This window comes from Diprion similis, chromosome 13 (genome assembly GCF_021155765.1).
Source record: "Diprion similis isolate iyDipSimi1 chromosome 13, iyDipSimi1.1, whole genome shotgun sequence".
NCBI lineage: Eukaryota > Metazoa > Arthropoda > Insecta > Hymenoptera > Diprionidae > Diprion > Diprion similis.
In genome coordinates, this window is record NC_060117.1 from 10,021,700 (window position 1) to 10,310,057 (window position 288,358).

Consider the following 288,358-nt stretch of genomic DNA (forward strand, 5'->3'; position numbering starts at 1 on the left):
CCCACCCAAGAATTTCAGGATCGGTTCATAAATAGCCGAGATTCGTTGAAAAATGTCGAATTTCTGGCTATCTTGTCTCTAAATCAAGATTCCTCAATTTTTCTGCTCGTCTGACCCGAATGTCTGCGATTCCGAAGGACGCGCATTGCAATTTGAGGTCTCATCCGCAACTTGGTCAGAACGGTCAGAACCGACAAGAATCGAGGGTATCTCGGCCAAATACTAACTTTTTTCTGAATTTTCGGTGCGGGGCAGCTGAGTGTCTGGAGCCCTGACGAACCCGCCCAAGAATTTCAGGATCGGTTCATAAATAGCCGAGATTCGTTGAAAAATGTCGAATTTCTGGCTATCTCGTCTCGAAATCAAGATTCCTCGATTTTTCTGCTCGTCTGACCCGAATGTCTGCGATTCCGAAGAACGCGCATTGCAATTCGACGTCTCATCCGTAACTTGGTCAGAACGGTCAGAACCGACAAGAATCGAGGGTATCTCGGCCAAATACTAACTTTTTTCTGAATTTTCGGTGCGGGGCAGCTGAGTGTCTGGAGCCCTGACGAACCCACCCAAGAATTTCAGGATCGGTTCATAAATAGCCGAGATTCGTTGAAAAATGTCGAATTTCTGGCTATCTTGTCTCTAAATCAAGATTCCTCGATTTTTCTGCTCGTCTGACCCGAATGTCTGCGATTCCGAAGAACGCGCATTGCAATTCGACGTCTCATCCGTAACTTGGTCAAAACGGTCAGAACCGACAAGAATCGAGGGTATCTCGGCCAAATACTAACTTTTTTCTGAATTTTCGGTGCGGGGCAGCTGAGTGTCTGGAGCCCTGACGAACCCACCCAAGAATTTCAGGATCGGTTCATAAATAGCCGAGATTCGTTGAAAAATGTCGAATTTCTGGCTATCTTGTCTCTAAATCAAGATTCCTCGATTTTTCTGCTTGTCTGACCCGAATGTCTGCGATTCCGAAGAACGCGCATTGCAATTCGACGTCTCATCCGTAACTTGGTCAGAACGGTCAGAACCGACAAGAATCGAGGGTATCTCGGCCAAATACTAACTTTTTTCTGAATTTTCGGTGCGGGGCGGCTGAGTGTCTGGAGCCCTGACGAACCCACCCAAGAATTTCAGGATCGGTTCATAAATGGCCGAGATTCGTTGAAAAATGTCGAATTTCTGGCTATCTTGTCTCTAAATCAAGATTCCTCAATTTTTCTGCTCGTCTGACCCGCATGTCTGCGATTCCGACGAACGCGCATTGCAATTTGAGGTCTCATCCGCAACTTGGTCAGAACGGTCAGAACCGACAAGAATCGAGGGTATCTCGGCCAAATACTAACTTTTTTCTGAATTTTCGGTGCGGGGCAGCTGAGTGTCTGGAGCCCTGACGAACCCACCCAAGAATTTCAGGATCGGTTTATAAATAGCCGAGATTCGTTGAAAAATGTCGAATTTCTGGCTATCTTGTCTCTAAATCAAGATTCCTCAATTTTTCTGCTCGTCTGACCCGCATGTCTGCGATTCCGACGAACGCGCATTGCAATTTGAGGTCTCATCCGCAACTTGGTCAGAACGGTCAGAACCGACAAGAATCGAGGGTATCTCGGCCAAATACTAACTTTTTTTCTGAATTTTCGGTGCGGGGCAGCTGAGTGTCTGGAGCCCTGACGAACCCACCCAAGAATTTCAGGATCGGTTCATAAATAGCCGAGATTCGTTGAAAAATGTCGAATTTCTGGCTATCTTGTCTCTAAATCAAGATTCCTCGATTTTTCTGCTCGTCTGACCCGAATGTCTGCGATTCCGAAGAACGCGCATTGCAATTCGACGTCTCATCCGTAACTTGGTCAGAACGGTCAGAACCGACAAGAATCGAGGGTATCTCGGCCAAATACTAACTTTTTTCTGAATTTTCGGTGCGGGGCAGCTGAGTGTCTGGAGCCCTGACGAACCCACCCAAGAATTTCAGGATCGGTTCATAAATAGCCGAGATTCGTTGAAAAATGTCGAATTTCTGGCTATCTTGTCTCTAAATCAAGATTCCTCAATTTTTCTGCTCGTCTGACCCGAATGTCCGCGATTCCGAAGAACGCGCATCGCAATTCGACGTCTCATCCGTAACTTGGTCAGAACGGTCAGAACCGACAAGAATCGAGGGTATCTCGGCCAAATACTAACTTTTTTCTGAATTTTCGGTGCGGGGCGGCTGAGTGTCTGGTGCCCTGACGAACCCACCCAAGAATTTCAGGATCGGTTCATAAATAGCCGAGATTCGTTGAAAAATGTCGAATTTCTGGCTATCTTGTCTCTAAATCAAGATTCCTCAATTTTTCTGCTCGTCTGACCCGAATGTCTGCGATTCCGAAGAACGCGCATTGCAATTTGAGGTCTCATCCGCAACTTGGTCAGAACGGTCAGAACCGACAAGAATCGAGGGTATCTCGGCCAAATACTAACTTTTTTCTGAATTTTCGGTGCGGGGCAGCTGAGTGTCTGGAGCCCTGACGAACCCACCCAAGAATTTCAGGATCGGTTCGTAAATAGCCGAGATTCGTTGAAAAATGTCGAATTTCTGGCTATCTTGTCTCTAAATCAAGATTCCTCAATTTTTCTGCTCGTCTGACCCGCATGTCTGCGATTCCGACGAACGCGCATTGCAATTTGAGGTCTCATCCGCAACTTGGTCAGAACGGTCAGAACCGACAAGAATCGAGGGTATCTCGGCCGAATACTAACTTTTTTCTGAATTTTCGGTGCAGGGCAGCTGAGTGTCTGGAGCCCTGACGAACCCGCCCAAGAATTTCAGGATCGGTTCATAAATAGCCGAGATTCGTTGAAAAATGTCGAATTTCTGGCTATCCTGTCTCTAAATCAAGATTCCTCGATTTTTCTGCTCGTCTGACCCGAATGTCTGCGATTCCGAAGAACGCGCATTGCAATTCGACGTCTCATCCGTAACTTGGTCAGAACGGTCAGAACCGACAAGAATCAAGGGTATCTCGGCCAAATACTAACTTTTTTCTGAATTTTCGGTGCGGGGCAGCTGAGTGTCTGGAGCCCTGACGAACCCACCCAAGAATTTCAGGATCGGTTTATAAATAGCCGAGATTCGTTGAAAAATGTCGAATTTCTGGCTATCTTGTCTCTAAATCAAGATTCCTCAATTTTTCTGCTCGTCTGACCCGCATGTCTGCGATTCCGACGAACGCGCATTGCAATTTGAGGTCTCATCCGCAACTTGGTCAGAACGGTCAGAACCGACAAGAATCGAGGGTATCTCGGCCAAATACTAACTTTTTTCTGAATTTTCGGTGCGGGGCGGCTGAGTGTCTGGAGCCCTGACGAACCCACCCAAGAATTTCAGGATCGGTTCATAAATAGCCAAGATTCGTTGAAAAATGTCGAATTTCTGGCTATCTTGTCTCTAAATCAAGATTCCTCGATTTTTCTGCTCGTCTGACCCGAATGTCTGCGATTCCGAAGAACGCGCATTGCAATTCGACGTCTCATCCGTAACTTGGTCAGAACGGTCAGAACCGACAAGAATCGAGGGTATCTCGGCCAAATACTAACTTTTTTCTGAATTTTCGGTGCGGGGCGGCTGAGTGTCTGGAGCCCTGACGAACCCACCCAAGAATTTCAGGATCGGTTCATAAATGGCCGAGATTCGTTGAAAAATGTCGAATTTCTGGCTATCTTGTCTCTAAATCAAGATTCCTCAATTTTTCTGCTCGTCTGACCCGCATGTCTGCGATTCCGACGAACGCGCATTGCAATTTGAGGTCTCATCCGCAACTTGGTCAGAACGGTCAGAACCGACAAGAATCGAGGGTATCTCGGCCAAATACTAACTTTTTTCTGAATTTCCGGTGCGGGGCAGCTGAGTGTCTGGAGCCCTGACGAACCCACCCAAGAATTTCAGGATCGGTTTATAAATAGCCGAGATTCGTTGAAAAATGTCGAATTTCTGGCTATCTTGTCTCTAAATCAAGATTCCTCAATTTTTCTGCTCGTCTGACCCGCATGTCTGCGATTCCGACGAACGCGCATTGCAATTTGAGGTCTCATCCGCAACTTGGTCAGAACGGTCAGAACCGACAAGAATCGAGGGTATCTCGGCCAAATACTAACTTTTTTTCTGAATTTTCGGTGCGGGGCAGCTGAGTGTCTGGAGCCCTGACGAACCCACCCAAGAATTTCAGGATCGGTTCATAAATAGCCGAGATTCGTTGAAAAATGTCGAATTTCTGGCTATCTTGTCTCTAAATCAAGATTCCTCAATTTTTCTGCTCGTCTGACCCGCATGTCTGCGATTCCGACGAACGCGCATTGCAATTTGAGGTCTCATCCGCAACTTGGTCAGAACGGTCAGAACCGACAAGAATCGAGGGTATCTCGGCCAAATACTAACTTTTTTTCTGAATTTTCGGTGCGGGGCAGCTGAGTGTCTGGAGCCCTGACGAACCCACCCAAGAATTTCAGGATCGGTTCATAAATAGCCGAGATTCGTTGAAAAATGTCGAATTTCTGGCTATCTTGTCTCTAAATCAAGATTCCTCGATTTTTCTGCTCGTCTGACCCGAATGTCTGCGATTCCGAAGAACGCGCATTGCAATTTTAGGTCTCATCCGCAACTTGGTCAGAACGGTCAGAACCGACAAGAATCGAGGGTATCTCGGCCAAATACTAACTTTTTTCTGAATTTTCGGTGCGGGGCAGCTGAGTGTCTGGAGCCCTGACGAACCCACCCAAGAATTTCAGGATCGGTTTATAAATAGCCGAGATTCGTTGAAAAATGTCGAATTTCTGGCTATCTTGTCTCTAAATCAAGATTCCTCAATTTTTCTGCTCGTCTGACCCGCATGTCTGCGATTCCGACGAACGCGCATTGCAATTTGAGGTCTCATCCGCAACTTGGTCAGAACGGTCAGAACCGACAAGAATCGAGGGTATCTCGGCCAAATACTAACTTTTTTCTGAATTTTCGGTGCGGGGCAGCTGAGTGTCTGGAGCCCTGACAAACCCACCCAAGAATTTCAGGATCGGTCCATAAATAGCCGAGATTCGTTGAAAAATGTCGAATTTCTGGCCATCTTGTCTCTAAATCAAGATTCCTCGATTTTTCTGCTCGTCTGACCCGAATGTCTGCGATTCCGAAGAACGCGCATTGCAATTCGACGTCTCATCCGTAACTTGGTCAGAACGGTCAGATCCGACAAGAATCGAGGGTATCTCGGCCAAATACTAACTTTTTTCTGAATTTTCGGTTCGGGGCAGCTGAGTGTCTGGAGCCCTGACGAACCCACCCAAGAATTTCAGGATCGGTTCATAAATAGCCAAGATTCGTTGAAAAATGTCGAATTTCTGGCTATCTTGTCTCTAAATCAAGATTCCTCGATTTTTCTGCTCGTCTGACCCGAATGTCTGCGATTCCGAAGAACGCGCATTGCAATTCGACGTCTCATCCGTAACTTGGTCAGAACGGTCAGAACCGACAAGAATCGAGGGTATCTCGGCCAAATACTAACTTTTTTCTGAATTTTCGGTGCGGGGCGGCTGAGTGTCTGGAGCCCTGACGAACCCACCCAAGAATTTCAGGATCGGTTCATAAATAGCCAAGATTCGTTGAAAAATGTCGAATTTCTGGCTATCTTGTCTCTAAATCAAGATTCCTCGATTTTTCTGCTCGTCTGACCCGAATGTCTGCGATTCCGAATAACGCGCATTGCAATTCGACGTCTCATCCGTAACTTGGTCAGAACGGTCAGAACCGACAAGAATCGAGGGTATCTCGGCCAAATACTAACTTTTTTCTGAATTTTCGGTGCGGGGCAGCTGAGTGTCTGGAGCCCTGACGAACCCACCCAAGAATTTCAGGATCGGTTCATAAATAGCCGAGATTCGTTGAAAAATGTCGGATTTCTGGCTATCTTGTCTCTAAATCAAGATTCCTCAATTTTTCTGCTCGTCCGACCCGCATGTCTGCGATTCCGACGAACGCGCATTGCAATTTGAGGTCTCATCCGCAACTTGGTCAGAACGGTCAGAACCGACAAGAATCGAGGGTATCTCGGCCAAATACTAACTTTTTTCTGAATTTTCGGTGCGGGGCAGCTGAGTGTCTGGAGCCCTGACGAACCCACCCAAGAATTTCAGGATCGGTTCGTAAATAGCCGAGATTCGTTGAAAAATGTCGAATTTCTGGCTATCTTGTCTCTAAATCAAGATTTCTCAATTTTTCTGCTCGTCTGACCCGCATGTCTGCGATTCCGACGAACGCGCATTGCAATTTGAGGTCTCATCCGCAACTTGGTCAGAACGGTCAGAACCGACAAGAATCGAGGGTATTTCGGCCAAATACTAACTTTTTTCTGAATTTTCGGTGCGGGGCAGCTGAGTGTCTGGAGCCCTGACGAACCCACCCAAGAATTTCAGGATCGGTTCATAAATAGCCGAGACTCGTTGAAAAATGTCGAATTTCTGGCTATCTTGTCTCTAAATCAAGATTCCTCAATTTTTCTGCTCGTCTGACCCGAATGTCTGCGATTCCGAAGAACGCGCATTGCAATTCGACGTCTCATCCGTAACTTGGTCAGAACGGTCAGAATCGACAAGAATCGAGGGTATCTCGGCCAAATACTAACTTTTTTCTGAATTTTCGGTGCGGGGCGGCTGAGCGTCTGGAGCCCTGACGAACCCACCCAAGAATTTCAGGATCGGTTCATAAATAGCCGAGATTCGTTGAAAAATGTCGAATTTCTGGCTATCTTGTCTCTATATCAAGATTCCTCAATTTTTCTGCTCGTCTGACCCGAATGTCCGCGATTCCGAAGAACGCGCATCGCAATTCGACGTCTCATCCGTAACTTGGTCAGAACGGTCAGAACCGACAAGAATCGAGGGTATCTCGGCCAAATACTAACTTTTTTCTGAATTTTCGGTGCGGGGCGGCTGAGTGTCTGGTGCCCTGACGAACCCACCCAAGAATTTCAGGATCGGTTCATAAATAGCCGAGATTCGTTGAAAAATGTCGAATTTCTGGCTATCTTGTCTCTAAATCAAGATTCCTCAATTTTTCTGCTCGTCTGACCCGAATGTCTGCGATTCCGAAGAACGCGCATTGCAATTTGAGGTCTCATCCGCAACTTGGTCAGAACGGTCAGAACCGACAAGAATCGAGGGTATCTCGGCCAAATACTAACTTTTTTCTGAATTTTCGGTGCGGGGCAGCTGAGTGTCTGGAGCCCTGACGAACCCGCCCAAGAATTTCAGGATCGGTTCATAAATAGCCGAGATTCGTTGAAAAATGTCGAATTTCTGGCTATCTCGTCTCGAAATCAAGATTCCTCGATTTTTCTGCTTGTCTGACCCGAATGTCTGCGATTCCGAAGAACGCGCATTGCAATTCGACGTCTCATCCGTAACTTGGTCAGAACGGTCAGAACCGACAAGAATCGAGGGTATCTCGGCCAAATACTAACTTTTTTCTGAATTTTCGGTGCGGGGCAGCTGAGTGTCTGGAGCCCTGACGAACCCACCCAAGAATTTCAGGATCGGTTCATAAATAGCCGAGATTCGTTGAAAAATGTCGAATTTCTGGCTATCTTGTCTCTAAATCAAGATTCCTCGATTTTTCTGCTCGTCTGACCCGAATGTCTGCGATTCCGAAGAACGCGCATTGCAATTCGACGTCTCATCCGTAACTTGGTCAAAACGGTCAGAACCGACAAGAATCGAGGGTATCTCGGCCAAATACTAACTTTTTTCTGAATTTTCGGTGCGGGGCAGCTGAGTGTCTGGAGCCCTGACGAACCCACCCAAGAATTTCAGGATCGGTTCATAAATAGCCGAGATTCGTTGAAAAATGTCGAATTTCTGGCTATCTTGTCTCTAAATCAAGATTCCTCGATTTTTCTGCTCGTCTGACCCGAATGTCTGCGATTCCGAAGAACGCGCATTGCAATTCGACGTCTCATCCGTAACTTGGTCAGAACGGTCAGAACCGACAAGAATCGAGGGTATCTCGGCCAAATACTAACTTTTTTCTGAATTTTCGGTGCGGGGCAGCTGAGTGTCTGGAGCCCTGACGAACCCACCCAAGAATTTCAGGATCGGTTCATAAATAGCCGAGATTCGTTGAAAAATGTCGAATTTCTGGCTATCTTGTCTCTAAATCAAGATTCCTCAATTTTTCTGCTCGTCTGACCCGAATGTCCGCGATTCCGAAGAACGCGCATCGCAATTCGACGTCTCATCCGTAACTTGGTCAGAACGGTCAGAACCGACAAGAATCGAGGGTATCTCGGCCAAATACTAACTTTTTTCTGAATTTTCGGTGCGGGGCGGCTGAGTGTCTGGTGCCCTGACGAACCCACCCAAGAATTTCAGGATCGGTTCATAAATAGCCGAGATTCGTTGAAAAATGTCGAATTTCTGGCTATCTTGTCTCTAAATCAAGATTCCTCAATTTTTCTGCTCGTCTGACCCGCATGTCTGCGATTCCGACGAACGCGCATTGCAATTTGAGGTCTCATCCGCAACTTGGTCAGAACGGTCAGAACCGACAAGAATCGAGGGTATCTCGGCCGAATACTAACTTTTTTCTGAATTTTCGGTGCAGGGCAGCTGAGTGTCTGGAGCCCTGACGAACCCGCCCAAGAATTTCAGGATCGGTTCATAAATAGCCGAGATTCGTTGAAAAATGTCGAATTTCTGGCTATCCTGTCTCTAAATCAAGATTCCTCGATTTTTCTGCTCGTCTGACCCGAATGTCTGCGATTCCGAAGAACGCGCATTGCAATTCGACGTCTCATCCGTAACTTGGTCAGAACGGTCAGAACCGACAAGAATCAAGGGTATCTCGGCCAAATACTAACTTTTTTCTGAATTTTCGGTGCGGGGCAGCTGAGTGTCTGGAGCCCTGACGAACCCACCCAAGAATTTCAGGATCGGTTTATAAATAGCCGAGATTCGTTGAAAAATGTCGAATTTCTGGCTATCTTGTCTCTAAATCAAGATTCCTCAATTTTTCTGCTCGTCTGACCCGCATGTCTGCGATTCCGACGAACGCGCATTGCAATTTGAGGTCTCATCCGCAACTTGGTCAGAACGGTCAGAACCGACAAGAATCGAGGGTATCTCGGCCAAATACTAACTTTTTTCTGAATTTTCGGTGCGGGGCGGCTGAGTGTCTGGAGCCCTGACGAACCCACCCAAGAATTTCAGGATCGGTTCATAAATAGCCAAGATTCGTTGAAAAATGTCGAATTTCTGGCTATCTTGTCTCTAAATCAAGATTCCTCGATTTTTCTGCTCGTCTGACCCGAATGTCTGCGATTCCGAAGAACGCGCATTGCAATTCGACGTCTCATCCGTAACTTGGTCAGAACGGTCAGAACCGACAAGAATCGAGGGTATCTCGGCCAAATACTAACTTTTTTCTGAATTTTCGGTGCGGGGCGGCTGAGTGTCTGGAGCCCTGACGAACCCACCCAAGAATTTCAGGATCGGTTCATAAATGGCCGAGATTCGTTGAAAAATGTCGAATTTCTGGCTATCTTGTCTCTAAATCAAGATTCCTCAATTTTTCTGCTCGTCTGACCCGCATGTCTGCGATTCCGACGAACGCGCATTGCAATTTGAGGTCTCATCCGCAACTTGGTCAGAACGGTCAGAACCGACAAGAATCGAGGGTATCTCGGCCAAATACTAACTTTTTTCTGAATTTCCGGTGCGGGGCAGCTGAGTGTCTGGAGCCCTGACGAACCCACCCAAGAATTTCAGGATCGGTTTATAAATAGCCGAGATTCGTTGAAAAATGTCGAATTTCTGGCTATCTTGTCTCTAAATCAAGATTCCTCAATTTTTCTGCTCGTCTGACCCGCATGTCTGCGATTCCGACGAACGCGCATTGCAATTTGAGGTCTCATCCGCAACTTGGTCAGAACGGTCAGAACCGACAAGAATCGAGGGTATCTCGGCCAAATACTAACTTTTTTTCTGAATTTTCGGTGCGGGGCAGCTGAGTGTCTGGAGCCCTGACGAACCCACCCAAGAATTTCAGGATCGGTTCATAAATAGCCGAGATTCGTTGAAAAATGTCGAATTTCTGGCTATCTTGTCTCTAAATCAAGATTCCTCAATTTTTCTGCTCGTCTGACCCGCATGTCTGCGATTCCGACGAACGCGCATTGCAATTTGAGGTCTCATCCGCAACTTGGTCAGAACGGTCAGAACCGACAAGAATCGAGGGTATCTCGGCCAAATACTAACTTTTTTTCTGAATTTTCGGTGCGGGGCAGCTGAGTGTCTGGAGCCCTGACGAACCCACCCAAGAATTTCAGGATCGGTTCATAAATAGCCGAGATTCGTTGAAAAATGTCGAATTTCTGGCTATCTTGTCTCTAAATCAAGATTCCTCGATTTTTCTGCTCGTCTGACCCGAATGTCTGCGATTCCGAAGAACGCGCATTGCAATTTTAGGTCTCATCCGCAACTTGGTCAGAACGGTCAGAACCGACAAGAATCGAGGGTATCTCGGCCAAATACTAACTTTTTTCTGAATTTTCGGTGCGGGGCAGCTGAGTGTCTGGAGCCCTGACGAACCCACCCAAGAATTTCAGGATCGGTTTATAAATAGCCGAGATTCGTTGAAAAATGTCGAATTTCTGGCTATCTTGTCTCTAAATCAAGATTCCTCAATTTTTCTGCTCGTCTGACCCGCATGTCTGCGATTCCGACGAACGCGCATTGCAATTTGAGGTCTCATCCGCAACTTGGTCAGAACGGTCAGAACCGACAAGAATCGAGGGTATCTCGGCCAAATACTAACTTTTTTCTGAATTTTCGGTGCGGGGCAGCTGAGTGTCTGGAGCCCTGACAAACCCACCCAAGAATTTCAGGATCGGTCCATAAATAGCCGAGATTCGTTGAAAAATGTCGAATTTCTGGCCATCTTGTCTCTAAATCAAGATTCCTCGATTTTTCTGCTCGTCTGACCCGAATGTCTGCGATTCCGAAGAACGCGCATTGCAATTCGACGTCTCATCCGTAACTTGGTCAGAACGGTCAGATCCGACAAGAATCGAGGGTATCTCGGCCAAATACTAACTTTTTTCTGAATTTTCGGTTCGGGGCAGCTGAGTGTCTGGAGCCCTGACGAACCCACCCAAGAATTTCAGGATCGGTTCATAAATAGCCAAGATTCGTTGAAAAATGTCGAATTTCTGGCTATCTTGTCTCTAAATCAAGATTCCTCGATTTTTCTGCTCGTCTGACCCGAATGTCTGCGATTCCGAAGAACGCGCATTGCAATTCGACGTCTCATCCGTAACTTGGTCAGAACGGTCAGAACCGACAAGAATCGAGGGTATCTCGGCCAAATACTAACTTTTTTCTGAATTTTCGGTGCGGGGCGGCTGAGTGTCTGGAGCCCTGACGAACCCACCCAAGAATTTCAGGATCGGTTCATAAATAGCCAAGATTCGTTGAAAAATGTCGAATTTCTGGCTATCTTGTCTCTAAATCAAGATTCCTCGATTTTTCTGCTCGTCTGACCCGAATGTCTGCGATTCCGAATAACGCGCATTGCAATTCGACGTCTCATCCGTAACTTGGTCAGAACGGTCAGAACCGACAAGAATCGAGGGTATCTCGGCCAAATACTAACTTTTTTCTGAATTTTCGGTGCGGGGCAGCTGAGTGTCTGGAGCCCTGACGAACCCACCCAAGAATTTCAGGATCGGTTCATAAATAGCCGAGATTCGTTGAAAAATGTCGGATTTCTGGCTATCTTGTCTCTAAATCAAGATTCCTCAATTTTTCTGCTCGTCCGACCCGCATGTCTGCGATTCCGACGAACGCGCATTGCAATTTGAGGTCTCATCCGCAACTTGGTCAGAACGGTCAGAACCGACAAGAATCGAGGGTATCTCGGCCAAATACTAACTTTTTTCTGAATTTTCGGTGCGGGGCAGCTGAGTGTCTGGAGCCCTGACAAACCCACCCAAGAATTTCAGGATCGGTCCATAAATAGCCGAGATTCGTTGAAAAATGTCGAATTTCTGGCCATCTTGTCTCTAAATCAAGATTCCTCGATTTTTCTGCTCGTCTGACCCGAATGTCTGCGATTCCGAAGAACGCGCATTGCAATTCGACGTCTCATCCGTAACTTGGTCAGAACGGTCAGATCCGACAAGAATCGAGGGTATCTCGGCCAAATACTAACTTTTTTCTGAATTTTCGGTTCGGGGCAGCTGAGTGTCTGGAGCCCTGACGAACCCACCCAAGAATTTCAGGATCGGTTCATAAATAGCCAAGATTCGTTGAAAAATGTCGAATTTCTGGCTATCTTGTCTCTAAATCAAGATTCCTCGATTTTTCTGCTCGTCTGACCCGAATGTCTGCGATTCCGAAGAACGCGCATTGCAATTCGACGTCTCATCCGTAACTTGGTCAGAACGGTCAGAACCGACAAGAATCGAGGGTATCTCGGCCAAATACTAACTTTTTTCTGAATTTTCGGTGCGGGGCGGCTGAGTGTCTGGAGCCCTGACGAACCCACCCAAGAATTTCAGGATCGGTTCATAAATAGCCAAGATTCGTTGAAAAATGTCGAATTTCTGGCTATCTTGTCTCTAAATCAAGATTCCTCGATTTTTCTGCTCGTCTGACCCGAATGTCTGCGATTCCGAATAACGCGCATTGCAATTCGACGTCTCATCCGTAACTTGGTCAGAACGGTCAGAACCGACAAGAATCGAGGGTATCTCGGCCAAATACTAACTTTTTTCTGAATTTTCGGTGCGGGGCAGCTGAGTGTCTGGAGCCCTGACGAACCCACCCAAGAATTTCAGGATCGGTTCATAAATAGCCGAGATTCGTTGAAAAATGTCGGATTTCTGGCTATCTTGTCTCTAAATCAAGATTCCTCAATTTTTCTGCTCGTCCGACCCGCATGTCTGCGATTCCGACGAACGCGCATTGCAATTTGAGGTCTCATCCGCAACTTGGTCAGAACGGTCAGAACCGACAAGAATCGAGGGTATCTCGGCCAAATACTAACTTTTTTCTGAATTTTCGGTGCGGGGCAGCTGAGTGTCTGGAGCCCTGACGAACCCACCCAAGAATTTCAGGATCGGTTCGTAAATAGCCGAGATTCGTTGAAAAATGTCGAATTTCTGGCTATCTTGTCTCTAAATCAAGATTTCTCAATTTTTCTGCTCGTCTGACCCGCATGTCTGCGATTCCGACGAACGCGCATTGCAATTTGAGGTCTCATCCGCAACTTGGTCAGAACGGTCAGAACCGACAAGAATCGAGGGTATTTCGGCCAAATACTAACTTTTTTCTGAATTTTCGGTGCGGGGCAGCTGAGTGTCTGGAGCCCTGACGAACCCACCCAAGAATTTCAGGATCGGTTCATAAATAGCCGAGACTCGTTGAAAAATGTCGAATTTCTGGCTATCTTGTCTCTAAATCAAGATTCCTCAATTTTTCTGCTCGTCTGACCCGAATGTCTGCGATTCCGAAGAACGCGCATTGCAATTCGACGTCTCATCCGTAACTTGGTCAGAACGGTCAGAATCGACAAGAATCGAGGGTATCTCGGCCAAATACTAACTTTTTTCTGAATTTTCGGTGCGGGGCGGCTGAGCGTCTGGAGCCCTGACGAACCCACCCAAGAATTTCAGGATCGGTTCATAAATAGCCGAGATTCGTTGAAAAATGTCGAATTTCTGGCTATCTTGTCTCTATATCAAGATTCCTCAATTTTTCTGCTCGTCTGACCCGAATGTCCGCGATTCCGAAGAACGCGCATCGCAATTCGACGTCTCATCCGTAACTTGGTCAGAACGGTCAGAACCGACAAGAATCGAGGGTATCTCGGCCAAATACTAACTTTTTTCTGAATTTTCGGTGCGGGGCGGCTGAGTGTCTGGTGCCCTGACGAACCCACCCAAGAATTTCAGGATCGGTTCATAAATAGCCGAGATTCGTTGAAAAATGTCGAATTTCTGGCTATCTTGTCTCTAAATCAAGATTCCTCAATTTTTCTGCTCGTCTGACCCGAATGTCTGCGATTCCGAAGAACGCGCATTGCAATTTGAGGTCTCATCCGCAACTTGGTCAGAACGGTCAGAACCGACAAGAATCGAGGGTATCTCGGCCAAATAGTAACTTTTTTCTGAATTTTCGGTGCGGGGCAGCTGAGTGTCTGGAGCCCTGACGAACCCGCCCAAGAATTTCAGGATCGGTTCATAAATAGCCGAGATTCGTTGAAAAATGTCGAATTTCTGGCTATCTCGTCTCGAAATCAAGATTCCTCGATTTTTCTGCTTGTCTGACCCGAATGTCTGCGATTCCGAAGAACGCGCATTGCAATTCGACGTCTCATCCGTAACTTGGTCAGAACGGTCAGAACCGACAAGAATCGAGGGTATCTCGGCCAAATACTAACTTTTTTCTGAATTTTCGGTGCGGGGCAGCTGAGTGTCTGGAGCCCTGACGAACCCACCCAAGAATTTCAGGATCGGTTCATAAATAGCCGAGATTCGTTGAAAAATGTCGAATTTCTGGCTATCTTGTCTCTAAATCAAGATTCCTCGATTTTTCTGCTCGTCTGACCCGAATGTCTGCGATTCCGAAGAACGCGCATTGCAATTCGACGTCTCATCCGTAACTTGGTCAAAACGGTCAGAACCGACAAGAATCGAGGGTATCTCGGCCAAATACTAACTTTTTTCTGAATTTTCGGTGCGGGGCAGCTGAGTGTCTGGAGCCCTGACGAACCCACCCAAGAATTTCAGGATCGGTTCATAAATAGCCGAGATTCGTTGAAAAATGTCGAATTTCTGGCTATCTTGTCTCTAAATCAAGATTCCTCGATTTTTCTGCTTGTCTGACCCGAATGTCTGCGATTCCGAAGAACGCGCATTGCAATTCGACGTCTCATCCGTAACTTGGTCAGAACGGTCAGAACCGACAAGAATCGAGGGTATCTCGGCCAAATACTAACTTTTTTCTGAATTTTCGGTGCGGGGCGGCTGAGTGTCTGGAGCCCTGACGAACCCACCCAAGAATTTCAGGATCGGTTCATAAATGGCCGAGATTCGTTGAAAAATGTCGAATTTCTGGCTATCTTGTCTCTAAATCAAGATTCCTCAATTTTTCTGCTCGTCTGACCCGCATGTCTGCGATTCCGAAGAACGCGCATTGCAATTTGAGGTCTCATCCGCAACTTGGTCAGAACGGTCAGAACCGACAAGAATCGAGGGTATCTCGGCCAAATACTAACTTTTTCCTGAATTTTCGGTGCGGGGCAGCTGAGTGTCTGGAGCCCTGACGAACCCACCCAAGAATTTCAGGATCGGTTTATAAATAGCCGAGATTCGTTGGAAAATGTCGAATTTCTGGCTATCTTGTCTCTAAATCAAGATTCCTCAATTTTTCTGCTCGTCTGACCCGCATGTCTGCGATTCCGACGAAAGCGCATTGCAATTTGAGGTCTCATCCGCAACTTGGTCAGAACGGTCAGAACCGACAAGAATCGAGGGTATCTCGGCCAAATACTAACTTTTTTTCTGAATTTTCGGTGCGGGGCAGCTGAGTGTCTGTAGCCCTGACGAACCCACCCAAGAATTTCAGGATCGGTTCATAAATAGCCGAGATTCGTTGAAAAATGTCGAATTTCTGGCTATCTTGTCTCTAAATCAAGATTCCTCGATTTTTCTGCTCGTCTGACCCGAATGTCTGCGATTCCGAAGAACGCGCATTGCAATTTGAGGTCTCATCCGCAACTTGGTCAGAACGGTCAGAACCGACAAGAATCGAGGGTATCTCGGCCAGATACTAACTTTTTTCTGAATTTTCGGTGCGGGGCAGCTGAGTGTCTGGAGCCCTGACGAACCCACCCAAGAATTTCAGGATCGGTTTATAAATAGCCGAGATTCGTTGAAAAATGTCGAATTTCTGGCTATCTTGTCTCTAAATCAAGATTCCTCAATTTTTCTGCTCGTCTGACCCGCATGTCTGCGATTCCGACGAACGCGCATTGCAATTTGAGGTCTCATCCGCAACTTGGTCAGAACGGTCAGAACCGACAAGAATCGAGGGTATCTCGGCCAAATACTAACTTTTTTCTGAATTTTCGGTGCGGGGCAGCTGAGTGTCTGGAGCCCTGACAAACCCACCCAAGAATTTCAGGATCGGTTCATAAATAGCCGAGATTCGTTGAAAAATGTCGAATTTCTGGCCATCTTGTCTCTAAATCAAGATTCCTCGATTTTTCTGCTCGTCTGACCCGAATGTCTGCGATTCCGAAGAACGCGCATTGCAATTCGACGTCTCATCCGTAACTTGGTCAGAACGGTCAGAACCGACAAGAATCGAGGGTATCTCGGCCAAATACTAACTTTTTTCTAAATTTTCGGTTCGGGGCAGCTGAGTGTCTGGAGCCCTGACGAACCCACCCAAGAATTTCAGGATCGGTTCATAAATAGCCAAGATTCGTTGAAAAATGTCGAATTTCTGGCTATCTTGTCTCGAAATCAAGATTCCTCGATTTTTCTGCTCGTCTGACCCGAATGTCTGCGATTCCGAAGAACGAGCATTGCAATTCGACGTCTCATCCGTAACTTGGTCAGAACGGTCAGAACCGACAAGAATCGAGGGTATCTCGGCCAAATACTAACTTTTTTCTGAATTTTCGGTGCGGGGCGGCTGAGTGTCTGGAGCCCTGACGAACCCACCCAAGAATTTCAGGATCGGTTCATAAATAGCCAAGATTCGTTGAAAAATGTCGAATTTCTGGCTATCTTGTCTCTAAATCAAGATTCCTCGATTTTTCTGCTCGTCTGACCCGAATGTCTGCGATTCCGAAGAACGCGCATTGCAATTCGACGTCTCATCCGTAACTTGGTCAGAACGGTCAGAACCGACAAGAATCGAGGGTATCTCGGCCAAATACTAACTTTTTTCTGAATTTTCGGTGCGGGGCGGCTGAGTGTCTGGAGCCCTGACGAACCCACGCAAGAATTTCAGGATCGGTTCATAAATGGCCGAGATTCGTTGAAAAATGTCGAATTTCTGGCTATCTTGTCTCTAAATCAAGATTCCTCAATTTTTCTGCTCGTCTGACCCGCATGTCTGCGATTCCGACGAACGCGCATTGCAATTTGAGGTCTCATCCGCAACTTGGTCAGAACGGTCAGAACCGACAAGAATCGAGGGTATCTCGGCCAAATACTAACTTTTTTCTGAATTTTCGGTGCGGGGCAGCTGAGTGTCTGGAGCCCTGACGAACCCACCCAAGAATTTCAGGATCGGTTTATAAATAGCCGAGATTCGTTGAAAAATGTCGAATTTCTGGCTATCTTGTCTCTAAATCAAGATTCCTCAATTTTTCTGCTCGTCTGACCCGCATGTCTGCGATTCCGACGAACGCGCATTGCAATTTGAGGTCTCATCCGCAACTTGGTCAGAACGGTCAGAACCGACAAGAATCGAGGGTATCTCGGCCAAATACTAACTTTTTTCTGAATTTTCGGTGCGGGGCGGCTGAGTGTCTGGAGCCCTGACGAACCCACCCAAGAATTTCAGGATCGGTTCATAAATAGCCAAGATTCGTTGAAAAATGTCGAATTTCTGGCTATCTTGTCTCTAAATCAAGATTCCTCGATTTTTCTGCTCGTCTGACCCGAATGTCTGCGATTCCGAAGAACGCGCATTGCAATTCGACGTCTCATCCGTAACTTGGTCAGAACGGTCAGAACCGACAAGAATCGAGGGTATCTCGGCCAAATACTAACTTTTTTCTGAATTTTCGGTGCGGGGCGGCTGAGTGTCTGGAGCCCTGACGAACCCACCCAAGAATTTCAGGATCGGTTCATAAATGGCCGAGATTCGTTGAAAAATGTCGAATTTCTGGCTATCTTGTCTCTAAATCAAGATTCCTCAATTTTTCTGCTCGTCTGACCCGCATGTCTGCGATTCCGACGAACGCGCATTGCAATTTGAGGTCTCATCCGCAACTTGGTCAGAACGGTCAGAACCGACAAGAATCGAGGGTATCTCGGCCAAATACTAACTTTTTTCTGAATTTTCGGTGCGGGGCAGCTGAGTGTCTGGAGCCCTGACGAACCCACCCAAGAATTTCAGGATCGGTTTCCAAATAGCCGAGATTCGTTGAAAAATGTCGAATTTCTGGCTATCTTGTCTCTAAATCAAGATTCCTCAATTTTTCTGCTCGTCTGACCCGCATGTCTGCGATTCCGACGAACGCGCATTGCAATTTGAGGTCTCATCCGCAACTTGGTCAGAACGGTCAGAACCGACAAGAATCGAGGGTATCTCGGCCAAATACTAACTTTTTTTCTGAATTTTCGGTGCGGGGCAGCTGAGTGTCTGGAGCCCTGACGAACCCACCCAAGAATTTCAGGATCGGTTCATAAATAGCCGAGATTCGTTGAAAAATGTCGAATTTCTGGCTATCTTGTCTCTAAATCAAGATTCCTCGATTTTTCTGCTCGTCTGACCCGAATGTCTGCGATTCCGAAGAACGCGCATTGCAATTTGAGGTATCATCCGCAACTTGGTCAGAACGGTCAGAACCGACAAGAATCGAGGGTATCTCGGCCAAATACTAACTTTTTTCTGAATTTTCGGTGCGGGGCAGCTGAGTGTCTGGAGCCCTGACGAACCCACCCAAGAATTTCAGGATCGGTTTATGAATAGCCGAGATTCCTTGAAAAATGTAGAATTTCTGGCTATCTTGTCTCTAAATCAAGATTCCTCAATTTTTCTGCTCGTCTGACCCGCATGTCTGCGATTCCGACGAACGCGCATTGCAATTTGAGGTCTCATCCGCAACTTGGTCAGAACGGTCAGAACCGACAAGAATCGAGGGTATCTCGGCCAAATACTAACTTTTTTCTGAATTTTCGGTGCGGGGCGGCTGAGTGTCTGGAGCCCTGACGAACCCACCCAAGAATTTCAGGATCGGTTCATAAATAGCCAAGATTCGTTGAAAAATGTCGAATTTCTGGCTATCTTGTCTCTAAATCAAGATTCCTCGATTTTTCTGCTCGTCTGACCCGAATGTCTGCGATTCCGAAGAACGCGCATTGCAATTCGACGTCTCATCCGTAACTTGGTCAGAACGGTCAGAACCGACAAGAATCGAGGGTATCTCGGCCAAATACTAACTTTTTTCTGAATTTTCGGTGCGGGGCGGCTGAGTGTCTGGAGCCCTGACGAACCCACGCAAGAATTTCAGGATCGGTTCATAAATGGCCGAGATTCGTTGAAAAATGTCGAATTTCTGGCTATCTTGTCTCTAAATCAAGATTCCTCAATTTTTCTGCTCGTCTGACCCGCATGTCTGCGATTCCGACGAACGCGCATTGCAATTTGAGGTCTCATCCGCAACTTGGTCAGAACGGTCAGAACCGACAAGAATCGAGGGTATCTCGGCCAAATACTAACTTTTTTCTGAATTTTCGGTGCGGGGCAGCTGAGTGTCTGGAGCCCTGACGAACCCACCCAAGAATTTCAGGATCGGTTTATAAATAGCCGAGATTCGTTGAAAAATGTCGAATTTCTGGCTATCTTGTCTCTAAATCAAGATTCCTCAATTTTTCTGCTCGTCTGACCCGCATGTCTGCGATTCCGACGAACGCGCATTGCAATTTGAGGTCTCATCCGCAACTTGGTCAGAACGGTCAGAACCGACAAGAATCGAGGGTATCTCGGCCAAATACTAACTTTTTTCTGAATTTTCGGTGCGGGGCGGCTGAGTGTCTGGAGCCCTGACGAACCCACCCAAGAATTTCAGGATCGGTTCATAAATAGCCAAGATTCGTTGAAAAATGTCGAATTTCTGGCTATCTTGTCTCTAAATCAAGATTCCTCGATTTTTCTGCTCGTCTGACCCGAATGTCTGCGATTCCGAAGAACGCGCATTGCAATTCGACGTCTCATCCGTAACTTGGTCAGAACGGTCAGAACCGACAAGAATCGAGGGTATCTCGGCCAAATACTAACTTTTTTCTGAATTTTCGGTGCGGGGCGGCTGAGTGTCTGGAGCCCTGACGAACCCACCCAAGAATTTCAGGATCGGTTCATAAATGGCCGAGATTCGTTGAAAAATGTCGAATTTCTGGCTATCTTGTCTCTAAATCAAGATTCCTCAATTTTTCTGCTCGTCTGACCCGCATGTCTGCGATTCCGACGAACGCGCATTGCAATTTGAGGTCTCATCCGCAACTTGGTCAGAACGGTCAGAACCGACAAGAATCGAGGGTATCTCGGCCAAATACTAACTTTTTTCTGAATTTTCGGTGCGGGGCAGCTGAGTGTCTGGAGCCCTGACGAACCCACCCAAGAATTTCAGGATCGGTTTCCAAATAGCCGAGATTCGTTGAAAAATGTCGAATTTCTGGCTATCTTGTCTCTAAATCAAGATTCCTCAATTTTTCTGCTCGTCTGACCCGCATGTCTGCGATTCCGACGAACGCGCATTGCAATTTGAGGTCTCATCCGCAACTTGGTCAGAACGGTCAGAACCGACAAGAATCGAGGGTATCTCGGCCAAATACTAACTTTTTTTCTGAATTTTCGGTGCGGGGCAGCTGAGTGTCTGGAGCCCTGACGAACCCACCCAAGAATTTCAGGATCGGTTCATAAATAGCCGAGATTCGTTGAAAAATGTCGAATTTCTGGCCATCTTGTCTCTAAATCAAGATTCCTCGATTTTTCTGCTCGTCTGACCCGAATGTCTGCGATTCCGAAGAACGCGCATTGCAATTTGAGGTATCATCCGCAACTTGGTCAGAACGGTCAGAACCGACAAGAATCGAGGGTATCTCGGCCAAATACTAACTTTTTTCTGAATTTTCGGTGCGGGGCAGCTGAGTGTCTGGAGCCCTGACGAACCCACCCAAGAATTTCAGGATCGGTTTATGAATAGCCGAGATTCCTTGAAAAATGTAGAATTTCTGGCTATCTTGTCTCTAAATCAAGATTCCTCAATTTTTCTGCTCGTCTGACCCGCATGTCTGCGATTCCGACGAACGCGCATTGCAATTTGAGGTCTCATCCGCAACTTGGTCAGAACGGTCAGAACCGACAAGAATCGAGGGTATCTCGGCCAAATACTAACTTTTTTCTGAATTTTCGGTGCGGGGCAGCTGAGTGTCTGGAGCCCTGACAAACCCACCCAAGAATTTCAGGATCGGTTCATAAATAGCCGAGATTCGTTGAAAAATGTCGAATTTCTGGCCATCTTGTCTCTAAATCAAGATTCCTCGATTTTTCTGCTCGTCTGACCCGAATGTCTGCGATTCCGAAGAACGCGCATTGCAATTCGACGTCTCATCCGTAACTTGGTCAGAACGGTCAGAACCGACAAGAATCGAGGGTATCTCGGCCAAATACTAACTTTTTTCTGAATTTTCGGTTCGGGGCAGCTGAGTGTCTGGAGCCCTGACGAACCCACCCAAGAATTTCAGGATCGGTTCATAAATAGCCAAGATTCGTTGAAAAATGTCGAATTTCTGGCTATCTTGTCTCTGAATCAAGATTCCTCGATTTTTCTGCTCGTCTGACCCGAATGTCTGCGATTCCGAAGAACGCGCATTGCAATTCGACGTCTCATCCGTAACTTGGTCAGAACGGTCAGAACCGACAAGAATCGAGGGTATCTCGGCCAAATACTAACTTTTTTCTGAATTTTCGGTGCGGGGCGGCTGAGTGTCTGGAGCCCTGACGAACCCACCCAAGAATTTCAGGATCGGTTCATAAATGGCCGAGATTCGTTGAAAAATGTCGAATTTCTGGCTATCTTGTCTCTAAATCAAGATTCCTCAATTTTTCTGCTCGTCTGACCCGCATGTCTGCGATTCCGACGAACGCGCATTGCAATTTGAGGTCTCATCCGCAACTTGGTCAGAACGGTCAGAACCGACAAGAATCGAGGGTATCTCGGCCAAATACTAACTTTTTTCTGAATTTTCGGTGCGGGGCAGCTGAGTGTCTGGAGCCCTGACAAACCCACCCAAGAATTTCAGGATCGGTTCATAAATAGCCGAGATTCGTTGAAAAATGTCGAATTTCTGGCTATCTTGTCTCTAAATCAAGATTCCTCGATTTTTCTGCTCGTCTGACCCGAATGTCTGCGATTCCGAAGAACGCGCATTGCAATTCGACGTCTCATCCGTAACTTGGTCAAAACGGTCAGAACCGACAAGAATCGAGGGTATCTCGGCCAAATACTAACTTTTTTCTGAATTTTCGGTGCGGGGCAGCTGAGTGTCTGGAGCCCTGACGAACCCACCCAAGAATTTCAGGATCGGTTTATAAATAGCCGAGATTCGTTGAAAAATGTCGAATTTCTGGCTATCTTGTCTCTAAATCAAGATTCCTCAATTTTTCTGCTCGTCTGACCCGCATGTCTGCGATTCCGACGAACGCGCATTGCAATTTGAGGTCTCATCCGCAACTTGGTCAGAACGGTCAGAACCGACAAGAATCGAGGGTATCTCGGCCAAATACTAACTTTTTTTCTGAATTTTCGGTGCGGGGCAGCTGAGTGTCTGGAGCCCTGACGAACCCACCCAAGAATTTCAGGATCGGTTCATAAATAGCCGAGATTCGTTGAAAAATGTCGAATTTCTGGCTATCTTGTCTCTAAATCAAGATTCCTCGATTTTTCTGCTCGTCTGACCCGAATGTCTGCGATTCCGAAGAACGCGCATTGCAATTTGAGGTATCATCCGCAACTTGGTCAGAACGGTCAGAACCGACAAGAATCGAGGGTATCTCGGCCAAATACTAACTTTTTTCTGAATTTTCGGTGCGGGGCAGCTGAGTGTCTGGAGCCCTGACGAACCCACCCAAGAATTTCAGGATCGGTTTATAAATAGCCGAGATTCGTTGAAAAATGTCGAATTTCTGGCTATCTTGTCTCTAAATCAAGATTCCTCAATTTTTCTGCTCGTCTGACCCGCATGTCTGCGATTCCAACGAACGCGCATTGCAATTTGAGGTCTCATCCGCAACTTGGTCAGAACGGTCAGAACCGACAAGAATCGAGGGTATCTCGGCCAAATACTAACTTTTTTCTGAATTTTCGGTGCGGGGCAGCTGAGTGTTTGGAGCCCTGACAAACCCACCCAAGAATTTCAGGATCGGTTCATAAATAGCCGAGATTCGTTGAAAAATGTCGAATTTCTGGCCATCTTGTCTCTAAATCAAGATTCCTTGATTTTTCTGCTCGTCTGACCCGAATGTCTGCGATTCCGAAGAACGCGCATTGCAATTCGACGTCTCATCCGTAACTTGGTCAGAACGGTCAGAACCGACAAGAATCGAGGGTATCTCGGCCAAATACTAACTTTTTTCTGAATTTTCGGTTCGGGGCAGCTGAGTGTCTGGAGCCCTGACGAACCCACCCAAGAATTTCAGGATCGGTTCATAAATAGCCAAGATTCGTTGAAAAATGTCGAATTCCTGGCTATCTTGTCTCTGAATCAAGATTCCTCGATTTTTCTGCTCGTCTGACCCGAATGTCTGCGATTCCGAAGAACGCGCATTGCAATTCGACGTCTCATCCGTAACTTGGTCAGAACGGTCAGAACCGACAAGAATCGAGGGTATCTCGGCCAAATACTAACTTTTTTCTGAATTTTCGGTGCGGGGCGGCTGAGTGTCTGGAGCCCTGACGAACCCACCCAAGAATTTCAGGATCGGTTCATAAATGGCCGAGATTCGTTGAAAAATGTCGAATTTCTGGCTATCTTGTCTCTAAATCAAGATTCCTCAATTTTTCTGCTCGTCTGACCCGCATGTCTGCGATTCCGACGAACGCGCATTGCAATTTGAGGTCTCATCCGCAACTTGGTCAGAACGGTCAGAACCGACAAGAATCGAGGGTATCTCGGCCAAATACTAACTTTTTTCTGAATTTTCGGTGCGGGGCGGCTGAGTGTCTGGAGCCCTGACGAACCCACCCAAGAATTTCAGGATCGGTTCATAAATGGCCGAGATTCGTTGAAAAATGTCGAATTTCTGGCTATCTTGTCTCTAAATCAAGATTCCTCAATTTTTCTGCTCGTCTGACCCGCATGTCTGCGATTCCGACGAACGCGCATTGCAATTTGAGGTCTCATCCGCAACTTGGTCAGAACGGTCAGAACCGACAAGAATCGAGGGTATCTCGGCCAAATACTAACTTTTTTCTGAATTTTCGGTGCGGGGCAGCTGAGTGTCTGGAGCCCTGACGAACCCACCCAAGAATTTCAGGATCGGTTTCCAAATAGCCGAGATTCGTTGAAAAATGTCGAATTTCTGGCTATCTTGTCTCTAAATCAAGATTCCTCAATTTTTCTGCTCGTCTGACCCGCATGTCTGCGATTCCGACGAACGCGCATTGCAATTTGAGGTCTCATCCGCAACTTGGTCAGAACGGTCAGAACCGACAAGAATCGAGGGTATCTCGGCCAAATACTAACTTTTTTTCTGAATTTTCGGTGCGGGGCAGCTGAGTGTCTGGAGCCCTGACGAACCCACCCAAGAATTTCAGGATCGGTTCATAAATAGCCGAGATTCGTTGAAAAATGTCGAATTTCTGGCTATCTTGTCTCTAAATCAAGATTCCTCGATTTTTCTGCTCGTCTGACCCGAATGTCTGCGATTCCGAAGAACGCGCATTGCAATTTGAGGTATCATCCGCAACTTGGTCAGAACGGTCAGAACCGACAAGAATCGAGGGTATCTCGGCCAAATACTAACTTTTTTCTGAATTTTCGGTGCGGGGCAGCTGAGTGTCTGGAGCCCTGACGAACCCACCCAAGAATTTCAGGATCGGTTTATGAATAGCCGAGATTCCTTGAAAAATGTAGAATTTCTGGCTATCTTGTCTCTAAATCAAGATTCCTCAATTTTTCTGCTCGTCTGACCCGCATGTCTGCGATTCCGACGAACGCGCATTGCAATTTGAGGTCTCATCCGCAACTTGGTCAGAACGGTCAGAACCGACAAGAATCGAGGGTATCTCGGCCAAATACTAACTTTTTTCTGAATTTTCGGTGCGGGGCAGCTGAGTGTCTGGAGCCCTGACAAACCCACCCAAGAATTTCAGGATCGGTTCATAAATAGCCGAGATTCGTTGAAAAATGTCGAATTTCTGGCCATCTTGTCTCTAAATCAAGATTCCTCGATTTTTCTGCTCGTCTGACCCGAATGTCTGCGATTCCGAAGAACGCGCATTGCAATTCGACGTCTCATCCGTAACTTGGTCAGAACGGTCAGAACCGACAAGAATCGAGGGTATCTCGGCCAAATACTAACTTTTTTCTGAATTTTCGGTTCGGGGCAGCTGAGTGTCTGGAGCCCTGACGAACCCACCCAAGAATTTCAGGATCGGTTCATAAATAGCCAAGATTCGTTGAAAAATGTCGAATTTCTGGCTATCTTGTCTCTGAATCAAGATTCCTCGATTTTTCTGCTCGTCTGACCCGAATGTCTGCGATTCCGAAGAACGCGCATTGCAATTCGACGTCTCATCCGTAACTTGGTCAGAACGGTCAGAACCGACAAGAATCGAGGGTATCTCGGCCAAATACTAACTTTTTTCTGAATTTTCGGTGCGGGGCGGCTGAGTGTCTGGAGCCCTGACGAACCCACCCAAGAATTTCAGGATCGGTTCATAAATGGCCGAGATTCGTTGAAAAATGTCGAATTTCTGGCTATCTTGTCTCTAAATCAAGATTCCTCAATTTTTCTGCTCGTCTGACCCGCATGTCTGCGATTCCAACGAACGCGCATTGCAATTTGAGGTCTCATCCGTAACTTGGTCAGAACGGTCAGAACCGACAAGAATCGAGGGTATCTCGGCCAAATACTAACTTTTTTCTGAATTTTCGGTGCGGGGCGGCTGAGTGTCTGGAGCCCTGACGAACCCACCCAAGAATTTCAGGATCGGTTCATAAATGGCCGAGATTCGTTGAAAAATGTCGAATTTCTGGCTATCTTGTCTCTAAATCAAGATTCCTCAATTTTTCTGCTCGTCTGACCCGCATGTCTGCGATTCCGACGAACGCGCATTGCAATTTGAGGTCTCATCCGCAACTTGGTCAGAACGGTCAGAACCGACAAGAATCGAGGGTATCTCGGCCAAATACTAACTTTTTTCTGAATTTTCGGTGCGGGGCAGCTGAGTGTCTGGAGCCCTGACAAACCCACCCAAGAATTTCAGGATCGGTTCATAAATAGCCGAGATTCGTTGAAAAATGTCGAATTTCTGGCTATCTTGTCTCTAAATCAAGATTCCTCGATTTTTCTGCTCGTCTGACCCGAATGTCTGCGATTCCGAAGAACGCGCATTGCAATTCGACGTCTCATCCGTAACTTGGTCAAAACGGTCAGAACCGACAAGAATCGAGGGTATCTCGGCCAAATACTAACTTTTTTCTGAATTTTCGGTGCGGGGCAGCTGAGTGTCTGGAGCCCTGACGAACCCACCCAAGAATTTCAGGATCGGTTTATAAATAGCCGAGATTCGTTGAAAAATGTCGAATTTCTGGCTATCTTGTCTCTAAATCAAGATTCCTCAATTTTTCTGCTCGTCTGACCCGCATGTCTGCGATTCCGACGAACGCGCATTGCAATTTGAGGTCTCATCCGCAACTTGGTCAGAACGGTCAGAACCGACAAGAATCGAGGGTATCTCGGCCAAATACTAACTTTTTTTCTGAATTTTCGGTGCGGGGCAGCTGAGTGTCTGGAGCCCTGACGAACCCACCCAAGAATTTCAGGATCGGTTCATAAATAGCCGAGATTCGTTGAAAAATGTCGAATTTCTGGCTATCTTGTCTCTAAATCAAGATTCCTTGATTTTTCTGCTCGTCTGACCCGAATGTCTGCGATTCCGAAGAACGCGCATTGCAATTTGAGGTATCATCCGCAACTTGGTCAGAACGGTCAGAACCGACAAGAATCGAGGGTATCTCGGCCAAATACTAACTTTTTTCTGAATTTTCGGTGCGGGGCAGCTGAGTGTCTGGAGCCCTGACGAACCCACCCAAGAATTTCAGGATCGGTTTATAAATAGCCGAGATTCGTTGAAAAATGTCGAATTTCTGGCTATCTTGTCTCTAAATCAAGATTCCTCAATTTTTCTGCTCGTCTGACCCGCATGTCTGCGATTCCAACGAACGCGCATTGCAATTTGAGGTCTCATCCGCAACTTGGTCAGAACGGTCAGAACCGACAAGAATCGAGGGTATCTCGGCCAAATACTAACTTTTTTCTGAATTTTCGGTGCGGGGCAGCTGAGTGTCTGGAGCCCTGACAAACCCACCCAAGAATTTCAGGATCGGTTCATAAATAGCCGAGATTCGTTGAAAAATGTCGAATTTCTGGCCATCTTGTCTCTAAATCAAGATTCCTTGATTTTTCTGCTCGTCTGACCCGAATGTCTGCGATTCCGAAGAACGCGCATTGCAATTCGACGTCTCATCCGTAACTTGGTCAGAACGGTCAGAACCGACAAGAATCGAGGGTATCTCGGCCAAATACTAACTTTTTTCTGAATTTTCGGTTCGGGGCAGCTGAGTGTCTGGAGCCCTGACGAACCCACCCAAGAATTTCAGGATCGGTTCATAAATAGCCAAGATTCGTTGAAAAATGTCGAATTCCTGGCTATCTTGTCTCTAAATCAAGATTCCTCGATTTTTCTGCTCGTCTGACCCGAATGTCTGCGATTCCGAAGAACGCGCATTGCAATTCGACGTCTCATCCGTAACTTGGTCAGAACGGTCAGAACCGACAAGAATCGAGGGTATCTCGGCCAAATACTAACTTTTTTCTGAATTTTCGGTGCGGGGCGGCTGAGTGTCTGGAGCCCTGACGAACCCACCCAAGAATTTCAGGATCGGTTCATAAATGGCCGAGATTCGTTGAAAAATGTCGAATTTCTGGCTATCTTGTCTCTAAATCAAGATTCCTCAATTTTTCTGCTCGTCTGACCCGCATGTCTGCGATTCCGACGAACGCGCATTGCAATTTGAGGTCTCATCCGCAACTTGGTCAGAACGGTCAGAACCGACAAGAATCGAGGGTATCTCGGCCAAATACTAACTTTTTTCTGAATTTTCGGTGCGGGGCAGCTGAGTGTCTGGAGCCCTGACAAACCCACCCAAGAATTTCAGGATCGGTTCATAAATAGCCGAGATTCGTTGAAAAATGTCGAATTTCTGGCCATCTTGTCTCTAAATCAAGATTCCTCGATTTTTCTGCTCGTCTGACCCGAATGTCTGCGATTCCGAAGAACGCGCATTGCAATTCGACGTCTCATCCGTAACTTGGTCAGAACGGTCAGATCGAACAAGAATCGAGGGTATCTCGGCCAAATACTAACTTTTTTCTGAATTTTCGGTGCGGGGCGGCTGAGTGTCTGGAGCCCTGACGAACCCACCCAAGAATTTCAGGATCAGTTCATAAATAGCCGAGATTCGTTGAAAAATGTCGAATTTCTGGCTATCTTGTCTCTAAATCAAGATTCCTCAATTTTTCTGCTCATCTGACCCGCATGTCTGCGATTCCGACGAACGCGCACTGCAATTTGAGGTCTCATCCGCAACTTGGTCAGAACGGTCAGAACTGACAAGAATCGAGGGTATCTCGGCCAAATACTAACTTTTTTCTGAATTTTCGGTGCGGGGCAGCTGAGTGTCTGGAGCCCTGACGAACCCACCCAAGAATTTCAGGATCGGTTCATAAATAGCCGAGATTCGTTGAAAAATGTCGAATTTCTGGCTATCTTGTCTCTAAATCAAGATTCCTCGATTTTTCTGCTCGTCTGACCCGAATGTCTGCGATTCCGAAGAACGCGCATTGCAATTCGACGTCTCATCCGTAACTTGGTCAAAACGGTCAGAACCGACAAGAATCGAGGGTATCTCGGCCAAATACTAACTTTTTTCTGAATTTTCGGTGCGGGGCAGCTGAGTGTCTGGAGCCCTGACGAACCCACCCAAGAATTTCAGGATCGGTTCATAAATAGCCGAGATTCGTTGAAAAATGTCGAATTTCTGGCTATCTTGTCTCTAAATCAAGATTCCTCGATTTTTCTGCTTGTCTGACCCGAATGTCTGCGATTCCGAAGAACGCGCATTGCAATTCGACGTCTCATCCGTAACTTGGTCAGAACGGTCAGAACCGACAAGAATCGAGGGTATCTCGGCCAAATACTAACTTTTTTCTGAATTTTCGGTGCGGGGCGGCTGAGTGTCTGGAGCCCTGACGAACCCACCCAAGAATTTCAGGATCGGTTCATAAATGGCCGAGATTCGTTGAAAAATGTCGAATTTCTGGCTATCTTGTCTCTAAATCAAGATTCCTCAATTTTTCTGCTCGTCTGACCCGCATGTCTGCGATTCCGACGAACGCGCATTGCAATTTGAGGTCTCATCCGCAACTTGGTCAGAACGGTCAGAACCGACAAGAATCGAGGGTATCTCGGCCAAATACTAACTTTTTCCTGAATTTTCGGTGCGGGGCAGCTGAGTGTCTGGAGCCCTGACGAACCCACCCAAGAATTTCAGGATCGGTTTATAAATAGCCGAGATTCGTTGAAAAATGTCGAATTTCTGGCTATCTTGTCTCTAAATCAAGATTCCTCAATTTTTCTGCTCGTCTGACCCGCATGTCTGCGATTCCGACGAACGCGCATTGCAATTTGAGGTCTCATCCGCAACTTGGTCAGAACGGTCAGAACCGACAAGAATCGAGGGTATCTCGGCCAAATACTAACTTTTTTTCTGAATTTTCGGTGCGGGGCAGCTGAGTGTCTGGAGCCCTGACGAACCCACCCAAGAATTTCAGGATCGGTTCATAAATAGCCGAGATTCGTTGAAAAATGTCGAATTTCTGGCTATCTTGTCTCTAAATCAAGATTCCTCGATTTTTCTGCTCGTCTGACCCGAATGTCTGCGATTCCGAAGAACGCGCATTGCAATTCGACGTCTCATCCGTAACTTGGTCAAAACGGTCAGAACCGACAAGAATCGAGGGTATCTCGGCCAAATACTAACTTTTTTCTGAATTTTCGGTGCGGGGCAGCTGAGTGTCTGGAGCCCTGACGAACCCACCCAAGAATTTCAGGATCGGTTCATAAATAGCCGAGATTCGTTGAAAAATGTCGAATTTCTGGCTATCTTGTCTCTAAATCAAGATTCCTCGATTTTTCTGCTTGTCTGACCCGAATGTCTGCGATTCCGAAGAACGCGCATTGCAATTCGACGTCTCATCCGTAACTTGGTCAGAACGGTCAGAACCGACAAGAATCGAGGGTATCTCGGCCAAATACTAACTTTTTTCTGAATTTTCGGTGCGGGGCGGCTGAGTGTCTGGAGCCCTGACGAACCCACCCAAGAATTTCAGGATCGGTTCATAAATGGCCGAGATTCGTTGAAAAATGTCGAATTTCTGGCTATCTTGTCTCTAAATCAAGATTCCTCAATTTTTCTGCTCGTCTGACCCGCATGTCTGCGATTCCGACGAACGCGCATTGCAATTTGAGGTCTCATCCGCAACTTGGTCAGAACGGTCAGAACCGACAAGAATCGAGGGTATCTCGGCCAAATACTAACTTTTTTTCTGAATTTTCGGTGCGGGGCAGCTGAGTGTCTGGAGCCCTGACGAACCCACCCAAGAATTTCAGGATCGGTTCATAAATAGCCGAGATTCGTTGAAAAATGTCGAATTTCTGGCTATCTTGTCTCTAAATCAAGATTCCTCGATTTTTCTGCTCGTCTGACCCGAATGTCTGCGATTCCGAAGAACGCGCATTGCAATTCGACGTCTCATCCGTAACTTGGTCAAAACGGTCAGAACCGACAAGAATCGAGGGTATCTCGGCCAAATACTAACTTTTTTCTGAATTTTCGGTGCGGGGCAGCTGAGTGTCTGGAGCCCTGACGAACCCACCCAAGAATTTCAGGATCGGTTCATAAATAGCCGAGATTCGTTGAAAAATGTCGAATTTCTGGCTATCTTGTCTCTAAATCAAGATTCCTCGATTTTTCTGCTTGTCTGACCCGAATGTCTGCGATTCCGAAGAACGCGCATTGCAATTCGACGTCTCATCCGTAACTTGGTCAGAACGGTCAGAACCGACAAGAATCGAGGGTATCTCGGCCAAATACTAACTTTTTTCTGAATTTTCGGTGCGGGGCGGCTGAGTGTCTGGAGCCCTGACGAACCCACCCAAGAATTTCAGGATCGGTTCATAAATGGCCGAGATTCGTTGAAAAATGTCGAATTTCTGGCTATCTTGTCTCTAAATCAAGATTCCTCAATTTTTCTGCTCGTCTGACCCGCATGTCTGCGATTCCGACGAACGCGCATTGCAATTTGAGGTCTCATCCGCAACTTGGTCAGAACGGTCAGAACCGACAAGAATCGAGGGTATCTCGGCCAAATACTAACTTTTTCCTGAATTTTCGGTGCGGGGCAGCTGAGTGTCTGGAGCCCTGACGAACCCACCCAAGAATTTCAGGATCGGTTTATAAATAGCCGAGATTCGTTGAAAAATGTCGAATTTCTGGCTATCTTGTCTCTAAATCAAGATTCCTCAATTTTTCTGCTCGTCTGACCCGCATGTCTGCGATTCCGACGAACGCGCATTGCAATTTGAGGTCTCATCCGCAACTTGGTCAGAACGGTCAGAACCGACAAGAATCGAGGGTATCTCGGCCAAATACTAACTTTTTTTCTGAATTTTCGGTGCGGGGCAGCTGAGTGTCTGGAGCCCTGACGAACCCACCCAAGAATTTCAGGATCGGTTCATAAATAGCCGAGATTCGTTGAAAAATGTCGAATTTCTGGCTATCTTGTCTCTAAATCAAGATTCCTCGATTTTTCTGCTCGTCTGACCCGAATGTCTGCGATTCCGAAGAACGCGCATTGCAATTTGAGGTCTCATCCGCAACTTGGTCAGAACGGTCAGAACCGACAAGAATCGAGGGTATCTCGGCCAAATACTAACTTTTTTCTGAATTTTCGGTGCGGGGCAGCTGAGTGTCTGGAGCCCTGACGAACCCACCCAAGAATTTCAGGATCGGTTTATAAATAGCCGAGATTCGTTGAAAAATGTCAAATTTCTGGCTATCTTGTCTCTAAATCAAGATTCCTCAATTTTTCTGCTCGTCTGACCCGCATGTCTGCGATTCCCACGAACGCGCATTGCAATTTGAGGTCTCATCCGCAACTTGGTCAGAACGGTCAGAACCGACAAGAATCGAGGGTATCTCGGCCAAATACTAACTTTTTTCTGAATTTTCGGTGCGGGGCAGCTGAGTGTCTGGAGCCCTGACAAACCCACCAAAGAATTTCAGGATCGGTTCATAAATAGCCGAGATTCGTTGAAAAATGTCGAATTTCTGGCCATCTTGTCTCTAAATCAAGATTCCTCGATTTTTCTGCTCGTCTGACCCGAATGTCTGCGATTCCGAAGAACGCGCATTGCAATTCGACGTCTCATCCGTAACTTGGTCAGAACGGTCAGAACCGACAAGAATCGAGGGTATCTCGGCCAAATACTAACTTTTTTCTGAATTTTCGGTTCGGGGCAGCTGAGTGTCTGGAGCCCTGACGAACCCACCCAAGAATTTCAGGATCGGTTCATAAATAGCCAAGATTCGTTGAAAAATGTCGAATTTCTGGCTATCTTGTCTCTAAATCAAGATTCCTCGATTTTTCTGCTCGTCTGACCCGAATGTCTGCGATTCCGAAGAACGCGCATTGCAATTCGACGTCTCATCCGTAACTTGGTCAGAACGGTCAGAACCGACAAGAATCGAGGGTATCTCGGCCAAATACTAACTTTTTTCTGAATTTTCGGTGCGGGGCGGCTGAGTGTCTGGAGCCCTGACGAACCCGCCCAAGAATTTCAGGATCGGTTCATAAATAGCCAAGATTCGTTGAAAAATGTCGAATTTCTGGCTATCTTGTCTCTAAATCAAGATTCCTCGATTTTTCTGCTCGTCTGACCCGAATGTCTGCGATTCCGAAGAACGCGCATTGCAATTCGACGTCTCATCCGTAACTTGGTCAGAACGGTCAGAACCGACAAGAATCGAGGGTATCTCGGCCAAATACTAACTTTTTTCTGAATTTTCGGTGCGGGGCGGCCGAGTGTCTGGAGCCCTGACGAACCCACCCAAGAATTTCAAGATCGGTTCATAAATGGCCGAGATTTGTTGAAAAATGTCGAATTTCTGGCTATCTTGTCTCTAAATCAAGATTCCTCAATTTTTCTGCTCGTCTGACCCGCATGTCTGCGATTCCGACGAACGCGCATTGCAATTTGAGGTCTCATCCGCAACTTGGTCAGAACGGTCAGAACCGACAAGAATCGAGGGTATCTCGGCCAAATACTAACTTTTTTCTGAATTTTCGGTGCGGGGCAGCTGAGTGTCTGGAGCCCTGACGAACCCACCCAAGAATTTCAGGATCGGTTTATAAATAGCCGAGATTCGTTGAAAAATGTCGAATTTCTGGCTATCTTGTCTCTAAATCAAGATTCCTCAATTTTTCTGCTCGTCTGACCCGCATGTCTGCGATTCCGACGAACGCGCATTGCAATTTGAGGTCTCATCCGCAACTTGGTCAGAACGGTCAGAACCGACAAGAATCGAGGGTATCTCGGCCAAATACTAACTTTTTTTCTGAATTTTCGGTGCGGGGCAGCTGAGTGTCTGGAGCCCTGACGAACCCACCCAAGAATTTCAGGATCGGTTCATAAATAGCCGAGATTCGTTGAAAAATGTCGAATTTCTGGCTATCTTGTCTCTAAATCAAGATTCCTCGATTTTTCTGCTCGTCTGACCCGAATGTCTGCGATTCCGAAGAACGCGCATTGCAATTTGAGGTCTCATCCGCAACTTGGTCAGAACGGTCAGAACCGACAAGAATCGAGGGTATCTCGGCCAAATACTAACTTTTTTCTGAATTTTCGGTGCGGGGCAGCTGAGTGTCTGGAGCCCTGACGAACCCACCCAAGAATTTCAGGATCGGTTTATAAATAGCCGAGATTCGTTGAAAAATGTCGAATTTCTGGCTATCTTGTCTCTAAATCAAGATTCCTCAATTTTTCTGCTCGTCTGACCCGCATGTCTGCGATTCCGACGAACGCGCATTGCAATTTGAGGTCTCATCCGCAACTTGGTCAGAACGGTCAGAACCGACAAGAATCGAGGGTATCTCGGCCAAATACTAACTTTTTTCTGAATTTTCGGTGCGGGGCAGCTGAGTGTCTGGAGCCCTGACAAACCCACCCAAGAATTTCAGGATCGGTTCATGAATAGCCGAGATTCGTTGAAAAATGTCGAATTTCTGGCCATCTTGTCTCTAAATCAAGATTCCTCGATTTTTCTGCTCGTCTGACCCGAATGTCTGCGATTCCGAAGAACGCGCATTGCAATTCGACGTCTCATCCGTAACTTGGTCAGAACGGTCAGAACCGACAAGAATCGAGGGTATCTCGGCCAAATACTAACTTTTTTCTGAATTTTCGGTTCGGGGCAGCTGAGTGTCTGGAGCCCTGACGAACCCACCCAAGAATTTCAGGATCGGTTCATAAATAGCCAAGATTCGTTGAAAAATGTCGAATTTCTGGCTATCTTGTCTCTAAATCAAGATTCCTCGATTTTTCTGCTCGTCTGACCCGAATGTCTGCGATTCCGAAGAACGCGCATTGCAATTCGACGTCTCATCCGTAACTTGGTCAGAACGGTCAGAACCGACAAGAATCGAGGGTATCTCGGCCAAATACTAACTTTTTTCTGAATTTTCGGTGCGGGGCGGCTGAGTGTCTGGAGCCCTGACGAACCCACCCAAGAATTTCAGGATCGGTTCATAAATGGCCGAGATTCGTTGAAAAATGTCGAATTTCTGGCTATCTTGTCTCTAAATCAAGATTCCTCAATTTTTCTGCTCGTCTGACCCGCATGTCTGCGATTCCGACGAACGCGCATTGCAATTTGAGGTCTCATCCGCAACTTGTTCAGAACGGTCAGAACCGACAAGAATCGAGGGTATCTCGGCCAAATACTAACTTTTTTCTGAATTTTCGGTGCGGGGCAGCTGAGTGTCTGGAGCCCTGACGAACCCACCCAAGAATTTCAGGATCGGTTCATAAATAGCCGAGATTCGTTGAAAAATGTCGAATTTCTGGCTATCTTGTCTCTAAATCAAGATTCCTCAATTTTTCTGCTCGTCTGACCCGCATGTCTGCGATTCCGACGAACGCGCATTGCAATTTGAGGTCTCATCCGCAACTTGGTCAGAACGGTCAGAACCGACAAGAATCGAGGGTATCTCGGCCAAATACTAACTTTTTTCTGAATTTTTGGTGCGGGGCAGCTGAGTGTCTGGAGCCCTGACAAACCCACCCAAGAATTTCAGGATCGGTTCATAAATAGCCGAGATTCGTTGAAAAATGTCGAATTTCTGGCCATCTTGTCTCTAAATCAAGATTCCTCGATTTTTCTGCTCGTCTGACCCGAATGTCTGCGATTCCGAAGAACGCGCATTGCAATTCGACGTCTCATCCGTAACTTGGTCAGAACGGTCAGATCCGACAAGAATCGAGGGTATCTCGGCCAAATACTAACTTTTTTCTGAATTTTCGGTGCGGGGCGGCTGAGTGTCTGGAGCCCTGACGAACCCACCCAAGAATTTCAGGATCAGTTCATAAATAGCCGAGATTCGTTGAAAAATGTCGAATTTCTGGCTATCTTGTCTCTAAATCAAGATTCCTCAATTTTTCTGCTCATCTGACCCGCATGTCTGCGATTCCGACGAACGCGCATTGCAATTTGACGTCTCATCCGCAACTTGGTCAGAACGGTCAGAACCGACAAGAATCGAGGGTATCTCGGCCGAATACTAACTTTTTTCTGAATTTTCGGTGCGGGGCAGCTGAGTGTCTGGAGCCCTGACGAACCCACCCAAGAATTTCAGGATCGGTTCATAAATAGCCGAGATTCGTTGAAAAATGTCGAATTTCTGGCTATCTTGTCTCTAAATCAAGATTCCTCGATTTTTCTGCTCGTCTGACCCGAATGTCTGCGATTCCGAAGAACGCGCATTGCAATTCGACGTCTCATCCGTAACTTGGTCAGAACGGTCAGAACCGACAAGAATCGAGGGTATCTCGGCCAAATACTAACTTTTTTCTGAATTTTCGGTGCGGGGCAGCTGAGTGTCTGGAGCCCTGACGAACCCACCCAAGAATTTCAGGATCGGTTTATAAATAGCCGAGATTCGTTGAAAAATGTCGAATTTCTGGCTATCTTGTCTCTAAATCAAGATTCCTCAATTTTTCTGCTCGTCTGACCCGCATGTCTGCGATTCCGACGAACGCGCATTGCAATTTGAGGTCTCATCCGCAACTTGGTCAGAACGGTCAGAACCGACAAGAATAGAGGGTATCTCGGCCAAATACTAACTTTTTTCTGAATTTTCGGTGCGGGGCAGCTGAGTGTCTGGAGCCCTGACAAACCCACCCAAGAATTTCAGGATCGGTTCATAAATAGCCGAGATTCGTTGAGAAATGTCGAATTTCTGGCCATCTTGTCTCTAAATCAAGATTCCTCGATTTTTCTGCTCGTCTGACCCGAATGTCTGCGATTCCGAAGAACGCGCATTGCAATTCGACGTCTCATCCGTAACTTGGTCAGAACGGTCAGATCCGACAAGAATCGAGGGTATCTCGGCCAAATACTAACTTTTTTCTGAATTTTCGGTGCGGGGCGGCTGAGTGTCTGGAGCCCTGACGAACCCACCCAAGAATTTCAGGATCGGTTCATAAATGGCCGAGATTCGTTGAAAAATGTCGAATTTCTGGCTATCTTGTCTCTGAATCAAGATTCCTCAATTTTTCTGCTCGTCTGACCCGCATGTCTGCGATTCCGACGAACGCGCATTGCAATTTGGAGTCTCATCCGCAACTTGGTCAGAACGGACAGAACCGACAAGAATCGAGGGTATCTCGGCCAAATACTAACTTTTTTTCTGAATTTTCGGTGCGGGGCAGCTGAGTGTCTGGAGCCCTGACGAACCCACCCAAGAATTTCAGGATCGGTTCATAAATAGCCGAGATTCGTTGAAAAATGTCGAATTTCTGGCTATCTTGTCTCTAAATCAAGATTTCTCGATTTTTCTGCTCGTCTGACCCGAATGTCTGCGATTCCGAAGAACGCGGATTGCAATTCGACGTCTCATCCGTAACTTGGTCAGAACGGTCAGAACCGACAAGAATCGAGGGTATCTCGGCCAAATACTAACTTTTTTCTGAATTTTCGGTGCGGGCGGCTGAGTGTCTGGAGCCCTGACGAACCCACCCAAGAATTTCAGGATCGGTTCATAAATAGCCGAGATTCGTTGAAAAATGTCGAATTTCTGGCTATCTTGTCTCTAAATCAAGATTCCTCAATTTTTCTGCTCGTCTGACCCGCATGTCTGCGATTCCGACGAACGCGCATTGCAATTTGAGGTCTCATCCGCAACTTGGTCAGAACGGTCAGAACCGACAAGAATCGAGGGTATCTCGGCCAAATACTAACTTTTTTCTGAATTTTCGGTGCGGGGCAGCTGAGTGTCTGGAGCCCTGACAAACCCACCCAAGAATTTCAGGATCGGTTCATAAATAGCCGAGATTCGTTGAAAAATGTCAAATTTCTGGCCATCTTGTCTCTAAATCAAGATTCCTCGATTTTCTGCTCGTCTGACCCGAATGTCTGCGATTCCGAAGAACGCGCATTGCAATTCGACGTCTCATCCGTAACTTGGTCAGAACGGTCAGATCCGACAAGAATCGAGGGTATCTCGGCCAAATACTAACTTTTTTCTGAATTTTCGGTGCGGGGCGGCTGAGTGTCTGTAGCCCTGACGAACCCACCCAAGAATTTCAGGATCAGTTCATAAATAGCCGAGATTCGTTGAAAAATGTCGAATTTCTGGCTATCTTGTCTCTAAATCAAGATTCCTCAATTTTTCTGCTCATCTGACCCGCATGTCTGCGATTCCGACGAACGCGCATTGCAGTTTGAGGTCTCATCCGCAACTTGGTCAGAACGGTCAGAACCGACAAGAATCGAGGGTATCTCGGCCAAATACTAACTTTTTTCTGAATTTTCGGTGCGGGACAGCTGAGTGTCTGAAGCCCTGACGAACCCACCCAAGAATTTCAGGATCGGTTCATAAATAGCCGAGATTCGTTGGAAAATGTCGAATTTCTGGCTATCTTGTCTCTAAATCAAGATTCCTCGATTTTTCTGCTCGTCTGACCCGAATGTCTGCGATTCCGAAGAACGCGCATTGCAATTCGACGTCTCATCCGTAACTTGGTCAGAACGGTCAGAACCGACAAGAATCGAGGGTATCTCGGCCAAATACTAACTTTTTTCTGAATTTTCGGTGCGGGGCAGCTGAGTGTCTGGAGCCCTGACGAACCCACCCAAGAATTTCAGGATCGGTTCATGAATAGCCGAGATTCGTTGAAAAATGTCGAATTTCTGGCTATCTTGTCTCTAAATCAAGATTCCTCGATTTTTCTGCTCGTCTGACCCGAATGTCTGCGATTCCGAAGAACGCGCATTGCAATTCGACGTCTCATCCGTAACTTGGTCAGAACGGTCAGAACCGACAAGAATCGAGGGTATCTCGGCCAAATACTAACGTTTTTCTGAATTTTCGGTGCGGGGCAGCTGAGTGTCTGGAGCCCTGACGAACCCACCCAAGAATTCCAGGATCGGTTCATAAATAGCCGAGATTCGTTGAAAAATGTCGAATTTCTGGCTATCTTGTCTCTAAATCAAGATTTCTCAATTTTTCTGCTCGTGTGACTCGCATGTCTGCGATTCCGACGAACGCGCATTGCAATTTGAGGTCTCATCCGCAACTTGGTCAGAACGGTCAGAACCGACAAGAATCAAGGGTATCTCGGCCAAATACTAACTTTTTTCTGAATTTTCGGTGCGGGGCAGCTGAGTGTCTGGAGCCCTGACGAACCCACCCAAGAATTTCAGGATCGGTTCATAAATAGCCGAGATTCGTTGAAAAATGTCGAATTTCTGGCTATCTTGTCTCTAAATCAAGATTCCTCGATTTTTCTGCTCGTCTGACCCGAATGTCTGCGATTCCGAAGAACGCGCATTGCAATTCGACGTCTCATCCGTAACTTGGTCAGAACGGTCAGATCCGACAAGAATCGAGGGTATCTCGGCCAAATACTAACTTTTTTCTGAATTTTCGGTGCAGGGCGGCTGAGTGTCTGTAGCCCTGACGAACCCACCCAAGAATTTCAGGATCAGTTCATAAATGGCCGAGATTCGTTGAAAAATGTCGAATTTCTGGCTATCTTGTCTCTAAATCAAGATTCCTCAATTTTTCTGCTCATCTGACCCGCATGTCTGCGATTCCGACGAACGCGCATTGCAGTTTGAGGTCTCATCCGCAACTTGGTCAGAACGGTCAGAACCGACAAGAATCAAGGGTATCTCGGCCAAATACTAACTTTTTTCTGAATTTTCGGTGCGGGGCAGCTGAGTGTCTGGAGCCCTGACGAACCCACCCAAGAATTTCAGGATCGGTTCATAAATAGCCGAGATTCGTTGAAAAATGTCGAATTTCTGGCTATCTTGTCTCTAAATCAAGATTCCTCGATTTTTCTGCTCGTCTGACCCGAATGTCTGCGATTCCGAAGAACGCGCATTGCAATTCGACGTCTCATCCGTAACTTGGTCAGAACGGTCAGAACCGACAAGAATCGAGGGTATCTCGGCCAAATACTAACTTTTTTCTGAATTTTCGGTGCGGGGCAGCTGAGTGTCTGGAGCCCTGACGAACCCACCCAAGAATTTCAGGATCGGTTCATAAATAGCCGAGATTCGTTAAAAAATGTCGAATTTCTGGCTATCTTGTCTCTAAATCAAGATTCCTCGATTTTTCTGCTCGTCTGACCCGAATGTCTGCGATTCCGAAGAACGCGCATTGCAATTCGACGTCTCATCCGTAACTTGGTCAGAACGGTCAGAACCGACAAGAATCGAGGGTATCTCGGCCAAATACTAACTTTTTTCTGAATTTTCGGTGCGGGGCGGCTGAGTGTCTGGAGCCCTGACGAACCCACCCAAGAATTTCAGGATCGGTTCATAAATAGCCGAGATTCGTTGAAAAATGTCGAATTTCTGGCTATCTTGTCTCTAAATCAAGATTCCTCGATTTTTCTGCTCGTCTGACCCGAATGTCCGCGATTCCGAAGAACGCGCATTGCAATTCGACGTCTCATCCGTAACTTGGTCAGAACGGTCAGAACCGACAAGAATCGAGGGTATCTCGGCCAAATACTAACTTTTTTCTGAATTTTCGGTGCGGGGCAGCTGAGTGTCTGGAGCCCTGACAAACCCACCCAAGAATTTCAGGATCGGTTCATAAATAGCCGAGATTCGTTGAAAAATGTCGAATTTCTGGCCATCTTGTCTCTAAATCAAGATTCCTCGATTTTTCTGCTCGTCTGACCCGAATGTCTGCGATTCCGAAGAACGCGCATTGCAATTCGACGTCTCATCCGTAACTTGGTCAGAACGGTCAGATCCGACAAGAATCGAGGGTATCTCGGCCAAATACTAACTTTTTTCTGAATTTTCGGTGCGGGGCGGCTGAGTGTCTGGAGCCCTGACGAACCCACCCAAGAATTTCAGGATCGGTTCATAAATGGCCGAGATTCGTTGAAAAATGTCGAATTTCTGGCTATCTTGTCTCTAAATCAAGATTCCTCAATTTTTCTGCTCGTCTGACCCGCATGTCTGCGATTCCGACAAACGCGCATTGCAATTTGAGGTCTCATCCGCAACTTGGTCAGAACGGTCAGAACCGACAAGAATCGAGGGTATCTCGGCCAAATACTAACTTTTTTCTGAATTTTCGGTGCGGGGCAGCTGAGTGTCTGGAGCCCTGACGAACCCACCCAAGAATTTCAGGATCGGTTCATAAATAGCCGAGATTCGTTGAAAAATGTCGAATTTCTGGCTATCTTGTCTCTAAATCAAGATTCCCCGATTTTTCTGCTCGTCTGACCCGAATGTCTGCGATTCCGAAGAACGCGCATTGCAATTCGACGTCTCATCCGTAACTTGGTCAGAACGGTCAGAACCGACAAGAATCGAGGGTATCTCGGCCAAATACTAACTTTTTTCTGAATTTTCGGTGCGGGGCGGCTGAGTGTCTGGTGCCCTGACGAACCCACCCAAGAATTTCAGGATCGGTTCATAAATAGCCGAGATTCGTTGAAAAATGTCGAATTTCTGGCTATCTTGTCTCTAAATCAAGATTCCTCGATTTTCCTGCTCGTCTGACCCGAATGTCCGCGATTCCGAAGAACGCGCATTGCAATTCGACGTCTCATCCGTAACTTGGTCAGAACGGTCAGAACCGACAAGAATCGAGGGTATCTCGGCCAAATACGAACTTTTTTCTGAATTTTCGGTGCGGGGCGGCTGAGTGTCTGGAGCCCTGACGAACCCACCCAAGAATTTCAGGATCGGTTCATAAATGGCCGAGATTCGTTGAAAAATGTCGAATTTCTGGCTATCTTGTCTCTAAATCAAGATTCCTCGATTTTTCTGCTCGTCTGACCCGAATGTCTGCGATTCCGAAGAACGCGCATTGCAATTCGACGTCTCATCCGTAACTTGGTCAGAACGGTCAGATCCGACAAGAATCGAGGGTATCTCGGCCAAATACTAACTTTTTTCTGAATTTTCGGTGCAGGGCGGCTGAGTGTCTGTAGCCCTGACGAACCCACCCAAGAATTTCGGGATCGGTTCATAAATAGCCGAGATTCGTTGAAAAATGTCGAATTTCTGACTATCTTGTCTCTAAATCAAGATTCCTCGATTTTTCTGCTCGTCTGACCCGAATGTCTGCGATTCCGAAGAACGCGCATTGCAATTCGACGTCTCATCCGTAACTTGGTCAGAACGGTCAGAACCGACAAGAATCGAGGGTATCTCGGCCAAATACTAACTTTTTTCTGAATTTTCGGTGCGGGGCGGCTGAGTGTCTGGAGCCCTGACGAACCCACCCAAGAATTTCAGGATCGGTTCATAAATGGCCGAGATTCGTTGAAAAATGTCGAATTTCTGGCTATCTTGTCTCTAAATCAAGATTCCTCAATTTTTCTGCTCGTCTGACCCGCATGTCTGCGATTCCGACGAACGCGCATTGCAATTTGAGGTCTCATCCGCAACTTGGTCAGAACGGTCAGAACCGACAAGAATCGAGGGTATCTCGGCCAAATACTAACTTTTTTCTGAATTTTCGGTGCGGGCGGCTGAGTGTCTGGAGCCCTGACGAACCCACCCAAGAATTTCAGGATCGGTTCATAAATAGCCGAGATTCGTTGAAAAATGTCGAATTTCTGGCTATCTTGTCTCTAAATCAAGATTCCTCAATTTTTCTGCTCATCTGACCCGCATGTCTGCGATTCCGACGAACGCGCATTGCAATTTGACGTCTCATCCGCAACTTGGTCAGAACGGTCAGAACCGACAAGAATCGAGGGTATCTCGGCCGAATACTAACTTTTTTCTGAATTTTCGGTGCGGGGCAGCTGAGTGTCTGGAGCCCTGACGAACCCACCCAAGAATTTCAGGATCGGTTCATAAATAGCCGAGATTCGTTGAAAAATGTCGAATTTCTGGCTATCTTGTCTCTAAATCAAGATTCCTCGATTTTTCTGCTCGTCTGACCCGAATGTCTGCGATTCCGAAGAACGCGCATTGCAATTCGACGTCTCATCCGTAACTTGGTCAGAACGGTCAGAACCGACAAGAATCGAGGGTATCTCGGCCAAATACTAACTTTTTTCTGAATTTTCGGTGCGGGGCAGCTGAGTGTCTGGAGCCCTGACGAACCCACCCAAGAATTTCAGGATCGGTTTATAAATAGCCGAGATTCGTTGAAAAATGTCGAATTTCTGGCTATCTTGTCTCTAAATCAAGATTCCTCGATTTTTCTGCTCGTCTGACCCGAATGTCTGCGATTCCGAAGAACGCGCATTGCAATTCGACGTCTCATCCGTAACTTGGTCAGAACGGTCAGAACCGACAAGAATCGAGGGTATCTCGGCCAAATACTAACTTTTTTCTGAATTTTCGGTGCGGGGCGGCTGAGTGTCTGGAGCCCTGACGAACCCACCCAAGAATTTCAGGATCGGTTCATAAATGGCCGAGATTCGTTGAAAAATGTCGAATTTCTGGCTATCTTGTCTCTAAATCAAGATTTCTCAATTTTTCTGCTCGTCTGACCCGCATGTCTGCGATTCCGACGAACGCGCATTGCAATTTGAGGTCTCATCCGCAACTTGGTCAGAACGGTCAGAACCGACAAGAATCGAGGGTATCTCGGCCAAATACTAACTTTTTTCTGAATTTTCGGTGCGGGGCAGCTGAGTGTCTGGAGCCCTGACGAACCCACCCAAGAATTTCAGGATCGGTTCATAAATAGCCGAGATTCGTTGAAAAATGTCGAATTTCTGGCCATCTTGTCTCTAAATCAAGATTCCTCGATTTTTCTGCTCGTCTGACCCGAATGTCTGCGATTCCGAAGAACGCGCATTGCAATTCGACGTCTCATCCGTAACTTGGTCAGAACGGTCAGATCCGACAAGAATCGAGGGTATCTCGGCCAAATACTAACTTTTTTCTGAATTTTCGGTGCGGGGCGGCTGAGTGTCTGGAGCCCTGACGAACCCACCCAAGAATTTCAGGATCGGTTTATAAATGGCCGAGATTCGTTGAAAAATGTCGAATTTCTGGCTATCTTGTCTCTAAATCAAGATTCCTCAATTTTTCTGCTCGTCTGACCCGCATGTCTGCGATTCCGACGAACGCGCATTGCAATTTGGAGTCTCATCCGCAACTTGGTCAGAACGGACAGAACCGACAAGAATCGAGGGTATCTCGGCCAAATACTAACTTTTTTTCTGAATTTTCGGTGCGGGGCAGCTGAGTGTCTGGAGCCCTGACGAACCCACCCAAGAATTTCAGGATCGGTTTATAAATAGCCGAGATTCGTTGAAAAATGTCGAATTTCTGGCTATCTTGTCTCTAAATCAAGATTCCTCGATTTTTCTGCTCGTCTGACCCGAATGTCTGCGATTCCGAAGAACGCGCATTGCAATTCGACGTCTCATCCGTAACTTGGTCAGAACGGTCAGAACCGACAAGAATCGAGGGTATCTCGGCCAAATACTAACTTTTTTCTGAATTTTCGGTGCGGGGCGGCTGAGTGTCTGGAGCCCTGACGAACCCACCCAAGAATTTCAGGATCGGTTCATAAATGGCCGAGATTCGTTGAAAAATGTCGAATTTCTGGCTATCTTGTCTCTAAATCAAGATTTCTCAATTTTTCTGCTCGTCTGACCCGCATGTCTGCGATTCCGACGAACGCGCATTGCAATTTGAGGTCTCATCCGCAACTTGGTCAGAACGGTCAGAACCGACAAGAATCGAGGGTATCTCGGCCAAATACTAACTTTTTTCTGAATTTTCGGTGCGGGGCAGCTGAGTGTCTGGAGCCCTGACGAACCCACCCAAGAATTTCAGGATCGGTTTATAAATAGCCGAGATTCGTTGAAAAATGTCGAATTTCTGGCTATCTTGTCTCTAAATCAAGATTCCTCAATTTTTCTGCTCGTCTGACCCGCATGTCTGCGATTCCGACGAACGCGCATTGCAATTTGAGGTCTCATCCGCAACTTGGTCAGAACGGTCAGAACCGACAAGAATAGAGGGTATCTCGGCCAAATACTAACTTTTTTCTGAATTTTCGGTGCGGGGCAGCTGAGTGTCTGGAGCCCTGACAAACCCACCCAAGAATTTCAGGATCGGTTCATAAATAGCCGAGATTCGTTGAAAAATGTCGAATTTCTGGCCATCTTGTCTCTAAATCAAGATTCCTCGATTTTTCTGCTCGTCTGACCCGAATGTCTGCGATTCCGAAGAACGCGCATTGCAATTCGACGTCTCATCCGTAACTTGGTCAGAACGGTCAGATCCGACAAGAATCGAGGGTATCTCGGCCAAATACTAACTTTTTTCTGAATTTTCGGTGCGGGGCGGCTGAGTGTCTGGAGCCCTGACGAACCCACCCAAGAATTTCAGGATCGGTTCATAAATGGCCGAGATTCGTTGAAAAATGTCGAATTTCTGGCTATCTTGTCTCTGAATCAAGATTCCTCAATTTTTCTGCTCGTCTGACCCGCATGTCTGCGATTCCGACGAACGCGCATTGCAATTTGGAGTCTCATCCGCAACTTGGTCAGAACGGACAGAACCGACAAGAATCGAGGGTATCTCGGCCAAATACTAACTTTTTTTCTGAATTTTCGGTGCGGGGCAGCTGAGTGTCTGGAGCCCTGACGAACCCACCCAAGAATTTCAGGATCGGTTCATAAATAGCCGAGATTCGTTGAAAAATGTCGAATTTCTGGCTATCTTGTCTCTAAATCAAGATTTCTCGATTTTTCTGCTCGTCTGACCCGAATGTCTGCGATTCCGAAGAACGCGGATTGCAATTCGACGTCTCATCCGTAACTTGGTCAGAACGGTCAGAACCGACAAGAATCGAGGGTATCTCGGCCAAATACTAACTTTTTTCTGAATTTTCGGTGCGGGCGGCTGAGTGTCTGGAGCCCTGACGAACCCACCCAAGAATTTCAGGATCGGTTCATAAATAGCCGAGATTCGTTGAAAAATGTCGAATTTCTGGCTATCTTGTCTCTAAATCAAGATTCCTCAATTTTTCTGCTCGTCTGACCCGCATGTCTGCGATTCCGACGAACGCGCATTGCAATTTGAGGTCTCATCCGCAACTTGGTCAGAACGGTCAGAACCGACAAGAATCGAGGGTATCTCGGCCAAATACTAACTTTTTTCTGAATTTTCGGTGCGGGGCAGCTGAGTGTCTGGAGCCCTGACAAACCCACCCAAGAATTTCAGGATCGGTTCATAAATAGCCGAGATTCGTTGAAAAATGTCAAATTTCTGGCCATCTTGTCTCTAAATCAAGATTCCTCGATTTTCTGCTCGTCTGACCCGAATGTCTGCGATTCCGAAGAACGCGCATTGCAATTCGACGTCTCATCCGTAACTTGGTCAGAACGGTCAGATCCGACAAGAATCGAGGGTATCTCGGCCAAATACTAACTTTTTTCTGAATTTTCGGTGCGGGGCGGCTGAGTGTCTGTAGCCCTGACGAACCCACCCAAGAATTTCAGGATCAGTTCATAAATAGCCGAGATTCGTTGAAAAATGTCGAATTTCTGGCTATCTTGTCTCTAAATCAAGATTCCTCAATTTTTCTGCTCATCTGACCCGCATGTCTGCGATTCCGACGAACGCGCATTGCAGTTTGAGGTCTCATCCGCAACTTGGTCAGAACGGTCAGAACCGACAAGAATCGAGGGTATCTCGGCCAAATACTAACTTTTTTCTGAATTTTCGGTGCGGGACAGCTGAGTGTCTGAAGCCCTGACGAACCCACCCAAGAATTTCAGGATCGGTTCATAAATAGCCGAGATTCGTTGGAAAATGTCGAATTTCTGGCTATCTTGTCTCTAAATCAAGATTCCTCGATTTTTCTGCTCGTCTGACCCGAATGTCTGCGATTCCGAAGAACGCGCATTGCAATTCGACGTCTCATCCGTAACTTGGTCAGAACGGTCAGAACCGACAAGAATCGAGGGTATCTCGGCCAAATACTAACTTTTTTCTGAATTTTCGGTGCGGGGCAGCTGAGTGTCTGGAGCCCTGACGAACCCACCCAAGAATTTCAGGATCGGTTCATGAATAGCCGAGATTCGTTGAAAAATGTCGAATTTCTGGCTATCTTGTCTCTAAATCAAGATTCCTCGATTTTTCTGCTCGTCTGACCCGAATGTCTGCGATTCCGAAGAACGCGCATTGCAATTCGACGTCTCATCCGTAACTTGGTCAGAACGGTCAGAACCGACAAGAATCGAGGGTATCTCGGCCAAATACTAACGTTTTTCTGAATTTTCGGTGCGGGGCAGCTGAGTGTCTGGAGCCCTGACGAACCCACCCAAGAATTCCAGGATCGGTTCATAAATAGCCGAGATTCGTTGAAAAATGTCGAATTTCTGGCTATCTTGTCTCTAAATCAAGATTTCTCAATTTTTCTGCTCGTGTGACTCGCATGTCTGCGATTCCGACGAACGCGCATTGCAATTTGAGGTCTCATCCGCAACTTGGTCAGAACGGTCAGAACCGACAAGAATCAAGGGTATCTCGGCCAAATACTAACTTTTTTCTGAATTTTCGGTGCGGGGCAGCTGAGTGTCTGGAGCCCTGACGAACCCACCCAAGAATTTCAGGATCGGTTCATAAATAGCCGAGATTCGTTGAAAAATGTCGAATTTCTGGCTATCTTGTCTCTAAATCAAGATTCCTCGATTTTTCTGCTCGTCTGACCCGAATGTCTGCGATTCCGAAGAACGCGCATTGCAATTCGACGTCTCATCCGTAACTTGGTCAGAACGGTCAGATCCGACAAGAATCGAGGGTATCTCGGCCAAATACTAACTTTTTTCTGAATTTTCGGTGCAGGGCGGCTGAGTGTCTGTAGCCCTGACGAACCCACCCAAGAATTTCAGGATCAGTTCATAAATGGCCGAGATTCGTTGAAAAATGTCGAATTTCTGGCTATCTTGTCTCTAAATCAAGATTCCTCAATTTTTCTGCTCATCTGACCCGCATGTCTGCGATTCCGACGAACGCGCATTGCAGTTTGAGGTCTCATCCGCAACTTGGTCAGAACGGTCAGAACCGACAAGAATCAAGGGTATCTCGGCCAAATACTAACTTTTTTCTGAATTTTCGGTGCGGGGCAGCTGAGTGTCTGGAGCCCTGACGAACCCACCCAAGAATTTCAGGATCGGTTCATAAATAGCCGAGATTCGTTGAAAAATGTCGAATTTCTGGCTATCTTGTCTCTAAATCAAGATTCCTCGATTTTTCTGCTCGTCTGACCCGAATGTCTGCGATTCCGAAGAACGCGCATTGCAATTCGACGTCTCATCCGTAACTTGGTCAGAACGGTCAGAACCGACAAGAATCGAGGGTATCTCGGCCAAATACTAACTTTTTTCTGAATTTTCGGTGCGGGGCAGCTGAGTGTCTGGAGCCCTGACGAACCCACCCAAGAATTTCAGGATCGGTTCATAAATAGCCGAGATTCGTTAAAAAATGTCGAATTTCTGGCTATCTTGTCTCTAAATCAAGATTCCTCGATTTTTCTGCTCGTCTGACCCGAATGTCTGCGATTCCGAAGAACGCGCATTGCAATTCGACGTCTCATCCGTAACTTGGTCAGAACGGTCAGAACCGACAAGAATCGAGGGTATCTCGGCCAAATACTAACTTTTTTCTGAATTTTCGGTGCGGGGCGGCTGAGTGTCTGGAGCCCTGACGAACCCACCCAAGAATTTCAGGATCGGTTCATAAATAGCCGAGATTCGTTGAAAAATGTCGAATTTCTGGCTATCTTGTCTCTAAATCAAGATTCCTCGATTTTTCTGCTCGTCTGACCCGAATGTCCGCGATTCCGAAGAACGCGCATTGCAATTCGACGTCTCATCCGTAACTTGGTCAGAACGGTCAGAACCGACAAGAATCGAGGGTATCTCGGCCAAATACTAACTTTTTTCTGAATTTTCGGTGCGGGGCAGCTGAGTGTCTGGAGCCCTGACAAACCCACCCAAGAATTTCAGGATCGGTTCATAAATAGCCGAGATTCGTTGAAAAATGTCGAATTTCTGGCCATCTTGTCTCTAAATCAAGATTCCTCGATTTTTCTGCTCGTCTGACCCGAATGTCTGCGATTCCGAAGAACGCGCATTGCAATTCGACGTCTCATCCGTAACTTGGTCAGAACGGTCAGATCCGACAAGAATCGAGGGTATCTCGGCCAAATACTAACTTTTTTCTGAATTTTCGGTGCGGGGCGGCTGAGTGTCTGGAGCCCTGACGAACCCACCCAAGAATTTCAGGATCGGTTCATAAATGGCCGAGATTCGTTGAAAAATGTCGAATTTCTGGCTATCTTGTCTCTAAATCAAGATTCCTCAATTTTTCTGCTCGTCTGACCCGCATGTCTGCGATTCCGACAAACGCGCATTGCAATTTGAGGTCTCATCCGCAACTTGGTCAGAACGGTCAGAACCGACAAGAATCGAGGGTATCTCGGCCAAATACTAACTTTTTTCTGAATTTTCGGTGCGGGGCAGCTGAGTGTCTGGAGCCCTGACGAACCCACCCAAGAATTTCAGGATCGGTTCATAAATAGCCGAGATTCGTTGAAAAATGTCGAATTTCTGGCTATCTTGTCTCTAAATCAAGATTCCCCGATTTTTCTGCTCGTCTGACCCGAATGTCTGCGATTCCGAAGAACGCGCATTGCAATTCGACGTCTCATCCGTAACTTGGTCAGAACGGTCAGAACCGACAAGAATCGAGGGTATCTCGGCCAAATACTAACTTTTTTCTGAATTTTCGGTGCGGGGCGGCTGAGTGTCTGGTGCCCTGACGAACCCACCCAAGAATTTCAGGATCGGTTCATAAATAGCCGAGATTCGTTGAAAAATGTCGAATTTCTGGCTATCTTGTCTCTAAATCAAGATTCCTCGATTTTCCTGCTCGTCTGACCCGAATGTCCGCGATTCCGAAGAACGCGCATTGCAATTCGACGTCTCATCCGTAACTTGGTCAGAACGGTCAGAACCGACAAGAATCGAGGGTATCTCGGCCAAATACGAACTTTTTTCTGAATTTTCGGTGCGGGGCGGCTGAGTGTCTGGAGCCCTGACGAACCCACCCAAGAATTTCAGGATCGGTTCATAAATGGCCGAGATTCGTTGAAAAATGTCGAATTTCTGGCTATCTTGTCTCTAAATCAAGATTCCTCGATTTTTCTGCTCGTCTGACCCGAATGTCTGCGATTCCGAAGAACGCGCATTGCAATTCGACGTCTCATCCGTAACTTGGTCAGAACGGTCAGATCCGACAAGAATCGAGGGTATCTCGGCCAAATACTAACTTTTTTCTGAATTTTCGGTGCAGGGCGGCTGAGTGTCTGTAGCCCTGACGAACCCACCCAAGAATTTCGGGATCGGTTCATAAATAGCCGAGATTCGTTGAAAAATGTCGAATTTCTGACTATCTTGTCTCTAAATCAAGATTCCTCGATTTTTCTGCTCGTCTGACCCGAATGTCTGCGATTCCGAAGAACGCGCATTGCAATTCGACGTCTCATCCGTAACTTGGTCAGAACGGTCAGAACCGACAAGAATCGAGGGTATCTCGGCCAAATACTAACTTTTTTCTGAATTTTCGGTGCGGGGCGGCTGAGTGTCTGGAGCCCTGACGAACCCACCCAAGAATTTCAGGATCGGTTCATAAATGGCCGAGATTCGTTGAAAAATGTCGAATTTCTGGCTATCTTGTCTCTAAATCAAGATTCCTCAATTTTTCTGCTCGTCTGACCCGCATGTCTGCGATTCCGACGAACGCGCATTGCAATTTGAGGTCTCATCCGCAACTTGGTCAGAACGGTCAGAACCGACAAGAATCGAGGGTATCTCGGCCAAATACTAACTTTTTTCTGAATTTTCGGTGCGGGGCAGCTGAGTGTCTGGAGCCCTGACGAACCCACCCAAGAATTTCAGGATCGGTTCATAAATAGCCAAGATTCGTTAAAAAATGTCGAATTTCTGGCTATCTTGTCTCTAAATCAAGATTCCTCGATTTTTCTGCTCGTCTGACCCGAATGTCTGCGATTCCGAAGAACGCGCATTGCAATTCGACGTCTCATCCGTAACTTGGTCAGAACGGTCAGAACCGACAAGAATCGAGGGTATCTCGGCCAAATACTAACTTTTTTCTGAATTTTCGGTGCGGGGCGGCTGAGTGTCTGGAGCCCTGACGAACCCACCCAAGAATTTCAGGATCGGTTCATAAATAGCCGAGATTCGTTGAAAAATGTCGAATTTCTGGCTATCTTGTCTCTAAATCAAGATTCCTTGATTTTTCTGCTCGTCTGACCCGAATGTCCGCGATTCCGAAGAACGCGCAATGCAATTCGACGTCTCATCCGTAACTTGGTCAGAACGGTCAGAACCGACAAGAATCGAGGGTATCTCGGCCAAATACTAACTTTTTTCTGAATTTTTGGTGCGGGGCAGCTGAGTGTCTGGAGCCCTGACAAACCCACCCAAGAATTTCAGGATCGGTTCATAAATAGCCGAGATTCGTTGAAAAATGTCGAATTTCTGGCCATCTTGTCTCTAAATCAAGATTCCTCGATTTTTCTGCTCGTCTGACCCGAATGTCTGCGATTCCGAAGAACGCGCATTGCAATTCGACGTCTCATCCGTAACTTGGTCAGAACGGTCAGATCCGACAAGAATCGAGGGTATCTCGGCCAAATACTAACTTTTTTCTGAATTTTCGGTGCGGGGCAGCTGAGTGTCTGGAGCCCTGACAAACCCACCCAAGAATTTCAGGATCGGTTCATAAATAGCCGAGATTCGTTGAAAAATGTCGAATTTCTGGCCATCTTGTCTCTAAATCAAGATTCCTCGATTTTTCTGCTCGTCTGACCCGAATGTCTGCGATTCCGAAGAACGCGCATTGCAATTCGACGTCTCATCCGTAACTTGGTCAGAACGGTCAGAACCGACAAGAATCGAGGGTATCTTGGCCAAATACTAACTTTTTTCTGAATTTTTGGTGCGGGGCAGCTGAGTGTCTGGAGCCCTGACGAACCCACCCAAGAATTTCGGGATCGGTTCATAAATAGCCGAGATTCGTTGAAAAATGTCGAATTTCTGACTATCTTGTCTCTAAATCAAGATTCCTCGATTTTTCTGCTCGTCTGACCCGAATGTCTGCGATTCCGAAGAACGCGCATTGCAATTCGACGTCTCATCCGTAACTTGGTCAGAACGGTCAGAACCGACAAGAATCGAGGGTATCTCGGCCAAATACTAACTTTTTTCTGAATTTTCGGTGCGGGGCGGCTGAGTGTCTGGAGCCCTGACGAACCCACCCAAGAATTTCAGGATCGGTTCATAAATGGCCGAGATTCGTTGAAAAATGTCGAATTTCTGGCTATCTTGTCTCTAAATCAAGATTCCTCAATTTTTCTGCTCGTCTGACCCGCATGTCTGCGATTCCGACGAACGCGCATTGCAATTTGAGGTCTCATCCGCAACTTGGTCAGAACGGTCAGAACCGACAAGAATCGAGGGTATCTCGGCCAAATACTAACTTTTTTCTGAATTTTCGGTGCGGGGCAGCTGAGTGTCTGGAGCCCTGACGAACCCACCCAAGAATTTCAGGATCGGTTCATAAATAGCCGAGATTCGTTGAAAAATGTCGAATTTCTGGCTATCTTGTCTCTAAATCAAGATTCCTCAATTTTTCTGCTCGTCTGACCCGCATGTCTGCGATTCCGACGAACGCGCATTGCAATTTGAGGTCTCATCCGCAACTTGGTCAGAACGGTCAGAACCGACAAGAATCGAGGGTATCTCGGCCAAATACTAACTTTTTTCTGAATTTTCGGTGCGGGGCAGCTGAGTGTCTGGAGCCCTGACAAACCCACCCAAGAATTTCAGGATCGGTTCATAAATAGCCGAGATTCGTTGAAAAATGTCGAATTTCTGGCCATCTTGTCTCTAAATCAAGATTCCTCGATTTTTCTGCTCGTCTGACCCGAATGTCTGCGATTCCGACAAACGCGCATTGCAATTTGAGGTCTCATCCGCAACTTGGTCAGAACGGTCAGAACCGACAAGAATCGAGGGTATCTCGGCCAAATACTAACTTTTTTTTGAATTTTCGGTGCGGGGCAGCTGAGTGTCTGGAGCCCTGACGAACCCACCCAAGAATTTCAGGATCGGTTCATAAATAGCCGAGATTCGTTGAAAAATGTCGAATTTCTGGCTATCTTGTCTCTAAATCAAGATTCCTCGATTTTTCTGCTCGTCTGACCCGAATGTCTGCGATTCCGAAGAACGCGCATTGCAATTCGACGTCTCATCCGTAACTTGGTCAGAACGGTCAGAACCGACAAGAATCGAGGGTATCTCGGCCAAATACTAACTTTTTTCTGAATTTTCGGTGCGGGGCGGCTGAGTGTCTGGTGCCCTGACGAACCCACCCAAGAATTTCAGGATCGGTTCATAAATAGCCGAGATTCGTTGAAAAATGTCGAATTTCTGGCTATCTTGTCTCTAAATCAAGATTCCTCGATTTTCCTGCTCGTCTGACCCGAATGTCCGCGATTCCGAAGAACGCGCATTGCAATTCGACGTCTCATCCGTAACTTGGTCAGAACGGTCAGAACCGACAAGAATCGAGGGTATCTCGGCCAAATACGAACTTTTTTCTGAATTTTCGGTGCGGGGCGGCTGAGTGTCTGGAGCCCTGACGAACCCACCCAAGAATTTCAGGATCGGTTCATAAATGGCCGAGATTCGTTGAAAAATGTCGAATTTCTGGCTATCTTGTCTCTAAATCAAGATTCCTCGATTTTTCTGCTCGTCTGACCCGAATGTCTGCGATTCCGAAGAACGCGCATTGCAATTCGACGTCTCATCCGTAACTTGGTCAGAACGGTCAGATCCGACAAGAATCGAGGGTATCTCGGCCAAATACTAACTTTTTTCTGAATTTTCGGTGCAGGGCGGCTGAGTGTCTGTAGCCCTGACGAACCCACCCAAGAATTTCAGGATCAGTTCATAAATAGCCGAGATTCGTTGAAAAATGTCGAATTTCTGGCTATCTTGTCTCTAAATCAAGATTCCTCAATTTTTCTGCTCGTCTGACCCGAATGTCTGCGATTCCGAAGAACGCGCATTGCAATTCGACGTCTCATCCGTAACTTGGTCAGAACGGTCAGAACCGACAAGAATCGAGGGTATCTCGGCCAAATACTAACTTTTTTCTGAATTTCCGGTGCGGGGCAGCTGAGTGTCTGGAGCCCTGACGAACCCACCCAAGAATTTCAGGATCGGTTCATAAATAGCCGAGATTCGTTGAAAAATGTCGAATTTCTGGCTATCTTGTCTCTAAATCAAGATTCCTCGATTTTTCTGCTCGTCTGACCCGAATGTCTGCGATTCCGAAGAACGCGCATTGCAATTCGACGTCTCATCCGTAACTTGGTCAGAACGGTCAGAACCGACAAGAATCGAGGGTATCTCGGCCAAATACTAACTTTTTTCTGAATTTTCGGTGCGGGGCAGCTGAGTGTCTGGAGCCCTGACGAACCCACCCAAGAATTTCAGGATCGGTTCATAAATAGCCGAGATTCGTTGAAAAATGTCGAATTTCTGGCTATCTTGTCTCTAAATCAAGATTCCTCAATTTTTCTGCTCGTGTGACTCGCATGTCTGCGATTCCGACGAACGCGCATTGCAATTTGAGGTCTCATCCGCAACTTGGTCAGAACGGTCAGAACCGACAAGAATCGAGGGTATCTCGGCCAAATACTAACTTTTTTCTGAATTTTCGGTGCGGGGCAGCTGAGTGTCTGGAGCCCTGACGAACCCACCCAAGAATTTCAGGATCGGTTCATAAATAGCCGAGATTCGTTGAAAAATGTCGAATTTCTGGCTATCTTGTCTCTAAATCAAGATTCCTCGATTTTTCTGCTCGTCTGACCCGAATGTCTGCGATTCCGAAGAACGCGCATTGCAATTCGACGTCTCATCCGTAACTTGGTCAGAACGGTCAGAACCGACAAGAATCGAGGGTATCTTGGCCAAATACTAACTTTTTGCTGAATTTTCGGTGCGGGGCAGCTGAGTGTCTAGAGCCCTGACGAACCCACCCAAGAATTTCGGGATCGGTTCATAAATAGCCGAGATTCGTTGAAAAATGTCGAATTTCTGGCCATCTTGTCTCTAAATCAAGATTCCTCGATTTTTCTGCTCGTCTGACCCGAATGTCTGCGATTCCGAAGAACGCGCATTGCAATTCGACGTCTCATCCGTAACTTGGTCAGAACGGTCAGATCCGACAAGAATCGAGGGTATCTCGGCCAAATACTAACTTTTTTCTGAATTTTCGGTGCGGGGCGGCTGAGTGTCTGGAGCCCTGACGAACCCACCCAAGAATTTCAGGATCGGTTCATAAATGGCCGAGATTCGTTGAAAAATGTCGAATTTCTGGCTATCTTGTCTCTAAATCAAGATTCCTCAATTTTTCTGCTCGTCTGACCCGCATGTCTGCGATTCCGACGAACGCGCATTGCAATTTGAGGTCTCATCCGCAACTTGGTCAGAACGGTCAGAACCGACAAGAATCGAGGGTATCTCGGCCAAATACTAACTTTTTTCTGAATTTTCGGTGCGGGGCAGCTGAGTGTCTGGATCCCTGACGAACCCACCCAAGAATTTCAGGATCGGTTCATAAATAGCCGAGATTCGTTGAAAAATGTCGAATTTCTGGCTATCTTGTCTCTAAATCAAGATTCCTCAATTTTTCTGCTCGTCTGACCCGCATGTCTGCGATTCCGACGAACGCGCATTGCGATTTGAGGTCTCATCCGCAACTTGGTCAGAACGGTCAGAACCGACAAGAATCGAGGGTATCTCGGCCAAATACTAACTTTTTTCTGAATTTTCGGTGCGGGGCAGCTGAGTGTCTGGAGCCCTGACAAACCCACCCAAGAATTTCAGGATCGGTTCATAAATAGCCGAGATTCGTTGAAAAATGTCGAATTTCTGGCTATCTCGTCTCTAAATCAAGATTCCTCGATTTTTCTGCTCGTCTGACCCGAATGTCTGCGATTCCGAAGAACGCGCATTGCAATTCGACGTCTCATCCGTAACTTGGTCAGAACGGTCAGAACCGACAAGAATCGAGGGTATCTCGGCCAAATACTAACTTTTTTCTGAATTTTCGGTGCGGGGCGGCTGAGTGTCTGGAGCCCTGACGAACCCACCCAAGAATTTCAGGATCGGTTCATAAATAGCCAAAATTCGTTGAAAAATGTCGAATTTCTGGCTATCTTGTCTTTAAATCAAGATTCCTCAATTTTTCTGCTTGTCTGACCCGAATGTCTGCGATTCCGAAGAACGCGCATTGCAATTCGACGTCTCATCCGTAACTTGGTCAGAACGGTCAGAACCGACAAGAATCGAGGGTATCTCGGCCAAATACTAACGTTTTTCTGAATTTTCGGTGCGGGGCAGCTGAGTGTCTGGAGCCCTGACGAACCCACCCAAGAATTCCAGGATCGGTTCATAAATAGCCGAGATTCGTTGAAAAATGTCGAATTTCTGGCTATCTTGTCTCTAAATCAAGATTTCTCAATTTTTCTGCTCGTGTGACTCGCATGTCTGCGATTCCGACGAACGCGCATTGCAATTTGAGGTCTCATCCGCAACTTGGTCAGAACGGTCAGAACCGACAAGAATCAAGGGTATCTCGGCCAAATACTAACTTTTTTCTGAATTTTCGGTGCGGGGCAGCTGAGTGTCTGGAGCCCTGACGAACCCACCCAAGAATTTCAGGATCGGTTCATAAATAGCCGAGATTCGTTGAAAAATGTCGAATTTCTGGCTATCTTGTCTCTAAATCAAGATTCCTCGATTTTTCTGCTCGTCTGACCCGAATGTCTGCGATTCCGAAGAACGCGCATTGCAATTCGACGTCTCATCCGTAACTTGGTCAGAACGGTCAGAACCGACAAGAATCGAGGGTATCTTGGCCAAATACTAACTTTTTTCTGAATTTTTGGTGCGGGGCAGCTGAGTGTCTGGAGCCCTGACGAACCCACCCAAGAATTTCGGGATCGGTTCATAAATAGCCGAGATTCGTTGAAAAATGTCGAATTTCTGACTATCTTGTCTCTAAATCAAGATTCCTCGATTTTTCTGCTCGTCTGACCCGAATGTCTGCGATTCCGAAGAACGCGCATTGCAATTCGACGTCTCATCCGTAACTTGGTCAGAACGGTCAGAACCGACAAGAATCGAGGGTATCTCGGCCAAATACTAACTTTTTTCTGAATTTTCGGTGCGGGGCGGCTGAGTGTCTGGAGCCCTGACGAACCCACCCAAGAATTTCAGGATCGGTTCATAAATGGCCGAGATTCGTTGAAAAATGTCGAATTTCTGGCTATCTTGTCTCTAAATCAAGATTCCTCAATTTTTCTGCTCGTCTGACCCGCATGTCTGCGATTCCGACGAACGCGCATTGCAATTTGAGGTCTCATCCGCAACTTGGTCAGAACGGTCAGAACCGACAAGAATCGAGGGTATCTCGGCCAAATACTAACTTTTTTCTGAATTTTCGGTGCGGGGCAGCTGAGTGTCTGGAGCCCTGACGAACCCACCCAAGAATTTCAGGATCGGTTCATAAATAGCCGAGATTCGTTGAAAAATGTCGAATTTCTGGCTATCATGTCTCTAAATCAAGATTCCTCAATTTTTCTGCTCGTCTGACCCGCATGTCTGCGATTCCGACGAACGCGCATTGCAATTTGAGGTCTCATCCGCAACTTGGTCAGAACGGTCAGAACCGACAAGAATCGAGGGTATCTCGGCCAAATACTAACTTTTTTCTGAATTTTCGGTGCGGGGCAGCTGAGTGTCTGGAGCCCTGACAAACCCACCCAAGAATTTCAGGATCGGTTCATAAATAGCCGAGATTCGTTGAAAAATGTCGAATTTCTGGCCATCTTGTCTCTAAATCAAGATTCCTCGATTTTTCTGCTCGTCTGACCCGAATGTCTGCGATTCCGAAGAACGCGCATTGCAATTCGACGTCTCATCCGTAACTTGGTCAGAACGGTCAGATCCGACAAGAATCGAGGGTATCTCGGCCAAATACTAACTTTTTTCTGAATTTTCGGTGCGGGGCGGCTGAGTGTCTGGAGCCCTGACGAACCCACCCAAGAATTTCAGGATCGGTTCATAAATGGCCGAGATTCGTTGAAAAATGTCGAATTTCTGGCTATCTTGTCTCTAAATCAAGATTCCTCAATTTTTCTGCTCGTCTGACCCGCATGTCTGCGATTCCGACGAACGCGCATTGCAATTTGAGGTCTCATCCGCAACTTGGTCAGAACGGTCAGAACCGACAAGAATCGAGGGTATCTCGGCCAAATACTAACTTTTTTCTGAATTTTCGGTGCGGGGCAGCTGAGTGTCTGGAGCCCTGACGAACCCACCCAAGAATTTCAGGATCGGTTCATAAATAGCCGAGATTCGTTAAAAAATGTCGAATTTCTGGCTATCTTGTCTCTAAATCAAGATTCCTCGATTTTTCTGCTCGTCTGACCCGAATGTCTGCGATTCCGAAGAACGCGCATTGCAATTCGACGTCTCATCCGTAACTTGGTCAGAACGGTCAGAACCGACAAGAATCGAGGGTATCTCGGCCAAATACTAACTTTTTTCTGAATTTTCGGTGCGGGGCGGCTGAGTGTCTGGAGCCCTGACGAACCCACCCAAGAATTTCAGGATCGGTTCATAAATAGCCGAGATTCGTTGAAAAATGTCGAATTTCTGGCTATCTTGTCTCTAAATCAAGATTCCTCGATTTTTCTGCTCGTCTGACCCGAATGTCCGCGATTCCGAAGAACGCGCATTGCAATTCGACGTCTCATCCGTAACTTGGTCAGAACGGTCAGAACCGACAAGAATCGAGGGTATCTCGGCCAAATACTAACTTTTTTCTGAATTTTCGGTGCGGGGCAGCTGAGTGTATGGAGCCCTGACAAACCCACCCAAGAATTTCAGGATCGGTTCATAAATAGCCGAGATTCGTTGAAAAATGTCGAATTTCTGGCCATCTTGTCTCTAAATCAAGATTCCTCGATTTTTCTGCTCGTCTGACCCGAATGTCTGCGATTCCGAAGAACGCGCATTGCAATTCGACGTCTCATCCGTAACTTGGTCAGAACGGTCAGATCCGACAAGAATCGAGGGTATCTCGGCCAAATACTAACTTTTTTCTGAATTTTCGGTGCGGGGCGGCTGAGTGTCTGGAGCCCTGACGAACCCACCCAAGAATTTCAGGATCGGTTCATAAATGGCCGAGATTCGTTGAAAAATGTCGAATTTCTGGCTATCTTGTCTCTAAATCAAGATTCCTCAATTTTTCTGCTCGTCTGACCCGCATGTCTGCGATTCCGACAAACGCGCATTGCAATTTGAGGTCTCATCCGCAACTTGGTCAGAACGGTCAGAACCGACAAGAATCGAGGGTATCTCGGCCAAATACTAACTTTTTTCTGAATTTTCGGTGCGGGGCAGCTGAGTGTCTGGAGCCCTGACGAACCCACCCAAGAATTTCAGGATCGGTTCATAAATAGCCGAGATTCGTTGAAAAATGTCGAATTTCTGGCTATCTTGTCTCTAAATCAAGATTCCTCGATTTTTCTGCTCGTCTGACCCGAATGTCTGCGATTCCGAAGAACGCGCATTGCAATTCGACGTCTCATCCGTAACTTGGTCAGAACGGTCAGAACCGACAAGAATCGAGGGTATCTCGGCCAAATACTAACTTTTTTCTGAATTCTCGGTGCGGGGCGGCTGAGTGTCTGGTGCCCTGACGAACCCACCCAAGAATTTCAGGATCGGTTCATAAATAGCCGAGATTCGTTGAAAAATGTCGAATTTCTGGCTATCTTGTCTCTAAATCAAGATTCCTCGATTTTCCTGCTCGTCTGACCCGAATGTCTGCGATTCCGAAGAACGCGCATTGCAATTCGACGTCTCATCCGTAACTTGGTCAGAACGGTCAGAACCGACAAGAATCGAGGGTATCTCGGCCAAATACGAACTTTTTTCTGAATTTTCGGTGCGGGGCGGCTGAGTGTCTGGAGCCCTGACGAACCCACCCAAGAATTTCAGGATCGGTTCATAAATGGCCGAGATTCGTTGAAAAATGTCGAATTTCTGGCTATCTTGTCTCTAAATCAAGATTCCTCGATTTTTCTGCTCGTCTGACCCGAATGTCTGCGATTCCGAAGAACGCGCATTGCAATTCGACGTCTCATCCGTAACTTGGTCAGAACGGTCAGATCCGACAAGAATCGAGGGTATCTCGGCCAAATACTAACTTTTTTCTGAATTTTCGGTGCAGGGCGGCTGAGTGTCTGTAGCCCTGACGAACCCACCCAAGAATTTCAGGATCAGTTCATAAATGGCCGAGATTCGTTGAAAAATGTCGAATTTCTGGCTATCTTGTCTCTAAATCAAGATTCCTCAATTTTTCTGCTCATCTGACCCGCATGTCTGCGATTCCGACGAACGCGCATTGCAGTTTGAGGTCTCATCCGCAACTTGGTCAGAACGGTCAGAACCGACAAGAATCAAGGTTATCTCGGCCAAATACTAACTTTTTTCTGAATTTTCGGTGCGGGGCAGCTGAGTGTCTGGAGCCCTGACGAACCCACCCAAGAATTTCAGGATCGGTTCATAAATAGCCGAGATTCGTTGAAAAATGTCGAATTTCTGGCTATCTTGTCTCTAAATCAAGATTCCTCGATTTTTCTGCTCGTCTGACCCGAATGTCTGCGATTCCGAAGAACGCGCATTGCAATTCGACGTCTCATCCGTAACTTGGTCAGAACGGTCAGAACCGACAAGAATCGAGGGTATCTCGGCCAAATACTAACTTTTTTCTGAATTTTCGGTGCGGGGCAGCTGAGTGTCTGGAGCCCTGACGAACCCACCCAAGAATTTCAGGATCGGTTCATAAATAGCCGAGATTCGTTAAAAAATGTCGAATTTCTGGCTATCTTGTCTCTAAATCAAGATTCCTCGATTTTTCTGCTCGTCTGACCCGAATGTCTGCGATTCCGAAGAACGCGCATTGCAATTCGACGTCTCATCCGTAACTTGGTCAGAACGGTCAGAACCGACAAGAATCGAGGGTATCTCGGCCAAATACTAACTTTTTTCTGAATTTTCGGTGCGGGGCGGCTGAGTGTCTGGAGCCCTGACGAACCCACCCAAGAATTTCAGGATCGGTTCATAAATAGCCGAGATTCGTTGAAAAATGTCGAATTTCTGGCTATCTTGTCTCTAAATCAAGATTCCTCGATTTTTCTGCTCGTCTGACCCGAATGTCCGCGATTCCGAAGAACGCGCATTGCAATTCGACGTCTCATCCGTAACTTGGTCAGAACGGTCAGAACCGACAAGAATCGAGGGTATCTCGGCCAAATACTAACTTTTTTCTGAATTTTCGGTGCGGGGCAGCTGAGTGTCTGGAGCCCTGACAAACCCACCCAAGAATTTCAGGATCGGTTCATAAATAGCCGAGATTCGTTGAAAAATGTCGAATTTCTGGCCATCTTGTCTCTAAATCAAGATTCCTCGATTTTTCTGCTCGTCTGACCCGAATGTCTGCGATTCCGAAGAACGCGCATTGCAATTCGACGTCTCATCCGTAACTTGGTCAGAACGGTCAGATCCGACAAGAATCGAGGGTATCTCGGCCAAATACTAACTTTTTTCTGAATTTTCGGTGCGGGGCGGCTGAGTGTCTGGAGCCCTGACGAACCCACCCAAGAATTTCAGGATCGGTTCATAAATGGCCGAGATTCGTTGAAAAATGTCGAATTTCTGGCTATCTTGTCTCTAAATCAAGATTCCTCAATTTTTCTGCTCGTCTGACCCGCATGTCTGCGATTCCGACAAACGCGCATTGCAATTTGAGGTCTCATCCGCAACTTGGTCAGAACGGTCAGAACCGACAAGAATCGAGGGTATCTCGGCCAAATACTAACTTTTTTCTGAATTTTCGGTGCGGGGCAGCTGAGTGTCTGGAGCCCTGACGAACCCACCCAAGAATTTCAGGATCGGTTCATAAATAGCCGAGATTCGTTGAAAAATGTCGAATTTCTGGCTATCTTGTCTCTAAATCAAAATTCCCCGATTTTTCTGCTCGTCTGACCCGAATGTCTGCGATTCCGAAGAACGCGCATTGCAATTCGACGTCTCATCCGTAACTTGGTCAGAACGGTCAGAACCGACAAGAATCGAGGGTATCTCGGCCAAATACTAACTTTTTTCTGAATTTTCGGTGCGGGGCGGCTGAGTGTCTGGTGCCCTGACGAACCCACCCAAGAATTTCAGGATCGGTTCATAAATAGCCGAGATTCGTTGAAAAATGTCGAATTTCTGGCTATCTTGTCTCTAAATCAAGATTCCTCGATTTTCCTGCTCGTCTGACCCGAATGTCCGCGATTCCGAAGAACGCGCATTGCAATTCGACGTCTCATCCGTAACTTGGTCAGAACGGTCAGAACCGACAAGAATCGAGGGTATCTCGGCCAAATACGAACTTTTTTCTGAATTTTCGGTGCGGGGCGGCTGAGTGTCTGGAGCCCTGACGAACCCACCCAAGAATTTCAGGATCGGTTCATAAATGGCCGAGATTCGTTGAAAAATGTCGAATTTCTGGCTATCTTGTCTCTAAATCAAGATTCCTCGATTTTTCTGCTCGTCTGACCCGAATGTCTGCGATTCCGAAGAACGCGCATTGCAATTCGACGTCTCATCCGTAACTTGGTCAGAACGGTCAGATCCGACAAGAATCGAGGGTATCTCGGCCAAATACTAACTTTTTTCTGAATTTTCGGTGCAGGGCGGCTGAGTGTCTGTAGCCCTGACGAACCCACCCAAGAATTTCGGGATCGGTTCATAAATAGCCGAGATTCGTTGAAAAATGTCGAATTTCTGACTATCTTGTCTCTAAATCAAGATTCCTCGATTTTTCTGCTCGTCTGACCCGAATGTCTGCGATTCCGAAGAACGCGCATTGCAATTCGACGTCTCATCCGTAACTTGGTCAGAACGGTCAGAACCGACAAGAATCGAGGGTATCTTGGCCAAATACTAACTTTTTTCTGAATTTTCGGTGCGGGGCGGCTGAGTGTCTGGAGCCCTGACGAACCCACCCAAGAATTTCAGGATCGGTTCATAAATGGCCGAGATTCGTTGAAAAATGTCGAATTTCTGGCTATCTTGTCTCTAAATCAAGATTCCTCAATTTTTCTGCTCGTCTGACCCGCATGTCTGCGATTCCGACGAACGCGCATTGCAATTTGAGGTCTCATCCGCAACTTGGTCAGAACGGTCAGAACCGACAAGAATCGAGGGTATCTCGGCCAAATACTAACTTTTTTCTGAATTTTCGGTGCGGGGCAGCTGAGTGTCTGGAGCCCTGACGAACCCACCCAAGAATTTCAGGATCGGTTCATAAATAGCCGAGATTCGTTAAAAAATGTCGAATTTCTGGCTATCTTGTCTCTAAATCAAGATTCCTCGATTTTTCTGCTCGTCTGACCCGAATGTCTGCGATTCCGAAGAACGCGCATTGCAATTCGACGTCTCATCCGTAACTTGGTCAGAACGGTCAGAACCGACAAGAATCGAGGGTATCTCGGCCAAATACTAACTTTTTTCTGAATTTTCGGTGCGGGGCGGCTGAGTGTCTGGAGCCCTGACGAACCCACCCAAGAATTTCAGGATCGGTTCATAAATAGCCGAGATTCGTTGAAAAATGTCGAATTTCTGGCTATCTTGTCTCTAAATCAAGATTCCTTGATTTTTCTGCTCGTCTGACCCGAATGTCCGCGATTCCGAAGAACGCGCAATGCAATTCGACGTCTCATCCGTAACTTGGTCAGAACGGTCAGAACCGACAAGAATCGAGGGTATCTCGGCCAAATACTAACTTTTTTCTGGATTTTTGGTGCGGGGCAGCTGAGTGTCTGGAGCCCTGACAAACCCACCCAAGAATTTCAGGATCGGTTCATAAATAGCCGAGATTCGTTGAAAAATGTCGAATTTCTGGCCATCTTGTCTCTAAATCAAGATTCCTCGATTTTTCTGCTCGTCTGACCCGAATGTCTGCGATTCCGAAGAACGCGCATTGCAATTCGACGTCTCATCCGTAACTTGGTCAGAACGGTCAGATCCGACAAGAATCGAGGGTATCTCGGCCAAATACTAACTTTTTTCTGAATTTTCGGTGCGGGGCAGCTGAGTGTCTGGAGCCCTGACAAACCCACCCAAGAATTTCAGGATCGGTTCATAAATAGCCGAGATTCGTTGAAAAATGTCGAATTTCTGGCCATCTTGTCTCTAAATCAAGATTCCTCGATTTTTCTGCTCGTCTGACCCGAATGTCTGCGATTCCGAAGAACGCGCATTGCAATTCGACGTCTCATCCGTAACTTGGTCAGAACGGTCAGAACCGACAAGAATCGAGGGTATCTTGGCCAAATACTAACTTTTTTCTGAATTTTTGGTGCGGGGCAGCTGAGTGTCTGGAGCCCTGACGAACCCACCCAAGAATTTCGGGATCGGTTCATAAATAGCCGAGATTCGTTGAAAAATGTCGAATTTCTGACTATCTTGTCTCTAAATCAAGATTCCTCGATTTTTCTGCTCGTCTGACCCGAATGTCTGCGATTCCGAAGAACGCGCATTGCAATTCGACGTCTCATCCGTAACTTGGTCAGAACGGTCAGAACCGACAAGAATCGAGGGTATCTCGGCCAAATACTAACTTTTTTCTGAATTTTCGGTGCGGGGCGGCTGAGTGTCTGGAGCCCTGACGAACCCACCCAAGAATTTCAGGATCGGTTCATAAATGGCCGAGATTCGTTGAAAAATGTCGAATTTCTGGCTATCTTGTCTCTAAATCAAGATTCCTCAATTTTTCTGCTCGTCTGACCCGCATGTCTGCGATTCCGACGAACGCGCATTGCAATTTAAGGTCTCATCCGCAACTTGGTCAGAACGGTCAGAACCGACAAGAATCGAGGGTATCTCGGCCAAATACTAACTTTTTTCTGAATTTTCGGTGCGGGGCAGCTGAGTGTCTGGAGCCCTGACGAACCCACCCAAGAATTTCAGGATCGGTTCATAAATAGCCGAGATTCGTTGAAAAATGTCGAATTTCTGGCTATCTTGTCTCTAAATCAAGATTCCTCAATTTTTCTGCTCGTCTGACCCGCATGTCTGCGATTCCGACGAACGCGCATTGCAATTTGAGGTCTCATCCGCAACTTGGTCAGAACGGTCAGAACCGACAAGAATCGAGGGTATCTCGGCCAAATACTAACTTTTTTCTGAATTTTCGGTGCGGGGCAGCTGAGTGTCTGGAGCCCTGACAAACCCACCCAAGAATTTCAGGATCGGTTCATAAATAGCCGAGATTCGTTGAAAAATGTCGAATTTCTGGCCATCTTGTCTCTAAATCAAGATTCCTCGATTTTTCTGCTCGTCTGACCCGAATGTCTGCGATTCCGACAAACGCGCATTGCAATTTGAGGTCTCATCCGCAACTTGGTCAGAACGGTCAGAACCGACAAGAATCGAGGGTATCTCGGCCAAATACTAACTTTTTTTTGAATTTTCGGTGCGGGGCAGCTGAGTGTCTGGAGCCCTGACGAACCCACCCAAGAATTTCAGGATCGGTTCATAAATAGCCGAGATTCGTTGAAAAATGTCGAATTTCTGGCTATCTTGTCTCTAAATCAAGATTCCTCGATTTTTCTGCTCGTCTGACCCGAATGTCTGCGATTCCGAAGAACGCGCATTGCAATTCGACGTCTCATCCGTAACTTGGTCAGAACGGTCAGAACCGACAAGAATCGAGGGTATCTCGGCCAAATACTAACTTTTTTCTGAATTTTCGGTGCGGGGCGGCTGAGTGTCTGGTGCCCTGACGAACCCACCCAAGAATTTCAGGATCGGTTCATAAATAGCCGAGATTCGTTGAAAAATGTCGAATTTCTGGCTATCTTGTCTCTAAATCAAGATTCCTCGATTTTCCTGCTTGTCTGACCCGAATGTCCGCGATTCCGAAGAACGCGCATTGCAATTCGACATCTCATCCGTAACTTGGTCAGAACGGTCAGAACCGACAAGAATCGAGGGTATCTCGGCCAAATACGAACTTTTTTCTGAATTTTCGGTGCGGGGCGGCTGAGTGTCTGGAGCCCTGACGAACCCACCCAAGAATTTCAGGATCGGTTCATAAATGGCCGAGATTCGTTGAAAAATGTCGAATTTCTGGCTATCTTGTCTCTAAATCAAGATTCCTCGATTTTTCTGCTCGTCTGACCCGAATGTCTGCGATTCCGAAGAACGCGCATTGCAATTCGACGTCTCATCCGTAACTTGGTCAGAACGGTCAGATCCGACAAGAATCGAGGGTATCTCGGCCAAATACTAACTTTTTTCTGAATTTTCGGTGCAGGGCGGCTGAGTGTCTGTAGCCCTGACGAACCCACCCAAGAATTTCAGGATCAGTTCATAAATAGCCGAGATTCGTTGAAAAATGTCGAATTTCTGGCTATCTTGTCTCTAAATCAAGATTCCTCAATTTTTCTGCTCGTCTGACCCGAATGTCTGCGATTCCGAAGAACGCGCATTGCAATTCGACGTCTCATCCGTAACTTGGTCAGAACGGTCAGAACCGACAAGAATCGAGGGTATCTCGGCCAAATACTAACTTTTTTCTGAATTTCCGGTGCGGGGCAGCTGAGTGTCTGGAGCCCTGACGAACCCACCCAAGAATTTCAGGATCGGTTCATAAATAGCCGAGATTCGTTGAAAAATGTCGAATTTCTGGCTATCTTGTCTCTAAATCAAGATTCCTCGATTTTTCTGCTCGTCTGACCCGAATGTCTGCGATTCCGAAGAACGCGCATTGCAATTCGACGTCTCATCCGTAACTTGGTCAGAACGGTCAGAACCGACAAGAATCGAGGGTATCTCGGCCAAATACTAACTTTTTTCTGAATTTTCGGTGCGGGGCAGCTGAGTGTCTGGAGCCCTGACGAACCCACCCAAGAATTTCAGGATCGGTTCATAAATAGCCGAGATTCGTTGAAAAATGTCGAATTTCTGGCTATCTTGTCTCTAAATCAAGATTCCTCAATTTTTCTGCTCGTGTGACTCGCATGTCTGCGATTCCGACGAACGCGCATTGCAATTTGAGGTCTCATCCGCAACTTGGTCAGAACGGTCAGAACCGACAAGAATCGAGGGTATCTCGGCCAAATACTAACTTTTTTCTGAATTTTCGGTGCGGGGCAGCTGAGTGTCTGGAGCCCTGACGAACCCACCCAAGAATTTCAGGATCGGTTCATAAATAGCCGAGATTCGTTGAAAAATGTCGAATTTCTGGCTATCTTGTCTCTAAATCAAGATTCCTCGATTTTTCTGCTCGTCTGACCCGAATGTCTGCGATTCCGAAGAACGCGCATTGCAATTCGACGTCTCATCCGTAACTTGGTCAGAACGGTCAGAACCGACAAGAATCGAGGGTATCTTGGCCAAATACTAACTTTTTGCTGAATTTTCGGTGCGGGGCAGCTGAGTGTCTAGAGCCCTGACGAACCCACCCAAGAATTTCGGGATCGGTTCATAAATAGCCGAGATTCGTTGAAAAATGTCGAATTTCTGGCCATCTTGTCTCTAAATCAAGATTCCTCGATTTTTCTGCTCGTCTGACCCGAATGTCTGCGATTCCGAAGAACGCGCATTGCAATTCGACGTCTCATCCGTAACTTGGTCAGAACGGTCAGATCCGACAAGAATCGAGGGTATCTCGGCCAAATACTAACTTTTTTCTGAATTTTCGGTGCGGGGCGGCTGAGTGTCTGGAGCCCTGACGAACCCACCCAAGAATTTCAGGATCGGTTCATAAATGGCCGAGATTCGTTGAAAAATGTCGAATTTCTGGCTATCTTGTCTCTAAATCAAGATTCCTCAATTTTTCTGCTCGTCTGACCCGCATGTCTGCGATTCCGACGAACGCGCATTGCAATTTGAGGTCTCATCCGCAACTTGGTCAGAACGGTCAGAACCGACAAGAATCGAGGGTATCTCGGCCAAATACTAACTTTTTTCTGAATTTTCGGTGCGGGGCAGCTGAGTGTCTGGATCCCTGACGAACCCACCCAAGAATTTCAGGATCGGTTCATAAATAGCCGAGATTCGTTGAAAAATGTCGAATTTCTGGCTATCTTGTCTCTAAATCAAGATTCCTCAATTTTTCTGCTCGTCTGACCCGCATGTCTGCGATTCCGACGAACGCGCATTGCGATTTGAGGTCTCATCCGCAACTTGGTCAGAACGGTCAGAACCGACAAGAATCGAGGGTATCTCGGCCAAATACTAACTTTTTTCTGAATTTTCGGTGCGGGGCAGCTGAGTGTCTGGAGCCCTGACAAACCCACCCAAGAATTTCAGGATCGGTTCATAAATAGCCGAGATTCGTTGAAAAATGTCGAATTTCTGGCTATCTCGTCTCTAAATCAAGATTCCTCGATTTTTCTGCTCGTCTGACCCGAATGTCTGCGATTCCGAAGAACGCGCATTGCAATTCGACGTCTCATCCGTAACTTGGTCAGAACGGTCAGAACCGACAAGAATCGAGGGTATCTCGGCCAAATACTAACTTTTTTCTGAATTTTCGGTGCGGGGCGGCTGAGTGTCTGGAGCCCTGACGAACCCACCCAAGAATTTCAGGATCGGTTCATAAATAGCCAAAATTCGTTGAAAAATGTCGAATTTCTGGCTATCTTGTCTTTAAATCAAGATTCCTCAATTTTTCTGCTTGTCTGACCCGAATGTCTGCGATTCCGAAGAACGCGCAATGCAATTCGACGTCTCATCCGTAACTTGGTCAGAACGGTCAGAACCGACAAGAATCGAGGGTATCTCGGCCAAATACTAACTTTTTTCTGAATTTTCGGTGCGGGGCGGCTGAGTGTCTGGTGCCCTGACGAACCCACCCAAGAATTTCAGGATCGGTTTATAAATAGCCGAGATTCGTTGAAAAATGTCCAATTTCTGGCTATCTTGTCTCTAAATCAAGATTCCTCAATTTTTCTGCTCGTCTGACCCGAATGTCTGCGATTCCGAAGAACGCGCATTGCAATTCGACGTCTCATCCGTAACTTGGTCAGAACGGTCAGAACCGACGAGAATCGAGGGTTTCTCAGCTAAATACGAACTTTTTTCTGAATTTTCGGAGCGGGGCAGCCGAGTGTCCGGAGCCCTGTCGAACCCACCCAAAAATTTCAGGATCGGTTCATTAACAGCCGAGATTTGTTGAAAAATGTCGAATTTCTGGCTATCTTGTCTTCAAATCAAGATTCCTCAATTTTTCTGCTGGTCGTACCTGAATGTCTGCGATTCCGACAAACGCGCATTGCAATTTGAGGTTTCATCCGTAACTTGGTCAGAACGGTCAGAACCGACGAGAATCGAGGGTTTCTCAGCTAAATACGAAATTTTTTCTGAATTTTCGGAGCGGGGCAGCCGAGTGTCTGGAGCCCTGTCGAACCCACCCAAAAATTTCAGGATCGGTTCATAAACAGCCGAGATTTGTTGAAAAATGTCGAATTTCTGGCTATCTTGTCTCTGAATCAAGATTCCTCAATTTTTCTTCTGGTCTTACCTGAATGTCTGCGATTCCGACAAACGCGCATTGCAATTTGAGGTCTCATCCGTAACTTGGTCAGAACGGTCAGAACCGACGAGAATCGAGGGTTTCTCAGCCAAATACGAACTTTTTTTTGAATATTCGGAGCGGGGCAGCCGAGTGTCTGGAGCTTCGTCGAACCCACCCAAAAATTTCAGGATCGGTTCATAAACAGTCGAGATTTGTTGAAAAATGTCGTATTTCTGGCTATCTTGTCTCTAAATCAAGATTCCTCAATTTTTCTGCTGGTCTTACCTGAATGTCTGCGATTCCGACAAACGCGCATTGCAATCTGAGGTTTCATCCGTAACTTGGTCAGAACGGTCAGAACCGACGAGAATCGAGGGTTTCTCAGCCAAATACCAACTTTTTTCTGAATTTCCAGAGCGGGGCAGCCGAGTGTCTGGAGCCCTGTCGAACCCACCCAAAAATTTCGTGATCGGTTCATAAACAGCCGAGATTTGTTGAAAAATGTCGAATTTCTGGCTATCTTGTCTCTAAATCAAGATTCCTCAATTTTTCTGCTGGTCGTACCTGAATGTCTGCGATTCCGACAAACGCGCATTGCAATTTGAGGTTTCATCCGTAACTTGGTCAGAACGGTCAGAACCGACGAGAATCGAGGGTTTCTCAGCTAAATACGAACTTTTTTCTGAATTTTCGGAGCGGGGCAGCCGAGTGTCCGGAGCCCTGTCAAACCCACCCAAAAATTTCAGGATCGGTTCATAAACAGCCGAGATTTGTTGAAAAATGTCGAATTTCTGGCTATCTTGTCTCTAAATCAAGATTCCTCAATTTTTCTTCTGGTCTTACCTGAATGTCTGCGATTCCGACAAACGCGCATTGCAATTTGAGGTCTCATCCGTAACTTGGTCAGAACGGTCAGAACCGACGAGAATCGAGGGTTTCTCAGCCAAATACGAACTTTTTTCTGAATATTCGGAGCGGGGCAGCCGAGTGTCTGGAGCCCTGTCGAACCCACCCAAAAATTTCAGGATCGGTTGATAAACAGCCGAGATTTGTTGAAAAATGTCGAATTTCCGGCTATCTTGTCTCTAAATCAAGATTCCTTAATTTTTCTGCTGGTCTTACCTGAATGTCTGCGATTCCGACAAACGCGCATTGCAATTTGAGGTTTCATCCGTAACTTGGTCAGAACGGTCAGAACCGACGAGAATCGAGGGTTTCTCAGCTAAATACGAACTTTTTTCTGAATTTTCGGAGCGGGGCAGCCGAGTGTCCGGAGCCCTGTCGAACCCACCCAAAAATTTCAGGATCGGTTCATAAACAGCCGAGATTTGTTGAAAAATGTCGTATTTCTGGCTATCTTGTCTCTAAATCAAGATTCCTCAATTTTTCTGCTGGTCGTACCTGAATGTCTGCGATTCCGACAAACGCGCATTGCAATTTGAGGTTTCATCCGTAACTTGGTCAGAACGGTCAGAACCGACGAGAATCGAGGGTTTCTCAGCTAAATACGAACTTTTTTCTGAATTTTCGGAGCGGGGCAGCCGAGTGTCCGGAGCCCTGTCAAACCCACCCAAAAATTTCAGGATCGGTTCATAAACAGCCGAGATTTGTTGAAAAATGTCGAATTTCTGGCTATCTTGTCTCTAAATCAAGATTCCTCAATTTTTCTTCTGGTCTTACCTGAATGTCTGCGATTCCGACAAACGCGCATTGCAATTTGAGGTCTCATCCGTAACTTGGTCAGAACGGTCAGAACCGACGAGAATCGAGGGTTTCTCAGCCAAATACGAACTTTTTTCTGAATATTCGGAGCGGGGCAGCCGAGTGTCTGGAGCCCTGTCGAACCCACCCAAAAATTTCAGGATCGGTTGATAAACAGCCGAGATTTGTTGAAAAATGTCGAATTTCCGGCTATCTTGTCTCTAAATCAAGATTCCTTAATTTTTCTGCTGGTCTTACCTGAATGTCTGCGATTCCGACAAACGCGCATTGCAATTTGAGGTTTCATCCGTAACTTGGTCAGAACGGTCAGAACCGACGAGAATCGAGGGTTTCTCAGCTAAATACGAACTTTTTTCTGAATTTTCGGAGCGGGGCAGCCGAGTGTCCGGAGCCCTGTCGAACCCACCCAAAAATTTCAGGATCGGTTCATAAACAGCCGAGATTTGTTGAAAAATGTCGAATTTCTGGCTATCTTGTCTCTTAATCAAGATTCCTCAATTTTTCTTATGGTCTTACCTGAATGTCTGCGATTCCGACAAACGCGCATTGCAATTTGAGGTCTCATCCGTAACTTGGTCAGAACGGTCAGAACCGACGAGAATCGAGGGTTTCTCAGCCAAATACGAACTTTTTTCTGAATTTTCGGAGCGGGGCAGCCGAGTGTCTGGAGCCCTGTCGAACCCACCCAAAAATTTCAGGATCGGTTCATAAACAGCCGAGATTTGTTGAAAAATGTCGAATTTCTGGCTATCTTGTCTCTAAATCAAGATTCCTCAATTTTTCTGCTGGTCTTACCTGAATGTCTGTGATTCCGACAAACGCGCATTGCAATTTGAGGCTTCATCCGTAACTTGGTCAGAACGGTCAGAACCGACGAGAATCGAGGGTTTCTCAGCCAAATACCAACTTTTTTCTGAATTTTTGGTGCGGGGCAGCTGAGTGTCTGGAGCTCTGTCGAACCCACCCAAAAATTTCAGGATCGGTTCATAAACAGCCGAGATTTGTTGAAAAATGTCGAATTTCTGGCTATCTTGTCTCTAAATCAAGATTCCTCAATTTTTCTGCTGGTCGTACCTGAATGTCTGCGATTCCGACAAACGCGCATTGCAATTTGAGGTTTCATCCGTAACTTGGTCAGAACGGTCAGAACCGACGAGAATCGAGGGTTTCTCAGCTAAATACGAACTTTTTTCTGAATTTTTGGAGCGGGGCAGCCGAGTGTCCGGAGCCCTGTCGAACCCACCCAAAAATTTCAGGATCGGTTCATAAACAGCCGAGATTTGTTGAAAAATGTCGAATTTCTGGCTATCTTGTCTCTAAATCAAGATTCCTCAATTTTTCTTCTGGTCTTACCTGAATGTCTGCGAGTCCGACAAACGCGCATTGCAATTTGAGGTCTCATCCGTAACTTGGTCAGAACGGTCAGAACCGACGAGAATCGAGGGTTTCTCAGCCAAATACGAACTTTTTTCTGAATATTCGGAGCGGGGCAGCCGAGTGTCTGGAGCCCTGTCGAACCCACCCAAAAATTACCGGATCGGTTGATAAACAGCCGAGATTTGTTGAAAAATGTCAAATTTCCGGCTATCTTGTCTCTAAATCAAGATTCCTCAATTTTTCTGCTGGTCTTACCTGAATGTCTGCGATTCCGACAAACGCGCATTGCAATTTGAGGTTTCATCCGTAACTTGGTCAGAACGGTCAGAACCGACGAGAATCGAGGGCTTCTCAGCCAAATACCAACTTTTTTCTGAATTTCCAGAGCGGGGCAGCCGAGTGTCTGGAGCTTCGTCGAACCCACCCAAAAATTTCAGGATCGGTTCATAAACAGCCGAGATTTGTTGAAAAATGTCGTATTTCTGGCTATCTTGTCTCTAAATCAAGATTCCTCAATTTTTCTGCTGGTCTTACCTGAATGTCTGCGATTCCGACAAACGCGCATTGCAATCTGAGGTTTCATCCGTAACTTGGTCAGAACGGTCAGAACCGACGAGAATCGAGGGTTTCTCAGCCAAAAACCAACTTTTTTCTGAATTTCCAGAGCGGGGCAGCCGAGTGTCTGGAGCCCTGTCGAACCCACCCAAAAATTTCGTGATCGGTTCATAAACAGCCGAGATTTGTTGAAAAATGTCGAATTTCTGGCTATCTTGTCTCTAAATCAAGATTCCTCAATTTTTCTGCTGGTCGTACCTGAATGTCTGCGATTCCGACAAACGCGCATTGCAATTTGAGGTTTCATCCGTAACTTGGTCAGAACGGTCAGAACCGACGAGAATCGAGGGTTTCTCAGCTAAATACGAACTTTTTTCTGAATTTTCGGAGCGGGGCAGCCGAGTGTCCGGAGCCCTGTCGAACCCACCCAAAAATTTCAGGATCGGTTCATAAATAGCCGAGATTCGTTGAAAAATGTCGAATTTCTGGCTATCTTGTCTCTAAATCAAGATTCCTCAATTTTTCTGCTCGTCTGACCCGCATGTCTGCGATTCCGACGAACGCGCATTGCGATTTGAGGTCTCATCCGTAACTTGGTCAGAACGGTCAGAACCGACGAGAATCGAGGGTTTCTCAGCCAAATACGAACTTTTTTCTGAATATTCGGAGCGGGGCAGCCGAGTGTCTGGAGCCCTGTCGAACCCACCCAAAAATTTCAGGATCGGTTGATAAACAGCCGAGATTTGTTGAAAAATGTCGAATTTCCGGCTATCTTGTCTCTAAATCAAGATTCCTTAATTTTTCTGCTGGTCTTACCTGAATGTCTGCGATTCCGACAAACGCGCATTGCAATTTGAGGTTTCATCCGTAACTTGGTCAGAACGGTCAGAACCGACGAGAATCGAGGGTTTCTCAGCCAAATACCAACTTTTTTCTGAATTTCCAGAGCGGGGCAGCCGAGTGTCTGGAGCTTCGTCGAACCCACCCAAAAATTTCAGGATCGGTTCATAAACAGCCGAGATTTGTTGAAAAATGTCGTATTTCTGGCTATCTTGTCTCTAAATCAAGATTCCTCAATTTTTCTGCTGGTCTTACCTGAATGTCTGCGATTCCGACAAACGCGCATTGCAATCTGAGGTTTCATCCGTAACTTGGTCAGAACGGTCAGAACCGACGAGAATCGAGGGTTTCTCAGCCAAATACCAACTTTTTTCTGAATTTCCAGAGCGGGGCAGCCGAGTGTCTGGAGCTTCGTCGAACCCACCCAAAAATTTCAGGATCGGTTCATAAACAGCCGAGATTTGTTGAAAAATGTCGTATTTCTGGCTATCTTGTCTCTAAATCAAGATTCCTCAATTTTTCTGCTGGTCTTACCTGAATGTCTGCGATTCCGACAAACGCGCATTGCAATCTGAGGTTTCATCCGTAACTTGGTCAGAACGGTCAGAACCGACGAGAATCGAGGGTTTCTCAGCCAAATACCAACTTTTTTCTGAATTTCCAGAGCGGGGCAGCCGAGTGTCTGGAGCTTCGTCGAACCCACCCAAAAATTTCAGGATCAGTTCATAAACAGCCGAGATTTGTTGAAAAATGTCGTATTTCTGGCTATCTTGTCTCTAAATCAAGATTCCTCAATTTTTCTGCTGGTCTTACCTGAATGTCTGCGATTCCGACAAACGCGCATTGCAATCTGAGGTTTCATCCGTAACTTGGTCAGAACGGTCAGAACCGACGAGAATCGAGGGTTTCTCAGCCAAAAACCAACTTTTTTCTGAATTTCCAGAGCGGGGCAGCCGAGTGTCTGGAGCCCTGTCGAACCCACCCAAAAATTTCGTGATCGGTTCATAAACAGCCGAGATTTGTTGAAAAATGTCGAATTTCTGGCTATCTTGTCTCTAAATCAAGATTCCTCAATTTTTCTGCTGGTCGTACCTGAATGTCTGCGATTCCGACAAACGCGCATTGCAATTTGAGGTTTCATCCGTAACTTGGTCAGAACGGTCAGAACCGACGAGAATCGAGGGTTTTTCAGCTAAATACGAACTTTTTTCTGAATTTTCGGAGCGGGGCAGCCGAGTGTCCGGAGCCCTGTCGAACCCACCCAAAAATTTCAGGATCGGTTCATAAACAGCCGAGATTTGTTGAAAAATGTCGAATTTCTGGCTATCTTGTCTCTAAATCAAGATTCCTCAATTTTTCTTCTGGTCTTACCTGAATGTCTGCGATTCCGACAAACGCGCATTGCAATTTGAGGTCTCATCCGTAACTTGGTCAGAACGGTCAGAACCGACGAGAATCGAGGGTTTCTCAGCCAAATACGAACTTTTTTCTGAATATTCGGAGCGGGGCAGCCGAGTGTCTGGAGCCCTGTCGAACCCACCCAAAAATTTCAGGATCGGTTGATAAACAGCCGAGATTTGTTGAAAAATGTCGAATTTCCGGCTATCTTGTCTCCAAATCAAGATTCCTTAATTTTTCTGCTGGTCTTACCTGAATGTCTGCGATTCCGACAAACGCGCATTGCAATTTGAGGTTTCATCCGTAACTTGGTCAGAACGGTCAGAACCGACGAGAATCGAGGGTTTCTCAGCCAAATACCAACTTTTTTCTGAATTTCCAGAGCGGGGCATCCGAGTGTCTGGAGCTTCGTCGAACCCACCCAAAAATTTCAGGATCGGTTCATAAACAGCCGAGATTTGTTGAAAAATGTCGTATTTCTGGCTATCTTGTCTCTAAATCAAGATTCCTCAATTTTTCTGCTGGTCTTACCTGAATGTCTGCGATTCCGACAAACGCGCATTGCAATCTGAGGTTTCATCCGTAACTTGGTCAGAACGGTCAGAACCGACGAGAATCGAGGGTTTCTCAGCCAAATACCAACTTTTTTCTGAATTTCCAGAGCGGGGCAGCCGAGTGTCTGGAGCTTCGTCGAACCCACCCAAAAATTTCAGGATCGGTTCATAAACAGCCGAGATTTGTTGAAAAATGTCGTATTTCTGGCTATCTTGTCTCTAAATCAAGATTCCTCAATTTTTCTGCTGGTCTTACCTGAATGTCTGCGATTCCGACAAACGCGCATTGCAATCTGAGGTTTCATCCGTAACTCGGTCAGAACGGTCAGAACCGACGAGAATCGAGGGTTTCTCAGCCAAAAACCAACTTTTTTCTGAATTTCCAGAGCGGGGCAGCCGAGTGTCTGGAGCCCTGTCGAACCCACCCAAAAATTTCGTGATCGGTTCATAAACAGCCGAGATTTGTTGAAAAATGTCGGATTTCTGGCTATCTTGTCTCTAAATCAAGATTCCTCAATTTTTCTGCTGGTCGTACCTGAATGTCTGTGATTCCGACAAACGCGCATTGCAATTTGAGGCTTCATCCGTAACTTGGTCAGCACGGTCAGAACCGACGAGAATCGAGGGTTTCTCAGCCAAATACCAACTTTTTTCTGAATTTTTGGTGCGGGGCAGCTGAGTGTCTGGAGCTCTGTCGAACCCACCCAAAAATTTCAGGATCGGTTCATAAACAGCCGAGATTTGTTGAAAAATGTCGAATTTCTGGCTATCTTGTCTCTAAATCAAGATTCCTCAATTTTTTTTCTGGTCTTACCTGAATGTCTGCGATTCCGACAAACGCGCATTGCAATTTGAGGTCTCATCCGTAACTTGGTCAGAACGGTCAGAACCGACGAGAATCGAGGGTTCCTCAGCCAAATACGAACTTTTTTCTGAATATTCGGAGCGGGGCAGCCGAGTGTCTGGAGCCCTGTCGAACCCACCCAAAAATTTCAGGATCGGTTGATAAACAGCCGAGATTTGTTGAAAAATGTCGAATTTCCGGCTATCTTGTCTCTAAATCAAGATTCCTTAATTTTTCTGCTGGTCTTACCTGAATGTCTGCGATTCCGACAAACGCGCATTGCAATTGGAGGTCTCATCCGTAACTTGGTCAGAACGGTCAGAACCGACGAGAATCGAGGGTTTCTCAGCTAAATACGAACTTTTTTCTGAATTTTCGGAGCGGGGCAGCCGAGTGTCCGGAGCCCTGTCGAACCCACCCAAAAATTTCAGGATCGGTTCATAAACAGCCGAGATTTGTTGAGAAATGTCGAATTTCTGGCTATCTTGTCTCTAAATCAAGATTCCTCAATTTTTCTGCTGGTCGTACCTGAATGTCTGCGATTCCGACAAACGCGCATTGCAATTTGAGGTTTCATCCGTAACTTGGTCAGAACGGTCAGAACCGACGAGAATCGAGGGTTTCTCAGCTAAATACGAACTTTTTTCTGAATTTTCGGAACGGGGCAGCCGAGTGTCCGGAGCCCTGTCGAACCCACCCAAAAATTTCAGGATCGGTTCATTAACAGCCGAGATTTGTTGAAAAATGTCGAATTTCTGGCTATCTTGTCTCTAAATCAAGATTCCTCAATTTTTCTTCTGGTCTTACCTGGATGTCTGCGATTCCGACAAACGCGCATTGCAATTTGAGGTCTCATCCGTAACTTGGTCAGAACGGTCAGAACCGACGAGAATCGAGGGTTTCTCAGCCAAATACGAACTTTTTTCTGAATATTCGGAGCGGGGCAGCCGAGTGTCTGGAGCCCTGTCGAACCCACCCAAAAATTTCAGGATCGGTTGATAAACAGCCGAGATTTGTTGAAAAATGTCGAATTTCCGGCTATCTTGTCTCTAAATCAAGATTCCTTAATTTTTCTGCTGGTCTTACCTGAATGTCTGCGATTCCGACAAACGCGCATTGCAATTTGAGGTTTCATCCGTAACTTGGTCAGAACGGTCAGAACCGACGAGAATCGAGGGTTTCTCAGCCAAATACCAACTTTTTTCTGAATTTCCAGAGCGGGGCATCCGAGTGTCTGGAGCTTCGTCGAACCCACCCAAAAATTTCAGGATCGGTTCATAAACAGCCGAGATTTGTTGAAAAATGTCGTATTTCTGGCTATCTTGTCTCTAAATCAAGATTCCTCAATTTTTCTGCTGGTCTTACCTGAATGTCTGCGATTCCGACAAACGCGCATTGCAATCTGAGGTTTCATCCGTAACTTGGTCAGAACGGTCAGAACCGACGAGAATCGAGGGTTTCTCAGCCAAATACCAACTTTTTTCTGAATTTCCAGAGCGGGGCAGCCGAGTGTCTGGAGCTTCGTCGAACCCACCCAAAAATCTCAGGATCGGTTCATAAACAGCCGAGATTTGTTGAAAAATGTCGTATTTCTGGCTATCTTGTCTCTAAATCAAGATTCCTCAATTTTTCTGCTGGTCTTACCTGAATGTCTGCGATTCCGACAAACGCGCATTGCAATCTGAGGTTTCATCCGTAACTCGGTCAGAACGGTCAGAACCGACGAGAATCGAGGGTTTCTCAGCCAAAAACCAACTTTTTTCTGAATTTCCAGAGCGGGGCAGCCGAGTGTCTGGAGCCCTGTCGAACCCACCCAAAAATTTCGTGATCGGTTCATAAACAGCCGAGATTTGTTGAAAAATGTCGGATTTCTGGCTATCTTGTCTCTAAATCAAGATTCCTCAATTTTTCTGCTGGTCGTACCTGAATGTCTGTGATTCCGACAAACGCGCATTGCAATTTGAGGCTTCATCCGTAACTTGGTCAGCACGGTCAGAACCGACGAGAATCGAGGGTTTCTCAGCCAAATACCAACTTTTTTCTGAATTTTTGGTGCGGGGCAGCTGAGTGTCTGGAGCTCTGTCGAACCCACCCAAAAATTTCAGGATCGGTTCATAAACAGCCGAGATTTGTTGAAAAATGTCGAATTTCTGGCTATCTTGTCTCTAAATCAAGATTCCTCAATTTTTTTTCTGGTCTTACCTGAATGTCTGCGATTCCGACAAACGCGCATTGCAATTTGAGGTCTCATCCGTAACTTGGTCAGAACGGTCAGAACCGACGAGAATCGAGGGTTCCTCAGCCAAATACGAACTTTTTTCTGAATATTCGGAGCGGGGCAGCCGAGTGTCTGGAGCCCTGTCGAACCCACCCAAAAATTTCAGGATCGGTTGATAAACAGCCGAGATTTGTTGAAAAATGTCGAATTTCCGGCTATCTTGTCTCTAAATCAAGATTCCTTAATTTTTCTGCTGGTCTTACCTGAATGTCTGCGATTCCGACAAACGCGCATTGCAATTGGAGGTCTCATCCGTAACTTGGTCAGAACGGTCAGAACCGACGAGAATCGAGGGTTTCTCAGCTAAATACGAACTTTTTTCTGAATTTTCGGAGCGGGGCAGCCGAGTGTCCGGAGCCCTGTCGAACCCACCCAAAAATTTCAGGATCGGTTCATAAACAGCCGAGATTTGTTGAGAAATGTCGAATTTCTGGCTATCTTGTCTCTAAATCAAGATTCCTCAATTTTTCTGCTGGTCGTACCTGAATGTCTGCGATTCCGACAAACGCGCATTGCAATTTGAGGTTTCATCCGTAACTTGGTCAGAACGGTCAGAACCGACGAGAATCGAGGGTTTCTCAGCTAAATACGAACTTTTTTCTGAATTTTCGGAGCGGGGCAGCCGAGTGTCCGGAGCCCTGTCGAACCCACCCAAAAATTTCAGGATCGGTTCATTAACAGCCGAGATTTGTTGAAAAATGTCGAATTTCTGGCTATCTTGTCTCCAAATCAAGATTCCTCAATTTTTCTGCTGGTCGTACCTGAATGTCTGCGATTCCGACAAACGCGCATTGCAATTTGAGGTTTCATCCGTAACTTGGTCAGAACGGTCAGAACCGACGAGAATCGAGGGTTTCTCAGCTAAATACGAACTTTTTTCTGAATTTTCGGAGCGGGGCAGCCGAGTGTCTGGAGCCCTGTCGAACCCACCCAAAAATTTCAGGATCGGTTCATAAACAGCCGAGATTTGTTGAAAAATGTCGAATTTCTGGCTATCTTGTCTCTAAATCAAGATTCCTCAATTTTTCTGCTGGTCTTACCTGAATGTCTGTGATTCCGACAAACGCGCATTGCAATTTGAGGCTTCATCCGTAACTTGGTCAGAACGGTCAGAACCGACGAGAATCGAGGGTTTCTCAGCCAAATACCAACTTTTTTCTGAATTTTTGGTGCGGGGCAGCTGAGTGTCTGGAGCTCTGTCGAACCCACCCAAAAATTTCAGGATCGGTTCATAAACAGCCGAGATTTGTTGAAAAATGTCGAATTTCTGGCTATCTTGTCTCTAAATCAAGATTCCTCAATTTTTCTTCTGGTCTTACCTGAATGTCTGCGATTCCGACAAACGCGCATTGCAATTTGAGGTCTCATCCGTAACTTGGTCAGAACGGTCAGAACCGACGAGAATCGAGGGTTTCTCAGCCAAATACGAACTTTTTTCTGAATATTCGGAGCGGGGCAGCCGAGTGTCTGGAGCCCTGTCGAACCCACCCAAAAATTTCAGGATCGGTTGATAAACAGCCGAGATTTGTTGAAAAATGTCGAATTTCCGGCTATCTTGTCTCTAAATCAAGATTCCTTAATTTTTCTGCTGGTCTTACCTGAATGTCTGCGATTCCGACAAACGCGCATTGCAATTTGAGGTTTCATCCGTAACTTGGTCAGAACGGTCAGAACCGACGAGAATCGAGGGTTTCTCAGCTAAATACGAACTTTTTTCTGAATTTTCGGAGCGGGGCAGCCGAGTGTCCGGAGCCCTGTCGAACCCACCCAAAAATTTCAGGATCGGTTCATAAACAGCCGAGATTTGTTGAAAAATGTCGAATTTCTGGCTATCTTGTCTCTAAATCAAGATTCCTCAATTTTTCTGCTGGTCGTACCTGAATGTCTGCGATTCCGACAAACGCGCATTGCAATTTGAGGTTTCATCCGTAACTTGGTCAGAACGGTCAGAACCGACGAGAATCGAGGGTTTCTCAGCTAAATACGAACTTTTTTCTGAATTTTCGGAGCGGGGCAGCCGAGTGTCCGGAGCCCCGTCGAACCCACCCAAAAATTTCAGGATCGGTTCATTCACAGCCGAGATTTGTTGAAAAATGTCGAATTTCTGACTATCTTGTCTCCAAATCAAGATTCCTCAATTTTTCTGCTGGTCGTACCTGAATGTCTGCGATTCCGACAAACGCGCATTGCAATTTGAGGTTTCATCCGTAACTTGGTCAGAACGGTCAGAACCGACGAGAATCGAGGGTTTCTCAGCTAAATACGAACTTTTTTCTGAATTTTCGGAGCGGGGCAGCCGAGTGTCTGGAGCCCTGTCGAACCCACCCAAAAATTTCAGGATCGGTTCATAAACAGCCGAGATTTGTTGAAAAATGTCGAATTTCTGGCTATCTTGTCTCTAAATCAAGATTCCTCAATTTTTCTGCTGGTCTTACCTGAATGTCTGTGATTCCGACAAACGCGCATTGCAATTTGAGGCTTCATCCGTAACTTGGTCAGCACGGTCAGAACCGACGAGAATCGAGGGTTTCTCAGCCAAATACCAACTTTTTTCTGAATTTTTGGTGCGGGGCAGCTGAGTGTCTGGAGCTCTGTCGAACCCACCCAAAAATTTCAGGATCGGTTCATAAACAGCCGAGATTTGTTGAAAAATGTCGAATTTCTGGCTATCTTGTCTCTAAATCAAGATTCCTCAATTTTTTTTCTGGTCTTACCTGAATGTCTGCGATTCCGACAAACGCGCATTGCAATTTGAGGTCTCATCCGTAACTTGGTCAGAACGGTCAGAACCGACGAGAATCGAGGGTTCCTCAGCCAAATACGAACTTTTTTCTGAATATTCGGAGCGGGGCAGCCGAGTGTCTGGAGCCCTGTCGAACCCACCCAAAAATTTCAGGATCGGTTGATAAACAGCCGAGATTTGTTGAAAAATGTCGAATTTCCGGCTATCTTGTCTCTAAATCAAGATTCCTTAATTTTTCTGCTGGTCTTACCTGAATGTCTGCGATTCCGACAAACGCGCATTGCAATTTGAGGTTTCATCCGTAACTTGGTCAGAACGGTCAGAACCGACGAGAATGGAGGGTTTCTCAGCTAAATACGAACTTTTTTCTGAATTTTCGGAGCGGGGCAGCCGAGTGTCCGGAGCCCTGTCGAACCCACCCAAAAATTTCAGGATCGATTCATAAACAGCCGAGATTTGTTGAAAAATGTCGAATTTCTGGCTATCTTGTCTCTAAATCAAGATTCCTCAATTTTTCTGCTGGTCGTACCTGAATGTCTGCGATTCCGACAAACGCGCATTGCAATTTGAGGTTTCATCCGTAACTTGGTCAGAACGGTCAGAACCGACGAGAATCGAGGGTTTCTCAGCTAAATACGAACTTTTTTCTGAATTTTCGGAGCGGGGCAGCCGAGTGTCCGGAGCCCTGTCGAACCCACCCAAAAATTTCAGGATCGGTTCATTAACAGCCGAGATTTGTTGAAAAATGTCGAATTTCTGGCTATCTTGTCTCCAAATCAAGATTCCTCAATTTTTCTGCTGGTCGTACCTGAATGTCTGCGATTCCGACAAACGCGCATTGCAATTTGAGGTTTCATCCGTAACTTGGTCAGAACGGTCAGAACCGACGAGAATCGAGGGTTTCTCAGCTAAATACGAACTTTTTTCTGAATTTTCGGAGCGGGGCAGCCGAGTGTCTGGAGCCCTGTCGAACCCACCCAAAAATTTCAGGATCGGTTCATAAACAGCCGAGATTTGTTGAAAAATGTCGAATTTCTGGCTATCTTGTCTCTAAATCAAGATTCCTCAATTTTTCTGCTGGTCTTACCTGAATGTCTGTGATTCCGACAAACGCGCATTGCAATTTGAGGCTTCATCCGTAACTTGGTCAGAACGGTCAGAACCGACGAGAATCGAGGGTTTCTCAGCCAAATACCAACTTTTTTCTGAATTTTTGGTGCGGGGCAGCTGAGTGTCTGGAGCTCTGTCGAACCCACCCAAAAATTTCAGGATCGGTTCATAAACAGCCGAGATTTGTTGAAAAATGTCGAATTTCTGGCTATCTTGTCTCTAAATCAAGATTCCTCAATTTTTCTTCTGGTCTTACTTGAATGTCTGCGATTCCGACAAACGCGCATTGCAATTTGAGGTCTCATCCGTAACTTGGTCAGAACGGTCAGAACCGACGAGAATCGAGGGTTTCTCAGCCAAATACGAACTTTTTTCTGAATATTCGGAGCGGGGCAGCCGAGTGTCTGGAGCCCTGTCGAACCCACCCAAAAATTTCAGGATCGGTTGATAAACAGCCGAGATTTGTTGAAAAATGTCGAATTTCCGGCTATCTTGTCTCTAAATCAAGATTCCTTAATTTTTCTGCTGGTCTTACCTGAATGTCTGCGATTCCGACAAACGCGCATTGCAATTTGAGGTTTCATCCGTAACTTGGTCAGAACGGTCAGAACCGACGAGAATCGAGGGTTTCTCAGCTAAATACGAACTTTTTTCTGAATTTTCGGAGCGGGGCAGCCGAGTGTCCGGAGCCCTGTCGAACCCACCCAAAAATTTCCGGATCGGTTCATAAACAGCCGAGATTTGTTGAAAAATGTCGAATTTCTGGCTATCTTGTCTCTAGATCAAGATTCCTCAATTTTTCTGCTGGTCGTACCTGAATGTCTGCGATTCCGACAAACGCGCATTGCAATTTGAGGTTTCATCCGTAACTTGGTCAGAACGGTCAGAACCGACGAGAATCGAGGGTTTCTCAGCTAAATACGAACTTTTTTCTGAATTTTCGGAGCGGGGCAGCCGAGTGTCCGGAGCCCCGTCGAACCCACCCAAAAATTTCAGGATCGGTTCATTCACAGCCGAGATTTGTTGAAAAATGTCGAATTTCTGGCTATCTTGTCTCCAAATCAAGATTCCTCAATTTTTCTGCTGGTCGTACCTGAATGTCTGCGATTCCGACAAACGCGCATTGCAATTTGAGGTCTCATCCGTAACTTGGTCAGAACGGTCAGAACCGACGAGAATCGAGGGTTTCTCAGCCAAATACGAACTTTTTTCTGAATATTCGGAGCGGGGCAGCCGAGTGTCTGGAGCCCTGTCGAACCCACCCAAAAATTTCAGGATCGGTTGATAAACAGCCGAGATTTGTTGAAAAATGTCGAATTTCCGGCTATCTTGTCTCTAAATCAAGATTCCTTAATTTTTCTGCTGGTCTTACCTGAATGTCTGCGATTCCGACAAACGCGCATTGCAATTTGAGGTTTCATCCGTAACTTGGTCAGAACGGTCAGAACCGACGAGAATCGAGGGTTTCTCAGCCAAATACCAACTTTTTTCTGAATTTCCAGAGCGGGGCAGCCGAGTGTCTGGAGCTTCGTCGAACCCACCCAAAAATTTCAGGATCGGTTCATAAACAGCCGAGATTTGTTGAAAAATGTCGTATTTCTGGCTATCTTGTCTCTAAATCAAGATTCCTCAATTTTTCTGCTGGTCTTACCTGAATGTCTGCGATTCCGACAAACGCGCATTGCAATCTGAGGTTTCATCCGTAACTTGGTCAGAACGGTCAGAACCGACGAGAATCGAGGGTTTCTCAGCCAAATACCAACTTTTTTCTGAATTTCCAGAGCGGGGCAGCCGAGTGTCTGGAGCTTCGTCGAACCCACCCAAAAATTTCAGGATCGGTTCATAAACAGCCGAGATTTGTTGAAAAATGTCGTATTTCTGGCTATCTTGTCTCTAAATCAAGATTCCTCAATTTTTCTGCTGGTCTTACCTGAATGTCTGCGATTCCGACAAACGCGCATTGCAATCTGAGGTTTCATCCGTAACTTGGTCAGAACGGTCAGAACCGACGAGAATCGAGGGTTTCTCAGCCAAATACCAACTTTTTTCTGAATTTCCAGAGCGGGGCAGCCGAGTGTCTGGAGCTTCGTCGAACCCACCCAAAAATTTCAGGATCAGTTCATAAACAGCCGAGATTTGTTGAAAAATGTCGTATTTCTGGCTATCTTGTCTCTAAATCAAGATTCCTCAATTTTTCTGCTGGTCTTACCTGAATGTCTGCGATTCCGACAAACGCGCATTGCAATCTGAGGTTTCATCCGTAACTTGGTCAGAACGGTCAGAACCGACGAGAATCGAGGGTTTCTCAGCCAAAAACCAACTTTTTTCTGAATTTCCAGAGCGGGGCAGCCGAGTGTCTGGAGCCCTGTCGAACCCACCCAAAAATTTCGTGATCGGTTCATAAACAGCCGAGATTTGTTGAAAAATGTCGAATTTCTGGCTATCTTGTCTCTAAATCAAGATTCCTCAATTTTTCTGCTGGTCGTACCTGAATGTCTGCGATTCCGACAAACGCGCATTGCAATTTGAGGTTTCATCCGTAACTTGGTCAGAACGGTCAGAACCGACGAGAATCGAGGGTTTTTCAGCTAAATACGAACTTTTTTCTGAATTTTCGGAGCGGGGCAGCCGAGTGTCCGGAGCCCTGTCGAACCCACCCAAAAATTTCAGGATCGGTTCATAAACAGCCGAGATTTGTTGAAAAATGTCGAATTTCTGGCTATCTTGTCTCTAAATCAAGATTCCTCAATTTTTCTTCTGGTCTTACCTGAATGTCTGCGATTCCGACAAACGCGCATTGCAATTTGAGGTCTCATCCGTAACTTGGTCAGAACGGTCAGAACCGACGAGAATCGAGGGTTTCTCAGCCAAATACGAACTTTTTTCTGAATATTCGGAGCGGGGCAGCCGAGTGTCTGGAGCCCTGTCGAACCCACCCAAAAATTTCAGGATCGGTTGATAAACAGCCGAGATTTGTTGAAAAATGTCGAATTTCCGGCTATCTTGTCTCTAAATCAAGATTCCTTAATTTTTCTGCTGGTCTTACCTGAATGTCTGCGATTCCGACAAACGCGCATTGCAATTTGAGGTTTCATCCGTAACTTGGTCAGAACGGTCAGAACCGACGAGAATCGAGGGTTTCTCAGCCAAATACCAACTTTTTTCTGAATTTCCAGAGCGGGGCATCCGAGTGTCTGGAGCTTCGTCGAACCCACCCAAAAATTTCAGGATCGGTTCATAAACAGCCGAGATTTGTTGAAAAATGTCGTATTTCTGGCTATCTTGTCTCTAAATCAAGATTCCTCAATTTTTCTGCTGGTCTTACCTGAATGTCTGCGATTCCGACAAACGCGCATTGCAATCTGAGGTTTCATCCGTAACTTGGTCAGAACGGTCAGAACCGACGAGAATCGAGGGTTTCTCAGCCAAATACCAACTTTTTTCTGAATTTCCAGAGCGGGGCAGCCGAGTGTCTGGAGCTTCGTCGAACCCACCCAAAAATTTCAGGATCGGTTCATAAACAGCCGAGATTTGTTGAAAAATGTCGTATTTCTGGCTATCTTGTCTCTAAATCAAGATTCCTCAATTTTTCTGCTGGTCTTACCTGAATGTCTGCGATTCCGACAAACGCGCATTGCAATCTGAGGTTTCATCCGTAACTCGGTCAGAACGGTCAGAACCGACGAGAATCGAGGGTTTCTCAGCCAAAAACCAACTTTTTTCTGAATTTCCAGAGCGGGGCAGCCGAGTGTCTGGAGCCCTGTCGAACCCACCCAAAAATTTCGTGATCGGTTCATAAACAGCCGAGATTTGTTGAAAAATGTCGGATTTCTGGCTATCTTGTCTCTAAATCAAGATTCCTCAATTTTTCTGCTGGTCGTACCTGAATGTCTGTGATTCCGACAAACGCGCATTGCAATTTGAGGCTTCATCCGTAACTTGGTCAGCACGGTCAGAACCGACGAGAATCGAGGGTTTCTCAGCCAAATACCAACTTTTCTCTGAATTTTTGGTGCGGGGCAGCTGAGTGTCTGGAGCTCTGTCGAACCCACCCAAAAATTTCAGGATCGGTTCATAAACAGCCGAGATTTGTTGAAAAATGTCGAATTTCTGGCTATCTTGTCTCTAAATCAAGATTCCTCAATTTTTTTTCTGGTCTTACCTGAATGTCTGCGATTCCGACAAACGCGCATTGCAATTTGAGGTCTCATCCGTAACTTGGTCAGAACGGTCAGAACCGACGAGAATCGAGGGTTCCTCAGCCAAATACGAACTTTTTTCTGAATATTCGGAGCGGGGCAGCCGAGTGTCTGGAGCCCTGTCGAACCCACCCAAAAATTTCAGGATCGGTTGATAAACAGCCGAGATTTGTTGAAAAATGTCGAATTTCCGGCTATCTTGTCTCTAAATCAAGATTCCTTAATTTTTCTGCTGGTCTTACCTGAATGTCTGCGATTCCGACAAACGCGCATTGCAATTTGAGGTTTCATCCGTAACTTGGTCAGAACGGTCAGAACCGACGAGAATCGAGGGTTTCTCAGCTAAATACGAACTTTTTTCTGAATTTTCGGAGCGGGGCAGCCGAGTGTCCGGAGCCCTGTCGAACCCACCCAAAAATTTCCGGATCGGTTCATAAACAGCCGAGATTTGTTGAAAAATGTCGAATTTCTGGCTATCTTGTCTCTAGATCAAGATTCCTCAATTTTTCTGCTGGTCGTACCTGAATGTCTGCGATTCCGACAAACGCGCATTGCAATTTGAGGTTTCATCCGTAACTTGGTCAGAACGGTCAGAACCGACGAGAATCGAGGGTTTCTCAGCTAAATACGAACTTTTTTCTGAATTTTCGGAGCGGGGCAGCCGAGTGTCCGGAGCCCCGTCGAACCCACCCAAAAATTTCAGGATCGGTTCATTCACAGCCGAGATTTGTTGAAAAATGTCGAATTTCTGGCTATCTTGTCTCCAAATCAAGATTCCTCAATTTTTCTGCTGGTCGTACCTGAATGTCTGCGATTCCGACAAACGCGCATTGCAATTTGAGGTCTCATCCGTAACTTGGTCAGAACGGTCAGAACCGACGAGAATCGAGGGTTTCTCAGCCAAATACGAACTTTTTTCTGAATATTCGGAGCGGGGCAGCCGAGTGTCTGGAGCCCTGTCGAACCCACCCAAAAATTTCAGGATCGGTTGATAAACAGCCGAGATTTGTTGAAAAATGTCGAATTTCCGGCTATCTTGTCTCTAAATCAAGATTCCTTAATTTTTCCGCTGGTCTTACCTGAATGTCTGCGATTCCGACAAACGCGCATTGCAATTTGAGGTTTCATCCGTAACTTGGTCAGAACGGTCAGAACCGACGAGAATCGAGGGTTTCTCAGCTAAATACAAACTTTTTTCTGAATTTTCGGAGCGGGGCAGCCGAGTGTCCGGAGCCCTGTCGAACCCACCCAAAAATTTCAGGATCGGTTCATAAACAGCCGAGATTTGTTGAAAAATGTCGAATTTCTGGCTATCTTGTCTCTAAATCAAGATTCCTCAATTTTTCTGCTGGTCGTACCTGAATGTCTGCGATTCCGACAAACGCGCATTGCAATTTGAGGTTTCATCCGTAACTTGGTCAGAACGGTCAGAACCGACGAGAATCGAGGGTTTCTCAGCTAAATACGAACTTTTTTCTGAATTTTCGGAGCGGGGCAGCCGAGTGTCCGGAGCCCTGTCGAACCCACCCAAAAATTTCAGGATCGGTTCATTCACAGCCGAGATTTGTTGAAAAATGTCGAATTTCTGGCTATCTTGTCTCCAAATCAAGATTCCTCAATTTTTCTGCTGGTCGTACCTGAATGTCTGCGATTCCGACAAACGCGCATTGCAATTTGAGGTTTCATCCGTAACTTGGTCAGAACGGTCAGAACCGACGAGAATCGAGGGTTTCTCAGCTAAATACGAACTTTTTTCTGAATTTTCGGAGCGGGGCAGCCGAGTGTCTGGAGCCCTGTCGAACCCACCCAAAAATTTCAGGATCGGTTCATAAACAGCCGAGATTTGTTGAAAAATGTCGAATTTCTGGCTATCTTGTCTCTAAATCAAGATTCCTCAATTTTTCTGCTGGTCTTACCTGAATGTCTGTGATTCCGACAAACGCGCATTGCAATTTGAGGCTTCATCCGTAACTTGGTCAGCACGGTCAGAACCGACGAGAATCGAGGGTTTCTCAGCCAAATACCAACTTTTTTCTGAATTTTTGGTGCGGGGCAGCTGAGTGTCTGGAGCTCTGTCGAACCCACCCAAAAATTTCAGGATCGGTTCATAAACAGCCGAGATTTGTTGAAAAATGTCGAATTTCTGGCTATCTTGTCTCTAAATCAAGATTCCTCAATTTTTTTTCTGGTCTTACCTGAATGTCTGCGATTCCGACAAACGCGCATTGCAATTTGAGGTCTCATCCGTAACTTGGTCAGAACGGTCAGAACCGACGAGAATCGAGGGTTCCTCAGCCAAATACGAACTTTTTTCTGAATATTCGGAGCGGGGCAGCCGAGTGTCTGGAGCCCTGTCGAACCCACCCAAAAATTTCAGGATCGGTTGATAAACAGCCGAGATTTGTTGAAAAATGTCGAATTTCCGGCTATCTTGTCTCTAAATCAAGATTCCTTAATTTTTCTGCTGGTCTTACCTGAATGTCTGCGATTCCGACAAACGCGCATTGCAATTTGAGGTTTCATCCGTAACTTGGTCAGAACGGTCAGAACCGACGAGAATCGAGGGTTTCTCAGCTAAATACGAACTTTTTTCTGAATTTTCGGAGCGGGGCAGCCGAGTGTCCGGAGCCCTGTCGAACCCACCCAAAAATTTCAGGATCGGTTCATAAACAGCCGAGATTTGTTGAAAAATGTCGAATTTCTGGCTATCTTGTCTCTAAATCAAGATTCCTCAATTTTTCTGCTGGTCGTACCTGAATGTCTGCGATTCCGACAAACGCGCATTGCAATTTGAGGTTTCATCCGTAACTTGGTCAGAACGGTCAGAACCGACGAGAATCGAGGGTTTCTCAGCTAAATACGAACTTTTTTCTGAATTTTCGGAGCGGGGCAGCCGAGTGTCCGGAGCCCTGTCGAACCCACCCAAAAATTTCAGGATCGGTTCATTAACAGCCGAGATTTGTTGAAAAATGTCGAATTTCTGGCTATCTTGTCTCCAAATCAAGATTCCTCAATTTTTCTGCTGGTCGTACCTGAATGTCTGCGATTCCGACAAACGCGCATTGCAATTTGAGGTTTCATCCGTAACTTGGTCAGAACGGTCAGAACCGACGAGAATCGAGGGTTTCTCAGCTAAATACGAACTTTTTTCTGAATTTTCGGAGCGGGGCAGCCGAGTGTCCGGAGCCCTGTCGAACCCACCCAAAAATTTCAGGATCGGTTCATAAACAGCCGAGATTTGTTGAAAAATGTCGAATTTCTGGCTATCTTGTCTCTAAATCAAGATTCCTCAATTTTTCTTCTGGTCTTACCTGAATGTCTGCGATTCCGACAAACGCGCATTGCAATTTGAGGTCTCATCCGTAACTTGGTCAGAACGGTCAGAACCGACGAGAATCGAGGGTTTCTCAGCCAAATACCAACTTTTTTCTGAATTTCCAGAGCGGGGCAGCCGAGTGTCTGGAGCTTCGTCGAACCCACCCAAAAATTTCAGGATCGGTTCATAAACAGCCGAGATTTGTTGAAAAATGTCGTATTTCTGGCTATCTTGTCTCTAAATCAAGATTCCTCAATTTTTCTGCTGGTCTTACCTGAATGTCTGCGATTCCGACAAACGCGCATTGCAATCTGAGGTTTCATCCGTAACTTGGTCAGAACGGTCAGAACCGACGAGAATCGAGGGTTTCTCAGCCAAATACCAACTTTTTTCTGAATTTCCAGAGCGGGGCAGCCGAGTGTCTGGAGCTTCGTCGAACCCACCCAAAAATTTCAGGATCGGTTCATAAACAGCCGAGATTTGTTGAAAAATGTCGTATTTCTGGCTATCTTGTCTCTAAATCAAGATTCCTCAATTTTTCTGCTGGTCTTACCTGAATGTCTGCGATTCCGACAAACGCGCATTGCAATCTGAGGTTTCATCCGTAACTTGGTCAGAACGGTCAGAACCGACGAGAATCGAGGGTTTCTCAGCCAAATACCAACTTTTTTCTGAATTTCCGGAGCGGGGCAGCCGAGTGTCTGGAGCTTCGTCGAACCCACCCAAAAATTTCAGGATCGGGTCATAAACAGCCGAGATTTGTTGAAAAATGTCGTATTTCTGGCTATCTTGTCTCTAAATCAAGATTCCTCAATTTTTCTGCTGGTCTTACCTGAATGTCTGCGATTCCGACAAACGCGCATTGCAATCTGAGGTTTCATCCGTAACTTGGTCAGAACGGTCAGAACCGACGAGAATCGAGGGTTTCTCAGCCAAATACCGACTTTTTTCTGAATTTCCAGAGCGGGGCAGCCGAGTGTCTGGAGCCCTGTCGAACCCACCCAAAAATTTCGTGATTGGTTCATAAACAGCCGAGATTTGTTGAAAAATGTCGAATTTCTGGCTATCTTGTCTCTAAATCAAGATTCCTCAATTTTTCTGCTGGTCGTACCTGAATGTCTGCGATTCCGACAAACGCGCATTGCAATTTGAGGTTTCATCCGTAACTGGGTCAGGACGGTCAGAACCGACGAGAATCGAGGGTTTCTCAGCTAAATACGAACTTTTTTCTGAATTTTCGGAGCGGGGCAGCCGAGTGTCCGGAGCCCTGTCGAACCCACCCAAAAATTTCAGGATCGGTTCATGAACAGCCGAGATTTGTTGAAAAATGTCGAATTTCTGGCTATCTTGTCTCTAAATCAAGATTCCTCAATTTTTTTTCTGGTCTTACCTGAATGTCTGCGATTCCGACAAACGCGCATTGCAATTTGAGGTCTCATCCGTAACTTGGTCAGAACGGTCAGAACCGACGAGAATCGAGGGTTTCTCAGCCAAATACGAACTTTTTTCTGAATATTCGGAGCGGGGCAGCCGAGTGTCTGGAGCCCCGTCGAACCCACCCAAAAATTTCAGGATCGGTTGATAAACAGCCGAGATTTGTTGAAAAATGTCGAATTTCCGGCTATCTTGTCTCTAAATCAAGATTCCTTAATTTTTCTGCTGGTCTTACCTGAATGTCTGCGATTCCGACAAACGCGCATTGCAATTTGAGGTTTCATCCGTAACTTGGTCAGAACGGTCAGAACCGACGAGAATCGAGGGTTTCTCAGCTAAATACGAACTTTTTTCTGAATTTTCGGAGCGGGGCAGCCGAGTGTCCGGAGCCCTGTCGAACCCACCCAAAAATTTCAGGATCGGTTCATAAACAGCCGAGATTTGTTGAAAAATGTCGAATTTCTGGCTATCTTGTCTCTAAATCAAGATTCCTCAATTTTTCTGCTGGTCGTACCTGAATGTCTGCGATTCCGACAAACGCGCATTGCAATTTGAGGTTTCATCCGTAACTTGGTCAGAACGGTCAGAACCGACGAGAATCGAGGGTTTCTCAGCTAAATACGAACTTTTTTCTGAATTTTCGGAGCGGGGCAGCCGAGTGTCTGGAGCCCTGTCGAACCCACCCAAAAATTTCAGGATCGGTTCATAAACAGCCGAGATTTGTTGAAAAATGTCGAATTTCTGGCTATCTTGTCTCTAAATCAAGATTCCTCAATTTTTCTGCTGGTCTTACCTGAATGTCTGTGATTCCGACAAACGCGCATTGCAATTTGAGGCTTCATCCGTAACTTGGTCAGAACGGTCAGAACCGACGAGAATCGAGGGTTTCTCAGCCAAATACCAACTTTTTTCTGAATTTTTGGTGCGGGGCAGCTGAGTGTCTGGAGCTCTGTCGAACCCACCCAAAAATTTCAGGATCGGTTCATAAACAGCCGAGATTTGTTGAAAAATGTCGAATTTCTGGCTATCTTGTCTCTAAATCAAGATTCCTCAATTTTTCTTCTGGTCTTACCTGAATGTCTGCGATTCCGACAAACGCGCATTGCAATTTGAGGTCTCATCCGTAACTTGGTCAGAACGGTCAGAACCGACGAGAATCGAGGGTTTCTCAGCCAAATACGAACTTTTTTCTGAATATTCGGAGCGGGGCAGCCGAGTGTCTGGAGCCCTGTCGAACCCACCCAAAAATTTCAGGATCGGTTGATAAACAGCCGAGATTTGTTGAAAAATGTCGAATTTCCGGCTATCTTGTCTCTAAATCAAGATTCCTTAATTTTTCTGCTGGTCTTACCTGAATGTCTGCGATTCCGACAAACGCGCATTGCATTTTGAGGTTTCATCCGTAACTTGGTCAGAACGGTCAGAACCGACGAGAATCGAGGGTTTCTCAGCTAAATACGAACTTTTTTCTGAATTTTCGGAGCGGGGCAGCCGAGTGTCCGGTGCCCTGTCAAACCCACCCAAAAATTTCAGGATCGGTTCATTAACAGCCGAGATTTGTTGAAAAATGTCGAATTTCTGGCTATCTTGTCTCCAAATCAAGATTCCTCAATTTTTCTGCTGGTCGTACCTGAATGTCTGCGATTCCGACAAACGCGCATTGCAATTTGAGGTTTCATCCGTAACTTGGTCAGAACGGTCAGAACCGACGAGAATCGAGGGTTCCTCAGCTAAATACGAACTTTTTTCTGAATTTTCGGAGCGGGGCAGCCGAGTGTCTGGAGCCCTGTCGAACCCACCCAAAAATTTCAGGATCGGTTCATAAACAGCCGAGATTTGTTGAAAAATGTCGAATTTCTGGCTATCTTGTCTCTGAATCAAGATTCCTCAATTTTTCTGCTGGTCTTACCTGAATGTCTGTGATTCCGACAAACGCGCATTGCAATTTGAGGCTTCATCCGTAACTTGGTCAGAACGGTCAGAACCGACGAGAATCGAGGGTTTCTCAGCCAAATACCAACTTTTTTCTGAATTTTTGGTGCGGGGCAGCTGAGTGTCTGGAGCTCTGTCGAACCCACCCAAAAATTTCAGGATCGGTTCTTAAACAGCCGAGATTTGTTGAAAAATGTCGAATTTCTGGCTATCTTGTCTCTAAATCAAGATTCCTCAATTTTTCTGCTGGTCTTACCTGAATGTCTGCAATTCCGACAAACGCGCATTGCAATTTGAGGTCTCATCCGTAACTTGGTCAGAACGGTCAGAACCGACGAGAATCGAGGGTTTCTCAGCCAAATACCAACTTTTTTCTGAATTTTTGGTGCGGGGCAGCTGAGTGTCTGGAGCTTCGTCGAACCCACCCAAAAATTTCAGGATCGGTTCATAAACAGCCGAGATTTGTTGAAAAATGTCGTATTTCTGGCTATCTTGTCTCTAAATCAAGATTCCTCAATTTTTCTGCTGGTCTTACCTGAATGTCTGCGATTCCGACAAACGCGCATTGCAATCTGAGGTTTCATCCGTAACTTGGTCAGAACGGTCAGAACCGACGAGAATCGAGGGTTTCTCAGCCAAATACCAACTTTTTTCTGAATTTCCAGAGCGGGGCAGCCGAGTGTCTGGAGCCCTGTCGAACCCACCCAAAAATTTCGTGATCGGTTCATAAACAGCCGAAATTTGTTGAAAAATGTCGAATTTCTGGCTATCTTGTCTCTAAATCAAGATTCCTCAATTTTTCTGCTGGTCGTACCTGAATGTCTGCGATTCCGACAAACGCGCATTGCAATTTGAGGTTTCATCCGTAACTTGGTCAGAACGGTCAGAACCGACGAGAATCGAGGGTTTCTCAGCTAAATACGAACTTTTTTCTGAATTTTCGGAGCGGGGCAGCCGAGTGTCCGGAGCCCTGTCGAACCCACCCAAAAATTTCAGGATCGGTTCATAAACAGCCGAGATTTGTTGAAAAATGTCGAATTTCTGGCTATCTTGTCTCTAAATCAAGATTCCTCAATTTTTCTTCTGGTCTTACCTGAATGTCTGCGATTCCGACAAACGCGCATTGCAATTGGAGGTCTCATCCGTAACTTGGTCAGAACGGTCAGAACCGACGAGAATCGAGGGTTTCTCAGCCAAATACGAACTTTTTTCTGAATATTCGAAGCGCGGCAGCCGAGTGTCTGGAGCCCTGTCGAACCCACCCAAAAATTTCAGGATCGGTTGATAAACAGCCGAGATTTGTTGAAAAATGTTGAATTTCCGGCTATCTTGTCTCTAAATCAAGATTCCTTAATTTTTCTGCTGGTCTTACCTGAATGTCTGCGATTCCGACAAACGCGCATTGCAATTTGAGGTTTCATCCGTAACTTGGTCAGAACGGTCAGAACCGACGAGAATCGAGGGTTTCTCAGCTAAATACGAACTTTTTTCTGAATTTTCGGAGCGGGGCAGCCGAGTGTCCGGAGCCCTGTCGAACCCACCCAAAAATTTCAGGATCGGTTCATAAACAGCCAAGATTTGTTGAAAAATGTCGAATTTCTGGCTATCTTGTCTCTAAATCAAGATTCCTCAATTTTTCTTCTGGTCTTACCTGAATGTCTGCGATTCCGACAAACGCGCATTGCAATCTGAGGTCTCATCCGTAACTTGGTCAGAACGGTCAGAACCGACGAGAATCGAGGGTTTCTCAGCCAAATACGAACTTTTTTCTGAATTTTCGGAGCGGGGCAGCCGAGTGTCCGGAGCCCTGTCGAACCCACCCAAAAATTTCAGGATCGGTTCATAAACAGCCGAGATTTGTTGAAAAATGTCGAATTTCTGGCTATCTTGTCTCTAAATCAAGATTCCTCAATTTTTCTTCTGGTCTTACCTGAATGTCTGCGATTCCGAAAAACGCGCATTGCAATTTGAGGTCTCATCCGTAACTTGGTCAAAACGGTCAGAACCGACGAGAATCGAGGGTTTCTCAGCCAAATACGAACTTTTTTCTGAATTTTCGGAGCGGGGCATCCGAGTGTCTGGAGCCCTGTCGAACCCACCCAAAAATTTCAGGATCGGTTCATTAACGACCGAGATTTGTTGAAAAATGTCGAATTTCTGGCTATCTTGTCTCTAAATCAAGATTCCTCAATTTTTCTGCTGGTCGTACCTGAATGTCTGCGATTCCGACAAACGCGCATTGCAATTTGAGGTTTCATCCGTAACTTGGTCAGAACGGTCAGAACCGACGAGAATCGAGGGTTTCTCAGCTAAATACGAACTTTTTTCTGAATTTTCGGAGCGGGGCAGCCGAGTGTCTGGAGCCCTGTCGAACCCGCCCAAAAATTCCAGGATCGGTTCATAAACAGCCGAGATTTGTTGAAAAATGTCGAATTTCTGGCTATCTTGTCTCTAAATCAAGATTCCTCAATTTTTCTGCTGGTCTTACCTGAATGTCTGTGATTCCGACAAACGCGCATTGCAATTTGAGGCTTCATCCGTAACTTGGTCAGAACGGTCAGAACCGACGAGAATCGAGGGTTTCTCAGCCAAATACCAACTTTTTTCTGAATTTTTGGTGCGGGGCAGCTGAGTGTCTGGAGCTCTGTCGAACCCACCCAAAAATTTCAGGATCGGTTCATAAACAGCCGAGATTTGTTGAAAAATGTCGAATTTCTGGCTATCTTGTCTCTAAATCAAGATTCCTCAATTTTTCTGCTGGTCTTACCTGAATGTCTGCGATTCCGACAAACGTGCATTGCAATTTGAGGTCTCATCCGTAACTTGGTCAGAACGGTCAGAACCGACGAGAATCGAGGGTTTCTCAGCCAAATACCAACTTTTTTCTGAATTCTTGGTGCGGGGCAGCTGAGTGTCTGGAGCTTCGTCGAACCCACCCAAAAATTTCAGGATCGGTTCATAAACAGCCGAGATTTGTTGAAAAATGTCGTATTTCTGGCTATCTTGTCTCTAAATGAAGATTCCTCAATTTTTCTGCTGGTCTTACCTGAATGTCTGCGATTCCGACAAACGCGCATTGCAATCTGAGGTTTCATCCGTAACTTGGTCAGAACGGTCAGAACCGACGAGAATCGAGGGTTTCTCAGCCAAATACCAACTTTTTTCTGAATTTCCAGAGCGGGGCAGCCGAGTGTCTGAAGCCCTGTCGAACCCACCCAAAAATTTCGTGATCGGTTCATAAACAGCCGAGATTTGTTGAAAAATGTCGAATTTCTGGCTATCTTGTCTCCGAATTAGGATTCCTCAATTTTTCTGCTGGTCGTACCTGAATGTCTGCGATTCCGACAAACGCGCATTGCAATTTGAGGTTTCATCCGTAACTTGGTCAGAACGGTCAGAACCGACGAGAATCGAGGGTTTCTCAGCTAAATACGAACTTTTTTCTGAATTTTCGGAGCGGGGCAGCCGAGTGTCCGGAGCCCTGTCGAACCCACCCAAAAATTTCAGGATCGGTTCATAAACAGCCGAGATTTGTTGAAAAATGTCGAATTTCTGGCTATCTTGTCTCTAAATCAAGATTCCTCAATTTTTCTTCTGGTCTTACCTGAATGTCTGCGATTCCGACAAACGCGCATTGCAATTGGAGGTCTCATCCGTAACTTGGTCAGAACGGTCAGAACCGACGAGAATCGAGGGTTTCTCAGCCAAATACGAACTTTTTTCTGAATATTCGAAGCGCGGCAGCCGAGTGTCTGGAGCCCTGTCGAACCCACCCAAAAATTTCAGGATCGGTTGATAAACAGCCGAGATTTGTTGAAAAATGTTGAATTTCCGGCTATCTTGTCTCTAAATCAAGATTCCTTAATTTTTCTGCTGGTCTTACCTGAATGTCTGCGATTCCGACAAACGCGCATTGCAATTTGAGGTTTCATCCGTAACTTGGTCAGAACGGTCAGAACCGACGAGAATCGAGGGTTTCTCAGCTAAATACGAACTTTTTTCTGAATTTTCGGAGCGGGGCAGCCGAGTGTCCGGAGCCCTGTCGAACCCACCCAAAAATTTCAGGATCGGTTCATAAACAGCCAAGATTTGTTGAAAAATGTCGAATTTCTGGCTATCTTGTCTCTAAATCAAGATTCCTCAATTTTTCTTCTGGTCTTACCTGAATGTCTGCGATTCCGACAAACGCGCATTGCAATCTGAGGTCTCATACGTAACTTGGTCAGAACGGTCAGAACCGACGAGAATCGAGGGTTTCTCAGCCAAATACGAACTTTTTTCTGAATTTTCGGAGCGGGGCAGCCGAGTGTCCGGAGCCCTGTCGAACCCACCCAAAAATTTCAGGATCGGTTCATAAACAGCCGAGATTTGTTGAAAAATGTCGAATTTCTGGCTATCTTGTCTCTAAATCAAGATTCCTCAATTTTTCTTCTGGTCTTACCTGAATGTCTGCGATTCCGAAAAACGCGCATTGCAATTTGAGGTCTCATCCGTAACTTGGTCAAAACGGTCAGAACCGACGAGAATCGAGGGTTTCTCAGCCAAATACGAACTTTTTTCTGAATTTTCGGAGCGGGGCATCCGAGTGTCTGGAGCCCTGTCGAACCCACCCAAAAATTTCAGGATCGGTTCATTAACGACCGAGATTTGTTGAAAAATGTCGAATTTCTGGCTATCTTGTCTCTAAATCAAGATTCCTCAATTTTTCTGCTGGTCGTACCTGAATGTCTGCGATTCCGACAAACGCGCATTGCAATTTGAGGTTTCATCCGTAACTTGGTCAGAACGGTCAGAACCGACGAGAATCGAGGGTTTCTCAGCTAAATACGAACTTTTTTCTGAATTTTCGGAGCGGGGCAGCCGAGTGTCTGGAGCCCTGTCGAACCCGCCCAAAAATTCCAGGATCGGTTCATAAACAGCCGAGATTTGTTGAAAAATGTCGAATTTCTGGCTATCTTGTCTCTAAATCAAGATTCCTCAATTTTTCTGCTGGTCTTACCTGAATGTCTGTGATTCCGACAAACGCGCATTGCAATTTGAGGCTTCATCCGTAACTTGGTCAGAACGGTCAGAACCGACGAGAATCGAGGGTTTCTCAGCCAAATACCAACTTTTTTCTGAATTTTTGGTGCGGGGCAGCTGAGTGTCTGGAGCTCTGTCGAACCCACCCAAAAATTTCAGGATCGGTTCATAAACAGCCGAGATTTGTTGGAAAATGTCGAATTTCTGGCTATCTTGTCTCTAAATCAAGATTCCTCAATTTTTCTGCTGGTCTTACCTGAATGTCTGCGATTCCGACAAACGTGCATTGCAATTTGAGGTCTCATCCGTAACTTGGTCAGAACGGTCAGAACCGACGAGAATCGAGGGTTTCTCAGCCAAATACCAACTTTTTTCTGAATTCTTGGTGCGGGGCAGCTGAGTGTCTGGAGCTTCGTCGAACCCACCCAAAAATTTCAGGATCGGTTCATAAACAGCCGAGATTTGTTGAAAAATGTCGTATTTCTGGCTATCTTGTCTCTAAATCAAGATTCCTCAATTTTTCTGCTGGTCTTACCTGAATGTCTGCGATTCCGACAAACGCGCATTGCAATCTGAGGTTTCATCCGTAACTTGGTCAGAACGGTCAGAACCGACGAGAATCGAGGGTTTCTCAGCCAAATACCAACTTTTTTCTGAATTTCCAGAGCGGGGCAGCCGAGTGTCTGAAGCCCTGTCGAACCCACCCAAAAATTTCGTGATCGGTTCATAAACAGCCGAGATTTGTTGAAAAATGTCGAATTTCTGGCTATCTTGTCTCCGAATTAGGATTCCTCAATTTTTCTGCTGGTCGTACCTGAATGTCTGCGATTCCGACAAACGCGCATTGCAATTTGAGGTTTCATCCGTAACTTGGTCAGAACGGTCAGAACCGACGAGAATCGAGGGTTTCTCAGCTAAATACGAACTTTTTTCTGAATTTTCGGAGCGGGGCAGCCGAGTGTCCGGAGCCCTGTCGAACCCACCCAAAAATTTCAGGATCGGTTCATAAACAGCCGAGATTTGTTGAAAAATGTCGAATTTCTGGCTATCTTGTCTCTAAATCAAGATTCCTCAATTTTTCTGCTGGTCTTACCTGAATGTCTGCGATTCCGACAAACGTGCATTGCAATTTGAGGTCTCATCCGTAACTTGGTCAGAACGGTCAGAACCGACGAGAATCGAGGGTTTCTCAGCCAAATACGAACTTTTTTCTGGATATTCGGAGCGGGGCAGCCGAGTGTCTGGAGCCCTGTCGAACCCACCCAAAAATTTCAGGATCGGTTGATAAACAGCCGAGATTTGTTGAAAAATGTCGAATTTCCGGCTATCTTGTCTCTAAATCAAGATTCCTTAATTTTTCTGCTGGTCTTACCTGAATGTCTGCGATTCCGACAAACGCGCATTGCAATTTGAGGTTTCATCCGTAACTTGGTCAGAACGGTCAGAACCGACGAGAATCGAGGGTTTCTCAGCTAAATACGAACTTTTTTCTGAATTTTCGGAGCGGGGCAGCCGAGTGTCTGGAGCCCTGTCGAACCCACCCAAAAATTTCAGGATCGGTTCATAAACAGCCGAGATTTGTTGAAAAATGTCGAATTTCTGGCTATCTTGTCTCTAAATCAAGATTCCTCAATTTTTCTGCTGGTCTTACCTGAATGTCTGCGATTCCGACAAACGTGCATTGCAATTTGAGGTCTCATCCGTAACTTGGTCAGAACGGTCAGAACCGACGAGAATCGAGGGTTTCTCAGCCAAATACCAACTTTTTTCTGAATTCTTGGTGCGGGGCAGCTGAGTGTCTTGAGCTTCGTCGAACCCACCCAAAAATTTCAGGATCGGTTCATAAACAGCCGAGATTTGTTGAAAAATGTCGTATTTCTGGCTATCTTGTCTCTAAATCAAGATTCCTCAATTTTTCTGCTGGTCTTACCTGAATGTCTGCGATTCCGACAAACGCGCATTGCAATCTGAGGTTCCATCCGTAACTTGGTCAGAACGGTCAGAACCGACGAGAATCGAGGGTTTCTCCGCCAAATACCAACTTTTTTCTGAATTTCCAGAGCGGGGCAGCCGAGTGTCTGAAGCCCTGTCGAACCCACCCAAAAATTTCGTGATCGGTTCATAAACAGCCGAGATTTGTTGAAAAATGTCGAATTTCTGGCTATCTTGTCTCCAAATTAAGATTCCTCAATTTTTCTGCTGGTCGTACCTGAATGTCTGCGATTCCGACAAACGCGCATTGCAATTTGAGGTTTCATCCGTAACTTGGTCAGAACGGTCAGAACCGACGAGAATCGAGGGTTTCTCAGCTAAATACGAACTTTTTTCTGAATTTTCGGAGCGGGGCAGCCGAGTGTCCGGAGCCCTGTCGAACCCACCCAAAAATTTCAGGATCGGTTCATAAACAGCCGAGATTTGTTGAAAAATGTCGAATTTCTGGCTATCTTGTCTCTAAATCAAGATTCCTCAATTTTTCTTCTGGTCTTACCTGAATGTCTGCGATTCCGACAAACGCGCATTGCAATTTGAGGTCTCATCCGTAACTTGGTCAGAACGGTCAGAACCGACGAGAATCCAGGGTTTCTCAGCCAAAGACGAACTTTTTTCTGGATATTCGGAGCGGGGCAGCCGAGTGTCTGGAGCCCTGTCGAACCCACCCAAAAATTTCAGGATCGGTTGATAAACAGCCGAGATTTGTTGAAAAATGTCGAATTCCCGGCTATCTTGTCTCTAAATCAAGATTCCCTAATTTTTCTGCTGGTCTTACCTGAATGTCTGCGATTCCGACAAACGCGCATTGCAATTTGAGGTCTCATCCGTAACTTGGTCAGAACGGTCAGAACCGACGAGAATCGAGGGTTTCTCAGCCAAATACCAACTTTTTTCTGAATTTTTGGTGCGGGGCAGCTGAGTGTCTGGAGCTTCGTCGAACCCACCCAAAAATTTCAGGATCGGTTCATAAACAGCCGAGATTTGTTGAAAAATGTCGTATTTCTGGCTATCTTGTCTCTAAATCAAGATTCCTCAATTTTTCTGCTGGTCTTACCTGAATGTCTGCGATTCCGACAAACGCGCATTGCAATCTGAGGTTTCATCCGTAACTTGGTCAGAACGGTCAGAACCGACGAGAATCGAGGGTTTCTCAGCCAAATACCAACTTTTTTCTGAATTTACAGAGCGGGGCAGCCGAGTGTCTGGAGCCCTGTCGAACCCACCCAAAAATTTCGTGATCGGTTCATAAACAGCCGAAATTTGTTGAAAAATGTCGAATTTCTGGCTATCTTGTCTCTAAATCAAGATTCCTCAATTTTTCTGCTGGTCGTACCTGAATGTCTGCGATTCCGACAAACGCGCATTGCAATTTGAGGTTTCATCCGTAACTTGGTCAGAACGGTCAGAACCGACGAGAATCGAGGGTTTCTCAGCTAAATACGAACTTTTTTCTGAATTTTCGGAGCGGGGCAGCCGAGTGTCCGGAGCCCTGTCGAACCCACCCAAAAATTTCAGGATCGGTTCATAAACAGCCGAGATTTGTTGAAAAATGTCGAATTTCTGGCTATCTTGTCTCTAAATCAAGATTCCTCAATTTTTCTTCTGGTCTTACCTGAATGTCTGCGATTCCGACAAACGCGCATTGCAATTGGAGGTCTCATCCGTAACTTGGTCAGAACGGTCAGAACCGACGAGAATCGAGGGTTTCTCAGCCAAATACGAACTTTTTTCTGAATATTCGAAGCGCGGCAGCCGAGTGTCTGGAGCCCTGTCGAACCCACCCAAAAATTTCAGGATCGGTTGATAAACAGCCGAGATTTGTTGAAAAATGTTGAATTTCCGGCTATCTTGTCTCTAAATCAAGATTCCTTAATTTTTCTGCTGGTCTTACCTGAATGTCTGCGATTCCGACAAACGCGCATTGCAATTTGAGGTTTCATCCGTAACTTGGTCAGAACGGTCAGAACCGACGAGAATCGAGGGTTTCTCAGCTAAATACGAACTTTTTTCTGAATTTTTGGAGCGGGGCAGCCGAGTGTCCGGAGCCCTGTCGAACCCACCCAAAAATTTCAGGATCGGTTCATAAACAGCCAAGATTTGTTGAAAAATGTCGAATTTCTGGCTATCTTGTCTCTAAATCAAGATTCCTCAATTTTTCTTCTGGTCTTACCTGAATGTCTGCGATTCCGACAAACGCGCATTGCAATCTGAGGTCTCATCCGTAACTTGGTCAGAACGGTCAGAACCGACGAGAATCGAGGGTTTCTCAGCCAAATACGAACTTTTTTCTGAATTTTCGGAGCGGGGCAGCCGAGTGTCTGGAGCCCTGTCGAACCCACCCAAAAATTTCAGGATCGGTTCATAAACAGCCGAGATTTGTTGAAAAATGTCGAATTTCTGGCTATCTTGTCTCTAAATCAAGATTCCTCAATTTTTCTTCTGGTCTTACCTGAATGTCTGCGATTCCGAAAAACGCGCATTGCAATTTGAGGTTTCATCCGTAACTTGGTCAAAACGGTCAGAACCGACGAGAATCGAGGGTTTCTCAGCCAAATACGAACTTTTTTCTGAATTTTCGGAGCGGGGCATCCGAGTGTCTGGAGCCCTGTCGAACCCACCCAAAAATTTCAGGATCGGTTCATTAACGACCGAGATTTGTTGAAAAATGTCGAATTTCTGGCTATCTTGTCTCTAAATCAAGATTCCTCAATTTTTCTGCTGGTCGTACCTGAATGTCTGCGATTCCGACAAACGCGCATTGCAATTTGAGGTTTCATCCGTAACTTGGTCAGAACGGTCAGAACCGACGAGAATCGAGGGTTTCTCAGCTAAATACGAACTTTTTTCTGAATTTTCGGAGCGGGGCAGCCGAGTGTCTGGAGCCCTGTCGAACCCACCCAAAAATTTCAGGATCGGTTCATAAACAGCCGAGATTTGTTGAAAAATGTCGAATTTCTGGCTATCTTGTCTCTAAATCAAGATTCCTCAATTTTTCTGCTGGTCTTACCTGAATGTCTGTGATTCCGACAAACGCGCATTGCAATTTGAGGCTTCATCCGTAACTTGGTCAGCACGGTCAGAACCGACGAGAATCGAGGGTTTCTCAGCCAAATACCAACTTTTTTCTGAATTTTTGGTGCGGGGCAGCTGAGTGTCTGGAGCTCTGTCGAACCCACCCAAAAATTTCAGGATCGGTTCATAAACAGCCGAGATTTGTTGAAAAATGTCGAATTTCTGGCTATCTTGTCTCTAAATCAAGATTCCTCAATTTTTTTTCTGGTCTTACCTGAATGTCTGCGATTCCGACAAACGCGCATTGCAATTTGAGGTCTCATCCGTAACTTGGTCAGAACGGTCAGAACCGACGAGAATCGAGGGTTCCTCAGCCAAATACGAACTTTTTTCTGAATATTCGGAGCGGGGCAGCCGAGTGTCTGGAGCCCTGTCGAACCCACCCAAAAATTTCAGGATCGGTTGATAAACAGCCGAGATTTGTTGAAAAATGTCGAATTTCCGGCTATCTTGTCTCTAAATCAAGATTCCTTAATTTTTCTGCTGGTCTTACCTGAATGTCTGCGATTCCGACAAACGCGCATTGCAATTTGAGGTTTCATCCGTAACTTGGTCAGAACGGTCAGAACCGACGAGAATCGAGGGTTTCTCAGCTAAATACGAACTTTTTTCTGAATTTTCGGAGCGGGGCAGCCGAGTGTCCGGAGCCCTGTCGAACCCACCCAAAAATTTCAGGATCGGTTCATAAACAGCCGAGATTTGTTGAAAAATGTCGAATTTCTGGCTATCTTGTCTCTAAATCAAGATTCCTCAATTTTTCTGCTGGTCGTACCTGAATGTCTGCGATTCCGACAAACGCGCATTGCAATTTGAGGTTTCATCCGTAACTTGGTCAGAACGGTCAGAACCGACGAGAATCGAGGGTTTCTCAGCTAAATACGAACTTTTTTCTGAATTTTCGGAGCGGGGCAGCCGAGTGTCCGGAGCCCTGTCGAACCCACCCAAAAATTTCAGGATCGGTTCATTAACAGCCGAGATTTGTTGAAAAATGTCGAATTTCTGGCTATCTTGTCTCCAAATCAAGATTCCTCAATTTTTCTGCTGGTCGTACCTGAATGTCTGCGATTCCGACAAACGCGCATTGCAATTTGAGGTTTCATCCGTAACTTGGTCAGAACGGTCAGAACCGACGAGAATCGAGGGTTTCTCAGCTAAATACGAACTTTTTTCTGAATTTTCGGAGCGGGGCAGCCGAGTGTCCGGAGCCCTGTCGAACCCACCCAAAAATTTCAGGATCGGTTCATAAACAGCCGAGATTTGTTGAAAAATGTCGAATTTCTGGCTATCTTGTCTCTAAATCAAGATTCCTCAATTTTTCTTCTGGTCTTACCTGAATGTCTGCGATTCCGACAAACGCGCATTGCAATTTGAGGTCTCATCCGTAACTTGGTCAGAACGGTCAGAACCGACGAGAATCGAGGGTTTCTCAGCCAAATACCAACTTTTTTCTGAATTTCCAGAGCGGGGCAGCCGAGTGTCTGGAGCTTCGTCGAACCCACCCAAAAATTTCAGGATCGGTTCATAAACAGCCGAGATTTGTTGAAAAATGTCGTATTTCTGGCTATCTTGTCTCTAAATCAAGATTCCTCAATTTTTCTGCTGGTCTTACCTGAATGTCTGCGATTCCGACAAACGCGCATTGCAATCTGAGGTTTCATCCGTAACTTGGTCAGAACGGTCAGAACCGACGAGAATCGAGGGTTTCTCAGCCAAATACCAACTTTTTTCTGAATTTCCAGAGCGGGGCAGCCGAGTGTCTGGAGCTTCGTCGAACCCACCCAAAAATTTCAGGATCGGTTCATAAACAGCCGAGATTTGTTGAAAAATGTCGTATTTCTGGCTATCTTGTCTCTAAATCAAGATTCCTCAATTTTTCTGCTGGTCTTACCTGAATGTCTGCGATTCCGACAAACGCGCATTGCAATCTGAGGTTTCATCCGTAACTTGGTCAGAACGGTCAGAACCGACGAGAATCGAGGGTTTCTCAGCCAAATACCAACTTTTTTCTGAATTTCCAGAGCGGGGCAGCCGAGTGTCTGGAGCTTCGTCGAACCCACCCAAAAATTTCAGGATCGGGTCATAAACAGCCGAGATTTGTTGAAAAATGTCGTATTTCTGGCTATCTTGTCTCTAAATCAAGATTCCTCAATTTTTCTGCTGGTCTTACCTGAATGTCTGCGATTCCGACAAACGCGCATTGCAATCTGAGGTTTCATCCGTAACTTGGTCAGAACGGTCAGAACCGACGAGAATCGAGGGTTTCTCAGCCAAATACCGACTTTTTTCTGAATTTCCAGAGCGGGGCAGCCGAGTGTCTGGAGCCCTGTCGAACCCACCCAAAAATTTCGTGATTGGTTCATAAACAGCCGAGATTTGTTGAAAAATGTCGAATTTCTGGCTATCTTGTCTCTAAATCAAGATTCCTCAATTTTTCTGCTGGTCGTACCTGAATGTCTGCGATTCCGACAAACGCGCATTGCAATTTGAGGTTTCATCCGTAACTGGGTCAGGACGGTCAGAACCGACGAGAATCGAGGGTTTCTCAGCTAAATACGAACTTTTTTCTGAATTTTCGGAGCGGGGCAGCCGAGTGTCCGGAGCCCTGTCGAACCCACCCAAAAATTTCAGGATCGGTTCATGAACAGCCGAGATTTGTTGAAAAATGTCGAATTTCTGGCTATCTTGTCTCTAAATCAAGATTCCTCAATTTTTTTTCTGGTCTTACCTGAATGTCTGCGATTCCGACAAACGCGCATTGCAATTTGAGGTCTCATCCGTAACTTGGTCAGAACGGTCAGAACCGACGAGAATCGAGGGTTTCTCAGCCAAATACGAACTTTTTTCTGAATATTCGGAGCGGGGCAGCCGAGTGTCTGGAGCCCCGTCGAACCCACCCAAAAATTTCAGGATCGGTTGATAAACAGCCGAGATTTGTTGAAAAATGTCGAATTTCCGGCTATCTTGTCTCTAAATCAAGATTCCTTAATTTTTCTGCTGGTCTTACCTGAATGTCTGCGATTCCGACAAACGCGCATTGCAATTTGAGGTTTCATCCGTAACTTGGTCAGAACGGTCAGAACCGACGAGAATCGAGGGTTTCTCAGCTAAATACGAACTTTTTTCTGAATTTTCGGAGCGGGGCAGCCGAGTGTCCGGAGCCCTGTCGAACCCACCCAAAAATTTCAGGATCGGTTCATAAACAGCCGAGATTTGTTGAAAAATGTCGAATTTCTGGCTATCTTGTCTCTAAATCAAGATTCCTCAATTTTTCTGCTGGTCGTACCTGAATGTCTGCGATTCCGACAAACGCGCATTGCAATTTGAGGTTTCATCCGTAACTTGGTCAGAACGGTCAGAACCGACGAGAATCGAGGGTTTCTCAGCTAAATACGAACTTTTTTCTGAATTTTCGGAGCGGGGCAGCCGAGTGTCTGGAGCCCTGTCGAACCCACCCAAAAATTTCAGGATCGGTTCATAAACAGCCGAGATTTGTTGAAAAATGTCGAATTTCTGGCTATCTTGTCTCTAAATCAAGATTCCTCAATTTTTCTGCTGGTCTTACCTGAATGTCTGTGATTCCGACAAACGCGCATTGCAATTTGAGGCTTCATCCGTAACTTGGTCAGAACGGTCAGAACCGACGAGAATCGAGGGTTTCTCAGCCAAATACCAACTTTTTTCTGAATTTTTGGTGCGGGGCAGCTGAGTGTCTGGAGCTCTGTCGAACCCACCCAAAAATTTCAGGATCGGTTCATAAACAGCCGAGATTTGTTGAAAAATGTCGAATTTCTGGCTATCTTGTCTCTAAATCAAGATTCCTCAATTTTTCTTCTGGTCTTACCTGAATGTCTGCGATTCCGACAAACGCGCATTGCAATTTGAGGTCTCATCCGTAACTTGGTCAGAACGGTCAGAACCGACGAGAATCGAGGGTTTCTCAGCCAAATACGAACTTTTTTCTGAATATTCGGAGCGGGGCAGCCGAGTGTCTGGAGCCCTGTCGAACCCACCCAAAAATTTCAGGATCGGTTGATAAACAGCCGAGATTTGTTGAAAAATGTCGAATTTCCGGCTATCTTGTCTCTAAATCAAGATTCCTTAATTTTTCTGCTGGTCTTACCTGAATGTCTGCGATTCCGACAAACGCGCATTGCATTTTGAGGTTTCATCCGTAACTTGGTCAGAACGGTCAGAACCGACGAGAATCGAGGGTTTCTCAGCTAAATACGAACTTTTTTCTGAATTTTCGGAGCGGGGCAGCCGAGTGTCCGGTGCCCTGTCAAACCCACCCAAAAATTTCAGGATCGGTTCATTAACAGCCGAGATTTGTTGAAAAATGTCGAATTTCTGGCTATCTTGTCTCCAAATCAAGATTCCTCAATTTTTCTGCTGGTCGTACCTGAATGTCTGCGATTCCGACAAACGCGCATTGCAATTTGAGGTTTCATCCGTAACTTGGTCAGAACGGTCAGAACCGACGAGAATCGAGGGTTCCTCAGCTAAATACGAACTTTTTTCTGAATTTTCGGAGCGGGGCAGCCGAGTGTCTGGAGCCCTGTCGAACCCACCCAAAAATTTCAGGATCGGTTCATAAACAGCCGAGATTTGTTGAAAAATGTCGAATTTCTGGCTATCTTGTCTCTGAATCAAGATTCCTCAATTTTTCTGCTGGTCTTACCTGAATGTCTGTGATTCCGACAAACGCGCATTGCAATTTGAGGCTTCATCCGTAACTTGGTCAGAACGGTCAGAACCGACGAGAATCGAGGGTTTCTCAGCCAAATACCAACTTTTTTCTGAATTTTTGGTGCGGGGCAGCTGAGTGTCTGGAGCTCTGTCGAACCCACCCAAAAATTTCAGGATCGGTTCTTAAACAGCCGAGATTTGTTGAAAAATGTCGAATTTCTGGCTATCTTGTCTCTAAATCAAGATTCCTCAATTTTTCTGCTGGTCTTACCTGAATGTCTGCAATTCCGACAAACGCGCATTGCAATTTGAGGTCTCATCCGTAACTTGGTCAGAACGGTCAGAACCGACGAGAATCGAGGGTTTCTCAGCCAAATACCAACTTTTTTCTGAATTTTTGGTGCGGGGCAGCTGAGTGTCTGGAGCTTCGTCGAACCCACCCAAAAATTTCAGGATCGGTTCATAAACAGCCGAGATTTGTTGAAAAATGTCGTATTTCTGGCTATCTTGTCTCTAAATCAAGATTCCTCAATTTTTCTGCTGGTCTTACCTGAATGTCTGCGATTCCGACAAACGCGCATTGCAATCTGAGGTTTCATCCGTAACTTGGTCAGAACGGTCAGAACCGACGAGAATCGAGGGTTTCTCAGCCAAATACCAACTTTTTTCTGAATTTCCAGAGCGGGGCAGCCGAGTGTCTGGAGCCCTGTCGAACCCACCCAAAAATTTCGTGATCGGTTCATAAACAGCCGAAATTTGTTGAAAAATGTCGAATTTCTGGCTATCTTGTCTCTAAATCAAGATTCCTCAATTTTTCTGCTGGTCGTACCTGAATGTCTGCGATTCCGACAAACGCGCATTGCAATTTGAGGTTTCATCCGTAACTTGGTCAGAACGGTCAGAACCGACGAGAATCGAGGGTTTCTCAGCTAAATACGAACTTTTTTCTGAATTTTCGGAGCGGGGCAGCCGAGTGTCCGGAGCCCTGTCGAACCCACCCAAAAATTTCAGGATCGGTTCATAAACAGCCGAGATTTGTTGAAAAATGTCGAATTTCTGGCTATCTTGTCTCTAAATCAAGATTCCTCAATTTTTCTTCTGGTCTTACCTGAATGTCTGCGATTCCGACAAACGCGCATTGCAATTGGAGGTCTCATCCGTAACTTGGTCAGAACGGTCAGAACCGACGAGAATCGAGGGTTTCTCAGCCAAATACGAACTTTTTTCTGAATATTCGAAGCGCGGCAGCCGAGTGTCTGGAGCCCTGTCGAACCCACCCAAAAATTTCAGGATCGGTTGATAAACAGCCGAGATTTGTTGAAAAATGTTGAATTTCCGGCTATCTTGTCTCTAAATCAAGATTCCTTAATTTTTCTGCTGGTCTTACCTGAATGTCTGCGATTCCGACAAACGCGCATTGCAATTTGAGGTTTCATCCGTAACTTGGTCAGAACGGTCAGAACCGACGAGAATCGAGGGTTTCTCAGCTAAATACGAACTTTTTTCTGAATTTTCGGAGCGGGGCAGCCGAGTGTCCGGAGCCCTGTCGAACCCACCCAAAAATTTCAGGATCGGTTCATAAACAGCCAAGATTTGTTGAAAAATGTCGAATTTCTGGCTATCTTGTCTCTAAATCAAGATTCCTCAATTTTTCTTCTGGTCTTACCTGAATGTCTGCGATTCCGACAAACGCGCATTGCAATCTGAGGTCTCATCCGTAACTTGGTCAGAACGGTCAGAACCGACGAGAATCGAGGGTTTCTCAGCCAAATACGAACTTTTTTCTGAATTTTCGGAGCGGGGCAGCCGAGTGTCCGGAGCCCTGTCGAACCCACCCAAAAATTTCAGGATCGGTTCATAAACAGCCGAGATTTGTTGAAAAATGTCGAATTTCTGGCTATCTTGTCTCTAAATCAAGATTCCTCAATTTTTCTTCTGGTCTTACCTGAATGTCTGCGATTCCGAAAAACGCGCATTGCAATTTGAGGTCTCATCCGTAACTTGGTCAAAACGGTCAGAACCGACGAGAATCGAGGGTTTCTCAGCCAAATACGAACTTTTTTCTGAATTTTCGGAGCGGGGCATCCGAGTGTCTGGAGCCCTGTCGAACCCACCCAAAAATTTCAGGATCGGTTCATTAACGACCGAGATTTGTTGAAAAATGTCGAATTTCTGGCTATCTTGTCTCTAAATCAAGATTCCTCAATTTTTCTGCTGGTCGTACCTGAATGTCTGCGATTCCGACAAACGCGCATTGCAATTTGAGGTTTCATCCGTAACTTGGTCAGAACGGTCAGAACCGACGAGAATCGAGGGTTTCTCAGCTAAATACGAACTTTTTTCTGAATTTTCGGAGCGGGGCAGCCGAGTGTCTGGAGCCCTGTCGAACCCGCCCAAAAATTCCAGGATCGGTTCATAAACAGCCGAGATTTGTTGAAAAATGTCGAATTTCTGGCTATCTTGTCTCTAAATCAAGATTCCTCAATTTTTCTGCTGGTCTTACCTGAATGTCTGTGATTCCGACAAACGCGCATTGCAATTTGAGGCTTCATCCGTAACTTGGTCAGAACGGTCAGAACCGACGAGAATCGAGGGTTTCTCAGCCAAATACCAACTTTTTTCTGAATTTTTGGTGCGGGGCAGCTGAGTGTCTGGAGCTCTGTCGAACCCACCCAAAAATTTCAGGATCGGTTCATAAACAGCCGAGATTTGTTGAAAAATGTCGAATTTCTGGCTATCTTGTCTCTAAATCAAGATTCCTCAATTTTTCTGCTGGTCTTACCTGAATGTCTGCGATTCCGACAAACGTGCATTGCAATTTGAGGTCTCATCCGTAACTTGGTCAGAACGGTCAGAACCGACGAGAATCGAGGGTTTCTCAGCCAAATACCAACTTTTTTCTGAATTCTTGGTGCGGGGCAGCTGAGTGTCTGGAGCTTCGTCGAACCCACCCAAAAATTTCAGGATCGGTTCATAAACAGCCGAGATTTGTTGAAAAATGTCGTATTTCTGGCTATCTTGTCTCTAAATGAAGATTCCTCAATTTTTCTGCTGGTCTTACCTGAATGTCTGCGATTCCGACAAACGCGCATTGCAATCTGAGGTTTCATCCGTAACTTGGTCAGAACGGTCAGAACCGACGAGAATCGAGGGTTTCTCAGCCAAATACCAACTTTTTTCTGAATTTCCAGAGCGGGGCAGCCGAGTGTCTGAAGCCCTGTCGAACCCACCCAAAAATTTCGTGATCGGTTCATAAACAGCCGAGATTTGTTGAAAAATGTCGAATTTCTGGCTATCTTGTCTCCGAATTAGGATTCCTCAATTTTTCTGCTGGTCGTACCTGAATGTCTGCGATTCCGACAAACGCGCATTGCAATTTGAGGTTTCATCCGTAACTTGGTCAGAACGGTCAGAACCGACGAGAATCGAGGGTTTCTCAGCTAAATACGAACTTTTTTCTGAATTTTCGGAGCGGGGCAGCCGAGTGTCCGGAGCCCTGTCGAACCCACCCAAAAATTTCAGGATCGGTTCATAAACAGCCGAGATTTGTTGAAAAATGTCGAATTTCTGGCTATCTTGTCTCTAAATCAAGATTCCTCAATTTTTCTTCTGGTCTTACCTGAATGTCTGCGATTCCGACAAACGCGCATTGCAATTGGAGGTCTCATCCGTAACTTGGTCAGAACGGTCAGAACCGACGAGAATCGAGGGTTTCTCAGCCAAATACGAACTTTTTTCTGAATATTCGAAGCGCGGCAGCCGAGTGTCTGGAGCCCTGTCGAACCCACCCAAAAATTTCAGGATCGGTTGATAAACAGCCGAGATTTGTTGAAAAATGTTGAATTTCCGGCTATCTTGTCTCTAAATCAAGATTCCTTAATTTTTCTGCTGGTCTTACCTGAATGTCTGCGATTCCGACAAACGCGCATTGCAATTTGAGGTTTCATCCGTAACTTGGTCAGAACGGTCAGAACCGACGAGAATCGAGGGTTTCTCAGCTAAATACGAACTTTTTTCTGAATTTTCGGAGCGGGGCAGCCGAGTGTCCGGAGCCCTGTCGAACCCACCCAAAAATTTCAGGATCGGTTCATAAACAGCCAAGATTTGTTGAAAAATGTCGAATTTCTGGCTATCTTGTCTCTAAATCAAGATTCCTCAATTTTTCTTCTGGTCTTACCTGAATGTCTGCGATTCCGACAAACGCGCATTGCAATCTGAGGTCTCATACGTAACTTGGTCAGAACGGTCAGAACCGACGAGAATCGAGGGTTTCTCAGCCAAATACGAACTTTTTTCTGAATTTTCGGAGCGGGGCAGCCGAGTGTCCGGAGCCCTGTCGAACCCACCCAAAAATTTCAGGATCGGTTCATAAACAGCCGAGATTTGTTGAAAAATGTCGAATTTCTGGCTATCTTGTCTCTAAATCAAGATTCCTCAATTTTTCTTCTGGTCTTACCTGAATGTCTGCGATTCCGAAAAACGCGCATTGCAATTTGAGGTCTCATCCGTAACTTGGTCAAAACGGTCAGAACCGACGAGAATCGAGGGTTTCTCAGCCAAATACGAACTTTTTTCTGAATTTTCGGAGCGGGGCATCCGAGTGTCTGGAGCCCTGTCGAACCCACCCAAAAATTTCAGGATCGGTTCATTAACGACCGAGATTTGTTGAAAAATGTCGAATTTCTGGCTATCTTGTCTCTAAATCAAGATTCCTCAATTTTTCTGCTGGTCGTACCTGAATGTCTGCGATTCCGACAAACGCGCATTGCAATTTGAGGTTTCATCCGTAACTTGGTCAGAACGGTCAGAACCGACGAGAATCGAGGGTTTCTCAGCTAAATACGAACTTTTTTCTGAATTTTCGGAGCGGGGCAGCCGAGTGTCTGGAGCCCTGTCGAACCCGCCCAAAAATTCCAGGATCGGTTCATAAACAGCCGAGATTTGTTGAAAAATGTCGAATTTCTGGCTATCTTGTCTCTAAATCAAGATTCCTCAATTTTTCTGCTGGTCTTACCTGAATGTCTGTGATTCCGACAAACGCGCATTGCAATTTGAGGCTTCATCCGTAACTTGGTCAGAACGGTCAGAACCGACGAGAATCGAGGGTTTCTCAGCCAAATACCAACTTTTTTCTGAATTTTTGGTGCGGGGCAGCTGAGTGTCTGGAGCTCTGTCGAACCCACCCAAAAATTTCAGGATCGGTTCATAAACAGCCGAGATTTGTTGGAAAATGTCGAATTTCTGGCTATCTTGTCTCTAAATCAAGATTCCTCAATTTTTCTGCTGGTCTTACCTGAATGTCTGCGATTCCGACAAACGTGCATTGCAATTTGAGGTCTCATCCGTAACTTGGTCAGAACGGTCAGAACCGACGAGAATCGAGGGTTTCTCAGCCAAATACCAACTTTTTTCTGAATTCTTGGTGCGGGGCAGCTGAGTGTCTGGAGCTTCGTCGAACCCACCCAAAAATTTCAGGATCGGTTCATAAACAGCCGAGATTTGTTGAAAAATGTCGTATTTCTGGCTATCTTGTCTCTAAATCAAGATTCCTCAATTTTTCTGCTGGTCTTACCTGAATGTCTGCGATTCCGACAAACGCGCATTGCAATCTGAGGTTTCATCCGTAACTTGGTCAGAACGGTCAGAACCGACGAGAATCGAGGGTTTCTCAGCCAAATACCAACTTTTTTCTGAATTTCCAGAGCGGGGCAGCCGAGTGTCTGAAGCCCTGTCGAACCCACCCAAAAATTTCGTGATCGGTTCATAAACAGCCGAGATTTGTTGAAAAATGTCGAATTTCTGGCTATCTTGTCTCCGAATTAGGATTCCTCAATTTTTCTGCTGGTCGTACCTGAATGTCTGCGATTCCGACAAACGCGCATTGCAATTTGAGGTTTCATCCGTAACTTGGTCAGAACGGTCAGAACCGACGAGAATCGAGGGTTTCTCAGCTAAATACGAACTTTTTTCTGAATTTTCGGAGCGGGGCAGCCGAGTGTCCGGAGCCCTGTCGAACCCACCCAAAAATTTCAGGATCGGTTCATAAACAGCCGAGATTTGTTGAAAAATGTCGAATTTCTGGCTATCTTGTCTCTAAATCAAGATTCCTCAATTTTTCTGCTGGTCTTACCTGAATGTCTGCGATTCCGACAAACGTGCATTGCAATTTGAGGTCTCATCCGTAACTTGGTCAGAACGGTCAGAACCGACGAGAATCGAGGGTTTCTCAGCCAAATACGAACTTTTTTCTGGATATTCGGAGCGGGGCAGCCGAGTGTCTGGAGCCCTGTCGAACCCACCCAAAAATTTCAGGATCGGTTGATAAACAGCCGAGATTTGTTGAAAAATGTCGAATTTCCGGCTATCTTGTCTCTAAATCAAGATTCCTTAATTTTTCTGCTGGTCTTACCTGAATGTCTGCGATTCCGACAAACGCGCATTGCAATTTGAGGTTTCATCCGTAACTTGGTCAGAACGGTCAGAACCGACGAGAATCGAGGGTTTCTCAGCTAAATACGAACTTTTTTCTGAATTTTCGGAGCGGGGCAGCCGAGTGTCTGGAGCCCTGTCGAACCCACCCAAAAATTTCAGGATCGGTTCATAAACAGCCGAGATTTGTTGAAAAATGTCGAATTTCTGGCTATCTTGTCTCTAAATCAAGATTCCTCAATTTTTCTGCTGGTCTTACCTGAATGTCTGCGATTCCGACAAACGTGCATTGCAATTTGAGGTCTCATCCGTAACTTGGTCAGAACGGTCAGAACCGACGAGAATCGAGGGTTTCTCAGCCAAATACCAACTTTTTTCTGAATTCTTGGTGCGGGGCAGCTGAGTGTCTTGAGCTTCGTCGAACCCACCCAAAAATTTCAGGATCGGTTCATAAACAGCCGAGATTTGTTGAAAAATGTCGTATTTCTGGCTATCTTGTCTCTAAATCAAGATTCCTCAATTTTTCTGCTGGTCTTACCTGAATGTCTGCGATTCCGACAAACGCGCATTGCAATCTGAGGTTCCATCCGTAACTTGGTCAGAACGGTCAGAACCGACGAGAATCGAGGGTTTCTCCGCCAAATACCAACTTTTTTCTGAATTTCCAGAGCGGGGCAGCCGAGTGTCTGAAGCCCTGTCGAACCCACCCAAAAATTTCGTGATCGGTTCATAAACAGCCGAGATTTGTTGAAAAATGTCGAATTTCTGGCTATCTTGTCTCCAAATTAAGATTCCTCAATTTTTCTGCTGGTCGTACCTGAATGTCTGCGATTCCGACAAACGCGCATTGCAATTTGAGGTTTCATCCGTAACTTGGTCAGAACGGTCAGAACCGACGAGAATCGAGGGTTTCTCAGCTAAATACGAACTTTTTTCTGAATTTTCGGAGCGGGGCAGCCGAGTGTCCGGAGCCCTGTCGAACCCACCCAAAAATTTCAGGATCGGTTCATAAACAGCCGAGATTTGTTGAAAAATGTCGAATTTCTGGCTATCTTGTCTCTAAATCAAGATTCCTCAATTTTTCTTCTGGTCTTACCTGAATGTCTGCGATTCCGACAAACGCGCATTGCAATTTGAGGTCTCATCCGTAACTTGGTCAGAACGGTCAGAACCGACGAGAATCCAGGGTTTCTCAGCCAAAGACGAACTTTTTTCTGGATATTCGGAGCGGGGCAGCCGAGTGTCTGGAGCCCTGTCGAACCCACCCAAAAATTTCAGGATCGGTTGATAAACAGCCGAGATTTGTTGAAAAATGTCGAATTCCCGGCTATCTTGTCTCTAAATCAAGATTCCCTAATTTTTCTGCTGGTCTTACCTGAATGTCTGCGATTCCGACAAACGCGCATTGCAATTTGAGGTCTCATCCGTAACTTGGTCAGAACGGTCAGAACCGACGAGAATCGAGGGTTTCTCAGCCAAATACCAACTTTTTTCTGAATTTTTGGTGCGGGGCAGCTGAGTGTCTGGAGCTTCGTCGAACCCACCCAAAAATTTCAGGATCGGTTCATAAACAGCCGAGATTTGTTGAAAAATGTCGTATTTCTGGCTATCTTGTCTCTAAATCAAGATTCCTCAATTTTTCTGCTGGTCTTACCTGAATGTCTGCGATTCCGACAAACGCGCATTGCAATCTGAGGTTTCATCCGTAACTTGGTCAGAACGGTCAGAACCGACGAGAATCGAGGGTTTCTCAGCCAAATACCAACTTTTTTCTGAATTTACAGAGCGGGGCAGCCGAGTGTCTGGAGCCCTGTCGAACCCACCCAAAAATTTCGTGATCGGTTCATAAACAGCCGAAATTTGTTGAAAAATGTCGAATTTCTGGCTATCTTGTCTCTAAATCAAGATTCCTCAATTTTTCTGCTGGTCGTACCTGAATGTCTGCGATTCCGACAAACGCGCATTGCAATTTGAGGTTTCATCCGTAACTTGGTCAGAACGGTCAGAACCGACGAGAATCGAGGGTTTCTCAGCTAAATACGAACTTTTTTCTGAATTTTCGGAGCGGGGCAGCCGAGTGTCCGGAGCCCTGTCGAACCCACCCAAAAATTTCAGGATCGGTTCATAAACAGCCGAGATTTGTTGAAAAATGTCGAATTTCTGGCTATCTTGTCTCTAAATCAAGATTCCTCAATTTTTCTTCTGGTCTTACCTGAATGTCTGCGATTCCGACAAACGCGCATTGCAATTGGAGGTCTCATCCGTAACTTGGTCAGAACGGTCAGAACCGACGAGAATCGAGGGTTTCTCAGCCAAATACGAACTTTTTTCTGAATATTCGAAGCGCGGCAGCCGAGTGTCTGGAGCCCTGTCGAACCCACCCAAAAATTTCAGGATCGGTTGATAAACAGCCGAGATTTGTTGAAAAATGTTGAATTTCCGGCTATCTTGTCTCTAAATCAAGATTCCTTAATTTTTCTGCTGGTCTTACCTGAATGTCTGCGATTCCGACAAACGCGCATTGCAATTTGAGGTTTCATCCGTAACTTGGTCAGAACGGTCAGAACCGACGAGAATCGAGGGTTTCTCAGCTAAATACGAACTTTTTTCTGAATTTTTGGAGCGGGGCAGCCGAGTGTCCGGAGCCCTGTCGAACCCACCCAAAAATTTCAGGATCGGTTCATAAACAGCCAAGATTTGTTGAAAAATGTCGAATTTCTGGCTATCTTGTCTCTAAATCAAGATTCCTCAATTTTTCTTCTGGTCTTACCTGAATGTCTGCGATTCCGACAAACGCGCATTGCAATCTGAGGTCTCATCCGTAACTTGGTCAGAACGGTCAGAACCGACGAGAATCGAGGGTTTCTCAGCCAAATACGAACTTTTTTCTGAATTTTCGGAGCGGGGCAGCCGAGTGTCTGGAGCCCTGTCGAACCCACCCAAAAATTTCAGGATCGGTTCATAAACAGCCGAGATTTGTTGAAAAATGTCGAATTTCTGGCTATCTTGTCTCTAAATCAAGATTCCTCAATTTTTCTTCTGGTCTTACCTGAATGTCTGCGATTCCGAAAAACGCGCATTGCAATTTGAGGTTTCATCCGTAACTTGGTCAAAACGGTCAGAACCGACGAGAATCGAGGGTTTCTCAGCCAAATACGAACTTTTTTCTGAATTTTCGGAGCGGGGCATCCGAGTGTCTGGAGCCCTGTCGAACCCACCCAAAAATTTCAGGATCGGTTCATTAACGACCGAGATTTGTTGAAAAATGTCGAATTTCTGGCTATCTTGTCTCTAAATCAAGATTCCTCAATTTTTCTGCTGGTCGTACCTGAATGTCTGCGATTCCGACAAACGCGCATTGCAATTTGAGGTTTCATCCGTAACTTGGTCAGAACGGTCAGAACCGACGAGAATCGAGGGTTTCTCAGCTAAATACGAACTTTTTTCTGAATTTTCGGAGCGGGGCAGCCGAGTGTCTGGAGCCCTGTCGAACCCGCCCAAAAATTCCAGGATCGGTTCATAAACAGCCGAGATTTGTTGAAAAATGTCGAATTTCTGGCTATCTTGTCTCTAAATCAAGATTCCTCAATTTTTCTGCTGGTCTTACCTGAATGTCTGTGATTCCGACAAACGCGCATTGCAATTTGAGGCTTCATCCGTAACTTGGTCAGAACGGTCAGAACCGACGAGAATCGAGGGTTTCTCAGCCAAATACCAACTTTTTTCTGAATTTTTGGTGCGGGGCAGCTGAGTGTCTGGAGCTCTGTCGAACCCACCCAAAAATTTCAGGATCGGTTCATAAACAGCCGAGATTTGTTGAAAAATGTCGAATTTCTGGCTATCTTGTCTCTAAATCAAGATTCCTCAATTTTTCTGCTGGTCTTACCTGAATGTCTGCGATTCCGACAAACGTGCATTGCAATTTGAGGTCTCATCCGTAACTTGGTCAGAACGGTCAGAACCGACGAGAATCGAGGGTTTCTCAGCCAAATACCATTTTTTTTCTGAATTCTTGGTGCGGGGCAGCTGAGTGTCTGGAGCTTCGTCGAACCCACCCAAAAATTTCAGGATCGGTTCATAAACAGCCGAGATTTGTTGAAAAATGTCGTATTTCTGGCTATCTTGTCTCTAAATCAAGATTCCTCAATTTTTCTGCTGGTCTTACCTGAATGTCTGCGATTCCGACAAACGCGCATTGCAATCTGAGGTTTCATCCGTAACTTGGTCAGAACGGTCAGAACCGACGAGAATCGAGGGTTTCTCAGCCAAATACCAACTTTTTTCTGAATTTCCAGAGCGGGGCAGCCGAGTGTCTGAAGCCCTGTCGAACCCACCCAAAAATTTCGTGATCGGTTCATAAACAGCCGAGATTTGTTGAAAAATGTCGAATTTCTGGCTATCTTGTCTCCGAATTAGGATTCCTCAATTTTTCTGCTGGTCGTACCTGAATGTCTGCGATTCCGACAAACGCGCATTGCAATTTGAGGTTTCATCCGTAACTTGGTCAGAACGGTCAGAACCGACGTGAATCGAGGGTTTCTCAGCTAAATACGAACTTTTTTCTGAATTTTCGGAGCGGGGCAGCCGAGTGTCCGGAGCCCTGTCGAACCCACCCAAAAATTTCAGGATCGGTTCATAAACAGCCGAGATTTGTTGAAAAATGTCGAATTTCTGGCTATCTTGTCTCTAAATCAAGATTCCTCAATTTTTCTTCTGGTCTTACCTGAATGTCTGCGATTCCGACAAACGCGCATTGCAATTTGAGGTCTCATCCGTAACTTGGTCAGAACGGTCAGAACCGACGAGAATCGAGGGTTTCTCAGCCAAAATACGAACTTTTTTCTGGATATTCGGAGCGGGGCAGCCGAGTGTCTGGAGCCCTGTCGAACCCACCCAAAAATTTCAGGATCGGTTGATAAACAGCCGAGATTTGTTGAAAAATGTCGAATTTCCGGCTATCTTGTCTCTAAATCAAGATTCCTTAATTTTTCTGCTGGTCTTACCTGAATGTCTGCGATTCCGACAAACGCGCATTGCAATTTGAGGTTTCATCCGTAACTTGGTCAGAACGGTCAGAACCGACGAGAATCGAGGGTTTCTCAGCTAAATACGAACTTTTTTCTGAATTTTCGGAGCGGGGCAGCCGAGTGTCTGGAGCCCTGTCGAACCCACCCAAAAATTTCAGGATCGGTTCATAAACAGCCGAGATTTGTTGAAAAATGTCGAATTTCTGGCTATCTTGTCTCTAAATCAAGATTCCTCAATTTTTCTGCTGGTCTTACCTGAATGTCTGCGATTCCGACAAACGTGCATTGCAATTTGAGGTCTCATCCGTAACTTGGTCAGAACGGTCAGAACCGACGAGAATCGAGGGTTTCTCAGCCAAATACCAACTTTTTTCTGAATTCTTGGTGCGGGGCAGCTGAGTGTCTGGAGCTTCGTCGAACCCACCCAAAAATTTCAGGATCGGTTCATAAACAGCCGAGATTTGTTGAAAAATGTCGTATTTCTGGCTATCTTGTCTCTAAATCAAGATTCCTCAATTTTTCTGCTGGTCTTACCTGAATGTCTGCGATTCCGACAAACGCGCATTGCAATCTGAGGTTTCATCCGTAACTTGGTCAGAACGGTCAGAACCGACGAGAATCGAGGGTTTCTCCGCCAAATACCAACTTTTTTCTGAATTTCCAGAGCGGGGCAGCCGAGTGTCTGAAGCCCTGTCGAACCCACCCAAAAATTTCGTGATCGGTTCATAAACAGCCGAGATTTGTTGAAAAATGTCGAATTTCTGGCTATCTTGTCTCCAAATTAAGATTCCTCAATTTTTCTGCTGGTCGTACCTGAATGTCTGCGATTCCGACAAACGCGCATTGCAATTTGAGGTTTCATCCGTAACTTGGTCAGAACGGTCAGAACCGACGAGAATCGAGGGTTTCTCAGCTAAATACGAACTTTTTTCTGAATTTTCGGAGCGGGGCAGCCGAGTGTCCGGAGCCCTGTCGAACCCACCCAAAAATTTCAGGATCGGTTCATAAACAGCCGAGATTTGTTGAAAAATGTCGAATTTCTGGCTATCTTGTCTCTAAATCAAGATTCCTCAATTTTTCTTCTGGTCTTACCTGAATGTCTGCGATTCCGACAAACGCGCATTGCAATTTGAGGTCTCATCCGTAACTTGGTCAGAACGGTCAGAACCGACGAGAATCCAGGGTTTCTCAGCCAAAGACGAACTTTTTTCTGGATATTCGGAGCGGGGCAGCCGAGTGTCTGGAGCCCTGTCGAACCCACCCAAAAATTTCAGGATCGGTTGATAAACAGCCGAGATTTGTTGAAAAATGTCGAATTTCCGGCTATCTTGTCTCTAAATCAAGATTCCCTAATTTTTCTGCTGGTCTTACCTGAATGTCTGCGATTCCGACAAACGCGCATTGCAATTTGAGGTTTCATCCGTAACTTGGTCAGAACGGTCAGAACCGACGAGAATCGAGGGTTTCTCAGCTAAATACGAACTTTTTTCTGAATTTTCGGAGCGGGGCAGCCGAGTGTCTGGAGCCCTGTCGAACCCACCCAAAAATTTCAGGATCGGTTCATAAACAGCCGAGATTTGTTGAAAAATGTCGAATTTCTGGCTATCTTGTCTCTAAATCAAGATTCCTCAATTTTTCTGCTGGTCTTACCTGAATGTCTGTGATTCCGACAAACGCGCATTGCAATTTGAGGCTTCATCCGTAACTTGGTCAGAACGGTCAGAACCGACGAGAATCAAGGGTTTCTCAGCCAAATACCAACTTTTTTCTGAATTTTTGGTGCGGGGCAGCTGAGTGTCTGGAGCTCTGTCGAACCCAGCCAAAAATTTCAGGATCGGTTCATAAACAGCCGAGATTTGTTGAAAAATGTCGAATTTCTGGCTATCTTGTCTCTAAATCAAGATTCCTCAATTTTTCTGCTGGTCGTACCTGAATGTCTGCGATTCCGACAAACGCGCATTGCAATTTGAGGTTTCATCCGTAACTTGGTCAGAACGGTCAGAACCGACGAGAATCGAGGGTTTCTCAGCTAAATACGAACTTTTTTCTGAATTTTCGGAGCGGGGCAGCCGAGTGTCCGGAGCCCTGTCGAACCCACCCAAAAATTTCAGGATCGGTTCATAAACAGCCGAGATTTGTTGAAAAATGTCGAATTTCTGGCTATCTTGTCTCTAAATCAAGATTCCTCAATTTTTCTCCTGGTCTTACCTGAATGTCTGCGATTCCGACAAACGCGCATTGCAATTTGAGGTCTCATCCGTAACTTGGTCAGAACGGTCAGAACCGACGAGAATCGAGGGTTTCGCAGCCAAATACCAACTTTTTTCTGAATTTCCAGAGCAGGGCAGCCAAGTGTCTAGAGCCCTGTCGAACCCACCCAAAAATTTCAGGATCGGTTCATAAACAGCCGAGATTTGTTGAAAAATGTCGAATTTCTGGCTATCTTGTCTCTAAATCAAGATTCCTCAATTTTTCTGCTGGTCGTACCTGAATGTCTGCGATTCCGACAAACGCGCATTGCAATTTGAGGTTTCATCCGTAACTTGGTCAGAACGGTCAGAACCGACGAGAATCGAGGGTTTCTCAGCTAAATACGAACTTTTTTCTGAATTTCCGGAGCGGGGCAGCCGAGTGTCTGGAGCCCTGTCGAACCCACCCAAAAATTTCAGGATCGGTTCATAAACAGCCGAGATTTGTTGAAAAATGTCGAATTTCTGGCTATCTTGTCTCTAAATCAAGATTCCTCAATTTTTCTGCTGGTCTTACCTGAATGTCTGCGATTCCGACAAACGCGCATTGCAATTTGAGGTTTCATCCGTAACTTGGTCAGAACGGTCAGAACCGACGAGAATCGAGGGTTTCTCAGCCAAATACGAACTTTTTTCTGAATTTCCGGAGCGGGGCAGCCGAGTGTCTGGAGCCCTGTCGAACCCACCCAAAAATTTCAGGATCGGTTCATAAACAGCCGAGATTTGTTGCAAAATGTCGAATTTCTGGCTATCTTGTCTCTAAATCAAGATTCCTCAATTTTTCTTCTGGTCTTACCTGAATGTCTGCGATTCCGACAAACGCGCATTGCGATTTGAGGTCTCATCCGTAACTTGGTCAGAACGGTCAGAACCGACGAGAATCGAGGGTTTCTCAGCCAAATACGAACTTTTTCCTGAATTTTCGGAGCGGGGCAGCCGAGTGTCTGGAGCCCTGTCGAACCCACCCAAAAATTTCAGGATCGGTTGATAAACAGCCGAGATTTGTTGAAAAATGTCGAATTTCCGGCTATCTTGTCTCTAAATCAAGATTCCTCAATTTTTCTGCTGGTCTTACCTGAATGTCTGCGATTCCGACAAACGCGCATTGCAATTTGAGGTTTCATCCGTAACTTGGTCAGAACGGTCAGAACCGACGAGAATCGAGGGTTTCTCAGCTAAATACGAACTTTTTTCTGAATTTTCGGAGCGGGGCAGCCGAGTGTCCGGAGCCCTGTCGAACCCACCCAAAAATTAAAGGATCGGTTCATAAACAGCCGAGATTTGTTGAAAAATGTCGAATTTCTGGCTATCTTGTCTCTAAATCAAGATTTCTCAATTTTTCTTCTGGTCTTACCTGAATGTCTGCGATTCCGACAAACGCGCATTGCGATTTGAGGTCTCATCCGTAACTTGGTCAGAACGGTCAGAACCGACGAGAATCGAGGGTTTCTCAGCCAAATACCAACTTTTTTCTGAATTTTTGGTGCGGGGCAGCTGAGTGTCTGGAGCTCTGTCGAACCCACCCAAAAATTTCAGGATCGGTTCATAAACAGCCGAGATTTGTTGAAAAATGTCGAATTTCTGGCAATCTTGTCTCTAAATCAAGATTCCTCAATTTTTCTGCTGGTCTTACCTGAATGTCTGCGATTCCGACAAACGTGCATTGCAATTTGAGGTCTCATCCGTAACTTGGTCAGAACGGTCAGAACCGACGAGAATCGAGGGTTTCTCAGCCAAATACCAACTTTTTTCTGAATTCTTGGTGCGGGGCAGCTGAGTGTCTGGAGCTTCGTCGAACCCACCCAAAAATTTCAGGATCGGTTCATAAACAGCCGAGATTTGTTGAAAAATGTCGTATTTCTGGCTATCTTGTCTCTAAATCAAGATTCCTCAATTTTTCTGCTGGTCTTACCTGAATGTCTGCGATTCCGACAAACGCGCATTGCAATCTGAGGTTTCATCCGTAACTTGGTCAGAACGGTCAGAACCGACGAGAATCGAGGGTTTCTCAGCCAAATACGAACTTTTTTCTGAATTTTCGGAGCGGGGCAGCCGAGTGTCTGGAGCCCTGTCGAACCCACCCAAAAATTTCAGGATCGGTTGATAAACAGCCGAGATTTGTTGAAAAATGTCGAATTTCCGGCTATCTTGTCTCTAAATCAAGATTCCTCAATTTTTCTGCTGGTCTTACCTGAATGTCTGCGATTCCGACAAACGCGCATTGCAATTTGAGGTTTCATCCGTAACTTGGTCAGAACGGTCAGAACCGACGAAAATCGAGGGTTTCTCAGCCAAATACCAACTTTTATCTAAATTTCCAGAGCGGAGCAGCCGAGTGTCTGGAGCCCTGTCGAACCCACCCAAAAATTTCAGGATCGGTTCATAAACAGCCGAGATTTGTTGAAAAATGTCGAATTTCTGGCTATCTTGTCTCTAAATCAAGATTCCTCAATTTTTCTGCTGGTCGTACCTGAATGTCTGCGATTCCGACAAACGCGCATTGCAATTTGAGGTTTCATCCGTAACTTGTTCGGAACGGTCAGAACCGACGAGAATCGAGGGTTTTTTCAGCTAAATACGAACTTTTTTCTTAATTTCCGGAGCGGGGCAGCCGAGTGTCTGGAGCCCTGTTGAACCCACCCAAAAATTTCAGGATCGGTTCATAAACAGCCGAGATTTGTTGAAAAATGTCGAATTTCTGGCTATCTTGTCTCTAAATCAAGATTCCTCAATTTTTCTGCTGGTCTTACCTGAATGTCTGCGATTCCGACAAACGCGCATTGCAATTTGAGGTTTCATCCGTAACTTGGTCAGAACGGTCAGAACCGACGAGAATCGAGGGTTTCTCAGCCAAATACGAACTTTTTTCTGAATTTCCGGAGCGGGGCAGCCGAGTGTCTGGAGCCCTGTCGAACCCACCCAAAAATTTCAGGATCGGTTCATAAACAGCCGAGATTTGTTGAAAAATGTCGAATTTCTGGCTATCTTGTCTCTAAATCAAGATTCCTCAATTTTTCTTCTGGTCTTACCTGAATGTCTGCGATTTCGACAAACGCGCATTGCAATTTAAGGTCTTATCCGTAACTTGGTCAGAACGGTCAGAACCGACGAGAATCGAGGGTTTCTCAGCCAAATACCAACTTTTTTCTGAATTTTTGGTGCGGGGCAGCTGAGTGTCTGGAGCTTTGTCGAACCCACCCAAAAATTTCAGGATCGGTTTATAAACAGCCGAGATTTGTTGAAAAATGTCGAATTTCCGGCTATCTTGTCTCTAAATCAAGATTCCTCAATTTTTCTGCTGGTCTTACCTGAATGTCTGCGATTCCGACAAACGCGCATTGCAATTTGAGGTTTCATCCGTAACTTGGTCAGAACGGTCAGAACCGACGAAAATCGAGGGTTTCTCAGCCAAATACCAACTTTTTTCTGAATTTTTGGTGCGGGGCAGCTGAGTGTCTGGAGCTTTGTCGAACCCACCCAAAAATTTCAGGATCGGTTTATAAACAGCCGAGATTTGTTGAAAAATGTCGAATTTCCGGCTATCTTGTCTCTAAATCAAGATTCCTCAATTTTTCTGCTGGTCTTACCTGAATGTCTGCGATTCCGACAAACGCGCATTGCAATTTGAGGTTTCATCCGTAACTTGGTCAGAACGGTCAGAACCGACGAAAATCGAGGGTTTCTCAGCCAAATACCAACTTTTATCTGAATTTCCAGAGCGGGGCAGCCGAGTGTCTGGAGCCCTGTCGAACCCACCCGAAAATTTCAGGATCGGTTCATAAACAGCCGAGATTTGTTGAAAAATGTCGAATTTCTGGCTATCTTGTCTCTAAATCAAGATTCCTCAATTTTTCTGCTGGTCGTACCTGAATGTCTGCGATTCCGACAAACGCGCATTGCAATTTGAGGTTTCATCCGTAACTTGTTCGGAACGGTCAGAACCGACAAGAATCGAGGGTTTCTCAGCTAAATACGAACTTTTTTCTGAATTTCCGGAGCGGGGCAGCCGAGTGTCTGGAGCCCTGTTGAACCCACCCAAAAATTTCAGGATCGGTTCATAAACAGCCGAGATTTGTTGAAAAATGTCGAATTTCTGGCTATCTTGTCTCTAAATCAAGATTCCTCAATTTTTCTGCTGGTCTTACCTGAATGTCTGCGATTTCGACAAACGCGCATTGCAATTTGAGGTTTCATCCGTAACTTGGTCAGAACGGTCAGAACCGACGAGAATCGAGGGTTTCTCAGCCAAATACGAACTTTTTTCTGAATTTCCGGAGCGGGGCAGCCGAGTGTCTGGAGCCCTGTCGAACCCACCCAAAAATTTCAGGATCGGTTCATAAACAGCCGAGATTTGTTGAAAAATGTCGAATTTCTTGCTATCTTGTCTCTAAATCAAGATTCCTCAATTTTTCTTCTGGTCTTACCTGAATGTCTGCGATTCTGACAAACGCGCATTGCAATTTAAGGTCTTATCCGTAACTTGGTCAGAACGGTCAGAACCGACGAGAATCGAGGGTTTCTCAGCCAAATACCAACTTTTTTCGGAATTTTTGGTGCGGGGCAGCTGAGTGTCTGGAGCTTTGTCGAACCCACCCAAAAATTTCAGGATCGGTTTATAAACAGCCGAGATTGGTTGAAAAATGTCGAATTTCTGGCTATCTTGTCTCTAAATCAAGATTCCTCAATTTTTCTGCTGGTCTTACCTGAATGTCTGCGATTCCGACAGACGCGCATTGCAATTTGAGGTTTCATCCGTAACTTGGTCAGAACGGTCAGAACCGACGAAAATCGAGGGTTTCTCAGCCAAATACCAACTTTTTTCTGAATTTCCAGAGCGGGGCAGCCGAGTGTCTGGAGCCCTGTCGAACCCACCCAAAAATTTCAGGATCGGTTCATAAACAGCCGAGATTTGTTGAAAAATGTCGAATTTCTGGCTATCTTGTCTCTAAATCAAGATTCCTCAATTTTTCTGCTGGTCTTACCTGAATGTCTGCGATTCCGACAAACGCGCATTGCAATTTGAGGTTTCATCCGTAACTTGGTCAGAACGGTCAGAACCGACGAGAATCGAGGGTTTCTCAGCTAAATACGAACTTTTTTCTGAATTTCCGGAGCGGGGCAGCCGAGTGTCTGGAGCCCTGTCGAACCCACCCAAAAATTTCAGGATCGGTTCATAAACAGCCGAGATTTGTTGAAAAATGTCGAATTTCTGGCTATCTTGTCTCTAAATCAAGATCCCTCAATTTTTCTGCTGATCTTACCTGAATGTCTGCGATTCCGACAAACGCGCATTGCAATTTGAGGTTTCATCCGTAACTTGGTCAGAACGGTCAGAACCGACGAGAATCGAGGGTTTTTTAGCCAAATACCAACTTTTTTCTGAATTTTTGGTGCGGGGCAGCTAAGTGTCTGGAGCTTTGTCGAACCCACCCAAAAATTTCAGGATCGGTTAATAAACAGCCGAGATTTGTTGAAAAATGTCGAATTTCTGGCTATCTTGTCTCTAAATCAAGATTCCTCAATTTTTCTGCTGGTCTTACCTGAATGTCTGCGATTCCGACAAACGCGCATTGCAATTTGAGGTTTCATCCGTAACTTGGTCAGAACGGTCAGAACCGACGAAAATCGAGGGTTTCTCAGCCAAATACCAACTTTTTTCTGAATTTCCAGAGCGGGGCAGCCGAGTGTCTGGAGCCCTGTCGAACCCACCCAAAAATTTCAGGATCGGTTCATAAACAGCCGAGATTTGTTGAAAAATGTCGAATTTCTGGCTATCTTGTCTCTAAATCAAGATTCCTCAATTTTTCTGCTGGTCGTACCTGAATGTCTGCGATTCCGACAAACGCGCATTGCAATTTGAGGTTTCATCCGTAACTTGGTCAGAACGGTCAGAACCGACGAGAATCGAGGGTTTCTCAGCTAAATACGAACTTTTTTCTGAATTTCCGGAGCGGGGCAGCCGAGTGTCTGGAGCCCTGTCGAACCCACCCGAAAATTTCAGGATCGGTTCATAAACAGCCGAGATTTGTTGAAAAATGTCGAATTTCTGGCTATCTTGTCTCTAAATCAAGATTCCTTAATTTTTCCTCTGGTCTTACCTGAATGTCTGCGATTCCGACAAACGCGCATTGCAATTTGAGGTCTCATCCGTAACTTGGTCAGAACGGTCAGAACCGACGAGAATCGAGGGTTTCTCAGCCAAATACGAACTTTTTATTGAATTTTCGGAGCGGGGCAGCCGAGTGTCTGGAGCCCTGTCGAACCCACGCAAAAATTTCAGGATCGGTTGATAAACAGCCGAGATTTGTTGAAAAATGTCGAATTTCCGGCTATCTTGTCTCTAAATCAAGATTCCTCAATTTTTCTGCTGGTCTTACCCGAATGTCTGCGATTTCGACAAACGCGCATTGCAATTCAAGGTTTCATCCGTAACTTGGTCAGAACGGTCAGAACCGACGAGAATCGAGGGTTTCTCAGCCAAATACGAACTTTTTTCTGAATATTCGGAGCGGGGCAGCCGAGTGTCTGGAGCCCTGTCGAACCCACCCAAAAATTTCGTGATCGGTTCATAAACAGCCGAGATATGTTGAAAAATGTCGAATTTCTGGCTATCTTGTCTCTAAATTAAGATTCCTCAATTTTTCTGCTGGTCGTACCTGAATGTCTGCGATTCCGACAAACGCGCATTGCAATTTGAGGTTTCATCCGTAACTTGGTCAGAACGGTCAGAACCGACGAGAATCGAGGGTTTCTCAGCTAAATACGAACTTTTTTCTGAATTTTCGGAGCGGGGCAGCCGAGTGTCCGGAGCCCTGTCGAACCCACCCAAAAATTTCAGGATCGGTTCATAAACAGCCGAGATTTGTTGAAAAATGTCGAATTTCTGGCTATCTTGTCTCTAAATCAAGATTCCTCAATTTTTCTTCTGGTCTTACCCGAATGTCTGCGATTCCGACAAACGCGCATTGCAATTTGAGGTCTCATCCGTAACTTGGTCAGAACGGTCAGAACCGACGAGAATCGAGGGTTTCTCAGCCAAATACGAACTTTTTTCTGAATATTCGGAGCGGGGCAGCCGAGTGTCTGGAGCCCTGTCGAACCCACCCAAAAATTTCAGGATCGGTTGATAAACAGCCGAGATTTGTTGAAAAATGTCGAATTTCCGGCTATCTTGTCTCTAAATCAAGATTCCTCAATTTTTCTGCTGGTCTTACCTGAATGTCTGCGATTCCGACAAACGCGCATTGCAATTTGAGGTTTCATCCGTAACTTGGTCAGAACGGTCAGAACCGACGAGAATCGAGGGTTTCTCAGCTAAATACGAACTTTTTTCTGAATTTTCGGAGCGGGGCAGCCGAGTGTCCGGAGCCCTGTCGAACCCACCCAAAAATTTCAGGATCGGTTCATAAACAGCCGAGATTTGTTGAAAAATGTCGAATTTCTGGCTATCTTGTCTCTAAATCAAGATTCCTCAATTTTTCTTCTGGTCTTACCTGAATGTCTGCGATTCCGACAAACGCGCATTGCAATTTGAGGTTTCATCCGTAACTTGGTCAGAACGGTCAGAACCGACGAGAATCGAGGGTTTCTCAGCTAAATACGAACTTTTTTCTGAATTTTCGGAGCGGGGCAGCCGAGTGTCCGGAGCCCTGTCGAACCCACCCAAAAATTTCAGGATCGGTTCATAAACAGCCGAGATTTGTTGAAAAATGTCGAATTTCTGGCTATCTTGTCTCTAAATCAAGATTCCTCAATTTTTCATCTGGTCTTACCTGAATGTCTGCGATTCCGACAAACGCGCATTGCAATTTGAGGTCTCATCCGTAACTTGGTCAGAACGGTCAGAACCGACGAGAATCGAGGGTTTCTCAGCCAAATACGAACTTTTTTCTGAATATTCGGAGCGGGGCAGCCGAGTGTCTGGAGCCCTGTCGAACCCACCCAAAAATTTCAGGATCGGTTGATAAACAGCCGAGATTTGTTGAAAAATGTCGAATTTCCGGCTATCTTGTCTCTAAATCAAGATTCCTTAATTTTTCTGCTGGTCTTACCTGAATGTCTGCGATTCCGACAAACGCGCATTGCAATTTGAGGTTTCATCCGTAACTTGGTCAGAACGGTCAGAACCGACGAGAATCGAGGGTTTCTCAGCTAAATACGAACTTTTTTCTGAATTTTCGGAGCGGGGCAGCCGAGTGTCCGGAGCCCTGTCGAACCCACCCAAAAATTTCAGGATCGGTTCATAAACAGCCGAGATTTGTTGAAAAATGTCGAATTTCTGGCTATCTTGTCTCTAAATCAAGATTCCTCAATTTTTCTTCTGGTCTTACCTGAATGTCTGCGATTCCGACAAACGCGCATTGCAATTTGAGGTCTCATCCGTAACTTGGTCAGAACGGTCAGAACCGACGAGAATCGAGGGTTTCTCAGCCAAATACCAACTTTTTTCTGAATTTCCAGAGCAGGGCAGCCGAGTGTCTGGAGCCCTGTCGAACCCACCCAAAAATTTCAGGATCGGTTCATAAACAGCCGAGATTTGTTGAAAGATGTCGAATTTCTGGCTATCTTGTCTCTAAATCAAGATTCCTCAATTTTTCTGCTGGTCGTACCTGAATGTCTGCGATTCCGACAAACGCGCATTGCAATTTGAGGTTTCATCCGTAACTTGGTCAGAACGGTCAGAACCGACGAGAATCGAGGGTTTCTCAGCTAAATACGAACTTTTTTCTGAATTTCCGGAGCGGGGCAGCCGAGTGTCTGGAGCCCTGTCGAACCCACCCAAAAATTTCAGGATCGGTTCATGAACAGCCGAGATTTGTTGAAAAATGTCGAATTTCTGGCTATCTTGTCTCTAAATCAAGATTCCTCAATTTTTCTGCTGGTCTTACCTGAATGTCTGCGATTCCGACAAACGCGCATTGCAATTTGAGGTTTCATCCGTAACTTGGTCAGAACGGTCAGAACCGACGAGAATCGAGGGTTTCTCAGCCAAATACGAACTTTTTTCTGAATATTCGGAGCGGGGCAGCCGAGTGTCTGGAGCCCTGTCGAACCCACCCAAAAATTTCAGGATCGGTTGATAAACAGCCGAGATTTGTTGAAAAATGTCGAATTTCCGGCTATCTTGTCTCTAAATCAAGATTCCTTAATTTTTCTGCTGGTCTTACCTGAATGTCTGCGATTCCGACAAACGCGCATTGCAATTTGAGGTTTCATCCGTAACTTGGTCAGAACGGTCAGAACCGACGAGAATCGAGGGTTTCTCAGCTAAATACGAACTTTTTTCTGAATTTTCGGAGCGGGGCAGCCGAGTGTCCGGAGCCCTGTCGAACCCACCCAAAAATTTCAGGATCGGTTCATAAACAGCCGAGATTTGTTGAAAAATGTCGAATTTCTGGCTATCTTGTCTCTAAATCAAGATTCCTCAATTTTTCTTCTGGTCTTACCTGAATGTCTGCGATTCCGACAAACGCGCATTGCAATTTGAGGTCTCATCCGTAACTTGGTCAGAACGGTCAGAACCGACGAGAATCGAGGGTTTCTCAGCCAAATACCAACTTTTTTCTGAATTTCCAGAGCAGGGCAGCCGAGTGTCTGGAGCCCTGTCGAACCCACCCAAAAATTTCAGGATCGGTTCATAAACAGCCGAGATTTGTTGAAAGATGTCGAATTTCTGGCTATCTTGTCTCTAAATCAAGATTCCTCAATTTTTCTGCTGGTCGTACCTGAATGTCTGCGATTCCGACAAACGCGCATTGCAATTTGAGGTTTCATCCGTAACTTGGTCAGAACGGTCAGAACCAACGAGAATCGAGGGTTTCTCAGCTAAATACGAACTGTTTTCTGAATTTCCGGAGCGGGGCAGCCGAGTGTCTGGAGCCCTGTCGAACCCACCCAAAAATTTCAGGATCGGTTCATAAACAGCCGAGATTTGTTGAAAAATGTCGAATTTCTGGCTATCTTGTCTCTAAATCAAGATTCCTCAATTTTTCTGCTGGTCTTACCTGAATGTCTGCGATTCCGACAAACGCGCATTGCAATTTGAGGTTTCATCCGTAACTTGGTCAGAACGGTCAGAACCGACGAGAATCGAGGGTTTCTCAGCCAAATACGAACTTTTTTCTGAATTTCCGGAGCGGGGCAGCCGAGTATCTGGAGCCCTGTCGAACCCACCCAAAAATTTCAGGATCGGTTCATAAACAGCCGAGATTTGTTGAAAAATGTCGAATTTCTGGCTATCTTGTCTGTAAATCAAGATTCCTTAATTTTTCTGCTGGTCTTACCTGAATGTCTGCGATTCCGACAAACGCGCATTGCAATTTGAGGTTTCATCCGTAACTTGGTCAGAACGGTCAGAACCGACGAAAATCGAGGGTTTCTCAGCCAAATACCAACTTTTTTCTGAATTTCCAGAGCGGGGCAGCCGAGTGTCTGGAGCCCTGTCGAACCCACCCAAAAATTTCAGGATCGGTTGATAAACAGCCGAGATTTGTTGAAAAATGTCGAATTTCCGGCTATCTTGTCTCTAAGTCAAGATTCCTTAATTTTTCTGCTGGTCTTACCTGAATGTCTGCGATTCCGACAAACGCGCATTGCAATTTGAGGTTTCATCCGTAACTTGGTCAGAACGGTCAGAACCGACGAGAATCGAGGGTTTCTCAGCTAAATACGAACTTTTTTCTGAATTTTCGGACCGGGGCAGCCGATTGTCCGGAGCCCTGTTGAACCCACCTAAAAATTTCAGGATCGGTTCATAAACAGCCGAGATTTGTTGAAAAATGTCGAATTTCTGGCTATCTTGTCTCTAAATCAAGATTCCTCAATTTTTCTTCTGGTCTTACCTGAATGTCTGCGATTCCGACAAACGCGCATTGCAATTTGAGGTCTCATCCGTAACTTGGTCAGAACGGTCAGAACCGACGAGAATCGAGGGTTTCTCAGCCAAATACCAACTTTTTTCTGAATTTCCAGAGCAGGGCAGCCGAGTGTCTGGAGCCCTGTCGAACCCACCCAAAAATTTCAGGATCGGTTCATAAACAGCCGAGATTTGTTGAAAGATGTCGAATTTCTGGCTATCTTGTCTCTAAATCAAGATTCCTCAATTTTTCTGCTGGTCGTACCTGAATGTCTGCGATTCCGACAAACGCGCATTGCAATTTGAGGTTTCATCCGTAACTTGGTCAGAACGGTCAGAACCGACGAGAATCGAGGGTTTCTCAGCTAAATACGAACTTTTTTCTGAATTTCCGGAGCGGGGCAGCCGAGTGTCTGGAGCCCTGTCGAACCCACCCAAAAATTTCAGGATCGGTTCATAAACAGCCGAGATTTGTTGAAAAATGTCGAATTTCTGGCTATCTTGTCTCTAAATCAAGATTCCTCAATTTTTCTGCTGGTCTTACCTGAATGTCTGCGATTCCGACAAACGCGCATTGCAATTTGAGGTTTCATCCGTAACTTGGTCAGAACGGTCAGAACCGACGAGAATCGAGGGTTTCTCAGCCAAATACGAACTTTTTTCTGAATTTCCGGAGCGGGGCAGCCGAGTATCTGGAGCCCTGTCGAACCCACCCAAAAATTTCAGGATCGGTTCATAAACAGCCGAGATTTGTTGAAAAATGTCGAATTTCTGGCTATCTTGTCTCTAAATCAAGATTCCTTAATTTTTCTGCTGGTCTTACCTGAATGTCTGCGATTCCGACAAACGCGCATTGCAATTTGAGGTTTCATCCGTAACTTGGTCAGAACGGTCAGAACCGACGAAAATCGAGGGTTTCTCAGCCAAATACCAACTTTTTTCTGAATTTCCAGAGCGGGGCAGCCGAGTGTCTGGAGCCCTGTCGAACCCACCCAAAAATTTCAGGATCGGTTCATAAACAGCCGAGACTTGTTGAAAAATGTCGAATTTCTGGCTATCTTGTCTCTAAATCAAGATTCCTCAATTTTTCTGCTGGTCGTACCTGAATGTCTGCGATTCCGACAAACGCGCATTGCAATTTGAGGTTTCATCCGTAACTTGGTCAGAACGGTCAGAACCGACGAGAATCGAGGGTTTCTCAGCTAAATACGAACTTTTTTCTGAATTTCCGGAGCGGGGCAGCCGAGTGTCTGAAGCCCTGTCGAACCTACCCAAAAATTTCAGGATCGGTTCATAAACAGCCGAGATTTGTTGAAAAATGTCGAATTTCTGGCTATCTTGTCTCTAAATCAAGATTCCTCAATTTTTCTTCTGGTCTTACCTGAATGTCTGCGATTCCGACAAACGCGCATTGCAATTTGAGGTCCCATCCGTAACTTGGTCAGAACGGTCAGAACCGACGAGAATCGAGGGTTTCTCAGCCAAATACGAACTTTTTATTGAATTTTCGGAGCGGGGCAGCCGAGTGTCTGGAGCCCTGTCGAACCCACGCAAAAATTTCAGGATCGGTTGATAAACAGCCGAGATTTGTTGAAAAATGTCGAATTTCCGGCTATCTTGTCTCTAAATCAAGATTCCTCAATTTTCCTGCTGGTCTTACCTGAATGTCTGCGATTCCGACAAACGCGCATTGCAATTTAAGGTTTCATCCGTAACTTGGTCAGAACGGTCAGAACCGACGAGAATCGAGGGTTTCTCAGCTAAATACGAACTTTTTTCTGAATTTTCGGAGCGGGGCAGCCGAGTGTCCGGAGCCCTGTCGAACCCACCCAAAAATTTCAGGATCGGTTCATAAACAGCCGAGATTTGTTGAAAAATGTCGAATTTCTGGCTATCTTGTCTCTAAATCAAGATTCCTTAATTTTTCTTCTGGTCTTACCTGAATGTCTGCGATTCTGACAAACGCGCATTGCAATTTGAGGTCTCATCCGTAACTTGGTCAGAACGGTCAGAACCGACGAGAATCGAGGGTTTCTCAGCCAAATACGAACTTTTTCCTGAATTTTCGGAGCGGGGCAGCCGAGTGTCTGGAGCCCTGTCGAACCCACCCAAAAATTTCAGGATCGGTTGATGAACAGCCGAGATTTGTTGAAAAATGTCGAATTTCCGGCTATCTTGTCTCTAAATCAAGATTCCTCAATTTTTCTGCTGGTCTTACCTGAATGTCTGCGATTCCGACAAACGCGCATTGCAATTTGAGGTTTCATCCGTAACTTGGTCAGAACGGTCAGAACCGACGAGAAACGAGGGTTTCTCAGCCAAATACGAACTTTTTTCTGAATATTCGGAGCGGGGCAGCCGAGTGTCTGGAGCCCTGTCGAACCCACCCAAAAATTTCAGGATCGGTCGATAAACAGCCGAGATTTGTTGAAAAATGTCGAATTTCCGGCTATCTTGTCTCTAAATCAAGATTCCTTAATTTTTCTGCTGGTCTTACCTGAATGTCTGCGATTCCGACAAACGCGCATTGCAATTTGAGGTTTCATCCGTAACTTGGTCAGAACGGTCAGAACCGACGAGAATCGAGGGTTTCTCAGCTAAATACGAACTTTTTTCTGAATTTTCGGAGCGGGGCAGCCGAGTGTCCGGAGCCCTGTCGAACCCACCCAAAAATTTCAGGATCGGTTCATAAACAGCCGAGATTTGTTGAAAAATGTCGAATTTCTGGCTATCTTGTCTCTAAATCAAGATTCCTCAATTTTTCTTCTGGTCTTACCTGAATGTCTGCGATTCCGACAAACGCGCATTGCAATTTGAGGTCTCATCCGTAACTTGGTCAGAACGGTCAGAACCGACGAGAATCGAGGGTTTCTCAGCCAAATACCAACTTTTTTCTGAATTTCCAGAGCAGGGCAGCCGAGTGTCTGGAGCCCTGTCGAACCCACCCAAAAATTTCAGGATCGGTTCATAAACAGCCGAGATTTGTTGAAAGATGTCGAATTTCTGGCTATCTTGTCTCTAAATCAAGATTCCTCAATTTTTCTGCTGGTCGTACCTGAATGTCTGCGATTCCGACAAACGCGCATTGCAATTTGAGGTTTCATCCGTAACTTGGTCAGAACGGTCAGAACCGACGAGAATCGAGGGTTTCTCAGCTAAATACGAACTTTTTTCTGAATTTCCGGAGCGGGGCAGCCGAGTGTCTGAAGCCCTGTCGAACCTACCCAAAAATTTCAGGATCGGTTCATAAACAGCCGAGATTTGTTGAAAAATGTCGAATTTCTGGCTATCTTGTCTCTAAATCAAGATTCCTCAATTTTTCTTCTGGTCTTACCTGAATGTCTGCGATTCCGACAAACGCGCATTGCAATTTGAGGTCCCATCCGTAACTTGGTCAGAACGGTCAGAACCGACGAGAATCGAGGGTTTCTCAGCTAAATACGAACTTTTTATTGAATTTTCGGAGCGGGGCAGCCGAGTGTCTGGAGCCCTGTCGAACCCACGCAAAAATTTCAGGATCGGTTGATAAACAGCCGAGATTTGTTGAAAAATGTCGAATTTCCGGCTATCTTGTCTCTAAATCAAGATTCCTCAATTTTCCTGCTGGTCTTACCTGAATGTCTGCGATTCCGACAAACGCGCATTGCAATTTAAGGTTTCATCCGTAACTTGGTCAGAACGGTCAGAACCGACGAGAATCGAGGGTTTCTCAGCTAAATACGAACTTTTTTCTGAATTTTCGGAGCGGGGCAGCCGAGTGTCCGGAGCCCTGTCGAACCCACCCAAAAATTTCAGGATCGGTTCATAAACAGCCGAGATTTGTTGAAAAATGTCGAATTTCTGGCTATCTTGTCTCTAAATCAAGATTCCTTAATTTTTCTTCTGGTCTTACCTGAATGTCTGCGATTCTGACAAACGCGCATTGCAATTTGAGGTCTCATCCGTAACTTGGTCAGAACGGTCAGAACCGACGAGAATCGAGGGTTTCTCAGCCAAATACGAACTTTTTCCTGAATTTTCAGAGCGGGGCAGCCGAGTGTCTGGAGCCCTGTCGAACCCACCCAAAAATTTCAGGATCGGTTGATAAACAGCCGAGATTTGTTGAAAAATGTCGAATTTCCGGCTATCTTGTCTCTAAATCAAGATTCCTCAATTTTTCTGCTGGTCTTACCTGAATGTCTGCGATTCCGACAAACGCGCATTGCAATTTGAGGTTTCATCCGTAACTTGGTCAGAACGGTCAGAACCGACGAGAAACGAGGGTTTCTCAGCCAAATACGAACTTTTTTCTGAATATTCGGAGCGGGGCAGCCGAGTGTCTGGAGCCCTGTCGAACCCACCCAAAAATTTCAGGATCGGTCGATAAACAGCCGAGATTTGTTGAAAAATGTCGAATTTCCGGCTATCTTGTCTCTAAATCAAGATTCCTTAATTTTTCTGCTGGTCTTACCTGAATGTCTGCGATTCCGACAAACGCGCATTGCAATTTGAGGTTTCATCCGTAACTTGGTCAGAACGGTCAGAACCGACGAGAATCGAGGGTTTCTCAGCTAAATACGAACTTTTTTCTGAATTTTCGGAGCGGGGCAGCCGAGTGTCCGGAGCCCTGTCGAACCCACCCAAAAATTTCAGGATCGGTTCATAAACAGCCGAGATTTGTTGAAAAATGTCGAATTTCTGGCTATCTTGTCTCTAAATCAAGATTCCTCAATTTTTCTTCTGGTCTTACCTGAATGTCTGCGATTCCGACAAACGCGCATTGCAATTTGAGGTCTCATCCGTAACTTGGTCAGAACGGTCAGAACCGACGAGAATCGAGGGTTTCTCAGCCAAATACCAACTTTTTTCTGAATTTCCAGAGCAGGGCAGCCGAGTGTCTGGAGCCCTGTCGAACCCACCCAAAAATTTCAGGATCGGTTCATAAACAGCCGAGATTTGTTGAAAGATGTCGAATTTCTGGCTATCTTGTCTCTAAATCAAGATTCCTCAATTTTTCTGCTGGTCGTACCTGAATGTCTGCGATTCCGACAAACGCGCATTGCAATTTGAGGTTTCATCCGTAACTTGGTCAGAACGGTCAGAACCGACGAGAATCGAGGGTTTCTCAGCTAAATACGAACTTTTTTCTGAATTTCCGGAGCGGGGCAGCCGAGTGTCTGGAGCCCTGTCGAACCCACCCAAAAATTTCAGGATCGGTTCATAAACAGCCGAGATTTGTTGAAAAATGTCGAATTTCTGGCTATCTTGTCTCTAAATCAAGATTCCTCAATTTTTCTGCTGGTCTTACCTGAATGTCTGCGATTCCGACAAACGCGCATTGCAATTTGAGGTTTCATCCGTAACTTGGTCAGAACGGTCAGAACCGACGAGAATCGAGGGTTTCTCAGCCAAATACGAACTTTTTTCTGAATTTCCGGAGCGGGGCAGCCGAGTATCTGGAGCCCTGTCGAACCCACCCAAAAATTTCAGGATCGGTTCATAAACAGCCGAGATTTGTTGAAAAATGTCGAATTTCTGGCTATCTTGTCTGTAAATCAAGATTCCTTAATTTTTCTGCTGGTCTTACCTGAATGTCTGCGATTCCGACAAACGCGCATTGCAATTTGAGGTTTCATCCGTAACTTGGTCAGAACGGTCAGAACCGACGAAAATCGAGGGTTTCTCAGCCAAATACCAACTTTTTTCTGAATTTCCAGAGCGGGGCAGCCAAGTGTCTGGAGCCCTGTCGAACCCACCCAAAAATTTCAGGATCGGTTGATAAACAGCCGAGATTTGTTGAAAAATGTCGAATTTCCGGCTATCTTGTCTCTAAATCAAGATTCCTTAATTTTTCTGCTGGTCTTACCTGAATGTCTGCGATTCCGACAAACGCGCATTGCAATTTGAGGTTTCATCCGTAACTTGGTCAGAACGGTCAGAACCGACGAGAATCGAGGGTTTCTCAGCTAAATACGAACTTTTTTCTGAATTTTCGGACCGGGGCAGCCGAGTGTCCGGAGCCCTGTCGAACCCACCCAAAAATTTCAGGATCGGTTCATAAACAGCCGAGATTTGTTGAAAAATGTCGAATTTCTGGCTATCTTGTCTCTAAATCAAGATTCCTCAATTTTTCTTCTGGTCTTACCTGAATGTCTGCGATTCCGACAAACGCGCATTGCAATTTGAGGTCTCATCCGTAACTTGGTCAGAACGGTCAGAACCGACGAGAATCGAGGGTTTCTCAGCCAAATACCAACTTTTTTCTGAATTTCCAGAGCAGGGCAGCCGAGTGTCTGGAGCCCTGTCGAACCCACCCAAAAATTTCAGGATCGGTTCATAAACAGCCGAGATTTGTTGAAAGATGTCGAATTTCTGGCTATCTTGTCTCTAAATCAAGATTCCTCAATTTTTCTGCTGGTCGTACCTGAATGTCTGCGATTCCGACAAACGCGCATTGCAATTTGAGGTTTCATCCGTAACTTGGTCAGAACGGTCAGAACCGACGAGAATCGAGGGTTTCTCAGCTAAATACGAACTTTTTTCTGAATTTCCGGAGCGGGGCAGCCGAGTGTCTGGAGCCCTGTCGAACCCACCCAAAAATTTCAGGATCGGTTCATAAACAGCCGAGATTTGTTGAAAAATGTCGAATTTCTGGCTATCTTGTCTCTAAATCAAGATTCCTCAATTTTTCTGCTGGTCTTACCTGAATGTCTGCGATTCCGACAAACGCGCATTGCAATTTGAGGTTTCATCCGTAACTTGGTCAGAACGGTCAGAACCGACGAGAATCGAGGGTTTCTCAGCCAAATACGAACTTTTTTCTGAATTTCCGGAGCGGGGCAGCCGAGTATCTGGAGCCCTGTCGAACCCACCCAAAAATTTCAGGATCGGTTCATAAACAGCCGAGATTTGTTGAAAAATGTCGAATTTCTGGCTATCTTGTCTCTAAATCAAGATTCCTTAATTTTTCTGCTGGTCTTACCTGAATGTCTGCGATTCCGACAAACGCGCATTGCAATTTGAGGTTTCATCCGTAACTTGGTCAGAACGGTCAGAACCGACGAAAATCGAGGGTTTCTCAGCCAAATACCAACTTTTTTCTGAATTTCCAGAGCGGGGCAGCCGAGTGTCTGGAGCCCTGTCGAACCCACCCAAAAATTTCAGGATCGGTTCATAAACAGCCGAGACTTGTTGAAAAATGTCGAATTTCTGGCTATCTTGTCTCTAAATCAAGATTCCTCAATTTTTCTGCTGGTCGTACCTGAATGTCTGCGATTCCGACAAACGCGCATTGCAATTTGAGGTTTCATCCGTAACTTGGTCAGAACGGTCAGAACCGACGAGGATCGAGGGTTTCTCAGCTAAATACGAACTTTTTTCTGAATTTTCGGAGCGGGGCAGCCGAGTGTCCGGAGCCCTGTCGAACCCACCCAAAAATTTCAGGATCGGTTCATAAACAGCCGAGATTTGTTGAAAAATGTCGAATTTCTGGCTATCTTGTCTCTAAATCAAGATTCCTCAATTTTTCTTCTGGTCTTACCTGAATGTCTGCGATTCCGACAAACGCGCATTGCAATTTGAGGTCTCATCCGTAACTTGGTCAGAACGGTCAGAACCGACGAGAATCGAGGGTTTCTCAGCCAAATACCAACTTTTTTCTGAATTTCCAGAGCAGGGCAGCCGAGTGTCTGGAGCCCTGTCGAACCCACCCAAAAATTTCAGGATCGGTTCATAAACAGCCGAGATTTGTTGAAAGATGTCGAATTTCTGGCTATCTTGTCTCTAAATCAAGATTCCTTAATTTTTCTGCTGGTCGTACCTGAATGTCTGCGATTCCGACAAACGCGCATTGCAATTTGAGGTTTCATCCGTAACTTGGTCAGAACGGTCAGAACCGACGAGAATCGAGGGTTTCTCAGCTAAATACGAACTTTTTTCTGAATTTCCGGAGCGGGGCAGCCGAGTGTCTGGAGCCCTGTCGAACCCACTCAAAAATTTCAGGATCGGTTCATAAACAGCCGAGATTTGTTGAAAAATGTCGAATTTCTGGCTATCTTGTCTCTAAATCAAGATTCCTCAATTTTTCTGCTGGTCTTACCTGAATGTCTGCGATTCCGACAAACGCGCATTGCAATTTGAGGTTTCATCCGTAACTTGGTCAGAACGGTCAGAACCGACGAGAATCAAGGGTTTCTCAGCCAAATACGAACTTTTTTCTGAATTTCCGGAGCGGGGCAGCCGAGTATCTGGAGCCCTGTCGAACCCACCCAAAAATTTCAGGATCGGTTCATAAACAGCCGAGATTTGTTGAAAAATGTCGAATTTCTGGCTATCTTGTCTGTAAATCAAGATTCCTTAATTTCTCTGCTGGTCTTACCTGAATGTCTGCGATTCCGACAAACGCGCATTGCAATTTGAGGTTTCATCCGTAACTTGGTCAGAACGGTCAGAACCGACGAAAATCGAGGGTTTCTCAGCCAAATACCAACTTTTTTCTGAATTTCCAGAGCGGGGCAGCCAAGTGTCTGGAGCCCTGTCGAACCCACCCAAAAATTTCAGGATCGGTTGATAAACAGCCGAGATTTGTTGAAAAATGTCGAATTTCCGGCTATCTTGTCTCTAAATCAAGATTCCTTAATTTTTCTGCTGGTCTTACCTGAATGTCTGCGATTCCGACAAACGCGCATTGCAATTTGAGGTTTCATCCGTAACTTGGTCAGAACGGTCAGAACCGACGAGAATCGAGGGTTTCTCAGCTAAATACGAACTTTTTTCTGAATTTTCGGACCGGGGCAGCCGAGTGTCCGGAGCCCTGTCGAACCCACCCAAAAATTTCAGGATCGGTTCATAAACAGCCGAGATTTGTTGAAAAATGTCGAATTTCTGGCTATCTTGTCTCTAAATCAAGATTCCTCAATTTTTCTTCTGGTCTTACCTGAATGTCTGCGATTCCGACAAACGCGCATTGCAATTTGAGGTCTCATCCGTAACTTGGTCAGAACGGTCAGAACCGACGAGAATCGAGGGTTTCTCAGCCAAATACCAACTTTTTTCTGAATTTCCAGAGCAGGGCAGCCGAGTGTCTGGAGCCCTGTCGAACCCACCCAAAAATTTCAGGATCGGTTCATAAACAGCCGAGATTTGTTGAAAGATGTCGAATTTCTGGCTATCTTGTCTCTAAATCAAGATTCCTCAATTTTTCTGCTGGTCGTACCTGAATGTCTGCGATTCCGACAAACGCGCATTGCAATTTGAGGTTTCATCCGTAACTTGGTCAGAACGGTCAGAACCGACGAGAATCGAGGGTTTCTCAGCTGAATACGAACTTTTTTCTGAATTTCCGGAGCGGGGCAGCCGAGTGTCTGGAGCCCTGTCGAACCCACCCAAAAATTTCAGGATCGGTTCATAAACAGCCGAGATTTGTTGAAAAATGTCGAATTTCTGGCGATCTTGTCTCTAAATCAAGATTCCTCAATTTTTCTGCTGGTCTTACCTGAATGTCTGCGATTCCGACAAACGCGCATTGCAATTTGAGGTTTCATCCGTAACTTGGTCCGAACGGTCAGAACCGACGAGAATCGAGGGTTTCTCAGCCAAATACGAACTTTTTTCTGAATTTCCGGAGCGGGGCAGCCGAGTATCTGGAGCCCTGTCGAACCCACCCAAAAATTTCAGGATCGGTTCATAAACAGCCGAGATTTGTTGAAAAATGTCGAATTTCTGGCTATCTTGTCTCTAAATCAAGATTCCTTAATTTTTCTGCTGGTCTTACCTGAATGTCTGCGATTCCGACAAACGCGCATTGCAATTTGAGGTTTCATCCGTAACTTGGTCAGAACGGTCAGAACCGACGAAAATCGAGGGTTTCTTAGCCAAATACCAACTTTTTTCTGAATTTCCAGAGCGGGGCAGCCGAGTGTCTGGAGCCCTGTCGAACCCACCCAAAAATTTCAGGATCGGTTCATAAACAGCCGAGACTTGTTGAAAAATGTCGAATTTCTGGCTATCTTGTCTCTAAATCAAGATTCCTCAATTTTTCTGCTGGTCGTACCTGAATGTCTGCGATTCCGACAAACGCGCATTGCAATTTGAGGTTTCATCCGTAACTTGGTCAGAACGGTCAGAACCGACGAGAATCGAGGGTTTCTCAGCTAAATACGAACTTTTTTCTGAATTTCCGGAGCGGGGCAGCCGAGTGTCTGAAGCCCTGTCGAACCTACCCAAAAATTTCAGGATCGGTTCATAAACAGCCGAGATTTGTTGAAAAATGTCGAATTTCTGGCTATCTTGTCTCTAAATCAAGATTCCTCAATTTTTCTTCTGGTCTTACCTGAATGTCTGCGATTCCGACAAACGCGCAATGCAATTTGAGGTCCCATCCGTAACTTGGTCAGAACGGTCAGAACCGACGAGAATCGAGGGTTTCTCAGCCAAATACGAACTTTTTATTGAATTTTCGGAGCGGGGCAGCCGAGTGTCTGGAGCCCTGTCGAACCCACGCAAAAATTTCAGGATCGGTTGATAAACAGCCGAGATTTGTTGAAAAATGTCGAATTTCCGGCTATCTTGTCTCTAAATCAAGATTCCTCAATTTTCCTGCTGGTCTTACCTGAATGTCTGCGATTCCGACAAACGCGCATTGCAATTTAAGGTTTCATCCGTAACTTGGTCAGAACGGTCAGAACCGACGAGAATCGAGGGTTTCTCAGCTAAATACGAACTTTTTTCTGAATTTTCGGAGCGGGGCAGCCGAGTGTCCGGAGCCCTGTCGAACCCACCCAAAAATTTCAGGATCGGTTCATAAACAGCCGAGATTTGTTGAAAAATGTCGAATTTCTGGCTATCTTGTCTCTAAATCAAGATTCCTTAATTTTTCTTCTGGTCTTACCTGAATGTCTGCGATTCTGACAAACGCGCATTGCAATTTGAGGTCTCATCCGTAACTTGGTCAGAACGGTCAGAACCGACGAGAATCGAGGGTTTCTCAGCCAAATACGAACTTTTTCCTGAATTTTCGGAGCGGGGCAGCCGAGTGTCTGGAGCCCTGTCGAACCCACCCAAAAATTTCAGGATCGGTTGATAAACAGCCGAGATTTGTTGAAAAATGTCGAATTTCCGGCTATCTTGTCTCTAAATCAAGATTCCTCAATTTTTCTGCTGGTCTTACCTGAATGTCTGCGATTCCGACAAACGCGCATTGCAATTTGAGGTTTCATCCGTAACTTGGTCAGAACGGTCAGAACCGACGAAAATCGAGGGTTTCTCAGCCAAATACCAACTTTTTTCTGAATTTTTGGTGCGGGGCAGGAGCTTTGTCGAACCCACCCGAAAATTTCAGGATCGGTTTATAAACAGCCGAGATTTGTTGAAGAATGGCGAATTTCTGGCTATCTTGTCTCTAAATCAAGATTCCTCAATTTTTCTGCTGGTCGTACCTGAATGTCTGCGATTCCGACAAACGCGCATTGCAATTTGAGGTTTCATCCGTAACTTGGTCAGAACGGTCAGAACCGACGAGAATCAAGGGTTTCTCAGCTGAATACGAACTTTTTTCTAAATTTCCGGAGCGGGGCAGCCGAGTGTCTGGAGCCCTGTCGAACCCACCCAAAAATTTCAGGATCGGTTCATAAACAGCCGAGATTTGTTGAAAAATGTCGAATTTCTGGCTATCTTGTCTCTAAATCAAGATTCCTCAATTTTTCTTCTGGTCTTACCTGAATGTCTGCGATTCCGACAAACGCGCATTGCAATTTGAGGTTTCATCCGTAACTTGGTCAGAACGGTCAGAACCGACGAGAATCGAGGGTTTCTCAGCTAAATACGAACTTTTTTCTGAATTTTCGGACCGGGGCAGCCGAGTGTCCGGAGCCCTGTCGAACCCACCCAAAAATTTCAGGATCGGTTCATAAACAGCCGAGATTTGTTGAAAAATGTCGAATTTCCGGCTATCTTGTCTCTAAATCAAGATTCCTCAATTTTCCTGCTGGTCTTACCTGAATGTCTGCGATTCCGACAAACGCGCATTGCAATTCAAGGTTTCATCCGTAACTTGGTCAGAACGGTCAGAACCGACGAGAATCGAGGGTTTCTCAGCTAAATACGAACTTTTTTCTGAATTTTCGGAGCGGGGCAGCCGAGTGTCCGGAGCCCTGTCGAACCCACCCAAAAATTTCAGGATCGGTTCATAAACAGCCGAGATTTGTTGAAAAATGTCGAATTTCTGGCTATCTTGTCTCTAAATCAAGATTCCTTAATTTTTCTTCTGGTCTTACCTGAATGTCTGCGATTCTGACAAACGCGCATTGCAATTTGAGGTCTCATCCGTAACTTGGTCAGAACGGTCAGAACCGACGAGAATCGAGGGTTTCTCAGCCAAATACGAACTTTTTCCTGAATTTTCGGAGCGGGGCAGCCGAGTGTCTGGAGCCCTGTCGAACCCACCCAAAAATTTCAGGATCGGTTGATGAACAGCCGAGATTTGTTGAAAAATGTCGAATTTCCGGCTATCTTGTCTCTAAATCAAGATTCCTCAATTTTTCTGCTGGTCTTACCTGAATGTCTGCGATTCCGACAAACGCGCATTGCAATTTGAGGTTTCATCCGTAACTTGGTCAGAACGGTCAGAACCGACGAGAAACGAGGGTTTCTCAGCCAAATACGAACTTTTTTCTGAATATTCGGAGCGGGGCAGCCGAGTGTCTGGAGCCCTGTCGAACCCACCCAAAAATTTCAGGATCGGTCGATAAACAGCCGAGATTTGTTGAAAAATGTCGAATTTCCGGCTATCTTGTCTCTAAATCAAGATTCCTTAATTTTTCTGCTGGTCTTACCTGAATGTCTGCGATTCCGACAAACGCGCATTGCAATTTGAGGTTTCATCCGTAACTTGGTCAGAACGGTCAGAACCGACGAGAATCGAGGGTTTCTCAGCTAAATACGAACTTTTTTCTGAATTTTCGGAGCGGGGCAGCCGAGTGTCCGGAGCCCTGTCGAACCCACCCAAAAATTTCAGGATCGGTTCATAAACAGCCGAGATTTGTTGAAAAATGTCGAATTTCTGGCTATCTTGTCTCTAAATCAAGATTCCTCAATTTTTCTTCTGGTCTTACCTGAATGTCTGCGATTCCGACAAACGCGCATTGCAATTTGAGGTCTCATCCGTAACTTGGTCAGAACGGTCAGAACCGACGAGAATCGAGGGTTTCTCAGCCAAATACCAACTTTTTTCTGAATTTCCAGAGCAGGGCAGCCGAGTGTCTGGAGCCCTGTCGAACCCACCCAAAAATTTCAGGATCGGTTCATAAACAGCCGAGATTTGTTGAAAGATGTCGAATTTCTGGCTATCTTGTCTCTAAATCAAGATTCCTCAATTTTTCTGCTGGTCGTACCTGAATGTCTGCGATTCCGACAAACGCGCATTGCAATTTGAGGTTTCATCCGTAACTTGGTCAGAACGGTCAGAACCGACGAGAATCGAGGGTTTCTCAGCTAAATACGAACTTTTTTCTGAATTTCCGGAGCGGGGCAGCCGAGTGTCTGGAGCCCTGTCGAACCCACCCAAAAATTCCAGGATCGGTTCATAAACAGCCGAGATTTGTTGAAAAATGTCGAATTTCTGGCTATCTTGTCTCTAAATCAAGATTCCTCAATTTTTCTGCTGGTCTTACCTGAATGTCTGCGATTCCGACAAACGCGCATTGCAATTTGAGGTTTCATCCGTAACTTGGTCAGAACGGTCAGAACCGACGAGAATCGAGGGTTTCTCAGCCAAATACGAACTTTTTTCTGAATATTCGGAGCGGGGCAGCCGAGTGTCTGGAGCCCTGTCGAACCCACCCAAAAATTTCAGGATCGGTTGATAAACAGCCGAGATTTGTTGAAAAATGTCGAATTTCCGGCTATCTTGTCTCTAAATCAAGATTCCTTAATTTTTCTGCTGGTCTTACCTGAATGTCTGCGATTCCGACAAACGCGCATTGCAATTTGAGGTTTCATCCGTAACTTGGTCAGAACGGTCAGAACCGACGAGAATCGAGGGTTTCTCAGCTAAATACGAACTTTTTTCTGAATTTTCGGAGCGGGGCAGCCGAGTGTCCGGAGCCCTGTCGAACCCACCCAAAAATTTCAGGATCGGTTCATAAACAGCCGAGATTTGTTGAAAAATGTCGAATTTCTGGCTATCTTGTCTCTAAATCAAGATTCCTCAATTTTTCTTCTGGTCTTACCTGAATGTCTGCGATTCCGACAAACGCGCATTGCAATTTGAGGTCTCATCCGTAACTTGGTCAGAACGGTCAGAACCGACGAGAATCGAGGGTTTCTCAGCCAAATACCAACTTTTTTCTGAATTTCCAGAGCAGGGCAGCCGAGTGTCTGGAGCCCTGTCGAACCCACCCAAAAATTTCAGGATCGGATCATAAACAGCCGAGATTTGTTGAAAGATGTCGAATTTCTGGCTATCTTGTCTCTAAATCAAGATTCCTCAATTTTTCTGCTGGTCGTACCTGAATGTCTGCGATTCCGACAAACGCGCATTGCAATTTGAGGTTTCATCCGTAACTTGGTCAGAACGGTCAGAACCGACGAGAATCGAGGGTTTCTCAGCTAAATACGAACTTTTTTCTGAATTTCCGGAGCGGGGCAGCCGAGTGTCTGGAGCCCTGTCGAACCCACCCAAAAATTTCAGGATCGGTTCATAAACAGCCGAGATTTGTTGAAAAATGTCGAATTTCTGGCTATCTTGTCTCTAAATCAAGATTCCTCAATTTTTTTGCTGGTCTTACCTGAATGTCTGCGATTCCGACAAACGCGCATTGCAATTTGAGGTTTCATCCGTAACTTGGTCAGAACGGTCAGAACCGACGAGAATCGAGGGTTTCTCAGCCAAATACGAACTTTTTTCTGAATTTCCGGAGCGGGGCAGCCGAGTATCTGGAGCACTGTCGAACCCACCCAAAAATTTCAGGATCGGTTCATAAACAGCCGAGATTTGTTGAAAAATGTCGAATTTCTGGCTATCTTGTCTGTAAATCAAGATTCCTTAATTTTTCTGCTGGTCTTACCTGAATGTCTGCGATTCCGACAAACGCGCATTGCAATTTGAGGTTTCATCCGTAACTTGGTCAGAACGGTCAGAACCGACGAAAATCGAGGGTTTCTCAGCCAAATACCAACTTTTTTCTGAATTTCCAGAGCGGGGCAGCCGAGTGTCTGGAGCCCTGTCGAACCCACCCAAAAATTTCAGGATCGGTTGATAAACAGCCGAGATTTGTTGAAAAATGTCGAATTTCCGGCTATCTTGTCTCTAAGTCAAGATTCCTTAATTTTTCTGCTGGTCTTACCTGAATGTCTGCGATTCCGACAAACGCGCATTGCAATTTGAGGTTTCATCCGTAACTTGGTCAGAACGGTCAGAACCGACGAGAATCGAGGGTTTCTCAGCTAAATACGAACTTTTTTCTGAATTTTCGGACCGGGGCAGCCGAGTGTCCGGAGCCCTGTCGAACCCACCTAAAAATTTCAGGATCGGTTCATAAACAGCCGAGATTTGTTGAAAAATGTCGAATTTCTGGCTATCTTGTCTCTAAATCAAGATTCCTCAATTTTTCTTCTGGTCTCACCTGAATGTCTGCGATTCCGACAAACGCGCATTGCAATTTGAGGTCTCATCCGTAACTTGGTCAGAACGGTCAGAACCGACGAGAATCGAGGGTTTCTCAGCCAAATACCAACTTTTTTCTGAATTTCCAGAGCAGGGCAGCCGAGTGTCTGGAGCCCTGTCGAACCCACCCAAAAATTTCAGGATCGGTTCATAAACAGCCGAGATTTGTTGAAAGATGTCGAATTTCTGGCTATCTTGTCTCTAAATCAAGATTCCTCAATTTTTCTGCTGGTCGTACCTGAATGTCTGCGATTCCGACAAACGCGCATTGCAATTTGAGGTTTCATCCGTAACTTGGTCAGAACGGTCAGAACCGACGAGAATCGAGGGTTTCTCAGCTAAATACGAACTTTTTTCTGAATTTCCGGAGCGGGGCAGCCGAGTGTCTGGAGCCCTGTCGAACCCACCCAAAAATTTCAGGATCGGTTCATAAACAGCCGAGATTTGTTGAAAAATGTCGAATTTCTGGCTATCTTGTCTCTAAATCAAGATTCCTCAATTTTTCTGCTGGTCTTACCTGAATGTCTGCGATTCCGACAAACGCGCATTGCAATTTGAGGTTTCATCCGTAACTTGGTCAGAACGGTCAGAACCGACGAGAATCGAGGGTTTCTCAGCCAAATACGAACTTTTTTCTGAATTTCCGGAGCGGGGCAGCCGAGTATCTGGAGCCCTGTCGAACCCACCCAAAAATTTCAGGATCGGTTCATAAACAGCCGAGATTTGTTGAAAAATGTCGAATTTCTGGCTATCTTGTCTGTAAATCAAGATTCCTTAATTTTTCTGCTGGTCTTACCTGAATGTCTGCGATTCCGACAAACGCGCATTGCAATTTGAGGTTTCATCCGTAACTTGGTCAGAACGGTCAGAACCGACGAAAATCGAGGGTTTCTCAGCCAAATACCAACTTTTTTCTGAATTTCCAGAGCGGGGCAGCCAAGTGTCTGGAGCCCTGTCGAACCCACCCAAAAATTTCAGGATCGGTTGATAAACAGCCGAGATTTGTTGAAAAATGTCGAATTTCCGGCTATCTTGTCTCTAAATCAAGATTCCTTAATTTTTCTGCTGGTCTTACCTGAATGTCTGCGATTCCGACAAACGCGCATTGCAATTTGAGGTTTCATCCGTAACTTGGTCAGAACGGTCAGAACCGACGAGAATCGAGGGTTTCTCAGCTAAATACGAACTTTTTTCTGAATTTTCGGACCGGGGCAGCCGAGTGTCCGGAGCCCTGTCGAACCCACCCAAAAATTTCAGGATCGGTTCATAAACAGCCGAGATTTGTTGAAAAATGTCGAATTTCTGGCTATCTTGTCTCTAAATCAAGATTCCTCAATTTTTCTTCTGGTCTTACCTGAATGTCTGCGATTCCGACAAAAGCGCATTGCAATTTGAGGTCTCATCCGTAACTTGGTCAGAACGGTCAGAACCGACGAGAATCGAGGGTTTCTCAGCCAAATACCAACTTTTTTCTGAATTTCCAGAGCAGGGCAGCCGAGTGTCTGGAGCCCTGTCGAACCCACCCAAAAATTGCAGGATCGGTTCATAAACAGCCGAGATTTGTTGAAAGATGTCGAATTTCTGGCTATCTTGTCTCTAAATCAAGATTCCTCAATTTTTCTGCTGGTCGTACCTGAATGTCTGCGAGTCCGACAAACGCGCATTGCAATTTGAGGTTTCATCCGTAACTTGGTCAGAGCGGTCAGAACCGACGAGAATCGAGGGTTTCTCAGCTAAATACGAACTTTTTTCTGAATTTCCGGAGCGGGGCAGCCGAGTGTCTGGAGCCCTGTCGAACCCACCCAAAAATTTCAGGATCGGTTCATAAACAGCCGAGATTTGTTGAAAAATGTCGAATTTCTGGCTATCTTGTCTCTAAATCAAGATTTCTCAATTTTTCTGCTGGTCTTACCTGAATGTCTGCGATTCCGACAAACGCGCATTGCAATTTGAGGTTTCATCCGTAACTTGGTCAGAACGGTCAGAACCGACGAGAATCGAGGGTTTCTCAGCCAAATACGAACTTTTTTCTGAATTTCCGGAGCGGGGCAGCCGAGTATCTGGAGCCCTGTCGAACCCACCCAAAAATTTCAGGATCGGTTTATAAACAGCCGAGATTTGTTGAAAAATGTCGAATTTCTGGCTATCTTGTCTCTAAATCAAGATTCCTTAATTTTTCTGCTGGTCTTACCTGAATGTCTGCGATTCCGACAAACGCGCATTGCAATTTGAGGTTTCATCCGTAACTTGGTCAGAACGGTCAGAACCGACGAAAATCGAGGGTTTCTCAGCCAAATACCAACTTTTTTCTGAATTTCCAGAGCGGGGCAGCCGAGTGTCTGGAGCCCTGTCGAACCCACCCAAAAATTTCAGGATCGGTTCATAAACAGCCGAGACTTGTTGAAAAATGTCGAATTTCTGGCTATCTTGTCTCTAAATCAAGATTCCTCAATTTTTCTGCTGGTCGTACCTGAATGTCTGCGATTCCGACAAACGCGCATTGCAATTTGAGGTTTCATCCGTAACTTGGTCAGAACGGTCAGAACCGACGAGAATCGAGGGTTTCTCAGCTAAATACGAACTTTTTTCTGAATTTCCGGAGCGGGGCAGCCGAGTGTCTGAAGCCCTGTCGAACCTACCCAAAAATTTCAGGATCGGTTCATAAACAGCCGAGATTTGTTGAAAAATGTCGAATTTCTGGCTATCTTGTCTCTAAATCAAGATTCCTCAATTTTTCTTCTGGTCTCACCTGAATGTCTGCGATTCCGACAAACGCGCATTGCAATTTGAGGTCCCATCCGTAACTTGGTCAGAACGGTCAGAACCGACGAGAATCGAGGGTTTCTCAGCCAAATACGAACTTTTTATTGAATTTTCGGAGCGGGGCAGCCGAGTGTCTGGAGCCCTGTCGAACCCACGCAAAAATTTCAGGATCGGTTGATAAACAGCCGAGATTTGTTGAAAAATGTCGAATTTCCGGCTATCTTGTCTCTAAATCAAGATTCCTCAATTTTCCTGCTGGTCTTACCTGAATGTCTGCGATTCCGACAAACGCGCATTGCAATTTAAGGTTTCATCCGTAACTTGGTCAGAACGGTCAGAACCGACGAGAATCGAGGGTTTCTCAGCTAAATACGAACTTTTTTCTGAATTTTCGGAGCGGGGCAGCCGAGTGTCCGGAGCCCTGTCGAACCCACCCAAAAATTTCAGGATCGGTTCATAAACAGCCGAGATTTGTTGAAAAATGTCGAATTTCTGGCTATCTTGTCTCTAAATCAAGATTCCTTAATTTTTCTTCTGGTCTTACCTGAATGTCTGCGATTCTGACAAACGCGCATTGCAATTTGAGGTCTCATCCGTAACTTGGTCAGAACGGTCAGAACCGACGAGAATCGAGGGTTTCTCAGCCAAATACGAACTTTTTCCTGAATTTTCAGAGCGGGGCAGCCGAGTGTCTGGAGCCCTGTCGAACCCACCCAAAAATTTCAGGATCGGTTGATAAACAGCCGAGATTTGTTGAAAAATGTCGAATTTCCGGCTATCTTGTCTCTAAATCAAGATTCCTCAATTTTTCTGCTGGTCTTACCTGAATGTCTGCGATTCCGACAAACGCGCATTGCAATTCGAGGTTTCATCCGTAACTTGGTCAGAACGGTCAGAACCGACGAAAATCGAGGGTTTCTCAGCCAAATACCAACTTTTTTCTGAATTTTTGGTGCGGGGCAGGAGCTTTGTCGAACCCACCCGAAAATTTCAGGATCGGTTTATAAACAGCCGAGATTTGTTGAAGAATGTCGAATTTCTGGCTATCTTGTCTCTAAATCAAGATTCCTCAATTTTTCTGCTGGTCGTACCTGAATGTCTGCGATTCCGACAAACGCGCATTGCAATTTGAGGTTTCATCCGTAACTTGGTCAGAACGGTCAGAACCGACGAGAATCAAGGGTTTCTCAGCTAAATACGAACTTTTTTCTAAATTTCCGGAGCGGGGCAGCCGAGTGTCTGGAGCCCTGTCGAACCCACCCAAAAATTTCAGGATCGGTTCATAAACAGCCGAGATTTGTTGAAAAATGTCGAATTTCTGGCTATCTTGTCTCTAAATCAAGATTCCTCAATTTTTCTGCTGGTCTTACCTGAATGTCCGCGATTCCGACAAACGCGCATTGCAATTTGAGGTTTCATCCGTAACTTGGTCAGAACGGTCAGAACCGACGAGAATCGAGGGTTTCTCAGCCAAATACGAACTTTTTTCTGAATTTCCGGAGCGGGGCAGCCGAGTGTCTGGAGCCCTGTCGAACCCACCCAAAAATTTCAGGATCGGTTCATAAACAGCCGAGATTTGTTGAAGAATGTCGAATTTCTGGCTATCTTGTCTCTAAATCAAGATTCCTCAATTTTTCTTCTGGTCTTACCTGAATGTCTGCGATTCCGACAAACGCGCATTGCAATTTAAGGTCTTATCCGTAACTTGGTCAGAACGGTCAGAACCGACGAGAATCGAGGGTTTCTCAGCCAAATACCAACTTTTTTCTGAATTTTTGGTGCGGGGCAGCTGAGTGTCTGGAGCTTTGTCGAACCCACCCAAAAATTTCAGGATCGGTTTATAAACAGCCGAGATTTGTTGAAAAATGTCGAATTTCTGGCTATCTTGTCTCTAAATCAAGATTCCTCAATTTTTCTGCTGGTCTTACCTGAATGTCTGCGATTCCGACAAACGCGCATTGCAATTTGAGGTTTCATCCGTAACTTGGTCAAAACGGTCAGAACCGACGAGAATCGAGGGTTTCTCAGCCAAATACGAACTTTTTTCTGAATTTCCGTAGCGGGGCAGCCGAGTGTCTGGAGCCCTGTCGAACCCACCCAAAAATTTCAGGATCGGTTCATAAACAGCCGAGATTTGTTGAAAAATGTCGAATTTCTGGCTATCTTGTCTCCAAATCAAGATTTCTCAATTTTTCTGCTGGTCTTACCTGAATGTCTGCGATTCCGACAAACGCGCATTGCGATTTGAGGTCTCATTCGTCACTTGGTCAGAACGGTCAGAACCGACGAGAATCGAGGGTTTCTCAGCCAAATACGAACTTTTTTCTGAATTTCCGGAGCGGGGCAGCCGAGTGTCTGGAGCCCTGTCGAACCCACCCAAAAATTTCAGGATCGGTTGATAAACAGCCGAGATTTGTTGAAAAATGTCGAATTTCCGGCTATCTTGTCTCTAAATCAAGATTCCTCAATTTTTCTGCTGGTCTTACCTGAATGTCTGCGATTCCGACAAACGCGCATTGCAATTTGAGGTTTCATCCGTAACTTGGTCAGAACGGTCAGAACCGACGAAAATCGAGGGTTTCTCAGCCAAATACCAACTTTTTTCTGAATTTCCAGAGCGGGGCAGCCGAGTGTCTGGAGCTCTGTCGAACCCACCCAAAAATTTCAGGATCGGTTCATAAACAGCCGAGATTTGTTGAAAAATGTCGAATTTCTGGCTATCTTGTCTCTAAATCAAGATTCCTCAATTTTTCTGCTGGTCGTACCTGAATGTCTGCGATTCCGACAAACGTGCATTGCAATTTGAGGTTTCATCCGTAACTTGGTCAGAACGGTCGGAACCGACGAGAATCGAGGGTTTCTCAGCTAAATACGAACTTTTTTCTGAATTTCCGGAGCGGGGCAGCCGAGTGTCTGGAGCCCTGTCGAACCCACCCAAAAATTTCAGGATCGGTTCATAAACAGCCGAGATTTGTTGAAAAATGTCGAATTTCTGGCTATCTTGTCTCTAAATCAAGATTCCTCAATTTTTCTGCTGGTCTTACCTGAATGTCTGCGATTCCGACAAACGCGCATTGCAATTTGAGGTTTCATCCGTAACTTGGTCAGAACGGTCAGAACCGACGAGAATCGAGGGTTTCTCAGCCAAATACGAACTTTTTTCTGAATTTCCGGAGCGGGGCAGCCGAGTATCTGGAGCCCTGTCGAACCCACCCAAAAATTTCAGGATCGGTTCATAAACAGCCGAGATTTGTTGAAAAATGTCGAATTTCTGGCTATCTTGTCTGTAAATCAAGATTCCTTAATTTTTCTGCTGGTCTTACCTGAATGTCTGCGATTCCGACAAACGCGCATTGCAATTTGAGGTTTCATCCGTAACTTGGTCAGAACGGTCAGAACCGACGAAAATCGAGGGTTTCTCAGCCAAATACCAACTTTTTTCTGAATTTCCAGAGCGGGGCAGCCAAGTGTCTGGAGCCCTGTCGAACCCACCCAAAAATTTCAGGATCGGTTGATAAACAGCCGAGATTTGTTGAAAAATGTCGAATTTCCGGCTATCTTGTCTCTAAATCAAGATTCCTTAATTTTTCTGCTGGTCTTACCTGAATGTCTGCGATTCCGACAAACGCGCATTGCAATTTGAGGTTTCATCCGTAACTTGGTCAGAACGGTCAGAACCGACGAGAATCGAGGGTTTCTCAGCTAAATACGAACTTTTTTCTGAATTTTCGGACCGGGGCAGCCGAGTGTCCGGAGCCCTGTCGAACCCACCCAAAAATTTCAGGATCGGTTCATAAACAGCCGAGATTTGTTGAAAAATGTCGAATTTCTGGCTATCTTGTCTCTAAATCAAGATTCCTCAATTTTTCTTCTGGTCTTACCTGAATGTCTGCGATTCCGACAAACGCGCATTGCAATTTGAGGTCTCATTCGTAACTTGGTCAGAACGGTCAGAACCGACGAGAATCGAGGGTTTCTCAGCCAAATACCAACTTTTTTCTGAATTTCCAGAGCAGGGCAGCCGAGTGTCTGGAGCCCTGTCGAACCCACCCAAAAATTGCAGGATCGGTTCATAAACAGCCGAGATTTGTTGAAAGATGTCGAATTTCTGGCTATCTTGTCTCTAAATCAAGATTCCTCAATTTTTCTGCTGGTCGTACCTGAATGTCTGCGATTCCGACAAACGCGCATTGCAATTTGAGGTTTCATCCGTAACTTGGTCAGAACGGTCAGAACCGACGAGAATCGAGGGTTTCTCAGCTAAATACGAACTTTTTTCTGAATTTCCGGAGCGGGGCAGCCGAGTGTCTGGAGCCCTGTCGAACCCACCCAAAAATTTCAGGATCGGTTCATAAACAGCCGAGATTTGTTGAAAAATGTCGAATTTCTGGCTATCTTGTCTCTAAATCAAGATTCCTCAATTTTTCTGCTGGTCTTACCTGAATGTCTGCGATTCCGACAAACGCGCATTGCAATTTGAGGTTTCATCCGTAACTTGGTCAGAACGGTCAGAACCGACGAGAATCGAGGGTTTCTCAGCCAAATACGAACTTTTTTCTGAATTTCCGGAGCGGGGCAGCCGAGTATCTGGAGCCCTGTCGAACCCACCCAAAAATTTCAGGATCGGTTTATAAACAGCCGAGATTTGTTGAAAAATGTCGAATTTCTGGCTATCTTGTCTCTAAATCAAGATTCCTTAATTTTTCTGCTGGTCTTACCTGAATGTCTGCGATTCCGACAAACGCGCATTGCAATTTGCAGTTTCATCCGTAACTTGGTCAGAACGGTCAGAACCGACGAAAATCGAGGGTTTCTCAGCCAAATACCAACTTTTTTCTGAATTTCCAGAGCGGGGCAGCCGAGTGTCTGGAGCCCTGTCGAACCCACCCAAAAATTTCAGGATCGGTTCATAAACAGCCGAGACTTGTTGAAAAATGTCGAATTTCTGGCTATCTTGTCTCTAAATCAAGATTCCTCAATTTTTCTGCTGGTCGTACCTGAATGTCTGCGATTCCGACAAACGCGCATTGCAATTTGAGGTTTCATCCGTAACTTGGTCAGAACGGTCAGAACCGACGAGAATCGAGGGTTTCTCAGCTAAATACGAACTTTTTTCTGAATTTCCGGAGCGGGGCAGCCGAGTGTCTGAAGCCCTGTCGAACCTACCCAAAAATTTCAGGATCGGTTCATAAACAGCCGAGATTTGTTGAAAAATGTCGAATTTCTGGCTATCTTGTCTCTAAATCAAGATTCCTCAATTTTTCTTCTGGTCTTACCTGAATGTCTGCGATTCCGACAAACGCGCATTGCAATTTGAGGTCCCATCCGTAACTTGGTCAGAACGGTCAGAACCGACGAGAATCGAGGGTTTCTCAGCCAAATACGAACTTTTTATTGAATTTTCGGAGCGGGGCAGCCGAGTGTCTGGAGCCCTGTCGAACCCACGCAAAAATTTCAGGATCGGTTGATAAACAGCCGAGATTTGTTGAAAAATGTCGAATTTCCGGCTATCTTGTCTCTAAATCAAGATTCCTCAATTTTCCTGCTGGTCTTACCTGAATGTCTGCGATTCCGACAAACGCGCATTGCAATTTAAGGTTTCATCCGTAACTTGGTCAGAACGGTCAGAACCGACGAGAATCGAGGGTTTCTCAGCTAAATACGAACTTTTTTCTGAATTTTCGGAGCGGGGCAGCCGAGTGTCCGGAGCCCTGTCGAACCCACCCAAAAATTTCAGGATCGGTTCATAAACAGCCGAGATTTGTTGAAAAATGTCGAATTTCTGGCTATCTTGTCTCTAAATCAAGATTCCTTAATTTTTCTTCTGGTCTTACCTGAATGTCTGCGATTCTGACAAACGCGCATTGCAATTTGAGGTCTCATCCGTAACTTGGTCAGAACGGTCAGAACCGACGAGAATCGAGGGTTTCTCAGCCAAATACGAACTTTTTCCTGAATTTTCAGAGCGGGGCAGCCGAGTGTCTGGAGCCCTGTCGAACCCACCCAAAAATTTCAGGATCGGTTGATAAACAGCCGAGATTTGTTGAAAAATGTCGAATTTCCGGCTATCTTGTCTCTAAATCAAGATTCCTCAATTTTTCTGCTGGTCTTACCTGAATGTCTGCGATTCCGACAAACGCGCATTGCAATTCGAGGTTTCATCCGTAACTTGGTCAGAACGGTCAGAACCGACGAAAATCGAGGGTTTCTCAGCCAAATACCAACTTTTTTCTGAATTTTTGGTGCGGGGCAGGAGCTTTGTCGAACCCACCCGAAAATTTCAGGATCGGTTTATAAACAGCCGAGATTTGTTGAAGAATGTCGAATTTCTGGCTATCTTGTCTCTAAATCAAGATTCCTCAATTTTTCTGCTGGTCGTACCTGAATGTCTGCGATTCCGACAAACGCGCATTGCAATTTGAGGTTTCATCCGTAACTTGGTCAGAACGGTCAGAACCGACGAGAATCAAGGGTTTCTCAGCTAAATACGAACTTTTTTCTAAATTTCCGGAGCGGGGCAGCCGAGTGTCTGGAGCCCTGTCGAACCCACCCAAAAATTTCAGGATCGGTTCATAAACAGCCGAGATTTGTTGAAAAATGTCGAATTTCTGGCTATCTTGTCTCTAAATCAAGATTCCTCAATTTTTCTGCTGGTCTTACCTGAATGTCCGCGATTCCGACAAACGCGCATTGCAATTTGAGGTTTCATCCGTAACTTGGTCGGAACGGTCAGAACCGACGAGAATCGAGGGTTTCTCAGCCAAATACGAACTTTTTTCTGAATTTCCGGAGCGGGGCAGCCGAGTGTCTGGAGCCCTGTCGAACCCACCCAAAAATTTCAGGATCGGTTCATAAACAGCCGAGATTTGTTGAAGAATGTCGAATTTCTGGCTATCTTGTCTCTAAATCAAGATTCCTCAATTTTTCTTCTGGTCTTACCTGAATGTCTGCGATTCCGACAAACGCGCATTGCAATTTAAGGTCTTATCCGTAACTTGGTCAGAACGGTCAGAACCGACGAGAATCGAGGGTTTCTCAGCCAAAAACCAACTTTTTTCTGAATTTTTGGTGCGGGGCAGCTGAGTGTCTGGAGCTTTGTCGAACCCACCCAAAAATTTCAGGATCGGTTTATAAACAGCCGAGATTTGTTGAAAAATGTCGAATTTCTGGCTATCTTGTCTCTAAATCAAGATTCCTCAATTTTTCTGCTGGTCTTACCTGAATGTCTGCGATTCCGACAAACGCGCATTGCAATTTGAGGTTTCATCCGTAACTTGGTCAAAACGGTCAGAACCGACGAGAATCGAGGGTTTCTCAGCCAAATACGAACTTTTTTCTGAATTTCCGTAGCGGGGCAGCCGAGTGTCTGGAGCCCTGTCGAACCCACCCAAAAATTTCAGGATCGGTTCATAAACAGCCGAGATTTGTTGAAAAATGTCGAATTTCTGGCTATCTTGTCTCCAAATCAAGATTTCTCAATTTTTCTGCTGGTCTTACCTGAATGTCTGCGATTCCGACAAACGCGCATTGCGATTTGAGGTCTCATTCGTCACTTGGTCAGAACGGTCAGAACCGACGAGAATCGAGGGTTTCTCAGCCAAATACGAACTTTTTTCTGAATTTCCGGAGCGGGGCAGCCGAGTGTCTGGAGCCCTGTCGAACCCACCCAAAAATTTCAGGATCGGTTGATAAACAGCCGAGATTTGTTGAAAAATGTCAAATTTCCGGCTATCTTGTCTCTAAATCAAGATTCCTCAATTTTTCTGCTGGTCTTACCTGAATGTCTGCGATTCCGACAAACGCGCATTGCAATTTGAGGTTTCATCCGTAACTTGGTCAGAACGGTCAGAACCGACGAAAATCGAGGGTTTCTCAGCCAAATACCAACTTTTTTCTGAATTTCCAGAGCGGGGCAGCCGAGTGTCTGGAGCTCTGTCGAACCCACCCAAAAATTTCAGGATCGGTTCATAAACAGCCGAGATTTGTTGAAAAATGTCGAATTTCTGGCTATCTTGTCTCTAAATCAAGATTCCTCAATTTTTCTGCTGGTCGTACCTGAATGTCTGCGATTCCGACAAACGTGCATTGCAATTTGAGGTTTCATCCGTAACTTGGTCAGAACGGTCGGAACCGACGAGAATCGAGGGTTTCTCAGCTAAATACGAACTTTTTTCTGAATTTCCGGAGCGGGGCAGCCGAGTGTCTGGAGCCCTGTCGAACCCACCCAAAAATTTCAGGATCGGTTCATAAACAGCCGAGATTTGTTGAAAAATGTCGAATTTCTGGCTATCTTGTCTCTAAATCAAGATTCCTCAATTTTTCTGCTGGTCTTACCTGAATGTCTGCGATTCCGACAAACGCGCATTGCAATTTGAGGTTTCATCCGTAACTTGGTCAGAACGGTCAGAACCGACGAGAATCGAGGGTTTCTCAGCCAAATACGAACTTTTTTCTGAATTTCCGGAGCGGGGCAGCCGAGTATCTGGAGCCCTGTCGAACCCACCCAAAAATTTCAGGATCGGTTCATAAACAGCCGAGATTTGTTGAAAAATGTCGAATTTCTGGCTATCTTGTCTGTAAATCAAGATTCCTTAATTTTTCTGCTGGTCTTACCTGAATGTCTGCGATTCCGACAAACGCGCATTGCAATTTGAGGTTTCATCCGTAACTTGGTCAGAACGGTCAGAACCGACGAAAATCGAGGGTTTCTCAGCCAAATACCAACTTTTTTCTGAATTTCCAGAGCGGGGCAGCCAAGTGTCTGGAGCCCTGTCGAACCCACCCAAAAATTTCAGGATCGGTTGATAAACAGCCGAGATTTGTTGAAAAATGTCGAATTTCCGGCTATCTTGTCTCTAAATCAAGATTCCTTAATTTTTCTGCTGGTCTTACCTGAATGTCTGCGATTCCGACAAACGCGCATTGCAATTTGAGGTTTCATCCGTAACTTGGTCAGAACGGTCAGAACCGACGAGAATCGAGGGTTTCTCAGCTAAATACGAACTTTTTTCTGAATTTTCGGACCGGGGCAGCCGAGTGTCCGGAGCCCTGTCGAACCCACCCAAAAATTTCAGGATCGGTTCATAAACAGCCGAGATTTGTTGAAAAATGTCGAATTTCTGGCTATCTTGTCTCTAAATCAAGATTCCTCAATTTTTCTTCTGGTCTTACCTGAATGTCTGCGATTCCGACAAACGCGCATTGCAATTTGAGGTCTCATCCGTAACTTGGTCAGAACGGTCAGAACCGACGAGAATCGAGGGTTTCTCAGCCAAATACCAACTTTTTTCTGAATTTCCAGAGCAGGGCAGCCAAGTGTCTGGAGCCCTGTCGAACCCACCCAAAAATTGCAGGATCGGTTCATAAACAGCCGAGATTTGTTGAAAGATGTCGAATTTCTGGCTATCTTGTCTCTAAATCAAGATTCCTCAATTTTTCTGCTGGTCGTACCTGAATGTCTGCGATTCCGACAAACGCGCATTGCAATTTGAGGTTTCATCCGTAACTTGGTCAGAACGGTCAGAACCGACGAGAATCGAGGGTTTCTCAGCTAAATACGAACTTTTTCCTGAATTTCCGGAGCGGGGCAGCCGAGTGTCTGGAGCCCTGTCGAACCCACCCAAAAATTTCAGGATCGGTTCATAAACAGCCGAGATTTGTTGAAAAATGTCGAATTTCTGGCTATCTTGTCTCTAAATCAAGATTCCTCAATTTTTCTGCTGGTCTTACCTGAATGTCTGCGATTCCGACAAACGCGCATTGCAATTTGAGGTTTCATCCGTAACTTGGTCAGAACGGTCAGAACCGACGAGAATCGAGGGTTTCTCAGCCAAATACGAACTTTTTTCTGAATTTCCGGAGCGGGGCAGCCGAGTATCTGGAGCCCTGTCGAACCCACCCAAAAATTTCAGGATCGGTTTATAAACAGCCGAGATTTGTTGAAAAATGTCGAATTTCTGGCTATCTTGTCTCTAAATCAAGATTCCTTAATTTTTCTGCTGGTCTTACCTGAATGTCTGCGATTCCGACAAACGCGCATTGCAATTTGAGGTTTCATCCGTAACTTGGTCAGAACGGTCAGAACCGACGAAAATCGAGGGTTTCTCAGCCAAATACCAACTTTTTTCTGAATTTCCAGAGCGGGGCAGCCGAGTGTCTGGAGCCCTGTCGAACCCACCCAAAAATTTCAGGATCGGTTCATAAACAGCCGAGACTTGTTGAAAAATGTCGAATTTCTGGCTATCTTGTCTCTAAATCAAGATTCCTCAATTTTTCTGCTGGTCGTACCTGAATGTCTGCGATTCCGACAAACGCGCATTGCAATTTGAGGTTTCATCCGTAACTTGGTCAGAACGGTCAGAACCGACGAGAATCGAGGGTTTCTCAGCTAAATACGAACTTTTTTCTGAATTTCCGGAGCGGGGCAGCCGAGTGTCTGAAGCCCTGTCGAACCTACCCAAAAATTTCAGGATCGGTTCATAAACAGCCGAGATTTGTTGAAAAATGTCGAATTTCTGGCTATCTTGTCTCTAAATCAAGATTCCTCAATTTTTCTTCTGGTCTTACCTGAATGTCTGCGATTCCGACAAACGCGCATTGCAATTTGAGGTCCCATCCGTAACTTGGTCAGAACGGTCAGAACCGACGAGAATCGAGGGTTTCTCAGCCAAATACGAACTTTTTATTGAATTTTCGGAGCGGGGCAGCCGAGTGTCTGGAGCCCTGTCGAACCCACGCAAAAATTTCAGGATCGGTTGATAAACAGCCGAGATTTGTTGAAAAATGTCGAATTTCCGGCTATCTTGTCTCTAAATCAAGATTCCTCAATTTTCCTGCTGGTCTTACCTGAATGTCTGCGATTCCGACAAACGCGCATTGCAATTTAAGGTTTCATCCGTAACTTGGTCAGAACGGTCAGAACCGACGAGAATCGAGGGTTTCTCAGCTAAATACGAACTTTTTTCTGAATTTTCGGAGCGGGGCAGCCGAGTGTCCGGAGCCCTGTCGAACCCACCCAAAAATTTCAGGATCGGTTCATAAACAGCCGAGATTTGTTGAAAAATGTCGAATTTCTGGCTATCTTGTCTCTAAATCAAGATTCCTTAATTTTTCTTCTGGTCTTACCTGAATGTCTGCGATTCTGACAAACGCGCATTGCAATTTGAGGTCTCATCCGTAACTTGGTCAGAACGGTCAGAACCGACGAGAATCGAGGGTTTCTCAGCCAAATACGAACTTTTTCCTGAATTTTCAGAGCGGGGCAGCCGAGTGTCTGGAGCCCTGTCGAACCCACCCAAAAATTTCAGGATCGGTTGATAAACAGCCGAGATTTGTTGAAAAATGTCGAATTTCCGGCTATCTTGTCTCTAAATCAAGATTCCTCAATTTTTCTGCTGGTCTTACCTGAATGTCTGCGATTCCGACAAACGCGCATTGCAATTCGAGGTTTCATCCGTAACTTGGTCAGAACGGTCAGAACCGACGAAAATCGAGGGTTTCTCAGCCAAATACCAACTTTTTTCTGAATTTTTGGTGCGGGGCAGGAGCTTTGTCGAACCCACCCGAAAATTTCAGGATCGGTTTATAAACAGCCGAGATTTGTTGAAGAATGTCGAATTTCTGGCTATCTTGTCTCTAAATCAAGATTCCTCAATTTTTCTGCTGGTCGTACCTGAATGTCTGCGATTCCGACAAACGCGCATTGCAATTTGAGGTTTCATCCGTAACTTGGTCAGAACGGTCAGAACCGACGAGAATCAAGGGTTTCTCAGCTAAATACGAACTTTTTTCTAAATTTCCGGAGCGGGGCAGCCGAGTGTCTGGAGCCCTGTCGAACCCACCCAAAAATTTCAGGATCGGTTCATAAACAGCCGAGATTTGTTGAAAAATGTCGAATTTCTGGCTATCTTGTCTCTAAATCAAGATTCCTCAATTTTTCTGCTGGTCTTACCTGAATGTCCGCGATTCCGACAAACGCGCATTGCAATTTGAGGTTTCATCCGTAACTTGGTCAGAACGGTCAGAACCGACGAGAATCGAGGGTTTCTCAGCCAAATACGAACTTTTTTCTGAATTTCCGGAGCGGGGCAGCCGAGTGTCTGGAGCCCTGTCGAACCCACCCAAAAATTTTAGGATCGGTTCATAAACAGCCGAGATTTGTTGAAGAATGTCGAATTTCTGGCTATCTTGTCTCTAAATCAAGATTCCTCAATTTTTCATCTGGTCTTACCTGAATGTCTGCGATTCCGACAAACGCGCATTGCAATTTAAGGTCTTATCCGTAACTTGGTCAGAACGGTCAGAACCGACGAGAATCGAGGGTTTCTCAGCCAAATACCAACTTTTTTCTGAATTTTTGGTGCGGGGCAGCTGAGTGTCTGGAGCTTTGTCGAACCCACCCAAAAATTTCAGGATCGGTTTATAAACAGCCGAGATTTGTTGAAAAATGTCGAATTTCTGGCTATCTTGTCTCTAAATCAAGATTCCTCAATTTTTCTGCTGGTCTTACCTGAATGTCTGCGATTCCGACAAACGCGCATTGCAATTTGAGGTTTCATCCGTAACTTGGTCAAAACGGTCAGAACCGACGAGAATCGAGGGTTTCTCAGCCAAATACGAACTTTTTTCTGAATTTCCGTAGCGGGGCAGCCGAGTGTCTGGAGCCCTGTCGAACCCACCCAAAAATTTCAGGATCGGTTCATAAACAGCCGAGATTTGTTGAAAAATGTCGAATTTCTGGCTATCTTGTCTCCAAATCAAGATTTCTCAATTTTTCTGCTGGTCTTACCTGAATGTCTGCGATTCCGACAAACGCGCATTGCGATTTGAGGTCTCATTCGTCACTTGGTCAGAACGGTCAGAACCGACGAGAATCGAGGGTTTCTCAGCCAAATACGAACTTTTTTCTGAATTTCCGGAGCGGGGCAGCCGAGTGTCTGGAGCCCTGTCGAACCCACCCAAAAATTTCAGGATCGGTTCATAAACAGCCGAGATTTGTTGAAAAATGTCGAATTTCTGGCTATCTTGTCTCTAAATCAAGATTCCTCAATTTTTCTGCTGGTCTTACCTGAATGTCTGCGATTCCGACAAACGCGCATTGCAATTTGAGGTTTCATCCGTAACTTGGTCAGAACGGTCAGAACCGACGAGAATCGAGGGTTTCTCAGCCAAATACGAACTTTTTTCTGAATTTCCGGAGCGGGGCAGCCGAGTATCTGGAGCCCTGTCGAACCCACCCAAAAATTTCAGGATCGGTTTATAAACAGCCGAGATTTGTTGAAAAATGTCGAATTTCTGGCTATCTTGTCTCTAAATCAAGATTCCTTAATTTTTCTGCTGGTCTTACCTGAATGTCTGCGATTCCGACAAACGCGCATTGCAATTTGAGGTTTCATCCGTAACTTGGTCAGAACGGTCAGAACCGACGAAAATCGAGGGTTTCTCAGCCAAATACCAACTTTTTTCTGAATTTCCAGAGCGGGGCAGCCGAGTGTCTGGAGCCCTGTCGAACCCACCCAAAAATTTCAGGATCGGTTCATAAACAGCCGAGACTTGTTGAAAAATGTCGAATTTCTGGCTATCTTGTCTCTAAATCAAGATTCCTCAATTTTTCTGCTGGTCGTACCTGAATGTCTGCGATTCCGACAAACGCGCATTGCAATTTGAGGTTTCATCCGTAACTTGGTCAGAACGGTCAGAACCGACGAGAATCGAGGGTTTCTCAGCTAAATACGAACTTTTTTCTGAATTTCCGGAGCGGGGCAGCCGAGTGTCTGAAGCCCTGTCGAACCTACCCAAAAATTTCAGGATCGGTTCATAAACAGCCGAGATTTGTTGAAAAATGTCGAATTTCTGGCTATCTTGTCTCTAAATCAAGATTCCTCAATTTTTCTTCTGGTCTTACCTGAATGTCTGCGATTCCGACAAACGCGCATTGCAATTTGAGGTCCCATCCGTAACTTGGTCAGAACGGTCAGAACCGACGAGAATCGAGGGTTTCTCAGCCAAATACGAACTTTTTATTGAATTTTCGGAGCGGGGCAGCCGAGTGTCTGGAGCCCTGTCGAACCCACGCAAAAATTTCAGGATCGGTTGATAAACAGCCGAGATTTGTTGAAAAATGTCGAATTTCCGGCTATCTTGTCTCTAAATCAAGATTCCTCAATTTTCCTGCTGGTCTTACCTGAATGTCTGCGATTCCGACAAACGCGCATTGCAATTTAAGGTTTCATCGGTAACTTGGTCAGAACGGTCAGAACCGACGAGAATCGAGGGTTTCTCAGCTAAATACGAACTTTTTTCTGAATTTTCGGAGCGGGGCAGCCGAGTGTCCGGAGCCCTGTCGAACCCACCCAAAAATTTCAGGATCGGTTCATAAACAGCCGAGATTTGTTGAAAAATGTCGAATTTCTGGCTATCTTGTCTCTAAATCAAGATTCCTTAATTTTTCTTCTGGTCTTACCTGAATGTCTGCGATTCTGACAAACGCGCATTGCAATTTGAGGTCTCATCCGTAACTTGGTCAAAACGGTCAGAACCGACGAGAATCGAGGGTTTCTCAGCCAAATACGAACTTTTTCCTGAATTTTCAGAGCGGGGCAGCCGAGTGTCTGGAGCCCTGTCGAACCCACCCAAAAATTTCAGGATCGGTTGATAAACAGCCGAGATTTGTTGAAAAATGTCGAATTTCCGGCTATCTTGTCTCTAAATCAAGATTCCTCAATTTTTCTGCTGGTCTTACCTGAATGTCTGCGATTCCGACAAACGCGCATTGCAATTCGAGGTTTCATCCGTAACTTGGTCAGAACGGTCAGAACCGACGAAAATCGAGGGTTTCTCAGCCAAATACCAACTTTTTTCTGAATTTTTGGTGCGGGGCAGGAGCTTTGTCGAACCCACCCGAAAATTTCAGGATCGGTTTATAAACAGCCGAGATTTGTTGAAGAATGTCGAATTTCTGGCTATCTTGTCTCTAAATCAAGATTCCTCAATTTTTCTGCTGGTCGTACCTGAATGTCTGCGATTCCGACAAACGCGCATTGCAATTTGAGGTTTCATCCGTAACTTGGTCAGAACGGTCAGAACCGACGAGAATCAAGGGTTTCTCAGCTAAATACGAACTTTTTTCTAAATTTCCGGAGCGGGGCAGCCGAGTGTCTGGAGCCCTGTCGAACCCACCCAAAAATTTCAGGATCGGTTCATAAACAGCCGAGATTTGTTGAAAAATGTCGAATTTCTGGCTATCTTGTCTCTAAATCAAGATTCCTCAATTTTTCTGCTGGTCTTACCTGAATGTCCGCGATTCCGACAAACGCGCATTGCAATTTGAGGTTTCATCCGTAACTTGGTCAGAACGGTCAGAACCGACGAGAATCGAGGGTTTCTCAGCCAAATACGAACTTTTTTCTGAATTTCCGGAGCGGGGCAGCCGAGTGTCTGGAGCCCTGTCGAACCCACCCAAAAATTTCAGGATCGGTTCATAAACAGCCGAGATTTGTTGAAGAATGTCGAATTTCTGGCTATCTTGTCTCTAAATCAAGATTCCTCAATTTTTCTTCTGGTCTTACCTGAATGTCTGCGATTCCGACAAACGCGCATTGCAATTTAAGGTCTTATCCGTAACTTGGTCAGAACGGTCAGAACCGACGAGAATCGAGGGTTTCTCAGCCAAATACCAACTTTTTTCTGAATTTTTGGTGCGGGGCAGCTGAGTGTCTGGAGCTTTGTCGAACCCACCCAAAAATTTCAGGATCGGTTTATAAACAGCCGAGATTTGTTGAAAAATGTCGAATTTCTGGCTATCTTGTCTCTAAATCAAGATTCCTCAATTTTTCTGCTGGTCTTACCTGAATGTCTGCGATTCCGACAAACGCGCATTGCAATTTGAGGTTTCATCCGTAACTTGGTCAAAACGGTCAGAACCGACGAGAATCGAGGGTTTCTCAGCCAAATACGAACTTTTTTCTGAATTTCCGTAGCGGGGCAGCCGAGTGTCTGGAGCCCTGTCGAACCCACCCAAAAATTTCAGGATCGGTTCATAAACAGCCGAGATTTGTTGAAAAATGTCGAATTTCTGGCTATCTTGTCTCCAAATCAAGATTTCTCAATTTTTCTGCTGGTCTTACCTGAATGTCTGCGATTCCGACAAACGCGCATTGCGATTTGAGGTCTCATTCGTCACTTGGTCAGAACGGTCAGAACCGACGAGAATCGAGGGTTTCTCAGCCAAATACGAACTTTTTTCTGAATTTCCGGAGCGGGGCAGCCGAGTGTCTGGAGCCCTGTCGAACCCACCCAAAAATTTCAGGATCGGTTGATAAACAGCCGAGATTTGTTGAAAAATGTCGAATTTCCGGCTATCTTGTCTCTAAATCAAGATTCCTCAATTTTTCTGCTGGTCTTACCTGAATGTCTGCGATTCCGACAAACGCGCATTGCAATTTGAGGTTTCATCCGTAACTTGGTCAGAACGGTCAGAACCGACGAAAATCGAGGGTTTCTCAGCCAAATACCAACTCTTTTCTGAATTTCCAGAGCGGGGCAGCCGAGTGTCTGGAGCTCTGTCGAACCCACCCAAAAATTTCAGGATCGGTTCATAAACAGCCGAGATTTGTTGAAAAATGTCGAATTTCTGGCTATCTTGTCTCTAAATCAAGATTCCTCAATTTTTCTGCTGGTCGTACCTGAATGTCTGCGATTCCGACAAACGTGCATTGCAATTTGAGGTTTCATCCGTAACTTGGTCAGAACGGTCGGAACCGACGAGAATCGAGGGTTTCTCAGCTAAATACGAACTTTTTTCTGAATTTCCGGAGCGGGGCAGCCGAGTGTCTGGAGCCCTGTCGAACCCACCCAAAAATTTCAGGATCGGTTCATAAACAGCCGAGATTTGTTGAAAAATGTCGAATTTCTGGCTATCTTGTATCTAAATCAAGATTCCTCAATTTTTCTGCTGGTCTTACCTGAATGTCTGCGATTCCGACAAACGCGCATTGCAATTTGAGGTTTCATCCGTAACTTGGTCAGAACGGTCAGAACCGACGAGAATCGAGGGTTTCTCAGCCAAATACGAACTTTTTTCTGAATTTCCGGAGCGGGGCAGCCGAGTGTCTGGAGCCCTGTCATACCCACCCAAAAATTTCAGGATCGGTTCATAAACAGCCGAGATTTGTTGAAAAATGTCGAATTTCTGGCTATCTTGTCTCTAAATCAAGATTCCTCAATTTTTCTTCTGGTCTTACCTGAATGTCTGCGATTCCGACAAACGCGCATTGCAATTTAAGGTCTTATCCGTAACTTGGTCAGAACGGTCAGAACCGACGAGAATCGAGGGTTTCTCAGCCAAATACCAACTTTTTCGAATTTTTGGTGCGGGGCAGCTGAGTGTCTGGAGCTCTGTCGAACCCACCCAAAAATTTCAGGATCGGTTCATAAACAGCCGAGATTTGTTGAAAAATGTCGAATTTCTGGCTATCTTGTGTCTAAATCAAGATTCCTCAATTTTTCTGCTGGTCTTACCTGAATGTCTGCGATTCCGACAAACGCGCATTGCAATTTGAGGTTTCATCCGTAACTTGGTCGGAACGGTCAGAACCGACGAGAATCGAGGGTTTCTCAGCCAAATACAAACTTTTTTCTGAATTTTCGGAGCGGGGCAGCTGAGTGTCTGGAGCTCTGTCGAACCCACCCAAAAATTTCAGGATCGGTTCATAAACAGCCGAGATTTGTTGAAAAATGTCGAATTTCTGGCTATCTTGTCTCTGAATCAAGATTCCTCAATTTTTCTGCTGGTCTTACCTGAATGTCTGCGATTCCGACAAACGCGCATTGCAATTTAAGGTCTTATCAGTAACTTGGTCAGAACGGTCAGAACCGACGAGAATCGAGGGTTTCTCAGCCAAATACCAACTTTTTTCTGAATTTTTGGTGCGGGGCAGCTGAGTGTCCGGAGCTCTGTCGAACCCACCCAAAAATTTCAATCTCGGTTCTTGAACAGCCGAGATTTGTTGAAAAATGTCGAATTTCTGGCTATCTTGTCTCTAAATCAAGATTCCTCAATTTTTCTGCTGGTCTTACCTAAATGTCTGCGATCCCGACAAACGCGCATTGCAATTTGAGGTCTCATCCGTAACTTGGTCAGAACGGTCAGGACCGACGAGAATCGAGGGTTTCTCAGCCAAATACCAACTTTTTTCTGAATTTTTGGTGCGGGGCAGCTGAGTGTCTGGAGCTTTGTCGAACCCACCCAAAAATTTCAGGATCGGTTGATAAACAGCCGAGATTTGTTGGAAAATGTCGGATTTCTGGCTATCTTGTCTCTAAATCAAGATTCCTCAATTTTCCTGCTGGTCTTACCTGAATGTCTGCGATTCCGACGAACGCGCATTGCAATTTGAGGTTTCATCCGTAACTTGGTCAGAACGGTCAGAACCGACGAGAATCGAGGGTTTCTCAGCTAAATACCAACTTTTTTCTGAATTTTTGGTGCGGGGCAGCTGAGTGTCTGGAGCTCTGTCGAACCCACCCAAAAATTTCAGGATCGGTTCATAAACAGCCGAGATTTGTTGAAAAATGTCGAATTTCTGGCTATCTTGTCTCTGAATCAAGGTTCCTCAATTCTTCTGCTGGTCTTACCTGAATGTCTGCGATTCCGACAAACGCGCATTGCAACTTGAGGTCTTATCAGTAACTTGGTCAGAACGGTCAGAACCGACGAGAATCGAGGGTTTCTCAGCCAAATACCAACTTTTTTCTGAATTTTTGGTGCGGGGCAGCTGAGTGTCTGGAGCTCTGTCGAACCCACCCAAAAATTTCAGGATCGGTTCATAAACAGCCGAGATTTGTTGAAAAATGTCGAATTTCTGGCTATCTTGTGTCTAAATCAAGATTCCTCAATTTTTCTGCTGGTCTTACCTGAATGTCTGCGATTCCGACAAACGCGCATTGCAATTTGAGGTTTCATCCGTAACTTGGTCGGAACGGTCAGAACCGACGAGAATCGAGGGTTTCTCAGCCAAATACGAACTTTTTTCTGAATTTTCGGAGCGGGGCAGCCGAGTGTCTGGAGCCCTGTCGAACCCACCCGAAAATTTCAGGATCGGTACATAAACAGCCGAGATTTGTTGAAAAATGTCGAATTCCTGGCTATCTTGTCTCTAAATCAAGATTCCTCAATTTTTCTGCTGGTCTTACCTGAATGTCTGCAATTCCGACAAACGCGCATTGCAATTTGAGGTCTCATCCGTAACTTGGTCAGAACGGTCAGAACCGACGAGAATCGAGGGTTTCTCAGCTGAATACCAACTTTTTCTGAATTTTTGGTGCGGGGCAGCTGAGTGTCTGGAGCTCTGTCGAACCCACCCAAAAATTTCAGGATCGGTTCATAAACAGCCGAGATTTGTTGAAAAATGTCGAATTTCTGGCTATCTTGTCTCTGAATCAAGATTCCTCAATTTTTCTGCTGGTCTTACCTGAATGTCTGCGATTCCGACAAACGCGCATTGCAATTTGAGGTCTCATCCGTAACTTGGTCAGAACGGTCAGGACCGACGAGAATCGAGGGTTTCTCAGCCAAATACCAACTTTTTTCTGAATTTTTGGTGCGGGGCAGCTGAGTGTCTGGAGCTTTGTCGAACCCACCCAAAAATTTCAGGATCGGTTGATAAACAGCCGAGATTTGTTGGAAAATGTCGGATTCCTGGCTATCTTGTCTCTAAATCAAGATTCCTCAATTTTCCTGCTGGTCTTACCTGAATGTCTGCGATTCCGACGAACGCGCATTGCAATTTGAGGTTTCATCCGTAACTTGGTCAGAACGGTCAGAACCGACGAGAATCGAGGGTTTCTCAGCTAAATACCAACTTTTTTCTGAATTTTTGGTGCAGGGCAGCTGAGTGTCTGGAGCTCTGTCGAACCCACCCAAAAATTTCAGGATTGGTTCTTAAACAGCCGAGATTTGTTAAAAAATGTCGAATTTCTGGCTATCTTGTCTCTGAATCAAGATTCCTCAATTTTTCTGCTGGTCTTACCTGAATGTCTGCGATTCCGACAAACGCGCATTGCAATTTGAGGTCTTATCAGTAACTTGGTCAGAACGGTCAGAACCGACGAGAATCGAGGGTTTCTCAGCCAAATACCAACTTTTTTCTGAATTTTTGGTGCGGGGCAGCTGAGTGTCTGGAGCTGTGTCAAACCCACCCAAAAATTTCAGGATCGGTTCATAAACAGCCGAGATTTGTTGAAAAATGTCGAATTTCTGGCTATCTTGTCTCTGAATCAAGGTTCCTCAATTCTTCTGCTGGTCTCACCTGAATGTCTGCGATTCCGACAAACGCGCATTGCAATTTGAGGTCTTATCAGTAACTTGGTCAGAACGGTCAGAACCGACGAGAATCGAGGGTTTCTCAGCCAAATACCAACTTTTTTCTGAATTTTGGGTGCGGGGCAGCTGAGTGTCCGGAGCTCTGTCGAACCCACCTAAAAATTTCAGGATCGGTTAATAAACAGCCGAGATTTGTTGAAAAATGTCGAATTTTCGGCTATCTTGTCTCTGAATCAAGATTCCTCAATTTTTCTTCTGGTCTTACCTGAATGTCTGCGATTCCGACAAACGCGCATTGCGATTTGAGGTCTCATTCGTAACTTGGTCAGAACGGTCAGAACCGACGAGAATCGAGGGTTTCTCAGCCAAATACGAACTTTTTTCTGAATTTTCGGAGCGGGGCAGCCGAGTGTCTGGAGCCCTGTCGAACCCACCCAAAAATTTCAGGATCGGTTGATAAACAGCCGAGATTTGTTGAAAAATGTCGAATTTCCGGCTATCTTGTCTCTAAATCAAGATTCCTCAATTTTTCTGCTGGTCTTACCTGAATGTCTGCGATTCCGACAAACGCGCATTGCAATTTGAGGTTTCATCCGTAACTTGGTCAGAACGGTCAGAACCGACGGAAATCGAGGGTTTCTCAGCCAAATACCAATTTTTTTCTGAATTTCCAGAGCGGGGCAGCCGAGTGTCTGGAGCTCTGTCGAACCCACCCAAAAATTTCAGGATCGGTTCATAAACAGCCGAGATTTGTTGAAAAATGTCGAATTTCTGGCTATCTTGTCTCTAAATCAAGATTCCTCAATTTTTCTGCTGGTCGTACCTGAATGTCTGCGATTCCGACAAACGTGCATTGCAATTTGAGGTCTCATCCGTAACTTGGTCAGAACGGTCAGAACCGACGAGAATCGAGGGTTTCTCAGCTAAATACGAACTTTTTTCTGAATTTCCGGAGCGGGGCAGCCGAGTGTCTGGAGCCCTGTCGAACCCACCCAAAAATTTCAGGATCGGTTCATAAACAGCCGAGATTTGTTGAAAAATGTCGAATTTCTGGATATCTTGTCTCTAAATCAAGATTCCTCAATTTTTCTGCTGGTCTTACCTGAATGTCTGCGATTCCGACAAACGCGCATTGCAATTTGAGGTTTCATCCGTAACTTGGTCAGAACGGTCAGAACCGACGAGAATCGAGGGTTTCTCAGCCAAATACGAACTTTTTTTTGAATTTCCGGAGCGGGGCAGCCGAGTGTCTGGAGCCCTGTCATACCCACCCAAAAATTTCAGGATCGGTTCATAAACAGCCGAGATTTGTTGAAAAATGTCGAATTTCTGGCTATCTTGTCTCTAAATCAAGATTCCTCAATTTTTCTTCTGGTCTTACCTAAATGTCTGCGATTCCGACAAACGCGCATTGCAATTTAAGGTCTTATCCGTAACTTGGTCAGAACGGTCAGAACCGACGAGAATCGAGGGTTTCTCAGCCAAATACCAACTTTTTCGAATTTTTGGTGCGGGGCAGCTGAGTGTCTGGAGCTCTGTCGAACCCACCCAAAAATTTCAGGATCGGTTCATAAACAGCCGAGATTTGTTGAAAAATGTCGAATTTCTGGCTATCTTGTGTCTAAATCAAGATTCCTCAATTTTTCTGCTGGTCTTACCTGAATGTCTGCGATTCCGACAAACGCGCATTGCAATTTGAGGTTTCATCCGTAACTTGGTCGGAACGGTCAGAACCGACGAGAATCGAGGGTTTCTCAGCCAAATACGAACTTTTTTCTGAATTTTCGGAGCGGGGCAGCTGAGTGTCTGGAGCTCTGTCGAACCCACCCAAAAATTTCAGGATCGGTTCATAAACAGCCGAGATTTGTTGAAAAATGTCGAATTTCTGGCTATCTTGTCTCTGAATCAAGATTCCTCAATTTTTCTGCTGGTCTTACCTGAATGTCTGCGATTCCGACAAACGCGCATTGCAATTTAAGGTCTTATCAGTAACTTGGTCAGAACGGTCAGAACCGACGAGAATCGAGGGTTTCTCAGCCAAATACCAACTTTTTTCTGAATTTTTGGTGCGGGGCAGCTGAGTGTCCGGAGCTCTGTCGAACCCACCCAAAAATTTCAATCTCGGTTCTTGAACAGCCGAGATTTGTTGAAAAATGTCGAATTTCTGGCTATCTTGTCTCTAAATCAAGATTCCTCAATTTTTCTGCTGGTCTTACCTAAATGTCTGCGATCCCGACAAACCCGCATTGCAATTTGAGGTCTCATCCGTAACTTGGTCAGAACGGTCAGGACCGACGAGAATCGAGGGTTTCTCAGCCAAATACCAACTTTTTTCTGAATTTTTGGTGCGGGGCAGCTGAGTGTCTGGAGCTTTGTCGAACCCACCCAAAAATTTCAGGATCGGTTGATAAACAGCCGAGATTTGTTGGAAAATGTCGGATTTCTGGCTATCTTGTCTCTAAATCAAGATTCCTCAATTTTCCTGCTGGTCTTACCTGAATGTCTGCGATTCCGACGAACGCGCATTGCAATTTGAGGTTTCATCCGTAACTTGGTCAGAACGGTCAGAACCGACGAGAATCGAGGGTTTCTCAGCTAAATACCAACTTTTTTCTGAATTTTTGGTGCGGGGCAGCTGAGTGTCTGGAGCTCTGTCGAACCCACCCAAAAATTTCAGGATCGGTTCATAAACAGCCGAGATTTGTTGAAAAATGTCGAATTTCTGGCTATCTTGTCTCTGAATCAAGGTTCCTCAATTCTTCTGCTGGTCTTACCTGAATGTCTGCGATTCCGACAAACGCGCATTGCAATTTGAGGTCTTATCAGTAACTTGGTCAGAACGGTCAGAACCGACGAGAATCGAGGGTTTCTCAGCCAAATACCAACTTTTTTCTGAATTTTTGGTGCGGGGCAGCTGAGTGTCTGGAGCTCTGTCGAACCCACCCAAAAATTTCAGGATCGGTTCATAAACAGCCGAGATTTGTTGAAAAATGTCGAATTTCTGGCTATCTTGTGTCTAAATCAAGATTCCTCAATTTTTCTGCTGGTCTTACCTGAATGTCTGCGATTCCGACAAACGCGCATTGCAATTTGAGGTTTCATCCGTAACTTGGTCGGAACGGTCAGAACCGACGAGAATCGAGGGTTTCTCAGCCAAATACGAACTTTTTTCTGAATTTTCGGAGCGGGGCAGCCGAGTGTCTGGAGCCCTGTCGAACCCACCCGAAAATTTCAGGATCGGTACATAAACAGCCGAGATTTGTTGAAAAATGTCGAATTTCTGGCTATCTTGTCTCTAAATCAAGATTCCTCAATTTTTCTGCCGGTCTTACCTGAATGTCTGCAATTCCGACAAACGCGCATTGCAATTTGAGGTCTCATCCGTAACTTGGTCAGAACGGTCAGAACCGACGAGAATCGAGGGTTTCTCAGCTGAATACCAACTTTTTCTGAATTTTTGGTGCGGGGCAGCTGAGTGTCTGGAGCTCTGTCGAACCCACCCAAAAATTTCAGGATCGGTTCATAAACAGCCGAGATTTGTTGAAAAATGTCGAATTTCTGGCTATCTTGTCTCTGAATCAAGATTCCTCAATTTTTCTGCTGGTCTTACCTGAATGTCTGCGATTCCGACAAACGCGCATTGCAATTTGAGGTCTCATCCGTAACTTGGTCAGAACGGTCAGGACCGACGAGAATCGAGGGTTTCTCAGCCAAATACCAACTTTTTTCTGAATTTTTGGTGCGGGGCAGCTGAGTGTCTGGAGCTTTGTCGAACCCACCCAAAAATTTCAGGATCGGTTGATAAACAGCCGAGATTTGTTGGAAAATGTCGGATTCCTGGCTATCTTGTCTCTAAATCAAGATTCCTCAATTTTCCTGCTGGTCTTACCTGAATGTCTGCGATTCCGACGAACGCGCATTGCAATTTGAGGTTTCATCCGTAACTTGGTCAGAACGGTCAGAACCGACGAGAATCGAGGGTTTCTCAGCCAAATACGAACTTTTTTTTGAATTTCCGGAGCGGGGCAGCCGAGTGTCTGGAGCCCTGTCATACCCACCCAAAAATTTCAGGATCGGTTCATAAACAGCCGAGATTTGTTGAAAAATGTCGAATTTCTGGCTATCTTGTCTCTAAATCAAGATTCCTCAATTTTTCTTCTGGTCTTACCTAAATGTCTGCGATTCCGACAAACGCGCATTGCAATTTAAGGTCTTATCCGTAACTTGGTCAGAACGGTCAGAACCGACGAGAATCGAGGGTTTCTCAGCCAAATACCAACTTTTTCGAATTTTTGGTGCGGGGCAGCTGAGTGTCTGGAGCTCTGTCGAACCCACCCAAAAATTTCAGGATCGGTTCATAAACAGCCGAGATTTGTTGAAAAATGTCGAATTTCTGGCTATCTTGTGTCTAAATCAAGATTCCTCAATTTTTCTGCTGGTCTTACCTGAATGTCTGCGATTCCGACAAACGCGCATTGCAATTTGAGGTTTCATCCGTAACTTGGTCGGAACGGTCAGAACCGACGAGAATCGAGGGTTTCTCAGCCAAATACGAACTTTTTTCTGAATTTTCGGAGCGGGGCAGCTGAGTGTCTGGAGCTCTGTCGAACCCACCCAAAAATTTCAGGATCGGTTCATAAACAGCCGAGATTTGTTGAAAAATGTCGAATTTCTGGCTATCTTGTCTCTGAATCAAGATTCCTCAATTTTTCTGCTGGTCTTACCTGAATGTCTGCGATTCCGACAAACGCGCATTGCAATTTAAGGTCTTATCAGTAACTTGGTCAGAACGGTCAGAACCGACGAGAATCGAGGGTTTCTCAGCCAAATACCAACTTTTTTCTGAATTTTTGGTGCGGGGCAGCTGAGTGTCCGGAGCTCTGTCGAACCCACCCAAAAATTTCAATCTCGGTTCTTGAACAGCCGAGATTTGTTGAAAAATGTCGAATTTCTGGCTATCTTGTCTCTAAATCAAGATTCCTCAATTTTTCTGCTGGTCTTACCTAAATGTCTGCGATCCCGACAAACCCGCATTGCAATTTGAGGTCTCATCCGTAACTTGGTCAGAACGGTCAGGACCGACGAGAATCGAGGGTTTCTCAGCCAAATACCAACTTTTTTCTGAATTTTTGGTGCGGGGCAGCTGAGTGTCTGGAGCTTTGTCGAACCCACCCAAAAATTTCAGGATCGGTTGATAAACAGCCGAGATTTGTTGGAAAATGTCGGATTTCTGGCTATCTTGTCTCTAAATCAAGATTCCTCAATTTTCCTGCTGGTCTTACCTGAATGTCTGCGATTCCGACGAACGCGCATTGCAATTTGAGGTTTCATCCGTAACTTGGTCAGAACGGTCAGAACCGACGAGAATCGAGGGTTTCTCAGCTAAATACCAACTTTTTTCTGAATTTTTGGTGCGGGGCAGCTGAGTGTCTGGAGCTCTGTCGAACCCACCCAAAAATTTCAGGATCGGTTCATAAACAGCCGAGATTTGTTGAAAAATGTCGAATTTCTGGCTATCTTGTCTCTGAATCAAGGTTCCTCAATTCTTCTGCTGGTCTTACCTGAATGTCTGCGATTTCGACAAACGCGCATTGCAATTTGAGGTCTTATCAGTAACTTGGTCAGAACGGTCAGAACCGACGAGAATCGAGGGTTTCTCAGCCAAATACCAACTTTTTTCTGAATTTTTGGTGCGGGGCAGCTGAGTGTCTGGAGCTCTGTCGAACCCACCCAAAAATTTCAGGATCGGTTCATAAACAGCCGAGATTTGTTGAAAAATGTCGAATTTCTGGCTATCTTGTGTCTAAATCAAGATTCCTCAATTTTTCTGCTGGTCTTACCTGAATGTCTGCGATTCCGACAAACGCGCATTGCAATTTGAGGTTTCATCCGTAACTTGGTCGGAACGGTCAGAACCGACGAGAATCGAGGGTTTCTCAGCCAAATACGAACTTTTTTCTGAATTTTCGGAGCGGGGCAGCCGAGTGTCTGGAGCCCTGTCGAACCCACCCGAAAATTTCAGGATCGGTACATAAACAGCCGAGATTTGTTGAAAAATGTCGAATTTCTGGCTATCTTGTCTCTAAATCAAGATTCCTCAATTTTTCTGCCGGTCTTACCTGAATGTCTGCAATTCCGACAAACGCGCATTGCAATTTGAGGTCTCATCCGTAACTTGGTCAGAACGGTCAGAACCGACGAGAATCGAGGGTTTCTCAGCTGAATACCAACTTTTTCTGAATTTTTGGTGCGGGGCAGCTGAGTGTCTGGAGCTCTGTCGAACCCACCCAAAAATTTCAGGATCGGTTCATAAACAGCCGAGATTTGTTGAAAAATGTCGAATTTCTGGCTATCTTGTCTCTGAATCAAGATTCCTCAATTTTTCTGCTGGTCTTACCTGAATGTCTGCGATTCCGACAAACGCGCATTGCAATTTGAGGTCTCATCCGTAACTTGGTCAGAACGGTCAGGACCGACGAGAATCGAGGGTTTCTCAGCCAAATACCAACTTTTTTCTGAATTTTTGGTGCGGGGCAGCTGAGTGTCTGGAGCTTTGTCGAACCCACCCAAAAATTTCAGGATCGGTTGATAAACAGCCGAGATTTGTTGGAAAATGTCGGATTCCTGGCTATCTTGTCTCTAAATCAAGATTCCTCAATTTTCCTGCTGGTCTTACCTGAATGTCTGCGATTCCGACGAACGCGCATTGCAATTTGAGGTTTCATCCGTAACTTGGTCAGAACGGTCAGAACCGACGAGAATCGAGGGTTTCTCAGCTAAATACCAACTTTTTTCTGAATTTTTGGTGCGAGGCAGCTGAGTGTCTGGAGCTCTGTCGAACCCACCCAAAAATTTCAGGATCGGTTCATAAACAGCCGAGATTTGTTGAAAAATGTCGAATTTCTGGCTATCTTGTCTCTAAATCGAGATTCCTCAATTTTTCTGCTGGTCTTACCTGAATGTCTGCGATTCCGACAAACGCGCATTGCAATTTGAGGTTTCATCCGTAACTTGGTCCGAACGGTCAGAACCGACGAGAATCGAGGGTTTCTCAGCTAAATACGAACTTTTTCCTGAATTTTCGGAGCGGGGCAGCCGAGTGTCCGGAGCCCTGTCGAACCCACCCAAAAATTTCAGGATCGGTTCATAAACAGCCGAGATTTGTTGAAAAATGTCGAATTTCTGGCTATCTTGTCTCTAAATCAAGATTCCTCAATTTTTCTTCTGGTCTTACCTGAATGTCTGCGATTCCAACAAACGCGCATTGCAATTTGAGGTCTCATCCGTAACTTGGTCAGAACGGTCAGAACCGACGAGAATCGAGGGTTTCTCAGCCAAATACGAACTTTTTTCTGAATTTTCGGAGCGGGGCAGCCGAGTGTCTGGAGCTCTGTCGAACCCACCCAAAAATTTCAGGATCGGTTCATAAACAGCCGAGATTTGTTGAAAAATGTCGAATTTCTGGCTATCTTGTCTCTTAATCAAGATTCCTCAATTTTTCTGCTGGTCTTACCTAAATGTCTGCGATTCCGACAAACGCGCATTGCAATTTGAGGTCTCATCCGTAACTTGGTACGAACGGTCAGAACCGACGAGAATCGAGGGTTACTCAGCCAAATACCAACTTTTTCTTAATTTTTGGTGCGGGGCAGCTGAGTGTCTGGAGCTCTGTCAAACCCACCCGAAAATTTCAGGATCGGTTCATAAACAGCCGAGATTTGTTGAAAAATGTCGAATTTCTGGCTATCTTGTCTCTAAATCGAGATTCCTCAATTTTTCTGCTGGTCTTACCTGAATGTCTGCGATTCCGACAAACGCGCATTGCAATTTGAGGTTTCATCCGTAACTTGGTCAGAACGGTCAGAACCGACGAGAATCGAGGGTTTCTCAGCTAAATACGAACTTTTTCCTGAATTTTCGGAGCGGGGCAGCCGAGTGTCCGGAGCCCTGTCGAACCCACCCAAAAATTTCAGGATCGGTTCATAAACAGCCGAGATTTGTTGAAAAATGTCGAATTTCTGGCTATCTTGTCTCTAAATCAAGATTCCTCAATTTTTCTGCTGGTCTTACCCGAATGTCTGCGATTTCGACAAACGCGCATTGCAATTCAAGGTTTCATCCGTAACTTGGTCAGAACGGTCAGAACCGACGAGAATCGAGGGTTTCTCAGCCAAATACGAACTTTTTTCTGAATATTCGGAGCGGGGCAGCCGAGTGTCTGGAGCCCTGTCGAACCCACCCAAAAATTTCGTGATCGGTTCATAAACAGCCGAGATTTGTTGAAAAATGTCGAATTTCTGGCTATCTTGTCTCTAAATTAAGATTCCTCAATTTTTCTGCTGGTCGTACCTGAATGTCTGCGATTCCGACAAACGCGCATTGCAATTTGAGGTTTCATCCGTAACTTGGTCAGAACGGTCAGAACCGACGAGAATCGAGGGTTTCTCAGCTAAATACGAACTTTTTTCTGAATTTTCGGAGCGGGGCAGCCGAGTGTCCGGAGCCCTGTCGAACCCACCCAAAAATTTCAGGATCGGTTCATAAACAGCCGAGATTTGTTGAAAAATGTCGAATTTCTGGCTATCTTGTCTCTAAATCAAGATTCCTCAATTTTTCTTCTGGTCTTACCTGAATGTCTGCGATTCCAACAAACCCGCATTGCAATTTGAGGTCTCATCCGTAACTTGGTCAGAACGGTCAGAACCAACGAGAATCGAGGGTTTCTCAGCCAAATACTAACTTTTTCCTGAATTTTTGGTGCGGGGCAGCTGAGTGTCTGGAGCTTTGTCGAACCCACCCAAAAATTTCGGGATCGGTGCATAAACAGCCGAGATTTGTTGAAAAATGTCGAATTTCTGGCTATCTTGTCTCTAAATCAAGATTCCTCAATTTTTCTGCTGGTCTTACCTGAATGTCTGCGATTCCGACAAACGCGCATTGCAATTTGAGGTCTCATCCGTAACTTGGTACGAACGGTCAGAACCGACGAGAATCGAGGGTTTCTCAGCCAAATACCAACTTTTTGCTGAATTTTTGGTGCGGGGCAGCTGAGTGTCTGGAGCTTTGTCGAACCCACCCAAAAATTTCAGGATCGGTTTATAAACAGCCGAGATTTGTTGAAAAATGTCGAATTTCTGGCTATCTTGTCTCTAAATCAAGATTCCTCAATTTTTCTGCTGGTCTTACCTGAATGTCTGCGATTCCAACAAACGCGCATTGCAATTTGAGGTCTCATCCGTAACTTGGTCAGAACGGTCAGAACCGACGAGAATCGAGGGTTTCTCAGCCAAATACGAACTTTTTTCTGAATTTTCGGAGCGGGGCAGCCGAGTGTCTGGAGCTCTGTCGAACCCACCCAAAAATTTCAGGATCGGTTCATAAACAGCCGAGATTTGTTGAAAAATGTCGAATTTCTGGCTATCTTGTCTCTAAATCAAGATTCCTCAATTTTTCTTCTGGTCTTACCTGAATGTCTGCGATTCCGACAAACGCGCATTGCAATTTGAGGTCTCATCCGTAACTTGGTCAGAACGGTCAGAACCGACGAGAATCGAGGGTTTCTCAGCCAAATACGAACTTTTTTCTGAATATTCGGAGCGGGGCAGCCGAGTGTCTGGAGCCCTGTCGAACCCACCCAAAAATTTCAGGATCGGTTGATAAACAGCCGAGATTTGTTGAAAAATGTCGAATTTCCGGCTATCTTGTCTCTAAATCAAGATTCCTTAATTTTTCTGCTGGTCTTACCTGAATGTCTGCGATTCCGACAAACGCGCATTGCAATTTGAGGTTTCATCCGTAACTTGGTCAGAACGGTCAGAACCGACGAGAATCGAGGGTTTCTCAGCTAAATACGAACTTTTTTCTGAATTACCGGAGCGGGGCAGCCGAGTGTCCGGAGCCCTGTCGAACCCACCCAAAAATTTCAGGATCGGTTCATAAACAGCCGAGATTTGTTGAAAAATGTCGAATTTCTGGCTATCTTGTCTCTAAATCAAGATTCCTCAATTTTTCTTCTGGTCTTACCTGAATGTCTGCGATTCCGACAAACCCGCATTGCAATTTGAGGTCTCATCCGTAACTTGGTCAGAACGGTCAGAACCAACGAGAATCGAGGGTTTCTCAGCCAAATACTAACTTTTTCCTGAATTTTTGGTGCGGGGCAGCTGAGTGTCTGGAGCTTTGTCGAACCCACCCAAAAATTTCGGGATCGGTGCATAAACAGCCGAGATTTGTTGAAAAATGTCGAATTTCTGGCTATCTTGTCTCTAAATCAAGATTCCTCAATTTTTCTGCTGGTCTTACCTGAATGTCTGCGATTCCGACAAACGCGCATTGCAATTTGAGGTCTCATCCGTAACTTGGTACGAACGGTCAGAACCGACGAGAATCGAGGGTTTCTCAGCCAAATACCAACTTTTTGCTGAATTTTTGGTGCGGGGCAGCTGAGTGTCTGGAGCTTTGTCGAACCCACCCAAAAATTTCAGGATCGGTTTATAAACAGCCGAGATTTGTTGAAAAATGTCGAATTTCTGGCTATCTTGTCTCTAAATCAAGATTCCTCAATTTTTCTGCTGGTCTTACCTGAATGTCTGCGATTCCAACAAACGCGCATTGCAATTTGAGGTCTCATCCGTAACTTGGTCAGAACGGTCAGAACCGACGAGAATCGAGGGTTTCTCAGCCAAATACGGACTTTTTTCTGAATTTTTGGAGCGGGGCAGCCGAGTGTCTGGAGCTCTGTCGAACCCACCCAAAAATTTCAGGATCGGTTCATAAACAGCCGAGATTTGTTGAAAAATGTCGAATTTCTGGCTATCTTGTCTCTTAATCAAGATTCCTCAATTTTTCTGCTGGTCTTACCTAAATGTCTGCGATTCCGACAAACGCGCATTGCAATTTGAGGTCTCATCCGTAACTTGGTACGAACGGTCAGAACCGACGAGAATCGAGGGTTACTCAGCCAAATACCAACTTTTTCTTAATTTTTGGTGCGGGGCAGCTGAGTGTCTGGAGCTCTGTCAAACCCACCCGAAAATTTCAGGATCGGTTCATAAACAGCCGAGATTTGTTGAAAAATGTCGAATTTCTGGCTATCTTGTCTCTAAATCGAGATTCCTCAATTTTTCTGCTGGTCTTACCTGAATGTCTGCGATTCCGACAAACGCGCATTGCAATTTGAGGTTTCATCCGTAACTTGGTCAGAACGGTCAGAACCGACGAGAATCGAGGGTTTCTCAGCTAAATACGAACTTTTTCCTGAACTTTCGGAGCGGGGCAGCCGAGTGTCCGGAGCCCTGTCGAACCCACCCAAAAATTTCAGGATCGGTTCATAAACAGCCGAGATTTGTTGAAAAATGTCGAATTTCTGGCTATCTTGTCTCTAAATCAAGATTCCTCAATTTTTCTTCTGGTCTTACCTGAATGTCTGCGATTCCGACAAACGCGCATTGCAATTTGAGGTCTCATCCGTAACTTGGTCAGAACGGTCAGAACCGACGAGAATCGAGGGTTTCTCAGCCAAATACGAACTTTTTTCTGAATATTCGGAGCGGGGCAGCCGAGTGTCTGGAGCCCTGTCGAACCCACCCAAAAATTCCAGGATCGGTTGATAAACAGCCGAGATTTGTTGAAAAATGTCGAATTTCCGGCTATCTTGTCTCTAAATCAAGATTCCTTAATTTTTCTGCTGGTCTTACCTGAATGTCTGCGATTCCGACAAACGCGCATTGCAATTTGAGGTTTCATCCGTAACTTGGTCAGAACGGTCAGAACCGACGAGAATCGAGGGTTTCTCAGCTAAATACGAACTTTTTTCTGAATTTTCGGAGCGGGGCAGCCGAGTGTCCGGAGCCCTGTCGAACCCACCCAAAAATTTCAGGATCGGTTCATAAACAGCCGAGATTTGTTGAAAAATGTCGAATTTCTGGCTATCTTGTCTCTAAATCAAGATTCCTCAATTTTTCTTCTGGTCTTACCTGAATGTCTGCGATTCCGACAAACCCGCATTGCAATTTGAGGTCTCATCCGTAACTTGGTCAGAACGGTCAGAACCAACGAGAATCGAGGGTTTCTCAGCCAAATACTAACTTTTTCCTGAATTTTTGGTGCGGGGCAGCTGAGTGTCTGGAGCTTTGTCGAACCCACCCAAAAATTTCGGGATCGGTGCATAAACAGCCGAGATTTGTTGAAAAATGTCGAATTTCTGGCTATCTTGTCTCTAAATCAAGATTCCTCAATTTTTCTGCTGGTCTTACCTGAATGTCTGCGATTCCGACAAACGCGCATTGCAATTTGAGGTCTCATCCGTAACTTGGTACGAACGGTCAGAACCGACGAGAATCGAGGGTTTCTCAGCCAAATACCAACTTTTTGCTGAATTTTTGGTGCGGGGCAGCTGAGTGTCTGGAGCTTTGTCGAACCCCACCCAAAAATTTCAGGATCGGTTTATAAACAGCCGAGATTTGTTGAAAAATGTCGAATTTCTGGCTATCTTGTCTCTAAATCGAGATTCCTCAATTTTTTTGCTGGTCTTACCTGAATGTCTGCGATTCCGACAAACGCGCATTGCAATTTGAGGTTTCATCCGTAACTTGGTCAGAACGGTCAGAACCGACGAGAATCGAGGGTTTCTCACCCAAATACGAACTTTTTTCTGAATTTTCGGAGCGGGGCAGCCGAGTGTCTGGAGCCCTGTCGAACCCACCCAAAAATTTCAGGATCGGTTCATAAACAGCCGAGATTTGTTGAAAAATGTCAAATTTCTAGCTATCTTGTCTCTAAATCAAGATTCCTCAATTTTTCTGCTGGTCTTACCTGAATGTCTGCGATTCCGACAAACGCGCATTGCAATTTGAGGTCTCATCCGTAACTTGGTCAGAACGGTCAGAACCAACGAGAATCGAGGGTTTCTCAGCCAAATACCAACTTTTTCCTGAATTTTTGGTGCGGGGCAGCTGAGTGTCTGGAGCTTTGTCGAACCCACCCAAAAATTTCAGGATCGGTTTATAAACAGCCGAGATTTGTTGAAAAATGTCGAATTTCTGGCTATCTTGTCTCTTAATCAAGATTCCTCAATTTTTCTGCTGGTCTTGCCTGAATGTCTGCGATTCCGACAAACGAGCATTGCAATTTGAGGTCTCATCCGTAACTTGGTCAGAACGGTCAGAACCGACGAGAATCGAGGGTTTCTCAGCCAAATACCAACTTCTTTCTTAATTTTTGGTGCGGGGCAGCTGAGTGTCTGGAGCTTTGTTTAACCCACCCGAAAATTTCAGGATCGGTTCATAAACAGCCGAGATTTGTTGAAAAATGTCGAATTTCTGGCTATCTTGTCTCTAAATCAAGATTCCTCAATTTTTCTGCTGGTCTTACCTGAATGTCTGCGATTCCGACAAACGCGCAATGCAATTTGAGGTCTCATCCGTAACTTGGTCAGAACGGTCAGAACCAACGAGAATCGAGGGTTTCTCAGCCAAATACCAACTTTTTCCTGAATTTTTGGTGCGGGGCAGCTGAGTGTCTGAAGCTCTGTCGAACCGACCCAAAAATTTCAGGATCGGTTTATAAACAGCCGAGATTTGTTGAAAAATGTCAAATTTCTGGCTATCTTGTCTCTAAATCAAGATTCTTCAATTTTTTTGCTGGTCTTACCTGAATGTCTGCGATTCCAACAAACGCGCATTGCAATTTGAGGTCTCATCCGTAACTTGGTCAGAACGGTCAGAACCGACGAGAATCGAGGGTTTCCCAGCCAAATACGAACTTTTTTCTGAATTTTCGGAGCGGGGCAGCCGAGTGTCTGGAGCTCTGTCGAACCCACCCAAAAATTTCAGGATCGGTTCATAAACAGCCGAGATTTGTTGAAAAATGTCGAATTTCTGGCTATCTTGTCTCTAAATCAAGATTCCTCAATTTTTCTGCTGGTCTTACCTGAATGTCTGCGATTCCGACAAACGCGCATTGCAATTTGAGGTTTCATCCGTAACTTGGTCAGAACGGTCAGAACCGACGAGAATCGAGGGTTTCTCAGCCAAATACCAACTTTTTTCTGAATTTTTGGTGCGGGGCAGCTGAGTGTCTGGAGCTCTGTCGAACCCACCCAAAAATTTCAGGATCGGTTCATAAACAGCCGAGATTTGTTGAAAAATGTCGAATTTCTGGCTATCTTGTCTCTAAATCAAGATTCCTCAATTCTTCTGCTGGTCTTACCTGAATGTCCGCGATTCCGACAAACGCGCAATGCAATTTGAGGTCTCATCCGTAACTTGGTCAGAACGTTCAGAACCGACGAGAATCGAGGGTTTCTCAGCCAAATACGAACTTTTTTCTGAATTTTCGGTGCGGGGCAGCCAAGTGTCTGGAGCCCTGTCGAACCCACCTAAGAATTTCAGGGTCGGTTCATAAACAGCCGAGATTTGTTGAAAAATGTCGAATTTCTGGCTATCTTGTCTCTAAATCAAGATTCCTCAATTTTTCTGCTGGTCTTACCTGAATGTCTGCGATTCCGACAAACGCGCATTGCAACTTGAGGTTTCATCCGTAACTTGGTCAGAACGGTCAGAACCGACGAGAATCGAGGGTTTCTCAGCCAAATACGAACTTTTTTCTGAATTTTCGGTGCGGGGCAGCCGAGTGTCTGGAGCCCTGTCGAACCCACCCAAAAATTTCAGGATCGGTTCATAAACAGCCGAGATTTGTTGAAAAATGTCGAATTTCTGGCTATCTTGTCTCTAAATCAAGATTCCTCAATTTTTCTGCTGGTCTTACCTGAATGTCTGCGATTCTGACGAACGCGCATTGCAATTTGAGGTTTCATCCGTAACTTGGTCAGAACGGTCAGAACCGACGAGAATCGAGGGTTTCTCAGCCAAATACCAACTTTTTTCCGAATTTTTGGTGCGGGGCAGCTGAGTGTCTGGAGCTCTGTCGAACCCACCCAAAAATTTCAGGATCGGTTCATAAACAGCCGAGATTCGTTGAAAAATGTCGAATTTCTGGCTATCTTGTGTCTAAATCAAGATTCCTCAATTTTTCTGCTGGTCTCACCTGAATGTCTGCGATTCCGACAAACGCGCATTGCAATTTGAGGTTTCATCCGTAACTTGGTCAGAACGGTCAGAACCGACGAGAATCGAGGGTTCCTCAGCCAAATACGAACTTTTTTCTGAATTTTCGGAGCGGGTCAGCCGAGTGTCTGGAGCCCTGTCGAACCCACCCGAAAATTTCAGGATCGGTTCATAAACAGCCGAGATTTGTTGAAAAATGTCGAATTTCTGGCTATCTTGTCTCTAAATCGAGATTCCTCAATTTTTCTGCTGGTCTCACCTGAATGTCTGCGATTCTGACGAACGCGCATTGCAATTTGAGGTTTCATCCGTAACTTGGTCAGAACGGTCAGAACAGACAAGAATCGAGGGTTTCTCAGCCAAATACCAACTTTTTTCCGAATTTTTGGTGCGGGGCAGCTGAGTGTCTGGAGCTCTGTCGAACCCACCCAAAAATTTCAGGATCGGTTCATAAACAGCCGAGATTTGTTAAAAAATGTCGAATTTCTGGCTATCTTGTGTCTAAATCAAGATTCCTCAATTTTTCTGCTGGTCTTACCTGAATGTCTGCGATTCCGACAAACGCGCATTGCAATTTGAGGTTTCATCCGTAACTTGGTCAGAACGGTCAGAACCGACGAGAATCGAGGGTTTCTCAGCCAAATACGAACTTTTTTCTGAATTTTCGGAGCGGGGCAGCCGAGTGTCTGGAGCCCTGTCGAACCCACCCGAAAATTTCAGGATCGGTTCATAAACAGCCGAGATTTGTTGAAAAATGTCGAATTTCTGGCTATCTTGTCTCTAAATCAAGATTCCTCAATTTTTCTGCTGGTCTTACCTGAATGTCTGCGATTCCGACAAACGCGCATTGCAATTTGAGGTTTCATTCGTAACTTGGACAGAACGGTCAGAACCGACGAGAATCGAGGGTTTCTCAGCCAAATACCAACTTTTTTCCGAATTTTTGGTGCGGGGCAGCTGAGTGTCTGAAGCTCTGTCGAACCCGGCCAAAAATTTCAGGATCGGTTCATAAACAGCCGAGATTTGTTGAAAAATGTCGAATTTCTGGCTATCTTGTGTCTAAATCAAGATTCCTCAATTTTTCTGCTGGTCTTACCTGAATGTCTGCGATTCCGACAAACGCGCATTGCAATTTGAGGTTTCATCCGTAACTTGGTCAGAACGGTCAGAACCGACGAGAATCGAGGGTTCCTCAGCCAAATACCAACTTTTTTCTGAATTTTCGGTGCAGGGCAGCCGAGTGTCTGGAGCCCTGTCGAACCCACCCAAAAATTTCAGGATCGGTTCATAAACAGCCGAGATTTGTTGGAAAATGTCGAATTTCTGGCTATCTTGTCTCTAAATCAAGATTCCTCAATTCTTCTGCTGGTCTTACCTGAATGTCCGCGATTCCGACAAACGCGCAATGCAATTTGAGGTCTCATCCGTAACTTGGTCAGAACGGTCAGAACCGACGAGAATCGAGGGTTTCTCAGCCAAATACGAACTTTTTTCTGAATTTTCGGTGCGAGGCAGCCAAGTGTCTGGAGCCCTGTCGAACCCACCTAAGAATTTCAGGGTCGGTTCATAAACAGCCGAGATTTGTTGAAAAATGTCGAATTTCTAGCTATCTTGTCTCTAAATCAAGATTCCTCAATTTTTCTGCTGGTCTTACCTGAATGTCTGCGATTCCGACAAACGCGCATTGCAACTTGAGGTTTCATCCGTAACTTGGTCAGAACGGTCAGAACCGACGAGAATCGAGGGTTTCTCAGCCAAATACGAACTTTTTTCTGAATTTTCGGTGCGGGGCAGCCGAGTGTCTGGAGCCCTGTCGAACCCTCCCAAAAATTTCAGGATCGGTTTATAAACAGCCGAGATTTGTTGAAAAATGTCGAATTTCTGGCTATCTTGTCTCTAAATCAAGATTCCTCAATTTTTCTGCTGGTCTTACCTGAATGTCTGCGATTCTGACAAACGCGCATTGCAATTTGAGGTTTCATCCGTAACTTGGTCAGAACGGTCAGAACCGACGAGAATCGAGGGTTTCTCAGCCAGATAACAACTTTTTTCCGAATTTTTGGTGCGGGGCAGCTGAGTGTCTGGAGCTCTGTCGAACCCACCCAAAAATTTCAGGATCGGTTCATAAACAGCCGAGATTTGTTGAAAAATGTCGAATTTCTGGCTATCTTGTGTCTAAATCAAGATTCCTCAATTTTTCTGCTGGTCTTACCTGAATGTCTGCGATTCCGACAAACGCGCATTGCAATTTGAGGTTTCATCCGTAACTTGGTCAGAACGGTCAGAACCGACGAGAATCGAGGGTTTCTCAGCCAAATACGAACTTTTTTCTGAATTTTCGGAGCGGGGCAGCCGAGTGTCTGGAGCCCTGTCGAACCCACCCGAAAATTTCAGGATCGGTTCATAAACAGCCGAGATTTGTTGAAAAATGTCGAATTTCTGGCTATCTTGTCTATAAATCAAGATTCCTCAATTTTTCTGCTGGTCTTACCTGAATGTCTGCGATTCTGACGAACGCGCATTGCAATTTGAGGTTTCATCCGTAACTTGGTCAGAACGGTCAGAACCGACGAGAATCGAGGGTTTCTCAGCCAAATACCAACTTTTTTCCGAATTTTTGGTGCGGGGCAGCTGAGTGTCTGGAGCTCTGTCGAACCCACCCAAAAATTTCAGGATCGGTTCATAAACAGCCGAGATTTGTTGAAAAATGTCGAATTCCTGGCTATCTTGTGTCTAAATCAAGATTCCTCAATTTTTCTGCTGGTCTTACCTGAATGTCTGCGATTTCGACGGACGCGCATTGCAATTTGAGGTTTCATCCGTAACTTGGTCAGAACGGTCAGAACCGACGAGAATCGAGGGTTTCTCAGCCAAATACGAACTTTTTTCTGAATTTTCGGAGCGGGGCAGCCGAGTGTCTGGAGCCCTGTCGAACCCACCCGAAAATTTCAGGATCGGTTCATAAACAGCCGAGATTTGTTGAAAAATGTCGAATTTCTGGCTATCTTGTCTCTAAATCAAGATTCCTCAATTTTTCTGCTGGTCTTACCTGAATGTCTGCGATTCCGACAAACGCGCATTGCAATTTGAGGTTTCATCCGTAACTTGGACAGAACGGTCAGAACCGACGAGAATCGAGGGTTTCTCAGCCAAATACCAACTTTTTTCCGAATTTTTGGTGCGGGGCAGCTGAGTGTCTGAAGCTCTGTCGAACCCGGCCAAAAATTTCAGGATCGGTTCATAAACAGCCGAGATTTGTTGAAAAATGTCGAATCTCTGGCTATCTTGTCTCTAAATCAAGATTCCTCAATTTTTCTGCTGGTCTTACCTGAATGTCTGCGATTCCGACAAACGCGCATTGCAATTTGAGGTTTCATCCGTAACTTGGACAGAACGGTCAGAACCGACGAGAATCGAGGGTTTCTCAGCCAAATACCAACTTTTTTCCGAATTTTTGGTGCGGGGCAGCTGAGTGTCTGAAGCTCTGTCGAACCCGGCCAAAAATTTCAGGATCGGTTCATAAACAGCCGAGATTTGTTGAAAAATGTCGAATCTCTGGCTATCTTGTGTCTAAATCAAGATTCCTCAATTTTTTTGCTGGTCTTACCTGAATGTCTGCGATTCCGACAAACGCGCATTGCAATTTGAGGTTTCATCCGTAACTTGGTCAGAACGGTCAGAACCGACGAGAATCGAGGGTTTCTCAGCCAAATACGAACTTTTTACTGAATTTTTGGTGCGGGGCAGCCGAGTGTCTGGAGCCCTGTCGAACCCACCCAAAAATTTCAGGATCGGTTCATAAACAGCCGAGATTTGTTGAAAAATGTCGAATTTCTGGCTATCTTGTCTCTAAATCAAGATTCCTCAATTTTTCTGCTGGTCTTACCTGAATGTCTGCGATTCCGACAAACGCGCATTGCAATTTGAGGTTTCATCCGTACCTTGGTCAGAACGGTCAGAACCGACGAGAATCGAGGGTTTCTCAGCCAAATACGAACTTTTTTCTGAATTTTCGGAGCGGGGCAGCCGAGTGTCTGGAGCCCTGTCGAACCCACCCGAAAATTTCAGGATCGGTTCATAAACAGCCGAGATTTGTTGAAAAATGTCGAATTTCTGGCTATCTTGTCTCTAAATCAAGATTCCTCAATTTTTCTGCTGGTCTTACCTGAATGTCTGCGATTCCGACGAACGCGCATTGCAATTTGAGGTTTCATCCGTAACTTGATCAGAACGGTCAGAACCGACGAGAATCGAGGGTTTCTCAGCCAAATACGAACTTTTTTCTGAATTTTCGGTGCGGAGCAGCCCAGTGTCTGGAGCCCTGTCGAACCCACCCAAAAATTTCAGGATCGGTTCATAAACAGCCGAGATTTGTTGAAAAATGTCGAATTTCTGGCTATCTTGTCTCTAAATCAAGATTCCTCAATTTTTCTGCTGGTCTTACCTGAATGTCTGCGATTCCGACAAACGCGCATTGCAATTTGAGGTCTCATCCGTAACTTGGTCAGAACGGTCAGAACCGACGAGAATCGAGGGTTTCTCAGCCAAATACCAACTTTTTTCTGAATTTTTGGTGCGGGGCAGCTGAGTGTCTGGAGCTCTGTCGAACCCACCCAAAAATTTCAGGATCGGTTCATAAACAGCCGAGATTTGTTGAAAAATGTCGAATTTCTGGCTATCTTGTCTCTAAATCAAGATTCCTCAATTCTTCTGCTGGTCTTACCTGAATGTCCGCGATTCCGACAAACGCGCAATGCAATTTGAGGTCTCATCCGTAACTTGGTCAGAACGGTCAGAACCGACGAGAATCGAGGGTTTCTCAGCCAAATACGAATTTTTTCCTGAATTTTCGGTGCGGGGCAGCCAAGTGTCTGGAGCCCTGTCGAACCCACCTAAGAATTTCAGGGTCGGTTCATAAACAGCCGAGATTTGTTGAAAAATGTCGAATTTCTGGCTATCTTGTCTCTAAATCAAGATTCCTCAATTTTTCTGCTGGTCTTACCTGAATGTCTGCGATTCCGACAAACGCGCATTGCAATTTGAGGTTTCATCCGTAACTTGGTCAGAACGGTCAGAACCGACGAGAATCGAGGGTTTCTCAGCCAAATACGAACTTTTTTCTGAATTTTCGGAGCGGGGCAGCCGAGTGTCTGGAGCCCTGTCGAACCCACCCGAAAATTTCAGGATCGGTTCATAAACAGCCGAGATTTGTTGAAAAATGTCGAATTTCTGGCTATCTTGTCTCTAAATCAAGATTCCTCAATTTTTCTGCTGGTCTTACCTGAATGTCTGCGATTCCGACGAACGCGCATTGCAATTTGAGGTTTCATCCGTAACTTGATCAGAACGGTCAGAACCGACGAGAATCGAGGGTTTCTCAGCCAAATACGAACTTTTTTCTGAATTTTCGGTGCGGAGCAGCCCAGTGTCTGGAGCCCTGTCGAACCCACCCAAAAATTTCAGGATCGGTTCATAAACAGCCGAGATTTGTTGAAAAATGTCGAATTTCTGGCTATCTTGTCTCTAAATCAAGATTCCTCAATTTTTCTGCTGGTCTTACCTGAATGTCTGCGATTCCGACAAACGCGCATTGCAATTTGAGGTCTCATCCGTAACTTGGTCAGAACGGTCAGAACCGACGAGAATCGAGGGTTTCTCAGCCAAATACCAACTTTTTTCTGAATTTTTGGTGCGGGGCAGCTGAGTGTCTGGAGCTCTGTCGAACCCACCCAAAAATTTCAGGATCGGTTCATAAACAGCCGAGATTTGTTGAAAAATGTCGAATTTCTGGCTATCTTGTCTCTAAATCAAGATTCCTCAATTCTTCTGCTGGTCTTACCTGAATGTCCGCGATTCCGACAAACGCGCAATGCAATTTGAGGTCTCATCCGTAACTTGGTCAGAACGGTCAAAACCGACGAGAATCGAGGGTTTCTCAGCCAAATACGAACTTTTTCCTGAATTTTCGGTGCGGGGCAGCCAAGTGTCTGGAGCCCTGTCGAACCCACCTAAGAATTTCAGGGTCGGTTCATAAACAGCCGAGATTTGTTGAAAAATGTCGAATTTCTGGCTATCTTGTCTCTAAATCAAGATTCCTCAATTTTTCTGCTGGTCTTACCTGAATGTCTGCGATTCCGACAAACGCGCATTGCAACTTGAGGTTTCATCCGTAACTTGGTCAGAACGGTCAGAACCGACGAGAATCGAGGGTTTCTCAGCCAAATACGAACATTTTTCTGAATTTTCGGTGCGGGGCAGCCGAGTGTCTGGAGCCCTGTCGAACCCACCCAAAAATTTCAGGATCGGTTCATAAACAGCCGAGATTTGTTGAAAAATGTCGAATTTCTGGCTATCTTGTCTCTAAATCAAGATTCCTCAATTTTTCTGCTGGTCTTACCTGAATGTCTGCGATTCTGACGAACGCGCATTGCAATTTGAGGTTTCATCCGTAACTTGGTCAGAACGGTCAGAACCGACGAGAATCAAGGGTTTCTCAGCCAAATACGAACTTTTTTCTGAATTTTCGGAGCGGGGCAGCCGAGTGTCTGGAGCCCTGTCGAACCCACCCGAAAATTTCAGGATCGGTTCATAAACAGCCGAGATTTGTTGAAAAATGTCGAATTTCTGGCTATCTTGTCTATAAATCAAGATTCCTCAATTTTTCTGCTGGTCTTACCTGAATGTCTGCGATTCTGACAAACGCGCATTGCAATTTGAGGTTTCATCCGTAACTTGGTCAGAACGGTCAGAACCGACGAGAATCGAGGGTTTCTCAGCCAAATACCAACTTTTTTCTGAATTTTCGGTGCGGAGCAGCCCAGTGTCTGGAGCCCTGTCGAACCCACCCAAAAATTTCAGGATCGGTTCATAAACAGCCGAGATTTGTTGAAAAATGTCGAATTTCTGGCTATCTTGTCTCTAAATCAAGATTCCTCAATTTTTCTGCTGGTCTTACCTGAATGTCTGCGATTCCGACAAACGCGCATTGCAATTTGAGGTCTCATCCGTAACTTGGTCAGAACGGTCAGAACCGACGAGAATCGAGGGTTTCTCAGCCAAATACCAACTTTTTTCTGAATTTTTGGTGCGGGGCAGCTGAGTGTCTGGAGCTCTGTCGAACCCACCCAAAAATTTCAGGATCGGTTCATAAACAGCCGAGATTTGTTGAAAAATGTCGAATTTCTGGCTATCTTGTCTCTAAATCAAGATTCCTCAATTCTTCTGCTGGTCTTACCTGAATGTCCGCGATTTCGACGGACGCGCATTGCAATTTGAGGTTTCATCCGTAACTTGGTCAGAACGGTCAGAACCGACGAGAATCGAGGGTTTCTCAGCCAAATACGAACTTTTTTCTGAATTTTCGGAGCGGGGCAGCCGAGTGTCTGGAGCCCTGTCGAACCCACCCGAAAATTTCAGGATCGGTTCATAAACAGCCGAGATTTGTTGAAAAATGTCGAATTTCTGGCTATCTTGTCTCTAAATCAAGATTCCTCAATTTTTCTGCTGGTCTTACCTGAATGTCTGCGATTCCGACAAACGCGCATTGCAATTTGAGGTTTCATCCGTAACTTGGACAGAACGGTCAGAACCGACGAGAATCGAGGGTTTCTCAGCCAAATACCAACTTTTTTCCGAATTTTTGGTGCGGGGCAGCTGAGTGTCTGAAGCTCTGTCGAACCCGGCCAAAAATTTCAGGATCGGTTCATAAACAGCCGAGATTTGTTGAAAAATGTCGAATCTCTGGCTATCTTGTCTCTAAATCAAGATTCCTCAATTTTTCTGCTGGTCTTACCTGAATGTCTGCGATTCCGACAAACGCGCATTGCAATTTGAGGTTTCATCCGTAACTTGGACAGAACGGTCAGAACCGACGAGAATCGAGGGTTTCTCAGCCAAATACCAACTTTTTTCCGAATTTTTGGTGCGGGGCAGCTGAGTGTCTGAAGCTCTGTCGAACCCGGCCAAAAATTTCAGGATCGGTTCATAAACAGCCGAGATTTGTTGAAAAATGTCGAATCTCTGGCTATCTTGTGTCTAAATCAAGATTCCTCAATTTTTTTGCTGGTCTTACCTGAATGTCTGCGATTCCGACAAACGCGCATTGCAATTTGAGGTTTCATCCGTAACTTGGTCAGAACGGTCAGAACCGACGAGAATCGAGGGTTTCTCAGCCAAATACGAACTTTTTACTGAATTTTTGGTGCGGGGCAGCCGAGTGTCTGGAGCCCTGTCGAACCCACCCAAAAATTTCAGGATCGGTTCATAAACAGCCGAGATTTGTTGAAAAATGTCGAATTTCTGGCTATCTTGTCTCTAAATCAAGATTCCTCAATTTTTCTGCTGGTCTTACCTGAATGTCTGCGATTCCGACAAACGCGCATTGCAATTTGAGGTTTCATCCGTACCTTGGTCAGAACGGTCAGAACCGACGAGAATCGAGGGTTTCTCAGCCAAATACGAACTTTTTTCTGAATTTTCGGAGCGGGGCAGCCGAGTGTCTGGAGCCCTGTCGAACCCACCCGAAAATTTCAGGATCGGTTCATAAACAGCCGAGATTTGTTGAAAAATGTCGAATTTCTGGCTATCTTGTCTCTAAATCAAGATTCCTCAATTTTTCTGCTGGTCTTACCTGAATGTCTGCGATTCCGACGAACGCGCATTGCAATTTGAGGTTTCATCCGTAACTTGATCAGAACGGTCAGAACCGACGAGAATCGAGGGTTTCTCAGCCAAATACGAACTTTTTTCTGAATTTTCGGTGCGGAGCAGCCCAGTGTCTGGAGCCCTGTCGAACCCACCCAAAAATTTCAGGATCGGTTCATAAACAGCCGAGATTTGTTGAAAAATGTCGAATTTCTGGCTATCTTGTCTCTAAATCAAGATTCCTCAATTTTTCTGCTGGTCTTACCTGAATGTCTGCGATTCCGACAAACGCGCATTGCAATTTGAGGTCTCATCCGTAACTTGGTCAGAACGGTCAGAACCGACGAGAATCGAGGGTTTCTCAGCCAAATACCAACTTTTTTCTGAATTTTTGGTGCGGGGCAGCTGAGTGTCTGGAGCTCTGTCGAACCCACCCAAAAATTTCAGGATCGGTTCATAAACAGCCGAGATTTGTTGAAAAATGTCGAATTTCTGGCTATCTTGTCTCTAAATCAAGATTCCTCAATTCTTCTGCTGGTCTTACCTGAATGTCCGCGATTCCGACAAACGCGCAATGCAATTTGAGGTCTCATCCGTAACTTGGTCAGAACGGTCAGAACCGACGAGAATCGAGGGTTTCTCAGCCAAATACGAATTTTTTCCTGAATTTTCGGTGCGGGGCAGCCAAGTGTCTGGAGCCCTGTCGAACCCACCTAAGAATTTCAGGGTCGGTTCATAAACAGCCGAGATTTGTTGAAAAATGTCGAATTTCTGGCTATCTTGTCTCTAAATCAAGATTCCTCAATTTTTCTGCTGGTCTTACCTGAATGTCTGCGATTCCGACAAACGCGCATTGCAATTTGAGGTTTCATCCGTAACTTGGTCAGAACGGTCAGAACCGACGAGAATCGAGGGTTTCTCAGCCAAATACGAACTTTTTTCTGAATTTTCGGAGCGGGGCAGCCGAGTGTCTGGAGCCCTGTCGAACCCACCCGAAAATTTCAGGATCGGTTCATAAACAGCCGAGATTTGTTGAAAAATGTCGAATTTCTGGCTATCTTGTCTCTAAATCAAGATTCCTCAATTTTTCTGCTGGTCTTACCTGAATGTCTGCGATTCCGACGAACGCGCATTGCAATTTGAGGTTTCATCCGTAACTTGATCAGAACGGTCAGAACCGACGAGAATCGAGGGTTTCTCAGCCAAATACGAACTTTTTTCTGAATTTTCGGTGCGGAGCAGCCCAGTGTCTGGAGCCCTGTCGAACCCACCCAAAAATTTCAGGATCGGTTCATAAACAGCCGAGATTTGTTGAAAAATGTCGAATTTCTGGCTATCTTGTCTCTAAATCAAGATTCCTCAATTTTTCTGCTGGTCTTACCTGAATGTCTGCGATTCCGACAAACGCGCATTGCAATTTGAGGTCTCATCCGTAACTTGGTCAGAACGGTCAGAACCGACGAGAATCGAGGGTTTCTCAGCCAAATACCAACTTTTTTCTGAATTTTTGTTGCGGGGCAGCTGAGTGTCTGGAGCTCTGTCGAACCCACCCAAAAATTTCAGGATCGGTTCATAAACAGCCGAGATTTGTTGAAAAATGTCGAATTTCTGGCTATCTTGTCTCTAAATCAAGATTCCTCAATTCTTCTGCTGGTCTTACCTGAATGTCCGCGATTCCGACAAACGCGCAATGCAATTTGAGGTCTCATCCGTAACTTGGTCAGAACGGTCAGAACCGACGAGAATCGAGGGTTTCTCAGCCAAATACGAACTTTTTCCTGAATTTTCGGTGCGGGGCAGCCAAGTGTCTGGAGCCCTGTCGAACCCACCTAAGAATTTCAGGGTCGGTTCATAAACAGCCGAGATTTGTTGAAAAATGTCGAATTTCTGGCTATCTTGTCTCTAAATCAAGATTCCTCAATTTTTCTGCTGGTCTTACCTGAATGTCTGCGATTCCGACAAACGCGCATTGCAACTTGAGGTTTCATCCGTAACTTGGTCAGAACGGTCAGAACCGACGAGAATCGAGGGTTTCTCAGCCAAATACGAACATTTTTCTGAATTTTCGGTGCGGGGCAGCCGAGTGTCTGGAGCCCTGTCGAACCCACCCAAAAATTTCAGGATCGGTTCATAAACAGCCGAGATTTGTTGAAAAATGTCGAATTTCTGGCTATCTTGTCTCTAAATCAAGATTCCTCAATTTTTCTGCTGGTCTTACCTGAATGTCTGCGATTCTGACGAACGCGCATTGCAATTTGAGGTTTCATCCGTAACTTGGTCAGAACGGTCAGAACCGACGAGAATCAAGGGTTTCTCAGCCAAATACGAACTTTTTTCTGAATTTTCGGAGCGGGGCAGCCGAGTGTCTGGAGCCCTGTCGAACCCACCCGAAAATTTCAGGATCGGTTCATAAACAGCCGAGATTTGTTGAAAAATGTCGAATTTCTGGCTATCTTGTCTATAAATCAAGATTCCTCAATTTTTCTGCTGGTCTTACCTGAATGTCTGCGATTCTGACAAACGCGCATTGCAATTTGAGGTTTCATCCGTAACTTGGTCAGAACGGTCAGAACCGACGAGAATCGAGGGTTTCTCAGCCAAATACCAACTTTTTTCTGAATTTTCGGTGCGGAGCAGCCCAGTGTCTGGAGCCCTGTCGAACCCACCCAAAAATTTCAGGATCGGTTCATAAACAGCCGAGATTTGTTGAAAAATGTCGAATTTCTGGCTATCTTGTCTCTAAATCAAGATTCCTCAATTTTTCTGCTGGTCTTACCTGAATGTCTGCGATTCCGACAAACGCGCATTGCAATTTGAGGTCTCATCCGTAACTTGGTCAGAACGGTCAGAACCGACGAGAATCGAGGGTTTCTCAGCCAAATACCAACTTTTTTCTGAATTTTTGGTGCGGGGCAGCTGAGTGTCTGGAGCTCTGTCGAACCCACCCAAAAATTTCAGGATCGGTTCATAAACAGCCGAGATTTGTTGAAAAATGTCGAATTTCTGGCTATCTTGTCTCTAAATCAAGATTCCTCAATTCTTCTGCTGGTCTTACCTGAATGTCCGCGATTCCGACAAACGCGCAATGCAATTTGAGGTCTCATCCGTAACTTGGTCAGAACGGTCAGAACCGACGAGAATCGAGGGTTTCTCAGCCAAATACGAACTTTTTCCTGAATTTTCGGTGCGGGGCAGCCAAGTGTCTGGAGCCCTGTCGAACCCACCTAAGAATTTCAGGGTCGGTTCATAAACAGCCGAGATTTGTTGAAAAATGTCGAATTTCTGGCTATCTTGTCTCTAAATCAAGATTCCTCAATTCTTCTGCTGGTCTTACCTGAATGTCCGCGATTCCGACAAACGCGCAATGCAATTTGAGGTCTCATCCGTAACTTGGTCAGAACGGTCAGAACCGACGAGAATCGAGGGTTTCTCAGCCAAATACGAACTTTTTCCTGAATTTTCGGTGCGGGGCAGCCAAGTGTCTGGAGCCCTGTCGAACCCACCTAAGAATTTCAGGGTCGGTTCATAAACAGCCGAGATTTGTTGAAAAATGTCGAATTTCTGGCTATCTTGTCTCTAAATCAAGATTCCTCAATTTTTCTGCTGGTCTTACCTGAATGTCTGCGATTCCGACAAACGCGCATTGCAACTTGAGGTTTCATCCGTAACTTGGTCAGAACGGTCAGAACCGACGAGAATCGAGGGTTTCTCAGCCAAATACGAACATTTTTCTGAATTTTCGGTGCGGGGCAGCCGAGTGTCTGGAGCCCTGTCGAACCCACCCAAAAATTTCAGGATCGGTTCATAAACAGCCGAGATTTGTTGAAAAATGTCGAATTTCTGGCTATCTTGTCTCTAAATCAAGATTCCTCAATTTTTCTGCTGGTCTTACCTGAATGTCTGCGATTCTGACGAACGCGCATTGCAATTTGAGGTTTCATCCGTAACTTGGTCAGAACGGTCAGAACCGACGAGAATCAAGGGTTTCTCAGCCAAATACGAACTTTTTTCTGAATTTTCGGAGCGGGGCAGCCGAGTGTCTGGAGCCCTGTCGAACCCACCCGAAAATTTCAGGATCGGTTCATAAACAGCCGAGATTTGTTGAAAAATGTCGAATTTCTGGCTATCTTGTCTATAAATCAAGATTCCTCAATTTTTCTGCTGGTCTTACCTGAATGTCTGCGATTCTGACAAACGCGCATTGCAATTTGAGGTTTCATCCGTAACTTGGTCAGAACGGTCAGAACCGACGAGAATCGAGGGTTTCTCAGCCAAATACCAACTTTTTTCCGAATTTTTGGTGCGAGGCAGCTGAGTGTCTGGAGCTCTGTCGAACCCACCCAAAAATTTCAGGATCGGTTCATAAACAGCCGAGATTTGTTGAAAAATGTCGAATTTCTGGCCATCTTGTGTCTAAATCAAGATTCCTCAATTTTTCTGCTGGTCTTACCTGAATGTCTGCGATTTCGACGGACGCGCATTGCAATTTGAGGTTTCATCCGTAACTTGGTCAGAACGGTCAGAACCGACGAGAATCGAGGGTTTCTCAGCCAAATACGAACTTTTCTCTGAATTTTCGGAGCGGGGCAGCCGAGTGTCTGGAGCCCTGTCGAACCCACCCGAAAATTTCAGGATCGGTTCATAAACAGCCGAGATTTGTTGAAAAATGTCGAATTTCTGGCTATCTTGTCTCTAAATCAAGATTCCTCAATTTTTCTGCTGGTCTTACCTGAATGTCTGCGATTCCGACAAACGCGCATTGCAATTTGAGGTTTCATCCGTAACTTGGTCAGAACGGTCAGAACCGACGAGAATCGAGGGTTTCTCAGCCAAATACGAACTTTTTTCTGAATTTTCGGAGCGGGGCAGCCGAGTGTCTGGAGCCCTGTCGAACCCACCCGAAAATTTCAGGATCGGTTCATAAACAGCCGAGATTTGTTGAAAAATGTCGAATTTCTGGCTATCTTGTCTCTAAATCAAGATTCCTCAATTTTTCTGCTGGTCTTACCTGAATGTCTGCGATTCCGACGAACGCGCATTGCAATTTGAGGTTTCATCCGTAACTTGATCAGAACGGTCAGAACCGACGAGAATCGAGGGTTTCTCAGCCAAATACGAACTTTTTTCTGAATTTTCGGTGCGGAGCAGCCCAGTGTCTGGAGCCCTGTCGAACCCACCCAAAAATTTCAGGATCGGTTCATAAACAGCCGAGATTTGTTGAAAAATGTCGAATTTCTGGCTATCTTGTCTCTAAATCAAGATTCCTCAATTTTTCTGCTGGTCTTACCTGAATGTCTGCGATTCCGACAAACGCGCATTGCAATTTGAGGTCTCATCCGTAACTTGGTCAGAACGGTCAGAACCGACGAGAATCGAGGGTTTCTCAGCCAAATACCAACTTTTTTCTGAATTTTTGGTGCGGGGCAGCTGAGTGTCTGGAGCTCTGTCGAACCCACCCAAAAATTTCAGGATCGGTTCATAAACAGCCGAGATTTGTTGAAAAATGTCGAATTTCTGGCTATCTTGTCTCTAAATCAAGATTCCTCAATTCTTCTGCTGGTCTTACCTGAATGTCCGCGATTCCGACAAACGCGCAATGCAATTTGAGGTCTCATCCGTAACTTGGTCAGAACGGTCAGAACCGACGAGAATCGAGGGTTTCTCAGCCAAATACGAACTTTTTCCTGAATTTTCGGTGCGGGGCAGCCAAGTGTCTGGAGCCCTGTCGAACCCACCTAAGAATTTCAGGGTCGGTTCATAAACAGCCGAGATTTGTTGAAAAATGTCGAATTTCTGGCTATCTTGTCTCTAAATCAAGATTCCTCAATTTTTCTGCTGGTCTTACCTGAATGTCTGCGATTCCGACAAACGCGCATTGCAACTTGAGGTTTCATCCGTAACTTGGTCAGAACGGTCAGAACCGACGAGAATCGAGGGTTTCTCAGCCAAATACGAACATTTTTCTGAATTTTCGGTGCGGGGCAGCCGAGTGTCTGGAGCCCTGTCGAACCCACCCAAAAATTTCAGGATCGGTTCATAAACAGCCGAGATTTGTTGAAAAATGTCGAATTTCTGGCTATCTTGTCTCTAAATCAAGATTCCTCAATTTTTCTGCTGGTCTTACCTGAATGTCTGCGATTCTGACGAACGCGCATTGCAATTTGAGGTTTCATCCGTAACTTGGTCAGAACGGTCAGAACCGACGAGAATCAAGGGTTTCTCAGCCAAATACGAACTTTTTTCTGAATTTTCGGAGCGGGGCAGCCGAGTGTCTGGAGCCCTGTCGAACCCACCCGAAAATTTCAGGATCGGTTCATAAACAGCCGAGATTTGTTGAAAAATGTCGAATTTCTGGCTATCTTGTCTATAAATCAAGATTCCTCAATTTTTCTGCTGGTCTTACCTGAATGTCTGCGATTCTGACAAACGCGCATTGCAATTTGAGGTTTCATCCGTAACTTGGTCAGAACGGTCAGAACCGACGAGAATCGAGGGTTTCTCAGCCAAATACCAACTTTTTTCCGAATTTTTGGTGCGAGGCAGCTGAGTGTCTGGAGCTCTGTCGAACCCACCCAAAAATTTCAGGATCGGTTCATAAACAGCCGAGATTTGTTGAAAAATGTCGAATTTCTGGCCATCTTGTGTCTAAATCAAGATTCCTCAATTTTTCTGCTGGTCTTACCTGAATGTCTGCGATTTCGACGGACGCGCATTGCAATTTGAGGTTTCATCCGTAACTTGGTCAGAACGGTCAGAACCGACGAGAATCGAGGGTTTCTCAGCCAAATACGAACTTTTCTCTGAATTTTCGGAGCGGGGCAGCCGAGTGTCTGGAGCCCTGTCGAACCCACCCGAAAATTTCAGGATCGGTTCATAAACAGCCGAGATTTGTTGAAAAATGTCGAATTTCTGGCTATCTTGTCTCTAAATCAAGATTCCTCAATTTTTCTGCTGGTCTTACCTGAATGTCTGCGATTCCGACAAACGCGCATTGCAATTTGAGGTTTCATCCGTAACTTGGACAGAACGGTCAGAACCGACGAGAATCGAGGGTTTCTCAGCCAAATACCAACTTTTTTCCGAATTTTTGGTGCGGGGCAGCTGAGTGTCTGAAGCTCTGTCGAACCCGGCCAAAAATTTCAGGATCAGTTCATAAACAGCCGAGATTTGTTGAAAAATGTCGAATCTCTGGCTATCTTGTGTCTAAATCAAGATTCCTCAATTTTTTTGCTGGTCTTACCTGAATGTCTGCGATTCCGACAAACGCGCATTGCAATTTGAGGTTTCATCCGTAACTTGGTCAGAACGGTCAGAACCGACGAGAATCGAGGGTTTCTCAGCCAAATACGAACTTTTTACTGAATTTTTGGTGCGGGGCAGCCGAGTGTCTGGAGCCCTGTCGAACCCACCCAAAAATTTCAGGATCGGTTCATAAACAGCCGAGATTTGTTGAAAAATGTCGAATTTCTGGCTATCTTGTCTCTAAATCAAGATTCCTCAATTTTTCTGCTGGTCTTACCTGAATGTCTGCGATTCCGACAAACGCGCATTGCAATTTGAGGTTTCATCCGTAACTTGGTCAGAACGGTCAGAACCGACGAGAATCGAGGGTTTCTCAGCCAAATACGAACTTTTTTCTGAATTTTCGGAGCGGGGCAGCCGAGTGTCTGGAGCCCTGTCGAACCCACCCGAAAATTTCAGGATCGGTTTATAAACAGCCGAGATTTGTTGAAAAATGTCGAATTTCTGGCTATCTTGTCTCTAAATCAAGATTCCTCAATTTTTCTGCTGGTCTTACCTGAATGTCTGCGATTCCGACGAACGCGCATTGCAATTCGAGGTTTCATCCGTAACTTGATCAGAACGGTCAGAACCGACGAGAATCGAGGGTTTCTCAGCCAAATACGAACTTTTTTCTGAATTTTCGGTGCGGAGCAGCCCAGTGTCTGGAGCCCTGTCGAACCCACCCAAAAATTTCAGGATCGGTTCATAAACAGCCGAGATTTGTTGAAAAATGTCGAATTTCTGGCTATCTTGTCTCTAAATCAAGATTCCTCAATTTTTCTGCTGGTCTTACCTGAATGTCTGCGATTCCGACAAACGCGCATTGCAATTTGAGGTCTCATCCGTAACTTGGTCAGAACGGTCAGAACCGACGAGAATCGAGGGTTTCTCAGCCAAATACCAACTTTTTTCTGAATTTTTGGTGCGGGGCAGCTGAGTGTCTGGAGCTCTGTCGAACCCACCCAAAAATTTCAGGATCGGTTCATAAACAGCCGAGATTTGTTGAAAAATGTCGAATTTCTGGCTATCTTGTCTCTAAATCAAGATTCCTCAATTCTTCTGCTGGTCTTACCTGAATGTCCGCGATTCCGACAAACGCGCAATGCAATTTGAGGTCTCATCCGTAACTTGGTCAGAACGGTCAGAACCGACGAGAATCGAGGGTTTCTCAGCCAAATACGAACTTTTTCCTGAATTTTCGGTGCGGGGCAGCCAAGTGTCTGGAGCCCTGTCGAACCCACCTAAGAATTTCAGGGTCGGTTCATAAACAGCCGAGATTTGTTGAAAAATGTCGAATTTCTGGCTATCTTGTCTCTAAATCAAGATTCCTCAATTCTTCTGCTGGTCTTACCTGAATGTCTGCGATTCCGACAAACGCGCATTGCAACTTGAGGTTTCATCCGTAACTTGGTCAGAACGGTCAGAACCGACGAGAATCGAGGGTTTCTCAGCCAAATACGAACATTTTTCTGAATTTTCGGTGCGGGGCAGCCGAGTGTCTGGAGCCCTGTCGAACCCACCCAAAAATTTCAGGATCGGTTCATAAACAGCCGAGATTTGTTGAAAAATGTCGAATTTCTGGCTATCTTGTGTCTAAATCAAGATTCCTCAATTTTTCTGCTGGTCTTACCTGAATGTCTGCGATTCCGACAAACGCGCATTGCAATTTGAGGTTTCATCCGTAACTTGGTCAGAACGGTCAGAACCGACGAGAATCGAGGGTTTCTCAGCCAAATACGAACTTTTTTCTGAATTTTCGGAGCGGGGCAGCCGAGTGTCTGGAGCCCTGTCGAACCCACCCGAAAATTTCAGGATCGGTTCATAAACAGCCGAGATTTGTTGAAAAATGTCGAATTTCTGGCTATCTTGTCTCTAAATCAAGATTCCTCAATTTTTCTGCTGGTCTTACCTGAATGTCTGCGATTCCGACAAACGCGCATTGCAATTTGAGGTTTCATCCGTAACTTGATCAGAACGGTCAGAACCGACGAGAATCGAGGGTTTCTCAGCCAAATACGAACTTTTTTCCGAATTTTCGGTGCGGGGCAGCCCAGTGTCTGGGGCCCTGTCGAACCCACCCAAAAATTTCAGGATCGGTTCATAAACAGCCGAGATTTGTTGAAAAATGTCGAATTTCTGGCTATCTTGTCTCTAAATCAAGATTCCTCAATTTTTCTGCTGGTCTTACCTGAATGTCTGCGATTTCGACGGACGCGCATTGCAATTTGAGGTTTCATCCGTAACTTGGTCAGAACGGTCAGAACCGACGAGAATCGAGGGTTTCTCAGCCAAATACGAACTTTTTTCTGAATTTTCGGAGCGGGGCAGCCGAGTGTCTGGAGCCCTGTCGAACCCACCCGAAAATTTCAGGATCGGTTCGTAAACAGCCGAGATTTGTTGAAAAATGTCGAATTTCTGGCTATCTTGTCTCTAAATCAAGATTCCTCAATTTTTCTGCTGGTCTTACCTGAATGTCTGCGATTCCGACGAACGCGCATTGCAATTTGAGGTTTCATCCGTAACTTGATCAGAACGGTCAGAACCGACGAGAATCGAGGGTTTCTCAGCCAAATACGAACTTTTTTTTGAATTTTCGGTGCGGAGCAGCCCAGTGTCTGGAGCCCTGTCGAACCCACCCAAAAATTTCAGGATCGGTTCATAAACAGCCGAGATTTGTTGAAAAATGTCGAATTTCTGGCTATCTTGTCTCTAAATCAAGATTCCTCAATTTTTCTGCTGGTCTTACCTGAATGTCTGCGATTCCGACAAACGCGCATTGCAATTTGAGGTCTCATCCGTAACTTGGTCAGAACGGTCAGAACCGACGAGAATCGAGGGTTTCTCAGCCAAATACCAACTTTTTTCTGAATTTTTGGTGCGGGGCAGCTGAGCGTCTGGAGCTCTGTCGAACCCACCCAAAAATTTCAGGATCGGTTCATAAACAGCCGAGATTTGTTGAAAAATGTCGAATTTCTGGCTATCTTGTCTCTAAATCAAGATTCCTCAATTCTTCTGCTGGTCTTACCTGAATGTCCGCGATTCCGACAAACGCGCAATGCAATTTGAGGTCTCATCCGTAACTTGGTCAGAACGGTCAGAACCGACGAGAATCGAGGGTTTCTCAGCCAAATACGAACTTTTTCCTGAATTTTCGGTGCGGGGCAGCCAAGTGTCTGGAGCCCTGTCGAACCCACCTAAGAATTTCAGGGTCGGTTCATAAACAGCCGAGATTTGTTGAAAAATGTCGAATTTCTGGCTATCTTGTCTCTAAATCAAGATTCCTCAATTTTTCTGCTGGTCTTACCTGAATGTCTGCGATTCCGACAAACGCGCATTGCAACTTGAGGTTTCATCCGTAACTTGGTCAGAACGGTCAGAACCGACGAGAATCGAGGGTTTCTCAGCCAAATACGAACATTCTTCTGAATTTTCGGTGCGGGGCAGCCGAGTGTCTGGAGCCCTGTCGAACCCACCCAAAAATTTCAGGATCGGTTCATAAACAGCCGAGATTTGTTGAAAAATGTCGAATTTCTGGCTATCTTGTGTCTAAATCAAGATTCCTCAATTTTTCTGCTGGTCTTACCTGAATGTCTGCGATTCCGACAAACGCGCATTGCAATTTGAGGTTTCATCCGTAACTTGGTCAGAACGGTCAGAACCGACGAGAATCGAGGGTTTCTCAGCCAAATACGAACTTTTTTCTGAATTTTCGGAGCGGGGCAGCCGAGTGTCTGGAGCCCTGTCGAACCCACCCGAAAATTTCAGGATCGGTTCATAAACAGCCGAGATTTGTTGAAAAATGTCGAATTTCTGGCTATCTTGTCTCTAAATCAAGATTCCTCAATTTTTCTGCTGGTCTTACCTGAATGTCTGCGATTCCGACAAACGCGCATTGCAATTTGAGGTTTCATCCGTAACTTGATCAGAACGGTCAGAACCGACGAGAATCGAGGGTTTCTCAGCCAAATACGAACTTTTTTCTGAATTTTCGGAGCGGGGCAGCCGAGTGTCTGGAGCCCTGTCGAACCCACCCGAAAATTTCAGGATCGGTTCATAAACAGCCGAGATTTGTTGAAAAATGTCGAATTTCTGGCTATCTTGTCTCTAAATCAAGATTCCTCAATTTTTCTGCTGGTCTTACCTGAATGTCTGCGATTCCGACAAACGCGCATTGCAATTTGAGGTTTCATCCGTAACTTGATCAGAACGGTCAGAACCGACGAGAATCGAGGGTTTCTCAGCCAAATACGAACTTTTTACCGAATTTTCGGTGCGGGGCAGCCCAGTGTCTGGGGCCCTGTCGAACCCACCCAAAAATTTCAGGATCGGTTCATAAACAGCCGAGATTTGTTGAAAAATGTCGAATTTCTGGCTATCTTGTCTCTAAATCAAGATTCCTCAATTCTTCTGCTGGTCTTACCTGAATGTCTGCGATTCCGACAAACGCGCATTGCAATTTGAGGTTTCATCCGTAACTTGGTCAGAACGGTCAGAACCGACGAGAATCGAGGGTTTCTCAGCCAAATACGAACTTTTTCCTGAATTTTCGGAGCGGGGCAGCCGAGTGTCTGGAGCCCTGTCGAACCCACCCGAAAATTTCAGGATCGGTTCGTAAACAGCCGAGATTTGTTGAAAAATGTCGAATTTCTGGCTATCTTGTCTCTAAATCAAGATTCCTCAATTTTTCTGCTGGTCTTACCTGAATGTCTGCGATTCCGACGAACGCGCATTGCAATTTGAGGTTTCATCCGTAACTTGATCAGAACGGTCAGAACCGACGAGAATCGAGGGTTTCTCAGCCAAATACGAACTTTTTTTTGAATTTTCGGTGCGGAGCAGCCCAGTGTCTGGAGCCCTGTCGAACCCACCCAAAAATTTCAGGATCGGTTCATAAACAGCCGAGATTTGTTGAAAAATGTCGAATTTCTGGCTATCTTGTCTCTAAATCAAGATTCCTCAATTTTTCTGCTGGTCTTACCTGAATGTCTGCGATTCCGACAAACGCGCATTGCAATTTGAGGTCTCATTCGTAACTTGGTCAGAACGGTCAGAACCGACGAGAATCGAGGGTTTCTCAGCCAAATACCAACTTTTTCCTGAATTTTTGGTGCGGGGCAGCTGAGTGTCTGGAGCTCTGTCGAACCCACCCAAAAATTTCAGGATCGGTTCATAAACAGCCGAGATTTGTTGAAAAATGTCGAATTTCTGGCTATCTTGTCTCTAAATCAAGATTCCTCAATTCTTCTGCTGGTCTTACCTGAATGTCCGCGATTCCGACAAACGCGCAATGCAATTTGAGGTCTCATCCGTAACTTGGTCAGAACGGTCAGAACCGACGAGAATCGAGGGTTTCTCAGCCAAATACGAACTTTTTCCTGAATTTTCGGTGCGGGGCAGCCAAGTGTCTGGAGCCCTGTCGAACCCACCTAAGAATTTCAGGGTCGGTTCATAAACAGCCGAGATTTGTTGAAAAATGTCGAATTTCTGGCTATCTTGTCTCCAAATCAAGATTCCTCAATTTTTCTGCTGGTCTTACCTGAATGTCTGCGATTCCGACAAACGCGCATTGCAACTTGAGGTTTCATCCGTAACTTGGTCAGAACGGTCAGAACCGACGAGAATCGAGGGTTTCTCAGCCAAATACGAACATTTTTCTGAATTTTCGGTGCGGGGCAGCCGAGTGTCTGGAGCCCTGTCGAACCCACCCAAAAATTTCAGGATCGGTTCATAAACAGCCGAGATTTGTTGAAAAATGTCGAATTTCTGGCTATCTTGTCTCTAAATCAAGATTCCTCAATTTTTCTGCTGGTCTTACCTGAATGTCTGCGATTCTGACGAACGCGCATTGCAATTTGAGGTTTCATCCGTAACTTGGTCAGAACGGTCAGAACCGACGAGAATCGAGGGTTTCTCAGCCAAATACCAACTTTTTTCCGAATTTTTGGTGCGGGGCAGCTGAGTGTCTGGAGCTCTGTCGAACCCACCCAAAAATTTCAGGATCGGTTCATAAACAGCCGAGATTTGTTGAAAAATGTCGAATTTCTGGCTATCTTGTGTCTAAATCAAGATTCCTCAATTTTTCTGCTGGTCTTACCTGAATGTCTGCGATTCCGACAAACGCGCATTGCAATTTGAGGTTTCATCCGTAACTTGGTCAGAACGGTCAGAACCGACGAGAATCGAGGGTTTCTCAGCCAAATACGAACTTTTTTCTGAATTTTCGGAGCGGGGCAGCCGAGTGTCTGGAGCCCTGTCGAACCCACCCGAAAATTTCAGGATCGGTTCATAAACAGCCGAGATTTGTTGAAAAATGTCGAATTTCTGGCTATCTTGTCTCTAAATCAAGATTCCTCAATTTTTCTGCTGGTCTTACCTGAATGTCTGCGATTCCGACAAACGCGCATTGCAATTTGAGGTTTTATCCGTAACTTGATCAGAACGGTCAGAACCGACGAGAATCGAGGGTTTCTCAGCCAAATACGAACTTTTTTCTGAATTTTCGGAGCGGGGCAGCCGAGTGTCTGGAGCCCTGTCGAACCCACCCGAAAATTTCAGGATCGGTTCATAAACAGCCGAGATTTGTTGAAAAATGTCGAATTTCTGGCTATCTTGTCTCTAAATCAAGATTCCTCAATTTTTCTGCTGGTCTTACCTGAATGTCTGCGATTCCGACAAACGCGCATTGCAATTTGAGGTTTCATCCGTAACTTGATCAGAACGGTCAGAACCGACGAGAATCGAGGGTTTCTCAGCCAAATACGAACTTTTTTCCGAATTTTCGGTGCGGGGCAGCCCAGTGTCTGGGGCCCTGTCGAACCCACCCAAAAATTTCAGGATCGGTTCATAAACAGCCGAGATTTGGTGAAAAATGTCGAATTTCTGGCTATCTTGTCTCTAAATCAAGATTCCTCAATTTTTCTGCTGGTCTTACCTGAATGTCTGCGATTCCGACAAACGCGCATTGCAATTTGAGGTTTCATCCGTAACTTGGACAGAACGGTCAGAACCGACGAGAATCGAGGGTTTCTCAGCCAAATACCAACTTTTTTCCGAATTTTTGGTGCGGGGCAGCTGAGTGTCTGAAGCTCTGTCGAACCCGGCCAAAAATTTCAGGATCGGTTCATAAACAGCCGAGATTTGTTGAAAAATGTCGAATCTCTGGCTATCTTGTGTCTAGATCAAGATTCCTCAATTTTTTTGCTGGTCTTACCTGAATGTCTGCGATTCCGACAAACGCGCATTGCAATTTGAGGTTTCATCCGTAACTTGGTCAGAACGGTCAGAACCGACGAGAATCGAGGGTTTCTCAGCCAAATACGAACTTTTTACTGAATTTTTGGTGCGGGGCAGCCGAGTGTCTGGAGCCCTGTCGAACCCACCCAAAAATTTCAGGATCGGTTCATAAACAGCCGAGATTTGTTGAAAAATGTCGAATTTCTGGCTATCTTGTCTCTAAATCAAGATTCCTCAATTTTTCTGCTGGTCTTACCTGAATGTCTGCGATTCCGACAAACGCGCATTGCAATTTGAGGTTTCATCCGTAACTTGGTCAGAACGGTCAGAACCGACGAGAATCGAGGGTTTCTCAGCCAAATACGAACTTTTTTCTGAATTTTCGGAGCGGGGCAGCCGAGTGTCTGGAGCCCTGTCGAACCCACCCGAAAATTTCAGGATCGGTTCATAAACAGCCGAGATTTGTTGAAAAATGTCGAATTTCTGGCTATCTTGTCTCTAAATCAAGATTCCTCAATTTTTCTGCTGGTCTTACCTGAATGTCTGCGATTCCGACGAACGCGCATTGCAATTTGAGGTTTCATCCGTAACTTGATCAGAACGGTCAGAACCGACGAGAATCGAGGGTTTCTCAGCCAAATACGAACTTTTTTCTGAATTTTCGGTGCGGAGCAGCCCAGTGTCTGGAGCCCTGTCGAACCCACCCAAAAATTTCAGGATCGGTTCATAAACAGCCGAGATTTGTTGAAAAATGTCGAATTTCTGGCTATCTTGTCTCTAAATCAAGATTCCTCAATTTTTCTGCTGGTCTTACCTGAATGTCTGCGATTCCGACAAACGCGCATTGCAATTTGAGGTCTCATCCGTAACTTGGTCAGAACGGTCAGAACCGACGAGAATCGAGGGTTTCTCAGCCAAATACCAACTTTTTTCTGAATTTTTGGTGCGGGGCAGCTGAGTGTCTGGAGCTCTGTCGAACCCACCCAAAAATTTCAGGATCGGTTCATAAACAGCCGAGATTTGTTGAAAAATGTCGAATTTCTGGCTATCTTGTCTCTAAATCAAGATTCCTCAATTTTTCTGCTGGTCTTACCTGAATGTCTGCGATTCCGACAAACGCGCATTGCAATTTGAGGTTTCATCCGTAACTTGGACAGAACGGTCAGAACCGACGAGAATCGAGGGTTTCTCAGCCAAATACCAACTTTTTTCCGAATTTTTGGTGCGGGGCAGCTGAGTGTCTGAAGCTCTGTCGAACCCGGCCAAAAATTTCAGGATCGGTTCATAAACAGCCGAGATTTGTTGAAAAATGTCGAATCTCTGGCTATCTTGTGTCTAGATCAAGATTCCTCAATTTTTTTGCTGGTCTTACCTGAATGTCTGCGATTCCGACAAACGCGCATTGCAATTTGAGGTTTCATCCGTAACTTGGTCAGAACGGTCAGAACCGACGAGAATCGAGGGTTTCTCAGCCAAATACGAACTTTTTACTGAATTTTTGGTGCGGGGCAGCCGAGTGTCTGGAGCCCTGTCGAACCCACCCAAAAATTTCAGGATCGGTTCATAAACAGCCGAGATTTGTTGAAAAATGTCGAATTTCTGGCTATCTTGTCTCTAAATCAAGATTCCTCAATTTTTCTGCTGGTCTTACCTGAATGTCTGCGATTCCGACAAACGCGCATTGCAATTTGAGGTTTCATCCGTAACTTGGTCAGAACGGTCAGAACCGACGAGAATCGAGGGTTTCTCAGCCAAATACGAACTTTTTTCTGAATTTTCGGAGCGGGGCAGCCGAGTGTCTGGAGCCCTGTCGAACCCACCCGAAAATTTCAGGATCGGTTCATAAACAGCCGAGATTTGTTGAAAAATGTCGAATTTCTGGCTATCTTGTCTCTAAATCAAGATTCCTCAATTTTTCTGCTGGTCTTACCTGAATGTCTGCGATTCCGACGAACGCGCATTGCAATTTGAGGTTTCATCCGTAACTTGATCAGAACGGTCAGAACCGACGAGAATCGAGGGTTTCTCAGCCAAATACGAACTTTTTTCTGAATTTTCGGTGCGGAGCAGCCCAGTGTCTGGAGCCCTGTCGAACCCACCCAAAAATTTCAGGATCGGTTCATAAACAGCCGAGATTTGTTGAAAAATGTCGAAATTCTGGCTATCTTGTCTCTAAATCAAGATTCCTCAATTTTTCTGCTGGTCTTACCTGAATGTCTGCGATTCCGACAAACGCGCATTGCAATTTGAGGTCTCATCCGTAACTTGGTCAGAACGGTCAGAACCGACGAGAATCGAGGGTTTCTCAGCCAAATACCAACTTTTTTCTGAATTTTTGGTGCGGGGCAGCTGAGTGTCTGGAGCTCTGTCGAACCCACCCAAAAATTTCAGGATCGGTTCATAAACAGCCGAGATTTGTTGAAAAATGTCGAATTTCTGGCTATCTTGTCTCTAAATCAAGATTCCTCAATTCTTCTGCTGGTCTTACCTGAATGTCCGCGATTCCGACAAACGCGCAATGCAATTTGAGGTCTCATCCGTAACTTGGTCAGAACGGTCAGAACCGACGAGAATCGAGGGTTTCTCAGCCAAATACGAACTTTTTTCTGAATTTTCGGTGCGGGGCAGCCAAGTGTCTGGAGCCCTGTCGAACCCACCTAAGAATTTCAGGGTCGGTTCATAAACAGCCGAGATTTGTTGAAAAATGTCGAATTTCTGGCTATCTTGTCTCTAAATCAAGATTCCTCAATTTTTCTGCTGGTCTTACCTGAATGTCTGCGATTCCGACAAACGCGCATTGCAACTTGAGGTTTCATCCGTAACTTGGTCAGAACGGTCAGAACCGACGAGAATCGAGGGTTTCTCAGCCAAATACGAACATTTTTCTGAATTTTCGGTGCGGGGCAGCCGAGTGTCTGGAGCCCTGTCGAACCCACCCAAAAATTTCAGGATTGGTTCATAAACAGCCGAGATTTGTTGAAAAATGTCGAATTTCTGGCTATCTTGTGTCTAAATCAAGATTCCTCAATTTTTCTGCTGGTCTTACCTGAATGTCTGCGATTCCGACAAACGCGCATTGCAATTTGAGGTTTCATCCGTAACTTGGTCAGAACGGTCAGAACCGACGAGAATCGAGGGTTTCTCAGCCAAATACGAACTTTTTTCTGAATTTTCGGAGCGGGGCAGCCGAGTGTCTGGAGCCCTGTCGAACCCACCCGAAAATTTCAGGATCGGTTCATAAACAGCCGAGATTTGTTGAAAAATGTCGAATTTCTGGCTATCTTGTCTCTAAATCAAGATTCCTCAATTTTTCTGCTGGTCTTACCTGAATGTCTGCGATTCCGACAAACGCGCATTGCAATTTGAGGTTTCATCCGTAACTTGATCAGAACGGTCAGAACCGACGAGAATCGAGGGTTTCTCAGCCAAATACGAACTTTTTTCTGAATTTTCGGAGCGGGGCAGCCGAGTGTCTGGAGCCCTGTCGAACCCACCCGAAAATTTCAGGATCGGTTCATAAACAGCCGAGATTTGTTGAAAAATGTCGAATTTCTGGCTATCTTGTCTCTAAATCAAGATTCCTCAATTTTTCTGCTGGTCTTACCTGAATGTCTGCGATTCCGACAAACGCGCATTGCAATTTGAGGTTTCATCCGTAACTTGATCAGAACGGTCAGAACCGACGAGAATCGAGGGTTTCTCAGCCAAATACGAACTTTTTTCCGAATTTTCGGTGCGGGGCAGCCCAGTGTCTGGGGCCCTGTCGAACCCACCCAAAAATTTCAGGATCGGTTCATAAACAGCCGAGATTTGTTGAAAAATGTCGAATTTCTGGCTATCTTGTCTCTAAATCAAGATTCCTCAATTTTTCTGCTGGTCTTACCTGAATGTCTGCGATTCCGACAAACGCGCATTGCAATTTGAGGTTTCATCCGTAACTTGGTCAGAACGGTCAGAACCGACGAGAATCGAGGGTTTCTCAGCCAAATACGAACTTTTTTCTGAATTTTCGGAGCGGGGCAGCCGAGTGTCTGGAGCCCTGTCGAACCCACCCGAAAATTTCAGGATCGGTTCATAAACAGCCGAGATTTGTTGAAAAATGTCGAATTTCTGGCTATCTTGTCTCTAAATCAAGATTCCTCAATTTTTCTGCTGGTCTTACCTGAATGTCTGCGATTCCGACAAACGCGCATTGCAATTTGAGGTTTCATCCGTAACTTGATCAGAACGGTCAGAACCGACGAGAATCGAGGGTTTCTCAGCCAAATACGAACTTTTTTCCGAATTTTCGGTGCGGGGCAGCCCAGTGTCTGGGGCCCTGTCGAACCCACCCAAAAATTTCAGGATCGGTTCATAAACAGCCGAGATTTGGTGAAAAATGTCGAATTTCTGGCTATCTTGTCTCTAAATCAAGATTCCTCAATTTTTCTGCTGGTCTTACCTGAATGTCTGCGATTCCGACAAACGCGCATTGCAATTTGAGGTTTCATCCGTAACTTGGACAGAACGGTCAGAACCGACGAGAATCGAGGGTTTCTCAGCCAAATACCAACTTTTTTCCGAATTTTTGGTGCGGGGCAGCTGAGTGTCTGAAGCTCTGTCGAACCCGGCCAAAAATTTCAGGATCGGTTCATAAACAGCCGAGATTTGTTGAAAAATGTCGAATCTCTGGCTATCTTGTGTCTAGATCAAGATTCCTCAATTTTTTTGCTGGTCTTACCTGAATGTCTGCGATTCCGACAAACGCGCATTGCAATTTGAGGTTTCATCCGTAACTTGGTCAGAACGGTCAGAACCGACGAGAATCGAGGGTTTCTCAGCCAAATACGAACTTTTTACTGAATTTTTGGTGCGGGGCAGCCGAGTGTCTGGAGCCCTGTCGAACCCACCCAAAAATTTCAGGATCGGTTCATAAACAGCCGAGATTTGTTGAAAAATGTCGAATTTCTGGCTATCTTGTCTCTAAATCAAGATTCCTCAATTTTTCTGCTGGTCTTACCTGAATGTCTGCGATTCCGACAAACGCGCATTGCAATTTGAGGTTTCATCCGTAACTTGGTCAGAACGGTCAGAACCGACGAGAATCGAGGGTTTCTCAGCCAAATACGAACTTTTTTCTGAATTTTCGGAGCGGGGCAGCCGAGTGTCTGGAGCCCTGTCGAACCCACCCGAAAATTTCAGGATCGGTTCATAAACAGCCGAGATTTGTTGAAAAATGTCGAATTTCTGGCTATCTTGTCTCTAAATCAAGATTCCTCAATTTTTCTGCTGGTCTTACCTGAATGTCTGCGATTCCGACGAACGCGCATTGCAATTTGAGGTTTCATCCGTAACTTGATCAGAACGGTCAGAACCGACGAGAATCGAGGGTTTCTCAGCCAAATACGAACTTTTTTCTGAATTTTCGGTGCGGAGCAGCCCAGTGTCTGGAGCCCTGTCGAACCCACCCAAAAATTTCAGGATCGGTTCATAAACAGCCGAGATTTGTTGAAAAATGTCGAATTTCTGGCTATCTTGTCTCTAAATCAAGATTCCTCAATTTTTCTGCTGGTCTTACCTGAATGTCTGCGATTCCGACAAACGCGCATTGCAATTTGAGGTCTCATCCGTAACTTGGTCAGAACGGTCAGAACCGACGAGAATCGAGGGTTTCTCAGCCAAATACCAACTTTTTTCTGAATTTTTGGTGCGGGGCAGCTGAGTGTCTGGAGCTCTGTCGAACCCACCCAAAAATTTCAGGATCGGTTCATAAACAGCCGAGATTTGTTGAAAAATGTCGAATTTCTGGCTATCTTGTCTCTAAATCAAGATTCCTCAATTTTTCTGCTGGTCTTACCTGAATGTCTGCGATTCCGACAAACGCGCATTGCAATTTGAGGTTTCATCCGTAACTTGGACAGAACGGTCAGAACCGACGAGAATCGAGGGTTTCTCAGCCAAATACCAACTTTTTTCCGAATTTTTGGTGCGGGGCAGCTGAGTGTCTGAAGCTCTGTCGAACCCGGCCAAAAATTTCAGGATCGGTTCATAAACAGCCGAGATTTGTTGAAAAATGTCGAATCTCTGGCTATCTTGTGTCTAGATCAAGATTCCTCAATTTTTTTGCTGGTCTTACCTGAATGTCTGCGATTCCGACAAACGCGCATTGCAATTTGAGGTTTCATCCGTAACTTGGTCAGAACGGTCAGAACCGACGAGAATCGAGGGTTTCTCAGCCAAATACGAACTTTTTACTGAATTTTTGGTGCGGGGCAGCCGAGTGTCTGGAGCCCTGTCGAACCCACCCAAAAATTTCAGGATCGGTTCATAAACAGCCGAGATTTGTTGAAAAATGTCGAATTTCTGGCTATCTTGTCTCTAAATCAAGATTCCTCAATTTTTCTGCTGGTCTTACCTGAATGTCTGCGATTCCGACAAACGCGCATTGCAATTTGAGGTTTCATCCGTAACTTGGTCAGAACGGTCAGAACCGACGAGAATCGAGGGTTTCTCAGCCAAATACGAACTTTTTTCTGAATTTTCGGAGCGGGGCAGCCGAGTGTCTGGAGCCCTGTCGAACCCACCCGAAAATTTCAGGATCGGTTCATAAACAGCCGAGATTTGTTGAAAAATGTCGAATTTCTGGCTATCTTGTCTCTAAATCAAGATTCCTCAATTTTTCTGCTGGTCTTACCTGAATGTCTGCGATTCCGACGAACGCGCATTGCAATTTGAGGTTTCATCCGTAACTTGATCAGAACGGTCAGAACCGACGAGAATCGAGGGTTTCTCAGCCAAATACGAACTTTTTTCTGAATTTTCGGTGCGGAGCAGCCCAGTGTCTGGAGCCCTGTCGAACCCACCCAAAAATTTCAGGATCGGTTCATAAACAGCCGAGATTTGTTGAAAAATGTCGAAATTCTGGCTATCTTGTCTCTAAATCAAGATTCCTCAATTTTTCTGCTGGTCTTACCTGAATGTCTGCGATTCCGACAAACGCGCATTGCAATTTGAGGTCTCATCCGTAACTTGGTCAGAACGGTCAGAACCGACGAGAATCGAGGGTTTCTCAGCCAAATACCAACTTTTTTCTGAATTTTTGGTGCGGGGCAGCTGAGTGTCTGGAGCTCTGTCGAACCCACCCAAAAATTTCAGGATCGGTTCATAAACAGCCGAGATTTGTTGAAAAATGTCGAATTTCTGGCTATCTTGTCTCTAAATCAAGATTCCTCAATTCTTCTGCTGGTCTTACCTGAATGTCCGCGATTCCGACAAACGCGCAATGCAATTTGAGGTCTCATCCGTAACTTGGTCAGAACGGTCAGAACCGACGAGAATCGAGGGTTTCTCAGCCAAATACGAACTTTTTTCTGAATTTTCGGTGCGGGGCAGCCAAGTGTCTGGAGCCCTGTCGAACCCACCTAAGAATTTCAGGGTCGGTTCATAAACAGCCGAGATTTGTTGAAAAATGTCGAATTTCTGGCTATCTTGTCTCTAAATCAAGATTCCTCAATTTTTCTGCTGGTCTTACCTGAATGTCTGCGATTCCGACAAACGCGCATTGCAACTTGAGGTTTCATCCGTAACTTGGTCAGAACGGTCAGAACCGACGAGAATCGAGGGTTTCTCAGCCAAATACGAACATTTTTCTGAATTTTCGGTGCGGGGCAGCCGAGTGTCTGGAGCCCTGTCGAACCCACCCAAAAATTTCAGGATTGGTTCATAAACAGCCGAGATTTGTTGAAAAATGTCGAATTTCTGGCTATCTTGTGTCTAAATCAAGATTCCTCAATTTTTCTGCTGGTCTTACCTGAATGTCTGCGATTCCGACAAACGCGCATTGCAATTTGAGGTTTCATCCGTAACTTGGTCAGAACGGTCAGAACCGACGAGAATCGAGGGTTTCTCAGCCAAATACGAACTTTTTTCTGAATTTTCGGAGCGGGGCAGCCGAGTGTCTGGAGCCCTGTCGAACCCACCCGAAAATTTCAGGATCGGTTCATAAACAGCCGAGATTTGTTGAAAAATGTCGAATTTCTGGCTATCTTGTCTCTAAATCAAGATTCCTCAATTTTTCTGCTGGTCTTACCTGAATGTCTGCGATTCCGACAAACGCGCATTGCAATTTGAGGTTTCATCCGTAACTTGATCAGAACGGTCAGAACCGACGAGAATCGAGGGTTTCTCAGCCAAATACGAACTTTTTTCTGAATTTTCGGAGCGGGGCAGCCGAGTGTCTGGAGCCCTGTCGAACCCACCCGAAAATTTCAGGATCGGTTCATAAACAGCCGAGATTTGTTGAAAAATGTCGAATTTCTGGCTATCTTGTCTCTAAATCAAGATTCCTCAATTTTTCTGCTGGTCTTACCTGAATGTCTGCGATTCCGACAAACGCGCATTGCAATTTGAGGTTTCATCCGTAACTTGATCAGAACGGTCAGAACCGACGAGAATCGAGGGTTTCTCAGCCAAATACGAACTTTTTTCCGAATTTTCGGTGCGGGGCAGCCCAGTGTCTGGGGCCCTGTCGAACCCACCCAAAAATTTCAGGATCGGTTCATAAACAGCCGAGATTTGTTGAAAAATGTCGAATTTCTGGCTATCTTGTCTCTAAATCAAGATTCCTCAATTTTTCTGCTGGTCTTACCTGAATGTCTGCGATTCCGACAAACGCGCATTGCAATTTGAGGTTTCATCCGTAACTTGGTCAGAACGGTCAGAACCGACGAGAATCGAGGGTTTCTCAGCCAAATACGAACTTTTTTCTGAATTTTCGGAGCGGGGCAGCCGAGTGTCTGGAGCCCTGTCGAACCCACCCGAAAATTTCAGGATCGGTTCATAAACAGCCGAGATTTGTTGAAAAATGTCGAATTTCTGGCTATCTTGTCTCTAAATCAAGATTCCTCAATTTTTCTGCTGGTCTTACCTGAATGTCTGCGATTCCGACGAACGCGCATTGCAATTTGAGGTTTCATCCGTAACTTGATCAGAACGGTCAGAACCGACGAGAATCGAGGGTTTCTCAGCCAAATACGAACTTTTTTCTGAATTTTCGGTGCGGAGCAGCCCAGTGTCTGGAGCCCTGTCGAACCCACCCAAAAATTTCAGGATCGGTTCATAAACAGCCGAGATTTGTAGAAAAATGTCGAATTTCTGGCTATCTTGTCTCTAAATCAAGATTCCTCAATTTTTCTGCTGGTCTTACCTGAATGTCTGCGATTCCGACAAACGCGCATTGCAATTTGAGGTCTCATCCGTAACTTGGTCAGAACGGTCAGAACCGACGAGAATCGAGGGTTTCTCAGCCAAATACCAACTTTTTTCTGAATTTTTGGTGCGGGGCAGCTGAGTGTCTGGAGCTCTGTCGAACCCACCCAAAAATTTCAGGATCGGTTCATAAACAGCCGAGATTTGTTGAAAAATGTCGAATTTCTGGCTATCTTGTCTCTAAATCAAGATTCCTCAATTCTTCTGCTGGTCTTACCTGAATGTCCGCGATTCCGACAAACGCGCAATGCAATTTGAGGTCTCATCCGTAACTTGGTCAGAACGGTCAGAACCGACGAGAATCGAGGGTTTCTCAGCCAAATACGAACTTTTTCCTGAATTTTCGGTGCGGGGCAGCCAAGTGTCTGGAGCCCTGTCGAACCCACCTAAGAATTTCAGGGTCGGTTCATAAACAGCCGAGATTTGTTGAAAAATGTCGAATTTCTGGCTATCTTGTCTCCAAATCAAGATTCCTCAATTTTTCTGCTGGTCTTACCTGAATGTCTGCGATTCCGACAAACGCGCATTGCAACTTGAGGTTTCATCCGTAACTTGGTCAGAACGGTCAGAACCGACGAGAATCGAGGGTTTCTCAGCCAAATACGAACATTTTTCTGAATTTTCGGTGCGGGGCAGCCGAGTGTCTGGAGCCCTGTCGAACCCACCCAAAAATTTCAGGATCGGTTCATAAACAGCCGAGATTTGTTGAAAAATGTCGAATTTCTGGCTATCTTGTCTCTAAATCAAGATTCCTCAATTTTTCTGCTGGTCTTACCTGAATGTCTGCGATTCTGACGAACGCGCATTGCAATTTGAGGTTTCATCCGTAACTTGGTCAGAACGGTCAGAACCGACGAGAATCGAGGGTTTCTCAGCCAAATACCAACTTTTTTCCGAATTTTTGGTGCGGGGCAGCTGAGTGTCTGGAGCTCTGTCGAACCCACCCAAAAATTTCAGGATCGGTTCATAAACAGCCGAGATTTGTTGAAAAATGTCGAATTTCTGGCTATCTTGTGTCTAAATCAAGATTCCTCAATTTTTCTGCTGGTCTTACCTGAATGTCTGCGATTCCGACAAACGCGCATTGCAATTTGAGGTTTCATCCGTAACTTGGTCAGAACGGTCAGAACCGACGAGAATCGAGGGTTTCTCAGCCAAATACGAACTTTTTTCTGAATTTTCGGAGCGGGGCAGCCGAGTGTCTGGAGCCCTGTCGAACCCACCCGAAAATTTCAGGATCGGTTCATAAACAGCCGAGATTTGTTGAAAAATGTCGAATTTCTGGCTATCTTGTCTCTAAATCAAGATTCCTCAATTTTTCTGCTGGTCTTACCTGAATGTCTGCGATTCCGACAAACGCGCATTGCAATTTGAGGTTTCATCCGTAACTTGATCAGAACGGTCAGAACCGACGAGAATCGAGGGTTTCTCAGCCAAATACGAACTTTTTTCTGAATTTTCGGAGCGGGGCAGCCGAGTGTCTGGAGCCCTGTCGAACCCACCCGAATATTTCAGGATCGGTTCATAAACAGCCGAGATTTGTTGAAAAATGTCGAATTTCTGGCTATCTTGTCTCTAAATCAAGATTCCTCAATTTTTCTGCTGGTCTTACCTGAATGTCTGCGATTCCGACAAACGCGCATTGCAATTTGAGGTTTCATCCGTAACTTGATCAGAACGGTCAGAACCGACGAGAATCGAGGGTTTCTCAGCCAAATACGAACTTTTTTCCGAATTTTCGGTGCGGGGCAGCCCAGTGTCTGGGGCCCTGTCGAACCCACCCAAAAATTTCAGGATCGGTTCATAAACAGCCGAGATTTGTTGAAAAATGTCGAATTTCTGGCTATCTTGTCTCTAAATCAAGATTCCTCAATTTTTCTGCTGGTCTTACCTGAATGTCTGCGATTCCGACAAACGCGCATTGCAATTTGAGGTTTCATCCGTAACTTGGTCAGAACGGTCAGAACCGACGAGAATCGAGGGTTTCTCAGCCAAATACGAACTTTTTTCTGAATTTTCGGAGCGGGGCAGCCGAGTGTCTGGAGCCCTGTCGAACCCACCCGAAAATTTCAGGATCGGTTCATAAACAGCCGAGATTTGTTGAAAAATGTCGAATTTCTGGCTATCTTGTCTCTAAATCAAGATTCCTCAATTTTTCTGCTGGTCTTACCTGAATGTCTGCGATTCCGACGAACGCGCATTGCAATTTGAGGTTTCATCCGTAACTTGATCAGAACGGTCAGAACCGACGAGAATCGAGGGTTTCTCAGCCAAATACGAACTTTTTTCTGAATTTTCGGTGCGGAGCAGCCCAGTGTCTGGAGCCCTGTCGAACCCACCCAAAAATTTCAGGATCGGTTCATAAACAGCCGAGATTTGTTGAAAAATGTCGAAATTCTGGCTATCTTGTCTCTAAATCAAGATTCCTCAATTTTTCTGCTGGTCTTACCTGAATGTCTGCGATTCCGACAAACGCGCATTGCAATTTGAGGTCTCATCCGTAACTTGGTCAGAACGGTCAGAACCGACGAGAATCGAGGGTTTCTCAGCCAAATACCAACTTTTTTCTGAATTTTTGGTGCGGGGCAGCTGAGTGTCTGGAGCTCTGTCGAACCCACCCAAAAATTTCAGGATCGGTTCATAAACAGCCGAGATTTGTTGAAAAATGTCGAATTTCTGGCTATCTTGTCTCTAAATCAAGATTCCTCAATTCTTCTGCTGGTCTTACCTGAATGTCCGCGATTCCGACAAACGCGCAATGCAATTTGAGGTCTCATCCGTAACTTGGTCAGAACGGTCAGAACCGACGAGAATCGAGGGTTTCTCAGCCAAATACGAACTTTTTTCTGAATTTTCGGTGCGGGGCAGCCAAGTGTCTGGAGCCCTGTCGAACCCACCTAAGAATTTCAGGGTCGGTTCATAAACAGCCGAGATTTGTTGAAAAATGTCGAATTTCTGGCTATCTTGTCTCTAAATCAAGATTCCTCAATTTTTCTGCTGGTCTTACCTGAATGTCTGCGATTCCGACAAACGCGCATTGCAACTTGAGGTTTCATCCGTAACTTGGTCAGAACGGTCAGAACCGACGAGAATCGAGGGTTTCTCAGCCAAATACGAACATTTTTCTGAATTTTCGGTGCGGGGCAGCCGAGTGTCTGGAGCCCTGTCGAACCCACCCAAAAATTTCAGGATTGGTTCATAAACAGCCGAGATTTGTTGAAAAATGTCGAATTTCTGGCTATCTTGTGTCTAAATCAAGATTCCTCAATTTTTCTGCTGGTCTTACCTGAATGTCTGCGATTCCGACAAACGCGCATTGCAATTTGAGGTTTCATCCGTAACTTGGTCAGAACGGTCAGAACCGACGAGAATCGAGGGTTTCTCAGCCAAATACGAACTTTTTTCTGAATTTTCGGAGCGGGGCAGCCGAGTGTCTGGAGCCCTGTCGAACCCACCCGAAAATTTCAGGATCGGTTCATAAACAGCCGAGATTTGTTGAAAAATGTCGAATTTCTGGCTATCTTGTCTCTAAATCAAGATTCCTCAATTTTTCTGCTGGTCTTACCTGAATGTCTGCGATTCCGACAAACGCGCATTGCAATTTGAGGTTTCATCCGTAACTTGATCAGAACGGTCAGAACCGACGAGAATCGAGGGTTTCTCAGCCAAATACGAACTTTTTTCTGAATTTTCGGAGCGGGGCAGCCGAGTGTCTGGAGCCCTGTCGAACCCACCCGAAAATTTCAGGATCGGTTCATAAACAGCCGAGATTTGTTGAAAAATGTCGAATTTCTGGCTATCTTGTCTCTAAATCAAGATTCCTCAATTTTTCTGCTGGTCTTACCTGAATGTCTGCGATTCCGACAAACGCGCATTGCAATTTGAGGTTTCATCCGTAACTTGATCAGAACGGTCAGAACCGACGAGAATCGAGGGTTTCTCAGCCAAATACGAACTTTTTTCCGAATTTTCGGTGCGGGGCAGCCCAGTGTCTGGGGCCCTGTCGAACCCACCCAAAAATTTCAGGATCGGTTCATAAACAGCCGAGATTTGTTGAAAAATGTCGAATTTCTGGCTATCTTGTCTCTAAATCAAGATTCCTCAATTTTTCTGCTGGTCTTACCTGAATGTCTGCGATTCCGACAAACGCGCATTGCAATTTGAGGTTTCATCCGTAACTTGGTCAGAACGGTCAGAACCGACGAGAATCGAGGGTTTCTCAGCCAAATACGAACTTTTTTCTGAATTTTCGGAGCGGGGCAGCCGAGTGTCTGGAGCCCTGTCGAACCCACCCGAAAATTTCAGGATCGGTTCATAAACAGCCGAGATTTGTTGAAAAATGTCGAATTTCTGGCTATCTTGTCTCTAAATCAAGATTCCTCAATTTTTCTGCTGGTCTTACCTGAATGTCTGCGATTCCGACGAACGCGCATTGCAATTTGAGGTTTCATCCGTAACTTGATCAGAACGGTCAGAACCGACGAGAATCGAGGGTTTCTCAGCCAAATACGAACTTTTTTCTGAATTTTCGGTGCGGAGCAGCCCAGTGTCTGGAGCCCTGTCGAACCCACCCAAAAATTTCAGGATCGGTTCATAAACAGCCGAGATTTGTAGAAAAATGTCGAATTTCTGGCTATCTTGTCTCTAAATCAAGATTCCTCAATTTTTCTGCTGGTCTTACCTGAATGTCTGCGATTCCGACAAACGCGCATTGCAATTTGAGGTCTCATCCGTAACTTGGTCAGAACGGTCAGAACCGACGAGAATCGAGGGTTTCTCAGCCAAATACCAACTTTTTTCTGAATTTTTGGTGCGGGGCAGCTGAGTGTCTGGAGCTCTGTCGAACCCACCCAAAAATTTCAGGATCGGTTCATAAACAGCCGAGATTTGTTGAAAAATGTCGAATTTCTGGCTATCTTGTCTCTAAATCAAGATTCCTCAATTCTTCTGCTGGTCTTACCTGAATGTCCGCGATTCCGACAAACGCGCAATGCAATTTGAGGTCTCATCCGTAACTTGGTCAGAACGGTCAGAACCGACGAGAATCGAGGGTTTCTCAGCCAAATACGAACTTTTTCCTGAATTTTCGGTGCGGGGCAGCCAAGTGTCTGGAGCCCTGTCGAACCCACCTAAGAATTTCAGGGTCGGTTCATAAACAGCCGAGATTTGTTGAAAAATGTCGAATTTCTGGCTATCTTGTCTCCAAATCAAGATTCCTCAATTTTTCTGCTGGTCTTACCTGAATGTCTGCGATTCCGACAAACGCGCATTGCAACTTGAGGTTTCATCCGTAACTTGGTCAGAACGGTCAGAACCGACGAGAATCGAGGGTTTCTCAGCCAAATACGAACATTTTTCTGAATTTTCGGTGCGGGGCAGCCGAGTGTCTGGAGCCCTGTCGAACCCACCCAAAAATTTCAGGATCGGTTCATAAACAGCCGAGATTTGTTGAAAAATGTCGAATTTCTGGCTATCTTGTCTCTAAATCAAGATTCCTCAATTTTTCTGCTGGTCTTACCTGAATGTCTGCGATTCTGACGAACGCGCATTGCAATTTGAGGTTTCATCCGTAACTTGGTCAGAACGGTCAGAACCGACGAGAATCGAGGGTTTCTCAGCCAAATACCAACTTTTTTCCGAATTTTTGGTGCGGGGCAGCTGAGTGTCTGGAGCTCTGTCGAACCCACCCAAAAATTTCAGGATCGGTTCATAAACAGCCGAGATTTGTTGAAAAATGTCGAATTTCTGGCTATCTTGTGTCTAAATCAAGATTCCTCAATTTTTCTGCTGGTCTTACCTGAATGTCTGCGATTCCGACAAACGCGCATTGCAATTTGAGGTTTCATCCGTAACTTGGTCAGAACGGTCAGAACCGACGAGAATCGAGGGTTTCTCAGCCAAATACGAACTTTTTTCTGAATTTTCGGAGCGGGGCAGCCGAGTGTCTGGAGCCCTGTCGAACCCACCCGAAAATTTCAGGATCGGTTCATAAACAGCCGAGATTTGTTGAAAAATGTCGAATTTCTGGCTATCTTGTCTCTAAATCAAGATTCCTCAATTTTTCTGCTGGTCTTACCTGAATGTCTGCGATTCCGACAAACGCGCATTGCAATTTGAGGTTTCATCCGTAACTTGATCAGAACGGTCAGAACCGACGAGAATCGAGGGTTTCTCAGCCAAATACGAACTTTTTTCTGAATTTTCGGAGCGGGGCAGCCGAGTGTCTGGAGCCCTGTCGAACCCACCCGAATATTTCAGGATCGGTTCATAAACAGCCGAGATTTGTTGAAAAATGTCGAATTTCTGGCTATCTTGTCTCTAAATCAAGATTCCTCAATTTTTCTGCTGGTCTTACCTGAATGTCTGCGATTCCGACAAACGCGCATTGCAATTTGAGGTTTCATCCGTAACTTGATCAGAACGGTCAGAACCGACGAGAATCGAGGGTTTCTCAGCCAAATACGAACTTTTTTCCGAATTTTCGGTGCGGGGCAGCCCAGTGTCTGGGGCCCTGTCGAACCCACCCAAAAATTTCAGGATCGGTTCATAAACAGCCGAGATTTGTTGAAAAATGTCGAATTTCTGGCTATCTTGTCTCTAAATCAAGATTCCTCAATTTTTCTGCTGGTCTTACCTGAATGTCTGCGATTCCGACAAACGCGCATTGCAATTTGAGGTTTCATCCGTAACTTGGTCAGAACGGTCAGAACCGACGAGAATCGAGGGTTTCTCAGCCAAATACGAACTTTTTTCTGAATTTTCGGAGCGGGGCAGCCGAGTGTCTGGAGCCCTGTCGAACCCACCCGAAAATTTCAGGATCGGTTCATAAACAGCCGAGATTTGTTGAAAAATGTCGAATTTCTGGCTATCTTGTCTCTAAATCAAGATTCCTCAATTTTTCTGCTGGTCTTACCTGAATGTCTGCGATTCCGACGAACGCGCATTGCAATTTGAGGTTTCATCCGTAACTTGATCAGAACGGTCAGAACCGACGAGAATCGAGGGTTTCTCAGCCAAATACGAACTTTTTTCTGAATTTTCGGTGCGGAGCAGCCCAGTGTCTGGAGCCCTGTCGAACCCACCCAAAAATTTCAGGATCGGTTCATAAACAGCCGAGATTTGTTGAAAAATGTCGAATTTCTGGCTATCTTGTGTCTAAATCAAGATTCCTCAATTTTTCTGCTGGTCTTACCTGAATGTCTGCGATTCCGACAAACGCGCATTGCAATTTGAGGTTTCATCCGTAACTTGGTCAGAACGGTCAGAACCGACGAGAATCGAGGGTTTCTCAGCCAAATACGAACTTTTTTCTGAATTTTCGGAGCGGGGCAGCCGAGTGTCTGGAGCCCTGTCGAACCCACCCGAAAATTTCAGGATCGGTTCATAAACAGCCGAGATTTGTTGAAAAATGTCGAATTTCTGGCTATCTTGTCTCTAAATCAAGATTCCTCAATTTTTCTGCTGGTCTTACCTGAATGTCTGCGATTCCGACAAACGCGCATTGCAATTTGAGGTTTCATCCGTAACTTGATCAGAACGGTCAGAACCGACGAGAATCGAGGGTTTCTCAGCCAAATACGAACTTTTTTCTGAATTTTCGGAGCGGGGCAGCCGAGTGTCTGGAGCCCTGTCGAACCCACCCAAAAATTTCAGGATCGGTTCATAAACAGCCGAGATTTGTTGAAAAATGTCGAATTTCTGGCTATCTTGTCTCTAAATCAAGATTCCTCAATTTTTCTGCTGGTCTTACCTGAATGTCTGCGATTCTGACGAACGCGCATTGCAATTTGAGGTTTCATCCGTAACTTGGTCAGAACGGTCAGAACCGACGAGAATCGAGGGTTTCTCAGCCAAATACCAACTTTTTTCCGAATTTTCGGTGCGGGGCAGCCCAGTGTCTGGGGCCCTGTCGAACCCACCCAAAAATTTCAGGATCGGTTCATAAACAGCCGAGATTTGTTGAAAAATGTCGAATTTCTGGCTATCTTGTCTCTAAATCAAGATTCCTCAATTTTTCTGCTGGTCTTACCTGAATGTCTGCGATTCTGACGAACGCGCATTGCAATTTGAGGTTTCATCCGTAACTTGGTCAGAACGGTCAGAACCGACGAGAATCGAGGGTTTCTCAGCCAAATACCAACTTTTTTCCGAATTTTTGGTGCGGGGCAGCTGAGTGTCTGGAGCTCTGTCGAACCCACCCAAAAATTTCAGGATCGGTTCATAAACAGCCGAGATTTGTTGAAAAATGTCGAATTTCTGGCTATCTTGTGTCTAAATCAAGATTCCTCAATTTTTCTGCTGGTCTTACCTGAATGTCTGCGATTCCGACAAACGCGCATTGCAATTTGAGGTTTCATCCGTAACTTGGTCAGAACGGTCAGAACCGACGAGAATCGAGGGTTTCTCAGCCAAATACGAACTTTTTTCTGAATTTTCGGAGCGGGGCAGCCGAGTGTCTGGAGCCCTGTCGAACCCACCCGAAAATTTCAGGATCGGTTCATAAACAGCCGAGATTTGTTGAAAAATGTCGAATTTCTGGCTATCTTGTCTCTAAATCAAGATTCCTCAATTTTTCTGCTGGTCTTACCTGAATGTCTGCGATTCCGACAAACGCGCATTGCAATTTGAGGTTTCATCCGTAACTTGATCAGAACGGTCAGAACCGACGAGAATCGAGGGTTTCTCAGCCAAATACGAACTTTTTTCTGAATTTTCGGAGCGGGGCAGCCGAGTGTCTGGAGCCCTGTCGAACCCACCCGAATATTTCAGGATCGGTTCATAAACAGCCGAGATTTGTTGAAAAATGTCGAATTTCTGGCTATCTTGTCTCTAAATCAAGATTCCTCAATTTTTCTGCTGGTCTTACCTGAATGTCTGCGATTCCGACAAACGCGCATTGCAATTTGAGGTTTCATCCGTAACTTGATCAGAACGGTCAGAACCGACGAGAATCGAGGGTTTCTCAGCCAAATACGAACTTTTTTCCGAATTTTCGGTGCGGGGCAGCCCAGTGTCTGGGGCCCTGTCGAACCCACCCAAAAATTTCAGGATCGGTTCATAAACAGCCGAGATTTGTTGAAAAATGTCGAATTTCTGGCTATCTTGTCTCTAAATCAAGATTCCTCAATTTTTCTGCTGGTCTTACCTGAATGTCTGCGATTCCGACAAACGCGCATTGCAATTTGAGGTTTCATCCGTAACTTGGTCAGAACGGTCAGAACCGACGAGAATCGAGGGTTTCTCAGCCAAATACGAACTTTTTTCTGAATTTTTGGAGCGGGGCAGCCGAGTGTCTGGAGCCCTGTCGAACCCACCCGAAAATTTCAGGATCGGTTCATAAACAGCCGAGATTTGTTGAAAAATGTCGAATTTCTGGCTATCTTGTCTCTAAATCAAGATTCCTCAATTTTTCTGCTGGTCTTACCTGAATGTCTGCGATTCCGACGAACGCGCATTGCAATTTGAGGTTTCATCCGTAACTTGATCAGAACGGTCAGAACCGACGAGAATCGAGGGTTTCTCAGCCAAATACGAACTTTTTTCTGAATTTTCGGTGCGGAGCAGCCCAGTGTCTGGAGCCCTGTCGAACCCACCCAAAAATTTCAGGATCGGTTCATAAACAGCCGAGATTTGTTGAAAAATGTCGAATTTCTGGCTATCTTGTGTCTAAATCAAGATTCCTCAATTTTTCTGCTGGTCTTACCTGAATGTCTGCGATTCCGACAAACGCGCATTGCAATTTGAGGTTTCATCCGTAACTTGGTCAGAACGGTCAGAACCGACGAGAATCGAGGGTTTCTCAGCCAAATACGAACTTTTTTCTGAATTTTCGGAGCGGGGCAGCCGAGTGTCTGGAGCCCTGTCGAACCCACCCGAAAATTTCAGGATCGGTTCATAAACAGCCGAGATTTGTTGAAAAATGTCGAATTTCTGGCTATCTTGTCTCTAAATCAAGATTCCTCAATTTTTCTGCTGGTCTTACCTGAATGTCTGCGATTCCGACAAACGCGCATTGCAATTTGAGGTTTCATCCGTAACTTGATCAGAACGGTCAGAACCGACGAGAATCGAGGGTTTCTCAGCCAAATACGAACTTTTTTCTGAATTTTCGGAGCGGGGCAGCCGAGTGTCTGGAGCCCTGTCGAACCCACCCAAAAATTTCAGGATCGGTTCATAAACAGCCGAGATTTGTTGAAAAATGTCGAATTTCTGGCTATCTTGTCTCTAAATCAAGATTCCTCAATTTTTCTGCTGGTCTTACCTGAATGTCTGCGATTTTGACGAACGCGCATTGCAATTTGAGGTTTCATCCGTAACTTGGTCAGAACGGTCAGAACCGACGAGAATCGAGGGTTTCTCAGCCAAATACCAACTTTTTTCCGAATTTTTGGTGCGGGGCAGCTGAGTGTCTGGAGCTCTGTCGAACCCACCCAAAAATTTCAGGATCGGTTCATAAACAGCCGAGATTTGTTGAAAAATGTCGAATTTCTGGCTATCTTGTGTCTAAATCAAGATTCCTTAATTTTTCTGCTGGTCTTACCTGAATGTCTGCGATTCCGACAAACGCGCATTGCAATTTGAGGTTTCATCCGTAACTTGGTCAGAACGGTCAGAACCGACGAGAATCGAGGGTTTCTCAGCCAAATACGAACTTTTTTCTGAATTTTCGGAGCGGGGCAGCCCAGTGTCTGGGGCCCTGTCGAACCCACCCAAAAATTTCAGGATCGGTTCATAAACAGCCGAGATTTGTTGAAAAATGTCGAATTTCTGGCTATCTTGTCTCTAAATCAAGATTCCTCAATTTTTCTGCTGGTCTTACCTGAATGTCTGCGATTCCGACAAACGCGCATTGCAATTTGAGGTCTCATCCGTAACTTGGTCAGAACGGTCAGAACCGACGAGAATCGAGGGTTTCTCAGCCAAATACCAACTTTTTTCTGAATTTTTGGTGCGGGGCAGCTGAGTGTCTGGAGCTCTGTCGAACCCACCCAAAAATTTCAGGATCGGTTCATAAACAGCCGAGATTTGTTGAAAAATGTCGAATTTCTGGCTATCTTGTCTCTAAATCAAGATTCCTCAATTCTTCTGCTGGTCTTACCTGAATGTCCGCGATTCCGACAAACGCGCAATGCAATTTGAGGTCTCATCCGTAACTTGGTCAGAACGGTCAGAACCGACGAGAATCGAGGGTTTCTCAGCCAAATACGAACTTTTTTCTGAATTTTCGGTGCGGGGCAGCCAAGTGTCTGGAGCCCTGTCGAACCCACCTAAGAATTTCAGGGTCGGTTCATAAACAGCCGAGATTTGTTGAAAAATGTCGAATTTCTGGCTATCTTGTCTCTAAATCAAGATTCCTCAATTTTTCTGCTGGTCTTACCTGAATGTCTGCGATTCCGACAAACGCGCATTGCAACTTGAGGTTTCATCCGTAACTTGGTCAGAACGGTCAGAACCGACGAGAATCGAGGGTTTCTCAGCCAAATACGAACATTTTTCTGAATTTTCGGTGCGGGGCAGCCGAGTGTCTGGAGCCCTGTCGAACCCACCCAAAAATTTCAGGATCGGTTCATAAACAGCCGAGATTTGTTGAAAAATGTCGAATTTCTGGTTATCTTGTCTCTAAATCAAGATTCCTCAATTTTTCTGCTGGTCTTACCTGAATGTCTGCGATTCTGACGAACGCGCATTGCAATTTGAGGTTTCATCCGTAACTTGGTCAGAACGGTCAGAACCGACGAGAATCGAGGGTTTCTCAGCCAAATACCAACTTTTTTCCGAATTTTTGGTGCGGGGCAGCTGAGTGTCTGGAGCTCTGTCGAACCCACCCAAAAATTTCAGGATCGGTTCATAAACAGCCGAGATTTGTTGAAAAATGTCGAATTTCTGGCTATCTTGTGTCTAAATCAAGATTCCTCAATTTTTCTGCTGGTCTTACCTGAATGTCTGCGATTCCGACAAACGCGCATTGCAATTTGAGGTTTCATCCGTAACTTGATCAGAACGGTCAGAACCGACGAGAATCGAGGGTTTCTCAGCCAAATACGAACTTTTTTCCGAATTTTCGGTGCGGGGCAGCCCAGTGTCTGGAGCCCTGTCGAACCCACCCAAAAATTTCAGGATCGGTTCATAAACAGCCGAGATTTGTTGAAAAATGTCGAATTTCTGGCTATCTTGTCTCTAAATCAGGATTCCTCAATTTTTCTGCTGGTCTTACCTGAATGTCTGCGATTCCGACAAACGCGCATTGCAATTTGAGGTTTCATCCGTAACTTGATCAGAACGGTCAGAACCGACGAGAATCGAGGGTTTCTCAGCCAAAAACGAACTTTTTTCTGAATTTCCGGTGCGGGGCAGCCCAGTGTCTGGAGCCCTGTCGAACCCACCCAAAAATTTCAGGATCGGTTCATAAACAGCCGAGATTTGTTGAAAAATGTCGAATTTCTGGCTATCTTGTCTCTAAATCAAGATTCCTCAATTTTTCTGCTGGTCTTACCTGAATGTCTGCGATTCCGACAAACGCGCATTGCAATTTGAGGTCTCATCCGTAACTTGGTCAGAACGGTCAGAACCGACGAGAATCGAGGGTTTCTCAGCCAAATACCAACTTTTTTCTGAATTTTTGGTGCGGGGCAGCTGAGTGTCTGGAGCTCTGTCGAACCCACCCAAAAATTTCAGGATCGGTTCATAAACAGCCGAGATTTGTTGAAAAATGTCGAATTTCTGGCTATCTTGTCTCTAAATCAAGATTCCTCAATTCTTCTGCTGGTCTTACCTGAATGTCCGCGATTCCGACAAACGCGCAATGCAATTTGAGGTCTCATCCGTAACTTGGTCAGAACGGTCAGAACCGACGAGAATCGAGGGTTTCTCAGCGAAATACGAACTTTTTTCTGAATTTTCGGAGCGGGGCAGCCGAGTGTCTGGAGCCCTGTCGAACCCACCCGAAAATTTCAGGATCGGTTCATAAACAGCCGAGATTTGTTGAAAAATGTCGAATTTCTGGCTATCTTGTCTCTAAATCAAGATTCCTCAATTTTTCTGCTGGTCTTACCTGAATGTCTGCGATTCCGACAAACGCGCATTGCAATTTGAGGTTTCATCCGTAACTTGATCAGAACGGTCAGAACCGACGAGAATCGAGGGTTTCTCAGCCAAATACGAACTTTTTTCTGAATTTTCGGTGCGGGGCAGCCCAGTGTCTGGAGCCCTGTCGAACATACCCAAAAATTTCAGGATCGGTTCATAAACAGCCGAGATTTGTTGAAAAATGTCGAATTTCTGGCTATCTTGTCTCTAAATCAAGATTCCTCAATTTTTCTGCTGGTCTTACCTGAATGTCTGCGATTCCGACAAACGCGCATTGCAATTTGAGGTTTCATCCGTAACTTGATCAGAACGGTCAGAACCGACGAGAATTGAGGGTTTCTCAGCCAAAAACGAACTTTTTCCTGAATTTTCGGTGCGGGGCAGCCCAGTGTCTGGAGCCCTGTCGAACCCACCCAAAAATTTCAGGATCGGTTCATAAACAGCCGAGATTTGTTGAAAAATGTCGAATTTCTGGCTATCTTGTCTCTAAATCAAGATTCCTCAATTTTTCTGCTGGTCTTACCTGAATGTCTGCGATTCCGACAAACGCGCATTGCAATTTGAGGTCTCATCCGTAACTTGGTCAGAACGGTCAGAACCGACGAGAATCGAGGGTTTCTCAGCCAAATACCAACTTTTTTCTGAATTTTTGGTGCGGGGCAGCTGAGTGTCTGGAGCTCTGTCGAACCCACCCAAAAATTTCAGGATCGGTTCATAAACAGCCGAGATTTGTTGAAAAATGTCGAATTTCTGGCTATCTTGTCTCTAAATCAAGATTCCTCAATTCTTCTGCTGGTCTTACCTGAATGTCCGCGATTCCGACAAACGCGCAATGCAATTTGAGGTCTCATCCGTAACTTGGTCAGAACGGTCAGAACCGACGAGAATCGAGGGTTTCTCAGCCAAATACGAACTTTTTTCTGAATTTTCGGTGCGGGGCAGCCAAGTGTCTGGAGCCCTGTCGAACCCACCTAAGAATTTCAGGGTCGGTTCATAAACAGCCGAGATTTGTTGAAGAATGTCGAATTTCTGGCTATCTTGTCTCTAAATCAAGATTCCTCAATTTTTCTGCTGGTCTCACCTGAATGTCTGCGATTCCGACAAACGCGCATTGCAACTTGAGGTTTCATCCGTAACTTGGTCAGAACGGTCAGAACCGACGAGAATCGAGGGTTTCTCAGCCAAATACGAACTTTTTTCTGAATTTTCGGTGCGGGGCAGCCGAGTGTCTGGAGCCCTGTCGAACCCACCCAAAAATTTCAGGATCGGTTCATAAACAGCCGAGATTTGTTGAAAAATGTCGAATTTCTGGCTATCTTGTCTCTAAATCAAGATTCCTCAATTTTTCTGCTGGTCTTACCTGAATGTCTGCGATTCTGACGAACGCGCATTGCAATTTGAGGTTTTATCCGTAACTTGGTCAGAACGGTCAGAACCGACGAGAATCGAGGGTTTCTCAGCCAAATACCAACTTTTTTCCGAATTTTTGGTGCGGGGCAGCTGAGTGTCTGGAGCTCTGTCGAACCCACCCAAAAATTTCAGGATCGGTTCATAAACAGCCGAGATTTGTTGAAAAATGTCGAATTTCTGGCTATCTAGTGTCTAAATCAAGATTCCTCAATTTTTCTGCTGGTCTTACCTGAATGTCTGCGATTCCGACAAACGCGCATTGCAATTTGAGGTTTCATCCGTAACTTGGTCAGAACGGTCAGAACCGACGAGAATCGAGGGTTTCTCAGCCAAATACGAACTTTTTTCCGAATTTTCGGAGCGGGGCAGCCGAGTGTCTGGAGCCCTGTCGAACCCACCCGAAAATTTCAGGATCGGTTCATAAACAGCCGAGATTTGTTGAAAAATGTCGAATTTCTGGCTATCTTGTCTCTAAATCAAGATTCCTCAATTTTTCTGCTGGTCTTACCTGAATGTCTGCGATTCTGACGAACGCGCATTGCAATTTGAGGTTTCATCCGTAACTTGGTCAGAACGGTCAGAACCGACGAGAATCGAGGGTTTCTCAGCCAAATACCAACTTTTTTCCGAATTTTTGGTGCGGGGCAGCTGAGTGTCTGGAGCTCTGTCGAACCCACCCAAAAATTTCAGGATCGGTTCATAAACAGCCGAGATTTGTTGAAAAATGTCGAATTTCTGGCTATCTTGTGTCTAAATCAAGATTCCTCAATTTTTCTGCTGGTCTTACCTGAATGTCTGCGATTCCGACAAACGCGCATTGCAATTTGAGGTTTCATCCGTAACTTGGTCAGAACGGTCAGAACCGACGAGAATCGAGGGTTTCTCAGCCAAATACGAACTTTTTTCTGAATTTTCGGAGCGGGGCAGCCGAGTGTCTGGAGCCCTGTCGAACCCACCCGAAAATTTCAGGATCGGTTCATAAACAGCCGAGATTTGTTGAAAAATGTCGAATTTCTGGCTATCTTGTCTCTGAATCAAGATTCCTCAATTTTTCTGCTGGTCTTACCTGAATGTCTGCGATTCTGACGAACGCGCATTGCAATTTGAGGTTTCATCCGTAACTTGGTCAGAACGGTCAGAACCGACGAGAATCGAGGGTTTCTCAGCCAAATAACAACTTTTTTCCGAATTGTTGGTGCGGGGCAGCTGAGTGTCTGGAGCTCTGTCGAACTCACCCAAAAATTTCAGGATCGGTTCATAAACAGCCGAAATTTGTTGAAAAATGTCGAATTTCTGGCTATCTTGTGTCTAAATCAAGATTCCTCAATTTTTCTGCTGGTCTTACCTGAATGTCTGCGATTCCGACAAACGCGCATTGCAATTTGAGGTTTCATCCGTAACTTGGTCAGAACGGTCAGAACCGACGAGAATCGAGGGTTTCTCAGCCAAATACGAACTTTTTTCTGAATTTTCGGAGCGGGGCAGCCGAGTGTCTGGAGCCCTGTCGAACCCACCCGAAAATTTCAGGATCGGTTCATAAACAGCCGAGATTTGTTGAAAAATGTCGAATTTCTGGCTATCTTGTCTCTAAATCAAGATTCCTCAATTTTTCTGCTGGTCTTACCTGAATGTCTGCGATTCCGACAAACGCGCATTGCAATTTGAGGTTTCATCCCTAACTTGATCAGAACGGTCAGAACCGACAAGAATCGAGGGTTTCTCAGCCAAATACGAACTTTTTTCTGAATTTTCGGAGCGGGGCAGCCGAGTGTCTGGAGCCCTGTCGAACCCACCCGAAAATTTCAGGATCGGTTCATAAACAGCCGAGATTTGTTGAAAAATGTCGAATTTCTGGCTATCTTGTCTCTAAATCAAGATTCCTCAATTTTTCTGCTGGTCTTACCTGAATGTCTGCGATTCCGACAAACGCGCATTGCAATTTGAGGTTTCATCCGTAACTTGATCAGAACGGTCAGAACCGACGAGAATCGAGGGTTTCTCAGCCAAATACGAACTTTTTTCTGAATTTTCGGTGCGGGGCAGCCCAGTGTCTGGAGCCCTGTCGAACATACCCAAAAATTTCAGGATCGGTTCATAAACAGCCGAGATTTGTTGAAAAATGTCGAATTTCTGGCTATCTTGTCTCTAAATCAAGATTCCTCAATTTTTCTGCTGGTCTTACCTGAATGTCTGCGATTCCGACAAACGCGCATTGCAATTTGAGGTTTCATCCGTAACTTGATCAGAACGGTCAGAACCGACGAGAATCGAGGGTTTCTCAGCCAAAAACGAACTTTTTCCTGAATTTTCGGTGCGGGGCAGCCCAGTGTCTGGAGCCCTGTCGAACCCACCCAAAAATTTCAGGATCGGTTCATAAACAGCCGAGATTTGTTGAAAAATGTCGAATTTCTGGCTATCTTGTCTCTAAATCAAGATTCCTCAATTTTTCTGCTGGTCTTACCTGAATGTCTGCGATTCCGACAAACGCGCATTGCAATTTGAGGTCTCATCCGTAACTTGGTCAGAACGGTCAGAACCGACGAGAATCGAGTGTTTCTCAGCCAAATACCAACTTTTTTTCTGAATTTTTGGTGCGGGGCAGCTGAGTGTCTGGAGCTCTGTTGAACCCACCCAAAAATTTCAGGATCGGTTCATAAACAGCCGAGATTTGTTGAAAAATGTCGAATTTCTGGCTATCTTGTCTCTAAATCAAGATTCCTCAATTCTTCTGCTGGTCTTACCTGAATGTCCGCGATTCCGACAAACGCGCAATGCAATTTGAGGTCTCATCCGTAACTTGGTCAGAACGGTCAGAACCGACGAGAATCGAGGGTTTCTCAGCCAAATACGAACTTTTTTCTGAATTTTCGGTGCGGGGCAGCCAAGTGTCTGGAGCCCTGTCGAACCCACCTAAGAATTTCAGGGTCGGTTCATAAACAGCCGAGATTTGTTGAAAAATGTCGAATTTCTGGCTATCTTGTCTCTAAATCAAGATTCCTCAATTTTTCTGCTGGTCTTACCTGAATGTCTGCGATTCCGACAAACGCGCATTGCAACTTGAGGTTTCATCCGTAACTTGGTCAGAACGGTCAGAACCGACGAGAATCGAGGGTTTCTCAGCCAAATACGAACTTTTTTCTGAATTTTCGGTGCGGGGCAGCCGAGTGTCTGGAGCCCTGTCGAACCCACCCAAAAATTTCAGGATCGGTTCATAAACAGCCGAGATTTGTTGAAAAATGTCGAATTTCTGGCTATCTTGTCTCTAAATCAAGATTCCTCAATTCTTCTGCTGGTCTCACCTGAATGTCCGCGATTCCGACAAACGCGCAATGCAATTTGAGGTCTCATCCGTAACTTGGTCAGAACGGTCAGAACCGACGAGAATCGAGGGTTTCTCAGCCAAATACGAACTTTTTTCTGAATTTTCGGTGCGGGGCAGCCTAGTGTCTGGAGCCCTGTCGAACCCACCTAAGAATTTCAGGGTCGGTTCATAAACAGCCGAGATTTGTTGAAAAATGTCGAATTTCTGGCTATCTTGTCTCTAAATCAAGATTCCTCAATTTTTCTGCTGGTCTTACCTGAATGTCTGCGATTCCGACAAACGCGCATTGCAACTTGAGGTTTCATCCGTAACTTGGTCAGAACGGTCAGAACCGACGAGAATCGAGGGTTTCTCAGCCAAATACGAACTTTTTTCTGAATTTTCGGTGCGGGGCAGCCAAGTGTCTGGAGCCCTGTCGAACCCACCTAAGAATTTCAGGGTCGGTTCATAAACAGCCGAGATTTGTTGAAAAATGTCGAATTTCTGGCTATCTTGTCTCTAAATCAAGATTCCTCAATTTTTCTGCTGGTCTTACCTGAATGTCTGCGATTCCGACAAACGCGCATTGCAACTTGAGGTTTCATCCGTAACTTGGTCAGAACGGTCAGAACCGACGAGAATCGAGGGTTTCTCAGCCAAATACGAACTTTTTCCTGAATTTTCGGTGCGGGGCAGCCGAGTGTCTGGAGCCCTGTCGAACCCACCCAAAAATTTCAGGATCGGTTCATAAACAGCCGAGATTTGTTGAAAAATGTCGAATTTCTGGCTATCTTGTCTCTAAATCAAGATTCCTCAATTCTTCTGCTGGTCTCACCTGAATGTCCGCGATTCCGACAAACGCGCAATGCAATTTGAGGTCTCATCCGTAACTTGGTCAGAACGGTCAGAACCGACGAGAATCGAGGGTTTCTCAGCCAAATACGAACTTTTTTTTGAATTTTCGGTGCGGGGCAGCCTAGTGTCTGGAGCCCTGTCGAACCCACCTAAGAATTTCAGGGTCGTTTCATAAACAGCCGAGATTTGTTGAAAAATGTCGAATTTCTGGCTATCTTGTCTCTAAATCAAGATTCCTCAATTTTTCTGCTGGTCTTACCTGAATGTCTGCGATTCCGACAAACGCGCATTGCAACTTGAGGTTTCATCCGTAACTTGGTCAGAACGGTCAGAACCGACGAGAATCGAGGGTTTCTCAGCCAAATACGAACTTTTTTCTGAATTTTCGGTGCGGGGCAGCCGAGTGTCTGGAGCCCTGTCGAACCCACCCAAAAATTTCAGGATCGGTTCATAAACAGCCGAGATTTGTTGAAAAATGTCGAATTTCTGGCTATCTTGTCTCTAAATCAAGATTCCTTAATTTTTCTGCTGGTCTTACCTGAATGTCTGCGATTCTGACGAACGCGCATTGCAATTTGAGGTTTCATCCGTAACTTGGTCAGAACGGTCAGAACCGACGAGAATCGAGGGTTTCTCAGCCAAATACCAACTTTTTTCCGAATTTTTGGTGCGGGGCAGCTGAGTGTCTGGAGCTCTGTCGAACCCACCCAAAAATTTCAGGATCGGTTCATAAACAGCCGAGATTTGTTGAAAAATGTCGAATTTCTGGCTATCTTGTGTCTAAATCAAGATTCCTCAATTTTTCTGCTGGTCTTACCTGAATGTCTGCGATTCCGACAAACGCGCATTGCAATCTGAGGTTTCATCCGTAACTTGGTCAGAACGGTCAGAACCGACGAGAATCGAGGGTTTCTCAGCCAAATACGAACTTTTTTCTGAATTTTCGGAGCGGGGCAGCCGAGTGTCTGGAGCCCTGTCGAACCCACCCGAAAATTTCAGGATCGGTTCATAAACAGCCGAGATTTGTTGAAAAATGTCGAATTTCTGGCTATCTTGTCTCTAAATCAAGATTCCTCGATTTTCCTGCTGGTCTTACCTGAATGTCTGCGATTCTGACGAACGCGCATTGCAATTTGAGGTTTCATCCGTAACTTGGTCAGAACGGTCAGAACCGACGAGAATCGAGGGTTTCTCAGCCAAATACCAACTTTTTTCCGAATTTTTGGTGCGGGGCAGCTGAGTGTCTGGAGCTCTGTCGAACCCACCCAAAAATTTCAGGATCGGTTCATAAACAGCCGAGATTTGTTGAAAAATGTCGAATTTCTGGCTATCTTGTGTCTAAATCAAGATTCCTCAATTTTTCTGCTGGTCTTACCTGAATGTCTGCGATTCCGACAAACGCGCATTGCAATTTGAGGTTTCATCCGTAACTTGGTCAGAACGGTCAGAACCGACGAGAATCGAGGGTTTCTCAGCCAAATACGAACTTTTTTCTGAATTTTCGGAGCGGGGCAGCCGAGTGTCTGGAGCCCTGTCGAACCCACCCGAAAATTTCAGGATCGGTTCATAAACAGCCGAGATTTGTTGAAAAATGTCGAATTTCTGGCTATCTTGTCTCTAAATCAAGATTCCTCAATTTTTCTGCTGGTCTTACCTGAATGTCTGCGATTCCGACAAACGCGCATTGCAATTTGAGGTTTCATCCGTAACTTGGACAGAACGGTCAGAACCGACGAGAATCGAGGGTTTCTCAGCCAAATACCAACTTTTTTCCGAATTTTCGGTGCGGGGCAGCTGAGTGTCTGGAGCTCTGTCGAACCCACCCAAAAATTTCAGGATCGGTTCATAAACAGCCGAGATTTGTTGAAAAATGTCGAATTTCTGGCTATCTTGTGTCTAAATCAAGATTCCTCAATTTTTCTGCTGGTCTTACCTGAATGTCTGCGATTCCGACAAACGCGCATTGCAATTTGAGGTTCCATCCGTAACTTGGTCAGAACGGTCAGAACCGACGAGAATCGAGGGTTTCTCAGCCAAATACGAACTTTTTTCTGAATCTTCGGAGCGGGGCAGCCGAGTGTCTGGAGCCCTGTCGAACCCACCCGAAAATTTCAGGATCGGTTCATAAACAGCCGAGATTTGTTGAAAAATGTCGAATTTCTGGCTATCTTGTCTCTAAATCAAGATTCCTCAATTTTTCTGCTGGTCTTACCTGAATGTCTGCGATTCCGACAAACGCGCATTGCAATTTGAGGTTTCATCCGTAACTTAGACAGAACGGTCTGAACCGACGAGAATCGAGGGTTTCTCAGCCAAATACCAACTTTTTTCCGAATTTTTGGTGCGGGGCAGCTGAGTGTCTGAAGCTCTGTCGAACCCGGCCAAAAATTTCAGGATCGGTTCATAAACAGCCGAGATTTGTTGAAAAATGTCGAATTTCTGGCTATCTTGTGTCTAAATCAAGATTCCTCAATTTTTCTGCTGGTCTTACCTGAATGTCTGCGATTCCGACAAACGCGCATTGCAATTTGAGGTCTCATCCGTAACTTGGTCAGAACGGTCAGAACCGACGAGAATCGAGGGTTTCTCAGCCAAAAACCAACTTTTTTCTGAATTTTTGGTGCGGGGCAGCTGAGTGTCTGGAGCTCTGTCGAACCCACCCAAAAATTTCAGGATCGGTTCATAAACAGCCGAGATTTGTTGAAAAATGTCGAATTTCTGGCTATCTTGTCTCTAAATCAAGATTCCTCAATTCTTCTGCTGGTCTTACCTGAATGTCCGCGATTCCGACGAACGCGCAATGCAATTTGAGGTCTCATCCGTAACTTGGTCAGAACGGTCAGAACCGACGAGAATCGAAGGTTTCTCAGCCAGATACGAACTTTTTTCTGAATTTTCGGTGCGGGGCAGCCAAGTGTCTGGAGCCCTGTCGAACCCACCTAAGAATTTCAGGGTCGGTTCATAAACAGCCGAGATTTGTTGAAAAATGTCGAATTTCTAGCTATCTTGTCTCTAAATCAAGATTCCTCAATTTTTCTGCTGGTCTTACCTGAATGTCTGCGATTCCGACAAACGCGCATTGCAACTTGAGGTTTCATCCGTAACTTGGTCAGAACGGTCAGAACCGACGAGAATCGAGGGTTTCTCAGCCAAATACGAACTTTTTTCTGAATTTTCGGTGCGGGGCAGCCGAGTGTCTGGAGCCCTGTCGAACCCACCCAAAAATTTCAGGATCGGTTCATAAACAGCCGAGATTTGTTGAAAAATGTCGAATTTCTGGCTATCTTGTCTCTAAATCAAGATTCCTCAATTTTTCTGCTGGTCTTACCTGAATGTCTGCGATTCTGACGAACGCGCATTGCAATTTGAGGTTTCATCCGTAACTTGGTCAGAACGGTCAGAACCGACGAGAATCGAGGGTTTCTCAGCCAAATACCAACTTTTTTCCGAATTTTTGGTGCGGGGCAGCTGAGTGTCTGGAGCTCTGTCGAACCCACCCAAAAATTTCAGGATCGGTTCATAAACAGCCGAGATTTGTTGAAAAATGTCGAATTTCTGGCTATCTTGTGTCTAAATCAAGATTTCTCAATTTTTCTGCTGGTCTTACCTGAATGTCTGCGATTCCGACAAACGCGCATTGCAAGTTGAGGTTTCATCCGTAACTTGGTCAGAACGGTCAGAACCGACGAGAATCGAGGGTTTCTCAGCCAAATACGAACTTTTTTCTGCATTTTCGGAGCGGGGCAGCCGAGTGTCTGGAGCCCTGTCGAACCCACCCGAAAATTTCAGGATCGGTTCATAAACAGCCGAGATTTGTTGAAAAATGTCGAATTTCTGGCTATCTTGTGTCTAAATCAAGATTCCTCAATTTTTCTGCTGGTCTTACCTGAATGTCTGCGATTCCGACAAACGCGCATTGCAATTTGAGGTTTCATCCGTAACTTGGTCAGAACGGTCAGAACCGACGAGAATCGAGGGTTTCTCAGCCAAATACGAACTTTTTCCTGAATTTTCGGTGCGGGGCAGCCGAGTGTCTGGAGCCCTGTCGAACCCACCCAAAAATTTCAGGATCGGTTCATAAACAGCCGAGATTTGTTGAAAAATGTCGAATTTCTGGCTATCTTGTCTCTAAATCAAGATTCCTCAATTTTTCTGCTGGTCTTACCTGAATGTCTGCAATTCTGACGAACGCGCATTGCAATTTGAGGTTTCATCCGTAACTTGGTCAGAACGGTCAGAACCGACGAGAATCGAGGGTTTCTCAGCCAAATACCAACTTTTTTCCGAATTTTTGGTGCGGGGCAGCTGAGTGTCTGGAGCTCTGTCGAACCCACCCAAAAATTTCAGGATCGGTTCATAAACAGCCGAGATTTGTTGAAAAATGTCGAATTTCTGGCTATCTTGTGTCTAAATCAAGATTCCTCAATTTTTCTGCTGGTCTTACCTGAATGTCTGCGATTCCGACAAACGCGCATTGCAATTTGAGGTTTCATCCGTAACTTGGTCAGAACGGTCAGAACCGACGAGAATCGAGGGTTTCTCAGCCAAATACGAACTTTTTCCTGAATTTTCGGTGCGGGGCAGCCGAGTGTCTGGAGCCCTGTCGAACCCACCCAAAAATTTCAGGATCGGTTTATAAACAGATGAGATTTGTTGAAAAATGTCGAATTTCTGGCTATCTTGTCTCTAAATCAAGATTCCTCAATTTTTCTGCTGGTCTTACCTGAATGTCTGCGATTCTGACGAACGCGCATTGCAATTTGAGGTTTCATCCGTAACTTGGTCAGAACGGTCAGAACCGACGAGAATCGAGGGTTTCTCAGCCAAATACCAACTTTTTTCCGAATTTTTGGTGCGGGGCAGCTGAGTGTCTGGAGCTCTGTCGAACCCACCCAAAAATTTCAGGATCGGTTCATAAACAGCCGAGATTTGTTGGAAAATGTCGAATTTCTGGCTATCTTGTGTCTAAATCAAGATTCCTCAATTTTTCTGCTGGTCTTACCTGAATGTCTGCGATTCCGACAAACGCGCATTGCAATTTGAGGTTTCATCCGTAACTTGGTCAGAACGGTCAGAACCGACGAGAATCGAGGGTTTCTCAGCCAAATACGAACTTTTTTCTGAATTTTCGGAGCGGGGCAGCCGAGTGTCTGGAGCCCTGTCGAACCCACCCGAAAATTTCAGGATCGGTTCATAAACAGCCGAGATTTGTTGAAAAATGTCGAATTTCTGGCTATCTTGTCTCTAAATCAAGATTCCTCAATTTTTCTGCTGGTCTTACCTGAATGTCTGCGATTCCGACAAACGCGCATTGCAATTTGAGGTTTCATCCGTAACTTGATCAGAACGGTCAGAACCGACGAGAATCGAGGGTTTCTCAGCCAAATACGAACTTTTTTCCGAATTTTCGGTGCGGGGCAGCCCAATGTCTGGGGCCCTGTCGAACCCACCCAAAAATTTCAGGATCGGTTCATAAACAGCCGAGATTTGTTGAAAAATGTCGAATTTCTGGCTATCTTGTCTCTAAATCAAGATTCCTCAATTTTTCTGCTGGTCTTACCTGAATGTCTGCGATTCCGACAAACGCGCATTGCAATTTGAGGTTTCATCCGTAACTTGGTCAGAACGGTCAGAACCGACGAGAATCGAGGGTTTCTCAGCCAAATACGAACTTTTTTCTGAATTTTCGGTGCGGGGCAGCCGAGTGTCTGGAGCCCTGTCGAACCCACCCAAAAATTTCAGGATCGGTTCATAAACAGCCGAGATTTGTTGAAAAATGTCGAATTTCTGGCTATCTTGTCTCTAAATCAAGATTCCTCAATTTTTCTGCTGGTCTTACCTGAATGTCTGCGATTCTGACGAACGCGCATTGCAATTTGAGGTTTCATCCGTAACTTGGTCAGAACGGTCAGAACCGACGAGAATCGAGGGTTTCTCAGCCAAATACCAACTTTTTTCCGAATTTTTGGTGCGGGGCAGCTGAGTGTCTGGAGCTCTGTCGAACCCACCCAAAAATTTCAGGATCGGTTCATAAACAGCCGAGATTTGTTGAAAAATGTCGAATTTCTGGCTATCTTGTGTCTAAATCAAGATTTCTCAATTTTTCTGCTGGTCTTACCTGAATGTCTGCGATTCCGACAAACGCGCATTGCAAGTTGAGGTTTCATCCGTAACTTGGTCAGAACGGTCAGAACCGACGAGAATCGAGGGTTTCTCAGCCAAATACGAACTTTTTTCTGCATTTTCGGAGCGGGGCAGCCGAGTGTCTGGAGCCCTGTCGAACCCACCCGAAAATTTCAGGATCGGTTCATAAACAGCCGAGATTTGTTGAAAAATGTCGAATTTCTGGCTATCTTGTGTCTAAATCAAGATTCCTCAATTTTTCTGCTGGTCTTACCTGAATGTCTGCGATTCCGACAAACGCGCATTGCAATTTGAGGTTTCATCCGTAACTTGGTCAGAACGGTCAGAACCGACGAGAATCGAGGGTTTCTCAGCCAAATACGAACTTTTTCCTGAATTTTCGGTGCGGGGCAGCCGAGTGTCTGGAGCCCTGTCGAACCCACCCAAAAATTTCAGGATCGGTTCATAAACAGCCGAGATTTGTTGAAAAATGTCGAATTTCTGGCTATCTTGTCTCTAAATCAAGATTCCTCAATTTTTCTGCTGGTCTTACCTGAATGTCTGCAATTCTGACGAACGCGCATTGCACTTTGAGGTTTCATCCGTAACTTGGTCAGAACGGTCAGAACCGACGAGAATCGAGGGTTTCTCAGCCAAATACCAACTTTTTTCCGAATTTTTGGTGCGGGGCAGCTGAGTGTCTGGAGCTCTGTCGAACCCACCCAAAAATTTCAGGATCGGTTCATAAACAGCCGAGATTTGTTGAAAAATGTCGAATTTCTGGCTATCTTGTGTCTAAATCAAGATTCCTCAATTTTTCTGCTGGTCTTACCTGAATGTCTGCGATTCCGACAAACGCGCATTGCAATTTGAGGTTTCATCCGTAACTTGGTCAGAACGGTCAGAACCGACGAGAATCGAGGGTTTCTCAGCCAAATACGAACTTTTTCCTGAATTTTCGGTGCGGGGCAGCCGAGTGTCTGGAGCCCTGTCGAACCCACCCAAAAATTTCAGGATCGGTTTATAAACAGATGAGATTTGTTGAAAAATGTCGAATTTCTGGCTATCTTGTCTCTAAATCAAGATTCCTCAATTTTTCTGCTGGTCTTACCTGAATGTCTGCGATTCTGACGAACGCGCATTGCAATTTGAGGTTTCATCCGTAACTTGGTCAGAACGGTCAGAACCGACGAGAATCGAGGGTTTCTCAGCCAAATACTAACTTTTTTCCGAATTTTTGGTGCGGGGCAGCTGAGTGTCTGGAGCTCTGTCGAACCCACCCAAAAATTTCAGGATCGGTTCATAAACAGCCGAGATTTGTTGGAAAATGTCGAATTTCTGGCTATCTTGTGTCTAAATCAAGATTCCTCAATTTTTCTGCTGGTCTTACCTGAATGTCTGCGATTCCGACAAACGCGCATTGCAATTTGAGGTTTCATCCGTAACTTGGTCAGAACGGTCAGAACCGACGAGAATCGAGGGTTTCTCAGCCAAATACGAACTTTTTTCTGAATTTTCGGAGCGGGGCAGCCGAGTGTCTGGAGCCCTGTCGAACCCACCCGAAAATTTCAGGATCGGTTCATAAACAGCCGAGATTTGTTGAAAAATGTCGAATTTCTGGCTATCTTGTCTCTAAATCAAGATTCCTCAATTTTTCTGCTGGTCTTACCTGAATGTCTGCGATTCCGACAAACGCGCATTGCAATTTGAGGTCTCATCCGTAACTTGGTCAGAACGGTCAGAACCGACGAGAATCGAGGGTTTCTCAGCCAAATACCAACTTTTTTCTGAATTTTTGGTGCGGGGCAGCTGAGTGTCTGGAGCTCTGTCGAACCCACCCAAAAATTTCAGGATCGGTTCATAAACAGCCGAGATTTGTTGGAAAATGTCGAATTACTGGCTATCTTGTGTCTAAATCAAATTCCTCAATTTTTCTGCTGGTCTTACCTGAATGTCTGCGATTCCGACAAACGCGCATTGCAATTTGAGGTTTCATCCGTAACTTGGTCAATACGGTCAGAACCGACGAGAATCGAGGGTTTCTCAGCCAAATACGAACTTTTTTCTGAATTTTCGGAGCGGGGCAGCCGAGTGTCTGGAGCCCTGTCGAACCCACCCGAAAATTTCAGGATCGGTTCATAAACAGCCGAGATTTGTTGAAAAATGTCGAATTTCTGGCTATCTTGTCTCTAAATCAAGATTCCTCAATTTTTCTGCTGGTCTTACCTGAATGTCTGCGATTCCGACAAACGCGCATTGCAATTTGAGGTTTCATCCGTAACTTGATCAGAACGGTCAGAACCGACGAGAATCGAGGGTTTCTCAGCCAAATACGAACTTTTTTCTGAATTTTCGGAGCGGGGCAGCCGAGTGTCTGGAGCCCTGTCGAACCCACCCGAAAATTTCAGGATCGGTTCATAAACAGCCGAGATTTGTTGAAAAATGTCGAATTTCTGGCTATCTTGTCTCTAAATCAAGATTCCTCAATTTTTCTGCTGGTCTTACCTGAATGTCTGCGATTCCGACAAACGCGCATTGCAATTTGAGGTTTCATCCGTAACTTGATCAGAACGGTCAGAACCGACGAGAATCGAGGGTTTCTCAGCCAAATACGAACTTTTTTCTGAATTTTCGGTGCGGGGCAGCCCAGTGTCTGGAGCCCTGTCGAACATACTCAAAAATTTCAGGATCGGTTCATAAACAGCCGAGATTTGTTGAAAAATGTCGAATTTCTGGCTATCTTGTCTCTAAATCAAGATTCCTCAATTTTTCTGCTGGTCTTACCTGAATGTCTGCGATTCCGACAAACGCGCATTGCAATTTGAGGTTTCATCCGTAACTTGATCAGAACGGTCAGAACCGACGAGAATCGAGGGTTTCTCAGCCAAAAACGAACTTTTTCCTGAATTTTCGGTGCGGGGCAGCCCAGTGTCTGGAGCCCTGTCGAACCCTTCCAAAAATTTCAGGATCGGTTCATAAACAGCCGAGATTTGTTGAAAAATGTCGAATTTCTGGCTATCTTGTCTCTAAATCAAGATTCCTCAATTTTTCTGCTGGTCTTACCTGAATGTCTGCGATTCCGACAAACGCGCATTGCAATTTGAGGTCTCATCCGTAACTTGGTCAGAACGGTCAGAACCGACGAGAATCGAGGGTTTCTCAGCCAAATACCAACTTTTTTCTGAATTTTTGGTGCGGGGCAGCTGAGTGTCTGGAGCTCTGTCGAACCCACCCAAAAATTTCAGGATCGGTTCATAAACAGCCGAGATTTGTTGAAAAATGTCGAATTTCTGGCTATCTTGTCTCTAAATCAAGATTCCTTAATTCTTCTGCTGGTCTTACCTGAATGTCCGCGATTCCGACAAACGCGCAATGCAATTTGAGGTCTCATCCGTAACTTGGTCAGAACGGTCAGAACCGACGAGAATCGAGGGTTTCTCAGCCAAATACGAACTTTTTTCTGAATTTTCGGTGCGGGGCAGCCAAGTGTCTGGAGCCCTGTCGAACCCACCTAAGAATTTCAGGGTCGGTTCATAAACAGCCGAGATTTGTTGAAAAATGTCGAATTTCTGGCTATCTTGTCTCTAATTCAAGATTCCTCAATTTTTCTGCTGGTCTTACCTGAATGTCTGCGATTCCGACAAACGCGCATTGCAACTTGAGGTTTCATCCGTAACTTGGTCAGAACGGTCAGAACCGACGAGAATCGAGGGTTTCTCAGCCAAATACGAACTTTTTTCTGAATTTTCGGTGCGGGGCAGCCGAGTGTCTGGAGCCCTGTCGAACCCACCCAAAAATTTCAGGATCGGTTCATAAACAGCCGAGATTTGTTGAAAAATGTCGAATTTCTGGCTATCTTGTCTCTAAATCAAGATTCCTCAATTTTTCTGCTGGTCTTACCTGAATGTCTGCGATTCTGACGAACGCGCATTGCAATTTGAGGTTTCATCCGTAACTTGGTCAGAACGGTCAGAACCGACGAGAATCGAGGGTTTCTCAGCCAAATACTAACTTTTTTCCGAATTTTTGGTGCGGGGCAGCTGAGTGTCTGGAGCTCTGTCGAACCCACCCAAAAATTTCAGGATCGGTTCATAAACAGCCGAGATTTGTTGAAAAATGTCGAATTTCTGGCTATCTTGTGTCTAAATCAAGATTCCTCAATTTTTCTGCTGGTCTTACCTGAATGTCTGCGATTCTGACGAACGCGCATTGCAATTTGAGGTTTCATCCGTAACTTGGTCAGAACGGTCAGAACCGACGAGAATCGAGGGTTTCTCAGCCAAATACCAACTTTTTTCCGAATTTTTGGTGCGGGGCAGCTGAGTGTCTGGAGCTCTGTCGAACCCACCCAAAAATTTCAGGATCGGTTCATAAACAGCCGAGATTTGTTGAAAAATGTCGAATTTCTGGCTATCTTGTGTCTAAATCAAGATTCCTCAATTTTTCTGCTGGTCTTACCTGAATGTCTGCGATTCCGACAAACGCGCATTGCAATTTGAGGTTTCATCCGTAACTTGGTCAGAACGGTCAGAACCGACGAGAATCGAGGGTTTCTCAGCCAAATACGAACTTTTTTCTGAATTTTCGGAGCGGGGCAGCCGAGTGTCTGGAGCCCTGTCGAACCCACCCGAAAATTTCAGGATCGGTTCATCAACAGCCGAGATTTGTTGAAAAATGTCGAATTTCTGGCTATCTTGTCTCTAAATCAAGATTCCTCAATTTTTCTGCTGGTCTTACCTGAATGTCTGCGATTCCGACGAACGAGCATTGCAATTTGAGGTTTCATCCGTAACTTGATCAGAACGGTCAGAACCGACGAGAATCGAGGGTTTCTCAGCCAAATACGAACTTTTTTCTGAATTTTCGGTGCGGGGCAGCCCAGTGTCTGGAGCCCTGTCGAACCCACCCAAAAATTTCAGGATCGGTTTATAAACAGCCGAGATTTGTTGAAAAATGTCGAATTTCTGGCTATCTTGTCTCTAAATCAAGATTCCTCAATTTTTCTGCTGGTCTTACCTGAATGTCTGCGATTCCGACAAACGCGCATTGCAATTTGAGGTCTCATCCGTAACTTGGTCAGAACGGTCAGAACCGACGAGAATCGAGGGTTTCTCAGCCAAATACCAACTTTTTTCTGAATTTTTGGTTCGGGGCAGCTGAGTGTCTGGAGCTCTGTCGAACCCACCCAAAAATTTCAGGATCGGTTCATAAACAGCCGAGATTTGTTGAAAAATGTTGAATTTCTGGCTATCTTGTCTCTAAATCAAGATTCCTCAATTCTTCTGCTGGTCTTACCTGAATGTCCGCGATTCCGACAAACGCGCAATGCAATTTGAGGTCTCATCCGTAACTTGGTCAGAACGGTCAGAACCGACGAGAATCGAGGGTTTCTCAGCCAAATACGAACTTTTTTCTGAATTTTCGGTGCGGGGCAGCCAAGTGTCTGGAGCCCTGTCGTACCCACCTAAGAATTTCAGGGTCGGTTCATAAACAGCCGAGATTTGTTGAAAAATGTCGAATTTCTGGCTATCTTGTCTCTAAATCAAGATTCCTCAATTTTTCTGCTGGTCTTACCTGAATGTCTGCGATTTCGACAAACGCGCATTGCAATTTGAGGTTTCATCCGTAACTTGGTCAGAACGGTCAGAACCGACGAGAATCGAGGGTTTCTCAGCCAAATACGAACTTTTTTCTGAATTTTCGGAGCGGGGCAGCCGAGTGTCTGGAGCCCTGTCGAACCCACCCGAAAATTTCAGGATTGGTTCATAAACAGCCGAGATTTGTTGAAAAATGTCGAATTTCTGGCTATCTTGTCTCTAAATCAAGATTCCTCAATTTTTCTGCTGGTCTTACCTGAATGTCTGCGATTCCGACAAACGCGCATTGCAATTTGAGGTCTCATCCGTAACTTGGTCAGAACGGTCAGAACCGACGAGAATCGAGGGTTTCTCAGCCAAATACCAACTTTTTTCTGAATTTTTGGTTCGGGGCAGCTGAGTGTCTGGAGCTCTGTCGAACCCACCCAAAAATTTCAGGATCGGTTCATAAACAGCCGAGATTTGTTGAAAAATGTCGAATTTCTGGCTATCTTGTCTCTAAATCAAGATTCCTCAATTCTTCTGCTGGTCTTACCTGAATGTCCGCGATTCCGACAAACGCGCAATGCAATTTGAGGTCTCATCCGTAACTTGGTCAGAACGGTCAGAACCGACGAGAATCGAGGGTTTCTCAGCCAAATACGAACTTTTTTCTGAATTTTCGGTGCGGGGCAGCCAAGTGTCTGGAGCCCTGTCGAACCCACCTAAGAATTTCAGGGTCGGTTCATAAACAGCCGAGATTTGTCGAAAAATGTCGAATTTCTGGCTATCTTGTCTCTAAATCAAGATTCCTCAATTTTTCTGCTGGTCTTACCTGAATGTCTGCGATTCCGACAAACGCGCATTGCAACTTGAGGTTTCATCCGTAACTTGGTCAGAACGGTCAGAACCGACGAGAATCGAGGGTTTCTCAGCCAAATACGAACTTTTTTCTGAATTTTTGGTGCGGGGCAGCCGAGTGTCTGGAGCCCTGTCGAACCCACCCAAAAATTTCAGGATCGGTTCATAAACAGCCGAGATTTGTTGAAAAATGTCGAATTTCTGGCTATCTTGTCTCTAAATCAAGATTCCTCAATTTTTCTGCTGGTCTTACCTGAATGTCTGCGATTCCGACAAACGCGCATTGCAACTTGAGGTTTCATCCGTAACTTGGTCAGAACGGTCAGAACCGACGAGAATCGAGGGTTTCTCGGCCAAATACGAACTTTTTTCTGAATTTTCGGTGCGGGGCAGCCGAGTGTCTGGAGCCCTGTCGAACCCACCCAAAAATTTTAGGATCGGTTCATAAACAGCCGAGATTTGTTGAAAAATGTCGAATTTCTGGCTATCTTGTCTCTAAATCAAGATTCCTCAATTTTTCTGTTGGTCTTACCTGAATGTCTGCGATTCTGACGAACGCGCATTGCAATTTGAGGTTTCATCCGTAACTTGGTCAGAACGGTCAGAACCGACGAGAATCGAGGGTTTCTCAGCCAAATACCAACTTTTTTCCGAATTTTTGGTGCGGGGCAGCTGAGTGTCTGGAGCTCTGTCGAACCCACCCAAAAATTTCAGGATCGGTTCATAAACAGCCGAGATTTGTTGAAAAATGTCGAATTTCTGGCTATCTTGTGTCTGAATCAAGATTCCTCAATTTTTCTGCTGGTCTTACCTGAATGTCTGCGATTCCGACAAACGCGCATTGCAATTTGAGGTTTCATCCGTAACTTGGTCAGAACGGTCAGAACCGACGAGAATCGAGGGTTTCTCAGCCAAATACGAACTTTTTTCTGAATTTTCGGTGCGGGGCAGCCGAGTGTCTGGAGCCCTGTCGGACCCACCCAAAAATTTCAGGATCGGTTCATAAACAGCCGAGATTTGTTGAAAAATGTCGAATTTCTGGCTATCTTGTCTCTAAATCAAGATTCCTCAATTTTTCTGCTGGTCTTACCTGAATGTCTGCGATTCCGACAAACGCGCATTGCAACTTGAGGTTTCATCCGTAACTTGGTCAGAACGGTCAGAACCGACGAGAATCGAGGGTTTCTCAGCCAAATACGAACTTTTTTCTGAATTTTTGGTGCGGGGCAGCCGAGTGTCTGGAGCCCTGTCGAACCCACCCAAAAATTTCAGGATCGGTTCATAAACAGCCGAGATTTGTTGAAAAATGTCGAATTTCTGGCTATCTTGTCTCTAAATCAAGATTCCTCAATTTTTCTGCTGGTCTTACCTGAATGTCTGCGATTCCGACAAACGCGCATTGCAATTTGAGGTTTCATCCGTAAATTGGTCAGAACGGTCAGAACCGACGAGAATCGAGGGTTTCTCAGCCAAATACCAACTTTTTTCTGAATTTTCGGTGCGGGGCAGCCGAGTGTCTAGAGCCCTGTCGAACCCACCCAAAAATTTCAGGATCGGTTTATAAACAGCCGAGATTTGTTGAAAAATGTCAAATTTCTGGCTATCTTGTCTCTAAATCAAGATTCCTCAATTTTTCTGCTGGTCTTACCTGAATGTCTGCGATTCTGACGAACGCGCATTGCAATTTGAGGTTTCATCCGTAACTTGGTCAGAACGGTCAGAACCGACGAGAATCGAGGGTTTCTCAGCCAAATACCAACTTTTTTCCGAATTTTCGGTGCGGGGCAGCTGAGTGTCTGGAGCTCTGTCGAACCCACCCAAAAATTTCAGGATCGGTTCATAAACAGCCGAGATTTGTTGAAAAATGTCGAATTTCTGGCTATCTTGTGTCTAAATCAAGATTCCTCAATTTTTCTGCTGGTCTTACCTGAATGTCTGCGATTCCGACAAACGCGCATTGCAATTTGAGGTTTCATCCGTAACTTGGTCAGAACGGTCAGAACCGACGAGAATCGAGGGTTTCTCAGCCAAATACGAACTTTTTTCTGAATTTTCGGAGCGGGGCAGCCGAGTGTCTGGAGCCCTGTCGAACCCACCCGAAAATTTCAGGATCGGTTCATAAACAGCCGAGATTTGTTGAAAAATGTCGAATTTCTGGCTATCTTGTCTCTAAATCAAGATTCCTCAATTTTTCTGCTGGTCTTACCTGAATGTCTGCGATTCTGACGAACGCGCATTGCAATTTGAGGTTTCATCCGTAACTTGGTCAGAACGGTCAGAACCGACGAGAATCGAGGGTTTCTCAGCCAAATACCAACTTTTTTCCGAATTTTTGGTGCGGGGCAGCTGAGTGTCTGGAGCTCTGTCGAACCCACCCAAAAATTTCAGGATCGGTTCATAAACAGCCGAGATTTGTTGAAAAATGTCGAATTTCTGGCTATCTTGTGTCTAAATCAAGATTCCTCAATTTTTCTGCTGGTCTTACCTGAATGTCTGCGATTCCGACAAACGCGCATTGCAATTTGAGGTTTCATCCGTAACTTGGTCAGAACGGTCAGAACCGACGAGAATCGAGGGTTTCTCAGCCAAATACGAACTTTTTTCTGAATTTTCGGAGCGGGGCAGCCGAGTGTCTGGAGCCCTGTCGAACCCACCCGAAAATTTCAGGATCGGTTCATAAACAGCCGAGATTTGTTGAAAAATGTCGAATTTCTGGCTATCTTGTCTCTAAATCAAGATTCCTCAATTTTTCTGCTGGTCTTACCTGAATGTCTGCGATTCCGACAAACGCGCATTGCAATTTGAGGTTTCATCCGTCACTTGGACAGAACGGTCAGAACCGACAAGAATCGAGGGTTTCTCAGCCAAATACCAACTTTTTTCCGAATTTTTGGTGCGGGGCAGCTGAGTGTCTGAAGCTCTGTCGAACCCACCCAAAAATTTCAGGATCGGTTCATAAACAGCCGAAATTTGTTGAAAAATGTCGAATTTCTGGCTATCTTGTGTCTAAATCAAGATTTCTCAATTTTTCTGCTGGTCTTACCTGAATGTCTGCGATTCCGACAAACGCGCATTGCAATTTGAGGTTTCATCCGTAACTTGGTCAGAACGGTCAGAACCGACGAGAATCGAGGGTTTCTCAGCCAAATACCAACTTTTTTCTGAATTTTCGGTGCGGGGCAGCCGAGTGTCTGGAGCCCTGTCGAACCCACCCAAAAATTTCAGGATCGGTTCATAAACAGCCGAGATTTGTTGAAAAATGTCGAATTTCTGGCTATCTTGTCTCTAAATCAAGATTCCTCAATTTTTCTGCTGGTCTTTCCTGAATGTCTGCGATTCCGACAAACGCGCATTGCAATTTGAGGTCTCATCCGTAACTTGGTCAGAACGGTCAGAACCGACGAGAATCGAGGGTTTCTCAGCCAAATACCAACTTTTTACTGAATTTTTGGTGCGGGGCAGCTGAGTGTCTGGAGCTCTGTCGAACCCACCCAAAAATTTCAGGATCGGTTCATAAACAGCCGAGATTTGTTGAAAAATGTCGAATTTCTGGCTATCTTGTCTCTAAATCAAGATTCCTCAATTTTTCTGCTGGTCTTACCTGAATGTCTGCGATTCCGACAAAGGCGCATTGCAACTTGAGGTTTCATCCGTAACTTGGTCAGAACGGTCAGAACCGACGAGAATCGAGGGTTTCTCAGCCAAATACCAACTTTTTTTTGAATTTTCGGTGCGGGGCAGCCGAGTGTCTGAAGCCCTGTCGAACCCACCCAAAAATTTCAGGATCGGTTCATGAACAGCCGAGATTTGTTGAAAAATGTCGAATTTCTGGCTATCTTGTCTCTAAATCAAGATTCCTCAATTTTTCTGCTGGTCTTACCTGAATGTCTGCGATTCCGACAAACGCGCAATGCAATTTGAGGTCTCATCTGTAACTTGGTAAGAACGGTCAGAACCGACGAGAATCGAGGGTTTCTCAGCCAAATACCAACTTTTTTCTGAATTTTTGGTGCGGGGCAGCTAAGTGTCTGGAGCCCCGTCAAACCCACCCAAAAATTTCAGGATCGGTTCATAAACAGCCGAGATTTGTTGAAAAATGTCGAATTTCTGGCTATCTTGTCTCTAAATCAAGATTCCTCAATTTTTCTGCTGGTCTTACCTGAATGTCTGCGATTCCGACAAACGCGCATTGCAATTTGAGGTTTCATCCGTAAATTGGTCAGAACGGTCAGAACCGACGAGAATCGAGGGTTTCTCAGCCAAATACCAACTTTTTTCTGAATTTTCGGTGCGGGGCAGCCGAGTGTCTAGAGCCCTGTCGAACCCACCCAAAAATTTCAGGATCGGTTCATAAACAGCCGAGATTTGTTGAAGAATGTCGAATTTCTGGCTATCTTGTCTCTAAATCAAGATTCTTCAATTTTTCTGCTGGTCTCACCTGAATGTCTGCGATTCCGACAAACGCGCATTGCAATTTGAGGTCTCATCCGTAACTTGGTCAGAACGGTCAGAACCGACGAGAATCGAGGGTTTCTCAGCCAAATACCAACTTTTTTCTGAATTTTCGGTGCGGGGCAGCCGAGTGTCTGGAGCCCTGTCGAACCCACCCAAAAATTTCAGGATCGGTTCATAAACAGCCGAGATTTGTTGAAAAATGTCGAATTTCTGGCTATCTTGTCTCTAAATCAAGATTCCTCAATTTTTCTGCTGGTCTTACCTGAATGTCTGCGATTCTGACGAACGCGCATTGCAATTTGAGGTTTCATCCGTAACTTGGTCAGAACGGTCAGAACCGACGAGAATCGAGGGTTTCTCAGCCAAATACCAACTTTTTTCCGAATTTTTAGTGCGGGGCAGCTGAGTGTCTGGAGCTCTGTCGAACCCACCCAAAAATTTCAGGATCGGTTCATAAACAGCCGAGATTTGTTGGAAAATGTCGAATTTCTGGCTATCTTGTGTCTAAATCAAGATTCCTCAATTTTTCTGCTGGTCTTACCTGAATGTCTGCGATTCCGACAAACGCGCATTGCAATTTGAGGTTTCATCCGTAACTTGGTAAGAACGGTCAGAACCGACGTGAATCGAGGGTTTCTCAGCCAAATACCAACTTTTTTCTGAATTTTTGGTGCGGGGCAGCTAAGTGTCTGGAGCCCCGTCAAACCCACCCAAAAATTTCAGGATCGGTTCATAAACAGCCGAGATTTGTTGAAAAATGTCAAATTTCTGGCTATCTTGTCTCTAAATCAAGATTCCTCAATTTTTCTGCTGGTCTTACCTGAATGTCTGCGATTCCGACAAACGCGCATTGCAATTTGAGGTTTCATCCGTAAATTGGTCAGAACGGTCAGAACCGACGAGAATCGAGGGTTTCTCAGCCAAATACCAACTTTTTTCTGAATTTTCGGTGCGGGGCAGCCGAGTGTCTGGAGCCCTGTCGAACCCACCCAAAAATTTCAGGATCGGTTCATAAACAGCCGAGATTTGTTGAAAAATGTCGAATTTCTGGCTATCTTGTCTCTAAATCAAGATTCCTCAATTTTTCTTCTGGTCTTACCTGAATGTCTGCGATTCCGACAAACGCGCATTGCAATTTGAGGTCTCATCCGTAACTTGGTCAGAACGGTCAGAACCGACGAGAATTGAGGGTTTCTCAGCCAAATACCAACTTTTTTCTGAATTTTTGGTGCGGGGCAGCTGAGTGTCTGGAGCTTTGTCAAACCCACCCAAAAATTTCAGGATCGGTTTATAAACAGCCGAGATTTGTTGAAAAATGTCGAATTTCTGGCTATCTTGTCTCTAAATCAAGATTCCTCAATTTTTCTGCTGGTCTTACCTGAATGTCTGCGATTCCGACAAACGCGCATTGCAATTTGAGGTTTCATCCGTAACTTGGTCAGAACGGTCAGAACTGACGAGAATCGAGGGTTTCTCAGCCAAATACAAACTTTTTTCTGAATTTCCGGAGCGGGGCAGCCGAGTGTCTAGAGCCCTGTCGAACCCACCCAAAAATTTCAGGATCGGTTCATAAACAGCCGAGATTTGTTGAAAAATGTCGAATTTCTGGCTATCTTGTCTCTAAATCAAGATTCCTCAATTTTTCTGCTGGTCTCACCTGAATGTCTGCGATTCCGACAAACGCGCATTGCAATTTGAGGTCTCATCCGTAACTTGGTCAGAACGGTCAGAACCGACGAGAATCGAGGGTTTCTCAGCCAAATACCAACTTTTTTCTGAATTTTTGGTGCGGGGCAGCTGAGTGTCTGGAGCTCTGTCGAACCCACCCAAAAATTTCAGGATCGGTTCATAAACAGCCGAGATTTGTTGGAAAATGTCGAGATTCTGGCTATCTTGTCTCTGAATCAAGATTCCTCAATTTTTCTGCTGGTCTTACCTGGATGTCTGCGATTCCGACAAACGCGCATTGCAATTTGAGGTCTTATCAGTAACTTGGTCAGAACGGTCAGAACCGACGAGAATCGAGGGTTTCTCAGCCAAATACCAACTTTTTTCTGAATTTTTGGTGCGGGGCAGCTGAGTGTCCGGAGCTCTGTCGAACCCACCCGAAAATTTCAGGATCGGTTCATAAACAGCCGAGATTTGTTGAAAAATGTCGAATTTCTGGCTATCTTGTCTCTAAATCAAGATTCCTCAATTTTTCTGCTGGTCTTACCTGAATGTCTGCGATTCCGACAAACGCGCATTGCAATTTGAGGTCTCATCCGTAACTTGGTCAGAACGGTCAGGACCGACGAGAATCGAGGGTTTCTCAGCCAAATACCAACTTTTTTCTGAATTTTTGGTGCGGGGCAGCTGAGTGTCTGGAGCTTTGTCGAACCCACCCAAAAATTTCAGGATCGGTTTAAAAACAGCCGAGATTTGTTGAAAAATGTCGAATTTCTGGCTATCTTGTCTCTAAATCAAGATTCCTCAGTTTTCCTGCTGGTCTTACCTGAATGTCTGCGATTCCGACAAACGCGCATTGCAATTCGAGGTTTCATCCGTAACTTGGTCAGAACGGTCAGAACCGACGAGAATCGAGGGTTTCTCAGCCGAATACGAACTTTTTTCTGAATTTTCGGAGCGGGGCATCCGAACGTCTGGAGCCCTGTCGAACCCACCCAAAAATTTCAGGATCGGTTCATAAACAGCCGAGATTTGTTGAAAAATGTCGAATTTCTGGCTATCTTGTCTTTGAATCAAGATTCCTCAATTTTTCTGCTGGTCTCACCTGAATGTCTGCGATTCCGACAAACGCGCATTGCAATTTGAGGTCTTATCAGTAACTTGGTCAGAACGGTCAGAACCGACGAGAATCGAGGGTTTCTCAGCCAAATACCAACTTTTTTCTGAATTATTGGTGCGGGGCAGCTGAGTGTCCGGAGCTCTGTCGAACCCACCCAAAAATTTCAATCTCGGTTCATAAACAGCCGAGATTTGTTGAAAAATGTCGAATTTCTGGCTATCTTGTCTCTAAATCAAGATTCCTCAATTTTTCTGCTGGTCTCACCTGAATGTCTGCGATTCCGAAAAACGCGCATTGCAATTTAAGGTCTCATCCGTAACTTGGTCAGAACGGTCAGGACCGACGAGAATCGAGGGTTTCTCAGCCAAATACGAACTTTTTTCTGAATTTTCGGAGCGGGGCAGCCGAGTGTCTGGAGCCCTGTCGAACCCACCCAAAAATTCCAGGATCGGTTCATAAACAGCCAAGATTTGTTGAAAAATGTCGAATTTCTGGCTATCTTGTCTCTAAATCAAGATTCCTCAATTTTTCTTCTGGTCTTACCTGAATGTCTGCGATTCCGACAAACGCGCATTGCAATTTGAGGTCTCATCCGTAACTTGGTCAGAACGGTCAGAACCGACGAGAATTGAGGGTTTCTCAGCCGAATACCAACTTTTTTCTGAATTTTTGGTGCGGGGCAGCTGAGTGTCTGGAGCTTTGTCAAACCCACCCAAAAATTTCAGGATCGGTTTATAAACAGCCGAGATTTGTTGAGAAATGTCGAATTTCTGGCTATCTTGTCTCTAAATCAAGATTCCTCAATTTTTCTTCTGGTCTTACCTGAATGTCTGCGATTCCGACAAACGCGCATTGCAATTTGAGGTCTCATCCGTAACTTGGTCAGAACGGTCAGAACCGACGAGAATTGAGGGTTTCTCAGCCGAATACCAACTTTTTTCTGAATTTTTGGTGCGGGGCAGCTGAGTGTCTGGAGCTTTGTCAAACCCACCCAAAAATTTCAGGATCGGTTTATAAACAGCCGAGATTTGTTGAAAAATGTCGAATTTCTGGCTATCTTGTCTCTAAATCAAGATTCCTCAATTTTTCTGCTGGTCTTACCTGAATGTCTGCGATTCCGACAAACGCGCATTGCAATTTGAGGTTTCATCCGTAACTTGGTCAGAACGGTCAGAACCGACGAGAATCGAGGGTTTCTCAGCCAAATACGAACTTTTTTCTGAATTTCCGGAGCGGGGCAGCCGAGTGTCTAGAGCCCTGTCGAACCCACCCAAAAATTTCAGGATCGGTTCATAAACAGCCGAGATTTGTTGAAAAATGTCGAATTTCTGGCTATCTTGTCTCTAAATCAAGATTCCTCAATTTTTCTGCTGGTCTTACCTGAATGTCTGCGATTCCCACAAACGCGCATTGCAATTTGAGGTCTCATCCGTAACTTGGTCAGAACGGTCAGAACCGACGAGAATCGAGGGTTTCTCAGCCAAATACCAACTTTTTTCTGAATTTTTGGTGCGGGGCAGCTGAGTGTCTGGAGCTCTGTCGAACCCACCCAAAAATTTCAGGATCGGTTCATAAACAGCCGAGATTTGTTGGAAAATGTCGAGATTCTGGCTATCTTGTCTCTGAATCAAGATTCCTCAATTTTTCTGCTGGTCTTACCTGAATGTCTGCGATTCCGACAAACGCGCATTGCAATTTGAGGTCTTATCAGTAACTTGGTCAGAACGGTCAGAACCGACGAGAATCGAGGGTTTCTCAGCCAAATACCAACTTTTTTCTGAATTTTTGGTGCGGGGCAGCTGAGTGTCCGGAGCTCTGTCGAACCCACCCGAAAATTTCAGGATCGGTTCATAAACAGCCGAGATTTGTTGAAAAATGTCGAATTTCTGGCTATCTTGTCTCTAAATCAAGATTCCTCAATTTTTCTGCTGGTCTTACCTGAATGTCTGCGATTCCGACAAACGCGCATTGCAATTTGAGGTCTCATCCGTAACTTGGTCAGAACGGTCAGAACCGACGAGAATTGAGGGTTTCTCAGCCGAATACCAACTTTTTTCTGAATTTTTGGTGCGGGGCAGCTGAGTGTCTGGAGCTTTGTCAAACCCACCCAAAAATTTCAGGATCGGTTTATAAACAGCCGAGATTTGTTGAAAAATGTCGAATTTCTGGCTATCTTGTCTCTAAATCAAGATTCCTCAATTTTTCTGCTGGTCTTACCTGAATGTCTGCGATTCCGACAAACGCGCATTGCAATTTGAGGTTTCATCCGTAACTTGGTCAGAACGGTCAGAACCGACGAGAATCGAGGGTTTCTCAGCCAAATACGAACTTTTTTCTGAATTTCCGGAGCGGGGCAGCCGAGTGTCTAGAGCCCTGTCGAACCCACCCAAAAATTTCAGGATCGGTTCATAAACAGCCGAGATTTGTTGAAAAATGTCGAATTTCTGGCTATCTTGTCTCTAAATCAAGATTCCTCAATTTTTCTGCTGGTCTTACCTGAATGTCTGCGATTCCCACAAACGCGCATTGCAATTTGAGGTCTCATCCGTAACTTGGTCAGAACGGTCAGAACCGACGAGAATCGAGGGTTTCTCAGCCAAATACCAACTTTTTTCTGAATTTTTGGTGCGGGGCAGCTGAGTGTCTGGAGCTCTGTCGAACCCACCCAAAAATTTCAGGATCGGTTCATAAACAGCCGAGATTTGTTGGAAAATGTCGAGATTCTGGCTATCTTGTCTCTGAATCAAGATTCCTCAATTTTTCTGCTGGTCTTACCTGAATGTCTGCGATTCCGACAAACGCGCATTGCAATTTGAGGTCTTATCAGTAACTTGGTCAGAACGGTCAGAACCGACGAGAATCGAGGGTTTCTCAGCCAAATACCAACTTTTTTCTGAATTTTTGGTGCGGGGCAGCTGAGTGTCCGGAGCTCTGTCGAACCCACCCGAAAATTTCAGGATCGGTTGATAAACAGCCGAGATTTGTTGAAAAATGTCGAATTTCTGGCTATCTTGTCTCTAAATCAAGATTCCTCAATTTTTCTGCTGGTCTTACCTGAATGTCTGCGATTCCGACAAACGCGCATTGCAATTTGAGGTCTCATCCGTAACTTGGTCAGAACGGTCAGGACCGACGAGAATCGAGGGTTTCTCAGCCAAATACCAACTTTTTTCTGAATTTTTGGTGCGGGGCAGCTGAGTGTCTGGAGCTTTGTCGAACCCACCCAAAAATTTCAGGATCGGTTTAAAAACAGCCGAGATTTGTTGAAAAATGTCGAATTTCTGGCTATCTTGTCTCTAAATCAAGATTCCTCAGTTTTCCTGCTGGTCTTACCTGAATGTCTGCGATTCCGACAAACGCGCATTGCAATTCGAGGTTTCATCCGTAACTTGGTCAGAACGGTCAGAACCGACGAGAATCGAGGGTTTCTCAGCCAAATACGAACTTTTTTCTGAATTTTCGGAGCGGGGCATCCGAGTGTCTGGAGCCCTGTCGAACCCACCCAAAAATTTCAGGATCGGTTCATAAACAGCCGAGATTTGTTGAAAAATGTCGAATTTCTGGCTATCTTGTCTTTGAATCAAGATTCCTCAATTTTTCTGCTGGTCTCACCTGAATGTCTGCGATTCCGACAAACGCGCATTGCAATTTGAGGTCTTATCAGAAACTTGGTCAGAACGGTCAGAACCGACGAGAATCGAGGGTTTCTCAGCCAAATACCAACTTTTTTCTGAATTTTTGGTGCGGGGCAGCTGAGTGTCCGGAGCTCTGTCAAACCCACCCAAAAATTTCAATCTCGGTTCATAAACAGCCGAGATTTGTTGAAAAATGTCGAATTTCTGGCTATCTTGTCTCTAAATCAAGATTCCTCAATTTTTCTGCTGGTCTCACCTGAATGTCTGCGATTCCGAAAAACGTGCATTGCAATTTAAGGTCTCATCCGTAACTTGGTCAGAACGGTCAGGACCGACGAGAATCGAGGGTTTCTCAGCCAAATACGAACTTTTTCCTGAATTTTCGGAGCGGGGCAGCCGAGTGTCTGGAGCCCTGTCGAACCCACCCAAAAATTCCAGGATCGGTTCATAAACAGCCAAGATTTGTTGAAAAATGTCGAATTTCTAGCTATCTTGTCTCTAAATCAAGATTCCTCAATTTTTCTTCTGGTCTTACCTGAATGTCTGCGATTCCGACAAACGCGCATTGCAATTTGAGGTCTCATCCGTAACTTGGTCAGAACGGTCAGAACCGACGAGAATTGAGGGTTTCTCAGCCAAATACCAACTTTTTTCTGAATTTTTGGTGCGGGGCAGCTGAGTGTCTGGAGCTTTGTCAAACCCACCCAAAAATTTCAGGATCGGTTTATAAACAGCCGAGATTTGTTGAAAAATGTCGAATTTCTGGCTATCTTGTCTCTAAATCAAGATTCCTCAATTTTTCTGCTGGTCTTACCTGAATGTCTGCGATTCCGACAAACGCGCATTGCAATTTGAGGTTTCATCCGTAACTTGGTCAGAACGGTCAGAACCGACGAGAATCGAGGGTTTCTTAGCCAAATACAAACTTTTTTCTGAATTTCCGGAGCGGGGCAGCCGAGTGTCTAGAGCCCTGTCGAACCCACCCAAAAATTTCAGGATCGGTTCATAAACAGCCGAGATTTGTTGAAAAATGTCGAATTTCTGGCTATCTTGTCTCAAAATCAAGATTCCTCAATTTTTCTGCTGGTCTTACCTGAATGTCTGCGATTCCGACAAACGCGCATTGCAATTTGAGGTCCCATCCGTAACTTGGTCGGAACGGTCAGAACCGACGAGAATCGAGGGTTTCTCAGCCAAATACCAACTTTTTTCTGAATTTTTGGTGCGGGGCAGCTGAGTGTCTGGAGCTCTGTCGAACCCACCCAAAAATTTCAGGATCGGTTCATAAACAGCCGAGATTTGTTGGAAAATGTCGAGATTCTGGCTATCTTGTCTCTGAATCAAGATTCCTCAATTTTTCTGCTGGTCTTACCTGAATGTCTGCGATTCCGACAAACGCGCATTGCAATTTGAGGTCTTATCAGTAACTTGGTCAGAACGGTCAGAACCGACGAGAATCGAGGGTTTCTCAGCCAAATACCAACTTTTTTCTGAATTTTTGGTGCGGGGCAGCTGAGTGTCCGGAGCTCTGTCGAACCCACCCGAAAATTCCAGGATCGGTTCATAAACAGCCGAGATTTGTTGAAAAATGTCGAATTTCTGGCTATCTTGTCTCTAAATCAAGATTCCTCAATTTTTCTGCTGGTCTTACCTGAATGTCTGCGATTCCGACAAACGCGCATTGCAATTTGAGGTCTGATCCGTAACTTGGTCAGAACGGTCAGGACCGACGAGAATCGAGGGTTTCTCAGCCAAATACCAACTTTTTTCTGAATTTTTGGTGCGGGGCAGCTGAGTGTCTGGAGCTTTGTCGAACCCACCCAAAAATTTCAGGATCGGTTTAAAAACAGCCGAGATTTGTTGAAAAATGTCGAATTTCTGGCTATCTTGTCTCTAAATCAAGATCCCTCAGTTTTCCTGCTGGTCTTACCTGAATGTCTGCGATTCCGACAAACGCGCATTGCAATTCGAGGTTTCATCCGTAACTTGGTCAGAACGGTCAGAACCGACGAGAATCGAGGGTTTCTCAGCCAAATACGAACTTTTTTCTGAATTTTCGGAGCGGGGCATCCGAGTGTCTGGAGCCCTGTCGAACCCACCCAAAAATTTCAGGATCGGTTCATAAACAGCCGAGATTTGTTGAAAAATGTCGAATTTCTGGCTATCTTGTCTTTGAATCAAGATTCCTCAATTTTTCTGCTGGTCTCACCTGAATGTCTGCGATTCCGACAAACGCGCATTGCAATTTGAGGTCTTATCAGTAACTTGGTCAGAACGGTCAGAACCGACGAGAATCGAGGGTTTCTCAGCCAAATACCAACTTTTTTCTGAATTTTTGGTGCGGGGCAGCTGAGTGTCCGGAGCTCTGTCGAACCCACCCAAAAATTTCAATCTCGGTTCATAAACAGCCGAGATTTGTTGAAAAATGTCGAATTTCTGGCTATCTTGTCTCTAAATCAAGATTCCTCAATTTTTCTGCTGGTCTCACCTGAATGTCTGCGATTCCGAAAAACGCGCATTGCAATTTAAGGTCTCATCCGTAACTTGGTCAGAACGGTCAGGACCGACGAGAATCGAGGGTTTCTCAGCCAAATACGAACTTTTTTCTGAATTTTCGGAGCGGGGCAGCCGAGTGTCTGGAGCCCTGTCGAACCCACCCAAAAATTCCAGGATCGGTTCATAAACAGCCAAGATTTGTTGAAAAATGTCGAATTTCTGGCCATCTTGTCTCTAAATCAAGATTCCTCAATTTTTCTTCTGGTCTTACCTGAATGTCTGCGATTCCGACAAACGCGCATTGCAATTTAAGGTCTCATCCGTAACTTGGTCAGAACGGTCAGAACCGACGAGAATTGAGGGTTTCTCAGCCAAATACCAACTTTTTTCTGAATTTTTGGTGCGGGGCAGCTGAGTGTCTGGAGCTTTGTCAAACCCACCCAAAAATTTCAGGATCGGTTTATAAACAGCCGAGATTTGTTGAAAAATGTCGAATTTCTGGCTATCTTGTCTCTAAATCAAGATTCCTCAATTTTTCTGCTGGTCTTACCTGAATGTCTGCGATTCCGACAAACGCGCATTGCAATTTGAGGTTTCATCCGTAACTTGGTCAGAACGGTCAGAACCGACAAGAATCGAGGGTTTCTCAGCCAAATACGAACTTTTTTCTGAATTTCCGGAGCGGGGCAGCCGAGTGTCCAGAGCCCTGTCGAACCCACCCAAAAATTTCAGGATCGGTTTAAAAACAGCCGAGATTTGTTGAAAAATGTCGAATTTCTGGCTATCTTGTCTCTAAATCAAGATTTCTCAGTTTTCCTGCTGGTCTTACCTGAATGTCTGCGATTCCGACAAACGCGCATTGCAATTCGAGGTTTCATCCGTAACTTGGTCAGAACGGTCAGAACCGACGAGAATCGAGGGTTTCTCAGCCAAATACGAACTTTTTTCTGAATTTTCGGAGCGGGGCATCCGAGTGTCTGGAGCCCTGTCGAACCCACCCAAAAATTTCAGGATCGGTTCATAAACAGCCGAGATTTGTTGAAAAATGTCGAATTTCTGGCTATCTTGTCTTTGAATCAAGATTCCTCAATTTTTCTGCTGGTCTCACCTGAATGTCTGCGATTCCGAAAAACGCGCATTGCAATTGAAGGTCTCATCCGTAACTTGGTCAGAACGGTCAGGACCGACGAGAATCGAGGGTTTCTCAGCCAAATACCAACTTTTTTCTGAATTTTTGGTGCGGGGCAGCTGAGTGTCCGGAGCTCTGTCGAACCCACCCAAAAATTTCAATCTCGGTTCATAAACAGCCGAGATTTGTTGAAAAATGTCGAATTTCTAGCTATCTTGTCTCTAAATCAAGATTCCTCAATTTTTCTGCTGGTCTCACCTGAATGTCTGCGATTCCGAAAAACGCGCATTGCAATTGAAGGTCTCATCCGTAACTTGGTCAGAACGGTCAGGACCGACGAGAATCGAGGGTTTCTCAGCCAAATACGAACTTTTTTCTGAATTTTCGGAGCGGGGCAGCCGAGTGTCTGGAGCCCTGTCGAACCCACCCAAAAATTCCAGGATCGGTTCATAAACAGCCAAGATTTGTTGAAAAATGTCGAATTTCTGGCTATCTTGTCTCTAAATCAAGATTCCTCAATTTTTCTTCTGGTCTTACCTGAATGTCTGCGATTCCGACAAACGCGCATTGCAATTTGAGGTCTCATCCGTAACTTGGTCAGAACGGTCAGAACCGACGAGAATTGAGGGTTTCTCAGCCAAATACCAACTTTTTTCTGAATTTTTGGTGCGGGGCAGCTGAGTGTCTGGAGCTTTGTCAAACCCACCCAAAAATTTCAGGATCGGTTTATAAACAGCCGAGATTTGTTGAAAAATGTCGAATTTCTGGCTATCTTGTCTCTAAATCAAGATTTCTCAATTTTTCTGCTGGTCTTACCTGAATGTCTGCGATTCCGACAAACGCGCATTGCAATTCGAGGTTTCATCCGTAACTTGGTCAGAACGGTCAGAACCGACGAGAATCGAGGGTTTCTCAGCCAAATACGAACTTTTTCCTGAATTTCCGGAGCGGGGCAGCCGAGTGTCTAGAGCCCTGTCGAACCCACCCAAAAATTTCAGAATCGGTTTATAAACAGCCGAGATTTGTTAAAAAATGTCGAATTTCTGGCTATCTTGTCTCTAAATCAAGATTCCTCAATTTTTCTGCTGGTCTTACCTGAATGTCTGCGATTCCGACAAACGCGCATTGCAATTTGAGGTCTCATCCGTAACTTGGTCAGAACGGTCAGAACCGACGAGAATCGAGGGTTTCTCAGCCAAATACCAACTTTTTTCTGAATTTTTGGTGCGGGGCAGCTGAGTGTCTGGAGCTCTGTCGAACCCACCCAAAAATTTCAGGATCGGTTCATAAACAGCCGAGATTTGTTGGAAAATGTCGAGATTCTGGCTATCTTGTCTCTGAATCAAGATTCCTCAATTTTTCTGCTGGTCTTACCTGAATGTCTGCGATTCCGACAAACGCGCATTGCAATTTGAGGTCTTATCAGTAACTTGGTCAGAACGGTCAGAACCGACGAGAATCGAGGGTTTCCCAGCCAAATACCAACTTTTTTCTGAATTTTTGGTGCGGGGCAGCTGAGTGTCCGGAGCTCTGTCGAACCCACCCGAAAATTCCAGGATCGGTTCATAAACAGCCGAGATTTGTTGAAAAATGTCGAATTTCTGGCTATCTTGTCTCTAAATCAAGATTCCTCAATTTTTCTGCTGGTCTTACCTGAATGTCTGCGATTCCGACAAACGCGCATTGCAATTTGAGGTCTCATCCGTAACTTGGTCAGAACGGTCAGGACCGACGAGAATCGAGGGTTTCTCAGCCAAATACCAACTTTTTTCTGAATTTTTGGTGCGGGGCAGCTGAGTGTCTGGAGCTTTGTCGAACCCACCCAAAAATTTCAGGATCGGTTTAAAAACAGCCGAGATTTGTTGAAAAATGTCGAATTTCTGGCTATCTTGTCTCTAAATCAAGATTCTTCAGTTTTCCTGCTGGTCTTACCTGAATGTCTGCGATTCCGACAAACGCGCATTGCAATTCGAGGTTTCATCCGTAACTTGGTCAGAACGGTCAGAACCGACGAGAATCGAGGGTTTCTCAGCCAAATACGAACTTTTTTCTGAATTTTCGGAGCGGGGCATCCGAGTGTCTGGAGCCCTGTCGAACCCACCCAAAAATTTCAGGATCGGTTCATAAACAGCCGAGATTTGTTGAAAAATGTCGAATTTCTGGCTATCTTGTCTTTGAATCAAGATTCCTCAATTTTTCTGCTGGTCTCACCTGAATGTCTGCAATTCCGACAAACGCGCATTGCAATTTGAGGTCTTATCAGTAACTTGGTCAGAACGGTCAGAACCGACGAGAATCGAGGGTTTCTCAGCGAAATACCAACTTTTTTCTGAATTTTTGGTGCGGGGCAGCTGAGTGTCCGGAGCTTTGTCAAACCCACCCAAAAATTTCAGGATCGGTTTATAAACAGCCGAGATTTGTTGAAAAATGTCGAATTTCTGGCTATCTTGTCTCTAAATCAAGATTCCTCAATTTTTCTGCTGGTCTTACCTGAATGTCTGCGATTCCGACAAACGCGCATTGCAATTTGAGGTTTCATCCGTAACTTGGTCAGAACGGTCAGAACCGACGAGAATCGAGGGTTTCTCAGCCAAATACGAACTTTTTTCTGAATTTCCGGAGCGGGGCAGCCGAGTGTCTAGAGCCCTGTCGAACCCACCCAAAAATTTCAGGATCGGTTCATAAACAGCCGAGATTCGTTGAAAAATGTCGAATTTCTGGCTATCTTCTCTCTAAATCAAGATTCCTCAATTTTTCTGCTGGTCTTACCTGAATTACTGCGATTCCGACAAACGCGCATTGCAATTTGAGGTCTCATCCGTAACTTGGTCAGAACGGTCAGAACCGACGAGAATCGAGGGTTTCTCAGCCAAATACCAACTTTTTGCTGAATTTTTGGTGCGGGGCAGCTGAGTGTCTGGAGCTCTGTCGAACCCACCCAAAAATTTCAGGATCGGTTCATAAACAGCCGAGATTTGTTGGAAAATGTCGAGATTCTGGCTATCTTGTCTCTGAATCAAGATTCCTCAATTTTTCTGCTGGTCTTACCTGAATGTCTGCGATTCCGACAAACGCGCATTGCAATTTGAGGTCTTATCAGTAACTTGGTCAGAACGGTCAGAACCGACGAGAATCGAGGGTTTCTCAGCCAAATACCAACTTTTTTCTGAATTTTTGGTGCGGGGCAGCTGAGTGTCCGGAGCTCTGTCGAACCCACCCGAAAATTTCAGGATCGGTTCATAAACAGCCGAGATTTGTTGAAAAATGTCGAATTTCTGGCTATCTTGTCTCTAAATCAAGATTCCTCAATTTTTCTGCTGGTCTCACCTGAATGTCTGCGATTCCGAAAAACGCGCATTGCAATTTAAGGTCTCATCCGTAACTTGGTCAGAACGGTCAGGACCGACGAGAATCGAGGGTTTCTCAGCCAAATACGAACTTTTTTCTGAATTTCCGGAGCGGGGCAGCCGAGTGTCTAGAGCCCTGTCGAACCCACCCAAAAATTTCAGGATCGGTTCATAAACAGCCGAGATTTGTTGAAAAATGTCGAATTTCTGGCTATCTTGTCTCTAAATCAAGATTCCTCAATTTTTCTGCTGGTCTTACCTGAATGTCTGCGATTCCGACAAACGCGCATTGCAATTTGAGGTCTCATCCGTAACTTGGTCAGAACGGTCAGGACCGACGAGAATCGAGGGTTTCTCAGTCAAATACCAACTTTTTTCTGAATTTTTGGTGCGGGGCAGCTGAGTGTCTGGAGCTTTGTCGAACCCACCCAAAAATTTCAGGATCGGTTTAAAAACAGCCGAGATTTGTTGAAAAATGTCGAATTTCTGGCTATCTTGTCTCTAAATCAAGATTCCTCAGTTTTCCTGCTGGTCTTACCTGAATGTCTGCGATTCCGACAAACGCGCATTGCAATTCGAGGTTTCATCCGTAACTTGGTCAGAACGGTCAGAACCGACGAGAATCGAGGGTTTCTCAGCCAAATACCAACTTTTTTCTGAATTTTTGGTGCGGGGCAGCTGAGTGTCCGGAGCTCTGTCGAACCCACCCAAAAATTTCAATCTCGGTTCATAAACAGCCGAGATTTGTTGAAAAATGTCGAATTTCTGGCTATCTTGTCTCTAAATCAAGATTCCTCAATTTTTCTGCTGGTCTCACCTGAATGTCTGCGATTCCGAAAAACGCGCATCGCAATTTAAGGTCTCATCCGTAACTTGGTCAGAACGGTCAGGACCGACGAGAATCGAGGGTTTCTCAGCCAAATACCAACTTTTTTCTGAATTTTTGGTGCGGGGCAGCTGAGTGTCTGGAGCTTTGTCAAACCCACCCAGAAATTTCAGGATCGGTTTATAAACAGCCGAGATTTGTTGAAAAATGTCGAATTTCTGGCTATCTTGTCTCTAAATCAAGATTCCTCAATTTTTCTGCTGGTCTTACCTGAATGTCTGCGATTCCGACAAACGCGCATTGCAATTTGAGGTTTCATCCGTAACTTGGTCAGAACGGTCAGAACCGACGAGAATCGAGGGTTTCTCAGCCAAATACGAACTTTTTTCTGAATTTCCGGAGCGGGGCAGCCGAGTGTCTAGAGCCCTGTCGAACCCACCCAAAAATTTCAGGATCGGTTCATAAACAGCCGAGATTTGTTGAAAAATGTCGAATTTCTGGCTATCTTGTCTCTAAATCAAGATTCCTCAATTTTTCTGCTGGTCTTACCTGAATGTCTGCGATTCCGACAAACGCGCATTGCAATTTGAGGTCTCATCCGTAACTTGGTCAGAACGGTCAGGACCGACGAGAATCGAGGGTTTCTCAGTCAAATACCAACTTTTTTCTGAATTTTTGGTGCGGGGCAGCTGAGTGTCTGGAGCTTTGTCGAACCCACCCAAAAATTTCAGGATCGGTTTAAAAACAGCCGAGATTTGTTGAGAAATGTCGAATTTCTGGCTATCTTGTCTCTAAATCAAGATTCCTCAGTTTTCCTGCTGGTCTTACCTGAATGTCTGCGATTCCGACAAACGCGCATTGCAATTCGAGGTTTCATCCGTAACTTGGTCAGAACGGTCAGAACCGACGAGAATCGAGGGTTTCTCAGCCAAATACGAACTTTTTTCTGAATTTTCGGAGCGGGGCATCCGAGTGTCTGGAGCCCTGTCGAACCCACCCAAAAATTTTAGGATCGGTTCATAAACAGCCGAGATTTGTTGAAAAATGTCGAATTTCTGGCTATCTTGTCTCTAAATCAAGATTCCTCAATTTTTCTGCTGGTCTTACCTGAATGTCTGCGATTCCGACAAACGCGCATTGCAATTTGAGGTTTCATCCGTAACTTGGTCAGCACGGTCAGAACCGACGAGAATCGAGGGTTTCTCAGCTAAATACGAACTTTTTTCTGAATTTTCGGAGCGGGGCAGCCGAGTGTCTGGAGCCCTGTCGAACCCACCCAAAAATTTCAGGATCGGTTCATAAACAGCCGAGATTTGTTGAAAAATGTCGAATCTCTGGCTATCTTGTCTCAGAATCAAGATTCCTCAATTTTTCTGATGGTCTTACCTGAATGTCTGCGATTCCGACAAACGCGCATTGCAATTTGAGGTCTTATCAGTAACTTGGTCAGAACGGTCAGAACCGACGAGAATCGAGGGTTTCTCAGCCAAATACCAACTTTTTTCTGAATTTTTGGTGCGGGGCAGCTGAGTGTCCGGAGCTCTGTCGAACCCACCCAAAAATTTCAATCTCGGTTTATAAACAGCCGAGATTTGTTGGAAAATGTCGAATTTCTGGCTATCTTGTCTCTAAATCAAGATTCCTCAATTTTTCTGCTGGTCTTACCTGAATGTTTGCGATTCCGACAAACGCGCATTGCAATTTGAGGTCTCATCCGTAACTTGGTCAGAACGGTCAGGACCGACGAGAATCGAGGGTTTCTCAGCCAAATACCAACTTTTTTCTGAATTTTTGGTGCGGGGCAGCTGAGTGTCTGGAGCTTTGTCGAACCCACCCAAAAACTTCAGGATCGGTTTAAAAACAGCCGAGATTTGTTGAAAAATGTCGAATTTCTGGCTATCTTGTCTCTAAATCAAGATTCCTCAGTTTTCCTGCTGGTCTTACCTGAATGTCTGCGATTCCGACAAACGCGCATTGCAATTCGAGGTTTTATCCGTAACTTGGTCAGAACGGTCAGAACCGACGAGAATCGAGGGTTTCTCAGCCAAATACAAACTTTTATCTGAATTTTCGGAGCGGGGCATCCGAGTGTCTGGAGCCCTGTCGAACCCACCCAAAAATTTCAGGATCGGTTCATAAACAGCCGAGATTTGTTGAAAAATGTCGAATTTCTGGCTATCTTGTCTCTAAATCAAGATTCCTCAATTTTTCTGCTGGTCTTACCTGAATGTCTGCGATTCCGACAAACGCGCATTGCAATTTGAGGTTTCATCCGTAACTTGGTCAGCACGGTCAGAACCGACGAGAATCGAGGGTTTCTCAGCTAAATACGAACTTTTTTCTGAATTTTCGGAGCGGGGCAGCCGAGTGTCTGGAGCCCTGTCGAACCCACCCAAAAATTTCAGGATCGGTTCATAAACAGCCGAGATTTGTGGAAAAATGTCGAATTTCTGGCTATCTTGTCTCTAAATCAAGATTCCTCAATTATTCTGCTGGTCTCACCTGAATGTCTGCGATTCCGACAAACGCGCATTGCAATTTGAGGTCTCATCCGTAACTTGGTCAGAACGGTCAGGACCGACGAGAATCGAGGGTTTCTCAGCCAAATACCAACTTTTTCCTGAATTTTTGGTGCGGGGCAGCTGAGTGTCCGGAGCTCTGTCGAACCCACCCAAAAATTTCAGGATCGGTTCATAAACAGCCGAGATTTGTGGAAAAATGTCGAATTTCTGGCTATCTTGTCTCTAAATCAAGATTCCTCAATTATTCTGCTGGTCTCACCTGAATGTCTGCGATTCCGACAAACGCGCATTGCAATTTGAGGTCTTATCAGTAACTTGGTCAGAACGGTCAGAACCGACGAGAATCGAGGGTTTCTCAGCCAAATACCAACTTTTTTCTGAATTTTTGGTGCGGGGCAGCTGAGTGTCTGGAGCTTTGTCGAACCCACCCAAAAACTTCAGGATCGGTTTAAAAACAGCCGAGATTTGTTGAAAAATGTCGAATTTCTGGCTATCTTGTCTCTAAATCAAGATTCCTCAGTTTTCCTGCTGGTCTTACCTGAATGTCTGCGATTCCGACAAACGCGCATTGCAATTCGAGGTTTTATCCGTAACTTGGTCAGAACGGTCAGAACCGACGAGAATCGAGGGTTTCTCAGCCAAATACGAACTTTTATCTGAATTTTCGGAGCGGGGCATCCGAGTGTCTGGAGCCCTGTCGAACCCACCCAAAAATTTCAGGATCGGTTCATAAACAGCCGAGATTTGTTGAAAAATGTCGAATTTCTGGCTATCTTGTCTCTAAATCAAGATTCCTCAATTTTTCTGCTGGTCTTACCTGAATGTCTGCGATTCCGACAAACGCGCATTGCAATTTGAGGTTTCATCCGTAACTTGGTCAGCACGGTCAGAACCGACGAGAATCGAGGGTTTCTCAGCTAAATACGAACTTTTTTCTGAATTTTCGGAGCGGGGCAGCCGAGTGTCTGGAGCCCTGTCGAACCCACCCAAAAATTTCAGGATCGGTTCATAAACAGCCGAGATTTGTGGAAAAATGTCGAATTTCTGGCTATCTTGTCTCTAAATCAAGATTCCTCAATTATTATGCTGGTCTCACCTGAATGTCTGCGATTCCGACAAACGCGCATTGCAATTTGAGGTCTCATCCGTAACTTGGTCAGAACGGTCAGGACCGACGAGAATCGAGGGTTTCTCAGCCAAATACCAACTTTTTCCTGAATTTTTGGTGCGGGGCAGCTGAGTGTCCGGAGCTCTGTCGAACCCACCCAAAAATTTCAGGATCGGTTCATAAACAGCCGAGATTTGTGGAAAAATGTCGAATTTCTGGCTATCTTGTCTCTAAATCAAGATTCCTCAATTATTCTGCTGGTCTCACCTGAATGTCTGCGATTCCGACAAACGCGCATTGCAATTTGAGGTCTTATCAGTAACTTGGTCAGAACGGTCAGAACCGACGAGAATCGAGGGTTTCTCAGCCAAATACCAACTTTTTCCTGAATTTTTGGTGCGGGGCAGCTGAGTGTCCGGAGCTCTGTCGAACCCACCCAAAAATTTCAGGATCGGTTCATAAACAGCCGAGATTTGTGGAAAAATGTCGAATTTCTGGCTATCTTGTCTCTAAATCAAGATTCCTCAATTATTCTGCTGGTCTCACCTGAATGTCTGCGATTCCGACAAACGCGCATTGCAATTTGAGGTCTTATCAGTAACTTGGTCAGAACGGTCAGAACCGACGAGAATCGAGGGTTTCTCAGCCAAATACCAACTTTTTCCTGAATTTTTGGTGCGGGGCAGCTGAGTGTCCGGAGCTCTGTCGAACCCACCCAAAAATTCCAGGATCGGTTCATAAACAGCCAAGATTTGTTGAAAAATGTCGAATTTCTGGCTATCTTGTCTCTAAATCAAGATTCCTCAATTTTTCTTCTGGTCTTACCTGAATGTCTGCGATTCCGACAAACGCGCATTGCAATTTGAGGTCTCATCCGTAACTTGGTCAGAACGGTCAGAACCGACGAGAATCGAGGGTTTCTCAGCCAAATACCAACTTTTCTCTGAATTTTTGGTGCGGGGCAGCTGAGTGTCTGGAGCTCTGTCAAACCCACCCAAAAATTTCAGGGTCGGTTCATAAACAGCCGGGATTTGTTGAGAAATGTCCAATTTCTGGCTATCTTGTCTCTAAATCAAGATCCCACAATTTTTCTGCTGGTCTTACCTGAATGTCTGCGATTCCGACAAACGCGCATTGCAATTTGAGGTCTCATCCGTAACTTGGTCAGAACGGTCAGAACCGACGAGAATCGAGGGTTTTCAGCCAAATAGCAACTTTTTGCTGAATTTTTGGTGCGGGGCAGCTGAGTGTCTGGAGCTCTGTCGAACCCGACCAAAAATTTCAGGATCGGTTTATAAACAGCCGAGATTTGTTGAAAAATGTCGAATTTCTGGCTATCTTGTCTCTGAATCAAGATTCCTCAATTTTTCTGCTGGTCTTACCTGAATGTCTGCGATTCCGACAAACGCGCATTGCAATTTGAGGTTTCATCCGTAAATTGGTCAGAACGGTCAGAACCGACGAGAATCGAGGGTTTCTCAGCCAAATACCAACTTTTTTCTGAATTTTCGGTGCGGGGCAGCCGAGTGTCTGGAGCCCTGTCGAACCCACCCAAAAATTTCAGGATCGGTTCATAAACGGCCGAGATTTGTTGAAAAATGTCGAGTTTCTGGCTATCTTGTCTCTAAAACAAGATTCCTCAGTTTTTCTGCTGGTCTTACCTGAATGTCTGCGATTCTGACAAACGCGCATTGCAATTTGAGGTCTCATCCGTAACTTGGTCAGAACGGTCAGAACCGACGAGAATCGAGGGTTTCTCAGCCAAATACCAACTTTTCTCTGAATTTTTGGTGCGGGGCAGCTGAGTGTCTGGAGCTCTGTCAAACCCAGCCAAAAATTTCACGGTCGGTTCATAAACAGCCGGGATTTGTTTAAAAATGTCCAATTTCTGGCTATCTTGTCTCTAAATCAAGATTCCTCAATTTTTCTGCTGGTCTTACCTGAATGTCTGCGATTCCGACAAACGCGCATTGCAATTTGAGGTCTCATCCGTAACTTGGTCAGAACGGTCAGAACCGACGAGAATCGAGGGTTTCTCAGCCAAATAGCAACTTTTTGCTGAATTTTTGGTGCGGAGCAGCTGAGTGTCTGGAGCTCTGTTGAACCCGTCCAAAAATTTCAGGATCGGTTCATAAACAGCCGAGATTTGTTGAAAAATGTCGAGTTTCTGGCTATCTTGTCTCTAAAACAAGATTCCTCAGTTTTTCTGCTGGTCTTACCTGAATGTCTGCGATTCCGACAAACGCGCATTGCAACTTGAGGTTTCATCCGTAACTTGGTCAGAACGGTCAGAACCGACGAGAATCGAGGGTTTCTCAGCCAAATACGAACTTTTTTCTGAATTTTCGGAGCGGGGCAGCCGAGTGTCTAGAGCCCTGTCGAACCCACCCAAAAATTTCAGGATTGGTCCATAAACAGCCGAGATTTGTTGAAAAATGTCGAATTTCTGGCTATCTTGTCTCTAAATCAAGATTCCTCAATTTTTCTGCTGGTCTTACCTGAATGTCTGCGATTCCGACAAACGCGCATTGCAATTTGAGGTCTCATCCGTAACTTGGTCAGAACGGTCAGAACCGACGAGAATCGAGGGTTTCTCAGCCAAATACGAACTTTGTTCTGAATTTTCGGTGCAGGGCAGCCGAGTGTCTGGAGCCCTGTCGAACCCACCTAAGAATTTCAGGATCGGTTCATAAACAGCCGAGATTTGTTGAAAAATGTCAAATTTCTGGCTATCTTGTCTCTGAATCAAGATTCCTCAATTTTTCTGCTGGTCTTACCTGAATGTCTGCGATTCCGACAAACGCGCATTGCAACTTGAGGTTTCATCCGTAACTTGGTCAGAACGGTCAGAACCGACGAGAATCGAGGGTTTCTCAGCCAAATACCAACTTTTTCCTGAATTTTTGGTGCGGGGCAGCTGAGTGTCTGGAGCTCTGTCGAACCCACCCAAAAATTTCAGGATCGGTTCATAATCAGCCGAGATTTGTTGAAAAATGTCGAATTTCTGGCTATCTTGTCTCTAAATCAAGATTCCTCAATTTTTCTGCTGGTCTTACCTGAATGTCTGCGATTCCGACAAACGCGCATTGCAATTTGAGGTCTCATCCGTAACTTGGTCAGAACGGTCAGAACCGACGAGAATCGAGGGTTTCAAAGCCAAATACCAACTTTTCTCTGAATTTCTGGTGCGGGGCAGCTGAGTGTCTGGAGCTCTGTCAAACCCACCCAAAAATTTCACGGTCGGTTCATAAACAGCCGGGATTTGTTGAAAAATGTCCAATTTCTGGCTATCTTGTCTCTAAATCAAGATTCCTCAATTTTTCTGCTGGTCTTACCTGAACGTCTGCGATTCCGACAAACGCGCATTGCAATTTGAGGTCCCTTTCCGTAACTTGGTCAGAACGGTCAGAACCGACGAGAATCGAGGGTTTCTCAGCCAAATAGCAACTTTTTGCTGAATTTTTGGTGCGGGGCAGCTGAGTGTCTGGAGCTCTGTTGAACCCGTCCAAAAATTTCAGGATCGGTTCATAAACAGCCGAGATTTGTTGAAAAATGTCGAATTTCTGGCTATCTTGTCTCTGAATCAAGATTCCTCAATTTTTCTGCTGGTCTTACCTGAATGTCTGCGATTCCGACAAACGCGCATTGCAATTTGAGGTTTCATCCGTAACTTGGTCAGAACGGTCAGAACCGACGAGAATCGAGGGTTTCTCAGCCAAATACGAACATTTTTCCGAATTTTCGGAGCGGGGCAGCCGAGTGTCTGGAGCCCCGTCGAACCCACCCAAAAATTTCAGGATCGGTTCATAAACAGCCGAGATTTGTTGGAAAATCTCGAATTTCTGGCTATCTTGTCTCTAAATCAAGATTCCTCAATTTTTCTGCTGGTCTCACCTAAATGTCTGCGATTCCGACAAACGCGCATTGCAATTTGAGGTTTCATCCGTAACTTGGTCAGAACGGTCAGAACCGACGAGAATCGAGGGTTTCTCAGCCAAATACGAACATTTTTCCGAATTTTCGGAGCGGGGCAGCCGAGTGTCTGGAGCCCCGTCGAACCCACCCAAAAATTTCAGGATCGGTTCATAAACAGCCGAGATTTGTTGGAAAATCTCGAATTTCTGGCTATCTTGTCTCTAAATCAAGATTCCTCAATTTTTCTGCTGGTCTCACCTAAATGTCTGCGATTCCGACAAACGCGCATTGCAATTTGAGGTTTCATCCGTAACTTGGTCAGAACGGTCAGAACCGACGAGAATCGAGGGTTTCAAAGCCAAATACCAACTTTTCTCTGAATTTTTGGTGCGGGGCAGCTGAGTGTCTGGAGCTCTGTCAAACCCACCCAAAAATTTCAGGGTCGGTTCATAAACAGCCGGGATGTGTTGAAAAATGTCCGATTTCTGGCTATCTTGTCTCTAAATCAAGATCCCTCAATTTTTCTGCTGGTCTTACCTGAACGTCTGCGATTCCGACAAACGCGCATTGCAATTTGAGGTCTTATCCGTAACTTGGTCAGAACGGTCAGAACCGACGAGAATCGAGGGTTTCTCAGCCAAATAGCAACTTTTTGCTGAATTTTTGGTGCGGGGCAGCTGAGTGTCTGGAGCTCTGTCGAACCCGTCCAAAAATTTCAGGATCGGTTCATAAACAGCCGAGATTTGTTGAAAAATGTCGAATTTCTGGCTATCTTGTCTCTGAATCAAGATTCCTCAATTTTTCTGCTGGTCTTACCTGAATGTCTGCGATTCCGACAAACGCGCATTGCAATTTGAGGTTTCATCCGTAACTTGGTCAGAACGGTCAGATCCGACGAGAATCGAGGGTTTCTCAGCCAAATACGAACTTTTTTCCGAATTTTCGGAGCGGGGCAGCCGAGTGTCTGGAGCTCCGTCGAACCCACCCAAAAATTTCAGGATCGGTTCATAAACAGCCGAGATTTGTTGAAAAATGTCGAATTTCTGGCTATCTTGTCTCTAAATCAAGATTCCTCAATTTTTCTGCTGGTCTTACCTGAATGTCTGCGATTCCGACAAACGCGCATTGCAATTTGAGGTTTCATCCGTAACTTGGTCAGAACGGTCAGAACCGACGAGAATCGAGGGTTTCTCAGCCAAATACGAACTTTTTTCTGAATTTTCGGAGCGGGGCAGCCGAGTGTCTGGAGCCCTGTCGAACCCACCCAAAAATTTCAGGATCGGTTCATAAACAGCCGAGATTTGTTGAAAAATGTCGAATTTCTGGCTATCTTGTCTCTAAATCAAGATTCCTCAATTTTTCTGCTGGTCTTACCTGAATGTCTGCGATTCCGACAAACGCGCATTGCAATTTGAGGTCTCATCCGTAACTTGGTCAGAACGGTCAGAACCGACGAGAATCGAGGGTTTCTCAGCCAAATACCAACTTTTCTCTGAATTTTTGGTGCGGGGCAGCTGAGTGTCTGGAGCTCTGTCAAACCCACCCAAAAATTTCAGGGTCGGTTCATAAACAGCCGGGATGTGTTGAAAAATGTCCGATTTCTGGCTATCTTGTCTCTAAATCAAGATCCCTCAATTTTTCTGCTGGTCTTACCTGAACGTCTGCGATTCCGACAAACGCGCATTGCAATTTGAGGTCTCATCCGTAACTTGGTCAGAACGGTCAGAACCGACGAGAATCGAGGGTTTCTCAGCCAAATAGCAACTTTTTGCTGAATTTTTGGTGCGGGGCAGCTGAGTGTCTGGAGCTCTGTCGAACCCGTCCAAAAATTTCAGGATCGGTTCATAAACAGCGGAGATTTGTTGAAAAATGTCGAATTTCTGGCTATCTTGTCTCTGAATCAAGATTCCTCAATTTTTCTGCTGGTCTTACCTGAATGTCTGCGATTCCGACAAACGCGCATTGCAATTTGAGGTTTCATCCGTAACTTGGTCAGAACGGTCGGATCCGACGAGAATCGAGGGTTTCTCAGCCAAATACGAACTTTGTTCCGAATTTTCGGAGCGGGGCAGCCGAGTGTCTGGAGCTCCGTCGAACCCACCCAAAAATTTCAGGATCGGTTCATAAACAGCCGAGATTTGTTGAAAAATGTCGAATTTCTGGCTATCTTGTCTCTAAATCAAGATTCCCCAATTTTTCTGCTGGTCTCACCTGAATGTCTGCGATTCCGACAATCGCGCATTGCAATTTGAGGTTTTATCCGTAACTTGGTCAGAACGGTCAGAACCGACGAGAATCGAGGGTTTCTCAGCCAAATACCAACTTTTTTCTGAATTTCCGGTGCGGGGCAGCCGAGTGTCTGGAGCCCTGTCGAACCCACCCAAAAATTGCAGGATCGGTTCATAAACAGCCGAGATTTGTTGAAAAATGTCGAATTTCTGGCTATCTTGTCTCTGAATCAAGATTCCTCAATTTTTCTGCTGATCTTACCTGAATGTCTGCGATTCCGACAAAGGCGCATTGCAATTTGAGGTTTCATCCGTAAATTGGTCAGAACGGTCAGAACCGACGAGAATCGAGGGTTTCTCAGCCAAATACCAACTTTTTTCTGAATTTTCGGTGCGGGGCAGCCGAGTGTCTGGAGCCCTGTCGAACCCACCCAAAAATTTCAGGATCGGTTCATAAACAGCCGAGATTTGTTGAAAAATGTCGAATTTCTGGCTATCTTGTCTCTAAATCAAGATTCCTCAATTTTTCTGCTGGTCTCACCTGAATGTCTGCGATTCCGACAATCGCGCATTGCAATTTGAGGTTTCATCCGTAACTTGGTCAGAACGGTCAGAACCGACGAGAATCGAGGGTTTCTCAGCCAAATACCAACTTTTTTCTGAATTTTTGGTGCGGGGCAGCTGAGTGTCTGGAGCTCTGTCGAACCCACCCAAAAATTTCAGGATCGGTTCATAAACAGCCGAGATTTGTTGAAAAATGTCGAATTTCTGGCTATCTTGTCTCTAAATCAAGATTCCTCAATTTTTCTGCTGGTCTCACCTGAATGTCTGCGATTCCGACAATCGCGCATTGCAATTTGAGGTTTCATCCGTAACTTGGTCAGAATGGTCAGAACCGACGAGAATCGAGGGTTTCTCAGCCAAATACCAACTTTTTTCCGAATTTTTGGTGCGGGGCAGCTGAGTGTCTGGAGCTCTGTCGAACCCACCCAAAAATTTAAGGATCGGTTCATAAACAGCCGAGATTTGTTGAAAAATGTCGAATTTCTCGCTATCTTGTGTCTAAATCAAGATTCCTCAATTTTTCTGCTGGTCTTACCTAAATGTCTGCGATTCCGACAAACGCGCATTGCAATTTGAGGTTTCACCCGTAACTTGGTCAGAACGGTCAGAACCGACGAGAATCGAGGGTTTCTCAGCCAAATACCAACTTTTTTCTAAATTTTCGGTGCGGGGCAGCCGAGTGTCTGGAGCCCTGTCGAACCCACCCAAAAATTTCAGGATCGGTTCATAAACAGCCGAGATTTGTTGAAAAATGTCGAATTTCTGGCTATCTTGTCTCTAAATCAAGATTCCTCAATTCTTCTGCTGGTCTTACCTGGATGTCTGCGATTTCGACGAACGCGCAATGCAATTTGAGGTTTCATCCGTAACTTGGTCAGAACGGTCAGAACCGACGAGAATCGAGGGTTTCTCAGCCAAATACCAACTTTTTTCTGAATTTTCGGTGCGGGGCAGCCGAGTGTCTGGAGCCCTGTCGAACCCACCCAAAAATTGCAGAATCGGTTCATAAACAGCCGAGATTTGTTGAAAAATGTCGAATTTCTGGCTATCTTGTCTCTAAATCAAGATTCCTCAATTTTTCTGCTGGTCTTACCTGAATGTCTGCGATTCCGACGAACGCGCATTGCAATTTGAGGTTTCATCCGTCAATTGGTCAGAACGGTCAGAACCGATGAGAATCGAGGGTTTCTCAGCCAAATACCAACTTTTTTCTGAATTTTCGGTGCGGGGCAGCCGAGTGTCTGGAGCCCTGTCGAACCCACCCAAAAATTTCAGGATCGGTTCATAAACAGCCGAGATTTGTTGAAAAATGTCGAATTTCTGGCTATCTTGTCTCTAAATCAAGATTCCTCAATTTTTCTGCTGGTCTCACCTGAATGTCTGCGATTCCGACAATCGCGCATTGCAATTTGAGGTTTTATCCGTAACTTGGTCAGAACGGTCAGAACCGACGAGAATCGAGGGTTTCTCAGCCAAATACCAACTTTTTTCTGAATTTCCGGTGCGGGGCAGCCGAGTGTCTGGAGCCCTGTCGAACCCGGCCAAAAATTGCAGGATCGGTTCATAAACAGCCGAGATTTGTTGAAAAATGTCGAATTTCTGGCTATCTTGTCTCTGAATCAAGATTCCTCAATTTTTCTGCTGGTCTCACCTGAATGTCTGCGATTCCGACAATCGCGCATTGCAATTTGAGGTTTCATCCGTGACTTGGTCAGAACGGTCAGAACCGACGAGAATCGAGGGTTTCTCAGCCAAATACCAACTTTTTTCTGAATTTTCGGTGCGGGGCAGCCGAGTGTCTGGAGCCCTGTCGAACCCACCCAAAAATTGCAGGATCGGTTCATAAACAGCCGAGATTTGTTGAAAAATGTCGAATTTCTGGCTATCTTGTCTCTAAATCAAGATTCCTCAATTTTTCTGCTGGTCTCACCTGAATGTCTGCGATTCCGACAATCGCGCATTGCAATTTGAGGTTTCATCCGTAACTTGGTCAGAACGGTCAGAACCGACGAGAATCGAGGGTTTCTCAGCCAAATACCAACTTTTTTCCGAATTTTTGGTGCGGGGCAGCTGAGTGTCTGGAGCTCTGTCGAACCCACCCAAAAATTTCAGGATCGGTTCATAAACAGCCGAGATTTGTTGAAAAATGTCGAATTTCTCGCTATCTTGTGTCTAAATCAAGATTCCTCAATTTTTTTGCTGGTCTTACCTGAATGTCTGCCATTCCGACAAACGCGCATTGCAATTTGAGGTTTCACCCGTAACTTGGTCAGAACGGTCAGAACCGACGAGAATCGAGGGTTTCTCAGCCAAATACCAACTTTTTTCTAAATTTTCGGTGCGGGGCAGCCGAGTGTCTGGAGCCCTGTCGAACCCACCCAAAAATTTCAGGATCGGTTCATAAACAGCCGAGATTTGTTAAAAAATGTCGAATGTCTGGCTATCTTGTCTCTAAATCAAGATTCCTCGATTTTTCTGCTGGTCTTACCTAAATGTCTGCGATTCCGACAAACGCGCATTGCAATTTGAGGTTTCATCCGTAACTTGGACAGAACGGTCAGAACCGACGAGAATCGAGGGTTTCTCAGCCAAATACCAACTTTTTTCCGAATTTTTGGTGCAGGGCAGCTGAGTGTCTGGAGCTCTGTCGAACCCACCCAGAAATTTCAGGATCGGTTCATGAACAGCCGAGATTTGTTGAAAAATGTCGAATTTCTGGCTATCTTGTGTCTAAATCAAGATTCCGCAATTTTTCTGCTGGTCTTACCTGAATGTCTGCGATTCCGACAAACGCGCATTGCAATTTGAGGTTTCATCCGAAACTTGGTCAGAACGGTCAGAACCGACGAGAATCGAGGGTTTCTCAGCCAAATACCAACTTTTTTCTGAATTTTTGGTGCAGGGCAGCTGAGTGTCTGGAGCTCTGTCGAACCCACCCAAAAATTTCAGGATCGGTTCATAAACAGCCGAGATTTGTTGAAAAATGTCGAATTTCTGGCTATCTTGTCTCTAAATCAAGATTCCTCAATTTTTCTGCTGGTCTCACCTGAATGTCTGCGATTCCGACAATCGCGCATTGCAATTTGAGGTTTCATCCGTAACTTGGTCAGAATGGTCAGAACCGACGAGAATCGAGGGTTTCTCAGCCAAATACCAACTTTTTTCCGAATTTTTGGTGCGGGGCAGCTGAGTGTCTGGAGCTCTGTCGAACCCACCCAAAAATTTCAGGATCGGTTTACAAACAGCCGAGATTTGTTGAAAAATGTCGAATTTCTCGCTATCTTGTGGCTAAATCAAGATTCCGCAATTTTTCTGCTGGTCTTACCTGAATGTCTGCGATTCCGACAAACGCGCATTGCAATTTGAGGTTTCATCCGAAACTTGGTCAGAACGGTCAGAACCGACGAGAATCGAGGGTTTCTCAGCCAAATACCAACTTTTTTCTGAATTTTTGGTGCGGGGCAGCTGAGTGTCTGGAGCTCTGTCGAGCCCACCCAAAAATTTCAGGATCGGTTCATAAACAGCCGAGATTTGTTGAAAAATGTCGAATTTCTGGCTATCTTGTCTCTGAATCAAGATTCCTCAATTCTTCTGCTGGTATTACCTGGATGTCTGCGATTCCGACGAACGCGCAATGCAATTTGAGGTTTCATCCGTAACTTGGTCAGAACGGTCAGAACCGACGAGAATCGAGGGTTTCTCAGCCAAATACCAACTTTTTTCTGAATTTTCGGTGCGGGGCAGCCGAGTACCTGGAGCCCTGTCGAACCCACCCAAAAATTGCAGAATCGGTTCATAAACAGCCGAGATTTGTTGAAAAATGTCGAATTTCTGGCTATCTTGTCTCTAAATCAAGATTCCTCAATTTTTCTGCTGGTCTTACCTGAATGTCTGCGATTCCGACGAACGCGCATTGCAATTCGAGGTTTCATCCGTAAATTGGTCAGAACGGTCAGAACCGATGAGAATCGAGGGTTTCTCAGCCAAATACCAACTTTTTTCTGAATTTTCGGTGCGGGGCAGCCGAGTGTCCGGAGCCCTGTCGAACCCACCCAAAAATTTCAGGATCGGTTCATAAACAGCCGAGATTTGTTGGAAAATGTCGAATTTCTGGCTATCTTGTCTCTAAATCAAGATTCCTCAATTTTTCTGCTGGTCTCACCTGAATGTCTGCGATTCCGACAATCGCGCATTGCAATTTGAGGTTTCATCCGTGACTTGGTCAGAACGGTCAGAACCGACGAGAATCGAGGGTTTCTCAGCCAAATACCAACTTTTTTCTGAATTTTTGGTGCGGGGCAGCCGAGTGTCTGGAGCCCTGTCGAACCCACCCAAAAATTGCAGGATCGGTTCATAAACAGCCGAGATTTGTTGAAAAATGTCGAATTTCTGGCTATCTTGTCTCTAAATCAAGATTCCTCAATTTTTCTGCTGATCTTACCTGAATGTCTGCGATTCCGACAAACGCGCATTGCAATTTGAGGTTTCATCCGTAAATTGGTCAGAACGGTCAGAACCGACGAGAATCGAGGGTTTCTCAGCCAAATACCAACTTTTTTCTGAATTTTCGGTGCGGGGCAGCCGAGTGTCTGGAGCCCTGTCGAACCCACCCAAAAATTTCAGGATCGGTTCATAAACAGCCGAGATTTGTTGAAAAATGTCGAATTTCTGGCTATCTTGTCTCTAAATCAAGATTCCTCAATTTTTCTGCTGGTCTCACCTGAATGTCTGCGATTCCGACAATCGCGCATTGCAATTTGAGGTTTCATCCGTAACTTGGTCAGAACGGTCAGAACCGACGAGAATCGAGGGTTTCTCAGCCAAATACCAACTTTTTTCCGAATTTTTGGTGCGGGGCAGCTGAGTGTCCGGAGCTCTGTCGAACCCACCCAAAAATTTCAGGATCGGTTCATAAACAGCCGAGATTTGTTGAAAAATGTCGAATTTCTCGCTATCTTGTGTCTAAATCAAGATTCCTCAATTTTTCTGCTGGTCTCACCTGAATGTCTGCGATTCCGACAATCGCGCATTGCAATTTGAGGTTTTATCCGTAACTTGGTCAGAACGGTCAGAACCGACGAGAATCGAGGGTTTCTCAGCCAAATACCAACTTTTTTCTGAATTTCCGGTGCGGGGCAGCCGAGTGTCTGGAGCCCTGTCGAACCCACCCAAAAATTGCAGGATCGGTTCATAAACAGCCGAGATTTGTTGAAAAATGTCGAATTTCTGGCTATCTTGTCTCTGAATCAAGATTCCTCAATTTTTCTGCTGATCTTACCTGAATGTCTGCGATTCCGACACAGGCGCATTGCAATTTGAGGTTTCATCCGTAAATTGGTCAGAACGGTCAGAACCGACGAGAATCGAGGGTTTCTCAGCCAAATACCAACTTTTTTCTAAATTTTTGGTGCGGGGCAGCCGAGTGTCTGGAGCCCTGTCGAACCCACCCAAAAATTTCAGGATCGGTTCATAAACAGCCGAGATTTGTTGAAAAATGTCAAATTTCTCGCTATCTTGTGTCTAAATCAAGATTCCTCAATTTTTCTGCTGATCTTACCTGAATGTCTGCGATTCCGACAAAGGCGCATTGCAATTTGAGGTTTCATCCGTAACTTGGTCAGAACGTTCAGAACCGACGAGAATCGAGGGTTTCTCAGCCAAATACCAACTTTTTTCCGAATTTTTGGTGCGGGGCAGCTGAGTGTCTGGAGCTCTGTCAAACCCACCCAAAAATTTCAGGATCGGTTCATAAACAGCCGAGATTTGTTGAAAAATGTCAAATTTCTCGCTATCTTGTGTCTAAATCAAGATTCCTCAATTTTTCTGCTGGTCTTACCTAAATGTCTGCGATTCCGACAAACGCGCATTGCAATTTGAGGTTTCATCCGTAACTTGGACAGAACGGTCAGAACCGACGAGAATCGAGGGTTTCTCAGCCAAATACCAACTTTTTTCCGAATTTTTGGTGCAGGGCAGCTGAGTGTCTGTAGCTCTGTCGAACCCACCCAAAAATTTCAGGATCGGTTCATAAACAGCCGAGATTTGTTGAAAAATGTCGAATTTCTGGCTATCTTGTGTCTAAATCAAGATTCCGCAATTTTTCTGCTGGTCTTACCTGAATGTCTGCGATTCCGACAAACGCGCATTGCAATTTGAGGTTTCATCCGTAACTTGGTCAGAACGGTCAGAACCGACGAGAATCGAGGGTTTCCCAGCCAAATACCAACTTTTTCCTGAATTTTTGGTGCGGGGCAGCTGAGTGTCTGGAGCTCTGTCGAACCCACCCAAAAATTTCAGGATCGGTTCATAAACAGCCGAGATTTGTTGAAAAATGTCGAATTTCTGGCTATCTTGTCTCTAAATCAAGATTCCTCAATTCTTCTGCTGGTCTTACCTGGATGTCTGCGATTCCGACGAACGCGCAATGCAATTTGAGGTCTCATCCGTAACTTGGTCAGAACGGTCAGAACCGACGAGAATCGAGGGTTTCTCAGCCAAATACGAACTTTTTTCTGAATTTTCGGTGCGGGGCAGCCGAGTGTCTGGAGCCCTGTCGAACCCACCTAAGAATTTCAGGATCGGTTAATAAACAGCCGAGATTTGTTGAAAAATGTCGAATTTCTGGCTATCTTGTCTCTAAATCAAGATTCCTCAATTCTTCTGCTGGTCTTACCTGGATGTCTGCGATTCCGACGAACGCGCAATGCAATTTGAGGTCTCATCCGTAACTTGGTCAGAACGGTCAGAACCGACGAGAATCGAGGGTTTCTCAGCCAAATACGAACTTTTTTCTGAATTTTCGGTGCGGGGCAGCCGAGTGTCTGGAGCCCTGTCGAACCCACCTAAGAATTTCAGGATCGGTTAATAAACAGCCGAGATTTGTTGAAAAATGTCGAATTTCTGGCTATCTTGTCTCTGAATCAAGATTCCTCAATTTTTCTGCTGGTCTTACCTAAATGTCTGCGATTCCGACAAACGCGCATTGCAATTTGAGGTTTCATCCGTAACTTGGACAGAACGGTCAGAACCGACGAGAATCGAGGGTTTCTCAGCCAAATACCAACTTTTTTCTGAATTTCCGGTGCGGGGCAGCCGAGTGTCTGGAGCCCTGTCGAACCCACCCAAAAATTGCAGGATCGGTTCATAAACAGCCGAGATTTGTTGAAAAATGTCGAATTTCTGGCTATCTTGTCTCTGAATCAAGATTCCTCAATTTTTCTGCTGATCTTACCTGAATGTCTGCGATTCCGACACAGGCGCATTGCAATTTGAGGTTTCATCCGTAAATTGGTCAGAACGGTCAGAACCGACGAGAATCGAGGGTTTCTCAGCCAAATACCAACTTTTTTCTAAATTTTTGGTGCGGGGCAGCCGAGTGTCTGGAGCCCTGTCGAACCCACCCAAAAATTTCAGGATCGGTTCATAAACAGCCGAGATTTGTTGAAAAATGTCAAATTTCTCGCTATCTTGTGTCTAAATCAAGATTCCTCAATTTTTCTGCTGATCTTACCTGAATGTCTGCGATTCCGACAAAGGCGCATTGCAATTTGAGGTTTCATCCGTAACTTGGTCAGAACGTTCAGAACCGACGAGAATCGAGGGTTTCTCAGCCAAATACCAACTTTTTTCCGAATTTTTGGTGCGGGGCAGCTGAGTGTCTGGAGCTCTGTCAAACCCACCCAAAAATTTCAGGATCGGTTCATAAACAGCCGAGATTTGTTGAAAAATGTCAAATTTCTCGCTATCTTGTGTCTAAATCAAGATTCCTCAATTTTTCTGCTGGTCTTACCTAAATGTCTGCGATTCCGACAAACGCGCATTGCAATTTGAGGTTTCATCCGTAACTTGGACAGAACGGTCAGAACCGACGAGAATCGAGGGTTTCTCAGCCAAATACCAACTTTTTTCCGAATTTTTGGTGCGGGGCAGCTGAGTGTCTGGAGCTCTGTCGAACCCACCCAAAAATTTCAGGATCGGTTCATAAACAGCCGAGATTTGTTGAAAAATGTCGAATTTCTGGCTATCTTGTGTCTAAATCAAGATTCCGCAATTTTTCTGCTGGTCTTACCTGAATGTCTGCGATTCCGACAAACGCGCATTGCAATTTGAGGTTTCATCCGTAACTTGGTCAGAACGGTCAGAACCGACGAGAATCGAGGGTTTCCCAGCCAAATACCAACTTTTTCCTGAATTTTTGGTGCGGGGCAGCTGAGTGTCTGGAGCTCTGTCGAACCCACCCAAAAATTTCAGGATCGGTTCATAAACAGCCGAGATTTGTTGAAAAATGTCGAATTTCTGGCTATCTTGTCTCTAAATCAAGATTCCTCAATTCTTCTGCTGGTCTTACCTGGATGTCTGCGATTCCGACGAACGCGCAATGCAATTTGAGGTCTCATCCGTAACTTGGTCAGAACGGTCAGAACCGACGAGAATCGAGGGTTTCTCAGCCAAATACCAACTTTTTTCTGAATTTTCGGTGCGGGGCAGCCGAGTACCTGGAGCCCTGTCGAACCCACCCAAAAATTGCAGAATCGGTTCATAAACAGCCGAGATTTGTTGAAAAATGTCGAATTTCTGGCTATCTTGTCTCTAAATCAAGATTCCTCAATTTTTCTGCTGGTCTTACCTGAATGTCTGCGATTCCGACGAACGCGCATTGCAATTCGAGGTTTCATCCGTAAATTGGTCAGAACGGTCAGAACCGATGAGAAT